Source organism: Poecilia reticulata, chromosome 9 (assembly GCF_904066995.2).
Source record: "Poecilia reticulata chromosome 9, P_reticulata-male-v2, whole genome shotgun sequence".
NCBI classification, from domain to species: Eukaryota; Metazoa; Chordata; class Actinopteri; order Cyprinodontiformes; family Poeciliidae; genus Poecilia; species Poecilia reticulata.
In genome coordinates this window covers 8,332,251-8,576,043 of record NC_088838.1, presented here as the reverse complement: position 1 = coordinate 8,576,043, position 243,793 = coordinate 8,332,251, and the positions used below count along the sequence as shown (strand labels likewise).

Genomic DNA, 243,793 nt, shown 5'->3' with positions numbered 1-243,793 from the left:
ACTCACCACCTCTGCCGGCTGTACAGTTAAGTTGGAGGTAGAAGCAACGCTGGGTCTAATTGTGTCTCGGAGCTACGATGCTGCTCATCTCTGGAGATCTCATTAGAAGATCCACAAGCTGTTCAAGCGTGTACCCGCTCCACTTGCTCTCTCATTCCAACAGCTTGTACAGCATAGCTTTCTAAAATCTCTCCTGCTCCTTTGTACTATTGACAGAATAAAGCAATTATCATTGATTAGGAAATGAAGCCTTCCACCTGAAGCGAGGCTCGCAACGTCAAAGAGATAAACTGATCTGCTGTATTTCTTCTATTTGGTTCTATTGGATCAAGGTTCTCACAGCTGTGGCTTTCAAAGGCCAAGGAAAGTTTTGTCTGTTGGACAGCTGTTATTATTACCCCAGTGTCCAGGGCGCAGCTTGCCGCATGCTGCTGTTTTAGGTGCAATTCACTTAGACCGTTTGACCTTCGCCCTCGCAGTTGTACAGAAAGCCTGTTGTTGCGCGTTACGGTTCCACAAGACGTCAGGTGTAATCGTCACACATGCTGAGCAATCAAAGGAAAAGTTGTGGGAATTTCATTTCCTTCATGAAGTTGAAATGGAAAAAAAAAATGTACTCTGGAGTTTGGACCTGGAGATGGGGCGGGGTGAGTTTAACTTTGCATTTAAATTGAAATCAGAAGTAGACCGCCTGTGCGGCCAGACAGTCGCAAATGTTCAGAAATATTAACCAAAAAGGTCCATCCTGTGAGACTCTGATGAAAAAAAACAAAAAAAAAACAAAACTAAACGATCTTTGTGGCACAAATAAGTTCTGATTTGGGATAAATTGACTGATTTCACCCTAAAGACAAAATAAACTGTTTATCTAATTAAACAGAAAATTTTATTTCTGACATGGACTAGACATTTAGTTGCAAAGTTGTATAAAAAGATGCCTTTCAGAAAAACATCTCCAAAAATTTGAATATGTTCAACATTTCTTTGTCACTCATTTCCGAAACTCATTCAGATTAAAGTGACTGATTAAACTTACTACTAGTAAACTTAAATATTTTTTGCCCATATTTTTTCTAATTTTGATGATTGTAGCTAACAGATTACGAAAAGCCAAAAATAGAGAGAAAGAAAATAAGCAGGGCTTTGAATGGATAGTTGAGATGATTTGAAGTAAATTATATTCTGGTCTCTTCTGGTTTATGCCTCCAGCGTTGCTTGATGGAACATTTAGATGTCTAGAAATCCAGCTTTATCCATTCAGTTAAGTTTTTTTTTTGAATCAGTAAAACATTTTTTTGTAAAAGCCTCTTTGCTTTCACCAACCTAATGATTCTGTGTAATACATTGGTAATGAGAAACCTTTTTATTGACCATCAGACCATATTAAACCAGCTGAAATGAATTTGCACATAGCAGCAAGAATCTTTTCCAAGTTCTAATCATAGCCGTCAGCAGGGATGTGCAAGAAGGTTTTCTACACGTTTTGCACGTGAGTTCGGTACTTAATAATAAATGATTCTTTATATGTTTCCACTTCATTACCCATAAGCAAGGTGATTCCTGCAAGCTAGTTCCAGTCAGCTTGAGCTGTGCCGCTGCTTCATGCGTGATCTTCCTCACATGCAGCTGAATGCATCAGGCACAGCCTAGCAATTTATTCAGGCTGTAAAATATTGGCTGCAGCCTGCATTTCATGCACTAATGCCTGCCTGTGTGCCGCCGCCGGTGCATCGAGACTTTCCGTCCAGCCTCTGTTCTTTGAGGTCAGAGACCCTCTGTCTGCTCCCTGGAGAATTGGCTAATAAATGGTTGTTTTACTTAATTTTTGAACTAATTTGATTTCTTTCTATGTGTGGATAACTGGATTTTTCATAGCAACAGAAATCTTGGCGATTTCTACTAGTTTTACCCTGTGTATTGCTTTAAAGTATGAATAAAAATGCATTATTCTAAAATGTTTTTTATGGAAAAATGTAACTTGTAACTGGAAACACTATAAAAGTAAATGTAGCTCTGCATTCATGTACAACAGGACAGCGCAAAGCTGTTAGGAGCAGGAGGGCTAAATATGTAGCACCACTGATATTAGCATGACTTTTTAGTTTTCTTAAAAAGAAACAAGAAAAAGTAATCAACCAGCCAAGTTTGTTTGCTACTCCAAAACTACTGTTTCAAGGTACACATTCCTGGAAGCCTATTTTTGATCATTACATTAGCTAACCATGCTATCTAGCTATGTAGCCAACAGTTAGCTAATTATTTAGCCTTCAGGACAACAAGCAATTAATGCTTAGGAAAATTAAAGTTAACGAGACCTTAGCAAAACTTGAGAGAGTTAACATATTCATTTGAAGTAATGTTTAAATGCTGAATTATCTGTACCCTAGCACAGGTAAACAGATTTACATGTAGTGGATTATCCGGTGTTAGCGATTCAGTGTTTGTGTATTCGTAATCTAAAATAGCCAGGTGTGTTTGAGCAGCTTGTGATTTGTTTCTGTGAAATGTGCAAAAAAAAAAAAAAAAAAAAAAAAATCAACCACACTTTGTAGGTTTCATGGTGCTCTACATTTACTTGGCAAAAGAAGAGCTTAACTCCTGTTTATCTCTTCCATTAATTCCAAGAGCTGAGCGACAAGTTTAAAACATTTTATTCTGACACACCCTGATTCTATTTATAATTTGCTCTGCAGGAATGTTCGGAAGCTTTTCACCTTTTCACTTGTATTCTGAGTTAGTTAGTAGGTCTACTGACAACAGTAATTTTATGTATTGTGAAGTTTTTTTATTTCAGTAAACAGTTTTAGGCTATCCAGTGTATAAAAATAGAATCTCACTTCTGAAATTGGTTTCTCACAGCTATGCTCACTGGATCTTATAGAAAGTAATGCTTCTTGTGCTGTTACAAGACGGATATTGTTCTTTGAAAAGATCAGTTGTCATCTCTTTAACATGTAGATTTTATCCAGCTCACCTTGAAGCTCAAATATTGTCTACATAAATGACACGGCACTAAACAGACCATAGAGCGAGAAGTTTCAAGTGACAAATGCTCCCTTTTATGTAAGCCTGGAAGTGAGGGAAGATTGCCTGCCTTAGATGAGGACTAATAAAGAGCTGAAATACTGTAAAGCAAAAATTATATCTCATCCTAAGAAGGGCTCATATACTGTATGACATCAATCTCTGCTGGAACGACCCAGTGACAGTTACAATAAAGCCTGGCTCTTATCCAGACTGCAGGGAGATGTGAGCGGGAGTTTTTTTCCCCCTCCGTTTTAATAAACTCTCGAAACAGATCGAAGTTGACAAAGCCAAAAGGTCATTTTTATACTCGTCCCCCCCAAAGTAGTGAATTCTATTGATTATTTTGCTCGTATACCTGCAAAGACAGCCTCTGCATCCCGCCAATATGCGTTAAAGAAATACCCACTGGATGACGATACGGGCATATGTGTCAGTCCCTCAAGGTTAGCTCATTAAAGATAACCCGCCTGTTCAAATGTCTGCGTCTTCCGGGGGATAGCATTAATTGCCGTCAGTTTCTCTGCAGGTGTGCACCGAAATTTGCTTTCCTGTGGCTATACCTCGTTGTTAAGGACAGGAGAACAACGTGTAACGATGGCGATCCGAGGAATCGGTTCCGGTGCTACGAAGGACAAGGCGCCTTCTGCTGCACCGCTCTGAGATGCTGCAGAAGAAACCTACAAGCTAGAGAATAAATGGGTCTCTGAATATGAGACTCGCCTCTCCTTCCCAGGCTTGACAATGTATTGTCACCACAATAATCGAAATGAATAAGCTCCAGACGCAGACAGTGTCCCATATCCACTCAACCCCATCCAGTCCTCAACGCTATTCCTCAGCTTCAGCACTTTTTCCTTTGAGTAAAACTTCAGTATTTATTTGTCATTCATTCTGTGGAGAAAAATGCAAATGATGTGTGTCCTTTTCCCTGTGCAGCAACAAACTCAGAAGGTAATGCTTCGAGCTCATGTGGCAGTAAACAAACAAATGATGATTGCAGTCTTGTAAGGGACTCTACGCACCGCCTGTGATCACACGTTGCTTTTGGACCTTCCTCAGTGTCACATGCCTCTGGTGATAGTTTCTGCTGCAGTAGAGTTACACTGTTGTTGTCGAGATGCACGTTTTTCACCATTGCTCCCCAACTTATCCACTCACATCTTAGAAGTGAAGAAAAAGGACAAACAAGGAAAAAAAAGTAGTTATTTGTGGCCAGTAGCGTAACTGTGCGTTCTTATGGTCTCTAAAAGCTAATTTATCCAGTTGGCTCAATCTCCCCCACACCAGTACTAGTACTGAAAACCTAAGACAATTCAATGACGTTTTTTTGTAATGTTAAAGATTTATTCAAAGTGTAGCCATTACTACAATTTCCAAATGGCACAACAAATAAAATGAAAAAGTTTTTCCTCATTTGCTCCTTTGGCCGTTTCGTGTAGCGTTGCGTCTTTTGGCTTCCGCTGCCACCATCAGTTCGTAGCAGCGCGTTTTAAATGGACTCTACAGGCGGGGCCGGCATCCCGCTGAATCAAACAATCTGTCAGGAGTGGTAACATCGTTTTTTTCCCCCCGGCGTTAAGTCTAAGGAAACCATATTGTTGGAGTAATATCTTGGTTCAGACTTTTTTTTTCTGTGAGACATTACCTCGGCAGCTTGTTTGCAAACCCTGTCAAAGACCCGAATAAGATATTACCAGAGGAGGAGACCGAAGCGGTCTTTGTTTAGAGGACACGCAGATGATGCATTGCTTATATGGAATGATTAGAACCAAAGAAGCGGAACATAGTGGCAAGCAGAAGCAATCTCTCAGGGTCAACCAGGTGGAAACCAAATTAAAACGGGCCTGTGGAATGTGGAGGTTACAAAGCATGGCTAAACCAAGGAAAAGGGTCTTTTTTTACTTTCCACAGCAGCTTGAAATGCACTCTATCCAGGCCGGACGGCAGCAAAGAACACGTTTGGACACACACGGTAGCCTCTTGTGAACCTAAGAAATACATTCAGTGCTCAGTGTAGACGGCAGCCTAAATCATGCTGTCTGGTAAAAGAGGTTCATGCATTAGAGCAGAGAAGTGATTTGCTTTTTTTTTTTTTTTAACATTGTTGGGGGGAAGAAAGGGTAGTCCATAAATAGTTTCTTTAGGTTGATGGAAATGCTAAATCTGACTTCCATTTGCAGCAGACGTTTCCTCCTAAACCAATAAATAAACCTTTTAAGCGAGAGACAGGCCCAGGGAGATGCAGTGGCTTGCAGAATTATACGTACCTACTGAACTTTTTACAACTTGCGCAATGTATTTTAAAGGGATTTCCTTTGAAACGTCAACAAACCGCAATGTATCATCGTAGAGTGGAAGTGAAATGGTTTCACTCTACGTACAGCTGCTCTGTTAAGGTCTGACAAACAACACTGGTGATCAAACAGCATCATGGAGACCAAGGAACACGCCAGAGAAATTTAAAGCAGAGCAAAGTTAGTTAATAACATCTCAAACTGTGGACGTTTCAAAGAATCGTGTTTAATTCAACATTCAAAGACGGCAAAGAGCTGGCAACACTGCCTTTTAGCTGAACTGACAAGAAAGGGCAAGGAGTATTAATAAATAGAGTAACTTTGGAGGAGCAACATAAATCCACAGCTCAGGTGGGATTAGCTGTCATTACAAAAAAAAAACTACCAAATGCTTCACAAATATGGTGTTTTTGCACCATATTGTCAATAAAGACATAGAGAAATCAAACAAGTCAGAAGAAGATGGTTTGGGCAATTGAATGCGAAAATTAACTTTTTATATGCACAAAGCTATGTGTGGCACAAAAATAACGCAACACAGGCATGAGGTATATAATCGATTTCTACAGTCAGACCTCAAAACTTCATGTACCCTTCATGTGTGAATAGAGGTTTTCTGAATCCAAGTCTTATCAGCAAGCAGCGCAGAGCGTCAGATCCAGTGGCGTACAGCAGGCTTCCTCTGATTTAAAGCAGTAAGAGTGAAAAATGATGCCTCTGTGTCTGGCAATCCAATGAATGAGTCTGGGTTTGGGAGTTACAGGGAGAATGACACTCTCCTGCCTGCACAGTTTCAACTTTAAAGTCGAGTGCACTGGGGACTAATGTGGGCGGCTGCCTTCCACTCACAACTTCGAGACCAGCAGGAAGTGGTTGGATGACGGTGTGGCACGTGAACGACGTGAAGTGTGACTTTAATTGTGTTTTTTTATTTAATGGAGACAACACAATAATAAAAGTGTTTTTTCGCTAAATTTTTCACACATTTGCAGTGGAAACGCAGGTACAGTCTGACGTCAGTGCTAAGCAAATCCACATAAACGCACCAACCGGAAAACCTTTCTGGAAGGTTGGATGTCACTCAAATTGATATGCGAATTAGGAAGGAAGAAAATACTTCGGATGATATAATATGTATTACTAACATTTCCTTTTCTTTATGGAAAAACTCCTACTGTAATGAGTTGAAACACACCGGTGAGATCAAACACACCGGTGAGATCCTCCTTCAAAATATCTCCTTTTGCTCAAATACTTTTCTTGAAACTAACGTACATCCTACCGGTGCTAGTGCATGCTGCTTTTGTTTTATGTGTTTATCGTGGGTAAAAAAAAAAGAGTAAAAATGTACACCTCTTTGTTTCATGGAAGGGACAAGAAGCCATCGAAAGTCGGTGCGTGTCTTTTTGAAGAACTTCTTTCCAGTTAGGATCAATCAGAGCAGAGGGACACAAACATGACAGAGACTTTAGCTTTCTGTAACAACGGCCTCAACAAAAGACAAGCAATTGTTCTGTCGATGTCAGCAGTGAGCCCGGCACAAAAGAAAATGCAGGTATTCACCGAACACAATGCTAGCACAACGTGAAGAAAAAAAGCTAACATTCATTCGTTAAAGAAGATATTGAAAAAGAAAGACAGGCGACTAATAAAAAGGGTTTTTAATATTCTAATAGTAATTGTTTTGAGGACATTTATCAATTTTACACTTTCATTTTCTTTTCTTTTTTTTTTGTTTACAATATATTACTATTATTAAACGGCTTTATACACTTTTTATAATTTAACTTTCAAATAGCTTTATACATGCTTTTGGGACTGACATTCTCAGGTCAGATGAAGCTGAAAAATCATAAACAAAAGGCACATGATTGCTTTTCTTTTCTTTTTTTTTTGTCCACAGTGAGCCATACAGTCCACAGAAACAAAGAAGTGTGAGTACAGGTGAAGTCACTCCAGTTTGGATGACAGCCAGCAGCTCTGGAGCTCATTACATGTCCTGCCAGGGCGGCACGTTATGTCCACAGCTACTTCCTCAAATTACTCCCGAAAGACTCAGTTTCATCTGGCCATTGATAACAATTATCTCTCCTAATTTACCCCAGTCCACCTTGTGAAAGTCAATAGACCCCAAAAAGCCCTACATTTCTTTTCCTCTTCTTCTTTTTCTTCCTAAGAAGCGAGAGTTTTACAGTAGAGTCACTGCCGCAGAATATTGAACCGGACTGCACAAAGGGGATGTGCTCTATACATATGGCTGAGTGTCAGAGAGGTTGGCCATTTCAAACAGTGCAGCTCTGCTGAAGGTGAGGAAGCCTCTCAGGGGAACAAATACATTGATCGTGTTCTTCTTTAAGGCTCGTCGCAGCGGAACCTCCGTCGCCCGAGTCGGAGGTCGGTGTGCTTTGCAAGTTCGTAGCGTGAAATCCCACGCTTCGCGGCAATAAACCGGTTTCTGCTCCTCCCTCAGCGGTCTGCTGCTGCGACTGGAGATGCTGGCCAAGACGTCTGGGAAACAACGGCCTCCTCAGTGCCTGGGGTGCCTGATCCAGTTCCGTATCATCCACTTCTGACCGGAACATCTCTGCACCACCAGGCGGAGGCCGAAGTTGGCATCTTTGGACATCTCGACCTCCAAGCACCGACCCGTGTCTCTGTTGATGATCGGGCCGTTCTACAACAAACCCCAAATAAGAATGAGACCATTTTAAAACCAGTAACATTTCCTAAAACTCTGCTGTTTAATGTTCTTTCTTCTCTCTCTCTTTTTTTTTTTGTACCTGTGTAAAATCCCAAAGCCGTTGGGAAATCCTGGAGACGGCGTCGCATTTTTTCAGACTCGGTGTGCGTCCTCTGCCGTCATCGATGAGACATTTTGTGTCAGGAAGAAATGTGGTCGACCCCAGGGGTCCAAGCTGGAGAAGACCCTCGGTGGAGTAACGAGCGAGCTGGAGCACAACAAAGTATGAACGGAAAGTACTGTCATCATGGGAGTCACTGCTTGAAGCTGTGAAACAAATACTTCACTTAGAAATGCATTAATCACTTTAATTCCATTAATATTTTATGCTTTAATGATGTCAAACCGGGAGATTTAAGTCGTATTTGTTTCACTTTTTTGTGTCCTAATTTTAACTTAAACCAAATACTTGTTTAGTCTACTTTGGTCTGTGTGCTTATTTGAGAAGCGGAATGGGAAAAAAAAAGAACCAAAACTTGATTCCACATTGTTTAATACCGTTCACAAAAGTGTTTTGTGTTGATCGCATCTGTTGCATAATTTAGAGTTCAGACAGCATTTATTATTGATGGGAGTAATCCCTGCTGAAAAATGAGATGACAATGATCAGAAGGTGTTAAGTATAACAACAGCGCCCCCTTTAAAACTCTTTTCTTCTGCTTGTTCCCTAGGAATGTTAGGGTGTACATTTTAAAATCCTACAGGTGGGTGTGAAAACCTTTAGCTGGGAATGATATTTATTTTTGGTTGAGAAAAAAAAGCTTTGTAAACAAGAAAAAATCAATTTCGTAACCAAATCAATGGTGAACTTGAGGTCACAATCTTAACGTCTCAATAACTCCCATAAATATTCAGACGTAATGAAATGCAAGTATTACACTGGTTAACTGTGACCCAGAGCCACAAACTACCGTATACATTTTCAAAACATAAAAATATGTAAACTCTTTAGCGTGTATCTTTTTAAGAGGAAACGTATCGACAGATGAAACATCTGAGTTTTCAGATGATTTTAGATTCAACGTTCTATCCCAAACAACCCCCCACCCCCAAAAAAGCTTTGTTGAGGTTTCCTCTGGCGTTTAGATAAGAATATTTTAAACACTGACAGATTAAAAATAATGCTGCCATTTTCCATAAGTTAGCTGGGGCCAGAGTTCTTGATCTCATTTTGTGCAGCTATTTGGCATCGGCGTCTTACTAAGTGTTCAAACTGTGGCTGAGCAAACCGAACAACCTGACAGGCATTTACAGTGAAATATATTTAAAATGAGACCATATCAGATGATTTGCCAAATTAAAAAACAAACAAAAAATGTAGTTTCTTTTAATAGTGTAAATGACTTGTGTAAATGTTCTTTTATGATCAGCCTGTATTATAATTCATGATTGAAATGAGTTGTGGGAGTTTTAGCTGTGAAGTCTGAATAGAACTTAGTAGGTTGGGGATATTAAAAATCAGAATAAAAGACATGTTGTGGCTTGAATGTCCATCAATATCAGGCATAATTTTAAGTGTAGAGTAAATAGTGTGATATTGGTAAATTTCCTTTTTTTGTGTCCTTTCATTATGAGGTAAGTCTCATGGACAAATTCTAAGCAAACCAGATATTTATTTGAATAGAACTTGGTAATATTTTACTGAGCTTCAAAGATAATTCAAAAGGCTGACTGCCTGAAGTCAGCATATAGGAATAATTCAGTGTGTGCTTTACTGTAGCTTTAAAAAAAAAAAAAAAAAAAAAGATGTCAAGTTTGAATCTGCAAACAAACACTCAACACCTATACAAGTGTGAACTGGTTTAATCACATTGACAAACATGCACAGTTGTCCTGGGTTCTGCTTTTGATAAACTGTTAAAAGATATCACACACAAACACACACGCAGCATTCTTTTTGACGTCTGAGCCAAACAGTTGAAAGAGATAAATCTGTGAAGTGTTTGAGTTGCAGTGCAGATCTCTTCTCTGTGTGTCTGCGTGTGTGTGTGTGTGTGTGTGTGTGTGTGTCAGCGTTTCAACTGTTTCTAACCTTGCTGTTAAATCAGACGCGGCTGTTAGCTTGAAGCTTACCGTAATTTCTGGACTATAGGAGCACCTGAATACAGACGGCACCAATTAACTTTGAAAAGAAAAACATTTATGGGTCGCACTCGTTACATATTATATTATTATTTCATCATATTATTTTGATGTTTTATTATAATTATTTTACTTTTAATTTTTCATCCTTATTTAACCAAATTATGTAAAAAAAAAAACTATAAAAGGCTTTTATGTCAAAATGTGCATCTGTACTGCCACATTAGCAGTCTGAAAATATTAGTCATTCATAACAAAATGTATTGCATACAAAAAATATTATGTTAGTACAGAATGCATTCTGTACTAACATACAAGTTAGCATGTTATGTAGTTAGTAATATAGTTGGTATGTTATGAACTGTGCTAATAATGTTACTTAAAAGTAATTAACATGCTAACATGTGTTATGTTACTAACCAGTGTTGTGTTCAAGACCACCTAACCCGAGACCAAGACAAGACCAAGACCAGAGTGTATCGAGACCGAGACAAGACCAAGACTTTTAGGGTCCGAGACCGAGTCAAGACCAAGACCAGCGTCCCGCGTTACATGACACAATAAAATGTAAAATATCATCAAAATTACTTCTCAAATTGATCTGAAAGATCCACGTTCCCATAAGAACACAGATATTAAATACTTAATAAATTTAACAAATATTAAATTTAACAAACTCTTTGTTCTGCATTGCTTCCATCTCTGTGCAAAGCAGAACAAAGAGTTTTGTCTGCGGTGGTCTTGTGCCACCCTAAAAAGATAACGCCCTGGGTGTTTACCCATGTTGCTCATGTCAGAAACCACCACTGTCTGCACCATTAAACATAGCAATTGAGGCAAAGCCCTGACACTCAACTATGAACACTGACCAAGGAGCAACAAGCAAGAAGTAGATACTTGTATGCCAGTAGTTCCCAAACTTTTTGTCCTGCGCCCAGTTTCAAAACATTTTCTACTCCCCACCCCCTACAAATAGCTGTGTGGATGAACGATGTGTTTTTGAGGGGGCGGGGGCGATCGTCATATTTATCTGCAATGACACGGCGCCCCCTCTAGGGGGCGCGCCCCACAGTTTGGGAACCTCTGATGTATGCGATTCTGACAGCGTATGGTAATCTGATAGGCTCTCAGTGACACTCCAGTCCTATCCAATAAGTAAAGACCCGTGCAGAAGAATCATACTGCTCCTGAATGTCGCATCACTACATTGCAGACTTTTGGACACAGCGTTGTCTCAGATGTGCGACAAGTCAGTCAACATCTCTCCGCACAATAATTCCGGCAGTGAGTGACTTTTTTTCATCACAAATGCTTATGTGTCTCTATACAGCTTGCTTTGCTAACATCACGTCAACGGAGCTTACCTTTCTTTGAGATACTTTTCTAAGTGACGAAAAAAGTTAGACGTAGTCCCCACCGTCTGTGAAAGCGAAGCGCTGCTGAGTTAGCTGTGGCCAATGGATTTCTTATGATTTATGCAGCTCTATTCAATTACTGACTATTAGACAAAACTTCTGCCGCTGAGAGAAAACCACTGCGCATGTCTTGGAGCGCCGCGTGCGAGTGAAAGGTGGGGGAGGGGCGAGAAACATAAACAATAATTGGCAAGTCACGTTATTGGTTGGATTTTTATCGGTGCTTTTTGCATCCACTGAAAACAAAGATGTTAACAAATAAACTGGGCAGTATGCTGCATGTTTAGTGATATTTTCACAGTTGCGGTCTCGACCGGTCTTGAAATAAAATGCCGAGTCCTCAGCGCCCGAGACAAGACCGAGACCAAATGCGGTCGAGTCCGAGACAAGACCGAGACCATCAAAAAATGGTCTCGAGACCGGTCTCGAGACCAAGACCGATCTCGAGTGCTACAACACTGTTACTAACAGTAACTTATGTACTTATGTTACTATGTTAGTAACATAGTAACTTCTTAGTATGTTAGTTAAATGTAACTAACATACCAACATGTGTTAGTATGCTACATAGTAACATGGTTAGTATGTTACTAACTGTGCTAATAACATACTAACGTGCTAGTTAAATGTACTTAACATACTAACACATTTTAGTTACTAACATGCTAACATATGTTAGTATGTTGGTTAAATTTAACATACTAAAACATGTGAGCACTAACATATTCTGTTAGTTTTACTACCAAATTAGTATGTTACTAACATGCTAACTTATGTCAGTATTTTAGCTAAATGTAACTAACATACTAGCACGTGTTAGTATGTTACTAACTAACATACCGTATTTTCCGGACTATAAGCCGCTACTTTTTTCCTAAGCTTTGAACAATGCTGCTCATAGTCCGGTGCGGCTTATAGTCCGGAAAATACAGTACTAGTATGTTACTGACATACTAGCTTGTCAGTATGTTAGTTACTAACAACTAGTAGTACTAATGTATGTTAGTATACTAACATATTCTGTTCTTTAAAGTCACAGCTGTGACACAGAAGCATTGTAACATTTATTTTGTTTTTTAAGTCTCCCATGAAGGAGAGTTTTACCCACGTACTGTAATGTTAATAATCCCACTTAAATGGAATTGAATGCTTCACAAGCACCAAGTTCATCTCCATTTGGGTCAGCAATAAAGTGGTCTAAAGACAAACTAAGCTGCCGGCCTTCTTCTAAAACTCCATTTAATAACAGGAAATAAACATGTTTCTGTCAAGAGCGGGCCGCCGTTATGCAAGTTGGGAAAGTAAGAGATAAAAAAAAAATAAAAAATGCATGAACAGCATTTCCATAACAACCAGAGCTGGATTCTGCTTAATAAATAGAAAAAAAATACACACAAAAACATCCAGTTTGGCTTTTATTTATTCTGGTGTCTAAGCAAAGTTTTTGCTGAGCGCATATCCATTTCTCATCTGGATGTTTTGGTATGCTTCTTACACACTCTCTTACCCTGAAGTGCCCCAGATCTTTAGTGTTTCATTTGCATCCTGAGCACATTTGCAAAGTATCATCATAAGGTACAAAGAGAAAAAAAAAGTTTTGTTGGTCAGACATTTATGTCTGATTATTTGATTGTTGTGTTTCCAATTTTATCTTTAAGTAAAATCCTATTAATTAATCCTTTTTCCAATTGTACTTCACTAAACTATTGAGCAGAATCTGGAGTTATATTATTCGCAGCACAAAAATACATCATGTATTGTGAGGAAGGTCAGTGTCCACCTCTGTTTGCCCCTAGCAGAACCAGGCAGTGGACCCATATGAACCAGCACTAATTATAATAATAATAAAGGATTTTTAGTTACACATCCTCAGTTGGTGAAAAAGCTTGGGTACTCTGATGTTTCAAATCTTTATAATACAGTCCCATTAGGGAGCTTTCATTTGTATCCCAAAGTCATTAATTCAGTGTGACAATGTCTGCAAACATGCGGCGGAGTTAAAAATAACTTTGCTCGGCTACAAGAACAACCGTGAGTCCTGAAGCAGATGGGACGGCCCCCTCAGAGCCCTGATCTCAGCACTCCGGCTTCTGATTAGGGCGACTTGAATGCATTCCTTGAAGTGGAACTGATAGGATTGACCTGCGCTGTATGTAATCTTGCTGTATTGGCATTGTTATATAAGACTGAACTGATCTGTGTGTAACTGAGTTTCAAATGAGATGGGTTGAGGTTTTTTACAGAACATCCTTAGATGACTTATTATAATTTTACATCAATATTTGTGCATGTAAATGTACGTATGTGCTAGATCACTGTGATTAGAAAGTGTACAAACCCTCTTTCTACAAAAGTTATGTCTATATATTTTAAAATCTAAAACTACAAAAATAGTGGCTAATGGAAAAAAAAGTAAAATAATCTTTTTCCAAAAGGTTATGTAATATTCTGCCTCAAAGATAGTTTTAATATTGTCACCTTCCTAAAATAAGGCCCCAATTTATTTTTTGCCAAAAGTGATTTTGACAGAAAAACAAACAACAACAAAAAAACACCAATAAAGTGTTTTAAAATGAAGCAGAAGAGGTGGAACATCTGCTTAGTGATCTTAAATCTTTGTAAAACCACAAATTATGAGTTCAAGATCCATTAACCCAGACCATTACTGCTACACTGTGCTGACTGCTGCTTAGGGCTCAATGTGAATTAACAGACTCAGAGAAGTGAAGCACTGAGATGATTTGTTTGTATTGGTTTTCTTTGTTGAGTTAAATAGAATCAAAGGAAACATCTCAGAGTTAGATGATTAGAGACAACAAGCGCCGACTCAAACTAACCCCAGAGTGAATTATTTCACATATTCACAGGATATTCATGCTGTAAGAGAGAATGCGTCACGGTGAAGGTGGATGGAGGCTGTCACAGCAGCTTCTTTATCCTGCTGATGTTTCCAAACTTTGTGAGGGAACACGCTGGATTTGGGAATGATGGCAAAAATCTTAGAAATAAGGTATTCGATTAAAAAAAAAAAAGGCACAAGTAATTAATATAAGAGCCGAAATCTTGCGATCATTAAATTTTGTTCATTAAAAATATTGGTAAAACACTATTTTACAGGGAATGTTTTGTCATTCAGAACAACAACACGTCCAATATGAATGATTGCTCATGGTAGCAAGACTAGAAAACCATAGAGCAGTTGTATAATATAACATCTTAATTTTTATATCCTAAAAGCAGTGGTTGGAATTAATGAAATTTTTTCAATCAAGTGAATTGCATGTTGAATAATTAATCTCAATTAATCGCACTTTTACCCAAAATCATGTCGCCTATAAACATTTTCAATTCAAAACATTTTTTGCTGCTATATCTTTTTAAATAAGACGACACATGAGCTCAACAACAAAGATATTAATGTTTTTAATCTGTTATTTAGGTGAACCTTTGATCATTCATGTAAAGTTTCTAAAAAAAAAAAGAAACATACTTGCTGACATTAGCATCCGGGACATATGTGCTTACTGCAACATGTAATATTCTCAGCAAAAAAGCAATTACTTTCTTAGATTATGCAAACCTGCTGTAGCGATAACGCGTTCCCAGCTTGCACAGTAAGATTATGTGAAATGCATGTAAAGGATTTAAAGGCACCTTCAGTATTTGTCAGATCAGACCTTTGCCTCTCAGCGTTTCTTACAACCTCTGCAGGATCAGAACATGATTATGCACCAATAATCTGATTCACATTCGTCTCCTCTACTCTATGGCAAACTTAAGCACATAGAATTCTGTGGCATTTGTGAAGTTGTACATCCTAAAAAAACAAACAAACAGCACAACAATAAACCAACAGATGTGTAGGAGATGAAAACTAAGTGATTCCGCGCATGGATGAGAGTTCTGCATACATCACCGTACTTATTTTAGTTCCTTATCAACTGGATCACCTGTTAAGAGAGGAAGACGTGTTACTCCGCGGTGGAAATCCTCAACAGATAATGCGTGTGGGCGTCTACGCTCGTGTAAAAAGAGAATCAGTAAGCCGCACGCTTCTCTCCTGCCACCACTTACAATGGCAAATTTGATTTTACTCTCCATAAAGCATGAAGAGGAGAATAATTATATCAAATATTCTTCAGGGGAGTACGAAATCTGAAATTGAAGAAAAACTTTTTAACCAGTGGCCCAGTGAAGCTTTGAATGACTTTTTTTTTCTAAATGATGACTTTCACAAACGCAAAACAACCGACGCAGGAAGTCTGCCCTGACCTGGGAGGACATGCCGTGGCACGGGTACAGGATGGCTTTGTCGTCGTCCTCGGAGCCTTGGTCCAGGCAGTAGCCGCTGGCTTTACTGTTTCTCACCTGGAAGGAAAACCACAGGGGACATTTTGACTGATGGGGACAATCCAGATCTGTTTCCGTCAATAAAGAATCGGAGCATACGGAAAGTGAAACACCCAGAGATAACCCTGGAAATCACTAATGAAGCGTCTCATTATAGTTCTTGCCAACTTACTGTTGTTCTGCATCATTCAGCTGAATGTTTGATTTTCTTTTTTTAGCCACCCTTACAACACTAGCCTGAACGACACAGAGTTATATATTAACATCAGGGGAATTGAAACAGAAGAAGACATCTATTGGAAAGAGGGCAAAGCCATATATTTAAGTTAATTAAGTAAACATGTAGTTGGTTGCAGTGTAGTTACTGGGGATGTACATCAAACAGCCATTAGTAGAGTTTTATGTTGGCTTTTGCTGGTTAAACCAAAGGAGAATCAGTTCAGACTTTTTGAAGTAAAGTTCTGTCAAAAGGTTAGAAGCAGCTAATATGTTACCTAAGAAATTCATTTAGTATAAATCCAGATTAGTTGGTCCCGGGGGCTGAAATGAACGGCTAGTTTGAAGGGTGCAGTGGAGAGGATTAAAAGAGATTTATCAAAAACAACTCCATGAGAAGGATACTAAAAGTGTTTTTATGTTTGCACTGGGCAGCATTTACTCAGACGTGGATGCTTTAAAAAAAAAGAAAAAAAAAAAACGGGAAATAGAAATAGGAGGTGGTGTGCCAGCAGTCGTCTTCCTGAGTGAAACTCTTGATACTAGTTTAAATTAATAACATTAATTCAAACTAGTATTAATAGTTATTAAATGATCTTTTATTTAGTTATTCTGACTAAAACATGTTTGTGCCGCTCATAGTACATGCGTTACCCTTGGTGGTTCGTTGCCTCAGAACTCAAATTTCTGTAAAAATAATTACAGATTTTTTTTTAATACCTCAATGCAAATGGTTGGATGCTTTAAAGGTTTATAGCATGCCATTTTCATAAACTATTGTTTAGTTTTTTTTTGTTTAGTTTTTTTTTTTTGGTTTTGGACTCCGTTTACGGACTAGCTGTTATCTTCAACCTCTGGGACCGACTAATCTGGATTTATAGTAATTAAAGATGCCAAGAGAGTTTCTGCTGCAGCTCTGACATTAAATCCTTCCTTCCTTTTAACAGAGTCTCGCTTCAAAAATCCCAAATAAACCCTTTGAGATTCCTTTCTTTCAAACCAGAGACACTAAGAAATGTTCAACAGTAAATAAGTATTACTAATAAGGGTTTCGTTAGATGTAGATAATGTAAGGTATACCTAATATGTAGAGTGGCTCTAGAAGCTACCCACCTCTGTTAAAGTGCAAAGATTTTCAGAAGAAAAAAATGTCAATGATATTCTTTTTTTTTTGTTGAAACTGGCTGCTATTTCGAGCTGTTCATAATTGAATTCAACGTAAAAACAATCTAGTTCCATCAGAAGTCACCCTAAGCCTCCCTGCTCCTTACAGTCAGGCACAAACGGGACAGAAGCTTTGTTGTCCTGTGTAGAACACAACACAAATGTTTGCCAGACATTCCTGCTGCTCCTTCTGTGTTATCCTTAGTGTGCCGTGATATATGATGTATTTTTTTGCATTCTCTGTCTACGTTGATGTTAGCCAACTGGTGCAAATCAGAATAAAACAAAAAAAAACAAAAAAACTTTCTGGGTGGAAAAATGTGAAAAAGACAACTTATGAACAACATCTTTAGAGTAAAAATATCCTTCAGTAACCATCAATGCATTTTATAATTTAGCCTGCAACCAAAATATCCATGCCGTCCGTTTACATCAACGTGCTGCTGAAGGCTGATCCACTGTCTATTTCTGACACTTCCTCCCTGCTCTGCTTCCTGTAGGTCCTCCATGGCTTATTCACACAGCCGTCACAAGGCTTCAAGTCATCCCAAAGGCCTGGCCGTGATGGGATGTTATCATGCAGTGACCAGTCCCAGTTCTGTCTCGCTCTCTCCTCCGGGCGAGACGATGGTGTGTGTTTACTGTGGGCTTCGGCTTGCTGTGATTTGAATGTGTATGGCTTCATTTCCAGGTTGCGATACATCCATCATGTGGTTGTGGTCGGGGGAAGGTTCCACTCGGCCGGTCTGGACGGCGCGGCCGAGTGCAACGAGGTGCTGATGCTCGGTGACAGATGGGACACGAGTCTGCCGCAGCCGCTGTGTGGCAACGCGAAGCGACCGCTTCCCAGCTTGCCGACAGATCTGAAATAGTGCCATTTGAGAGGACGCCACTCTGAGAAATCCATTAGCCGGGTACTGGAGCAAAAAAAAAAAAAAAACTGCCAGTGGAGGAAACAAAGAACGGTGTGAATTGTCCGAAACTTTGATGAATGCAATCCCGACGTCTGCCGACATGGTTAGACCTTCTGATTTTTTGTTCCCCCTCAGAGTTTGCCCCGTATTCAAAATGGACGCGGGTTACAAAACGGTGAGTTTCAGCAAGTCTGCAAACGATGTCAGACTCAGGAGTGTGCTCGGTTCTTCAGTCTCCCATAAAAAAACCTTTCCCCCCCCCAACTGTGTCGGGTGCTCAAGCAGACACAAGACAATCAAGCTGGAATGGAAAACTAATAAGTGTTTAATTAAAACTCATTATAGGGAAATTGCATCTAATTTTGTGTAGTAATGTTGCTCTGTTAAAGCTGCAATAGAAATTTACCCTAAACCTGAAACATTGGAGTCTTGGGTTTGTCTGTCATGTGGGAGGTTGACGACACGGCATTTGGCCTGTCGGTGTCATATCGTCTCGCTGGTCAATGTCTGGTCAATTTGTGTGATTACTGCTTTATTTAAAAAGGTTATGTTTGATTAGTTTCCCCACAAAGGTGCAGGGATGTCTCAGTTCTTTATGTGATCTATTAATGACAGGGTGAAGCAGTAGTAGGACTTTCTGGTTTGGCAAATTGGGGAACATTTCAAGTTAAATGCTGAAGAAATTGCAATCACAATCATGGCGCGATGACATAATAGAGAAACTTATCAACTCCCACTTGCCTGTCAAAAACACTTCAGCCATGCAATATTGTGAAAAAATATTTTCCCCTTTACAGGTTTTTCCACTTTATTTTTTTTTGCAAGACTTTCTTTTCTTTGGTCAACAAATCTGCACCAGGTGTGTGACACTATCATGTCGATATGGATCAGAACCTTGGGGTTCTGACACCTTGTTGAATTTATGGAACAAAGAAATAAAACGATCAGAGCCTCCTATTCACAAATACCTGATCCGACCCATCTCAGGTCTGAAAAATGAAACTAAAGGTTTTTTTTTCTTGATTGAGAATGACACCAGATGAGCTGCATGTATTCAGCATTCCTGCTGTTCAATACAGGAGCAAGTTGATTCTTTAAAGTTGAATCAAAAGGAGCAAGTTGTTTCTTTAAAGCTTGGAAATCAAACAGCACAAATGATTTAAAGTACTAAGAGCTGAAGATCATTTTATAAAAGGACCACCATCCAGATGGTGTGCTGCTTGTTGTGTTTGTGTATCTTTCCCGGTGACATTAGTTCTGAGGTAGCCTGGTAAAAACCAGCCCTTGCAGTTCACTTTGCTCCCTGCAGACGGTCTGGGCTCTCGGCTGCTGAGAAACGATTTCTTCCTGGAGGAGTGGACTGTGTTGAAGTTTTAAACTTTACCCAATCGCTAACGACGTGACGTATGTAATGCAGCAGTTCCAACGCTATGAAGCTTACCGGAAATTGACTGAGCTGTAAACTGACTGAGCCGTCCTCCACTGCGAAGAGAGAAGTGCCGATCCGAACGAGACGATTGCTAATGTTACCTCAATATTTGGACGCGAGGTCAACATGCTGTCATTGCATTGTTTTGGAATTAGCTGCCATTGCCAATTCTAAAACAATGAAGAAACTCAATGTCATTGTTAACAGCTTCTCCTTCTGTTTGCTGATTGGTCCGGTAAAAAAATCTACGAGAGAGAATCTGAGTCAAGGGGAGAAAGACCAGACTGTGCTGGAAGCGAAAGTTGTTTTTTTTAGCAGAATTGCACAGGAAAGCAATAGCCAGGTGATTTAAGGACCTCAGAGAAAATTTACATATGTTTTAGGTATTTAGCAGTACTGTGATTTTGACTCATAGCTTGGAAACTTTGACTTCAAACATATTTTTTTCCCCCAAGTAGATCTTACTTTAAAAAGAGAATCACACACACGCACACAAAAAAAAGCTTCTGAAGAGCTAATTTTCATTATTGATCATTTGCTGAATCAAATTATCCACCCTGACTTTAGCATCCTCTTTAAAAACAGCTCCCTTTTATTACCTCACCTGCAACAGAATCACAGCTTATGTTATGCTTAATTTAACATTCAGTTTATTTCCAATAATCCCTTTAGCTAGCGATTCTCCCACCTCGCCATACGTGATGGTGTTGTTGTAGATCCGCATCTCCGGGTAGACGTGCTCCAGGTACCAGCGAAAGCTCCGACACTGCATCCTTTTCCTTAAGGCCACGCGCTCCGAGACATCGCCGAAATCAACTCCCGGGTTCTGTCGGCATGCGGCGCAAAGCAAAGACAAAGAAAGGACAAAAATTGTTTTTAAAAAGTCAGGCGCAACACACAGTATAGCAGAGTCTTCTGCAGGAAAGGAAGAAGAAGGAGTTATACGGCGTTGCATTTAGGTAAGAGACAGAGAGGTGCACTCGTCATGTGAGACCTTCATTGTTTCTCCATTAGACCTGATCTGTACTTAGCAGATTCTAATCAGCTGCTTGATTATGAGCGCTCACGTCCAGATAGCTTTATAGAGGACGGTCTCTGAATGAACCGGGGGAAGGCCTAATAGCTGAAACGCCTCAGGCTTAATTCTGACACTCACACACACACTATATGCATATCAATATGTGCTGCGTTAATGTGGACTCATATGGAAATAAATGCATTGTGCACCAATCCAATATCAATATCTGCATAGCTCCAGAATTTGAAAATAATTCTACATTGGTGACACCCAATCCATAAGGGCAGATCTATTCAGTCTATTTCTATGTTTGTGCTCTGAGCGATGTCATGCTTTATTATTTATTTTACATTATTTTTTAGAATCCCTAATTGCACTTTATGAACCATTGGAAAGAAGGTTTGTTGCAGTTTATTTTTGACTATGTTTAGCCAACGTAGTCAACCTATAGTTTTTGTCAGTTTCAATTTCTTTATTTATTTTACATTGGATTTTATACTCCAATTTGCACTGACTGAACAAATTAAAGTTGTTTTGACATGTTTGACCAACCTTGTGAAGCTAATGGTGTATTAAAGTGTTCTGCACTGGTGCACAGAACACCAGTGCAGAACTGAATAAATTTTTAATTCAGTACATTTATATCCGTTTAGAAAAATGAAACGTCTTGAGTCAATTCAGTTCTGTTTTTCTGTGACGAATTGATGTCTGTCGATATTAAACCTCAGGTATCTGTATCTGTATCTGTATCGGAAGTGGAAAACAGTGGATGGGTGTAGGTCCAGTTAGGATGCACAGCAACCACATCCAAAGAGATTAATACACACAGCAACACACGCATACACACGCACACACACGCACACACACACACACACATCTGCTACCAGATGCCGTTTCCAAGAAAAGCCTTTTCTGCTGCCAGCTACGAAGCCCGCTTCAAGTCTGTATCAATAATGAATTCCAGTTCGAAATATCCACTCGCTTCTCGGCTACCGGAACACCAACACACACATCCAGACTCTCCGGGCTGCTGTTTGGTATTTGGACTCAGGGCTGCCCACTGTGGCGAATCATAAAGCCTTCTCTATTCAAAGCAATTGTGCTCTCAGCAGGCACCTCAGACAATAACAAGGGTCTGTGAGTGTGTGTGGGGGACTTTGGAGGGGGTTTGATGAAATAATCGTAGCATTAGGTCTTTACAGTACACAAAATAACTCCCCGCCACAGGACAGCTGGGGTAATAACATGCCATGCCACTGAGTTCGGGAATGGCTAGTTCGTCACCTGCCACCTTTTACTCTCCCCATATGTACCTCTACTGCTCCTGCTGGAATCTGCTGCTGATTCTGTTCTGGCTTCGATGTGGTTTCATTTTGCAAGAGTGTATATACATATAAATATAAAGACAGTAGTTATATATAACTAAGCAGCAGCTGCTTATTAAGGTTTTCGAGAATATCAACACATTGTTTTAGGAAGCATTTAGAGATTTGAGCTGTCCTTCATTTATAATCATCTTCTTCTCGGCGCCGAAGGAGATGAATTCAATATTAAACTCTCCATTAATAAAAGCTGCTGTTTAGTAGACCCATCTCAGTAGACTCTTGAAGGCAATTATGCTAAACTGACATGAGGCTTGTTTTCTTGTTTTTTCTTTTTACTTAGTGCTCTTCTCGTCTGATTCAGCTCTTCTTTCCCCTCACTTGGCCCACCGCCAGTGTGAAGGTCACGGAGGATGAAATCTGAATTTTGAATTTGTATCGATCAGCGTCTCACCTGGCCTGCAGGTTTGAATGAACAAGTGAGATGTGGGGAGGGGGGAGGCGGCCAAAGGTCGCGTGGGGATTAAAGCGCGGCATGAAGAGAGGCTCACGTTCATGGGAATGTTCCAGGCCATGTAGACGTGGGATTTGTATTCGTCCATCCACACCTCCGCCGCTCTCAGGGCGTTGCGCTTGGCGTAGTAGTCGATGTCGTTGTTGTAGGGCTTCTTGGTGCGCTCGATGTGGGCGACCCTGGCGCACGGCAGGACCTCCATGCTCCCACCGCACTGCCATACCTAGACGGCACAGAGAGGAAGTGGTGTTTTCATCAAATATGGCGGTCCAAATGGACATTTACACTGCCATTACAGGTATTTGAGAGTTCTCCTGTTTTGGCTTTTTTTCCCTCCACAATAAATGTAATTTAGACCATCAAACAAAAAAAAAAAAATCGAATTAGACCAAGATAATCTGTACGAACAAAAAAAAGTGTAAAGTAACACTTCTTCCAATGCTACTTTTGCCTTCTGGAGAAATTCACAGCTCCCAGTCAGAAACGACCAATCAGAACCAAGTGGAAGATCTTGACGCCGTCAGTCATGCTCATGCAGCTGCGCTAATGGTGGAGAAGCAACTGACTGTTCCAGAAAAACCATTTATCCGCCGACATGGTGGCCATGATAACTGGCCTTAGAGGAGAGAAAGGGGAAGAGTGTGAGCAACACGTATACAAGCTTGATTGGCAGTGCTCTTGCCTTAAAACATGAACGCCAGAGACGGGCACCAGTCCTCCACTACAGCCTACAAGGACAAGCAGGAACAGACACTTTGTCACCATTCAGCTTTTATCTGGTGGAGCAAACAGCTGCAAACTAACAGCTTTATTTCATGGAGCAACTCGATGACACATCTGAAGTTCCAGCCCATTTAGAATTACAACATTATTAAAAGTGCTATTATGTTATTGTCATTGTTACGGCTTAAACATTACTACTGCAATTCTTATTTTAGAACTTATTTGAAGTGAATGAAAAAGCAGGATGGATGTTTTATAAAACCCACCTACAGCTCCACGTCCCAGTCCTGAGTGAGTTACCAGTGACAACCAGAAATCCCCATTACGACGAGTGTATGGCACAGAGAGTTATATAAGAAACCAGGCGCTGCATAAATGTCACTTTTAAAAGCATCAGTCAGCGCAGAGAGAAATAATTGATTGTAGTCTGAGGGATGTTGTGATCCCCGACTACATGCTCAGGGTGGTGAAGCAGAAAAGTCATTTCTCAAAGCCATGTAGAAAAAAGAAAAAAAGAAAAAGATAAAAGAAAAAATAACTCTGCCAAAGCAGGGCCCTCTCTTGAAATAAAGTCTGCCTGTCTGGGAGAATGCGCGTCACGCTGGGGTAAAGAGGCGCAGCAGCTGCATCCTGACACAGTGCCGCCATAAGGCCAGAGCGTATGTTAATGTTCTTACAGCTACGCGAACTACCGCCTTCTCCCCGTCACCCACTGTGTCCTAATGATTATCACCGCAATGTGCAACAGATGCTGCCATTCATTAACATCTCTATGACCCCCAAAATGAAACACGCTGCACACTGTTAGGAGAATATCGCTGGGAAAATATTTTCTCCAACTACCTGAGGAAAAGGGAAAGAAGCCCCGCGCCGAACGGGCAGCATTTATTTAACGATCGGTACGGCCAACGACAGCTTCCTGTTTCGGACGCGTGACGGCGAAACAATCCTGCTTGGACACGAGAAGGCCAAAGCTGAAGTTTCGTTTTTACAGGTACATATTAAACCTCGACTGGTGCTTTTCGTTTCCCATGGGGAATATTTTTGGCCGTAAAGCAGCAAACGTGGAACCGATTCAGAATCAGTGCCCATTTACATTTTAACAAGGGAACCTGTCACCCGGGGAAACGCGGTGACTCACTAATGCAGTCCTGATGGTTATAACAATGGACCTTTGCAGCGCAGCTGAACCGGAAATATCAGGCTTTGGTACATCACAAATATGCTTGAGTCAGTTGCAGTGTTTTAAGTTACCATATTTGTCACTTTTAAAACGATTTAATTTGCTGGCACATAAATACTCATATAATGGCGTGAGATGCTTAAGACAGGGGGAAGTCTGTCTTTCGCAACTTCTCATTATTCTAATGAACAGTTTCTTCTGTTATGATTCCGTTGATGCATTTGTTAAAATGAGATGCTATTCTACAATGTTGTTGTTTAATTTTGTAAAACCTTTCATAACCCCGATTTATCTCAACCTTTTGTTGCTGTAATGTACTTTATTGGAGTTTTATGGGATAGATAAACACGCAGTAGTGTTTTTTATGGATAAAATATATATATACTGTATATTCCTGTAATGCTCAAAGAGGCAGGCGCCCTCGTACGCATTTGATGAGTTAATAAAATCTATCAGAGGTATCTACGCTGTTGTTCTCTCCCTGAAACCGTCTGTATCAGCAGTGAAGGAGTCTGGGAAGGAGTGACCCGAGCCGTGACACCTCTATTGACCGACAAACCCCCTCATCTTCACCTCTGATCTACCGCCACGACCCCGCTCTAAAGAAAATCCATTAGTGCTTTCGAGTCGAGTTTATCCATTTTTCTTCCGCCCCATGATGCAGTTCCCTCCCCACATACGGCTTGGTGATTGGTGCCTTTTTCGTGGACGTTTTTTTTTTTTTTTTTTTACGTCCCTGCAGCTCCTATCTGTCTCCCTTGGCAACAACCCTTGGATGTGTAATGCTCTCTCTATGTCCTTTATTTTCCCCTCCCACCCCTTCTGTTTGCTATGTAAAAAAAAAAAATCAATAGCAGGAGTGTAGTTAGTGTGGAAGTGTATGCGGTAACTGGGTATGGATATATGCGCGCGCCACTCGTGGATAACTGTAAATGTGGATATGCGTAATCACAGTTAGCAGTTGGCACTTAAAGAAAATTGCAGATCAATACCCTCCAGAGCTGTTTCTCCAGGGCCGCAGAACCTGTCAGGAAACGACACGCGCCAAACTGTAAATGGTTTGTTTGAATCAAATTAGGCCTCAATTTGTTTGACTGAATAAAAATTAAAGAGCAATTATCATCTTATTTACATTCAAGCTATAAAAATTTAAATAGGCTGTGCTCACGATGATTTTTTTTTTTTTTTACATCTAAAGATTCCACTTCATAATCATGTACTGCAAATAAAGTATGCGTTATAAAATGTTTTACAATGTACCTCAGTCAGGCATATCATTATGACCCCCAACAGATGAAGTGACTACTGATGTTTTATGGCAATTATTAGTGGGTGTGACATATTAGGAAGCATTTCGTGATAAAAGTTAATGATGGGGTAAGAAGCAGGAAAAATGTTTGGTGCAAGAATTTCAGTGAGTTTAAAAAAAAAATAGTTTTGATTCCTGTTGTTCAACCTTCTGGCCTTCAGACTCTCCAATCCTCTGAATTTTCCCTGCTTACTTCAAACCCGTATTAGGCTGGAATGAAGTGTTATTGTTATAGATATCATCTGTCTGCACCGTAACCTTCGTGACCCTAATTCAAGTTGGATGTGTGAGGGAAGTTAATCAAACGCGCCAGCGATGGAACAGGCCGGGAGGTTCAGGGAGGCGAAGGTGCATTTCCTTCAAAATTTAAACACTCGATAAGTTGCTGCGAGAACGTTCGCAGGGAATAGAGTGTTGCGAAGGATGCTGATGAAAACCTCTTCTCAGCTCAAAAAACTCACAATATATATATGAACTCAGCAAACTGTCAAAACAGTGTTTTATATGCCAGGATTTTTAATACCTGTGAGCTTTTAGGTGGCAGTGGTGCTTTAGTAGCTTTGATTTTATGACAGGCTCCAAGTTAGCTCCTGATCACTCTAAACAAGTCAATCTTTATTCTTATTTATAAGGCCTTAACTTGGACTTCTCCCTTTGTATTTGTTGGAAAACATAAATAAACAGAAAATCCACTGGAGAATATTCTATTTGTTGTGAGAACTTACTTTTTACTTTTGGTGCCTGAAGTCTGAAACAAACTCGGAAAGAAACATTTCCAGAAAAACATGAACTTACAGGTGCTGCTGTCGGGGAATGTTTTTAAGGTAAATGAGTTTTTAAGGTAAAAAAATTGAGGAATCTTTTTTCAAATTGTATTTATGATGATGTTCATCTGTTTTGACGTGAAGGTTCTGTAAACTCTGTGCTGCTGCCAGTCATGACTAAAACTTTCTTGTAAGAGACATTTTCAATCTCAATGAGATTTTCCAGAGGAAAAAAAAAGTTGACAATCGTTTCCTGGTTAGACATTCAAACAAGACGATTAATTAAAAGTCATATCAAAACTCTGGTTAGATGAGAAAGGCTAACATTAAGTGTATGGACTGGACTGGACTCAGAAATCAAACCCATGACAGAAAAACAACCAATTTAAATTATTTCTATCTTTACTGTCAGGATGTTCAAATATCCAAATAGAGTAAAAGCAAAAGCTTATTGATGGTTACAAATGTATATTATTTCTTGGCAACTTGGGAATGGACATTGATCCAAATATTAGGCAGAGGGAGGAATTATGGCTGTACGAATATCAGCATTAAAGCCTGAAGTTATTTATAATATATCTGAAAACGTAATGCTTCAAATTAACTGAAGACAATCCTGCACATGAGCAGCATTTACAAACTTGTCAGTACCACTGTATGTGGATATTTAAGACCCAGTTCTTTTATGATAATCCATGAATTATTAGCTGCTGTGCTTACAAATAAAACTACAATATCTACATCTGACTATTTCAGTTTTGCTTACATAAATTTAAAAACATGTCCATACAGGACGTCTGGATTTATTCATTACAGCGGGATGAATCTTTCTTCGGTGCAATATGAGCCTAGCTAACTCTGTCGCTTTTAATATTCCGGCAATGATTAAAATAACAACAAATGTGAACACCAGATAAAATTGCTTTAATCTGCAGCCTCTCGTGACATCCCACAGGAAGGTCCTCTGGTCTGCATTTTTGCAAAGTCCATTTGGAGGTGACCCTTCGTCTAATTGCAGCCTGCATCGTTAAGTGGAAACACTTAACACAGAGATCTTTGATGTGGTGGGAATGCAGTCGCTAATCTAATTTAATTGTCTGTGTACATACAGTTAGTTAATTGCTGGTGGACCATTTTGCCAAATAAGCTCCTGAAAACATCAGCGTAAAAGCTTTAAACTGTAAACGGGCTCTCTCCGGTGGCTGTGTAAAGCTAAATATATTCGGTAAAGCAGTATGACGAGTGCCTATTGAAGTCAACAACGCATTTTAAGTACATTCTCCAAAAAAAGAAACAAATAAATATATGAAATAAAGTTTTTCAAAAGGATGTGAAAAACATCCCTGCAGTAAAACAGTAGAGAAAGTCTCTTATCTTTGAGCCCAGATTGGAATAACACCCCAGGATTCAGACAAACTGTTTGTGTGTGTGTGCGTGTGCGTGTGCGTGCGTGCGTGCGTGTGTGTTTAAGAAGTTTTGTAACTGGAGTTTGCTCTCATATTTAGTCTCAGTTTAATGCCAAATAAATAAAAGGCTGTAGGAGAGGTAAAATTTGGTTTGATACAAATAATCGACATTATAAAAGATGTAAAGCTGGATAAGAGGCGCCTATAGTGACGCTTTAGAAATATGGACATTGGTGAAGTTTATTCTGATACATGAAGGTCTTCTCAAAGCAAGATGCATTTCAAATAGACCCATTTTCTGTAGCATGGCACCTGAGTGACACTTGAACCAAGTGGGTTGTTGAAGACATAAACAAACTGGCCACTGTGCATCTGGCCAGAACCGGAAATGACCTCTTTAGCCTGAAGGGCTTCCTTACAAGGTCAGTTTTAGTTATTTCTTTAAGTCAGGCTCTGTGAAGTTATCAAAAGTAGTTCCCTTGCCTGTTACCTATAGCAGGAAGGTGTCACATCACCTTGAGCTTTGCTTTAAAGGAAAATAAATCAGAGTAGAGGAAAGCATCAAACAACTAAAGGAGTTGGAAGCAACTCCTTTAGTTTCCTGTACGACTAACAGTTCAACGCTAAATCCAAAAGCTCGATTCATTCATGGTGGAGCTGGAATCAACGGATGGATATCACTGCTGGTGGATTCCAGATGCTGTTCAAATACTGAACAGGAGAAAATTTCCAAGTCTCTTGATAGAGGCTTTCAAATTGTTATCTCAGCAGTCTTTTTTTTTTTGCAAATTAGCCGTCTGACTTTTCCCCCCAAAAGTGGTCAAATGAAAAGCAGAGCGGGGCAACAAGGAGCCAAGAGCCCAGACTGAGTTGATGAAAGGCTGTGATGAGCTCATACACACTTGGTAGCATGCTCCGCCTGACAGGGACGGCTGACATGTTTGACACACAGGGTTAAAAGCTATATCCTCCGGTGACAAATAGACACTTCAGGATCTCCCAAATGAGTGTGTCGGCAGTCGAGGGTCAGCTGGAGTTCATCGCTTTAAACCCAGCTCGGTGACTAATGCGACTCGGCAACAGACAGACACAGGTAGGTGTGATGAAATGTCAGCGGTAGGATTCTGCCTCAAACACAAACCCCAGCTGTCGCGCGGATTCAAGCCATTTTCAGCAACGCATCCGCGTCCTGCAAATGTAAAAAAAAAAATGCCTAAATTTTCTGGTGCTGCTTTACTTCAGACAATAAGGTTTATTTCTCTGCGCCGGATGTGTTATTTAGAAACACAGTGCGGATGCGTTCAGTTTGTTTTTTCTGCCACTGTGTTGCTGAGGTGTCACGCGCTACTGACCCTTCAATAACGGCTACTTTTCATCTTGTGAACATTTCGAGTGGTTGGCTAATTTTGCCAGTAAGTAACATTTGAAAAGCTGGCCAAATAGTCTTCCAGACGCGTAACTAATGCATGCAGAACGGGCCGTGCATTCGCATTAATCCAGGAGCTCAATTTTTGAGAGCACATTTATGATGAAATTCCTTTCCAATCAGGCATCCTAAGCTCACTATTTTAGTACCAACTATTACCCGGGCACATACAGAAGGAAAAACAGAAATGCTGTGATACTTACGTAGCAACATTTACAAAAAGGTCCCATGTCAAATTTCAACACTTTCAAATCAGGTTTTCAAAATTTTGAGTCAAAATGCATAACACAATGTGTCAAAAAAGGACTTGCTGGGAATTTATTGGGAATAGATTCAGTGTTTAAAACCATGAACTCTAAAAAGGGACAGAAGGAAGAAAAAAAAAAAGACAGATAGACAAAGAAAGACAGAAAGAAAGAAAGACAGCAATAGAAAGAGATTGAGAATTTTTTTTAGACAATTGAATACTGAAAAAATTATGGATGAGCAAACATTTTCCACAATCAAGTTTTCTTTTTTAACAATTATCCAGACATGGTAAGTACTTCCATCAAATTGCTTATTTTCTAGAGCTGCCTTTCCCAAAGCCGAGGTCGAGACGCCACCATTTTGGATTGCAATTGCAACATCATTTTCAAAGATATTTATGTCAGACTTGAAGTACTTTTTCTTTTCAAAGTGTTTCATCCATCCATCCATCCATTTTCAAACACCCTTATCCCTCAGTGGGGTCGGGAGGGTTGCTGGTGCCTTTCTCCAGCTAACGTTCCAGGCGAGAGGCGGGGTCACCCTGGACAGGTCACCAGTCTGTCGCAGGGTAACACAGAGACAAACAACCATGCACACACACACATACCTAGGGACAATTTGGAGAGGCCAATTAACCTGACAGTCATGTTTTTGGACTGTGGGAAGAAACAGGAGTACCCGGAGAAAACCCACCATGCACAGATGCACAGGGAGAACATGCAAACTCCATGCAGAAAGACCGGGGCCGGGAATCGAACCCAGAACCTTCTTGCTGCAAGGCAACAGCTCTACCAACTGTGCAGCCCTGTTTCGATTAAAACTAAAATAATTCCCTTTCCCCCAGATGTAGTAACAACAGTATCAGTTGCATTTTGTCAGTCTACAGCACCGTATGATATATTTGTCAGCATAAAATGTTGATAAATATTCACCAAAATCAATTCACAGATTAAAACTAAGAGCTCAGCTAAAAACAGCAGGGAAACAGCAGAATGGTGTAGGGAAGCTATTTAGATGAGATGATGAAAGGTATTTGCTGTTTAGATAATTAAAAGCATCAACATAACATTTGTTTTCTACTTAGGGAAAAAAATCATAAATAGATTTGAGGCTGAAAACCAGGAAAGCTTCCCTTTAATGGCGGTTTACTAATCAGTCATTATTTTTGCACTTCCAGCACGCCACAGTGCCAATTACTTTTCAACTTTTGACGATTGGATTATTGATTTCAAGGCAGACCTGCATTCACAACTTCCCTGAAGCTCAAGTAAAAAAGAAAAAAAAATCACAATTAACTTGGAAGAAAGTGACTAACTCATTTGCTGTGTCCCCATGAGATAATAACTTGTGCGCACAGAGTTACATCTGGGGAATTTTACACGCCCCATCTTAATTGAAAATTTCTCCTCTTTGCAATCAGAAGGAAAGCTGCGTTTTTCCAGAGGAAAAAAAAAAGTCTGCACTAGTTCAAAGAAATACTACAAAATGCTGATGAAGGTGCAGACTACCTGCACTGTGCAATTACATCTTTTCATGAAGACAGGGCCCTCACTGGATACTGGGCATCATAGTCAACTTTTATCGTTGATATATTTGCTGAGAAACAAGGAGGACAGCAAATATTGAAACATGAGAAAGTCACCTGTTTTTTTTTTTTTAATTAGCTCTGCTGGCCTTAAGCAATGCTTGATCACATCCGAGCTAATTTCAAGGTACAAAAAGCTGTGCCAGTCATTAAACAGAAACACATTTCTACACACTTTCACACATTCTTCTTTTTAAAACAGTCATTTCAGTGCTGTTGGCTTTGTGTGTAAGAATATATCATAGATTCTCATAGTGTGACGTATCCAAGAATCTGTCAAATAACACTCCAGGTCGCTCATTTTGTTCCGACATGAACATGCCTACATGCACACGTTAAAGATCAGATTTCCCTCCAAGTTCACAGCTGTAAAAGAGAGAAACGTTTTCACTCCTGAGGTATTTCTTTTTGTGACATGCCGACTCGTTAATAGGGTTCCCTTCACACTGGACTTGGAATGCACCGTGACTTCACACTCAGTTAGAATGTAGATAGTCTCCGCAGAGTCTTAAAGATGCCTTCTGGGATGCATCAAGAGCGCGCTGTGCTCCCAATTACGCATCATGGAGCATGAGATTTTCCTGTTATGAGAGTACAGTTACAATCAGCTGTGACACTGTGGAGCCTTATTATTACGGTGGCAGAATACAGCATTCGTAGCTTACCGACTGCCTAAAGGAGCCTGGTAGGAACAGTGGTAGCTCCTCCTCTGGCATGGACCCACCTATCTATTGAACAAAGTGAAAGAAGGGATGCCGTTCAGAGTGGTCAACCTAACCATGCTCACTCTGGGCAGGCAGGGCTCTAAATGACACAACGTAATGCTCTTAGTACATTGCCTCACATCACTGCTCTGGTTGCAGCATAAGGTTCTCATCAAGCTGCAGAGACGATCAATCTAAAATCCAGTATGCCCGTAAACACAGTGCCATGTCAGAGCCTTGCACATGAAAGTGGAGAGTTCTTGATGAAACAGGGTTCGCAGCAGCGGCTGAATGGTTCGAAAACTTGGCAGGGAGGCATTGGAGTCGGTGGTATGGTTATTTACCATTAATGGAAGAGATGGTTTGAATTTCTCTCCATGTTCTTTGGCCATGCTCAGCATCCATGACGCCTCTTTTTCAACACTTCTAGGATTTGTGGTTGTAGTTCCGGTGTTATTAGAGCTTTTGAGATGCCAGTCAGATGTTGTAGTAATCGGTCTCAGTCTTGAGACCGCTTATAGATGCACATCACCAACTTGCACATAGGGTGGTAAAAATGAAAGAACTTGTCAACCCTCATAGGAAAAATACTCTTGGGATGCCATGAATAAGACATTCTGGCCTCAAATATGGTGAGGAAAACGTAAAAGGACAAGGTGGACGAAAGAAGCACAACAGTATAACTCCTGTAATGTTGTACTCCTGTACAGCACCTGCTTTCTCTCAGGCTGTCACGTGATGAAGGTGTTTGTTCCCCCACATCAAGACTTAAACATGATGACAGACGTACAGAAACCTACCAAATCTGTAAGAGAACTCCACAGATTAAAAGGGAAGGTCCTAAAGACATTGTAACCCCTGCATTGTTGTGCAATAGGTGGGAAAAATGTTTTTAATGTGCTACAGTCAGAATGCAGTGGTGCCATTCCCTCCTGTTGGAGACGTCCATGAGTCACGGAGACCATGCTTTGTGTTACTGTAACATGAAGGGGTCAGCTTTTTAAGTTATGGTTTCAGAACGCCCACCGGAGAAAGTGGACACAGTCTTCTCATCGGACACTGAGCATCTGTTTGCTGATAAATAGCTGTTGGCTTGCAACAAAAAAAGAAAAATAAATAGTATTAGATGACTCTCTGAGCCAAAATGCCAGCACGCCTGCCTCAACCTCTTCTGTCCTCTAAAATCTGATGGGAAGATGAGTGATGCATCATCAGAGCGCGTTCAGGATCAGAGCCTCCACCCCACCCCCCTGCGCTCTTTTGTGCGACGGGATAAGAGGAAATCCACATGATCCATCACTGCGTATCGCACATTTTTCCCCCCTATTTTCCTGTTCATACGTCTATAGTGGGAGTGGGGAGAAAAGAGTGATGGAGATGGAGACCCTTTTAACTGTGCCTGTCAAAAGCTAATTCCACCTCGTCGCTGCCCTTCGCCTTTGATATGCCTTACAGTCTGCTAGTGCAGCTAAACCACTGCAAGCTGGTGCTCTTCAAATACTTGGGCGCTGTCAGAACACTTCGAGTTTTCAGCCAAAGTTTCTGACATCGGAAAGAGTCGACGATGTGAACAGCCTTTCTGATGCTCAGGCGTGTTTGTTCTTAGTTGCCTTCTGAAAGAGATTTGTCAGAGTAGTGTAAATAATTCAGTTGTCTTCAACAGATTTATTGAACGTCTTTATCTACTGCCTTAAAATTATGTCTTCAAGATAAGGAGGACGTTTCTATAGTCACATTAAAAATAGGTTCGCATTAAAGGAATATGTCTAATTACATACTGGCACCTTCCTAAAAATAATGACCCAAGTCAAATTTTTTTTTTTGCCAAAAAATGATTTTGATAAAAAAAGAAAGAAAGACTTAGGCCATTATTTTAGGAAGGTGACTACGTTAATTTTTCCTTGCACCACGGCGCCACACTCTGAGACGTGCGCTTCAGACTCCATTTGTTTCCCGACAGAGGTCGTATGTCATTGTAATGCAGAAACGCATAAAACACGCTTCCCAAACACTGAATCCGACGTGGTATAATTCATGCATATCGCTTGGATCAGCAAGCCTCGAACAGACAGCAAGACAGTATAATTTGTGAATTATGCATGCACAGCGCTCATTAATGCACGGTTGACAATGTTAGCGGATTGAATAAAACCCCCAAAACAAATTCCGCCGCACAACAAAAGCATATGGGGAGCTGCTCCGCCTCGCCATATGCTTGGAGTAAGTCCTGTCGGCAGCCGCAGTAATTCCTCAAACAAAACCTGATCCCGCTCCTTTACAGCTACATCTATTTTCATTTGTCCCTGCTCCTGGACACAGATTCATGTTGGTACATACAGTAAGCGAGCGTCTGAGTAAGCAACGCCGAGTCCATTAGAGACCGGCAGATTGATTCAGCCGCTAAATAATGCAGGCATTGAAAGAGACAAACAGGCGAGCGATATTCAGCGCTATAGTTAACGTCATGTACACTTTATTGACGAAGAGTACTGAGAAGAATGCTTGCGTGTTGCAAGTCTGGACCTGTGGCAAAAGAGGTAATCAATCCTGTGCCGGAGACGTCACAGGCAATTCTAAAGAATTCCAAATATACATGTGGCACACATTGTTGGTGGCTGCTTAGGTGAAGATGTGTAAAAAAATATATTAATTAAACTTTTATTGCAGCAAAATTAGCTCAATTAGCTCAAATTAAATTTTTTTGTGTAATTAATCAGTTTGAAGAAATCAAATATTGAAACCTTTCAATTAAAATGAAGGTAAATGAATGTATTTTTATTCTGTACCTACGTTAAGTTGGTCCAAGTTTCTGGTGACACGTATATAGTAATCAACACATTTCAAATGTGTCCAAAATGTTGTCAAAATGCCACTAATGTCGAAAAAAACACAATTTCACAATTAATTTCTTATTCCATTAAATAAGAAACGCAATGAAAATCACATGTGGATATGTTTATTGATTAAAAAATATGCCACGTCATCACACTCCTACCACTCCATGCCGTCTTCTTCTTCTTCTACTCCAGCAGCGACATCCGGTTGATCGCATGACTTGCGTGATGTGAAAAATACATTTTTCCATTGCATTTTTTTCTGAAATACACTAATTTTGATAAAGTCGAAACACCACCTCATTGTAGCACAAAAACCTTTTTAAAGAAAAACATGAGTTTTTTTTTAAATTGCAGAGTTTACATTGATTTTATTTTCATAATTGAAATCTGCGCAATTTTAAGATCAGTGGAAGCACAGTTAATGACTTTTGGTTCCTAAAGGGTATAAATAAGCTGTGACTCAAATATCTGTTTCTTTTTGTCACTGGCTACTACCTCGACACCACAAACCAATAAAGACAGTTAAAATAATTACAACGCTTATTGTTCAGCTGCAGCAGAAACAACCATGAAGATCAGATCGCCAAAACAATTTTCGGATTCTAACAACATGCCAGTTGGCTTTCTGTCCTACCATCACAAATGTCAGCATATTTGACATTTGTGGTTTTTAACTGGAACCGTGTACTTTAACCAGATGAAACTAACAGTCTTTCTGGCAGCAAACAGTCCAGGTGGGTTTGGCATGAAACTAACACAGAGAAGCACCTCATGCCAACTGTTAAGAAAGGTGAAACATCTGTGATGCTGTGAACATATTTTCTTCCAAAGATCCCAGGAAACCTCATTACTGTGCAGAGCATCGTGAAGTCATTGAAATGAGAGACTTTACACATTAAATGTAAATGTGATGACATCAATGTGGGTCAATGCAGGATAGTGATCCAAAAATCCTAAATCAAGACAGTGATATTCTATCGGACCCTGTAGACCTAAATCTTGTAGAAAACATGCATATAATAGAGCATAAAAGAAAATCTGGGGGCTAGACTGAGGAGGTACATTATCAATAATTGCCTCACAAGTGACTTTTGACATTGGATTATTTATCTAATATAAATTTTTCTTTTTTCCATGAAAAATTATAGGACAGCAATAATTGTAAGGCTTTTCACACATCTTTATCACTAGCAGCAATAAATGTTCATAAAATCTGATTTTAATACAAGACGTTTCAAACTAAATCAAAGCGAAGAGCGACAAAAGCAGTCTTCCATCTATCTATAAATCACAGACGCATTTCATTTCTGAAATGAGAAATGTTGGGAACCAGACGGATTGATATAGGGTAACCTGCTTTATCCAACATGCCACATTATGGAAGTCTTCCAGTAATTCTCCACATTTATCATTATCCATTTGCTAAATTGTAAACTCAGGGTCCCTCCGAGGCTCCTGGACTGCTCCTCCTCCACGAAATGACTGCGTTTGTTGGAAAGGGCTCGCATATGGTGAGCGCCCACTGTCATTTGCAGTTTGACGGACACAGGCGCAGCGTTGATTTAGAAAGTGGCAGAACGACTCCTTTTTACACAGATGGCTGCCACTCATAACGACATTCCTGTCCTTTTCAAGGTGACTGCTTTCACTGCGGCCGGCTGCAGCCCACTGGAGACGTCTGATTCAAACATGACTGAGAGTCACTCTGCCTTTGTCTGGTCGCAGCAGCAGCAGTCTACGGTGCCTGAATGTTCCCACGTATGGCAAAGAAAGAAAAAAAAATGTCTGCGTAAGCAGAAAAGAAAAAAAAAATGAATTGGAAATATTTTGTTAGATTTTGTGATTTGAGATAGCAGTAGCTTTTCCTGACGCCATGGAGATTATGAGGACACACGTCCTGTTTTGACCTGCTTCCAAACCACGTAAGATTCTTCCAGACAGTTGAGAGAAAACAACAACAACAACAACGCCCCCCAACCCCTGCCTCCAAGGGAACATGATAAATCTAGCCGCCCTGCGCACACAAATAGAACTGGATTTTAAAGGCAAGCATAAATGTTTGGCATAAACTTCTTTCCTTTTATAGTAGAAATCTCCGCATTTGAAGGGAAAATCTTTGAAATTCCTTCCAATATTTACCCACAGACACAGTGATAAACCAATATATCAGAGCAGAGTAGAGCGTTTTTTTTAAAGACTGCACTTTCACTGAACTTCAGAGCCGCTTCAGCACAACCATCATGTTTACAATCTGAGAACTTTACATTTATTACTATCGAGAGTTAAAAAAAAGAGAAACTAAAAGTGCATCAAGAAAATAAGGAAACTTTCTTGCTGGATTGATACATAAATTTATGCATGTTGTGAATAAGAGATTAACCCCTCCCCCCTCCACATGTACAAGACTCTTTGCCTTAACCAAAAAAAACACACCTGGAGTGATTCGGATCCGTTTCTACAAATCCAGATGGCGTGTAAGGTTAATCAGTGTGCTTAAAATTTCCTGTTCTATAATTGCATCAATGCAGCAGCTGTTCAGAATAATCTGAAGGTGTCGCCCGACTACATCTACAAACTGTTTCAAAACAGCGGCTGTCACTTCGCCACCTGAAACAAAGCACATCTTAGCAATATCGCTGGAATTTTTATAAACATATTATCGGTTGTCCTGGAGAGTAGGGAGGCTATTTGAAAAAAAAAAAAGAGAGACTAAAAGAGTTGTGCAAGAACTAACATGTTTTTCATGGTCAATATCGCTGGATTTATACATTGCTTGTTCAAATACATGATAAAAGTGCAGTGCGGTTCCTCATCTCTACTGGCGCTGCCTCAAACAGTCTCTCTGCCTTAAACAAACTGCCTTTGCTCTCTCTCTCTTTAAGCTGAAAATATACATGTACAAGTGCACATGTCGACATCTAATGTAGTTAATGAGTGTGTGTAACATATTCAGTCTGTCTGATGGGCCCTCAATGTGCAGTGAAAATGCACAGGATGAGGCAGGAAGTACCATGCCTCGCTGTGAGGGAGCAGAGCAAAAGTTGCTCCTCTACACAGAAAAAAAGCTAAAAAAATATTGGGGGGAAAAATACAGCAAAGATATATATATATATATATATATATATATATTTTTTTTACAAACAAGTGATATTTATGAAGAAGGATAGGTAATCAATGTCAGATGTTAGATCATATGCTATTTCAAATTTTAATAAGAGAGAGAGAGAGTGATGTTAACTCAAAATTTCAAAATCTCAATCAAATAATGTCTTTTTCTTCTATCATATTGTTGAACAGTACGAAAAGGATTAAAACATAACTAAAAGGTTTTTAAATACTGTAACTAAATTAAGGTCAAGACTGAAATATTGGCTTTTATTTTGGATTTCATATATTGATCCATCTGACTCCAGTCGGTGCCTCACCGGTCATAAACCTCGCTGATAAAAATGCCTTAATGTACGATCAATGATGCGACGTTGTAAAATAATACCCACACTTGCAGCTTTTGTTTTTTCGTTCTTGGGCTTCTGGAAATAAAAAAGGAGCTTTTTGTTTTTTTGTATCGACCAATGTGTCAATTCAAACCTGCCTGGAGGCTGTTAATACAAGCTTTTTACGACCAGAGATTTGATGTGATTTCCAATAATTTACTGTGAAAAGATGTGGTTTTGTGACTCAAAAAATATTATCTACCAGCAGAAGGTTGCTGTAAAATGGGAATGATAACTAACATCAAATCATTTTAGTAGTATATGATATAACATGATACAGCCATTGCTGTGAGCGTTTCTACAGGGTGGGCCATAAGTTTACATACATAGGAGAGTGTAAACCGGATATTTCTTTTATATTTCAGATGCCCAAGAAGACGGGTTTGACAAAAGATCAAAGAGTTGAAATTATACTGATGGCTGGATCAGGAAGCAGTCGCATGGTTGCACAAAACTTTAACAGAAAACATGGAACGAGCATCACACACATGACACTGTGGCAAAACTTATTTGCAAGTTTCAGAAAAGTGGAAATGTTGCAGATCAACCCCGAAATGGTCCAAGACATGCAGCGATTACACAGAGTCCCACAAAAGTAAAAACGGTTGTCCAATGTAAAATGTTTACTTTTTCTATGGATGGAAACTTATGGTCCACCCTGTATAATACATCAATACTTTACTCGGAGAAATAAAGGGATGTGTAGCTACATGGTTTGTGAAGAAAGAATGGAAGTATGACATGGAAATCTGATGGGACAGTATGGCACTGCAGAGGTATAGAAAGAAAGCATCAATAATCCTGGGTCACCTAATCAGTTAGGTGCATTTTTTTTACCTTCAAATCTCTAAATAATAAATGCTACTGCTGGAAAAAAGGAAGAAAAAGGGAGAACAAAGAAAGCAAGAAAGAGAGAAAGAAAAAGAAACATTTTTGTCGAGTGCGTTTTCTCCTTCATTTATTTGAAGGCTTTATTCCCCGTGCGTTGGTTTTCATTTTGCTGCTTATTCTTGTTCCACATGTGGTCCCTTGTCGTTGATTGCTCAAAACCCATTGTTCATTTGTTGTTTTTCCTCGCTGTGTCTGCATTTGCTACAGGGATTTATTTGTTTGCTGCAGGGTTGTCAGAGCAGATGTTGATTGATTTTCACATATATTGTCCACGATGCCGTCTGATGGTTAGATTCTGCTTTACCGCCGCAGCTCATTCTAGTCATTTTATTTATTTATTTTTTTAGAGAGATAACTTTTTTTCCCCCTCACTCTCCATCTTTGCACTTTAGACAGCTGTGACTGATGTGTGACTTTTCGTTCTACAGCTACACACACTGACCCGGACAAGATCAAATCTCGGCATTGTACTCTTTTTCAGGTTCTCGTGAGTTTTTAGGTTACTTAAGCCTGGGAGAATCTCTCTCTTAAACGTAATTAGGATGCAAATAATGCTCACTGGGTCGGCGATGTTTAGCTTAATTAACTGTTGAAAACTTCAGCTCTGGCAAATCGTAATGCAGGTCATTTAAATGGAAAATAAAATTCTCGTTAGGGTTGGGCAGTGCTGCGCTACGAAAAAAGTAACTGTCTCCTTACCCAAGATGTTTCAGATCATCCATCTTTAATGCCAGACAAAGATAACTAATGTAAATACAAAATCTTAAAGATAGTTTTGCTTATGAGACCAAGCTACAAAGTAATCACTGCTTAACATGAACATTTGTTACTGCCACAAACATTGGCAATAACTGGGCAGAGGTTTTTCTGTTAAGCTAAAGTGACAGCACCTCAAACCGATTTATGTTGTGACCAAAGACAGGATATTGATGCTGTTCCAAAACTTTCTCTTTTTTTTCCTTTCACCATTTATATTTAGACTTGTTTGTGACATTTGGCTGCATGATCCAAGTGGACTCCAGCTTAGGGTCGTACATTGATGGCCAAAAAGCTTCCTTCTGGATCGTCTGCTAGAGAGTAGGCCATTACACTACCAGCATGATTGACTGTCACTGTGATGCTCTTTTTCTGAAATGGTATTGGATTCATACCAGATGCAACTGAGGTAGGTGAGGCCTGCAGTGCTTTAAAGGTTCTGGGTTTTTCTTTGCCTTCCTGGATGAGGATCAGCGTAGTCGTACTTTTGTTATTAAAGGGGCAGTGCTATAAAATTGCACTATGTGCCTGGAAAATACATAATACTGTGCCTTTAACCCTTTCATGAATTAATTATGATCCTTTGTGTCAGAATTTTTTTCCATTTTTTTATTTTCTTAAGGCATAAAAAAAGGTAGAAACAAAAAATGTGTAAAAAAAAAATCTTTGTTTTTTTTTAGGTAATCAAGTGCAATTTTCCCTAAATACAAAGTCGTTATTTGAAAAATACATCAGTAGTATTGTTCTTTAGGGGTTATCTGATGTCACAATATCTTTTTATTTTACCTGCAAGACTCGTCTACAGCAGGACGAGGGCCGGGTCGGTTGGCATGCTTTTTTGTCTGTTGGCCATATTGGATTTAACAAAAATAATTTCTTGCATTTTTTGACTGACTGCTTAACTGTTTAAAGTTTAGATCAATTTCTACTGCGAAGCAATTTCGGAGAATGATGCCATTTCAGAGAAAAACACAGCACGTTGCATCTCGAAACCAAAAAGACCCACAAAGACCCACGTATTAATTTCAAGTCGTCCCAATTAAAATGTGGATGAAGCCCAAAATTACGTACAAATATTATTTATGCCAAAACAGCTGTAATCAACTGGCAAGGAGGCAAGAGTTTTCACTCCTGAAATTAGCTGAATGTAAAAATGTAATTTATAGTGGAACATTTCCCGTTTAATTTGTTTGACAAAGAACGTATGTAAAGTCAAGTCAAAACCAAACATAATAAAAATAATGAAGTGCCAGCTGTCATCACTTTTTAATAACTACTTGAGACGTATAGGGCTCCAAGTTAAGTGAAGTGTAATTATGTCCCGATCCCGTACAACCGCTGCTCCCGCCAGACTTTAATTAGCTCTACTTTCTCCACTGCGGGCAGATTATGACCAGATGCCTCTGGGCCCCGTCCAGGTGGAAATAAAGACAAGGTTTAAAAGGAAGGGAAAATATATATATATATATATATATAAATAAATCATTTTTCGGTTCATTAACTAGGAAAGCAGTCCAATGTGAGTTTATTATATGTCATGAGGAGAAGCGGGCCGCCCGGTGAGATCACACTTCGTTTCCTGGACTGATTGATTGGGCTGCTGTGAAATGAGACAGACATCATGAAGTACTTTGGATGGCTTCCTGCTGGCTAAGTGAGCTTCTGAGCAGATTGTTTTGGTAAACTCATCTAGACTTCACTTATTAGCCTTCTGGCACCAAAGTGGCAGCCTTCTTGTGTAAAGTTGCAATGCACAAAATGAAGGCTTCCAAATCAGCATTAAATCAGGTTCAGGGAGAATAACTGGGGCTTGATAAAGAAACAATCTGCTGCACAGCTTCCCTGCGGGTTCTTCCGACAATGTTCAGAATTGTATTAAATTTTAATTAACATTTTTAATCTTCGCTAGATAACGTTTTTTTTTTCTTTCTTTTTGTCTTGTTTTGAAGACTAGGATTTGCTCGTTTTTGAAATTGTATTCATCAAAGGCAGCAGGAAATTCACACAATTATATCTAGAAAGGTAAAAATTATTGTACACATATAACGAAACATAAATTGCTTTAGATCGTCTTATTTAGTTTCATGTTAGTAATCTAATGTTGCTGTATGTGTCAGCCTTCCATTTGAAGAGTGTAGAGTAGCTGGATTGTGTAATCTCTGGCGCACTAATCTCATGACTGAGAATAAATAATGAAAGAAGAAATAATCACTTTAAAATGTTCAAGTAGCAGCACAGTTTGGTTTACTCAAGATCAAAACCCTTCAGTTATTTGCTTTATAGAGCACATTTGTTTTGCCTAAAATTAGCTCCATTATTAGATTTCCGTAGTGCTGCTTTCTGCACCATTTCATATGTTTTAAACAACATTCATTTGCATTTTTAGATTGATTTATTTATGTTTTTTAGGTAATTTACAAGGTGACAGCTGATCATTTTAAATCAGCTGTTATCTAGCCTATTCAGTCATGAATAAAGATGACAAAAAAGCTTCACATAAACAGTGCGTCTCTGTAACATTTCCCTGTTTGCCATGTTGAGGAAGATTTTTGAATGTTATGAAATGTGAAAATCTGCTCTAGTAAGCTTGAACTCTGTTTAGGCACCAGTTTTGTTCCATAATACTTTGTGACATTTGACCACAAACATGTTTTGTGGCCCAGTGAACAGAGTTGGGGAGTTTTCCTTTCCTCTGTATAGATAACAGCATCAAAGGATGGAAAATCCTGGACAGCTCATGATATTAAAGATAAGTGAAGCAGATACCTGAATACTTTTAGCACAACACACAGTGGGCAAATGTAACATGCATGTTTCCACTCCTGTGGAACCAACTCTTCTGTGGTGGGTTTTGATGCAGCACAAATCATAGCTTTAAGTAAATAACACTTCACTGAAGCAAACACAGTTTTAACTCCTGCTAAGTCGGGGTGCTGCAGATTTTATGGCAACGTTGATCCCTTTTAAGAGAGTACATGCAGCTGCTCTGAAATTTACACAAGCAATATCTAAAGTAATCTTTTCATTTTACCATTATGGGTTTTTTTTTCAATCTGGAAGTAATAATATTCTAGAGTGCACCCAGTCAGAGTCCTGACTTGAAACTGATAAGGAATCAGTTGATGGAGATAAAGATTAGGTCAAAGGCAAGGAAGTCCTCCAACGTCAAAGACTTGGAGCTCTTCATCAGAGATTATTAAAAGATATATCGTTGGAAGAATTGGAACAACATGATCAGTAATTGAATTCTGTAATTTACTGACTGTAATTAGACAAAATACTTTTCCATTGAAGGGTATGCATGATTTTCAACAGGATGTCTGTAGAAATATATCTATATTTTCATATAATGGAAATAGAAACATATATATATATATATATATATATATATATATATATATATATATATTTTTAATACAATAATTTTATTTTTTTTAGCATTGATCAGTTATATTATTCCATAAAAATCTTTTTAAATCTAAATCTGAATGATATTTAAAACTTTAATAATCTCATTCAACCAACGTAGATTCACTGATGCGAGAATGTTAAATACTTGGAGTGGCTCCAACAGAGGGCAGCTTGACCTATTTTCTGATTAATTTGGACTTTGTTCGTTACTGCTCATAGACTGCTTAAATCATTGCATTTTCACCTCCAAATGGTCAGTTAAATATTAATATGGAGAAAAAAAATACACTATGAAGTAATGGCAAAAGTCGCCTTACTCTCCCGTAACACAGCAACAGACTCAAATTAACACCATTCATTCAAAATGGTTGTGCATCATAAGCATCAACCCTATTGCACTGAGGTGACAGTACTTGATGTTCTACAAAATGCTCTCTCTTTTTTCTCCGTTTTTAGACCCACGAAGTGTTTTGAGCTGCAGCAACTGACACAGCACTGTAAGAAACCATGACGCAGCAGTTTTAGAGTGCAGAGGAAGATCAGATTGTCTTCTGATAACTACATCTCCCACTACTTTCCTTATTGTATGCTACATACAGTATACTTTGAATAACATCTACTTTTAAATAACACATTTTTTCCCCTGCATTTTCTTTTCTACCCCGTTGCAGGCGTCCCTGGTGTGGTGCTTTCCTGTGGGCCCATTTCTCTTTCCTGTCCCTCACCTCCCAGATGGCCGAGGCAGATGGCTTACCATCCTGCTGGACGCGTCTTACTGTCAAAACAGTGTTCTCCTATCAAGCGTCGCCCACTACCTAATGGCTGAACATGGGACGCAATTACTGGTGTCCAGAGCTGGACAATATTTTGCCAACTGCCATTTCATAACTACCATTATGTTATGGCAAAATGAACTCAGGCACAATGAGATTGCAAAATGTCAATGGACTTGAATAAAACATGCTTCACTTTTGATTCTTTTAAAAGTGCATTAATTTAAAGACGTATTCACAACATAATCTGGAAGTGAACTGTGCATTGCCAGCTTTTCTGCTTCTCTGGAGATTTCCCAATACTCTGTAGAGCATTTATGTCACAAAAGAAAAGCAAGTGATGTTCAAATTTGCAATGATTATACAACCTCATATTCCGAATCAGCTGCTTGTCTTCAGTTGATTTGTATGTGTAACATAATGTTTGCAGATAAGAGTTGTGACTGTACCGTACATTTAAAGAAACAAAAAGCAAAACGCTCGCCTCCCGAGATGCTCGGTAAGTGCGGCGCTCAGCAGAGCAGGAGGGGTGTGAGATTCATCACAAAGTAAACTCATACGGACACTTCTGGTAGAATTAATCATTTCTGCTCAAGATCATTTTTCTCTGCTTAAACACGGAGCGGTAGAGGTGAGCACCAAGTTCAGACGAGCCATTTACAATTGTTTACAAGTGTATCAAACACGATGTTATAGAGACAGAAAGAATGTTATGTTTGGCTGCGTCGGGTGTTCATCAAGTAAAATGCCTTCAGTACCTATAAGGTGCCCACATTGCTCTCAACCACAAACTTTACACACCAGACACGTTTCTCCACAAAAAACTTGCAAAGAAAAACTTGTAAAGAGTGTCACGCATATATACTACACTCTCTTTTACTCTGACACCCCTGAATTAATAGCACAATCAACTGCCTCTAGAAGTCAACCAATTAGTAGGTAGACTCCACCTTCATTTTCAGGCTCAATCCAGTATATATTTGTTTTTAATTAGAAGAGAACAAACAGCTTCAGACCAAAAAACACAGACTATAAATACAAAGGACAAAAATTAAAGCAGGACTGGGTTGTAAAAAATTATTTCAAACTCTGAACATCTCACAGATCATTGTTCAATATATTATCCAAAAATGGAAATAGTCTAACATATACATACAGCGATTTAATAGTGCCACTTTATAACACAAACAAAAGAAATTTCAGTGTGCTTGAAATTAGGATCTTGAAATTGCGCCTCTGTCTCTTTAAAAGCTCCTTCTCTTTCTGAAACTCTGTCTTCAGGAAGTCATCACAACATGGCTCCTCTATTAACCCTTTAACAACATTTTCACCAGTGTTTCGCTGAGAAGTAGCTTGTAATAATGAGATCAGCCGATGCACAGTCCCACCAGCTGTTTGCTAATTGCTCCTGGCTAGTCTGAAGGAGCTGAGTGGTGGAGTCACAGGGGAGGGTGGCTCTGCGAGTTAGAAGTACAGAAGCTTGGAAACTGCGGCTCCAAGGAGCAACAGCATCTCGTTGCCACGGGAAATTAAAGGATTCCTCAGACATGCATGGAAGAATCAAGGCAACACTCCAGCTGTGTTTCTGATGAAGCATTTGAACTTTCACACAGCCACCTACCAAAACACAGCTGTCAGGACTTGAAAGACGTTTTTCACACAACAGATCCACCTTCACAACAAAATATATTTCAGTTTGTGGTTGTAACGTGAGCAAGGCGGAAAAAGTTTAAGGCGTCTGAATACAAAGTGCTACAAACTTTCTAATTATGGACAGTAGGAATGAAAACAGAAAAAGCTCCTCCGCATTGATTTAAATAATTTACGTACATAATTTTCGAGCATCTTGCCAGTTTTCTTTGTTTCTGCAGATTCATTCCAGCTTCTGATCATTTACAAGTCCTGGCCCCCGTAAGTTATTTCACACCTCAGCACACCGGAAACTCAAATGAGATGTTTAATTAATTTTTTCTGCCATTAACTTTATTCTATCACATTCCACTCGAAAAGAGTGGCACCCTCGTAACCGTGTGCTGCATAATCACATTTTTGCACGTCCTTGCTTCCCAACTTGCTTGGAATGAGGGAAGCAGTTCGCTGCTCCCTTAAAAGCCTTTTTCATCCACGCCGAGTCGGCGGCCCGCACGAAAACATGCAAGTAACCATCCCCCGGACGAACCCGGCCTTTTGTCAGCTCGCTGCATTGATACTCTGGTATTGTGGGCTGGTCTGGCTAATTGCTAAACATGTTCTTGTCAATCAAGCCTCTCCCCAAATGGTAACCCACTCAGCTCATTTCGATGCACAGCCCGGGAGGAGTAATTGTGGTCCACCCGCCAGTCGCCTGACTCCGTTCCATTAGTGGCTGTATATTATAAATGAGTCAAGCTGGTTGCTCATCGTAGACCTATTCAAGCTTTGGCATGAACTCAATGGCATTTTTCAAATTTTTTTTATTTTACAGATGGGTCAAAAAGAAAGAAGAGTGAGGGAATTAATTGTGTTTGCAAACAGTGCGGGATGTTTTCTTCATTTCATGAACCACAATGCCTGAGCAAGTGTAAAACGGTGAGAAATTTGAGTCACTAAGCAGCTTAGTGTGGGAGAGAGCTGAACCCAGTGTAGCGATTGATAAGGCTTCTTGATTATATCCAGAAACTGAAATCATATCAGTCTCGCATCCATCGAAAGTCAGTCTGAAGGGTGAATATGTTTTAATCAACTACCCCGTCGTATGATTTGAGTAGAAATAAAATTACATTTATTTATCAGAAAATATGTATGAGACTCACTATATTCCCACACTATGTATTATCCCTTTCATGCAAAGTGGTCACTACGGTGGACAGTTATCTAAAAGCCAATTTTCTTGTGCTCCTTGTGGACTTTTATGTTATAAATGCACACAGACCACTGAAGTGGACACTAATACATCATAAAACACTGTCAGCTACAGGCCATCAGCTGCAGAAATTATTTTAGTTAAATCCAATATGGCCGACAGACAAAAAAGCATGCCAATCGACCCGGTCCCTCCTACTGCTGTGGACGACTCCACCAGGTAAAAAAAATATTGTGACATCAGACAACCCCTAAAGATGAATACTACTGATGTATTTTTCAAATAACAACTTTGTATTTGGAGAAAATCACAATTGATCCCCTAAAAAATTTAAATAAAATTTTTTTTTTTACAAAAAAAATTTCAGCTTTTTTTATGCCTTAAGAAAATAAAAAAATGGAAAAAAAATTCTGACACAAAGGATCATAATTCATGCATGAAAAGGTTATATTGAAACTAGTCACAAAGGACGCTTAATCATATATATTTTAATGATGAACTCTCAAATTCCGCATACTCGCTCAAAAGCTCAAAAGGAAAGCTTTGAAAGAGACAAAAGGGATGAACTTTCTAGTTATCAAAGTAATGAAACACCCCTCAATAACACAGACTGGCCCTCTTGACCTGTATTTCTAACTTCCTCCTCTTCTCAGGTGCGCTCACTATGGGCAACCATTTTGTTTTGTCACAAACCAATCCTGTACAAGCATTTCTTTTGGTTCTGATCTGGCTGATTGGTTTTGTCTCTTCTTCCTGTCATTTTGACCACTTAATCCGCTTTACATTACAGCCACCTTCACCCAGTCGCACTCACCAAAGCACATACGTTTAAACACCGATACAGAGATCGGTAGGCAGCGTGGGGTTAAGCGCCTTGCCCAGAGGCACAGCGATGTGCAACAGGAGGAAGCCAGATTCGAACCAGCAACTTTCCAACTGCAAGACAATTACTCAACCCACCTGCTCTACTCTCTCTGTTATCTGTGTGACCAAAGCTACTGACTAATTCAAGGTTTAGGCAAGTAATCTACTTATAAGAATAAAATATTCTAAGTTTAACACCCAGTACAGTAGATTATAACCCACCATTCAATAACCGTGGATCATTTCAAATGTTTAATGAATTTCAAGCAAACAAACCAAGGATAATTTCTTTTAAAGAGCGTTATTTAACATGTATCGTCATACATCTAAACAAATTGATCATAGCGATGTATGTCAGACAGTCTCAAGACATCATCTGCAGGATGAAGTGGTGTTTTTCCTTAAAGGCGTAAAAAATCTGGGTATCTGAGAGTCCATTTTAAGGTTTTATTTTTTTTTAGCTCCTGTAGCTGAATGGATCTTGCCCACAAACCTCATCTGACACAGCAGTGTGGTTTCCTGAGGTGCCCAAGCGGCTTCCCAGAATGACAAAACAGTGCCTAACCCCGGGGGAGGCTGAGACACAACAGAAACTGCTGAGTTATCACTCTACGATAACGGCAGTCCAACGATCAGCTAGAAACACGAGAGGCCAGATGACTGTATCATTACTGCAGCTGGCAGCAAAAACATGCTATTTATATAGAAGGAAAGCTACTCAGTGGGGTATAATGGGAGGCTTTGAAATGGTCATCAACAACCATAAATGTCTCTGGCTCCAATAAAGCACTGCAGCAATTTGTAACCCAAGATCCATTCTCCAGCCTCAGTTCAAGTGCTTTTTTTTCTTTTTTTTTTTTACCAGTAAAGCCCCAAGCACCTCAGATGTGTCATTAAAGCCATCTAGAGATTCTGAAACTTTCGAGCGTTCCCCTCTCCAATAATCCCAAGGAGGGCGTCCGGATTCAGAGCGGTTCCACTCGGCTGGAGAGAAACATTTTCTGAATTTAAAAGCTAACCAATTCTTCAGCATGCCACCCGGTCACATGAAGCGTTAAATTCAACTCAAAGTAGCAGCGAAAAAAAGATTAGCATTTTTTTTTTCTTCTATACCGGCTTTAGAGCCTTTTGGGTTGGCTGAAGATTTGCATTATGGGGATTTTTTTCCCTTCTACTCCCAACTAAACGAACTTAAATGTGTCATCATAGCTTCCTTTGGCACCCCTTGTATTTTGTATGCTAAGTTTCATCCCTTAGGCAGAGAAACATTCAAATCTCCATTAAAAGTGCTTTTAAAAAGTTAGAAAATAAATTTCACAAACAGTCCCGGAAGAGCCGTTCAACCCTACACTGACACAAATTATTGGATTTCTAATTACAGCGTTTTGTGGAGGCTGGGATTTGACAGAAAATCATCCATCTTAAAAAAAAAAAAAAAAAAAAAAAAATCTAATTAAAGTATTTTTTTTGCAGAAAATCTCAAAACCCCCCCACCCCCTTCCTAATCCACTGCCTTTTAATTAAGACAAATCAAATTCTCACCAGAAATCAAGTTGCATTATAAATCCCTGTGATAATATGCAGCTCCTTTGGAAAAGTACATCCATGGAACGTTTCTCTTGTTACAATAACGTACTCCAGTCTGGTCTCCTCGGCTTAAGTTAAGTTGCATGCACTGCCATTTATTGGCAGGTTTGCAATTGTGCCACAGTCTTGCCATTTTCAGATGACGGACTGAACAGTTCTGTGTTAGGATTAGGTTATAATTTATGTTTGGATTATAACCTAATCCTGCTGTTAACTTTCCACAACTTTGCCATCACAGAGCAGCAGCATGTTGGATGATATGAATGTACACAAATCCATATTCATATGTTCTGCTGCCAACTGGTAGCATGGATTGATTTCATTTAGCAATTTTAGAATAAACAGTGTCGCCTTCAAATTCACACCACACACTTCAAATTTGTGTTCAAACCCACAGATAATTCCCCTTCACAGTTATGCAATACTTTATTTTGAAATCATATGGATACCCAACGAAATATTTTCAAGTTTTTGGTTGAAAAAAATGGTCAACAACAAACATAAATGTGAAAACGGCCAATAGGAATAAATACTCTTGTAAGTCAGCGTGGTATAACGCAGCCCCTCACCCGCATGCCCAGCTCGATGTTCTCTCCTCCGTACACCTCCATGCCAGGATCCAGCAGACCGATCTCACCAAAGTATTCCCGGTCGACCACAAAGGAGCAGCCAATCATAGCCGGAGTCCTGAATAACCAGAGAAAGACAGATAAAAAATAAATAAATAAATAAATGAATAAAAAAAACACATTTAAAGACACTAAACTCTTTCTTCCAAAATTCCTCCTCAGGTTCTCTGGGAGGTTTATTTACGATGACATTTGTCACCGGCTGTGCTGAACAACACTGGCCTTTAAACACAGGTCAAGTGTTCGCCTGACAAATCCATTTTGGGGAACATTTTCACTGCTGTCAGGATGAAAAAGTAAAGGGGCGGGACAAGTCATAAAAGAGTTCAACCACAAAAAAAAAAAATGTGAAGAAAACAACAAAACAAATGAAACAAACTCCTTTCTCCCCTTTTGCCATTTTGTTACAATTTCAATAAAACAGCTTCAGCTCAGACAGAATTAAAGAATACGGCCTTATATATTCCTCCTCAGGTTCTTCCACGGTAGCCAACCAATGTGCCTCTAATGTAGACGTAAGAAGAGAATCTACTTATGGTCCTGCTTCCTAAAAAGGCTCAAAGTCTCTATCTGCACTCAAAGGATGAGTTTTACTATCACATTTCAAAACAAAGCATCTTTTAGACAGAAGTTATTTTCTGGGAGATGGAGGCATGGGGGCAACAAAAGAACCCTCCATATCCATTTTTCACTTTATAGCAGATGACGTGCTGCAGTGCAGTCCGCTTCAGAATTCTGTTCAGCTTCCACCTCAGCACAAACAGAAGCTTTAGAGATTAGGGAACATATCACTAAAACTGATAAATTCATGTTTTACATCAGGCAGGTATAAAGAAAAATTCATATGGAAATGGTCTCTCATTTACATGGCGTTCTCTAGTAGTAATGCTGATCTATCTTGATAAATTTGATCCAAGTCAACATAGTTCTTTAAAGCTGCCTCAAGTTTTCAGTACTGGGCTTCAGTTTTTTTTTCTTTTTAATTGGATTTGACAAAGTCAATTTTCTCCGTAAATGTTGATCTTGTAAGAACTATAGTCAGATTTGTTTGAATTTGCTCGGAACAAGTAAGATACTTCGCAGAAGCACAAGTTCTGCTTGTACAAAGAAATGTCTTATGTAACTTTTGTCAGTCTTCCTGACATGAAGGACATCAGCTAAACTGAAATGACTATTGACCCAACCCAGAAACGAGACGTCTTGATCCACGATGCATAAAATGTCCTGATATCATTCTTTTCGCTTGGCAAATTAAGGACAAAGCTACAGATGAGCTAAATGACATTCTAACTGGGATGAAACAGTTAATGGTTACCTTGGTTGTAGTGTAGGAGCCATTTAGCTTTTCCGGTATTTATCGCCACTAGGGGGCATATTTCATTTTGTGTCTGAAGGGCCCATAGGGTTATTTAAGGTCGAGTGTGATTCTGTTCAGGTGTTGCTAGCGGGAGGGGGGAAATGGTTTCCTACTCTGCTTGGTTTGGATTTATGTGGTTCTAAATAGACATGGCAAGACAGTAGATATTGTACAGAAAATAACTGACTTTATGATTATGAGTCAAGTTGAAGATTGGCATAACAGATTTTGATTGAGCACTTACCAGAAACAACAGCAACCACTGGTCTAAAATACAGGATTTAGCCGCTATAAGTAGCTTAGGATAACAATGGTTTCTATTGAAATGATAAATGCAATCATATGCGTTTTCTCAAACGAGTTGCAGCAGATACAAGCAGATAGTCACATATGGATAAAAGTTCTTATAGCATCCTCTCTGCTTATAAAGACACAGCAGGATAAATGCTGGGTGCATTGTGTGTTCAGGCTGCAGACTGTCATTCATCCCTGAGAGATATAATTTAATACAGAAGGTATTCATTGAGGCTGAAGTTAAACTGCGATACATATTTTTCACTATTGCATATGCATTAGGGTGCCAGGCTCATTAAGGGGGAAAACAACATGACTCTGATTAACAAACACCAGCTGTACCCTCTTAACTAAAAGGACTCAGACGAGAGCCGCATCACATAGAGAGTGAGCGCAACTAATAGGAAATATTTTGAAACAAACAAGAGAGACTGTGTTTCTACCTGGGCGAGGCAGAAAAACCACTGATCCACTTGCCGCTGGCAACCGGAGGAGCAAAGACATCGAGGGACTCAGAAAAGCTTATCGCAGCTTTTACCACAAAGACTTTATGAGCACCAAGAGTTCTGAGAAGCACTCTTCAGACGTAGCAGCCCATCTCAAAGATACTTCATCGACAAAGTAATCGGGACACTTGGCAACGGGACCAAAGGCAAGTTAGAGCACTTAAAGCAGGTAGCTTTATCCTTATTTACATGCGAGTAAGGCCAATGGATTGTTAGCACAGGAGGCACAGAAGTGGAGATTTTTATAATAGAGCCATTTGTTTTCATTTTCTTTACCCGATATATTTGCATTCTCACTGAGGTAAAATCTCTCGCGTTCTATTAGAAGTTGTGTATATGATTGGGAATGTTTCTAGACTGCAAAATATCACATCAATAATCGATGTATATTGATGTCATATAGCCTCCGAAATTGTAGTTGACTTGATGGTCAAGTGGCCCTTTGCAATGCTGATAGAACACAGTTTGTTATTTTCCACTTTGAAGCCACAGAGTTTCTCAGAGTAAAGCCCAAATTGTTCATGCCCTCAGTAGATCAGGATGTAAAAGTATTTATTCAACCAAGACGTTTGTACAGGTAAGAATGAGGCTGGCATCTTTGGAAAGAAAATAAAACTATGGAAAAGGAAAGAAAATTCTTGTTTGGTTACAACCAATTAAAAATGGCATGTGCATTTTTTTTTTACAATATTCCCAATAATCAGGAGAAAGTTTGATTGGCATGACTGTCTTTTTTTTTCCAGTTTCCACTGATGTTTTCTGCATTAATGTTTGCCAATGTGCTCAAAAGTCTTTGAGGTTGGAAGGTCTCCTTGCAATCGCCCTAATCTTTAGCTCACGCCAGAGTTCACCCAGTCAAGTGTGAACTCTGGCCGGGTTGCTCAAAAAACAGCAACCCAGCCAGTCAGATGAAACATGTTGGTAAAATTAAAAGCTTAATTTAAGCCTAAGTCTGCCTGAGGCATGAATAATTTGCAGTATGAATAATTTGGCGTATGATGACTAATATGGAGCTTAGCTGTGCATGGAAATGATTTTAAGAAAGTAAGTAACATTTTATGCATATAGAAACTTCAAAGGCGCATATCACAAAGCACTGCACAGAAAAGAACTCAAAACATTAGCCAGTCAAAAGAAATGGTGAAAAGGCGAGATTTTAGTTGCTTCTTATAAAGCTCAAAGTCCAAAAAACATCAAATTAAAAAGCAGAAATTTGGAGCAACTGCTGACAAGTCGCTATAAACTTTTGTCTTTGGCCTTGTACATTGTAGTTAAAAGACGATTTAACTACTGAAATAAATCCACTGTGTGCAAAAATTTATTGCCTGTATTTTAAATCTTCAAAAAGAAAGAAAGAAAAAAAAACAGTTCCAAATTCAAACTCTAAATTTATGTTTAATAACCAAATTTCTCTTTTAATGCAATGCAAATCTGCATTGGCAAAATCAGCAACACCGTTTCTTCATATTTTTTTAGATGCCAAGCAATTAAGTAAATAATACATTTTTGATTTGCAACTCAGTTGAAGTAAAATGTATTATGTTTTTTGTCCCCCATGAACAAAACAACTGAAACATTTTAATGCAGTTTAACTAAGACTCAAAAGCTCAAGTGAGAGAAACAAATCTACCGATTGATCAGGTTATATAATATAGTTTTTTCGTTTTGGTAGATTTGAGCTGGAATGCCTAAGGAATGAAACTAAATAAACTTGTCTTGGTCAAAAGTCCTGTTCAGGCGGAAATCTGGGAGGTTTATTTATGATGACATTTGTCACCGGCTGTGCTGAACAACACTGGCCTTTAAACACAGGTCAAGTGTTCGCCTGACAAATCCACTTTGGGGAACATTTTCACTGCTGTCAGAATGAAAAAGTAAAGGGGCGGGACAAGTCATAAAAGAGTTCAACCACAAAAACAAAATGTGAAGAAAACAACAAAACAAATGAAACAAACTCCTTTCTCCCCTTTTGCCATTTTTTTTTTACAATTTCAATGAAACAGCTTCATCTCAGACAGAATTAAAGAATACGGCGTTATATATGCCCTACTTTACTGAAAAAAAAGAGAATGTTTTTATTACTTAAGACATTTTCTACATCACAGAGCATTAAAGGATGGCAGGGTACAAAACAGTTTTATTTCCCTCTCAGCTCCATGATTAGTGCTTCCCTCCTGCCAAGTCTTCCCAGTGTTTCAGTCAGCCTTTATACTGGGAGCATTAACACTGTGGAGAGACCAGATATGATCTCAATTCATGTATCCAACATAATTCCTGAACCGAGTTAACCATGCACATTATTACATAGATAAAGAAACCCACAAGTGAACATTTCAGCCTTAGCCAGAGGGACGTGGCGGTACTTTTAAGAGCTTCTTGGGGCTGCATTGTGATTTATTGACTCTGTACTAAGAGAGTGCATCGGTTTGTACGGCGAGAGAGCCAAAGTGAAAGAGGCTTTTAAGCTCAGACTTCAGATAAAACACAGTGTAAGCCATCTCTTTGAGTTTTATTTTGAACATCCTGGATAAAAAAAAAAAGAAAAAAGAAGACTCAGAAAGTTGAGTTGTATAGTAAAAGCTCCTTTACAAAACTATTGCTGATACGGTGGTTTAAATGGCTTTGAATCGTGGTATTTATGGTAAATGTCTTGTGTCAAATTAATCTTCCGCGCTCAAATCAGAACACTTCAGAGAGACTGCAGCGCAAAATTAATGTTAAAATTGAGAGAGCTGCAGCTTCCTTCTCTCCCACTTCCATGCGATTATATAACTTGATGGAAAAAGAAACCTTTTTTTGTCAAAAGCCAACACTGCATATAATTGTTTATGCCTGCTAACTTACACATGCATACTTGTGGTTCCTGACATAACGAAAATAAATTCTTGCTTACATTTTAAGAGAGCGACCAGACGGCTTTTAAGTGTCTCGGTTTATGCAGATAAACCGGAAGACACTCAGCCTTATTTGCCTCGTCCTCTCTCATCCTTTCGACAAGCCACCTGCCGCGCCGCTCCACACTCCACAAACTTTGTGTGAAACCGTCTGAGCAGAGCTTCCCCTGGCAGCGTCAGCGCCGTCTCCGCGTGCGTAAGGACAGATTCGGCACCTTAGCGCCGTAATCCGCGGCTTTGACTCTTCTCCAAACGCACGATGCTGCGGAGACGTCCTCGGAGCGGCGGAGCAGTCAGCACCAAAGGTGCGATGCATACATCGGGAATTTTAAGTAGTGTAAAGTAGTTCCTATCAAAGTTCCATGCTGTTCTCATTCTGTTTGATGTGCCAGGTGATCAAAAGCGTAATATTAAGGCAATTCCCCCTTACTAGAGCCAATTAACTGAAGCCAATTATGTGAATAATTAGAGCCATCTGTTCCTCCTAAAAAGAAAAAAAAAAAGAAAAGAAAACAAAGGCTAAACTCCATACATGTGAAGTGGCTTCAAGAATCACCTCTTCATTTGCTCGTTCTGAGCTGAGATGTTACAGCAGCAATCTGAAAGCAGAGATAAATTAGCAAAAGGAAAAGAAATAAGGAGTTACTCTGACAAAAAGAAGAAAGAGTTAGTTGCTATGCTATGCATGAGGGTAGTAACTTGAATGAAAGCCTTAAAAAGTGAGTTCTTGTACAAAAAAAAAGTAACTCTTGCTGGTGTTGAAGTGTTTTACTGATTCACCGTCACATGGTTTGGTTATTTTTGGAGTGCAGATGGTGAGCCTGCAGGGGTCAACCCATCCCATGCCCTAATACTTGCTCATTCTGCTTGCAGTATAACGAGTAATACAGAATGGGGCAGAGCAACATGAATCATCTAGAACTGAGATGCATCATTCATAATTTTGTAGCCGGATTCTGAACTCTTTGATCTGCTGATACTTTTTTTTTTTTTTTCCGGCATGACCAGGCCAGTGTGCAGTCCCATTGCAATGATGTCCATTTATTGCAATAGGTTGGAAAATGGCGAATACAGCTAAAGCAAATATGATAAACCATACCCATGTCAAACTGTGAATGTAATATAAGTTAAAACATCACTTGTTTATTTATTTTCGCATATTTTCATCAACACGAGGATATTGCAGCTCCTCTCTATAACTTCCTTTCTGTCGTCCTTGAATGGAACTCATTATAATTTTTTTTTCTTTAAGATGAATTCAAAATATCAATCCATCAACAAATGTGTCAAATGTAAAAATCATGACAAAAAATCATTGATTTATCATCAGATGTGCTGAATTGTTCCTGTTGTCTGCTGTTTGGCGATGTAAATGAACAGCTAACATATTGCTTTACAAAATGGTGTCGGTTCAAGAAACTTGCAGTTTCTGCAATTCCTCCGACATTTTTTTAACAACTTGTACAGAAAATTGATGAATCTTTTACCTACAGTAACAACTTCCACACCTAAGGGTGTTTTACTTAACAATGAAACAAAGTAGCTGACCTGTAGTTTAGCTGTAGTTTTAAGCTGAATGACATCTTGAAGTAAAAATGTGCAGGGAATGCTGACCTTAGCTTACATCAGGTTCATGTTATGAATAATGTATTATCTTAAGTCAAAATGATCCACTATATATATATATATATATATATATATATATATATATATATATATATATTCTGTCCATCTGCATCATGCTCAAGTAAGTGGCACACTGAAAAGTTCTGTGCATCTTTTCAAGAATGATTTTGGACTCTCATTTTGGCCGTACAAGCACATAAACACACTTTTCGTTTCCACTTGGGAAATTGTTATCATTCTACTTAAGTTGAGTGTTTCCTATTTGCCCCCCTCTAGAAAATACACTCGGTTGCCATCTCTACAATATTTCCGTTCTGTCGTCTCCGTTTTAACGTGCCGTCAGTAATCACAGCAGTTGCAGATGAAAGCCTTTGTCCATCTCTGTCACGTCTCCGAAATGGTTTCAATCTCCTGTCCTCTCAGAAAGTGGCAGCTTTGCACATTCTGGCATCCATTTGCAAATTTTTTTTTGTGCGTGTGATTCAATCCATCCAAACAACCATAAAAAAGAGGCCTGTTAGAGTGACCTCTGAGGATGACAGAGCTTTTGTCACTGATGGACACAGACCCTGAGAAAACAAGCGGCATAGCGATTTCCAATAGAGATCCACACAGACGACACACTTCAGCCGCCCCCCAAGGCGATCAGTTTGCTGGTAGCCTATTGTCAACAGGGAAACGGAACCGACTCTGTGGCGTCTGAAACTCCTCTTGCGTCGCTGGTGCACCACATGCCAAGCGGCCGACACTCAGTGATGTCTTGTTTTTTACGAAGCTTTGAAGAGACGCACGACACTTAGCTCCATGCACCGAGCCGTCATCAGCTTCTAAAGATAAAACTAGCTTGAAGTTTTCTTCTTGTTTTTCTTGTTCATAATTAAAAAGCCAATGAAATAATCTCAGAGGATAATCATTGGAATGTATGTTATTGTAATGTAGATGCTAGTACTGGAAACCTTACTTGATATTCCAGTAACAGATCAAACAGCATGAAACCTTTGACCTCCTCAGTCCTTTTTTTTGTTGTTTTAAAGTTGTGGCTCCTGCAAATTAGACTTCTTTGTGCGTTGTCCATTTATACCATATTTATAGCTTGCTCTCTCACAAAATGGTCTGTTTTTGCCATAAACTCAAATAAATGCTTCAGATCATACAAATTGGCTTTTCTTATAAAGATAATCTGAGCAAATGCATAAATTATGACTGTTAACAGAGCAGGGAAAAGCTATCTAAACAAACCTCGCTCTATGAGAAAAAGAAATTGCTTCCTGAGCCTAACAACCAGTAATTGGACATTCCTGCCCACAATGCGTAGAACTATTGTTCTGGGATTGTGACCTTTCCCAGACTGACAGAAACCAGTGACTTTGATTCTCACCCGTTTGTGAATTTCTTACGTTATACTGCCAAGCAGCCCAGGTTATCTTTGCCATTTATTACATTTTGTTTGATAATGAAACCAAATGTAAGGTTGAGGATAATTTTTTTATTTATTCTGAATTATGCAAATGACTAAACAACACAGTCACATTCAGATGCTGTAAGTGGCTCATCATCTCATATTACTTCTTCCTCATATTACACTGTCAGGTCATGGTGAACGTTTTAACAAATATGCAAACATTATTTTTCAATAAACGTTTCATACTGCTTGGTAGTCCTTAGGGTGTCTCAAAGAAACATCACCTCACATAAGAACTTTTTGATGTAACTTTTCTTTTTTTTTTGTAAAGTTTTGAATCTATAACTTTTTAAAACCTTAGAGTACATTGATGGTGATAGCTAGACACTACAGTGCTTCTTCTGCTCACACAGTGAAGTTTCTATACTGTATTTCTTATGGACCAAAATATTCTATGCTTCCCTGTCCTCCGGCTGGGGGTTGAAGGTCACGTGTTGGTGGGAGGTGATGGAACTCACAATTACACTAATGACACCTCATCAAAAATGGCCTCCTGATCCTGCATCAGAATGAAGGCGTTCGTCATATTAATTAGACAGCTTACTACGGGACGGCTTTATTTGTGTGCAGCACACTGAACCGCGGATCCCCACAGTTTGATGGCTCTATACATGAATAAGTCATATCTCAAAGCTATCCATATTTCATCAAACATCCTCATCTATAATGGAGGCCGTTCTCCGGCTGGTGCCCTCACCTGATGGGGGCTGTCTCATCCCCCTTGTCCAGCCACTCTTGAGGCGGGATGATGTACATGCACCATAAACCCCAGTTGTAGCCGTGGGCGGCGTTGGCATACTGCTGCACCTCGAAGGTGTTGTACTTGATGTTGTCGATGGCAGGGAGAATAATGCGCGTGTGATCCTCCTTCATCCGGGTCAGAATGGGTTCAGCCCTTTGGAAAGGAAGGAGATGACACCATGTTAAGAGCTGACCTGTTTTTAATAACTCATGCAGAAGCTTCATAGCGGTTCGCTGCTCGGGAAGTTACAGTGTGGTGCTTACTTTAGTTCTGCTGTGTAGAGGTTTGGGCTGTTGCTATGACTACAGACCTTGTAGACAGTCAAGACTGAGACGTTGGGTAATGTCAGGGAAGGTTTTAGATGTTTTAAAACAAAGGCGAGTAATGAGTACATCTAGATGACTGGATATATTTCTGTTAGTCAAGGTTTAGTCACACTGCCTGCCACTGTTATAGCAACCCCTGGTTAAGTCGGGTAGAAAATCCTAAATTAAAGTATTATGGCACTTTTTTTTTTTTAACCATTCTGTTCAATTTAAAAATACTTTATTATTCCCTAAAGAAAATGACCAGTTGCTGTAACTTATATTACTCCCATTTCTTCTACAAATTATTTTAGAGAACAAGTGTGAAAGTCGAATTTGACTGGATGTCTCTTTAGGTGACCCTCTACACTCTAAAGGGACACATAGCTACGTAAAACATTCAAGATAATACTTTATAAGACACCTTTGAGGACCTTCATAATCTTGATAAGGCTCAAAATGAAAATGAGTTTGACACGCCTATAAGAAGGAACTCATGTAGTGATCAACGTTCCAGTGTTTCTGAAGATGCCTCTGACTGAAGATACTATGGTGTAAGACAGTTTGATGAAGATGACGCTTGATGTAAATGTTCCTGCAATGTTCTTCGTTTTGTGAAAAACATGCTTTTGCATGATGATACCCAGAGGATGACTCTCCAGGACAAGACTGACTGAATCAAATACTTTCTCCTGAAATCTAAGATCACCTCCTTTGTTTTGCTCCCATTCAAGACAAGATACGTCCACCAGCTCTCTGTCCTCGGCTTTTTGTCCCTCTCTTCTGCACCGGAAGATTGCAGAGTCGTCAGAGTATTTCTGCGGAAATGCTGCAGGAAGTCTGAGGTGTAAGTAGTGAAAATGAGTCCTGAGAATCTAATCCCCTGTGGTGCTCCTGTGTTTGCTGGCCACCTGGTGAGAAACGCGACCCTTCAGTCTCACAAACTGTGATTTGTTTGTGAGACTGCGGGATGTTGAGTCCAACCTAGCTTTTTTCCCATTGAACAAATGGAAAGGCTGGCTTTTTGTAGCATTTTCAGTGAGAGATGCGACTGTGATAAGCAGTTACTTTTTCAGGGTTTTTTTTATTTTTGTTACACATCTTGGCCAGTGGTGCCAATAAATGTGGAGAGCACTTCAGACATCACTGATAAACTTTTGATTATTTCTATTTTTAATATCCTTATCTGATCCCAGGTACCAGCTCGTTGTAATGTCAAGCGCCGCCCTGAACCTTTACACACGAGTTGTGTGGCCTGACTAGTAAATGGAAGAAAATTTAAGTTTTGTACAGCCAGAAATATAATTAATTCATAGGGGAAAAATCTTAACATCCTAAGATTAATGCTTATTTGTGTTGGGACAAAATACCTATTGTTGTCGAGAGAAAGAGACAACAGAGAGGTAACAGTTTGTTATTTTACTCCTCCTCGAAGCTTGCAAGTTTTGAATTATAGATATAAGAGTGAATGTAATCATTTAGTCAAGTAATAAATTGCAATCTTGTAGAATCCAATGTCCGTTTTTTAAATAATTCGGATCAGTATAAGAGATATTGCAGCTTTACAGTAGCATGGTAAGTATGAATATAGAAGTAAGAATATTTTCAACATTCAGCAACACTTCAAAAGTGGTTTCTATTCACAACTTAAAAGTCTCAGATATTTTTTCTGTAGAAAAAAACAAAACGATAAGAAAACATATTGTATAGACTAACTAATAAAAACAAATGGTTTATTTGTCAAACGTTCCCCCAAAACAACCAAAAAAGAATAAAAATTGGATCACCACAAAAACCTCTCAGGATATGTATTCATAACTGGGCAATAACTCGATTTAACGAATGCTGAAGAAATTTACCAAGTCAAAGAAAATGTGCCCACAGTTCAAATGTTAATGTTGGCTCTCTCAGAAAAGTTTGCATAGATGGTTATTTATTAAATAAGAAAGAAACAGTATTTCCTCTGTGGAAATGCTAATTCTACTCTTTTCTCCAAAAGGTTCATTTTACCAGCTCATCTCAGTGAAGCCAGGCCTTGAAATGCAGTGACAGATGGACGGACCTTTCAGCCATCTGCTAAGTTCCTAAGTTTCAAACCGTTTCCAGCTACACACCCAATCGAACCGTTCTGCAACCAGTCAACTTCCTTATAAATGTAAAATCTAACACCTGTAAGCCTCTATCCTGCATCTCTGAAGTTTATTTTTTTAAAGAAGAAAAATCTATTTTGAAAGTTGAGAGAGCAAAACACACCAATTTGTATATTTGCTCTCTCATGTCGATCTGCTTAAGAAAGTATGTTTTTTTTTTTTCAAAAAGCTCATCTTCTTTTGAGCTTCTCTTTATTCAGTACATCATTAGCAGTAGCAGCAGTAGGTTTGTTAACTGACCCTTCAGAGGCAATGCTGCAGCACTGTCAGAAATGTGATGCTTTTGAGAATTAATCATCTACATTTGATGTCTGCGTCTCTTGGTTTCTCATCAGCACCCACCGCAAGCTGTGCAGTAACCTCCTTCAGCTATTTAAAACTCTTCTTAGGCCAAGAATTCATTAAGCTACACAAGTGCTTCTTGCACAAACCAAACTTGTTAAAGCTAACGCTGAAAAACGATCTAGAAACAAACTCCTCTTGCGTGGAATATAAACACACAATCAAAAGAAATGGACCCAGTCTGACTTTGCTTAATTTTTTATATATTTTTTCTTCTTCTTCCTAAGTGATAACACTTAATATCTAAGAAAGTTTTATACACCCAACAACCTTGGTGCCACTTTTTTCCCCTCTCAACTCCAGCAAACGAGTCTGTTTTCCTTCAAAGTCAAAGAGATGTTTGGTTTGTAAGAGTTCTTTTTCAGATTGGTTTGTCAACTGCTTCGCCTGCCCTGCCCGTCAGGAGAAAGTTAGTTTTCATAAAACGGTCAGTTAGCTGTGTTTTTATTGTTTCTTCCTTTTTCCTTTAGGTGACCTGCCTGTCAAGGTTTTCGTTTGTGCTGAGCTTTCTCACTCAAAGAACATCACAATGCACTATATTCTTATCTGCCCTACTCATAAGAAAAAAATACGGTTTTCCTTCTGCGTAAGGAAAATCTGATGAGTATGATTATGTGTTGGAAATACAAATGCACAAATGGAAATACATTATTCCCTTAGATAAAGTTTTCAGCAAATTAGTGCAGAGTTGTGAAGATGTTGCCAGCGACTGCCTAACGCCCCTCTTGTGCTCGGCATCTTGTTTTAATGCAAATGAAACATTGGATAGCATTATATTAATAATTCACACTGAAACAGACACAATTTGACCACTCAATAAATCAGGTTGCCACAGATTCTTTTAAAGACATCTTGAAAACATGTGCTGCGTATTTATTAACAGCATTAATAAACATGCAGCAAAAGCAACACACTCAGTCCTGATGGAGTAGAACAGTGTGAACTTCACACCCTTGACATCAGTGCATTCAATATGCAAATCCAGAAAACATCAAAAGCAAAAACACACTTCAATAACGGTGTTTATATCTTCACATTAAGATCTACATGACATGTTTCATCAGAACAGCAGACCCCCGTCTATTCATGGTTCAGTATTTTAGGATTCACCCGTTTGTGGATTTTAGTGGAAGATTTGCCTATTTGCAGATTGTTTTGTTGAGCATGCCTAAAATATTTGCAAGAAAATGCAGCTTGGTAGCTGAAATGCAAAATGCTAGTTGACACACTTTTGGCTGGCATTTGCAAAGCAGCCAATCCAAGAGAGACATTAATTTTCCTTTGCACTGATTGGCTGTGACCCCGAGAGCAAATATATCAAAAACTGTAAATCTGCTGCTACAGTTGGCTAAAACAATTTCTCAAGTATTCGCTGATTTTTTGCTATTCATGGGCGGCTGTGGTGCCAAATCCCTGCGAATCGGTGTGACAGCAGCTTAAAGTTGGACATTACTCCTACACCACTGCCATGTATGAACAGGGTTATTAACCACGGTAAGCAGTGGACCAAAACTGCAGGGAGGAATGTGAAAAGGACATTTACCCCCTAAAAATAAAACATTAACAAACGTTATCAATCAATCAATCAAATTTTATTTGTATAGCACATTTCAGCAGCAAGGCATTTCAAAGTGCTTTACATCAATAAACACAAAAATACAGAGTTATGCAACATTGAATAAACAAAAAAAAAAAAAAAAAAACTCCAGTGGGGGGGACTCCAACCCGCTCCCCTTATCGACAACGGGGGAGACTCCAACCCGCTCCCCTTATCGACAACGGGGGAGACTCCAACCCGCACCCCTTTTCAACAGCGGAGGGGGGCATTAAAAACGTAGTTATGTCATCTAATCATTGCTAGTTTATTGTTTTTATCATTTACAAGTTCCTGATCTCTAATGTAACGTTACCACACCAGAAGGAACAGTGTACCACTGGGCCTAAGCATGATATTTCCCTAGAGCTGTTTGTCCCTGATCTGCTCTCTAGTGGCAGAATGAGATTGAATGAAGAATCTTTTGATGGGAGCAATGAAGCCTCTCAACACTTCATCTGCAACCAGCCTCCCAATCAAGCTAAGTGAGGCTCATCGGCAAAAACCTGGTGGTCGGTTCTTTTTGTTTGCCAATGGAATCTGCTCACTGTGGTGTAATAAAGCTTTAACGCGATGTGAATTGGGCAGCAGTCTAATTCTGAAGCATTTCTTTGTTTTAACTCTGAATGGTTAAGACTTACAAGGGACTTATAAAGTGATACATCTACTGCTGCTTCCTTTCTTACCAGTTCTATAAACCGTATTTAACGATATAACGTTTTCAATTTACTGATAAATATGTTCTTCTTTGTAAATTCTTTGCATTGTAAAGTGTTGTATAATGTACACCCATCAACTTGGGAGCAGCTAATGGGCTTCCTGTAGTGGGATGCACGTCAGAAGCGCCACAGTGCATCTTGTCAATCAACACACACCGCTTAGTGCCTTTTAACACACATTAGAGGAATAGTGCTGAGGTGTGAAGCGGAAGGAACAAATAATGGAGTCAAGTCTTGGACAGTTTTATCAAAAGCGTCAACACTTCTGAACAGAACCCATTTGAAAAGCCCCAGAGCTTTAGCCAGATGCAGCTGGTGTTGGTTGTTTTTTCTTTTTTTTTTGTAGATAAAAATAGAAACAGACTATTCGATGCACTTCTGATGCTAGCGACGTTCATTCCCCTTAAAATTTCATGGAGAGATTAAACATGTAGGTGTTCTTTCAACAAGTTAAGCTGACATATAATCTTGTTTCAGTACAAATTTCTTCTCTCAATTGATTCTTAAACTGTCCATCACGTTCAGTTCTTTATTCAAATTGGTGTAGAAAGTTATCTTTCTAAGGCAACCCAGCAGATTGCCTTAGTTGACTGCACAGCAATCCCTCTTACTGAACATGCAATATAGAAACAGTGGAAAGGAAAACTCCCCTTAAACAGGAAGAAGACAGAGTATACACACCAAAAGAAACAGAACAACTGATGTAGAAACTATTGTCTGTGTTACAGAAAAGTAAAGAGTTAATAGCAGGAGAAGCAAAACGTTTAGTTGTTGGCAGCCTTTTCTCAGTCGATGCCCCCCGTCCTCCTTCAAAAAGGTATCACAGCTAAACAGATTGCCAGGGTTTACAAGAGAAAACATAAACTACTGGAATAACAAGTTATACAAAATGGAGAGTAGTAGAGGAAGAAAGTAGCAGAATGAATGAAAGTGACCAGGTTAGAATTAATTAAGATTTATGGATAGATAAAGCTAAATATCATCGGCATAATGATGGAAACTTATCCCATGCTACATATTGCTTAAGAGAATTGGGTCAAGAACTGAACCCTGTGGCACTCCACAAATAACCCCGGGGTGTGCAGAAGATGTATCACTTATATGAACAAATCAGACTCTATCGGACTAATATGAGCGAAACCAGCCTAGTGCTGCCCCCTCGACCCGTTTCTAACAGAATATTGTGGTGGAAAAAGCAGCACTGAGATCCAACAAAACCAGAACAGACACAAGGCCATGAAGATGAAAGATAGGTCTGTAATTTATTAACTCATCTTGTTTGACAGAAGGCTTCTTAAGTCAAGGTTTAATTGCAGCTACCTTAAAAGCCTCTGGTACATATCAGTTTACTAAGGATAGATCAATCTGAAATGGAGTCAATAACCAAAGGGAACATTTCTCTGAATAATTTAGCTGGGACTGGGTCCAACATGCCAGCTGAAGGTTTAGATGAAGCTAATATTTTCAATAACACAGAAAGCTCTACTATATCACAGCAGTCCAAACATATCAGGTTCTACAGATTATATTCAGTGCTTCCTCGCTTACTATGGATGCAGTAATCATGTTCGGGATGATGACATTTTTATTTTTCACAGAATCAATTTTATTTATGAAGAGTCCCATAAAGTCGTTGCCGCCCAGAGAAACAGTAGACTATTTTTCCCGGTTAAATACGACTCTTCCAGATCATCTCGGTATCCACAAGCTTAATGAGATGAGAGAAGCTCTGGGAATGAGGACACATCTGGTTTTGACAGGCGAGCATGCGTCATCTGTCTTTTTATTTGCCATTTCATCTACATAACACTGAGAGGGTAATTCATCCCCACTGAACCCAATCACTCTCAGTTCCATATTAAAGACTAGGATTTCCCCTCCCTCAAGTAATGACTCACGCGAGACTGAATATTTGATGGCGGTCTCGATTGCTGCTCCCTTCACTGTGCCACGTTGAGTATGACGCAGCTCTTAAAATATTAAAATAAACAAATGAATAAAATTAAGTAGGTCGGTTGTTGCTAATCAAATGCGCTTGATTAACTTGTCAATCCACACAAGAGCCGGAGTGTTTTTGGTTTTGAGCCAGTTGCAAACAATGGCCACAAGGACATTTACACCCACTGGCTGGTATGTACTGCTGACAATGCAGGATCAGATGTTAGTAAAAGTGGAACATAAAGAGCAGGGAGGATGAGCATCCATTCAGTGAGGTCATTTAAATCCAGCTGTCTCCAGCGAATGTAACTCTACGAGCTGTAAAATGGATTCCCCAGAGCAAGTACATGGTGGTAATCATTGTCTTTCTTTCATTGAGGCACTTAAAAAATTAGTAAAGTGAGCGTAATTCTCGGGACACTACTGGTTAGCAAATGTGGCTTTTTATTCCGCGTGTGGCACAGAAATGTTTAATCGGTCAAGCATACCAACCTCAGTTTCAGAAAGTCCATATTGTTGCACAATGGCTATTGATAAATTGATGAAAACAATTTATCTTCAAAAAGAAAATCAGGTTTCTAGGTTTAAAAAATAAAGTTCATTTAAAATATTTTAGAAGCAAATACATCTTGAAATTTTTCTAAGTCATGAGAAAGAATTAATCCACATTTCCACTTTTTTTTTTTGGACCCAGACACAAGAAAACAGAAAGCCACAAAGCTACCATACATGGGCTGTAAAATGTGATGCTTTGAGCCTCAGAGCAAAGAAGGTCATTGAAAGCAGAAAACAGAATGTTTTTTAGACAAAGACCTTTCTGCCCTTAATGTGCTGAAGAAATGTGTGGCCCCATATTGGCAACACAAATTAGACAGCGTGAGCCATTTTTGTTATTGGTGAGAGTTTGCTGTTAATTTAAAAAAATAAAAAAATAAAAAAGACTCGGATCGCATGGGCACAAGGACACATGAAACCAGAGTGTGGACATTTATCCACTCTGGAACCTGCTGCCAAAAATTATCGTTGGTCTCCCAAGATGGTGAATCTGTGTGGACGCACAACCCAAACAATAAAAAGCTTTCTGCCTCTGTGTGGGCGGGGCCTAAGGGTGTTGTTTAATAGCTTAAAGTTTTAACGTTTTTATGTTTTTTTGTGTTCTTTATGTTTAGCTTTGTCAGTGCAAAATATCTTTGGATGTTTTCAGTTACTTCCCTTGTATCTTTTTAGCTACAGCAGCAACTTATTGTTTCTAAGTCTCCACGCTAAATAGATGAGACAGCGACTGATGGTAACACTTCTCTAAATGTATGTGACCTTCCTACGTAGAGCACAGTTTTAAAAAAAACTTTAGCACAATCAGTGATGTGAAGTATTAGCTCAAAGTGACATTTGTTACCTAATCTACATGAAATTGAGATGCTCAGATGCTTCACTTCATTTCTGCTCTGTGTTGCACACCACTACATGGCTAAATGAAAGGGCTAATGTGTTAAATCAACAAGAGCTATCCAAACCAGATCAAACACTGGAAGAATTGCAGGGTTTTACTTTAAAGTGGTCATACGTCACTGGGGTGAGTTACAAAAAGACTGGGAGCATCCCTGGTTACTTTTAAATTTCTGTGTAGGGTTCCAGTGTGTTAGATCTCTAAGCTATTGTTTCTCAGAAAATACTTCTCCTGTCTCCTCCTCACTTGCACTAGACACCATGCTCACTTTCACCCCATTGTTTCACATTTAAGCTACCTCTGCTTTCACTTTGGGCGGCCATTGTGTTAAGCACTGATGCCAGGAGTTTGTTCATTTGTTTTTCTGTTCCACATATTTCGTGAAATCAGGCATGTAAATGTTCTAAATTGACAAAGTACTCAACCTGCCGTTCATTATGTTGAAAAATATAAAAATGCTGTTGATGCCCCTTAAAGCAGACATTGACAATGTTTCACTTTTTTAATTTTTAGAAGGTAACAAGGGTATGACGGTAAAAATTAACCAAGTAAGCAAAATTAGATGTTTTATTGACTAATTAAGACTTCACAGTGTAAAATTTATTACTTACTCATCACAACCTCTAGGTGTCATTTCTCATTAATGTTTTTTCAGCGAAACATTTTAAATATATTCCATAAAAACCACTAAATGTTAAATTATATTTTATATAGTATCATAAAAAAAACTTATTTGATTTTCATGAAAACGGAAAAAAGGCTTCTCTGCTTTAGGCAACTACGAAATGCTAAAAATAAGTCCTGTGAATTGTAATTTTCATTTTCTGAATGCATATGGTAATGGAGGTAATACGGGAAGGGCTTTTAACCATTTTAAATCTTTGCCTGTGCAACCAGCCACTGTAATTTCTGCTGCCAGTCTCACAGAGCGGCTTCGACATGCATATTTAGAGCACATAATAAAACCGGCCGGTCTTTTGCCTCCCATGAAAGAGGCTGAATTTCAAGAAGGTAAAGGGCCCCGCGCAGAATTTCAATTCATTACGGCGTCTGGCTTCACCTGGAGCACACGGCAGCTTCCAGAGGCAGAAAACTGGAGACGGGTCTGAAGAGTGCAACGTGAGATTCTGCACTCACTCCAAATGTATTTGCCCAGGATGTGGTGAGACACTGAACAGTTGTGGAAGCAGCATATATCTGTATCATTTGTTTCCTTTCTTTGGATTTGGAGGTCAGCTTAGCCTGAGATCTGAGGATCAGAATTGTTAAGGCTTTTTTCCATTCACTTCAATCCAGCTGCTAATGCACAAAGTATGATTGGAGCATAATTCACGTTTGCTAAGAATAAAAAAAGCTATGTGCCATAAATTTAAAGTATCTCTGCACCACTACGACTACAAGCTCATCTAATATCCCTAAGTAAAACCAAGGCCGATACTGATGTTAATATTGGATCTGTCTCTAATAAAAAACCAATAAGTAAATAGTATTTGGCATCATGACGTGCCAAAATGCGGATAAAGTTCCAAACTATGTGAATGTTTTTTTATACAAAGCACTCTACGTTAAAGCTGTGGCAAGTATGACATACTCAGTAAATACAAGAGGTTGATTTGATCTAGGTTTAGTTTTCTGAACTTCAGTTTGTCTTGTTCTCAGATGCTCTTAATGGCTCATAAAGGCAGTGGCATGTTTGAAATCCATCAAAGCGTGGTTGTCTGTAGCGTGGCACTTGTTAAAACCTCCCTGCAACAGCAATATTATCTTCAGCGTTACAGTCGGCATTGAGCAGCCGTAACTCCGGTTATCATCAATTGTTAACAACCACAGATTTGACTCCAGAAGCCAAATAAATATCAATTTCCCCGCGCTTCCGAACAGCCGCGGCGGTTGACGCTATGGAAACGCTTGGCCCTAATTATGGCGCCTTTACTTCCTCCTAATCTGCTTCTTTACAGCACGCTCCTGTTTAGGCCGTGACAAACAATCGCTGTCACAGGGCTGAATCATTATCAGGTGTTGGCAGGGACGGACCGGCGGTTGACGCAACACCTCAGTAACCTAAGCTACAGTTTGACATCCTCGTATTGTACCAAAAGCAGAGCTGCGGTATTCAGACTCCGTCGCTGCTGCAGTGACAGCCAGCAGCCTCTTAAATCCTCATAAGGCGGCGCGGTGTGAGGGAATGGAACGCTGCTTTCAAACGCACCGTATACGGCACGATGCAATTATGTTTGCCTTAATAATAATGTGAACCAGCGATACGTTTCAGCTGCAAATGTACCCCCCCCTCTCCCCCTCAAGCCCCCTGGAGGGGAAGCCTTCGCCAATGAATCACAGAGCTGCAGCCAGGAGCTGACAGCACTGTCTCTGGCTCAGTATGCACAGGTAGAGAGTGCAAGGTCATTGAGGGGAGATTCACCACAACATCTCAGCTACCATCCATCTCACTTATCAATGCATGTGCCATGGTGAATAATCATATTATGATAAATAGGTATTCTTCCCGTTCTAACAAACAGGAACTGCAGATAACATGAGTGAATCTATCTGAATAAAGCAGAGCGTTATTCAGTGTTTGTAGGCAAACAGACCGAGATAAATTCACACACACGCACACACACACACACACACACACACACATACATATATATATATATATATATATATATCTACGTACACACACACTCTGATAGAAAAGAACCACAAATGCGCTTCTTGAAGATGCCTGTCATCTCCTCCGTCGCTATATCCTTCCACCCGGCAATGGCACTTGAACAAAGATCACAGCGACGCCGCTCTCGTTTTCTTTGACTTCAGTAAATAAAACCTCACGCAAAAGCAGATCTGAAGGCAGGAAAAGCTATTGCTGCTGGTCGTCATATAAAAACGAAGATGACTGATTGTCGGTGAGGCGGTGTGTGTGTGTGTGTCTGCGTAGGTTTGTGAGGATGGCAGCTGGGAGAAAAACAAATCCCACGTTGGCAGCAGGTAAAGCTAAGGCCACGGACTATTTTGGTGACGGGCCGGAGTGAGAATGGAGATGGGTGGAGATGATGACGCTGCGTGGAGGTGAGAGTGGCTATATTGGGGGGAAGGAAGGAAATGTACGTCTATTTATGGAAAGAACAGATGGGAGAACTGCTGCAGGAACCGCACAGGTGTCAATTAATATCTGTATCATTAGGCAATGATGCAGATTCTCATGTGCTCCGCTTCCTGAGTGGTTGGCGTGCCGTGTGTGACCTCTGAGCTGCGGGTCGCGTTCCCGCCATGAACCAAGGATCATTAAAACATCCCTCTGCAAGCTGCATTCCCTTCAAATGTTTTTATTTGAGCTAAATAAACTTCAGGAGATTCGTGAGCAGGTCTATCAAGGTGACAACGTTTTGCGGGACGATAAATTATCCCAGAAATTGTTGCAATAAATGATAACATTGTTGTTTCTGAGGCCATTTCACAATAATATATTGATAATGGCAGAATAATGGAAGTTGGCCTTCTCGACGACCAGAAAAGTTAAATTTTGTCCAGAACATGCCACAATGCAACTGGAAGTCATTCTAGAATAAAACACAACCAAAAAAACAAATAAAAAACCCACACAAAATCAAAACTGCAAGTAAAATGGACTATAAAGTCTCTAAACAAAATTGCCCTTCAAAAAAATAATAATCAACTGTATGTGAATTATCAAGCCCATTTAAATCATGTGATTAACTTGTTAGTTTATTGTGACAGACTTATTTGTCAGCATCCAAGGACACTATAATTCCAAAAGTATGGGAAACCCTTAAAAATAATTGAAATCACATTTCTAGTCATTTTTGTGGCCAAAAAAAAAAAAACAAGAATCAAGGGATGCAGACAGAGTGAACAAATATTTGTAAAGTAATAGATTGCTCTCAGGGTGTTTGGGAATTCAAGTGGTACCACGGCAGGGGTCTTGACTCAAAGGTCAAAGGTCAGCGTTCCGACGGATTTGCACCACAATTGTGTACCGGTTGCACTGGTGCACCAAATATTTTCTGTTAGGAACACCACCGTAAAATTAGCCTTGTAGTAAGTTCAGCTTTATACCTAAATTCAGAAATTGTGTACAGGCCGGTGTTAGATCTCAAAGCAGAACTCTTATAACTGTTTAAAAATTGGATGTTGATTTACAGTTTACTGTTTCATTATTAATGTGGACTCATTTATTAACTATTGCACAAGTCAGAATCACACAGATATATTAGCTCTGCTCTAAGCTCAGGGGCATTCAGAGCCTTTGACCTTTTTGTTCTTCAGTGAGTGTGAAAACACTTACGGCACTCAGAATATTTCATTTGACTGGATTGAATTTATTCACGTTTGCACTTAAAGCAAGCTGCAGCTATAAAAGTTATCAATGAATAATAAATAATACAAGTGTCACTGGTCATGTGCACTGGGAATGTGTCAAAAACAATTTAATATATGCTGAAAAATTAGAAGAATCTAAACACTACAAGTTGAGTTTAACATGTTTTTTTTCTGAAATAGTGGAAAGAATTGCAAAGCTTAAGTTAAAAAGAAATTATCACTGGAATATCCACAAACGGTTACATTGTTAACTAGGCCATACTGCAATATTTTACATAAAGCCAGAAGATGATTTAATCCCTTGGCCATTTTCCAGTTCCATCTGAAACTGTCGTGTCATCACTTCCTGTCCACTGTCAAATCAGATGTCTCTTTTCAGTCCCACACCACAGGAAAAGTGGGCCAGTGACAACTTCCAAATGTATTGCAGGGTTATTGTAGAATTTTTACAATCTGCATAATCATGTTTAGTTTTTAATTGTTAGCAGTTTATATCAAAATGTCAAGAGAACAACAGCCTGGAAGATTTACACACTGAAGGAAACATCAGATTCTGATGCACTGCAGGATTTGTACAAGCATTCCTACAGATCTATGGAAAATTATTTCATATTTTCATCACCCTGGAGCAGGATTGAAATGATTAATTGTGACTAATTGATTGTTAGAATTGATTAAATAATTGTAAACTGATTTAGCAATTGATTAATCATTAACTGGGGTAAACAGATTTATAAAAAATTGGAAATTTGCTGAAAGAACAACATACTGGAAGGAGTAATGAAGTTGAAATTTTTTTACAAGAAAATACATACATTTTGCATTTAAGACCCAAAACTCTTCAAGAGGCATAATGTTAGCTTCGCCCAATGAAAAAAACTCCTATTACTTACATTATGCTTTCCAATTTTTAATTCAAACCAATAAATGAATAAAAGCATTTCTTTAGCTGCAGATGTATCCTTTGCTACAAATAACTAAGGGTACACTAAGGGAATGTTGTGGTAATGTTTTTTAGGCAGCAGAATTCTTATTTTCTGAGTCAAAAAAATAATTGAATCATTTGCTTATTTGCATATTTTAACCTGTTTCTAATGCAATATAAAAAAAAGCTTAAGTGGTTACATGAAACACCCGCAGAATGTGTCGTTTTTTTTTAATCCAATTACTCAATGAATCATCAGGACAACTGATTAATTAGTAAGATAATTGTTAGCTGCAACCGTACACTAAAGTTGGAATTGCATTGATTGTGAATAAATGAACATAATTTTAATTATTTTATCTTTTAAAGGTAAAGATTTATGTCATTTTTGTGGCAGACCTGGTGAAGAAAAGACAATCATTTTATATTTTGTTTCAATTTCACCCATCTACTCTGCTCGAAGCACCGGATCACCCAGAGACTTTTACTAATGTGAGACCCAAGTGTCACAAGCTGCTGTCCTCCTCGATTCCTCCACTTCTCCCTCCAGCCGTCTCTTCCTCCCGTGTCGAACTGTTGCCTTCCAGGCAGCTTGCAAGGAAACCGCCGCTACACTTCATCTTCAAATACTGACAAGGTGACAAGCGCAAATTAGGTGCCAATTGCATCGATCTCAGCTTGCTGGTAAACTTATGAAACGGGCAGACATGGTGAGATCCCGGGAAGTAATTTCATTCCACCAAAATCAGTGCAGCACCCAGGGATAAAATTACTTTGAGCTGAAATGGCCAGGACTGCATGTTGAATGTACATGTTTTACAGCAAGGGCTCTCAATATGTGGTGCAAGTACCGAGACTGGTACGTAGCATGCTATTCATGGCGTTCTAAAAATGTTGATATAATCACAAACGAAAAAAAAAGACGATTTTTTTTCTGGATTTACAGTGAATCAGAAAAACGTACTGCAACTCCCTGTGGTCCTTACTGCTGAAACACAACGCTCCAGTCAGAAACAACCAATCAGAGTGAGGGGCCGTGTCTTAGCAGTTTCAATCCGTTTTGTGTATGTGCTACTCACACCCTTGCCCTGCGCAGCGCATGTCATCATTCAAGATTAACTTTATCAGTTGCTGCAGTTGTGCTAATAATGGAGAAACACATTAAAAAAGAGCATCTAAAAACCCACATTTATGTTTTGAGCCATTGTGTAGATAGTGATGTATCAGTTAGAGCTTGATATAGTGTTATATCAGAACCAGACCAAACTGCAGAACATATTTTTTTTTTTTTTTACACATGCTGTTACATGACATCCTTCTGTTTTAAAAAACAAGCCAAGTACAAAGGCAAAGGTGAGCGAGAACAAAGCAGCAGCTTGGACTCCCCCCTGTTAAACGTGACCTTTTCTTACCAGCCAGTGTTGAACTCGACGTGAGCGTCAAAGAAGCCAACGACGGGAGACGTGGCGGCGTTCCAGCCGTGGATCCTGGCTCGGATCAAGCCCTCCCGCTTGTTATTCCTCACAATCTTCACCAGGCCCGGGTAGCGTTTGTTCACGTACTGGTCCAAGTTAAATTTCAGCTCCACTAAAAAAAACAAAAAAACAAAAACAAAACAAAAAAACAGATGTAAATATTAATAATAAAAGATTCTCACATCCTTTCTGACTGTCTAAAATTAATTTTAAAAATTGTTGGTTGTGTTACACAGAAAGTCAAAGTAACTTAAAAGTAAAAAGTAAATGATAAATCAAGATTTAGACGTGTAAAGTCAATCTGTTTTTGAAAAGTGTTATTTCTGTATAAATTAAGGGAAAATAAATCTTTGGTTTGCATGAATTACATCAAATAACGAATAACAAACAACAAGAAAGAGGCATTCTGGTCTTCTCAGTGTTGAATCATTCAAGTAAATAAACCGACAGCCACTAATGGGTTGGAATATAGCCCTTAAATAACAATTAAGCCTCAAAACACAAATGTGTTATATAATGGTTCCACATATTTAAATGCAAGATCAAATTTCAAAACGCACAAAATTGCATTCACTACTTCCCAGCAAAATGAAGCAAAATAAGATTCCTTTGTACTCATTCACACCTACAGGATGCCATACTGCGCTCCAGATTTAGATCCCTCTTCATCATACATCCACCTCACAGATTCGCAGCTACAAGGTCGACAACAACTCCGGCGTGTCGTTCGAGGATACTTCAACACTGGGAAAGAGAGGATCGCACTGAAAAAGTGCTAATTAGAAGAGCAACAACACCCTACAATACAACAAAAAAAACAAAAAAACAAATAAAAACACTAAACAGATGCCTTGGATGCTGTGTTCACTAAATCTGCATGTTTATATTCGGTATCGGCTTAAACTGCATTCATATCTGATTCAACAAACGAGGGAAGAAAATCTCTAGAAGAAAAAAAAAGGATTTTACCCATATAAGGTTACATTATTTCAAGGCAGGATTTCTTATACTGTCATTTGCTACGACCGCTGTAGCAGCCTGTAAGTTGTTACTCTTTCCACTGCGATCAATAGGCCGAGGCCCGAACAGCGAACAAGTGTATCTTGGTGTAAGGAAGTGAGAATCAAATAAACTTGAGTATTAAACGCATAAAAAAAAAGATTGCATTTCTCCACACTGACACAGTTATTTCAGTCAAAATACAGTCATTGAAACAGGTTGAATCAGATAACAGTTACTATGGAGATCTTTATGTTGAAAGATAATCCAAGACAATGCCTTTATGATCGTCATGATGAAGTGGATTGAGCCAAATGAGGCCCGGCATTGTTTAGTTCAGAGATGAACAGACAAAAATAACCAGAGTGAATGCAAGGAGTCGTTTATGACGATGAATTCATTTAGTGTGGGATCAAATCTAAACCAACCTGGACTGCTACAGAAAACCGGATAAATCCTTCGCCATTAAGCGATTACAAGAACTGCTACTGGAGGGATTTTGGTTTTCTATTCTTTACAGAATATTTTTTGTTTTAGCAAAACTGGAGATTTTTAGCATGGAAAGACCCACTTAAGGTTATGCCAAGCATCTCAAACAAAGTGCTGTGGCACTATTAGCTGTGGCTCCAAAAGTCTTAGAAAAAAAAAAAAAAACCTTGTTCAGGATGATGGATGTCATTGCTAATGTTTCTCATCTGGTTTGTAATTTCTTTAGATTCAGGCATGACATGTGGCTTTTTGAGGTCTCTTAACCTACTTCATGTTGTGTTTCTGGTTCTCCAGTCAAACAGTAATTAGGCCTTGGTGTGGCTTTTGAAATTGAACAAAGCAAAACGGTGGGAATCACTTTGTATTTTTTTTATTGTAAGTAGAGACCGGTTACTTTTCAGGCAGACATGGCCAGTTGGTTTGAGAAGCGTTTTTACCCCTTTATAACTAAAAACAGCTTTTAAAACTCACATTTTGTACATATTCACATCATCTCTGTCATACATTTAAAGTGTCTAATAATCTGAAAAATTCTGTTATTGATCCTTAAAGAACTAAACGTTCTTGTGTTGAAATACATTTCTAAGCTGCTCTTCAGACCCCTCAGGTCCTCTGAGGCCAGATCAGACACAATTTGCTTTCTATGCTCCTCAACTCTGAAACAAACTCCATGAAAACCTGAAGTGCAGAAACTGCTGATTCCTTTAAATCAGCGCTACTAAATCGTCTCTGCAGCAGTTTTTGATCAAATGAATCAGACTAATGAGCTCCTGACAAAAAAACATTTACTAATCGGCGTTTTAACATTTTTGTATTTTACCCGATGCCTTTATGCTTAAGCTTAATTTTCTTTCTGTATTTCTTTTGATGTTCGGCGCTGTACTTCAAATAGCTTTGTGCATAAAAAGTGCTGTTACACATGTGAGGCAAGTGCCTTATACTTACTGGGACAGAGAAGGAAAAACAGGACGACTGGTTTTCATATGACTGTTTTTAAATAGGCCAACAACAAAAAAAAGTTTTCCATTTATGTCTCAATCAAGTAAAATGTAGCTAATATAACTCAATAAAGCCTCAACCCACTACCAAAGGTTAGAAAACATATCTGCTGGCTTGTTTAGAAGATTATGCTTAATTATGCCACCTACATTGGATTCTGCATAAAAAGCTGCAATGAAAATTTCAACAAGAAAAAACAGCTGGAGGGGATCCCCTTTAATATTAACATATAATACATATTCGCATCACGTCTTATTCAATAACAAAACACAAGAAAGCTCAAAGATTCTGAAATATTCTCATAGTCTTACAGCAACATGTTCCAGTGGAAAAGTCATTTTCTTTCAATCAAGAGGATCGTTTATGATTGGAAACAGGCAGGCATGTCTAACAGCTAATAAAATAAAGACAAAAAGGGAATTTTGAAACATAAATATGTTTTTTTTAATTTACCTTTTATTCTAAATTGACATGTTAAAAATATTTATACTATGGATGCACAATATTATCGGCATCGGCTGATATTAGCTGTCTAGATAAATTGAACACTATATAATCGTACTTGTTCCAATGTGAAAATGTGACTTGAAGGAGAGAAAAAAAAGGCAACTTAAGTTCATTTACTCTACAATACGCAAAGCCATGTGCTGGTAGGAAAATAAGTTGAACCCCTGCGTTTAGAGGCCTGAATGCATTTAGGGCAAAGTTATTTTAATTTTGACCTTTTCTTTTCAAAGCAACAATACGTCTTCAATGAAACACAGATTGATTCTTATAATGTCCTCAAATTAACATGTGCATTTAAAAGAAGTAATAAAGGACCGTTTTTCATCTTGACCAAGAGGAGAAAGGCGTTTGATTCCTTTAGGTCAGGGTGTAATATTTTCCCAACGAACATAATAATCCGGCGTTCCCTCAGAAATTCATGCTGTTCAAGACAAATAAAGAAAAGCCTCTTGTTCAAGGGCTGCTGTGTAACAAACAATGTACAAGCGTCCCCTATGATGCATTTCTCTACTAATGTATTTATTCCTGCTGTAATATTACATCTTACGTCCTGGATGCTCGCACACGCTGCCGGCTGTCCTCGGCGGAAGCAACGTGTGCGTGTTACAGCGAGGTTCGCAAATTGCTGTCTGTGTTTTATTGGAGGATTGATGGTTGTTTGAGCTTCTCCTCTGGGTTACTGCTGAGCGTTCCACTTTCTGAAAGAGAGATTAATAAGGACGCTTGTGGGACAACGCCTCTGAGCGGTATCCACACCTAGCTGCTGACTTTGGCTTGCAATATAAATCAGCCAGTGAGAGAAAAAAATAAATAAAAAATGCCAGTCTAATCCCTCGCCTGTGTGATTGAGGACACATAGTGAGCGGAAGGATTGTCAGGAGTCCTTTTCCAGCTGAAGGTCTTAATATATTGTGGCGTCTGCTGTTAGGAAGGAGGTTGAACTTAAAAGCATTGACCCTGGAAGAAAACAAGTGTTAGCTTCTGGCAGTGTATTAAAGCAACGGACGAGTCGCTACAACCTTCCCTTTAATGTTGTTTCTTTGAGGATTCTTTTCATTTAGGGCGCTCTGGTGTTTCTACATTAGCACATGTAGCTATTTCATCATTTCTTAAACAAAAATCAAGCAAGAGTGAAATATTGGGGTAAATCTAGATCCACTGAGCAACAGGAGGGCAACAACATGCTGTGATGTAAAAATCCGCACGGTATAAATTGTGCTGGTGCTGTTTTAGTCTGAGCTGTTATTATGTTATTATTACGGTATTTTTTTTCCGTTTCCAGTGTAAAAGCAGCCCATACAACCGACCCGTTTCACACCATTCCTGTGGCCACTTCAGTTGTACGTCCACAGGAAATCCGTAAGGCCAGAACTGCACAACATAGTCCATTGATTAGGGGACGGAAAATTGTGACTGCTTCCAACAAGAATGAGACATACTAGTTCGTCACATTTGTCGTTACAGTAGTATGATACTACCTTAAGCATTTCATTGCCCATTGAGAGTCCAGTCGCTGGTGGGAATAACATACCGAACCAAACCATGTCAAATCTTTCTGTGCCATACTGCTGAGTGGAACTGAGGCATAGGTTTGGTGCCCTGATATACAGTTCTGTTAAAATTAACATAAGTCCTACATCATCAACCAGATTACCTGTTAAGGTAAAATGAAATCTATTCCTAGAGGTGAAATAGTTTGCCAGTAAAGAAATAGAAATTTAACAGAGCCAACGGTCATGACATACATGTCGCTGTTACCGAAACATCACCATGTTCAAAAAATTAAACGCTTTAGGACATTGGTGGGACATTTTGTGTACTTATGCAAGCAAGATTGTCCTTTTGGATCTAAGGGCTGCAGGTGACATGTTAGACGTTTGCTCTAAACCAGTGGTTCTTAACCTGGGTTCGATCGAACCCCAGGGGTTCGATGAGTTGGTCTCAGGGGTTTGGCGGAGCCTCTGCCGCGGCGGTAAAGACACACATGTGTAAAGTCGTGATGACGCGCCCCGCTTTGCCGGCACTTGCTGCAGAGGATCACGTTACATTGCTTAGCCAATCAGAGCTGCGAAGGAGCACTGATTGAAGGAGCTCCACTCTCAGCATGGATTTGAACTTGTGTCTTTATTTACTTCAGCAAAGCTCACAGTTTTTAACCAAATTCTGTAGCTTTCGGTGTACTTCTAAACCTGCTCCATAGTCACATCTTTTCGGGGTTGCTACTGCCTCTAGTGCCGTGGGGGTGGTAACACAACTAATATAATTACTTTACTAAATCAGAATACCGCAAAGTCTTTATTATTTATTATTAATTTTTCATTCTCTTAAGAATGTAGAGCTAATTAAATGATCTAAACAAGACCTTAAGGTGGTTTCAGTTTCTCTCGATGGCCAACCTGTTGAAACTGTGGCAAATTTTAAAAACCTTCGGTCGTTCATGGACAGTCAGCTCAACTTTGTTGAAAACACTGACTATATGTTGAAGAACTGTTCTCAGAGACTCCACCTTTTAAGAAGACTGGGTGATCTTGGGGTGACCCAACTAATATGTCTTGAATTTGGGGGGAAAAAAATCATATTTTATTTATCACTACAGAAGGGTTCAGTGAGTGCACATATGAAACTGGTGGGTTCGGTACCTCAAAAAAGGTTAAGAACCACTGCTCTAAACACTGAATTCAAGCACAGTGGCTTCGACATTATGCTGTGGTAATATTTCTTATCCTATGTGTCCAGACATTTTATTGCACATCAGGGATTGTGGGTAAGGCTGTAGAAATCAAAGTTCTTGAAGGATCCACACTGCCTTAAGCCAAAGTAAAAATATCCCATCAATTGGTGTTTCAACAAGACAATAGCACACACACACACACGCAGGTAAGAGAGGAGCATCTTGGTTCCAAACAACATCATCAATGTCATGGAGTGACCAGCCTATAATCCCTGAACAGAAATCCTATATGGTGACATCAAACATGTTGCATGTCCCGATTCTCCAGGTCAAAATACCGGCTGGCAGGTGCTAGGAGTTTTAAAACTCTATGCAACAATGGGAAGCATTTCAAAGAAGCAGAGGTTGTATATTTGATTATTGGTTCATTTATTCATAGGAAAGCAAAATTTTTAACAAAAACAGAATTTGCAATAATCCCAGTATGATTGCCTGTACAGAAGATGTTTGAGATTTATTGTTGTTGTAAAAATGAAAATGGTTTTACTTCCTTTTGTACGAGGAATTAAAGAACTGAGGAAGAATCAACTTCTTTGAATTTCCTAACACTGTGTTTTGGGTGCTTGTCTAAAACAGACATGATGAAAAAACAAAAAAAAGATACAGTAAAAACGATCACGTTACGAATACCAGGAATGGCTAACCTATAGCTGTTCATGATGCTAAACGTAGTTTAGCCTTCATAGCTTAACATTGTTACGAACACTGAAGGGTTTTTTGACAATTGTTAAGACGTTTGAACACCCATGTGTTTCCAGTTCAAACTCTAAAACAGAATAGTCAAACCTTGACCTAATAATTCCATAATCAACTCTGAAACATAATTTGACATTTTACAAAACATCTAGTTTATTTGTAACAACAAAGAAGGTGACGCAGAAAGTAACAACATACTCACTAATAAACCCTGAGTTAAACTAAATTCTATTAAAAGATTTTTTAAAACAGTTTGTGTCCCATGAAACATTCATTTACTTTCTTAAAATAGCAAAAAATTCCTAGTTAACTGAATAGTTTTGGTTAAAGAGACTAAAAAAAAAAAACTAAACCCCGCCATGGGATATTTTTTTATGTCACAAAGTGTCTCAGCACACTGGTTGCACTGGTTCCAAATGCTATTTAATTAAAAAAATTAATTAAACAAGAGATTTCTACTTTTACATTCTATGTTACATGAGTTATTGCTAAAAGTCGGATTTTGACTCCCCGAGCAAACACGCATCTTTGAAGCTCTGTGTGCTCTGACTGGAGGTCCAAAGCCAGTTCAGCATGACTCCGTCAGGACCAGCCTGACCTGGAGCTACAGCACATTTAAAGCTTTTAGAGTGTAATCATCTTTGGACTTTGTCGAAAAAGAGAAATGCAGGACAACAACCCCCTGAGCCGATAGTAAAAAAAAAAAAAGAAAAAGAAAGAAAGAAAAGAAAACATACTGAACACATTTCAACACATTACTTTTCAAGTAGAACATGAAAGAAAATAACCATTCAACATACAGTAGTATGAATGGAAATAAATTTATAGCAGACTCTTTAAGGAATATTATGGTATTGAAGGGAAAACTTGTTTGAGAAAATTGTTATAGAAACATTACTGAATGACTGCAGTGAACTACTGAAACTGCATCCACTCTGTTAAGACCTAGAAGTCATACATTTAGTTATAGTGGTTTGTTACTTACTGAAAAAGTGTTTTTATGAAAATTACTCTTCAAGATTCTCAACGATCATTTCCAGTACACCTGGTGCTGTAGTAAAATTATTCCTTACAGCAGGAAAAAAAAGAAAAAAAAAAGTTGTGAAACTTTTCAAATTCACCTATGTGGATCACTGTTAGTCTGTACAAAGCAAAGTGTACAAGAAGGGTCTGGTTTTTACCAGAGGGGCTGGACTCTGAGCTATTGATAAACGATTGCTTCCTGAAGGTGTAGACTGTTCAAGTTTTAAATTTTACCCGACTGCTGATGTTTGTCCATGACGTATGACGCTCAACGCTATGAAGCTTACAGAAAATTGCCTGCACTACAAACAAGCATCCTCTACTGCGAAAAGAGAAGTGCCAAGTCGTACAAAATGACTGTTCATGTAGATTTAACATCTGGAAGAGCGGCCAACACGGACTAAACAGCTTTGTTCCCTCCCTCCACTGTCATTTACAAAACTGGCTAGTTTGACATCTGTAAGTCAAGCCACCAACACCCAGATTATTACACGACTTTTTGAAAAACATGGATCTTTTCTGCATGTTTTTTTCTAAAATACCGCTTCCAGTGGTGGATCTACTTATCTTCTGTAGGTCTGCTGTCGCCAGCCTTCCTGAGTTTTGTACTTGTTCCTTCTTTGGTAAAGTGAACGTACCTTTCCTGTACTTTAAAACCAACTTTAAAAGTGGATGTTTACGCCGAGATGTATTTGTAACCTACGGGAGCGAGCTTAGCCACAGTCTGAGAACAGATCCTGGCTTGGAAGCATGACATAAAGGAGCAAAGGAATAGAGTGAGGTGGAAAAGCTTCAAGAGACTGTGCCATTTCTTTCTTTCTTTTTTTTTAACCACTGTGCACAAAATAACAGCCAAGATAAACCACTCGGGCATATAAAATTCATATAAGGGAAGGTTGAAAAATGGCTAAGAAAGAGATTTGTTGGTAGCCTGGCAACGACTGAGCTCATTATATGCACCGTCAGAGCCAGCTCAAAGAATAACTTAATAAAAATTATCATATATTTTTAAAAAAATCCAAATAAAATATATTTTCTAATGCCAAAAGGCAATATAACTTTTTTTAAATTCTCTTTTCAGTCAAATGTAAAGATTACTCCTTGTATTGTGTCACACTACAAGGTAAGTAAAGGGCCGCAGATGTAAATGTCTGTAAATAAAACTCTGCATCATCTTATTCACATTTTCTGTTGCCGTGTCGGATACGTTTTTCTGCCCAGCGTTAACAAGCCAATCCTATGTTCACAAGCTTTAGCAGGACTTAATATACACAATGATTAAGTCATTTATCATCACTTAAATTTAATTTTATGAGCTGTACTCAGCTGCCGCTAAGTTTATCTCCTGTTTTCATTATATGAATCATTAACTCATAAATTGGTGCTGAATCAGGATCCTGTAGCCTTTATTAGGCCTTCCTGTGCTTTAAGCGTCGGGAACAACAATAACCTGGAGTCACTCCGGTTGACACATGAGGCAAAAAGGTAATCAATGGGAGCGGAAATGCTAAGTAAGATTGCTGGAGCTGTTGCTGTGAATGAAGATCTCCATCACCAGCCAAATGCCACTGCCTGTCCCTGAAACCGAACGTGTTCCAGTCACATTTGAGCTGAGGCAGGGCCCTCCTGAAAAGGTCATGCTAATGTTAATTTTGCAATGTTGCGGCAGAGCAGTCACCGAAAATCTACTCAGCACGAGTCGCCGTCAGATTTGGGAGACAGTTATTCCGACAAGAGGGGCTGACAAATGCGGTAAAGACCTGAAAATGACCTTTTATTAAAGATACAAAAAGCAAACGGACGGTGGAAACACCTCGAGGTCGTTTAGCGACATTGCACGGAACCATGCCAGCAAATTTGGCCTGGTATCAATTTTAATTTGGCTACATTTCTGTGGGTAAAGACTGTTTTGCTTTGACATTACTAATGAGTTTCCGTGCCTGGAGCATCACTGAGACAATTAGGCAATCTCTTTAACATTTAATTAGTGGGAATAGAATTGATGTATTCATTATTTTAAATTAAAAAAAAAACAAACAAGATAGACAGCCATGTCATTTGATATAGATGGCTATTTTTCGCCCCACACTTTAAAATGTTCGTTTATTTTTACTTTTTTGTCACACATGTTTTATATCATCAATAAAATATTAATATCAAACAAAGATGTTTTAAAAATATTTTTCATTTATTAATGTAAAAAATAATTATCTGAACCAACCTGGTTATATGTGAAAAACTAATTACTCCCTAAATAATTAAGCATTTGTGTTAAGGAATGGCACTTTCACATGTGTTGGCCTTTGTCTAATGTTGCTTTAATTCTGTCAGAAGTGCATGAACAACCTATATTCCACATTATTTCACTTGTTCTTATGGTTGGACTTTAACTAGGCCACTCACAAACTTTCATTTAGATTTTTAGTTTTTTGTGTTATTTTAGTGGTGGATTTGCTGGTGGGCTTTGATTTGTTTTCTGATCTGTTACCCAAGTGTGCAGCATTTGGGTAATGCAAACCCATCTTCAAAAAGAAATGTGTTTTAAATAACCGCTGTGGCAGAACTGATAGCCAACGGTAATTTGAATAAGTCCAAAGTCGTTTTATAACCTCACCTAGTCTTCCCTTACCATCCTGTGCACAGCACAAGTTGGAAATATAAAGAGGTTCGTCCAGACTAGTGAACAGAGGCAAGAAGAAATGTTACTGTAAGTTATTAAATATTTATACCCCAGGAGGACAGAATATCACGGTATGCTAATGCAAAAGTCTTAGAAATTTTGATGAAACTCTAAAAAAGCTTCAACTGCATTTCTTTTCCAAGAACTGTTAGCTGTACCAATACTTGAAGCAGAAGTTGTTTTATTCAAACAATTAATAAGTCTTACAAAGGGATTTTTCAGCCACCAAATATATTTTTTTCTTAAAGGATGGATTTTATTTTAAGAGGGGATTCCATGGTTTTTTTAAGTATTTGTTATGACCATGTTATAAAAATTTGATTCTCACATTTTGTTGTACAATAACACTGAGGCATTAGGTTCCACTTTCTACTCACTTCACAAAGTCAAGAAGTCCATTGCTGACATTAAATTAACTGTGGCTGATTTAAGTTATCCCTGAGCAGTCATAACAATAAGCAAACACAGCTGTTACTTGCTCTAAAACTACTTCAAGATTTCACTTCACTCCATTTCCTTACCTGAAAACACCTGGTCCTGTTCTACTGGGGATTTAAAGACTTACCTCTTACAAAAGTAAAATGTAAAAGTCTCTCCTGTGACCAAATGGTGTAATCGCTCATTTTCAAATGACAACATGCATTTGAAGCTAACGAGGGAATGTATGCACAAGGAAGCTTCAATCATCGTAGCATTAATACAATATGACTGGCTGTGTCACCAATGTAGCAGTCTACCGGTCAATCTACGTTCCCGCCCTCATCTGTGGTCACAAGCTCTGGGAGGTGACTGAAACAATGACATACAAGTGGCTGAAATGCGTTTCCTCCACAATGTGTCAATCAGCTTTTGTGTTTGCTTACGATGAAATCTTGTTTTAGTGGGGTAGTCCTCGTCTTGATTTGCATTTACACTTTATGCATACTTTTGACATACTCTAGATATCACATTCAAATTAGGTCATTTTTAAGTGTACTTTAGAAAAGAAAAATCAAAACCCGTTAAGCCTAAACTTGAGGGTTGACAGATCTAAAGAGGGGAGTGGTGTCAGTTTCTGTTTCCGTATCTTCGCTGTCTTTTAACCGTTCCCTCTTTGGAAGGAAGGCAGTGAGCTCCTCAGCGGGGAGCAGAGACCAGGCACTGGTGAATCCTCATCAGCCTTCACTCAGTATGCTATTAAAGCACCAGTTTCCTCTGCCGATCCTAAACGAGGCAGGTTTGTTTCTTCGTGCCAAGTCGAGGAGCAGCCCAGTGTGGTCGGTAACCCAGCTGACGACCCGTCAACCGTCCAAACAGAAAAGCTCCTGGGATGTGGAACCAAAACGCTGTCAGCTGGTGTGGGCGTCACAGCATAGATGTAACTAAAGGATTTGCCCACATCGCTATGGAGACAGCAGTATGCAGCAGCTTAAAGAAGGATGGATAAAACCCATCCCCCCCGCCACTTTACTTCGTTCTTGTTTTTAAGCTATTTTAAAACCCTCACACTGATGTGTTCACCTTCAGGAGTTATTCACTTTCTTCTGTTTCTCAAACACATAGAACATATGAACAAACGTAAAATCACATTCACGTGCTTTAACATATGCCCCATTTTAACTATCGAAAAGTAATTGAAACGATTGAATAATCAAATCTATAACACGCTGATAGTTTGATGTACAATCTGAAAAGCAATTTGAGGAAATGTTTGTGAAAAAAAAAAAAAAATCTACCAAGGTCGTCTTGTACTGATTCACTGATTATATTTTTTTCTTTTTTGCTACTATTTTTTTGTTCTTTAAAGCAAGTTGTACCTAAATTTAGATTTAATTTCGTAAACAACGCCATAAGATGATCTTACCACTGTCACTGTTGTCGTCTACCAGAATGATCTCCTTCAGCAGGTGTGCCGGCGTGTGGTTGACCACGCTGTGGACGGAGCGGAGGATCACCGACAGCGCCTCGTTCACGAAGATGAACACCACGGAGATCTGAGGAAGGTCCTCCGGGTACGTCAGCTGCTTACACCTGATGGGACAAAAAACATGGAAAAATCCATTTTTAGCCACTGCCAAAAAGATTTTTCTAATACATTTTAGAATTGCAACATTTGGTGGAATTAACGATGATGACAGTTTCTGCTTTTCCTGTGTTTGATTACATCAGATCTTCTAGGAGAAAAGAAAAAGGTGACAATATTAATGTTAGCTAATGTTTTGTTAGCTAAAACAATGAAAACAAATAAGTTTGTACATTTTTTTTCTTCCGTCAGATTGTCACTGGAACATTTATTACCATAGTGCACATTATTTTGACTTTCTCCCCAAAACAAAATGTATGCATCCGAAACAAAGTCTCTCTTAGAACAGTATGAGAGCAAGTAAAAACAAAGGAAAGAGGTTTAATTTGAAGAATCAGTTCCATCTGATTAAATTAAGGCTACTCTGAACCATGACAGCACCTGCAGGATATGTTTCACAATTACCAGTAATTCAGGTATTTTTGTTATCTTGGTTTTTACATTTTAAACCTAGACAGCCAGTCTTGTAAATAAGCAAAAGCGTGCATAGTTATAACATATTTTGCTATTTTTTATAGGTTTCAGGTTTTCCCTTATATGAGCCTCTAACCTGAATACTGCATCTTTTCTCATACACTGATAGAAACTGAGATTTGGAGACATTTCAAACCACTGGACAGAAGTCTCGTTTTTATTCGGTGGTAGGAATACGGAACGAAGCACTGTGAACGTTTGCCTAATATTTCTTCTGTTACCACTGCCTAACTCAGAGGTTTGCAGATTTAATTCTCAAAGCTCCAAATCTGATTTAACAACTGCTGGATGGTTTTTTCCCCCTCCCAATAAATAAAATCAACATTTACAAACTGCATTTGAACCTATTTTTGAAGACAACTTTGATTGAAGAGCTGAAATATTTAAGTATAAAGACGCATGTAAGACAATTGGGAAAAAAAAAACAAAAAAACGTGTTTTTTGGTCAAATTCACAAATTACAAAGTTACACAAAATGTCATGTATTACAGTGGATTGCCTGTTTTAATGTGACCAATTTATAATTCCATGTTCGTTTTTCAAATAACAGAAATCATAGACTTCAAAGACAAAAAAAGTGTGTTAGCTGGATACAGATTGACGTGGCATTATGTCTGCATCTGCATCTGTGTTTTGAGAATTGCCATTCTTTACAACATGGTAAAACTTAGTGGGTAATAGTACGCTTTAGATTTAGAAAGTGCACAGAAAAGACTTACAGATTCCAAAAAATATAACCCAACCCAACAGTGAATCAGATTAACCAGATCCTTCTGTGCAATTTAAGGCCAAATATGATTATAACGCAGGATCAAATTTCTCATCTCTCTAATGTAATTTTTTTCCCTCTCTCCATTTTGGTCTCTCATCCTCTATTTAATCTCACATAATAACGCTAAAATAGCTTCTTCTTTTCTAAATTTGTTATTAAAACCCAAGTTCAAATTACCACTTAACCAAGCCTAAATAAGACAAACTACCCACTGATATCAGGTCCACCATACCGCTGCAGTCTTTTTAAAAGATTATTGTTTTTTTCTCACATACTAGCACCAGCTTTGAAGTAAAATATAACACAGCTGACCAGACCACGGCACTTAGCAGCTGCTGAAGCAATTTGCTATCTCATGCACCTACATGGGATGTGCATGAGCCCCAATTAGGCTTTGAATGAAAAAAAGAAAAACATTTTCCACCATCTTTCTCCATGTTTTCTTGCACCCTACAGAGCAGGCTGAATCACTGTGTAGGACTAATGAGGTGACTATTACTAACAGAGGAGAATTATTTGCAAGACAATGAATCATTTGTGTTTCTGTGCAAGAAAATTTATCAGAGTAAATAAGCTAAAATAGAAACAAATCCATGTGGTATGTTGAGCTTTTGTGATTTTTGGCTCAACTTTGAAGGCAGCAGGTGTTAAAAAAAAAGTTAATTTTTTACCAAACTTCAAACCAGGCATTTACCAATGTGGACATTATCACACATGCATTTTATATTAACACTAATACATGGTACTTTACTCAGAGACATCTCACAGTTCCTTTCCGTAAAGTGCAAGGTTTCCCCAAGTGTATTATAAGCCTGGCGGGCCACCAGGCTTTACTTGTGACCCCACGAGTAAGTATTACTTATTTACGTCTTTGTAAAATGTTTGCATTTTTTAAGACGTTATGGTTGGTGTTCAGATATTAATCTTGCAATTTTTCAATACCACATTATTATCAAGTGATATTTTCAAATTTTCTGTCAACTTTAAACATTTTTTAACTCAAAAACACAACGGGCCACTGGATGAATGACTGCTGAGCGCCTCAACCACCGGGCTTTGCAAGTTTTATGGAATAAATCTTGAAGTGTAGTTAATTTTGACTTTGCGTCACATCAACCAAAAACATAAATTTAATTAAATTTTTTAAAATAGAACAACATAAAGTAAAAAGTGTGATGCATATTTACATTGAGCTCTTTATACCATAATACCCCTAAATAAAATCCAGCGCACTCTGCTGGTGCATTCAAAGTCACGGAATTAATAAAGATAAGTGTTTCAGAATAACATGCCAACTGTTTGACACGCAGTTTGTTGCCATCAGTTGAAAGAAGCACTGAAACATTTTTTGGCAGATATTAGCTTTAATACCAGTATCTGCATCGCTCTCATATGTTTTCTTCCACTTCATAATTATTCTAACTTGGACTGGACGATACGGCTGAAAAGCATATCACGATATAAACATTTCATGTCAGTTGATATCGACAATAATTCGTTTTTTGTTGTAAATATCTGAAATACTGCCGTACTGGTGGTGTGACCTTTCCTCTCTTATCCACAGTTTTCACTAAACACCACTGCCTTTTTTTTTTATTTTGAAGCAGTTATGACGCAAGGTGGTGAAACCTGAACCTGCTGCTGCTGCGCATGTAACTCAACAGGTCGTTGCTAGGTAACCAAAAAGGGAGAGAGTTAGTTGATGCCTTGTTCAATGTCTCATGAGACTTTGAGTGGCTAAAGTCTTTCCTATTCCCCCAGAATGCTGTGCAGTCAGTTCTGGACCAGAGTTCAGTGGATATTCTATGTGTTGAATTTTCCATCAGACATTTTATCTATTGATTTTCATCACATGTTTATATTATTATTATTGGCTTGTTGTCCTGCTCTAATTCCCACTTTATGTCATTTGGGTTTTATGCAACCCAAATGACATACAATGAAGTTTGTGGTGCTTACATGTCAAAAGGAAGAAAAAAAAGTTCAAAGAACGGGAATACTTTTTGCAAGCCGGCCCTGTAACCGCTTTTCCTCTCTTGCTGTGAGCCATCTGAACTCCACCAGTGCTTGGCTCCCAGATAGCAGCGATAACTGGGACACAGCAGCATCCGCGGTGTCAGGCCCCTGGGGGACGGCTCCGCAGCAGATGGATCTCAGCATGGCGCTAAAGTTATATCCTCCTTCCCTTACCCAGAAAACCTTCCTGGAGCTCTGCAGCAACTGGTTTGTGTGGGTGAATTTTAATGTGTGCATGTATGCGTGTGTGTGTGTGTGTGTGTGTGTGTGTGCGTGCGTGTGCGTGTGTGTGGAAGGGCTTGAGAAGATTCTCACCTTCAGTGAAAAGTGTCGGCCAAAGACGGCGTGGGATGACACAACAGATGGCACACACTGAATTGTGCAGTTACATAGTAAACACTTTTCGTTAAGATGTTAAAATGGGAATACACTTATGTTCCCCCATTTTTTTTATTTTTTTTAATGTTTTGCCTCCCCATCATCGCTTTCTCATACATCACAGCCGGCGACTGCATTCTTGTAAAATGTCAAAACTTTAACTTCAACCGCAAAGAAACTGACTCCACTGAGAAGAAGAAAAAGAAGAAGAAGAAGAAGATGCAGGGCTGTGCAGATTTAATTTTAAAGAGACATTTATTTGATCACATGAACGTTTACGGTCCTGTAAACCTAACAGGATGGCGTGCAGGCCGACAAAGCCACTGACCTCCTACATTATTAACAAACGCAACTATCGTTAAATAGTTGTTAAATTATTGTTATCGATTAGAAATTGAAACATCGTTACTTTACGACTCTTCAGCTGCAGAATGCATTACCAACAGTGCATCGCATAAAGATTTGTCAAAGCAAGGCGTCGAGATAAAAACTCACATTTTCAAGGAATTCGCAAACACTGCAGCATATTTTATTTTTGCCAACTCATTTCTGACACCTGAAGATGAATCATAACTGATTTTATGCTGTTTAAAATGTTCTACACCACAACAGCGAGATGACTGAACTTGTGTGCTTTACAGCTTCACCATCCATACTGCCTTCTCCCATTTGGGTCCCGTTACAACTGCTGACTTTCAATTGAGATTTTTACGTGAGAGACTCACACAGAGAAGCACATCTTTATGAAGAGGAGGAAAGATGAAATATGTTTTTCAACATTTTTTATTTTTTTTTTAAGAATGAAAATCCCAGAAGTGTAGCGTGTTTTTTTACATTCAGCTTCTATCTGACACGCCGTTTTGCTGCTGGATGGTGAACCTGCTCTCGGCGCGCAACAAATTTCTTTAATCCCACTCCCGCTGAATTTCTAACCACGACCTCGCACTCCTGCTGTTTGTCTCCGTCACTCCTGCAATATTTGTGACCAGTCCCGCCCGCCAGCCCCCAACCTTAGCTGATGAACTGTACAATTCAATAAATGGAAATCCACTGAATGTTTTACTACAGCTCAAACAAGAGCAGAAATCTAAAATATATAGCAAATATCTTATCACTTTTTTATATAAACTGAGGCCAACAAACCATAATAACATGTATGTACAGAGTAAAATATATACAACAAATATATAAATAAGATAATATATAAAACAATATACCAAAATAAAGATAAAATTGTTTGGAAAAAATTGGCTGAAATTCATAATTGCTAAACATTAATACAAAACAATGGCTCAGTATATACAAATGAAAAATAAAATGGAGTTCAGTGAAACTGGAACTGATGTCTCACTTGTGATTGCTGGGAATATTCCTCACTCAGTGTTTGGGACTGAATTGGCAGTCAGGCGGTGAACACTTATTTTTTTCAGTCAATGGACTTTGAACAATCTCATCCAAGTGCAAAATTTTTTTTATCAAAAACTTTTTTTTTTTTTAATTGCCGTGATTCCATTCAACGAATGTATTTTCTCAATTCCAATTTGCACGACTTTACATAGTCGGTGGAAACGCAGCTACTATCACCTGAATTAAAGGCAGCCATCACATGCGCAGAATGGCTTTGAGTCATTACGTATGCTTCCAGAAACGTGCGCTCTTGCGCACGTTTCATATGTCATACACATGGTGGCTAAAGATGGCAAACCTGTTGGGGTGCAATGGATATGTTACAACTTGGGTTTTCAGGTTTCTCCATGTGCAGTCTGTGCTTGAGTAAACCCTGCTTGTGCTACAATGAGTGGAAACAGAAATCATTCTGACAGATTTAAGTATTGCACCTTTAAGGGGCACACCGGCACGTGCCTAAGAAGCCAGGTTAGAGGGTGGGGAGAGAAGGATTTGCTGGTGAGCACCTATTGGACGACCTGGTCTAAAAGTAAACTTTAACCAACAGGAATCCACAGTTTTATAGAGGAGTCGAGTTGTGGACATGTTGATTTTGTTACAAACTAGCACTCTGGACATGGAGTGGCATTTTCCTGGTCAGAAAGAAGCTGGGAAGTCGAGCAGCAGGATGAAGTTGGATTTGCCTGCACACAGTTGGATCAGTTGTATTCTCCTATACTAATCCTAATATGAAATATGAACTCTCATATTTGGGAAAAGATCAGAAGAGGTGCAGAACTCAAGAAAAGGTTTGCTTAGGCTGAAAACCCAGCTGTTTAGAGCTGCATTTGATTTGTGTTGATGATGCCATTTGACAAAATGTAATGTTCATTGCTTGTTTTACAATTAGTGACTGTATATTGTGAAGCAGTTTGAACTGGCTCGTTGCAGAAATGTGCTATATAAAATAAATAAACTCAACTTCTTGGAATATAATGAAAGGCGAATGTAATAAAACAGGAACATCTGGTTGTAAAATGAGGGGATGAACTGGGGTCTTGAGAACTGACACGGCCCTTTTGTTAGGCGGCTAATGTTAAAGTCCAATGCAGACATGAAAACAGATAGGAGCCAGCCTCCGTTATAAAAGCCTGAGGCACATCCATCAGATGTGTGACAAAGGTTTTCACACAGGTTGTTGAGAGGGTCACAGATATAACGGCGGCTTGTTAACATTTCTGAATCGTTTGAACCTTCTGCGCTTTTAAGCCTTCTTGAACAAGTCGGGCATTTTGCTCTTCGAACAGTGAACACAAAAGACACAGTCTTAGTAGTACTTTCTAATAAAATCAAACATGGAGAACCAACATTTTCGTTTTATATATAGAGAAATCCCTACTTATTCTTCTTCTTATTAAACATTAAATTCAATTTTATATTTTACCTTTTTGTCTTTCTTCTGGTTTTGTTATTTTGTTTGTATTTCCTTCAAATTCATGCAAAACACTTTGAACCACATTGTTGCTGAAAATGTGTTACCTAAATAAAATTACCTTCCCTAGTAGAAGTTACTGTAGATGTAAATCCTTAATACTAAGATAAGTAATTTGGGAATTACTGGATTCTGAATCCAGTTGCATCTTAAATTTTGCATTTCACTAACTTAGTATGCAGAATTACTTTAAGTCATGTTACTTATATGTATTATGAAAGCATGAGGAAACAGATGTAACTACTGTATATCTAGATGGATATGATTATATTTTATAGACTAGTACTATTTTACTTTAGAACTCGCATATCTAATGATCCCTGAAATTTTTACATTTAGAATCCATCATTTTCTTACTAAAGCCTTTAACATTTGCTTTCAGTCACATTTTCTGGAAAACAAAAGGCTAAATCTGCCCTCTGCCCATCAGTGAATCCTATCTACTCTGCTCGCCTTTCCAGCAACGCCACTAAAATGACTTGCTGCAGTGCATCTTGGAGCACTAACTTTAGTACAACCGACAGCGAGAATCTGAAACGTGTGATTAGAATCACTGAGAGAGTCAGTGGGGTCTCAATCCCTTCCTTGGAGGACGTTTTTATGAAGAGATGCCAGAAGAAAAGCCCTCTCTATTGTCAGAGGCGCCACTTGCCCCCCTCCTCTCCTTTCCCCCCATGTGGCGTTTAATTTCCTGCCTTCTGGGGAAAAGATATCACTCTGCTGAATCAATAGCAAAGCAGAATGTGCAGCATCATCAGCAACATGCACTCAGTTCATTTGCAAAAAAGAAAACTTTTTTTTTTAACTGTAAGCGTATATTACCATTACCGACCAATTTAATTTAGTTTCTTTCTTTTATGACTATATAAGTTCATTCTTTATGATCTCTTATTTTGAAAATCTGAGTTCATTAGTCTTTCTGTTAGGGCTGGACGATAAATCAATAACAATTCATACTGCGACAGACTCATGACCAATATCAATGGATAATATTTCTGAGAATATTAACTCATTTTACTGAACTCTGATACAGAGCCGCACTGCATTCTGGGGGATGTAGGCAGAGGAAAAACTTTATCCGTTCAACCTTTCACGGCCAGCTAAACAAAGATGGTGGCATCAACAAACTCACTCACTCTTTTGTTACCTAGCAGCAACCTTTTGAGTAACTAGCGCAGCAGCAGTTTCAGGTTTCACTGTGCCTCACAACGTCTTTTAAATGAAAAAGAAACTGCATGGAGTGAAAACTGTGGATAAATTAATGTTTAATATTGATAGTAATGATCAATATCGATAAATGCTTTGATCGTGATACATTTTTCAGCCATATTGTCCAGTCCTCCTTTGTTCATCTTGAAGAGTGGAGTGTCAATATGATAATTATTGTTTTTGTTATTTTGTTAGTGATGGTCATTGAAAAAAACAAAAAATATGAAATAAATCTTGGAAACTACCATCACAGTACGTTGTATTGTTTATCTGAGCAAATGTAAATCATGTTAATGGAGATTTAAGGTGCCCTGCTTAAATGATAGTTATAAAATTAGATAAAAATGAAGACCTTCTTTGTGCTTGAATTTGATGTTTATTTCCCATTGAAATTCCTTCCCAGAGATTGCTACTTAGAGCAATGCACTATGGCTCATTTGTGAAATTTCTCACCAGACACTTTATTATGACATCTCCTCATGCGTGACAATGACAATTTGCGAGGTTTCCGTATTGGGCAGGTAGTATTTGCAGCTCTGGATGGGAAAAGCTTTAATTTTATGCTCTGTTATCAATCACTTCCATTAAAGCACTTTGCTTGCATTTGACAGCAGAGACTAATAAAGGAAAAGCTAAAACCAAGAAGGGTGTTTTTGATGAAGGACACCACATAGGTCTATCTATATTTTTAAACTCTGTCCTCCTGCTCTTTTGGGAGAATAAAAAGCTGTGAATTTTTATATTGATAACCCCTCCACCATATAACTTCAGTCTCTCCCTGCGCTTTTATGCCTTTCCCCGAACGACTCAGTGCTCTTTCTCGCGGCTTCCTCTTCTGTCTGACTTGCCAGGTCTATAAATACAATGAAAAATCTGGCAGCGAGCGTGAGTAGGGATTTTTTCTTTTTTTTTTTGCATCACAGCTCTACTTTGCAAAGACTTGAGCGTGACATGGCGAGTATGCAAAAAAAAATGATTGGATGCATATTTCACTGCTGTTCGCTTACACGAGTGCTAACGAGGTTGTGTCTCATGAATTTTACCGAAGTGGTGTCTTGAAAATGTCAACGTGGGAGGTGGTGGGGGGAGGCAAGGCAGCCGGATAGCTTCTAAGCAAAACGTGTTGGAGGAGAGGAGGATTTTAGCGCCCAGATCATAAAATGATATTGTAGTTCCATTGCCCTGGTTATGGGATCCAATTTGGGGCATCAGTCAACCTTAAATTTGTACCTGTCCGCAGTGGCAGGGGAAGCCTTGTAAAGCTGTAACAGGATGAACGATCGGCTCATCTGTTAGTAATGGGACTGAGCTCTCCGGCCAGCTCTCATAATTTGATCCGGAACAAGCTTTGACAGAAACAGAGCGCCAGATTAAGATGTATTCCTATCACACCACCCCCTGCTCGCTTCCCTTAGCAGCCCGCAGCTCTAGCCCCTCTGACTTTTTTCTTCCCCCACCCCACGCCTACCCCGCTGGCCACTTTTATTTGCTGTGAAATTTCACATTAACCTCCCATAACCTGCAGAATGCAGGCAAGACCAAAGCAACTTTCCAATCTGTGAGCACTTTTCCCTGAAAGATAACCGTTTTGCCTTGTCACCTCCCCTTTCTGCCCCTCCGCCTCACCCTCCCCCCCACCCTCTTTCCTCATTTCAAGAGATAAACTCTAGCAGTGAAAAGAGTAACAATTTGCAGTAGGAGCTCCTGCGCCACAAAGACCTTATGATCCCATTCTGCAGTATCAGGCACTTAGAAGATGAGGTAAGCTTGTTTCTTCGGGCTTCCTCTCCAGTTATCGTCCTCCCGCAGGCAGACAAACACAGACGAGGGGTCGTCAGGGGGCGATCACGGGGAGCGGGAGAATGCAGCATGCACCGTGTTTCAAAAAGTTTTGGATTTAACTGCTATTTTTTGTTAAAATCAGAAATCAAATCTTGGGCAAAGCGACCGTGGACATAGAGGCGAGATTAGGTGTAATTGAATAGGAATCCTCTTGATAGAGGAGAACTGGAGGTTGAAAGGCGGCGTTGGTGCTTTCAGATGAATTTTGAATTTGGGTGAGAAAACAAAAACCTGCATTCCTCCTTGTTTGTTTTGCCGGGATTCCGTAATCTCACCAGCTTGCCTGCGTTTATTTGTTTTTTCCCCCGCATCGTTCCCCCTTGAGCCGATGTCGTACTCATGAGCCTCCCAAGGACGGCGGATGACAGGCCCAGAGTTACCGTAATATACAGCCTACTTAAGACCCCTTTGTATCCAAGTTAAGAATGTCACTCACACAAGTGAAGGGCACAGAAATACGGGCTAGCAGGTGGCGAATGGGGATTACAGGCTTTTGTGGAAGACGCTATTGGGGCTGTAATTATCATGAATTGGTTTTGCTGCAGACAAGGCGTATTGAAAAAGACATGGGGTTGGAAAAATGTGTAGGTTTCTCTGTCTTGGTGATGGAGTATGGCTCCCTGTAGTCAACACACACCTCTCTGCTCAATGATTCCTGTTCAGTTTAATGCCTATTATAACCAAACGCATGTGTTTGACCTTAATTCTGGAGTTCTGCACTCCCAATTTACCAACAGGGAAAAAAAAGAAAAAGAAAAACTGCAAAGCAAAACTACAAAGTTATAAGGAATATTTTTATGTCTCCTGCAGATGTGTAAAGCGGATAGCGGACTAGTCAAAACATAAAACACGGCAACAAACATCTGACCAATCACACAACACTTCGTGCACAGCTCTGTTGAAATGTTCGGCCACTGGACGCCTCTCTGTGAACAAGATGACACAATTTCTGACACATGACTACGTCAAAGAAAGCTGATTTCAGCAATTCTGATGGACTTTACGCCTTTAGTCTCTGCTGTAGCCAAACAACTATTATGCTCTAACCAAAATAACATATTCAAACTTTTGTAGATATGACAGCTTCACTGACCGCTTCAAATTCCTCACAAACACTAGATGTTCAATCTTTAGACTACTTCCATGCTTAATGGTGTTCTTTCTTCTAATAATGCCCATAATTGTTAAAAGGGATAACCAACATCTGTGTTTTCCGTTTGTTTTTTTCACATGCAAAATACCTTAAAAAAAGTATGATTTCATCTTTGAGACTAAACAACGGTAGAAAAGCTCTTCCCAAGTGTATTGGTCAGATTTCAGGCTCCCTCTTTTTGATATCCACCAAATGGGGCGGGTGAATTTCTGAATGCCTGAAGCACTTCTGGCTAAAGCTGCACACCGAGTTGATGAGATGAAAATGGACCGGTTCGTATTGGATTTGACACAAATTCATATTTTTAAAGAATGTATTCAAAATACATTTACAGATTACTTGACAGCCCCAAGTTAGACTACCAAAGTGAGACTGCAGTCAGAAAAAGTAACTTAAAGACTACAACACAATCCTAAATATCCAAAGTACCTGAAACAGTAAATGTCCAGAAAACAAAATCATATATTCAACACCAAGTCCTCCACACTATTTATAGGGCTTAGATTTCAAAACTCCTGAGGGACAAATGCAGCACAGCCAGGCTTCCTGAAGCTAGCTGGACTCATGATGTCATTATACTAATTTGATAACAGTCAAACATGGCATAATGGTAGCATTATCCTCCGTAGTCAATCTGGGATTTCTATTTTTGTTTGTGTGCTTGGTTAAATTGAGAGTTTACTTCTTCACATTGAAAATCCTTGTCGCCTGAAAATATGATAAAAACAAGATCAAATTGAGATCAATTTATCGACTTAATTGAATGTCTGGTATAATGTTCTGTTAAATGACGCATAAACAGATTTTTCTCTTTTAAGTTCGATTCCTTCTCAAGAGTGTAGAACAGATTTGTTTTGTCGCAGAACCCCAAGAGGATATCCATCTCCATCTTCTTTTTTTTAACCATCTTTATCTGGGATCAGGTTGTTAGATCAACAGTTCCAGCAGATATTTCCAGACTTCTTGGTCCTTAGCAGCCTCTTTCGGCGTTTCCAGAGGGACCCCAGGCCAGATAGGGCTGCAATGTGGATGACTGACAGCTTTGACTAGGCTCTCTTATTACCAAGACAGACTGGTGCAGTGTCTGTGACAGTGCAGCGGCTGTCCTGTTCTGCCTTTCTCTGTTTGTGTCCTGCTCAGTTATACCCCTAGTCATTAAAATGACACTAAGGCACCAAATTCCTTTCAATAGTCCACGACTTGAGATGAACTTGTTGTTTAAAATACATGTATTCTTGGCTGAGGACATTCACCTCAAATATGGGGGTGATATTACTGAACAATCTGCTAAAAATCACTCCACTACCAGCTGGAGGCTTTTTTGTTTTTATAAGAATTATGCATTATAAATGTACAATACTGTGCTGAAGTAACGGGTCACAGTTTTGTACTTATGATCAAAGCATTTTTATCTGTTGAAATTACATTCACATTGAGAGAGAAGGACACTTCAGCTGCCGTTGTGTCTGTCATGTGACCTGCTCTGTGCTGCGTTGTTCTCGGACTCCTTCAGCTACCCCGGAGGAGCTGCACACTCAAAACACAAAATAGCACTTCATTTAATCCACAACTTTTACTGCAAGTTTTGTCTAAACCAAATTACAGCATGAGTTATCAAAACATAGAGCCGTTAGCAAAACATGCTAAAGACAGCCTGGCACTTCAGCAACCATCTCTGTGTAAAATCAACGTCAGATAGAGGAAGAATTAAAGGCCGTCTAGTCAGATATGTATTTAGAGCAGTCTTTCTCAAGTCTTTCTGTGCGGCTGTGCTGAATGTGATATGTCCATGACAAGGCGGTGAACAACGCTGCGCCCCACGTTGAATAACTGCATCTTAACACCTAAAATAAAAGTATTTATGTCGGGCTAGCTACTGGCTGAAACAAAATGTTTTGTTTTTGCCAAAGCAATTCAGGTCTTTTCCTTTATTATGCTTCTAAATTACAAATAGCTGTAAAACTTTACTAGGGCACACAACATTTGCAGTAAAGAACATTTTTGATTTCCATGTGTTTTCCATTATTGGGAAGCTTAGTATCCATACTTTCAGAATCTGTAAATAACTCAAAAGGCCCCCAGTTGACGTGTTCATGTTTTTATTGTGACCAGTCGCATTTAAAAACAGTGCCACCCTTCACATTAGTTTAGAAACTTGTATTTTCATTTCAGATTGCGTAAGATGTTGCGTTATTGGCCGGGGGGCAATTTCAAGTTAGATGGTCCATGAGTGTTTGTTTGAGAAACACTGCTGTATTCAAACAAAGAAGCTATCAGCATTTTAGGTAATACACTTTCAGGGCATTTAAGTAACTTTCCTAACTTGTGTTGGAGCAGCACATTGAAGCTGATGTGCAGAAATTCCAGTACGGAAAAACTATCCGTCAATAGTAGGATACAGAATCTTCCAGGACATCATTGGTGGGTGAGTTAGCCCTACTGGGCTTAGGTCAGTAGGGCTGACCTAAGCCCTACTGACCTATGTAATGAATTAACAGTGTTAATTCATTACATAGTCACGGTATTTAATTTTTATATAGCAATGGACTGAAGGTAGTCACTGATAAATGTCTCTTCTAAAACTGATCAGGACAAAAAAATCTTCTGAAGGAGCCTTCCATAGTTACAATCACAATACAGAAAAAAAGCACAGCTTTGCTGGGGTCACCGACTAGAAATTAGCATCAAACTGAAGCAAACTATTTTCTTTTATCAGTTCTAAAAGAAACAAAAATGCAAGTAAGCAAGCATTTCATGTTGCAAACTACGTTACAACAACCTATATGAATAAATAAATGAATGCCAAAAAAGTCATTGAACATGTACTTGGCTTAAATTAGCAGAATTAAATGCTAACATCTCATAAGTATAATATACTGAACCTTGAAAATTTGTTGGTGTAAACATCAAGTGATTTCTTTTAAATATCTGGACTTCTCAGATAGAATGTGTCTGTATGATAAATATGGTCTGAAACTGATATCTCCTATTTCTTCTGAAAAAGGTTACAAGATTTCGACTGTAAGTTATGATAACAAGCTAGCCTGGGTAGTTAGATCCTTCTCCACAGTACTTATCTTAGCATATCAGCCAGATGAGTCAAGGGAAAACAGCAGTTCAAGATTGTGTTACTTTCTATAATTCTGGTTTGATGCTTCTTCTCTTCTTAACAGTCTTGATCTAATAACTAAGGAGGCTGGTCCTGACTCTGAGGCCGGTCCCGACTCAGAGTCAGGTCTTCACTCGGAGGTAGGTCCTGACTCTGAGGCCAGTCCTCACCCGGAGGCCGATCCTGACTTGGTTGACGGTCAGGACGGGCATGTCTAACTCTGGCATAGTAGGGCAAGTGTCAATGTGACCGCTACATCCAACCAGTTACTCAGCAAAACCACCAGTTTAACAAAGAAGGGTTTGACTAATTTGCAGTCCCATATTCAGTGCATCGGCTTATTTTGGTGGGGGCAAAATAAATCGTAGCAAAAAAAAAAAAATAGTCGAAGCAATAATAATATTACTCAAGTAAAAGAAAAAGGTACAGTGCTGTGAAACTACTCTAATAAGGTTTTTTTTCTTTTTTTCAAAAAAGTTACTCATAAGATGTTGTAACCAGATCTACCCAATTTTGAACATAGGCAACATCATCAGTAGCCTACAGGCTACTTGTTAACAAGCTTGAGGTGCTGTATTGTTATTAGCTAGTCATCTTTTAGCCAACATTAACTGCATCCAACAGCATTTGAACTCAGTCGGTTAGTTTGGTTGAAAAACTGTGCAAAATTCTTTGCGTTGTGCTGGTTTGCTGCCATAATTCTAATATCATTACATTTTATTTACAGCCCCTTAATTCTTACGTTGCTGACAGCCTATCTCAATCTAAAAAGCTTGAAAATGTATGATTAGAAAAACAAATAACAGTGAAACTTACAAATGTACACAAAGAGAAATAGGAAACACTCCATGAAAGACGTAATTACTTTAATGACAAATCTAGGAGCATTTTTTTTTACTTCTGTCTAAAGTATCACAAAGTTGGCAGGGATAAAGGCTTTCTTTGACAAACTCTGTGTTTTCTTTTGTCGATGTGCTTGTTGAGCCAAAAAATTGTTTTATTTCTGGGACAATTAAAGAACAGATCAGTAAAACTAAGAGCAAGAGAAAAAAAGTATTATATTGTTTTTTTACAGCGTGGGAGGACAAGCCTACTGAAGCAACAAGTGCCGGAATCCACACAGAGCCTGCAATAAAGGCAGCTTTTCTAATCAGAAACCAGCACTCTTCATTTCTGCCTTTTCATAAAATATTTATTTTTAATCAGAAACACTTTTAGATGACTTTATTAATTAGCAATCTTCTCTTATTCAACTCCCCCATTCCACCCTTGTCTAATTTTCTGGGCTTGAAAAAGAGCAGAGAACAAAGGGCTGCAGATGAAATGAATTGTTATCCCCCCCCCCGCTAAACCCACAGAAACCTCTCTTGGCCATCAGATTTCCTGTACGCCACTCTGCCTGTTGCCATTGTTCTTTGACACGGTGTAATATAAATGCCACTGGCAGCGCTGATTATCAGCAAACCCCTAGAGTCCCGACTGTATTAGAGCTACATTTCATTTTCTAAATGCAAAATTTCTTTGAAAAGAAAAAAGAGAAAGGCCATTAAACGTCTGTTCTGGGGGGGAACCACCCTTCCTTAACCCCCCAGATAATTCAACATTTGTATAATTACAAGTTTAGAAAGACCAACCACCCATCATCATCATCATCATCATCATCTTCTTCTCAGAAGCGAATGCCTAAAGAAGCTCTCCTTTCCGGCGCTCGCCATGGCCCAGGTCACACACTGCCTGAGCTCCAGTAGGAGACTTAAGGCAAAATTTGCCAGAGTTAGACAATAAGTCAAACACGGAAGATGAGCAGGATTAAATTAGATGAATGGAGGGGGGCCGGGGGGGGAATTCTCAAAGGATGTTTTTTTCCAGACGGAGATTAATGACAGAAGCAATAGGCTGTTAAGAAGGATGTCAGTGACAGTAAAATGATTTGGCTCAAGTCAATGGCTTTTTATTGTGATCTGCAAGAAGCGTATCGAAGCAGTTGTCCAACGCCTGGTTCACGTGGCAGGATTTTAACATTCTCAGCTGGTTTTCCCAAACCTGAGAGATCCCACACATGACGATAAAACGTCACGGACACAACAGGTTTGGTCGTACAGTGTGTGATGGCCAGCCACACCGCAAATGCAACTCACCACGCACAGACATATTTCACTCAAACATTCAGATTTCAGACAGGAAATCTGGCAAAACCTCTGGAGATCAGATGTGAGTTCAGAGTAAACAAACGCGGCCGCCTATGAAGAAGCAATGGTGATCATTTTTAACAGAGAAAAAACGACACACTAAGATGCCTCTGATGTCTACCGGACTTTCTAGTGAACTCTCGCAGTTGTTTTGATGTCTGTGTATTTTGGATCTATTAAAAAGCCTTAAAATGCCCAAAATTCGACTACATGCAGTATTGAGTCAACATCACTTTCCAGTCCAGGCACCTTTATGCAGCATAACCTTGTAATTTGACATCCAGCAGTATTTTACCCTTTGTAAGTTCATATATTCATTCATGGAAACAGTGCAGTACACTTCTTTAGTCTTTAATATGACTAAAACTTTAATAGGAGGTGGTGTTTGATGAATGTTGCATTTCATAATTTGAGAGGGTAGGTTCTGCTCTATGAAAGAAGTCCGAGGAATAAAGAGCTTCTTTTCAGCTGAAATAGAAAGCATGTTTTGACACCATATTGCAAAAACACATCGATTTGCTCACCTGCTCCTGAAATGAAGGGGGGATTTGGTAAGTTTGTGTTCGGTTCGTATTTACCAAGTGATAAGGGACCGTTTCCAAATAAATAACAGTTTTTGTAATGTTGTCATTGTTCTAACCATATGTATGAAGGTCATATATTGGTGTCATGCAAATTCAAAATTAAAATTGCACAGATGAGATGGTGAGCAGCAATCCCACATTTCAAAGGAGTCTACTTTGTTTTTGCAAAGTAATACAAATTTACTCAATGTCAAACTGATACCTAAAAGAAAACAAAAAGCTGTATTCTTAAAGGGGCAGTATTATGTATTTTTCAGGCATTTTATATATATTCTATTTTAACATATATTTTAATATATTTTATATTTGAAATTGGGTCTCTGTCCCTTTAAAAACTCCTGCTCTTTTTGAAACGCCACCTTCAGGAAGTCACCACTACTTTGCTCCTCTATCAACGATGCTGGTGAAAACAAACTAATATCACTATTCCACTGAGAAGTATCTCCTACAATGAGCTCAGCAGATGCACTATTCCACCAGATGTTTGCTAATTGCTGCTGGCTAGTCTGAAGGAGCCGAGTAGGGGTGTTGCAGGGAAAGTGTGAGACAGAAGCTTGGAAGCTGCAGCTCTGAGGAGGAGCTTCAACACTGAAGGCAGGCCCAGGCAATTTGCACAGTTGAATAGTTGCCAAGGGAGATTAAAGGATTTCTCAAACATGCATGAAATAATCAAAGCAACACCCCAGGTATGTTTTAAATGAGAGAGTAACATGATAACATGATGCAAAGTTCAGAAAAGTTGACTTTACATACTCCCTAATTTAAGAAAACCTGTTTAGTCTTAAAAAAGTAGGAGAAACTTTTTCCTACTAGAAAGAAACTAGAAAAGTAGAAGAAAGTCAAGTTTGGTTTACCAGTCTAACCCCCCAGAGGACTTTTCAAGAGAAGGAAAGCACATATGATAATGTGTGGCATAAAAAAAGAAAAAGAAGCAAAAGGCTGACATACTTCCTAGGTCTGTAGTCAGGGATGCTCCTGTCAAGGGAGATGCGGTCGCTAAGCTGAGCGTTGTAGCCGTACTCCTCATACTTCCCCTCTGCGTCGTGGCTGTCCTCCCCCAGAGTGGCAGCGGCTCCCCCCTGGCCGAGGCCTCCGGGTCCCTCCACCAGCCCCATTGGCTTCGCCAGACCTTTAGATGAACCAGAAGAAAAATCATGAAGACACTGGAGGACAAGCCTCTGTGAAAACACTGAGAAATTAGCAAAAGGGGAGACAGGCGAAGTGAAAGGCCACGAGAACGAGCAGCTGACTGACATTTTGTATCAGTGAAAGGAGACCAGTGTATGGCAGCTCTGAGACCCATCAGGCCATTATTACACTGGCGGTAAAGGAGAAAAAAAATAACCCAGAGGATACTGCTGTCAGAATAATACACAGAAAAGGAACAGAGGGATGTTTCAGAAATAAGCAAAAAGGAGAAAAAGTGGTGCTTTCAGATGGTCTTTAAACTGTCATTAGCAGTTTGATAAAACTGCATCATTATTACCTTTTTGCATTTTTTACTTAACATTTTCTTTGTTCATTTCTGCTTTCTTCCACCTTTCCCCTGATCTCTCCACTTTCTGTTTCCAGCTAGGTTCTTCCTCTTAACTTCAGTTTGAGTTTTCTCAGACCCATTTTGGTGTGTTCCCATGGTAACTCAACTTTGTGTAGACTCCCTTTCTCAGAGTTTGTTTTTATTCCACCTTAATCATGTTTTATCTGACCTGCATGGAAGCCCTTTCCTTACCAATCAGACAATCATACCTTGGTGTTTTTTGGTTAATTATTTCAAAATCCATGAAACATTGTTCATCCATTTCTGAAGCACAAACTATTTTCTCTTGGTCTATCACCTAAACTAAAAAAGAAATAAATTAAAGGGTAAGACTTTATTTGAAGGGGGGTGAATAAGACTGTCATGACACTGTCATAAACATGACATAACACCTGTCATGAACATTAATAGGCATTCATGAATATTTATGACTGTTGTCATAAAGCGTCTTTCGGTAAATTATGACACTTTTAATACAAAGTTGACATTATTCAAAATGTCTTTGTTATGACAACTTGACATTAACCAAGAAATTATTACTGATATAAATTTGTTATAAAACCATTACTGATTGCACTTTAAAAATTAGGTAACTTTATATTATTAAAGGTAAAGTTTAAACAGTAATGATTTCTTGGTTAATGTGAAGTTGTCATAACAAAGACATTTTGAATAATGTCAACTTTGTATTAAAAGTGTCACAATTAACCGAATGACGCTTTATGACAACAGTCATAAATATTCATGAAGGCTTATTCACGTTCATGACAGGTGTTATGTCATGTTTATTAAAGTGTCATGACAGTCTTATTCAACCCCCTTCAAATAAAGTGTTACCAATTAAAGTTATGGCTGTGATTAAATGTAAAAAAAAATAGTTGAAGGGGAATAGATTCTTTGTTAGGAATTTTATTTAAACAAGATCAGCCAATGTGGTTTCTAAGGCAGCCTATGAATGTTACATTAAACCTTCATGTGGAGTGAGAGTGGGCAGATGTTTCTCTTTTTTTTGGCATTAAAATTTAACAAAAGAGAAAGAAACCCAACAGAAATCAGCTACATGAAAGCTCTTCCCCCCCACCGTGACCGTACCCACCCTCAACCCTTATTTCGGTTTGGACCCTAAACCCCAAACAGTTTGCTACCAAACCGCGCGGCATCTTGCGTCAGCGCCAGGCCTCCGCCGTTGTTTAGCTGTTTAAAATTCAGCGAAATGGCAGGATAATGTCAGATCATTGTTATGCGAGCCGAGTTTCCAGCGCAGCCTCCGCTGAGAGAAGTCGAGTCGCGTCTGTTCTCCGTATCAACAGATGGACACACAGACAAAAACAAAACAAAAAAAAAGTAAACAGCGCACAGCAATGAAGAGCTCATCTCTCAGCTCGGGGGCCCTCTAGGAGCCACGCAGTAATCACCGCGTTTGGATGGCCCCAAATCCTCGGGTGCTGCTGGAGATTTGTAATTGGAGCTGAATGGTTGCAAACCGGCTTCTCCCGCAAGAAGGATTAAGCGTGCCCCGGCGCCGGCCAACGGGTGGCATTTTGACAAGTAAGGATGGGGTTCACATCGCAGACCAGCCATCTGGCATAGCGTCACACAATAATTCAGATAGTCTGAGGCGTGATCGCATGGTGTGGTGGGGGGTGGAGGGTCCTATAGAGGCTCCGTGTGAGTCTTGGAAGCCGGACAGTCCCCACCAGCTGTATCACCTACTTCAAGCCTCTCCTCCGCCGTCAGCTGTCTGATTGAAGGAAATTCCATAACAGCATAAGACCTGCCTGTCTGATCCACTTCAACATGAACTGGAGGACAGAAAGGGGCAGGGGGCTTTAAGATTCACAAGCATTCTTATATTGTCAGAGTACACCTGACATGTAATCAGTGCTGCGAGAGTCAGCGGGAGTGTTTTTTTTTTTTTCCTATCTTTTATTCTTGCACGGTTCCATATTGATGTAGCTGCTGATAAAACGCTGCTTTTATGAAGCTTGGTCGGTTTGTTGAGGGAGTGAAATTGTACTTACTGGCTTTGATTTTTCTTTTATGTTTCTACCTTTTAATGTTGGTTGAAATTGTTTGCTAAAAAAAAAAAAAAAAATCACTTTAAATGCAGAAATTCAGATACCTCACTTACTTTGCTAAATTTCTCGCCAAAGCTTGCGAACATGAATGGAAGCTCTTAATGCACATCTTGAGAGGCAGAATTTGGACAGAATTCGCCTGCGGGGAAAGCACTGCACCAACAACAACAGCAACGCTTAGGATTAAGAGCTCCTCTCCTTCCATGACTACGCGAGTTAAAAATGCATGCACCCATAATGCTTTGAGGCACAAAACATCAAGCAAGTCAGCTGCTACACTCCGTAAAAGGAAAACAGAAAGGAGGGACCCCCACAAACATTATTTTACTGTTAGAAGCACTATGCATCAGAGAAAATAAGTACTCTACTTAGCATGCCAACATTTTTCTCTTAAAATGTATTGACATAAAATTCACACCACACCAGCTGCAGCTAAAGAATATTTCTTTAAATATTTGTTGAAATTCATTATATGTCGTATGTTGTATGAGACAGATAATCTGAAAAAAAGAGAAATAAACAAAATCAAGCTCCTCTGCCTTTTTCCGTGTAAACTAGAAACAGCCAATCAGAGTCAAGAGGCAGGTCTTAGCGCTCTCAATCATCCTCCATGCTCATCCATCTAGCAGAGCCTGTTGTGAATGCTTGAACTAGTTAGTGTAACTGCTGATCACAGTGGATAAGCAGTTTTCCCGTAACAGTAATTTGTTTCTCTGCCATTAGCATATTTAGCAGTGACTACATGTGGGTGATTGACAGCAATAAGACCATCCTCGTGGCTCTCATTGGCTGTTTTTGGTCGGGAATGGTGCATTTTGTCAGATGACAATAGCAGCTCAGGAAGGAAGAGATGGAGAGTCTTTTCACAAAATATCAGTCTCATAGCAAACTGTCACACCATGGTGACATTTTAACAAATATGTAAAAAAACAACAACTACTTTTTCTATAAAAGTTACATAACTTAGCTTTGATCCACTCATACACAAAGACAACAAAACAAATGACCCCATAAATAAAGTTGTGTGTAACAAAGTGAAATAAAGGTATTGAACACATTTTCTAGTTTCTGCTCTAAATCTCAACTTGAATATTGGTTTGTTGACAACTTTAAACAACTCATTAGCCACTGACTCCTTTTTTAATGAACAGAGGAGCAACATGGGGTGGATGAGTTGGTCATTCTGCCGCTTCTCCAGACTGTCTTTAGCGGTCTGTAAGTTTCTAATAGTTTAACAGATAACGCTGGCTTTAGTCGTCTGGCGTGTTCACTGCTTCACGGCTACAGAGCCAGGAGTCGTACTAACAGGCTTAAATCCCTCTCAGAAATCGGAGTGTCACTGTTCAGGATGTTTTGCCAGGTTTCTAGTTCTCGTCTCTGGACCACGGCCAGCGTCTGGGCTTATGGGAAGCCTTCGTCTTTTTTCTGTTCGTCTGCCGCATAGACAAAATAACTCTTTGACTAAAAAGCGTCGCAAAGGCTCCTTCCCAGAGTTTCTTGAAATGTTACAGCAAAAGCTCACCGCTTTAAATCTCACAGGTAATCGTTCAGGTGAGGGAGGGGATGAGCGTCTGTCTGGAGAGCTGCTGTGAAAGTCGGACGCTTTGATAAATAGGACTTGTGTAGAAGGTGATGTGAATTAGTATCCCTTTTTTTTAGGTTTTGAATGTGTCACAACATCTTACGTATGGACGAATGAGTCACAAGCATTTGCTAATGTTTGGTTTTGTTAGCATAGCTGCTAATTACAGTCATTCTGAACAAACGTCCTTCCAATCATCTGAGCGGTTCTTTCATTTCATTGACTAGATCATTTTAGAATTATGGTCCGAGTTTTCTTCTCTTGTGTAGCAATACAATTTCTCTGTCATTGGCCCTAAGATATGGAACACCTTGCCTTTGCAGGTCAGAGAGGCCCCTTCACTGTCCACTTTTAAAGTTCGTCTTAAACCCCATTTATTTTACTTGGCTTTCAACACCAGCGTGATCTAGTTTTAAATTGTATGTTTTGTTTTTAAACTGTAAGAGTTTTTATTTTTTTATTATTGTTATGTTGTGTTTTAATGTACAGCACTTTGCATCAGCTGTGGTTGTTTTTAAAGTGCTTTATAAATAAAGTTGGTATGGTATGGTAATACCATCTTTGTTTCATCTTCATACTGTCATCAAGAATGTCTCCGAAAATGTTTCCATTCATCCTCTCATTTATCAGATTCTGAAAAACACCCTCACGCTACGAAACTTCACTGTTGGTATGATTTTTCTAAGATAATCTGTAATATCAGCTACAGATTAGCTGCAGCTAATACAGCTACAGCTAGTAGAACTTGTAAATGTGTACGAATTCACAAAACAGCTTCACCTAACAGTTTCATCTAATACAGTGTTTAGATAAAACAGCTACTTAAAGCGTGGTGTTTTGAGAAGAAAGCACCATGTTTTCTAATCAAACCATGGTGTGTGAAAATACTTTTGTGCTTTATGGTCAATGCAATTTTTCCTTCAGCAGTGGAGTCTTGTGCATCGAACACTCATAGGGGAGCACGTATTCACAGCTCGGTCATATGTTCTGTTTCAGGACTGTGGTCTTGTTGATGTTCAGGTGATCACCAAACATTTAGAAATAAATCTGTAGCTGACGCTGTCAGTGTTTCGCATCATTAGGCTTTATTATGTATTTATTGACTGCTGTGTTTTGATGTCTTTGAACGTGTGATACACCGATGTGTAAAACATAAAGAAGACACTCTGACTCCATTCAGATGGATGAAAACGCTAATAAAAATTTCAAGTATTCACATATTTCCAATAAGGCATTTCTTTTTTTCACATTCAGTATTTCCAGTATTATTAACACACCGCACAGCTCTGACTCTTATCATTTCACTGTGAAGCAATTACAAGCCAACATCTGTTTGACGCTCCATTCCCGTCTAAAGAATCAGCTGGGTGCAGATACTTTGTAAGCTGGGCACCAATTTAAATCTCATTGTGTCCGTGTACGCATCTGTCTCACTCGCAATCCATCATGTGACTGAGTAAACCTCCACCGGCTTCGACTTGAAGAGGAAACTTCCAGAAAGCGTTTGATTTGCCTGCATGAAAAACAAGTCTCGTTTTCAAAGATGACCCATTTTTTTAGTGAAATATTTAAGAGGAAGATTGGTTTTTATGTATGTCCAAAGTGATGCAGCTGAGTGCTAAATATTCATGCTGAGGGCACGACAGGGGGATCCTCGTGATCTTTTGAAGAGGAGGAGGGAGGGGGGGGAAAAAAAGTATCTTGTTGGTTTAAAAGGATTCAGAAACCAAAACAAACCTATGAAATATTAAGAGCCCACAGAAGGGCTTCAGGAAGTCGAGCTTTTCCACTTATAACAGCTGCAGGCACATCAAGGGGACAGCAAGCGTGATTTAAAAGCAGAAAGTAGACCTCTAAGTTTTCAACATACAAAGCCCAAGACAAAAGTATGACAAGGAAGGTTCACACATCTAAATCTCATTTATAATAAATTTGCAGTCATTGTTTTTTTTTTTTAAGGATAAATTTAATTTTTGTCAAATGCCAAATAGGACACAAAGCTACAATTTAACATTTCATTGCAATCAGTATCTTTTCTAACATAATGTGTGTGATAGGTTCACTGCATTAATTAAGCAAAATGATCTACATTGCTTGGTTTGGCATTAAGTTTAACATATGTGGCTCTCTTTTGTAGCCACATATATATTTCATTCATTCTTCTACCCTTTTTAAAATGTCTCAAGTTTGCAATCCATGCCAAATGAACAACCCAGTATGACTGATCACCATCTTTCAAACCCATTTTACAATCTTTGTTCCATAAACATGAACCCTGCAGCCTCAGCAAGCTGTTGTCAGACATTTGTGTCATAAAACTAGCAGCACCATCATCTGACTAGTGCTGGTGTTGGATCAGGCACAACTGCAGCGAGCGTTTTTATTCTAAATAATTATGTTCCACACCTGAATACAGTTTTGCTTTCGCTGTTAACTTTTTTTGTTTGAGTTACGGTATGACTATTCTGAATGTTACAGTCCCTTGCAACCCATCCATAACCTGTGAACATCTCCATGTTCCATCACATTACAACTACAAATGTATTCTGTTTGGATTTTATGTGGCAGAGCAGCACAAAGGAGTTAAAATTTGGGGAGTAAGTAGAGTTGTTTATTTAAGGTACATTAATGCAAATATATTAAAAACATACATTGTTTAGTTTAATAATAATAATAGTAATAATAATAATAATAAATAAATAATTCTGTTTGAACAAATTTTGAATATGTATTTACAGCTGTAACACAAGTTGTTAAAAATGGTTGTTGTTCAGTTAGAATCTGAAAATACGAATTATTTACTTTACTCGATTACAGTGGTATTTGGATTCTTCATTGAAAGTCTATTGGCATTGATATGAGCACATGCCCCTCTGCTACTGAATCTTACCATTACCTGTATGCAATCGTAGCATGTCTCCCAGCAAGTAGCATGCATAACAGAAAGACTCGCTCCATCAATAACAAGCCTCATTCTCTGAGGCCACCTGCTGATTCTCAGGTGAGTTGCTGAATTCATTAACTTTATTCCCCCACCCCCGTCCAAGTCTAGGCAAAACTGATTTTAATCTGTTTTTGAAGCTATGTTATCAACCGGTTGCTCATCTGCATATCTTTATTGGAATACATTTCATGTCATCGGGAATCACGGCGCCGTCCGTCGCACGCTTCACAATATATAGGCACACGGAGATGCCAGATCTACTCTAAGCCCAACGCGTTTGTCAGCGTGGAAGACAGTGAATGTGACATTTACCCCCCTCTCTCATCATGCTTTTTTTTTTTTTTTTTGCTCCAGCGGGTTTGGCATATAAACAGCCTTAGTGTCTTTGTCATAATTGTGCGTCATAGATAAGACGTATATCTGGTGCTGCAGCTGAGCCTCTGTGGCCTCCATCCCCGACAGCACCTACGCGCCAGGAGACAAATGGCAGTGACATGCGTGGCTGATGACAGAAGCCTCAGTGTGACCGTGAGCTGTGGGACAACAGCCTATATCAAAAAAAAAAAAAAAAAAGAAAAAAGAAAGACGACGCACCTGCCGCTGGTCAGACGGGGAACCCAAGAGCAACGTCTGGATTGATGGAGCTTTACTTCAGAGCCTTTCTATGTGAGCGAGTGACTGGAGAAAATGGTGGACACAGTAGAAAGGAAGGTCAGGGATTTGTATTCTTCTGCCAAAACAAGACGGCCATAGATGTTTTTTTTTTATTAAACTGAACGAATCGATACTGACCACCTGCATGCTGGGAGAGCTGGCGATAAACAGCCAGGTTTACACAATACGAGCTCATATTATGTAGATCCCCTCTGAACTAGACTAAGACTACCTCCAAGCAATCAGTCACTGCAGCATGCGGCCATCCTCCCGTTATGCTACTTCCATCTGCACCTGTATTACTCTTTAAAATTAATTTCCCTTGACAGAGACACAATGAAAAATAAGAAAAAAAAGACTGTACACTTTGTTTAATCAACCAGTCAATTCATAATTTGGAGGTGAGTTTGCGTCCCTACTAGCCTGGCCATCGCCTTCCTGTGCAACTTTGCGAGAAAACAATTTTTGCTTACAGCAGAGTCTGGGATTTCTTCCCTTCACTCGTATTCTCTCCGGTAGATTTGCTACCGGGCCAATCAGAAAACAGAAGGTGAAGTTATGAACAACGACATCGACTTTTTGTTTTAGAATTGTAGTCTGCCTGTAGCTTTAGCAGTAGCAGCGGAGGAAGTGAACGAAGCCTTTCACTCCATGTTGCCCACGGTTTCCAATACTGAATTAATATCAACAGCCATCTTGTTCAGCTCGGTACCTCTCTCTTTGCAGTGGAGGATGGTTGTTTACAGCGAAGGTAATTTGCGGTTAGCTTAATAGCAACAAATTGGTGCATTACATACGTCACGGTAAAACATTAGCAACTCGGTAAGTTTTAGAACTTCAACAGAGTCCACATTTCAATAGCCAAGAACCCAGACCGTCTGTACAAAGTAACATAGAATGACTGGCTGGTTTTTACCAGGCTACATCCCTACAGCTAAGTGCAAGGAAACTGTATTATCGGTAAGGAATTCAAAGAATCGGTTGTGAGTCATACACCATCGATAAAATAGCTTTTCTACACTGAGGTTTCTCCATGCACCATCCCTGACCCAAATATGCTACTGCCACCATGATAAAGAAGAGATTCACACTGATCGAGCATCACGCAAAGGGCACCAATCGCCCACAGGGGACATCAAAAACAGGCCAAAAATGTGTTAAACATGTTTAGCGGATATAACACAAAAGTGGCGTATTATTCCCTTCGAAAAGGCAGGAACAGCTGGGGGCGGACAAGTGAAAAGAAGAGACGGCAGAATGATGCTCATGTGTCACTTGTACTCTCTCTCTCCCCCCCTGCTCTCCGTATCTCATCCTACTCTGCGCTGTTTGTGCACAATTTGAGAGCGGCAGTGAGCAACGGTCTGTTGGGGTCGAGAGAGACGGAAGTAGAAAGAACCTCCTTAATTATTTTACAGATTTAGACAAAAAAATATAGAAGTTATTAACTACTAAAGCAACACTGAACTACCTTGAGCAAACCAAGAAAACATGAGAAATGAGAAATACAAAAGCAACAAACTCATGAAAAAATAATCCAACATTTAGCCTGTTAACGTTTGTCCTGCACAAAAGTGACTTATGTTGAACAGCAGTGTTAAAGTCGGTTTATATAAAATGACATGTAACTTAATGTGAAGATGTTCTGATGACTTTCAGGATTTCTGCCATTTGTGCTTAAGGCACCGAAATGGCTAGCTACGGCCCTGTTGAAGAACCAGAATCTCACAAGACAGTATAGATTACTAGTAAAAATTAAAGGCTGTAGCAATTCCTGCTGTGGTTGATTTTTATTGTTGTGGTGCTGGATTAGTCTGACCTTACTGTAGTAATACAAAAAATCCAAAAATAGTAGAGAATAGTTGGAGCACTGCATAATACTAACCATCCATCAAATTCTTACCAAACTGCAAAAACAAATTGCTTATGAACCCATCTCCTCTTCCCTCTTCACCATTTCTGTCAACATTCACCCTTTTTTTTCTTGTTTGAGTAGATAAAACTGAACGCCGGGTTCCTACATACCTGACTGTGATAATAAACATCATACCAATAACTGCTGGAAAGAAATATCTTCGAGAGAAAATGGAAAAGAAAAAAGCACATTCAGTCTACCATCATCAGACTTAAGCCATTTGAATTGAAAGGGAACGCAGCAAAATGGACATCGCCGTCTCGAGAATAATTACTTTCGGCGTCATTCCACACGTGTGCGTACGGGTTCGTTTAGGACCTTTGCACTCACGAGACCCCGAGAATGTGAGCGAAAGAGAAGCGGCATTTACAGATCCTAATGCAAACGCTGCTTCATATTAAGCTTGTTAACAACCCCCCCTTCGTCTGATTATTTCGAGGCCGATGGCGTCAACAGCAGAGTGGTGCTGCTGATAGCCCTCTTGTTGCTCATTTTTGTGCAGAAAAGGCTTCGCTGTTTACTCGTTGGGAGACTGGTGACCGTCTACCAGACAAACCGTAAAAGAGGAATCTCTCCGACTTGTTTATTGTCCTCCAAATCTAATTGGTCCCTACTGCTGCTGCTCCGACGGCATGTCATTGGTAGGCCATAAACAACAAAGGAAATGGGCAATTACCTCGTATAGCTGGTGGACATGGTAATAGTTATTTGCACACTGAGTCCCCCTCTTAGTGTAGTTATTCCCTACAGCAGGAGAATACAATTTGTGGTCTCTGCACAAGTTACGGAGGGGGGGAGGAGACTGTTGACCTGCACTATGAGGACGTGATTAAGTATGCCATTAAAGAGTTCAAAACAAATCATGGAGAAAGGCGACAGCTAGCAAATGTTTCCACGCACCCTTGGCTCTGTTCGAGATAAATTGCGACTGAATTGCAGTTCTCCTATCGAGACCTACATTTCACAGAGAGACTGTTTGCAGACGGTAAATCAGAATTTGTCGGAGTCACGCTGAACGTCTTAATTTGTTTGAAGAATAAAGTTCAGCAGTTTGTTATGTTAAAAATCGGTTTGAAATTGAGCCTAACGGCCTGAAACGTAGTGAAATGATTCAGAGTAAATCTAATTCATCAAATGTATATCAAATATCTGGAAGGCTTTATTGGAGCCACTTCAGCATCAGAAATACTTTCATTCTGCTGCGTTCGAACGCAAATATTCGAGCGACAACGGCAAGGCTGGCAATTGTGGAAGCTGGTTTTTTATACGTTTGTTTCTCCTCCTTTGTAATCTTCATTTTTGAGGCACAAACAACTTTGGACTTAACTGTGTCACATGTGGGACCTGGTACCTAAAAATAATTAAAGCTGACTTTTAGGACTGGACGAGAATGGAAAAAAATGAAAGTTTAACATTAATTTCTATAATACCATAAGAAGACACAATTTAAAAAAAAAAAAAATACATTTATTTCTTTCCTCTAAGCCACATGCATCAAAGTCAGGGTCCGTGGGCCAAATCTGGCCCACCATAGCTTTTTATGCGGTCCTCTAAATTCTAGACTAAACATTAAGTCTGCTTGAGTATTATGTTATCAGTCAAATCAATGCAGTTTTCATCTGTTTACTGCCAAATTATATCAGTCAGATTTTTCTTAAAAAAACACTCTCAAAAACTTTCTTGATTGCACTAATCAGCTGCCTCTGCCTTAATTGATGTCAGATTATAGTCCATTTGTTTACAGCAAGTAATAAAAAGTCGCATTTACCGTCCTAAATAAATATCACAAATATTTTCGAATTAGTACCACAAACACTTAGATTTTTATTGCAAAGAAGAAAAAACAATCACAAAAAGAATAACAAAATCCCAGAGGGACTGAAAAGATGTTCAATAATATTATTTAATTTTAAGAATTCATTGATATTTTAACAATTTGTGATCAGGTTTTATCAGGATATTCTGGCACAACCGTCCCTTTAAGAGAACTCATGATTTTTTTATTTTTTTTTTAAAGGTTTCATTGGTTCTAGCTGCCTTCATTTGATGGTTAATTGACAGGAAAGTGGGAAATGAGAGAAGGGGAAGACATGCGGCAAAGGTCGCCAGGTCGGGAATCGAACCTGCGACGGCCACGTCAAGGACTAAGGCCTCCATATGTGGGTTGTGCTTAACCCCTGCGCCACCACAGCACACCTACACTCATGATTTTGATTTGGCCCAAATCCAAAATGAGTTTGACACCCTTGTTCTAAGCCCACTGGGGGTTTTACCTCAGTGTTTACTTGCATTATCTTCACAAACATCTGAGTGAATGAGAGGATTCAACGTTCGGTCTGAGAGCCTAACGCTGCTGGCTGTATGCTACAAGCTAAGCATAGCTTAAAAAGACAGTGACCCTCAAAAATGTGCCAAAGCTCCAGCATTATAACAGGATCAAGGCCAGAAAAGCCTGCATTTGTACTTTGTAAATACAAAACAGACTAAAAATAAAAAAAGGACTATTGTGAAACTATCTAAGCTGATGAAATACTGCAACTTCAACAACTAAGCTGCAACCGTTCTCCTCTGTCATACATCATGTTCCAAGAATCAATTTTTATTTGGACGTAACATTTTTGGCAGCTATTGTTGAATGACTTACAAGTGTGGTAAACTGAAATCATGCCCAATTTTAAATCTATATTTTTATATAATTTCTTCCCTATCAAAAGGTTTTTGAAACATGGTGGATGTTTCTTTATCAAAATAAATTTTGGACAACATGGTATGTATTGCATTACAGCATTGAATTGAAAATATTTTCTAACCTGGTGAATATTCACAGGTTTAAAAACAGAGATGTTACAAGATCTGACCATATTAAAACAAAACAAAATCTAGTCCCACAAAATGCCATAAATTTATTACCGATGCTGCCAACAATGTAAAAGGTAAGAATCAGCTTCTGTGCTGAAGTAAAGGCCTATTTCACCGTCTTTCTGTAAATTCCTCTATTGTGCACTGAACTGAGATACCTTAGAACAAAGTTTCTGATGTATAAAACCTTTATTCTGCTCATGAAAACAGAATCGGAAACATGTCAAAACCTGTGACACTTGCACCACCTCAAAATTAAGCACTTAAAGAAAAAAACAACACAGTCTAACCTAAAATGTAACATTTCACACTTATTAAAAATTCTTTCCAACTTTGAGATATGAGAAATCTTCACTTTGCAAAAACAAAAAATGGTGTCTTGTAGCTTAGCTTTGGTTTAATTGTATTGTCTGTCCAGCAGCCATTGTAAGAGATTTTTAAATACCCTAAAAAGTCAAGGAAAGAAATTCCAATGCTAGCTTCAATATCTGTTTTAGTAAAGGACACATGGGAGCAGTCTTTCATACATGGAAATGTCTAACAGTTTTCACTGCTGCAATATTTAAGGTGGAATAAAATAATTTTCATCACCGTAATAAGTGGAGTTTGTGAAAAAAAAATGGGGACAAGAGGCACAACAAGATGTCTCTCTCTTATAGTTTTGTCTAATTCTGGTTTGTTGTTGTCCAATTAGTTGACTATATGTTACCTCTAATTATAGAATCAATATATGCATTATGTATAGTTGCCGCACAGTAATAGCTTAAAGTACCAAATATATTTTCTGAAACTTCAATGCCATCTTCTCTAGATTTCAAATTGTTATTAGACACAATATTAGAAGAGATTAAACAATCCAAGGAAATGTTCATACTATTTTATCATGCTCTCAGACTTAGTGTTATTTACTGACTTTATTACTCAGACTAACTGACCAGCGAGTAATAAAGACAAAAGTATTATCCAACTTATGTAGGTGCTTAAAGTTTTATAAACTAAGCACGCCTGCTACAGCTTAACAGAGTTAGCGAGTGTCTGAAATGACACATTTTAGCTGGAATATACTTTTGAAACGTCTGCAATTTGCCGTCTCACTTCTTCTTTTAATCAGCGAATCAGTCTTCCATCAGCAACGCTGCTGGATCCGAGTGTGATGTAATGTAATAAAGCGGCTCTGTACGAGTCGCAAGATTAAGAACATTTTACTTGTTCTGTAGGCGAGCGCAGCAGTGGGAGAAAAAAAAAACTATTCAATAAGAGATAGTTTCTTTCATTTCAACAGTGCGATGCACAGAAGACAGAATGAAAAACTATTCATGCCCCTCCCCGACAGGCACGAACGTTTTCTCGATTAACAGAAAAGAGTACATCTGAAGATAATGTATTGTTCCACACTGTTTTTACACTTTGATTAGTTACATCTAAACCATTAATTGATTTACTAAGAAAATGAAAACTGGGTCAGCACATGGGACATACCCTAAATGTTCAAGTTTCTTAAATACTATCATAAAGGATTTCCCTATAAAATCACAAAAAGATGGCCCCCACAAATACAGCATACTACATACTACACTTTACCTGCCAGTAGTGGTCTTGATATTCAGGCTGGATTGTTTAGTGTTAAGGTATTAAAATCCCTTATGTCTTCAGTTTTTGTCACAAAAACTTTGTTTTTTTGACAAACATAAAGTTGTTTGGACCATGATGCCAAAGATACATCCAGAGACACAATGAAATGGTTTCAAATCAATGTATCCAATCATAATATTTATCGTAATACCAGTCTATGCGTAACTGCAATCACAAAGGACTGCTTTGACGCGATATTTTGCTAAACAATAAAAAATAAAATTCTACAAATATATGGTGGATGGAGTGCAGCCTTGTGCCCAAATATGGTGGATGTCTTTAGTGGTTGACATGCTAACGCTCACGGAGGATGGGAAAGTTGTGTAATTTTAAAGTCAAAAGTCAAAAATTATGTTTAGAATCATAATTAGAAGTATTGCAATTATAAATGCACCTAACATTTTGCAAACCTAGTTACGAAGGCTTATTTGTAAGTTAGAATGCCCTAGTCAAAGTCTAGACCAGAATCTAACTGGCGAGTTTTGACAACTGAAGTCCATGGATGCTCCACTTAGAGATTGACTCCGCTTGTGTTTTCCTTCCAAGAAAACTAAGCAACAAAAATTGCTGCTGATCTGCAAGGACTAGCAGCTAATGGCAGCGAAAAACACAAACCAGATTTTCATTTTTCATTTTTCTTTTTAAACTGTAAAAGATTTTGAAAACCACATGTCATTTTAGCTCTACTTCACAGTTTTTGGAGCTTTTTTTTATGTCTCCCTATCATAGTAAATATTACCTTGACAACATATGGAAAAGATAAAGGGATATGTATATTCAAACCCAAAACACCCATCTGACTGTAAGATTATGGATCTAAAAGGGTAATGGTCAAATAAATATAATTTTGAAGTGACCAAACCACAGACTAACACCACCAAAGCAAACCACTTGGTGAAAATTATTTGTAGGTGATGCTGCTGTCACCCAGTCAAGCCCGGCGTCTGTTATTTAAATATCTAATGTGCACACAATTACCGACACAAACACTTACAGTCACTGTGAACTTTACAACAAGTCATTTACTGGGAAGGTTGTTAAAAGAATATAGTCCAGTAAAGTCTGAACGGACGGCACACGCAGGCGGCATCGCACTCTAATGGAGAGCCTTGCTTCATTAGCCTCCTAATAGGCCACCAGCCAAAATTCACCAACCTGGTTAATGCAGTTTCATGTGGGAAACCAATTATTTTTCAGTGTTTCACAAAAATGAAAATGAGGCTGCAAGATTACAAAAGAAAAAAAAAACACAGATCCATAAATTATGGTCCACATAAAGGCAAACTCATGAGACTGCAAGCTTGTGTTGACAAGATATTCTACAGTTCAGAAAGGCTCTGCAGTGGTGTAAATAATAGGAGGCTGTTTATCTTTTGTATTTGGACATAGAGACGTTTAACATCAATTGTAGCAATACTGAGAATTCAAGCGGCACAAATAAATTACAAAAACTGTAAAATGCAACATCCCTATAACAATACATATTCCCACTTAAAATGTCTAAAATTAGACACATCATTAGAACATCATTCCTCAGCGTTTTGAAGGACGTTTCCTGTGTAGAAATGGTCAAAGTTTCTAGCAGTGAACACCATAGTCAGTGCAAAAAATAAGAAAAAGAGAGTTGTCTAGAGTATTCAGAAGCAAAATTGCAGCAGCTTATATTCAGATAAGCTGCTGCACCTCAGGGAGACCTAAATGAGGTCTCAAAAGAATTTCAAATCAGTCATTCTGATTCTTTACTGAAAGTCGTTTCGCAAGAGGAGGACATTCAAAGCAGCTGCCGACATGCCTGAGTCCAGCTGTCCGAGCAAGCCGTCGCTTCTGTTCATTTTATAACACACATTTACATTCAGAAAGAGAGCGCATAAGTTTAACTTCAATGGGAGAGAACAGCTGCACCATAAGGAAAACATGAAGGCTAGACTACATTTTCCACACACACAAAAAAAAAGAAAGGCAGACAAAGACTGGGACTAATGTAAAACTGTTATTACGACAAGATGGGTCGTTCTTTTAATATTTCAAACACCAGGATCTAGGAACATGATCTCAAACCAGCAGTGAAGCACAGAGCTGGAACTGTCATAGTTTGGGAATGTGTTGCTGCAGCAATTTAAAAAGGTGCTTGGGAAAAATGTGAGCTCATCAGTTCAAAAGAAAAATATAAATCAGCTGAGAAAATTTTGATCAGACAGATGTCAGGTATTGCTGACTGACTACATGAAGCATGTCACTGAAATTATTTCAGCCCAAGACTTTCTATAGGCTCCTCAGACAGAAAGAAGTTTTTGTAAGAATGTTTTTTCTGCCTAAATGCAATTAAATCACTTTCTCTAAAAAAAAAAATTATTAAGCATCAATATGTGAACGTTTCTTAATAAAAAGAAGAAACGTGATATCCTAGTTTTTTCACGACTGTCCCTCTTATTCATGTTTAGTCATTTCACCCATCTCAAGTTAAAACACTTGCCCGCTTTTTAAAGCCACGTCCTACCGTTTAGCTGGTTGTAGACCACATCCTCCAGCCTCTCCAGCCGCTGAAGAATAGACTGTCTGTCCACCAAGTTGGAAACTTTGCCATTCCTGGCTCTCAGCCTCTGGTCGGAGAGGCGCCCCAGCTGGATGAGCTCCTCGGATCGGTCCTGGATCCTGCAGTACACCGAGAACAGGATGATCCCCACGAACACCAGGATATTGACGGTCAGCAAAGTTTTGATTTTGCGTGCCACAGCCATGAAAAAAAAACAACAAACAAACAAAACCAAAAAAAAAAAAAACAAGTGAAGGGGGGAGGGCGGGAACACTGGTCTTTCCGACTCAGTCAAGCCCGGCGGTTGTCCCGGCGTGGCGGAGGCTTCGGTGCCGGCTGGTTCATTCAGCACCACGGACAGCTCAGGAGGCTGCGCTCGGAGTTCAAGAACGGAGGTAAAAAAAAAAAAAGAAAAAAAGAAAAAAAGAAAAGAAAGAAAGGGAAAAGAAAGAAATGGTTGATCAAGCCGGAGTACGACGCTTATTATTGTTATTATGTTAACGGGCTTCAACAGGGACAGCTTTACGTGCTCAGCTCCCCCAAACACTACGCCATACAAGCGAATACTGAAGCCAGGGGAGGCATATCCCCTCCAAACAGCGGACGACAGTTGCAAAACATCTCTTCCCCCGCAACGTGGGAAGTCGCCAGCTCCGTTTAACCCCGACGTGTCTCCTCCATCGTGCAGGTAACTCTCCCTCTCTCTCTTTCCCTCTGCTTATGGCCGCTTGTCCCGAAGCATTTCCTCGCCGTCACTGTTTTTCCTTTTCGGCGGTCGCTCGATTTCCCCGCCCCCCTCCCCACCTCTCCCGCTCTCAAGATACGAACCCAAGGTGCGTCCAGTAAATACGAGCTCGCTTTTGTAAAGATAAATAAATAAATAAGAGAAGAGAAGAAGGCGGCGTTTCTCTATCTCTCCCTTGCTTTGCTGCTTCTCCCCTCCTCCCGCCAGTTCATCGCAGCGCCGAGCCTCGCCGAGCTGCCGCTGCAGCCTGGAGACGGGTTGAGGGCAGATTTGCGCTTAACCGCAAGCCGTCGCTCAGCGTCGGTGGGAGAAATGCAGCCGAGCGATGTGGCATGCTGTCCCTCCTCTCCTCTCCTCTCCTCTCCTCTCTCCCAGCCTCTCTCTGACAGGGAGGAAGAGCCGCCGCTGCGTCCTGACGTTTAGAGCCACTATCATGAATATTCAGTAACCGTGTTGGGCTGACTGGAGGAGAAGAGCGCGCGCGCACACACACACACGCACTCTCGAGGAGGGGAAAACGAGAGAGAAAGAAACGGAAAACAAGCGCTTCCACTCGGCAGAGCAGCCCTCTCCCACTTAGTGAACTGTGAAAATGTGCGTGAAGATGCGAGCTGATCCGTGATGTGAGGTTAGAACGCTTTCCGTACACTGCGACTTAAATCTGACCATTATGCAACCGCCATTGCACGCATTAGTTAGAGCGACTCTCATCTAAATATCGCATATTTCAAACTAATACGATGCCATCTCCTGTGAAAGAGCAGAAGGAAAAATCAACTTTTTTTCCCCCCATCCCCGTCCAATTTTGTCACATTCCATCCCCAAAACTTCTTGTTCTAAATTATACATTTTAGAGACAAGATCTGAAAAGTGAGGTACGCATTGATATTCAACCCCTTGAGTCAACACTTTGAAAAAAAAATCACTTTCAATGGCAAAAAAAAAAACAAAAAAAAAACCTGCAAGTCCTTTTGGGTACCATCAGTTTTTGCACAACTGGATTGGCATGAAGTCCACTAACAATCAGTTTTCAAGCCTCGCCTGATGGGCCAATTCTCCAGGGGTTACAATCCATGTCATAATCTTGTGCATGTATATTATCATTACTGTAAAACATGTTTTATTTTATTAAATACGTATATAAAACACTTTTTGATGTTTTATGTGAACCAACACACCTTGGTGCTGCCGTAACACTTTATTTTCCCCGGCGTGAGACAATAAAGAATTGATATTTCTATTATCTTCTATTCTATTCTGAATTTATTTATGGGTATGAGAGTAAGGGGCTGGATGCATATGTGTACAACATTTAAGATTTCCCAAACCAACATTTTCCATAAAATTCATGTAAAAATACAAAGTTTGTGGTTGCTACATAACTTTTTTAAAAGTTTGACCAGGTTTTTTATTTATTCAGCAGTGCTGGCAGATTCCTGCAGAAAGTAAAACCTAATTATTAAAACACATCCGTTTCATAGAGGCACCCCGTGGCTTTTAAGGACGTCCCTCTGTAACAACCAGCTAATTATGGCGGTAACAGATCCTGCACAAAGATGCTGCCTGTGTACTATGACGCCTTGGCACTGGCAAAGGACAGGCGCAGTGTCCTCCGTGGCTCGTTTTGAGCTTTGCGATCAGACGGTAAGGAGAAGTTTAAACCGTGGTTTGTGTGAATAGAGGACTGTAGTATCCTTGATGATCTTTGAGATGAGATGAGATGAGATGAGATGAGACAAACCAAACGGTTTTACTCAGCATCATCACAGGGACCTGCAGCCAGAGGTGCTAATGCTGGTTTCAAAAAGCCTCTGACATCCAATATGCATTTTGGGGAATAAAATACAAAAAAAAAGAAAACAATCAGTGAATGTCCTTTTCACCTTTGTGTGATGGCTCTGTCGCTTTCTTCCTGTAACAGATCACCTTAACTTCCGGGCCAGAAATGGTGATTTCCAGCTTTGTCTTCCACTAGCATATTCAAAATCATCTGTTTTGTATATGCAGAGTCTATAATTAGAATTTCTGCAGCACCTTTTTTTTTTTTTTTATTTAACAAAAAGGTGCTGAATTTTATTCAGGGTTTGCAGAAACAGACTGTGGGGAAATCACAGTTACAGCTTCCTCTGCAGCCTCAGATCTGGCCTCAGCACAGCTGCTTATACAGCAGCTACAGACAGACACACACACACACACAACAGGGACACACACCGCCCCTCCCCACCCAACGCTGCTTTGTAAGACTCTCTGAGGATTTCTGCTCTGTTTTCAGCATTCAGCACCCGGCGTGCCTCTGCGACTGCCGACGCTGGCACCGAAGAGCGTTTTAATCACATTAACCTGGGTCAGTGGCTTGCCGCACTTTCAGCCGTCCCACTCTGCGGTGTTGCCCACTTGGACATATTGAGTGGGAGGACACAGACCAGACAGAAATATGTGGATGTGGCCCTCTTGCGAGCGCCAGAAACGATCCGCCCGGTCATCTGTCTGTGTTCACAGAACATGCTGGGAGTTGTTTGCTCATTCTGAACGCAGACGGTCACAATTGTTTCTGTAGCGTGATTTCAAAAGAGCTTCTCACACAGCGCAACGACGGCATTTAAAAAAGAACACGGAAAAAAGAAATTAATAGAAAGCTGCAAATATGGGGACGAAGCAAAATTTGTTCCGTTATTCAGTCAATTCCTTGGTTTTTTGGGAAGGCATGGAACAAGGTAAATGCCCAACAAAACTTTATTAATGCTGCTGCACTTAATGCTGGGTTGTGAGCTTAATTGAAAGTTTTTGCCAGGGTAGGTCATGGTCATTTTGTTTGTTTTTTCTGCCGCCAAACACCCAAGTTAAAGCTGTGGTATGTAACTTTAAAAAAATATATGTTTAAAAACAAAAATTTTTTTGTAAAACTGTCCTGACAGTAAAGTATGAGACAGGGGGAAAAAAAAGTCCTGACTAGAGAAATACACAGCTTGGTTAGAGTCATCCAATTGGAGCCAGGAGGAGGGCCTTAGCGCTGTCAATCATGCTCATGTACAAGCTGACAGCCTCCCCCTCGATTTCTGCTATGCTACAGCTTCTCCCTGTCAACAGAGCCTGTCTTGAATGCTCAGTAATGCCAGCATGGCCACTGATGATAGTGGATAGCACTTTTCTTAGAAAGGTAAGTTGTTCCATTAAGCTGCGCGTGCACAATTTTGATGCACAGCGCTAAGACCCTCCTCCCGTCTCTGACTGGTTGTTTTTGACTGGGAGCACTGGATTTCTTCAGATGTCAATAGTAGCACCAGGAGGAGCTTGATTTTTTTCACAAATGGTGACAGTTTTAACAAATATGTAAAAAATATATATATATATTTGAACAAAAGTTACATAACCCAGCTTTGATGTACAGATGTGCAGGTCTTAAGGTAAACAACCATCTCTACTGACCTGTGCGGTACAGGAATTTACAACCAGTCACTCTGCTGATATTTCCTTTGCATGATGCGTGCGGGAAAACTGCAATGCGTATTCTACTCTTATACAAGAAACTGACACCAACCAGGAAGTATGCGTGTTCTGCAAAGCGAGCGTATTAATTTTTTAAAGCTTGTTAAAAAGCGTCACCTTGTTTATGCACAAAACAAGCATCGATTGTCAGATTCATTTAGAGCAACCGACCGAAGAGAATCCGTGCGAAAGCTAGGCTCATACCTCATGCTACCCAGGGACAGGAAATCAACACCAAACACAAGTGGCGAGACAGGCCATCAGCAGAAGTACAAAGGTCTGGCACAAACCTAGAGACATATACTCTGCAGAGGAAAATTATGCATGACTAACAGCCCCGGTTGTTTGGGATTGAGGCCAGATGGAATTGGGAGGCAGAAACAACAGGATGTAACAGTGCATAATCTGTGCTTAGAAGTTGGATTTTCCAACGTGAAAACCAGGAGGTCTACAATCGCCCCAGTGGTCGACAGTGTGTATCTAATTAAACCGTTGGTACAACCTCGGGTTCAAGGTGTTTGCTGGTTGCTAGAATTTCTCAAAGTAGAACAGGAGTCAGAGCAGAGCTTCCTCCTCTCTTGAAGTCCATCAGACAGACACCGTCTGTGTTCAGACGAGGGAGAAAACTTTCCTTTTCGATAAAGCCTATAGTTGGAGTGCTTTACATTTTACTGAATTGCCTCTGCAATTATGCTGCCAGAGGACAAAGTGACCACTTCTCCTTGCTCCCTTACATTCTCCTTCGTCTTTCCAGTTTTGCATTTCAATGTTTAACCTCATATAATTTTTTTAAATGATTATTCTCCATAGAAGCTGCACCTGGTTTGATGCTCTCTTTAGCAGTGACACCCTCCTGGAGGGCGCCATCAGCTGAGCGATTGCTGCCAGCAATTTAGCATTCTCATTCTACAGAAGATCCACTTGGCCCTGTACTTCAGTGTTTAACCTCGTCTCTCTTCTACACAAAGCTTTTGGCTGGGCTTTTGTTGCGACGAACTGTATGTGTTCGCTTCCATCATCTGGCCTTTAAAACCAGCTCTGGACTTATCTGTTAAGTTGAGTTTCTCTCCTGGATGAAGTCGCTGAAGGAGCTACTGCTGCCTTCAACTACTCCAACATTTCTCTGACGTAGAAAGCACTCTTGGTTTAGTACTTCTGCTTCTTCCTGTGTGTATGCCTCGTCTTCTCAAACCCTGAGGCAGCCATAGGAGATCACCATTCACACTGACCCACGTTCTGGTTCCGCTGCAGGTTTCTTCCTGTTGCACAGGAGTTTTTCTTCTCCCAGTCACTACGTGCATGATCAGTATAAGGGACTGCTGCAAAGTCAACAAAACTAAGTGCTCCTCCAGAAAACGTGACCAATTTGAAGAATAAATTCAACTTGACTTCACTGTTTGATGCCTAGGATCTATTGGAATGCACATATGACTGGATTGATTCGACATTTTTTGTGACGTGCCTTGAGATGATGTGATGTGACACTATATAAATAAACTGAACTGAATTAAATGTAGGTGAGCAGAAGACTGGATAGTTCTTGCCTGGAGGGTTAAAAACTACATAGTTCATAGGATGGCAAGACTACCATAATAAAGGTTCTCAGCTGATTCTTCATTTGCTTTACCTTTAATAGAATATATACAATATTAAACATCTAATCAAACCTTTATTGTTTTTTTTCTGTATTCAGTCCATTTGTACGTAACTTAAGATTTTTTTTTGGCCTGTATTGACTAGACAGGAAATGGGCAGGCAGAGAAAAGGGGAAGACATTCAGCAAAGGTCTCTCGGTCATATGGGGCGCCTGCTCTACCACTTAATATTTATTCTAGGTTCTAACAATGAAATTATATAATTAAAAAAAACTGTCATTTAAAAAAGTATACTGCGTTCAGAACAACTCAGATCCAAGTTATATTATTCAACATCAGGGTTGGCAAATGTGATGGTCTTCGTCAATCCAATCCATTGTTAATATTTAAGCCTCAAAGTTTCCTGCAAGATTGCTGAATGTTTAAAACAAAAAACTAGACATTTTGATATTGATTGTGATTAACTCAAAAATTGTTCTCAAAATTGTCCTTGTTTTCCATGAACATAATTCACTTACCACTTTTAATGAGCATTTGTGTCTTGATGTAGATCAGGATTATTCAACAAAGACTCAAGATGTTCTCTGCTCCTGTAAAAAAAATGCACTGGGCTTCTGTCTGAGTAAACAATTGCTTCTATAAACTTTCTAGAACTATTTAAAGTGGGTAATCAAGAAACCACCTAAACAATTCATGTCATGGACTGTGTAAAGTGTAATATCGCCTCAAAGGGAACACAGATTAAGAGCTGTGACTCAATTAACACGGGTCAATCACCATATTTAACACACACACAAACTAAACACATCCGTCTAAACTGCACAAACACAACACAAAAGAAAAGACTGATCTTCAGCTGTGGATAGTTGTATCGGAAAGGCTGATGTTCATTGAATAGGTTCAAAAGCAATCTAGGCACTGGAGAGTTGCTGTTGAGTTACTATATTTCAATGCTGGAGTCTGAGAATCAGCAGAACAATGATGAGTTTTGAGCAGTCAAGATGTTTATGGTGTTCTCTGAGGATGTTCTTTAGCAAGTCAAACAATCCAGAGTAAGAAAACAGGTGACCGAGAAAGGACATGGCCTTCCTATGGCTACAGGTAAATTTGCTTCTCACGATATGCATTTAATAAACACCTGCCATTTCGCACTAACCACGCATCAATTCATACTCACCTTGACTTCAGTAAATACTATCCATCAGCGGGACGTCACGAGATGCGATGGTTGGTGTTGGACTCGGATGCAGACACTGTTTGAGCCATGATGTGAAGAGTCAAGGACTGTGATAAGTCAACAGCGTCAGCAGACAGTTCAAGTTCTTCCAGGTGGTTTTTATTTTCCGACGTCGTGGTTTTCTTTTTCTTCTTTTTTTTTTATGACGGTTGCAAAGCAATGTTTCGATGTACATTACCGCCATCTACTAGAATGGAGTCATATTGGTTTTCTGCCACCTTAAACACCAGAATATTACTGGTTTTACACACACACTCGCGCGCGCGCGCGCACGCACACACACACAAACAGAATTAAGATTACTCTAACTCACAAACTCATCTACACAACAAAATGGCCTGCAAAACAACCACTAAATAACAGTACAACTCAAAAGGCTGCGTTAAAGAGAATAAACAAAGTTTACAAAAGGAAAGAAAACCCTCCATTTGGTTGTACCTGGTGATGAAATCAATCATAAACCAACATAAACAGGAAGTGCTGTAGCTTTATTTACAGCGGATGCGATGCGTGACGTAATGCTACCACAAACAAACCCAGGATAGCATGTGAGGCAAAGTTACAACTGCAATGTTACAATAAAGCGTTGTGGAAGATTAAATTAAGGCACAAAGTGGTAAATAGATGCAATTTGGGCCACCTTATTTCACATGATAATAGTTAAAGTCTTTTTAACGAAAATACATGCAAAATGGTGAGGAGGACAAGTAACCAAGTAACAGGCAGGGAACCCAGGAACAAACAGGAGAATCCGGCAGCGTGTGACAGAAAATGGGGAGCCAGATGATGGGAGCGTGATTACTTGACAAAAACAAGGGAGGCACTTTGAGGGAAGGAGACTAATGAACATGAAAGGAGCTGAGAAGAAAATAAACAATAACGAAATAAAAAAAAAACTGATCTAAGGAAGAGCAAGAATCAGCTAACCTGAACACAACAATGCAAACTAATAATAAATAAGCTAATAATAATAGAGTGAGCATGAATAAAAGTACAAACAGAAAATCTAGTCTGGTAAAAACCAGCCACTTTTTCTATGTTTGGCTTTGTACAAAGGCTCTGGGCTTTCAGTTTTTAAGGATTTGAATTTTTTTTTTTTTGGCTCTTTTGGCGTTTATTCAACAGGGAATTGACAGAAAAGTGGTCTGTGAGAGAGGGGGAAGAAATGTGACAACGGTCAACGGCACAGGAATCAAACTCGTGACTCCCATGTCGAGGACCGAAGCCGCCTCTCTTGGCTTATGTGCTCTGACCCTGCGTGACCGGTGCACCCCAATCACTAACTGTTATTTGTGACATGTGTAAATTCATGTTAATCCAATGTTTGGAAGCGTGGTCAACACAGACCACGTGGCTTCATTCATTTCCTCCGCCGTCGTTGTTTTTGACTACAATTCTAAAACAGTTGATTGTTGATTGGCCTGATGGAAATTCTACCGGACAAATCCAAGTCAATGGGAGAAAGCCCAGTGAAGGGAGATTAGAATCGAGCTGAATGGCATAGGAAGACAATGACCGGGCTACGAAAAACCCAACACAACCTCAGATTATGACACAGGATCTTACTGTAATTTAATATTTCACAATATGGCCCAATGAAGACTGAACAAAAAATTTAAAATATGTTGAAAGCAGAAGCATACAGAAAAAAAGAAGCTTTTTTATTATATTATGCGGTTATATATCTAAAATACATAGCTACCAAAAGAAATGAACTGATGTCATTGTTTATAGATATGTTAAGTTCTTTGCCATACTTTAAAAAAGTGTTTAAATGATTTTCTGTCTGTTTTAAAGTTAAAAATACATGTCTAGCCAACTCTTAACGAGTACACCAGTGTCCATTACAGATCCATAAATCTGCTCAGTCAAGAGATCCTGATCCTTTCATATGTTCATAAAAACATTCAGATGTCTGCCTTTTCTCAGTGAAATCTTGATGCTTAAGGGTTTTAGCCCCTGACGGTCGTGTTTATGCCTCCATGATTTTCGTCCTTTTCCCACTCCTGCGTGATCCTTTGAACACCAGAAACAGTCAACTGAGAGTCAAAACTGCCTTTTGCATTCATATTTCTCAGTCGTTGCTGTAAGGTGATGGAAGCTGGGTAGCAATACTTAGATCTGAGGGAAAAAGGAAAAAAAACAAACAAACAAACAAACAAAAACGGGATAAATTATGCAAGTCTCACAGTACACAAAAGGTTGTTAAAAATACAAATTGTATTTCCCAAAGAGGGAGAAAAAATGTCCTCCGTTTGTATTCCGAGTGCCTAATAAGCATAATGCTTCTGCAAAACAATCTCATTCACCACAAACTGCACCAAGGTCACTGCAAAAAAACGAGGAAAACAAGTGAGACAAGCGTGATGCGGCAGGAACACGGGTTCTGATTTAATGCAGCAAACAACGCTTGTTTTCTTCTCGGTCGGCCGACACGGAGCAGACCCTGCCGTCTCCGTGTCGGTGGAGAGCGGGCCACACCAGGACACTTGTTGGCCGCTAATGCAGTGCTGCCCGCCTGGCTGCCACGGCTAAGTTCATGCATTATCACTTTGACCCTGAGGCTAACAGCGAAGCCCCAGTTCTGTCTGCCTTAACTTAGCTCATTCACATTCCACCTCCAGCTACTTCTCCCCACTGCTGTGCTGCTGTGGGAGATGTTGATTTGCCTAATGCCTTAACTAAATTAGAATGATAACCCCGAGGAAAGGAATGTGTGGCTGCGGGCTGCAGGCGAGCGTATTCCAGCGTTTTCAGGGGTGTGAGTTTATTTTATTTTTTTACTTTTTAATTTTTTGCACAGCGGAGATGAGCCAACGCTCCAGATGGCAGCAGTGTGTTTATTAAAGCCAGGGCCTCATTAACACATGGTGCGCTCTTTCAACCTGTGCAGAGGAGTCCGGCTGTATCTAAGATACCGTACCTCACTGAAGTATCCATGCACCTCGAATCTTTGTTTCATTCTTTCAGATTAAATTGTAGCTTCCCACATATACAAAGTAGCAAGGTGGGAGGTAGAGCTCACATGGTTTCCATGTCTTTAAATAATAATAATTGCAAAAGCCGTAACAGCACAGCGTGCATTTGTATCCAGCAAGAGTATTATACTTAACTCAAACGAGATGACGAAAACTGAAAGTGAGCTAAGATTTTTTGTTAACTGAAATAAATAAAAACTATAATTAATGGGGGCGAAGAAACTATAACTAACTGGAACTATATCGGGCTTTTATAAAGCTAAAACTGAATACTGAAATTATATATGTATATATCCATGATTTCCACGATAGCCAGAATTGTGTTGTTCTCCATTAAAAGTTGCTAGTAGATGTGAGTTTCTTTGTAGTTTTTAACCTGACCTCACTTTAAACTAATACAAACTGTATTGCTGACCTGTCTGCTCCACTGTCCACCTCAAGTTATCTGTTGTCTAATGTTCTATAACAAACATCTGAAAGCATTGGCAAAAATAAAGTGCATTTATTCTGAAGTGAAATTGCACACAAAGGCCCCGTGAACACAACTGATTGCAACAGTTTTTCACGCTGCATCAGAATGAAAAGGTGTTGAATATAAATGCATAACTTTAGGAGTTTACACAGACACAAAAAGCTCAATAAAATACGTCGAAGGCTGCTTTAGTAACAAAATTGTGGAAGATTCAAGGGAACTAATAGCTTTTGCCAAGCACAATACAACAACCAGCAAAGTTTTAAAGTGCTTTGCTGCTTGTTGTATTCTCCAGTGAAAACCCAACAAAGTGTGCATAGTTGTTTTTTTTTTAACTCAAAGTATGCCAAGGTGATTGTTGACCCTTTAAATGACTGAGAGACTCAGAGAGAATAGAAGCATTCATTGTCTTTGTATGTTAGCAAGTGAACAGCGATCGCACTGCAAGAATAACACACACACACACACGATCTCAGCTGGAAACTAATAACATCAAATATCAAAATGTCAGGATTAATGACTTGATTTTTCAATATGTACACGAGCCTGGACTCTCAGAAAATTCGCTGTATTAGAGCTGGAGCTCTCGAGATGACGGCAAATGCTTCCTGATTTATAGCAGAAGCAATTATGTCATGCCAGCGTAGCAGTGCTAGATGGGCAAATCGGTGCAGGTAATTAGAAAGAATAATGAAACAGGGAGTCGGGGGAATGAATTCCTGCCTCAAAAAAAAACTAATCAAAGATAAATGGCCCGTCCATATTACCCAGTCATTAGGTCGGAGAGATGATTGTTTTAAGTCCCAGAGTGCAGCAGCCGCGGACTGTTTTTCAAACAAAATCTATTGCCGTGCTGACACCGCCAACTTGTTTGCAGACTGATTTATATTTCATAACATGTAAACATCCCCTCAGCTGCAGGCTGAAACAATGGGGGGTATCATAGTCAGAAAAACGGTTATTGATGGACTGACAAAAGAATTCTGCTACCGTCGTGAAGCGCGTGCAGAAGCAAGATCAGCTCAACATTTCGGTTTATTCATTTAATACAAAGAAATGCAGCCAAAGCTGTTTACTGGAGTAGTTTAGATATTATGTGAAGGTGTTTACCAGTTGTAGTTCCCGTACTAAGTGGAAAAATCTCGTCACAGTGAATTTGTGGAAAAGTGAAACAGTTCTTGGATCAGTAGAAAAATCTAACAGTGAGTCAGATCAGGAGTTCACCTTTAATGGACTATATTAAACTATGACTATAGTTTTGTTATTGGAACTTTGCTATTTTTACTAAACTTGTTCTCTTGCACAATACTGCTGATTCATTTAAAAATTGAAGCATTTCTAAGTTGTCTCAGTTCATTACACATTTCAGGTGGCTTGCGGTCCAAACTTTAAAAGTAGCTTTCTTGTTGGAGCAGCATATTGAGGATGACTTGCAGAAACTCCATCTGGGGATAAACTATAAAGAAAAGGAAGATTAGGAGAGACTGCTGCAGCCAAAGAATCACTGGAGAGCGAGTTGTAATTCTGATTAAACATAGCATTTTATTTTACTGCGCTGTAAAGGCACTGAGTTTTTAAAGCATGTACATGAGGTTGATTTTAGAAACTTTATTATCATCAGACTGAGCGTAATGGCTTTTTCTTAAGTGACTCTGATTGGGACATCCGAATTATTCTGCCGTGTTACCTTCAATGTTTTGGTTTTGTAGGAGCATCACACATCCACTGGCAAGACGTTTAACATTTTCTGCATGTAGTATGTATTTTTTTATTTGTTTTTTTTTCACCTTGTTTGGTCACGTATTGCCTCTTAAGTGTGAGTGTGTCCATGTGACCTCGCCCCACCTTGAACATTTTTCACCGACCACAGCAGCAGTGCAAACCTTTTAACTTCTAAAGCCCCAGAATGACTGATAGAGCAGAGAAAGAGAGTAGCGCAGCTGCCTCCTCCTTCCACCATCAGCCTTCCCTTTTGTCCTGTCAAGTTGCTTTTGGTCCGGCAGCTTATGTGCGTTTGTCCTGTGCTGATTTAAAAGATTCTGTCTCCATCTACAGAAAATTGGAAGGGTTAACCTTTTGGAATTCAGCTCAGAGCTTCCTCTAAAGTTTCCCTCCGTCACTCTCTCCCACTCGTTCCCCATGGATGGGCTGATGCTTCAGAGGCTTGGTGTGTCCAAAGGCAATCAGGTAACATTTTGTGTTTGTTTTATTTCTTTTTTTTTTTTTAAAGCGCTGATTCTACTTGGTGTGAATTGGGTGCATACAAGAGAAGATATAATTACAAGAAAAAGCTTTCAAGCTTTTTTCTTTTTTTCATAAACTTAATTTTTGTTTTATAATTTGTTTTACTTTTAACAATTTTTAGAATCTATTTTTTTCCCTTTACCTCTTTTAACTAGTCTTGTCTTGTTTAGTTCCAGCAGGTTTATTTTTCCTCAGAGTGTCGGGAAAGATTTGTTTTGCTCGCAAATTTTCCTTAATTGCACTTGCTGGTGAAGCGTTTGACAGAATGTCACGAATTTAAAATCTCACACTGATGTTACTGATTATCCAAAAAGTAAATTATTCAGTGTGCTTATCTGGTATTTTCTTCCATTTGAGACCATTTTGATGCAAAGCGATGATCATTTTTTTTAGAAGTGATCATTTGAAAAGCAATAAGACATCTGGCTGCTTGCAAAAACAATTAGTCTGCCGATTGATACAGTGATTCTGACTCTTCTCATTCATTACGCCACCTGCTATAAGTTAGCTAACAATATTTCATCCATCCATCCATTTTCTAATGCCCTTGTCCCTCAGTGGGGGTCGGAAGGGTTGCTGGTGCCCATCTCCAGCTAACGTTCCGGGCGAGTGGCGGGGTCACCCTGGACAGGTCGCCAGTCTGTCGCAGGGCAACACAGAGACACACAGGACACACAACCATGCACACACACACTCACACCTAGGGACAATTTAGACAGACCAATTAACCTAACAGTCATGTTTTTGGACTGTGGGAGGAAGCCGGAGTACCGGAGCCTCAGGCCTGAGTACCCGGAGAAAACCCACGCATGCACAGGGAGAACATGCAAACTACATGCAGAAAGACCGGGGCCGGGAATTGAACCTAGAACCTTCTTGCTGCAAGGCAACAGCTCTACCAACTGCGCCACTGTGCAGCCCCTAACAATATTTTGTTAACACAAAAATACAGTAGAAATGGTTTTATGTAAAAAAAAAAAAAAAAGAAAAAAAGTGAACATTTCAGACCACAGTGACTTTTATCACCACATAATTATTGATCGTTAAACTTTCTGAACACAAAAACTGAAAAGTTTGGAAAAACAAAATTTACATTCAGGTACATTCAGAGATAATAATGTTATGTATGAAGATAGCTCACCTCAGTAATTTAGGGTCATCTAACATCCACGTTTACAGCTGGCGCCAATTAATATAGCCCTTGGCAGATGATAAATTGGTACTTGTACCACCCACCACCTCACCATCAATTTATGTTTGTTTTTTTAAAGTGGGGTTGCATTGGTTAGCTAGTATTTAGCCAAGTTTATTTACTACTTATGCATTGTTTTCACAGAAGTTCACATTGAACATCCAGAACGGTTCACATTTGAAATGAAGGGAAAGCTTATTGTTAAACGCTTTGTGTCTTGCGTCTCTTTCCATCTTGTAATATTAAAAGCTTAGCTTATTCCCTACAAACACCGGTGATCCTTGGAAACATTTTAAGCCAATAAAAGATTGCTCAGTGTTTGTCTTTATTTAGCCCAGAAAAATATTGTTTGACCAAGACAAAGAGCTTGTACATCAGTCTTAGTTAACCCATTTAATCAACTCCGTCAGCCTTTCAATCAAATTTGGACGTTTGTTGATGTCTTTATGAAATTCCTTTCGACTTTTAATTGTCAAACACAGTTTTGTGTTATTCAAGTTGCATTCACACCAGCCCTTTTTTAGTTCAATTTAATCAAGCTATTTTGTTTGTCTAGAAAGTCCGGTTCGCTTGGGGAAGTTTGAACTCTGGTCCACCTAGGTTTTGGTTCGACTGAAGTGAACTCAAGCATACAAGAGACCGCTCCAAAAACAGGAAGTGGACTGTACAGCATTTCAGGTAGGAACAACCAAAACAAACGTGCAACTCTGCTGCTAGAGGAAGAAATGGCTTGTGGTCTTTTACCAAAGACAAAATAGAAATCCTACAACAGCTAAAATATGACTACTCCATTTTTCTTTACATTTGTGAAGAAGGAAATCACGCTCAATGTCTTCTTCAGAGGTTCTCACGTCGTTTCCTTCAATATTCTTTGAAAAATCTGCTCACCCTCTCACTTGTGGTCAAAGGGTTTGTTTCGTTTGACACAGTGCAATGTGAAAGCAAACCGCACCAGCTGGACCGAATCTTCCGGAAGATCAGGTGTGAAAACCCCCTCAGGGACAATGAAAAATTCCTGTATCTGTTTTAGGAAAATTGACCGACGGTCAGACCCAGGCTAGGAGGATCAATGATCACTTGTCGCACATCAGATTCTGGCCTCACATTCATTATGCTTGGTCATGACTCACAATCTTGTTACGCTGCAAAAATATCAATGGCAAATCCCAGCCGGAAGCACATGGAATCAGCTCAGCATATTATGTCATGTTGGAGCGACGTCAAAGATTTCTCCACATTGACAGTTCTAATCTTAGATGATTCAAATACGTGGGTTCTTGATTTTCTGCAGCATGAGCATATTAGTTTCCTCCTACCTCTCCCTGAAGCGTGGGGTCTCAAAAGGGAAGGGAGGGTAAAAGACCCTATGTTGGACAAAGAGTAACCCATAACCTCTTTTACTCTATCTTTTCCCATTGTTCTGCCTTCTAATCAGCCATCAGGGATTGTGAGTGTTTCCATTTGTGTGTGTGTGTTTTCTTTTGTTGAGCAGAGAACAGTGGTGACCCACAATCCCGTGCAACCTCTTCGACCTCAGTCGCTGCAGTCCCCCCGTGGCTCTCTCTCACACACCTTAACTACTGTGCAGCTTCACACACTCCTTCCTCCTCTTCCTCCTCCTCACTACACCTCCCACATAACCTCTTCACTGGCAGAGCCACATAATTATTTTCTCTGGGAGACATGCTGCTTGTGTTCGTCTCTATCTTTAATTACAATCATGCACGAGGGAGCTTCAACAGGAGGGGCGAGATAGGCGGCTTTGATGTTGTCTTGCTCCTGGCCCTCCAGTTTTTTTAAATTCTTTTTCATGTCCAGGCAAATGGCAGAACGGTTATATCTGGAGCCCATTCATTCCCACCGCAGCGCCTCGTATTCTCTGGCAGTGATGGACGGAAGCGTCTTTGTCCACAGCAGATTGTGGATTGGATTCCACGCCGCCGGTTTTCAGGCAGTAGCATTGAGTTAACAAGGCCAGCATGTTATTCTGCACCAAAAGTAAATTCCAGTCCGGCCATCTGAGCGCTTTGATCCCCGCTGCCAGTGCCAGCAAGACTTTGTCTTTTTTTTTTGTAAAGGAAACACTGTCAGCAGGGTTTTTTTTTTGTTTTTGTATGCGAACAGGAGTGTGGGTAAGCCTTTGCTGTAGGTTTTATGAAGCGCCCCAAATTAGTAAGCACACTGTGCATTTGAAAAGAATTATAATTAGGCATAAAACAGACAAAATTACATTGTATAAAATATTTAGCCTTTTCTTGGTGTGTATTCCGTGGGGCGATTCACTTTTGCAGCTATCAGGCAACCTGAGGGAAATAAAGTTTTATAGAGAGCGAATTTTAATATAATTTGCATTTGTGTGCTGGCACTAATTTGCACCTGAAAGCACGTTGGCCTGTGTGTGTGCGTGTGTGTGTGTAAATGTCTGTGCAGACTGAATAGTGGCTAAGAACCTGCTGCTGTTAGTCTGCAATTAGAGCATTGGCTCAGATGTTGGCTACTGGCTCTTTTGGAAAAGAAGGGGAAGAACCCGTGCTATTTCAGACTGAGGGAGGGTCTGCTGTTTTCGAGCGTGTGACTGACTGGATTTTACCCCGAATTTATCCTGAGGTTACTTTGGTTTGGTAAAAACATAATACACAACTCACAACCCAGGACGTTGTTCCAATAGGGAACAACGAAAAGCATCGTGGCGTTAAAAGGATACAAGGCATATCTGGCAAGGAAACAAATGTCAATGGGCAAACCACTTGGTTGGGTTTGGTTTAAAGTTATGAGTAGCTGGACTCACAGATTATTTTTGATTATTTTTTCTTTTCATACCAGTGATCTTTTCGTTCAGCAGCTCTGACATATAGTACACAAATGTTCAGCATTGGTAAAGTTTTTAAAAGAGGTTTTATCCGTTCCCACGTGTGTAATGAACAGAGTGCTGGACCAAATACTTCCTGGTTAGAAACACGCAGGCTGGCACACTGAGGACGGAACATGCAAAGCGTTTCTATTCAGAGCGACTTCCTACTAAAATATTAAGGAGTAGTCAACCACAAAATAATCTCTACAGTATTTTTGCTTTTGCTCAGTTACTTTGACTGAAAATGTTTAACATATTTTGTTTTCAGGTTGTATTTTACATAATTGCCAACACACTTGCTCCTACCTCCATTTCTCATCAGTTTCTGGGTAAATAACCACACAAAACAAACGTGACAACAAATAAAAGGTTCATAAATAAGCATTCATATTAATCGCTCTGATAGTTTTGAGACTGGAGGGATTTTTAAAACGGCATCAACCCTCTTCCGGTTCTCTTCTTTCTGATCCTCTGAGATTAGCTATTAGCTTGTTAGCTATTAGCTAGCCGACTCTCACATGAATAAGTAATATCCAACCTATTAAAATTTAAATCCTGACAGGAAATAATGAAAATTGTTACCTATTAATTTAGCTTCACTGGTTCTTTTTCTTTGTAAAGAACACATCTTAAACATTACTTTTTAGCTCTAATTACACTACTAGCTAGCCATGAACACATCCATTTCTGAATATTAGCTCAAACACAGTGTGAGTCCTCGTTGTCGGGTCGAACGCCATGTCTCATGTGTCGGAAGTCAACAATAAGCTTAAAAAGAATCCTCCCTAATGACAATAACAAAAGCAGAAATGTGGAGCTCATTTGCATAAACGAAAACAACCGCAAGAAACTGTGTTTGAACTAGAGATTGCCTGCTCATGCCATTTCTCAGGCATGGCATCTTTTTTTTTACGTGGAAGGGTGGGAAAGTCAATTGAAAGTTAATTCCAGTGTGTTTGATTAATGGGCGCTGGAGGAGGCGCTCTAATCTGTTCAACTGTTTCATTTCCAGCGACACACAAGTAATTATTCCCCCGCTTTCTCCCAGAGTAAATGTTTTTGTTGTGGGTTGCCATCCTCTGACAACAGCTGTCTTTCCAGGCTTCCTCTAAAGAACGTGAGGGGGGTAGGTGCTGGAGGTGTCGTCTGTGTGTTTTTTTTTGTTTTTTTTTTAACAGATGTACAGTTTTGGCAATTCTGGAGAAGGAAAAAAAAGTACAAAAATGAAAGAGAAAGACAGAATGATTTCAGTCAGTTGATGCTGCAGGTGATGCTGGAATTTGGCTATTCAGAAGGCAACGACAGAGCAGCAAGAAAAATAGATGAAGAGGTGAAAACACTCTGCTCAGCCGACTTGTGCAGTACAGCGCCTTGCCTTTGTTCTTTCTTCACCTTCCAGCCACAAAGTTAAATATGCTTGATATGGATTTGATGCGATATACCAACAAAAAGTGATGCATAATTATGAAGTTGATAGAGTCGATAAGGCCAGAGTTGTCTATCTCGAGTTGCCATTGGGCGAGAGGCAACGACACGCCATGGACACACATCACTAGTTCATCACGAGGCGACACAGAAACAAACCAGACAGAAAACCGTCAATACGCCCTTAAACCTAACTTAGACTGGCTGTTGGATGAAGCCAATATGCAAAAATAGGAAAAACCAGACATACTTTTAAAATTTTTTACAAATAAAATTTGTAAAATTGGAACATTAGCCAACATATTCGATGCGTATTGATGACGGCACTCGTCAAAATGTAACGTTTGCCACTGGTTTCTCAGTTGTTGACTGTATGTTGTTTTTATGACTTGTTATTCTACTTTCTGATGTAAAGCACTTTGAACTGCCATGTTGCTGAAACATACTACACAAATAAACTTTATTGACTGATTGAAATATCTGAAAATTGTGGCGGCCGTTCATACTCTGATCCTTGATTCAAGAGAACCATTATTACATAATATTTTTAAATCCATGATTGCCTTTATTGCATCTATAGCTCCATCCATTCTCCCATTATCTTTCAATCACTTCCCTGTTCCTGCTGGAGAAAGTTACATTTTGATCTGATTTGATTCAATCAGATCATTTTTTTAAAGGTTTGCTGTGATGCTAGCCATTGCTTGTGGATAAATTGGTCTTCTTAGAGCTATATTCTAACACTGGCTTTCTTCGTCTCCTTTGTGATTAATGTCACTTTGCCTAGTCTGTGAGTAGACGGTCATCTATTAGTAGATTTGCATTTTTGCCGTTCAGGTAATATTTTTTTAATCAATCAATCAAATTTTATTTGTAAGGCACATTTCAGCAGCAAGGCATTTCAAAGTGCTTTACATAGTTAAAATAAAAACAGCATGTGACATTAAATAAACAGTGAGAAAGAGAAAGAGATTTTGAAAAAAAAAGATTAAAAAAGATAAAAACATTGAAACCCGCACCCCTTTTAGGACTTCAGTTAAACGTTTCTTACAATAAGAAGTAAGAAGGAGGGAAAAAATGCCACCGTGGAATGTGGCAATTCCATTTTCAGGTGATAAAATGATCAGTGGGATGTTCAAAGTAAGGACATTGTTTGATCATCTAATCTTACTTTAAACTTCTTCAAAACCATCTGCTATGTTCCCGACTCCCTGATGTTGTAAAACAAACCTCTGAGGCCTTTGCAGAATTATTCACATTTATGCTGACATTGGGATTATTTGGGGGTATCAGAGTAAAGTGGGATGGATGCAAAAGACGTCTGTGACTGTAAGGTGACAACATATCAAAAAGCTCACCCTGAGACTTTGCTCTGTTGCACTTGCATCATGTGACGAAGGTCTCAAATAATGAAAATGAAGACATTTCTGTAAATGTGACAGATGTGCCTTCAGTGCAGATGTGCATTTTCTTTTGTCCAGTTCAACTCACTAACAAAATATAATTTTTATTTTGTTTTTCCAATTTGTGTTTCCTGGTCTTGTCTGAGACCTTGCGCTTTGTGTTTTCCAGCCCAGTTCTCCGCTGCACAGAGAAAAGTTCTGGCCCATGCTGATTTCCAGTGCATGCAAAGAGCTCTGCACACAAACAGGTGCTCACACGGAGCACAGCATAAACAGAACTTAACCTAATTTCAGTTTTAATCACATTAATGGTTTTCAATTTTTCATAAAACTCAATGGATTTTATTTAATTTGAAAAACATCTCTAAAGATTTTTTTTCCTCCCACCCCACCCGTATGCTCCCTTTCCTCCTCACTGCTAACCTTACTGTCTCTTTCCATTAAGCCTCCTCCCTGCTTGAGTGGCCAGACCGGGCTTTAATAGAAACTGTGAGCATAAATGATTTAATATCCCTGACTGAATAGGGTTTTCATTTCACCACAGACATTATGGGAATTCATTTAGCATTGGGCCAAAAAGAAAAAAAAAAAAATCGTGCGGCACCATCAACAATGTTACAAGATATTTATGGCTTTCCACTAATTTCATTTCCTTGACTTGTTCCCCCTCCGAGTCCTCCCCTGCACGGTGCGGCGATAACACCCGCGCCGCAGTCCATCACGCAGGGCACGCCAAAGAAAAAAAAAACAAAACATCAAAACACATTCACAACATGCTTACTCATCCATAATAAAGCAATATGAGTCAGCGTGATGCACGGCGGAAACACGACAAGTGGATTCATTAGCCTCGCAGCCCATATTTTATGTATATCCAGCTCTTCACCTCCCCCCATTTCCTCTGCTCTCATTATCACATTGTGCACATTCAAAAAAGGAAAATGCGGAAAACAACGGATAACCTCCATGGCATGAGGGATGGACCGTTGCTCCTGCACTGCTTCTTCTTTGTGGAGGCAGGCAGGATGCATAGAGGGTAATTGTCTTCTATTACCACTGTGAGCAAATACAATGCTTTCAAAGCAGCAGCAGTAAATAAAGCAGAAAAAAATGCCTCTTAATTTGCGATATTTTTCCCTTCAGCAGATGTTCCGTTTATCTCAGCTTGAATGGCTTTGTTGGAATTAAATTACCTTCAAATGTTTCTCCTCAATTAAAGTTTGATTAATTGCGACGCACAGCTCAATAGGTAGGAGGCGTATCATGGGGAGATAACCGCTTTCAGAAATAATAACACCTTATCTTACACTGATTGTTCCCATATATTTATAGAAATATCTAAAATATGTATCATTAGGCATTATGGAGAAGCAGAGGTGGGACCAGCAGGATGGCAACCCGTGAAGTGACTGGCCAAATTTGGTGCCCTCCCACCAATACAAACGCGCCACCAACAAAACACAAAAAAAATTGGGATTTATCTCTGCTTGATCAGCTCCTCTCTGCGTGCGTACGGAAAGCGATACGGAGCCGCTGTTTCTTCAAAAACATCTACAAGTGGTGAAAGGATTAGAAAGCTAAAAAGAGATCCACGAAAACTAAAGTGATGCAAAATAGTTTCAACGTGATGCAAAAAAAAAAGAGAAAAGGAAAAAACACACACACACACACCGGGAAACATCAAAAGAAAGTCAAATAATGATAGAAAAAAAATGCCTCTAAACCCTTTGAAATCTTGACAAATGACTCACAGGTGGTACAATCAAGAATATCTGAGTTTTATCACTTCCTGGCTGAACCAGGATACAGACTTGATCCAACATTTTGTTCATTCTGCTTTTTTTTTTTTTGAGGTTCCAATAAGAAATACAGGTACTACTTTAATATAAGGGCGAGTATGCATTTTCCAGTGACATAGTGCCATTTTATAACACAATGAAGTAACTACGTTTACTTCAGTTGTTAAAAAAAATGCTAAGTATAATGAAACATGACTTAAAAGGAATTTGACGCCTTGAAACTGACACAGTCCCGGTGATGACTTCCGCTCTTCAGGAAGTCATCACAACATGGCTCCTCTATAACCTTCTAACAACGTTTTACCAGTGTTTCACTGAGAAGTAGCTCCTATAACGAGGTCAACAGATGCACAATTACACCAGGTGCTGCTAATTGATGCTGGCTAGTCTGAAGGGAGAGGGCCACTCTGAAGGGCGGTGATAGGTCCAACCTGGCATCTTGCACAGCTGAATGGTCACCATGGGAGATTAAAGGATTTCTGATGAGGGAATAAAATTATAACATGATGTAAAGCTAAAACAAAAAGTCAATTGTACATAATACTGTCCCTAACCAGAAATTCTGCAAAGTCACCTCCCTTTTTCTGTATTTTTTATGCTATGTAGACAGACATAATATAGCCAAGGCAGTGATGGGAAATGAGCAGAAAGGTAAAAGATTTTAGATTTTTTTTTCTCATTGTTCTGGACCAATTTGTCATGTGTTGAGCATCACCTTGAGTCCCCTTAAAACCGTTTGAGTTGTCCGATTAACAAAACCCCAAAAAATGTTTTTTAATCTTTTTGTATTTTGTATTTTGTTGTCACTGCGACCTCAGCTTTTCAATTAAAATGACATAAAAATAATAATTAAGACAGTTTCTACAGAGTTAAAAGAAATGTTGCAAGAGCCAGAAAGCTGGTCAGAAATGATCAGAAGGTGGATGGAGTTAAATACAGCACAACCCTGGATAAACATTTATTAGAGGCTACCAAATTGCATACTCATGAGTCAATTTAAACCAGCCAAAGCACAGATAGAAATCCAATTTGAAATCAATAGGAAACCTTGAAATTAGATGTTCATAGGCTACAGTCATCCAGTCTGAAAACACCTGAGCAATTTTCCAGAGATGGAAGACATCAAACTCTACATGGAGAAATAAAGAAGAGGCTTAACTCAAACATGTCTCTCATTTTTAAGATCTTAGTTGCACAAAAATTTTGGTGGGAAATTTCACAATTTTACACAATTTCTGGATGCTCTATCGCAGTGGTTCCCAAACTTTTTCTCCTGGGCCCCCCCCCAGTGGTTTCCAAACTATTTCTGGGGCCCCCCTATGGCTTACAAATAGCTGTCTGGTTGAACGATGTGTGTGAGCGAAGGGGGTGGGGGATGGGTTCTTAGAGACTCCTTGTAATACTCAGCCCCGGCTCCAGACGAACAAGGGGTGGGGGATCAACTTTTTGGGGGGCAAAATGAATCATAGCTGAACATAGACAACACCAGCAGCCTACAAGCAACTTGTCAACAAGCTTAAGGTGCTGTACTGATATTAGCTATCTTTTAGCTAACATTACCTTCATCCAACAGCTTTACTCAACTCAGTCGGTTAGTTTGGGGGAAAAATTGTGAAAAGTTCTTTGCCTTTTGCTGGTTTGCTGCCATGATTCCAACACACCTGCGTAGCTCTGCGTAACAGCAGCAGGTCTCCTTCACTGCCGCACAGGTGTAAACCCAGCGCGAGCGTCTCAGCGTTAATATTGCGTTTAAAGGCGGCTCGGAAAAACAGGTTACGACATGTTAACAACGGATTAAACAGTTTTAACTGCTGATAAAAGTGACAGAGGACACAGATATGGGAAGTGCGGAAGCTCCTACTGTATCAAATTGACAGAGGAATAACAGAGAGTTGGCCATTCTAAGGCAAAAAACCCAGCGCATACAGCGTTCATGTTTTGTTTTTGTTTTTTTCACCCAGACGACTTCCGCCCCCCCCCTGCAATGGCACGGCGCCTCCCCTAGGGGGCGCGCCCCACAGTTTGGGTACCTCTGTTCTATCGCATCATACCCGGAAGAATCCTTAAAAATTCGTCACTGTAATGAGACAAAAAAAAAAAAAGAAAAGAAAGGTCTGAACATTTTTGTAAGGTGTTGTCTTGGATTCATGCCATGTCGACGCCAACTGCTCCAACTGTTTGGCTATTGCTACGCCTCCCACACAAGGACTTCTTTTTATTTTTGTTGGATAGAATTTTAATTTGCCACATTGTCTTCTCTCAGAGGAAATTGTCAGAGCAAAGTGATTCAGAGAGGTATTGTATTTGCTACTAATCCTGATCGCCCACTCCATACCACGAGCTGCTGACTGTTACACCAAGCAACAAAGTCGGTGTCCTACATATTGGTGTTGAAATGCATTTTTTTTAAATACATAAAAAATCACCCACAGAACAGCAAAAAAAAAAACAAATCTTTTCCTTTTTTGCTATTGTTTCCTTAATAATTTGCACTGCTGTGCATCATTTATAAGTCTAATGCATTTTTCATGTGTGGGATTTTGTTCTACTTCGTTAAAAACTCAACTTGGAAATAGGATGGAGGAATGAAATAAACCATGAAGAGCCCCTGCTGTCTTTACAGATAATTAGAAATGATATTTATTTTTGCTGTTGTTGCTCATGTATTTATTTACCAAAAAACCCCTGAAACAAAGTGCTCTCTCTATGGAGGATGTTGGATTTGAGGCTGATAAGGTGTTTGTTTCAAACACCACTGACTGGGGTGAGGTCTCCAGAGACCAAACCCCAACAACATCTGCCTGTGTCCTGTCTGTCCCTGATAGACCCCCCCATCCCCCAGAACCCCAGCAGTCAACAAGGTAGCAATAGAAATGGCAGGAAGGCCTCTCAAGCTGATTGAGTAAAGCTCATTATCCTCAGCCGTCACAATGAATCCATTTCATCAGCACAACAGCTCTCTCTACATCAACTGTCGCAACTCATCTCATCCAATTGAATTTCACACAAGCCCTTTGTAAAGGCTGACAACCTTGATGTGTTGCCGTCTCTTCTAAGCAGATTAACCTACAGTCTGGCGAAACCCGGTATGCATACCTTGGTCAACGTGGCGATTAAATGACTATATGATGTAAGGACACATTATAAATATGTGTAAGTGTTGATGTCAAAGTTCCACTTTTAGAAGAAAAACATTCGTTTACAGTCACAAACCTAGAGTAGCTAAAAAGGGAAAGTACAAGACTTACACACTTCGTTTCTATCCAGTGATGTTTTTACGCACAGTTCCAGGTTTCACTTGTTCCCTGAGGGTGCCTCAGAGCAAGAAAACACCCCCATCTGACAGTTTATGCACGTCTGCTCTGTGTTCCCATCTGCTGGTGAAATATAATATCAGTTGCTTAAGCTAGATTAAGCAACTGGACTGCCTCTGGTTTCTGGTAAAATCCCTTGTATGATAAAGGTGAAAGCTGGAATGTTGAAAAAACACCTTTTAAATATGAGTAAATAAAAAGGTAATTTGTGCAACATCATGCCCTGCCACATCTTTGAGGTATGTGAATCCCTTGATGGGCTCTTGCTCCACGTAGTCCATGTCTGTTGGGATCAAGGGAGAGGAATTCACAATGTTCAGTTGCATCTGTAGTACAATAAATTTGAAGAAGCCTCTGATTGGATAAAATGTTTTTCTATGACGGTCTCATGATGATAATTTTCTTGATTGTATTTAAAATCCTTTTTTGTACCAAAATATCCAGAGGTTCCACAGTAACCCCCAGAACAGAACCAGCCTTTTTTATCAGGACGTAGAACCTGAACAGGCTTTGGACTAAAGTGTTGCTGAGAATCGGATAGTATTGACAGCTCCAAGAGCTCCTATTTTTGACTAAAAACTCCTGCCAAGAGTTACTCTGGAGTGAGGAAGGGTCAACAGAAAGTCCTGTCTTAGTGATGAGATGTGTTTGCTAGGTTGATACAAGAAACAAAATAAGACGCACAAAATCCTGATAGAAATCAGCCAATCGTGGAGTCTAGTCTGGATTAGGAAAAGTGTGTCAGGATGATGAAACAACGTAAAATTGAATTAATTGCCATACGGCAGCAACACATTTGATCGCACCTTATCTACATCCTCATCCTTATTGGGATTTGTCACGGCTTCTGTAATACTTTTTTTTCTTTTTTTTTAGAAACGCTTTTCAGAGGACTCAAAGAAACTCCTTGATCCTGTACAGATAAAAAGGAGTGCAACAAAAGACACAAATTGAAAACAGTGCACAGTAATGAATGTGAATAAGCAATCTTAGGCAGGTTTTGAGTTTGGATTTGAACAGAGGTAGAGCATTGGTGTTGCAAATGTCCAGAAGGAGACATTTCCAGAGTTTGGGAGGAGAGCAGGGGAAGGCTCTGCTCCCCACGGTGCCAAGGCAAACACAGGGAACAGCAAAATGAAGAGAGGAGGAAGATCTAAGGCTGTAGGAGGAAGTAGAAATTTAGGCCCGAAACGTAGGGAGGAGCACGGTGAATGCATTCAGGAGAATCTTGAATAGTATTCAGTATGACGGGGAAACAGTAAGGTCGGGGCACTGTGGTGAGAGAAGAGGTTTTAATAATGATGTGAGCAGCTGAATTCGGTACCACTCAAAGCTTATGGAAGGATTTATGAGGAAGACCAAAGAAGAGGGGTGCAGTAGTCAGTGCAGGAGGTGATAATGCTACGGACAAGAGCAGATGTGGAGTCGGGGGGACGATTAATATCACATAGATGAGGGGAGGGAGCAGGGAGTATTGTTGATGTGAGAAGTGAAGGGTAGAGTGCTACTGAGGACGATACTCAGACTCTTAATGTTAGATGAGGGGGGAGAGTGAAGAACCGTTAAGTAAAAAGAAGAAAGTCAGTTTTGGATTACAGAGATTTGGTTTCCACAAAGAGAATCTCAGGTTTGTCACTATTCAGCATAAAGAAGTTAGAGGTGAACCTTTCAGATAAGCAGGTTAGAGAAGTGGGTGGGAGCGTGGAATCTGGCTTACAAACAAAAAGATTCTCACCCTGCTGGTCACTTTATCACATCATCTATTTGATAGCAATGTGGACGCTCAACTGTCAGCAATTGACCAATTGCCTATTTGTATAAACTTGTGATCTGGTAAAACATAAAATTGATCACAAAGGACAAGGGAGCTCTCTTAAGGCCTTAAGAAAAGTCTTAAATTTGAGAAATTGTTCCTTCAGCCTTCATGTGTTTTGAGAACCAGAAATATTTGTGTGGAAATTATCTAAAGTAGTAGTTAATATACACAATTTATTTAATCTAAATGTATTGATCTGCTTTTGGTTTAATTTGGTGTCATTTTCAGACCATCAAACAAAGCATGGCCAAAAAGTATGAGGAAGAGCAGGAAGAAGTGAAAAAGAAAGTACAGCAAGCTGTGGCAGTGAGTATAGCAGCTGCGAACACGGAGGCTTACTTGGCTCTTCCCCATCACTACATTGAGATGTCACATGCTTCAGATAAAACGCTACAGCCAAGGAGAAGCTTGGTCAAGAAAAGCAACAGATGGGCCGACCGACCCTGAAACTCATCCGTGAGGTGATAACACGCTGGAACGGCAGATGTCAAGGCTACATGATGAGAGGGAACCAGTGTGGGAACATCTGGCTTCTCTAAAAACAAATTTATCTCCACTTACAGCTGATGAGTACACCATCATAGGACGAACACTTCTTCTGCCTGCTCCTTTCTGTGAAGCTACAGTGGAGTTGCCTGAAGAGAGGCGAGTGACAGGGTCAAAGGTCATCCTGATGATGAAAATGCTCCATCTTGTACTAGAGCATAATGCTTCAACCTTGCACACACAGGTAGCCATACGCCTACATGAACACAGACACTGCTTCCAATCTGGAGTCATTAAGCGTGTTGACCCTAGCAACAGTCCTAGACCCCGGGTTTAAACCACTTGGGTTCAGCAGTTCCTCCAAGTGCCGTCGTCACAGCAGCTGTCACCCACAACATCTTGACATGGAAGTGGGCAGGCAGACCAAAACTGTCACAGCTGATGTCATCCAGGAGGTGCAGAGGTGATGTCATCCTGGCAGGGATATGACATGGCAGGCAGACCAAAAAAAAAAGAAAAAATAAGTAAATTCATTTAATAAAGAAACGAAAAGAATTTGAGGAACCACTAGAGAAACCAAAACATGGGAGACAACAAAAGAACCCAAAAGGGAATGATAGAGAAAAAGAGGCCCGGGAGCTTGATTACTGATGAGAAACAGGTGGCTACTAGGAAACAAGATGCAGCTGTGAGAGAAGGTGAACAAGTATTTAAAGAGAAAATGAACAACAAACATGACAGAAGCTGAAGAGGACGTAAACAAATAATAAACCAAGGCGAGAAGGCCAACACTAATGTAAGGAATCTCATTTCAAATGCCCCCAAAAAACAGAACTCAAAAATAAAAGAAGAATCTAAATGCAAAGGAGTGAACATTGTAAAGTGAGTCCTGTACAGAAATACTAATAAACTGAAAATGGCAATGAGTGTCTGTGTTTCCATTACAAATGTGCGATAAACTTTGTAGATAAACTTTGTAGACTAAAGTGGAAAAACATTTTGTAATTGTAGTGTTGTTTTTTCAATATTTTTTTTCAAAAGTGGCGCATTTCTGTTCAGCAAATTTATTTTTGTAAATCCAGTTTTTATAATTATATGGTCAATTTAAACGCAGGTACTGCTGAGCAACAATCAATACAAGAACTAAGTGGAATACGGCAAAACGTAATTAAGTAAATAACCAATAAAATGATGAAACATAAACACTTAAAAAAAAAATCATCCATGACAACATTGGCAGATTAAGACGTGATGAAAAATGCACGGCTAATATTTTCTATTAATTCCTGCTACAGAACCAGTCAAAATGTATTCATACCCACCATAGACGCTCTGAACCAAACTATTCTTGCCTCCTTTTTCCAGGTTCCCACATCAGCAGCATTTCACTGAACTTTTGAGCTGCGCTTTCTTTTCATCTGGAAACTATAATCTGAAGACAACTAAGCATTCAGGAGACAGCCTCTAACCAATCTGATTAGTTTGAGGGAATAACTGCTAAAACGGACGGAGCGTGTCCTTGGCCGCACAAACCATGGAGCTGAAAGGCTATTTTCAAAGCATCATAAGCAGATAAATATTGATGTGTTCACAAAAGTGCCGCCAAAACCGAATGCAGGCAGCGTCGTCCTTGATCGATCGGCTCAGTATTACAGCCTTTATAACGACAGTTGTCTTTGTGTGTCACTTTGCCTTATTTTTTTTTCTCACCTCACACTGACATTGTCCTTACAGGAATGCGATGGCTGCCGGGACGGTTGTCAAACTGAACGTAAGATCTCTGTTTACACTCTGATGCAGAAGCTCTTCTGTTTCCTGAGAAAGACGCAGAGTGGCAGTGTAAGTGTCTATTAACTTTTGCGTCATCATTTGGCTGAAGAGGACAGAAAACGGCTTCCAAACCGTTTTATTTTTCCTATAAGGAAGACATTAGAGCAAAGGCTAATTCTGCAGTGCTTGATCTGTAAATAAATCAGTAAGTTTAAAGGCTTCTGACAGAGGTAGATGTAGAGTTATAAAGTTCACAATTACCATATTTTCTTAGAATTTAATTTATACTTCGTAATCAATTTTTCTGTTTCATGGACAATGTAGTTTTTTCTTTTTTTTTTAAAATGAACCAGACACTTCAGCTAGAAGCTGGAGGCATTGCTATTCCGTTCTGCAATCTTCATATTTATTGCAGTTAAATGCTTTTATCCAACCAAATAGAGACTGGAGGCATTAGGGGCATTAGGAGGCATCATACATAATGAAAATCGGCTCAGAATTCCTTAATAGCTGGGGAACGAATGCCCCTGCTGGGCTTGCTAATGAGTTTAAGCTGAGTATTCAGCCATTTGCTTCCTGTTTCCACATATTCATTTCATGCAAACGGTTACTTGTTAGAAAAAGCCCCTGTGAAGAGGAGAACAAAAACACGTCGGACAATTCCAACACGTCGTCGTCTTCTGCAGGAACTGTACCGAGTTACGGTACGCAGTGCACTGCAAAAGCATCCATCCATGTTTCTACTTTGGTCCTGTCACAACAACTCAGCTGTAGTTTGTCTTACTGAGATTTTATATAACACTAAAAAAACAAAAAAAAAACAACAACCCAGTAACACTTTATTTGACGGGGTGTGCATAAGACTGACAGGACACTGTCATAATCGTGACATAACACCTGTCATGAAGACAGAGTCTTCATGACAGGTGTTGTGAAGAGTCATTCAGTAAATAATGACACTTTTAACACAAAATTCATTAAAACTTGTATTAGAGGTCCATTAAAATTGTTAACTTTGCAATAAAAGTGCCATTATTTACCAAATGACACTTCAGGACAACAGTGGTAAACTTTCATGAAGACTCCTTCATCTTCGTGACAGGTGTTATGTCACATTTATGACAATGACATGTCAGTCTTATGCACATTCCATCCAATAAAATGTTACCAAGGAGGAAAATCTCACAAGGCTACATAACTTGTGAATTGTGAAACACAAAAATACATTTTGTTCTGTCCCCTACATTTATTTTTTGTCAAAAAGGGACTTCTGATAGCTTTCCTTCAACTGTACCTTTCTTCTTTTCACAACAGGCATTATCTGTGGAGGTCACTGCTAATAATTGACCTCCGCAGATTGTCTGAGCTGCGGATGCCAATAAATTACTCTAAAATTGCTGTTTACAATCTGAGAAAATGTTGGATAACAATAATCTGGTTCCATATTCTACCCAACGGAAGTTTAATTAGCATCTAATTTACACCTTTCAATGGGATAAGCAGCCCCCTTTCAAACCAGTCCGTATTTCTTAACCTTCTCATAAAGCCTCTGAGCCACAGAAAGGCCTTGGCTCTGGAGGGCGAGATCAATAACCCAGCAAAACCAATGGATTTCTCTAAACTTTTCAGTTACGCCGAGCCTTTGATTGGTCTGGTTTATGGGTTTAGCTGGATAAGGAGTTGTAAACTAATAGCTCCAAGCTGCTAAATGATAAATGGAAAGGCAGAGATAAAGACTTTTAAGCTCCAGAGTGCAGATTCAGCTGTGGTTGGCAGGTGTCCACTCAGCACACGGAGGTGTTATCGCCACCACTCAAGGGTGGCTGAAATGCACACCATCAGCAGCAATCTGTGAGAAATTATATGCAACCTCAGATGCTTGCTGTAACAGATTGGGCGAAGCATGTTTTACCTCCGAGGAGGAGAGTCTAAAATGTCACAGGAGAGCCCACGGCAACAGCTAATGGCTTCAAAATGATTGGAAATGATGTTTTCATAGTGCAGCAGGCCTGTTTAGTTCACTTTAATCAAACTCCAGTTAATTTATCTAGATAGTCTGGTTAGTTTGTGGAGGTGTGAATGCACAATTGAACTCTGATGCATGCCATCAAAACCTCTCATCCACTAAAAACCCCACGACTCTGTTCAGTTGAAGTGAACTCTAGTGCGGCTCGAATGATGCAAGCAAACCAGAGGCCAAAAGCAGGAAGCAGACTAAAGCACAGGGCTTTCTGGGTAAATACAACCGAAACAAATGTGCTTGTTTTGATGAAGAAATGATTTGTCCTTTTATTTTACTTTTTTTTTTTTTTACCAAAGACAAAAGAGAAACCCTACAGCTGCTAAAATCTAATGCCACTCCACTTCTGCTTACATTTATTTAGCAAAAAAGAAAGTTGAACTCCGTCTCTTCTTCAAATGTTTTTGTGTTGTTTTCTACATTGGTTCTCGGTGCAGCGCCACCACAGGTGAGGAGAGCAATAAGTTTTTTGGTTAGTTTAAGTTGTTCGAAAGCAAACCACACCAGCTGAACATGTAACAAAGGTTGCAGTTTTGCTCCTCAATCAAACTTAGTCTACAGAGTGAAAACATCCTAATTATCAGAAAATGAAGCACATTCTCATGGACAATCAAGTCCTCTTGTATCCACCAGGTATGTTTTTAATATTGTGCCCAAGTGTATATCTCTATTATCTGTGTGTACTGAGATTAATTTTGAGGATGTCTCTTTTGCCACATCACTGTCTTGTTTTAGTGTTTTTCCTATTCAAGGATCAGCTGATCATCTGGCATAAAGGGTTTTGCTCACCGGAGCTTTAGGCTCTCAAGTGAACCACAGTGAGAGGGATCATCCACAAACAGAGAAAACCTGGTGAACTTTAAGTACCTGCCTTTCCATACGACTTCAAGAACATTTCTGACCTTCTTACTTAACAACGAGGTCAGAAAAGAACCTAAAAATATGTTTACAGCGCTGCAGGCGCTACCTCAGTAAAGGTCAGCCTTCACAATTCAACAAACAAGCAAGAGACTTGGTAGTAATGTATCCAAACTGGAATACCCAGGCACCAAAAAAACAAAAACAAAAGAGAACAAAAAGACTTGTCAAAAAATTGGACAAAAACATCTTAATGGCCCCCAAGACTTTTGGGAAGACATTCTGTTGTTTATCAAGACAAAAGTGGACGTTTTTGGAAGGTGTTACATCAAACTCATCTGATCCCAAATTCAGATGGTCTAATTGAAATATTACTTAAGCATTAAATTTCTTAGGGCTATTAAGAATTTAGGCTTCATAATTTAGAAAATAAAATAGCAAATTTCTAAAAAAAAAAAAAAAAAAAAAAAGTTTATTTTTTGGGGCTTGTAATGTTTGCCAACACACATTCAAGTGTTGTCTTTATCTCAAAACAGGATTTATGAATGGAAGGATGATGGAAACACCATAACAAACCAACAAATATTTCTTCCTAAATAGGAGCTTGGAAAATTTATTTATGCTGAAATATTTTTTCAATAACCTCAGTGAGGTTTTTTTTTAAATAATTATGCCTTTTTGCTTAGTTTAATATGCATAAACTCAAGAGTTACTTACATCTGCCTAGTGAGAAAAAAAAAACAACTCTTGTAACATTATCTGTCTATTGTAACTGACAGGTAAATGTGAGCTTACTGAGAGCTAATTTATCTTTTATATCATCTCTATTTTTCCAAAGACCTATATGATATTTTGTCACAGGCAGGTTGAGGAGCTGACAGCATGTGTTTGGGTCTATCAAAAGCACACAAACATTTTTTTTCCCCAACTACTCATTCGCTGCTGACAGCTGATTCTCAGCAGGCAGCAGCTGAGTGCAGAAAGCTGCTGTATCCTAAGAGCTTTCTTTTGTCTGCATCAGTTATTTTTGTACTTCATTAAGAAGGTCGTTGCAGTAAGACTGATATATTCTGATTCTAGTCACACATCATCCCCAGTCATCTCCCCTCCTCCCCTTTTTTTTTTTAAATACCGCTTGTGATATTTCACATTTTACCTTTAAATTATGAACACGTTCTGACATTCTACAGAGGCTGAGCTCTCTAAATGAATATCGCGGAATGTCATTCGGATTCCCAGCATGTGAAATTGCCTTTCCAATATAAGGAACAAATCATTTTGATTAGTGTTACATCAAGTGTCAGTCTTCTGTGCACAGACTTCAGTTTTCTCCTTTAGCGTCCGTTTCCCTGTTATGTCTGTTTGATGTCTTTCTTTCATCCTGACTGTCTTCATTTCATTTCTGCTTCGTCTTGTTTTTCTCCAGGTGTATTTAGCACCTGACGCATTTGATCCACTTTAAGCGGATCAGAGTTTGTTTTGCCTGTTGCTCCAGACCTTTTGTGCATGTCGTGAAAAAACTCAAGGAAATTCTGACGCAGACCAAATGACCAGACCGAGCCTCACGTTTAGAGGTGATCTCTGTCCGCTTTCAAACAAACTCAGGCGCGGTTTCTTTTCTGGTGTGAATACAGACTGGTTTCAATCCAAACCAGTGACATGAATTATATGTCTTTTTGGACTTCACAAGCCACCGTTTCTGGACATAATGGTAAAAATTAACCCTTTGGTGTTGCTGTATGTGCTGAATTTGCGCCCGATCTGCTGCTTTCCCCATCATTTCGGTCCAATGCTTATCGAGGCTGCTGCTGGCCTGATGTAGGCATTTCCAAAACTAGAAATATCATATTGCGAAACCTGTGTTGTATGAGCTGCTCTTAACTTTCAAACTGGTTGTGATAACAGACAACAGAAATGCAAAAAGCAGGAATGAGAAAGTTTGGGTTGGCACAGATCTGACGGGGATGGAACAGATCTGTGCACTGTCCCACCCCCATCAGATCTGTCCAATGGGAGCAATGATTATCACTTTGTTTACAAATCATATTCCACTTAGGTATGTGTGAATGTGTGTGTGTGTGCATGGTTGTTTACCCTTTGTTTCTCTCTGTGACCTTGCGATAGACCAGCAACCTATCCATGCTCTAAACCGTCTCTTGTCCAGTGGCTGCTAAACTTCAGAGATGAAGATGTAGTCCATGGATGGATGGATGGACGGATGTTTGTGGGGTGCCACTTTGTATTCCTGTCTCAGTGAATGAAAGAAAATATATTGACATGTTAGGAAACCATAAATCACCTGAGTAGCAGTCATAGTGATGAAATGAGGAAATCCTGGTAAATCGAATCAATACTAACTCAAGAATAATTTTCCTGCTTTTGCTTTTGGGGTGGGAACCATCACTTGGGTTTATTATGTTTGTGACATGAAAAATAGAAATGATTTACCTCCTGCAGCATCGTGTGTGTATTATTTATGACGGTTCACTGTGTGCAGGCTAGTCAGTGGGGTTTTGTGTAAAGGCACGTATGGAAAAAAAACCCCACTTTGAATGTTGCTGCAGATGTCATGGTACACATCAGGTTTATTTGTATAGCACATTTCAGCAACAAAGCAGTTCAAAGAGCTTTATGTCATAAAAACATCATACAACCATCAGATATGAAACAAGCAATAAATATTACATTTTGTCAAATATCATCATCAAAATCACAGCTGTAGAATCTCTAGGGAAGGAAGAGGAGGTATGAATGTTTGTAAGATCAGTCTGCTGAGTTGCTCTTTTTAGGCTTTATTTCAACAAACCTTTACAGGAACCTTTGATCATATCTGCAGTCAACACACAAACTTGCAGAGAAACGTTACTCCAGCAGCTGACGTCTTACTTTTAGGTTACGTTTACATGAGATTGCTGCCTGGAAACCGCTGGCATTTTCGGATGTTAATTGGAATAAACTTCCAAGTTTAGACGACACCACCAAGACAAATTGAAACAGCTGTAGTTGTCATGCCAGGCCACTAGATGGTGTATGCGCTCTTGATCCTTAGCCTCCAGCTCTAGCTAGTTTCCACTAAACTGTAACCGAAACTGAACGGGTTAAGTAGCAAAACACGGCACAGTGCTATCCGCCCATTGTTTCTGTTTGTTATCAGCCCAAATAAACCCTTCAGGCCTGCGTTCTGAGCATGTCGGCTTCCACACGTCCACTGGAATGTTAAAGTTTCATTCAGAGTGCCAGTGTCGTGTAAACCAGCAGTCTGATCGCAGTAAAAACGTTCCAGTTTAACTGAAGAGCAGTTGTGTGTAGGGGCCTTGAACTCTGCCGTGTTGTATACATTTTTTAAAAATAACATACATCTAAAAGATTTTTTTGAAAGTAACAACGTGTTATATTCCTTGTGCCCCTTGATGGATGTTTCTTTTCCTTTCTGCAGGCATAAAAAAATTGAACGCTCTTCACAGAGCATTGTGTGGAGGGGCCTAATGGTTAGGGAACGCTATCGGCAGCAACAGACATTTTGAGTGGGGCTGTGAATAGCCATCTTACAGTTGGCTGTGCCGTAGACTGAGGAATCTAAACCCAGAACCCAATTCACTCAGACACTGTCTGAGATTGATGGGTTGCTGCTTTGGGTGGGTGGGGAAGAGGTCTGTGCATGAACAGAAGCATCTACAGAAAATCAATGGGCTCAATGTTGTGTGTGTGTGTGTGGGAGAATACAAACATGCGCACGCACACCCCGCCCCCACACACACACACACATACCTGATGCTGGAACTTCAGAATGAAAGACAATATGTTTGACAGGTGTAGACAGATAGTGACAAACACAATGGACCCTTCACAGCATCCTGGCAGTGTGAGACAGGCTGTTTGGACAATGGGCCACTGCTCTGCAAAGAAATAGGAAATCAGCCTACAGCCCAAGTTTCCCACATCTGATAATGTACCTCTACTAAAATATACGAGTGACTGTATGACTAAAACACATAAAAACAATAATGACAGTTCTGTTTTGTTTTTAATACAGCGACCTCGGGTAAACTGGTGGGCAGCACATCGAGGTATCGTCAACCTCCAGGTACAACGACGGTCTCGCCAACAAAATCTGGTCTACGTCTACAATAAATGTAATGTGTGATTTAATAACTGTATGTTTGTCACAAATTTGTGAGAGCAACCGTTAATAGTAAATGAATAAACAAAACTGGGAAGACAGGACAGAATGTAACATCGCCATCATTAGGCATCATACTTGCGTTGCACAACATACAATACAGTAATATGTTGTTATGCTTCACAAATTTTGTAATTTAAGGGGGATTGTAAGAATTTTGCTGCAGACACAATCTGTGGCTAGAGGAAATACAGAGAAGATGTCTCATCAACCAAATATCATTAATTGTTGAATGCATTTTGAATTTTAAACTGCACACACACATTTATACACCGATACGCAGATTGGTAGGCCGTTTGGTGTTGAGTGCTTTGCCCAGGGGGAAGCTGAAATCAAACCTACAACCTTCCCATCACAAGACGACTTCTCTTCTCAAAGTTGCCCCAATGAGGTATAATGTGAATACTGGGCTCTGAGCTTAAGACGCTACACCCTAACGTTAATTAAAGAGGCTTCCATCATCTTCTTTGCCTCAAAAAACACAACAATCTGACATGTGTTGTTTTGGAAGTTCAGACTGTACACTATGATTTGTGCATGACGACTACTAAATGCAGAAGAAGTCATATAGTGTACAGCATGTTGGTAAGAGAGGGATTAAATGATAAGAAATATTACTATTACAACTCCTTTTATCAATGCTGGTGATAATGTTGGACTCCTGTTGACAGTTGTTGGCACTCTTGCCTTCTCCATAGAAAGTCCTGGCCCAAGATGTTTCTCCATGGAGTTTGCATGTTGTTAACTGCTATTAATCCTTCGTTTGTACAGGAAAATCTTTTGAGACTCATTGTCTCATTCACAAAGAGTTGCATACATTACAACGACTAACATAAAAACGATAATAAAACAATCTACTCAACGTCTCTAAAAATCGATGCCATTCATTACCAGCTGAAGGATTTTCTCTCCCAGTTCGTATGTGGGTTCTCTCCTGGCACTCTGACTTCATCCCACAGTCTCTGATTACATAAAAGGAGTCATCTTCGATATAGCAAAGTGCCTTTGTTAGCCCACTGAGATCCACTGAGCATTGTGATAATGCTGTGTTTTATTTGTGTGACTTAATTCTGCCAAGACCGAGGGAATCCGTCTCTAGGACGGGTAACCATGGGGACAAAGAGATGACATGCTTCTCATGTGTACAATACTCTTACTTTTCAGTCGTGTTTTGACGGATTCATAATCTTCGTAGTATTACAAATAATGCGGCTGCCACTTCGTTAAGGAGAAATTTACATGTGTCTGCTTTGTGTTTACAGCGATAGAGAGCAACAGGTTTACGATGAAAAGATGAACCGATTTTACAATTGGGAAGAAATATGGAACACATTTACTGTTGCGGTTTTAATGTAGCAGCGGCGATGATAAGAGGTAGTTTTTCATCCCCGAGGCAGCATATATGCACCCCCCCCCCCCTTCCCCTGCCTCAGTGAGAGCCTCCCCATCTCTTCCCGCTAATAAAGCCCTGTCAGAGGCAGGGCAGGCAGCCAGTCCGCACGGACCACCATGGAGCTGAATAAACCCCCGGCTTATTGATGTGGTGAGGAAATCGTGTTTTTTTTCTAGTCCTTTTGGGGGAGATGACTGCGGAAGCCACCACTGGATTAGAGGTGGCGGAGGTTTGTGCGAGTGAGAAATGAAATCCGATTTCCTTCAGTAGCGTTCCGGAGGCCGAGGAATATTTCAAGAACTCTGCATGCAGAGAGAATAGCATCTCTGTCGGTGAAGATGAAAATGAGCTGTTCTCACTTCACTTCATACCTGTGAGAGGTATATTTGACTCTACGGCTTACGATGACAAAAAGGTTCAAAGAATTGATTTGAGCTAAGATGCTATTTGATTTGGATTTTCAAGGCTACACGCTTCATGGCTTGTTTCATCCCCCTCTGCCCTGCGAATGAGTCAGTGTGTCATTAAGCCACACTAGGAGAAGAAAGAGGAAATTAAAAGAAAAAAAAAATAAATAAAATGGCTCTCAATAGGCTATCATAACTGTGCAAGCTTAAAGCATCAAACTTCTTCGCATTAAAATGTATCCATCACATCCTGAATGATGGAAAAAAGAAAGAAGAATGAATATTTTCTTTCTTTTGAGATCTACTCTGGTATTCTTTGACTATTAAAACCCTGCGATTGTCTCGGGGGTCCAGATGACGGCCTGCGGAGAGAAAGAAGTGGGTGAGAAGTGGCTTGGCTTCATTTCCAGTTAAAGGGGTGAAGCCGTAAGCCGGTTGGGAAGATTAGATGATTTACAAAGAAATCCAGTTAAATCCCACCATTTCAGTCTCCATCACCTAACAGGCTTCACGCCTCATGCTGTGTGTGTATGACTGAACGAGGTCAGAACGGACGGAGGTGGGTATACGGCACAGGGATTCTTCGTTGTGAATATTGCCTTTGTTTTGTTTACTTCAAATTAATATTTTAGCAGAATTTCAAAATGATAAACAAGAAGATGCCTGGTTGACGATTTATCAGCTTTGTTTGTATTTGAACCCCTGCCCACGTGATCAAAAAGATACGTAGCAAAAGTATGGCATGTGTGAAACTAAAGGCCCCGGAGACAAATCTGGCCCACCATAGCTTTTTATGTGGCCTTCTAGACTCCAAATTACGTCACTAAGTCCCTCCATTTTTCACAGATTCAAGCAAAAGCAGCAGATCCCCACATTTTTCCTGATTTTTACCGCAATTTTTTCTCAAAATTGGCCCAAAAACACTGAGTTTAAGTGACTGCTGCCTCAGCCTTACTCAGTGTCAAGTTATAGTCCGTGACCAATGCAGCGATTATTAAAAAGTCAAATTTAACATCATGCATGAGTGCAAATATCGTAAAAATTCCTTACAAATATTTCTAAGTTAGCGCCACAAAATCTGTGATTTTGATTGCAAAAAAACCAACAAAAAAACCCAACAAAATAATCACAAAATCCTGGATGGACTGATCAGTGTGAAAAGATGTTCAATAGTATTTAAGGTAACACTTTATTTGAAGGGGTGTGCATAAGACTGACATGACACTGTCATAAACATGACATAACATCTGTCATGAACAGTAAGAAGTCTTTATGAATGTTTATGACACTTGTCATAAAGAGTCATTCGATAAATAATGACACTTTGATTTTAGTGCCAACTTTGCATGATTTTATAAATTATGATAATTTAATGCAAAGTTGACATTTTTAATGGACTTTCAATGCAACTTTTATAGCAACTTTGCATTAAAATTGTCATTATTTACCGAATGACACTTCATGACAACTGTCAGACATTCATAAAGACTTCTTTATGTTCATGACAGGTGTTATGTCATGTCAATGACAGTGTCATGTCAGTCTTATGCACACCCCTTCAAATAAAGTGTTACCGTATTTAATTTTAAGGCACTTATTGAATGCTGAAACATCAGGCTGTTTATTAGTATTAACAGTTTAATGGGTTTTATCAATATATTCTGGCACAGCCGGCCCTTTAAGAACATTCAGGTTTGTGTTAGTTTGCAATAGTTGACTTTAGCTAGTTCTTTGTGTGTGTGTGGTGGGGGGGGGGGGGGGGGGAGTGTGCGTGTGTGTGTACTCTAGTTAATGTGATGTATTATGTGATGACATGACTGAAAATAAGAAGTGAGGAGTTACTTTGGTTTGAAATTTGTCATATTTCATTGATAAATTCATTTAAAAAAAGGACTATTTAGAAAAACAGTCTTCCAAAAAACTTCACCATATACTGAATAAAATATAATATCTCAAGGACATTATAGTTGAAGGCCATTTGCAATCACGTAACAAGCCCACCTTGAAATATTAAACACAACAAAACCCATCGATACAAACCAGGGGATAGGTAGGAAGGATGTAAACGTGATGTCTCCATCTTTAACCATTTCAGACAGATATTCTTCCAGACTCCATTCAGTAGCTTTCATATGAATATTTTTGATACAAGTTGAAGACAGTCATCATATTTTATAAGCTTACTGTTAATTCTTTTGGAATTCTTTTCCACTGATTTGATGCTGAGGTAAAACGAAAAAACACACAAACAAAAAAAAAATAAAATAAAATAATATATATATATATATATATATATATATATATATATATATATGGATTATATATTTCAATAATAATCCAGGTTGCCACTAAGCAAAAATGTTCAATCGTTTTCTGAAAAACCATTACATGCATGAGTCAGCGCCGCTATCGGGGAAAATACATGTTTGAAGTGAAAGAGAGGCCTTTCAAACTGTCAGAAATGCTCCTGCAACATGTCGATGTCGAGGTACTTCACCTTACCTTACCTACAGATCTGCGCACGGGTGAATGAATCTGCACACATTTTTTGAGTGTGACTGGGTAAATTTGACTCTAGTGTAAAGCACTTTGAATGGTCAGTATGACTAAAAAAAGTGTTTTTTAAATTTGGTCCATTTACCACAAAATAAGGTGGTCTGACTTTAAGCTGAGGTTCCCCTAAGTTGAACTTTTCATTTGTCTGAGATAATTCTAATGCATCACCCGTTTCTACTGTCAAAGGCATCAGAATGAATTATCATATATACTCACTTTTATATTAGCTTAAACACTCAAAGCTGAAAATGTAAGTTTGAGAAATGTCCTCCAGTGTTTTCGTTCTTAGGAAATTTGGCTGTGTGAGACTTGAACAGCAATAAAAGTGTTCAAGATCAAATATATTTTGTGTCCATAGATTAATACCTTAGATTGACAGGTGTGGACAGGTGATTGACTTTTCAGTCAGACCAGTAATCAGTGTGACTAGAGATAAATGTATGGGTGAGTTTATCAAGATCTTTATGGGACATTAGTCTTGATCCTGGAAATGTTCTTCAGGTGACACAAGGCCGACTTTGCAACTATCTTCATGTGTTAATGGAGATTCAGATCTGAGTCTATCACTATCACCAGATTTTGGGCCTGATCCGTAGTTTCTAGCTGTAAAACCTGAAGACGTGTGTTGACTTTTGATCATTTCTCTTCTCTTCTGGTCCAAAAATAATTACTCCAGGTTTGTTTCACGGCATATCCATGCATTGATTTTGTTCAAAGCATTTGCTCAGTGCTGTCTTCTGAGGTTTTGTGGCTCAGTTTGTAGCATGGTGTCATTTCACAGATTGCTACTGACTGGGCACAGCGACGGTTATGGCCCTTTTAGTGTTCAAAATCTTCCGAGTAACGGAGTCGGCAAATTCATTGCCAGTCCTGGTGGAGTTCAGATACCACAGTCGCAAGAAGGTGTTGCTCATCTGTCAACCGAGGCAAACAAGGCACCAGCACCAACAATGTTTTTAATGATTTCAGACAGCAACGATTCCCTTTCATGTTTCCATGTTAAGTGATACCCGTGAAACTTCTCTCTACTGATGAAGTTGAGTTTTTAACCATTTTCTTGTAGCTTTTTTTTTTTTTTTAACAATCACTTCTTTCATTTCTTACCAATGTAGAGTTTCTCCGTGGGGGATTCTTACTACCAGAAACAACCTTCGCCTTAATGGGAACAATGGGATGAACAATGGGAAGTTATCCACTCATTCATTTACTGAGTTACTGAATGAAGGGGGTATCGAAGTACATACTTGATTAAAGGTTTCAGCTGAGCTGTCCTTGGGAACGGTGATTTGTTATAACATCTCTTTGGCTGAGTGAGAAAGTAAATGTCTTTCAAAGATGACAAGATGAACGGTCTGATAAGGTTTATTCGTGACAGAGACCTTGGAAATATTTGGACCCTCACCGACAATCAAGTCCAGGGTAAGATCTCGATTGTGCGTCAGCCGTTTGACATGTTGAATTAAACCACATTTTTTTAAGTGTTTTGCATAGTTCCTTTAATTCTCTGTCCTGGGGGGTTGTCAACAAGGATGTTGAGGTCAAACCAATGCATATCATAGACAGGAAGTTACTAGAATCATTGAATCCCTAAGAAATGTACCAACAAGGCTACAGCTGTCCTACTCTAGTTTCTTGGCCCAGTGTTTAGTGTTCATCTGTTGTTCAGGCCGCTCAGAACGACAAACTTTATGCTAGTTTAGCATGTTGTTATGCCAGCTAGGTGGCTTCTGGTAGCTGACATGATGACCTGGTGGAGCCAACTACTCCTTGGTAGCATCTTGTGCAAAGGTCATTGATATTTGTAGAGAGCTTTAGGATTCAGGTGGCAACTCGGCTTTTTCTTTGTTTGTTTTTGTTGTTGTTTTTTTAAGTTTGCTGGACTTACTCGGGTTATCTTTGTTTGGTATTAATATTTGTTTGATGAGCTGAAACATAAAAAAAAGGCAAAAGCAAGAAAAATCTGTTAGGGGTGAATACTTTTTCATGGCCCTGCAGATAGATTTGGCTGTGGTGGAAATAATACAAAGTGTGAGGAAGTTAATTACAATCTTATCACTCAGATAAAGCGTAGAATACAATATTTAAAAACTGATTAGATAATCCGATTAGAATTTTATCTCCGAATGAATATCTCTTTACATTTTTTTTCGGAGCTTCCTTCTCTATCAGATTGAGTTCTATAAAAAAAACATTTCTTTTAACACATTCTGAGAACAACTGCTAAAAAAAAAAAAAAAGAGGTTTCGTTAAAAGGAGGAAAAAAAGGTGCAAATAACACTAATTGGTATTCTTTTGGCTTCACAGCTGTTTTCTGTTGTGCATCATAATTAACAAGATGAGACAATGTGGTGTGTGTTGCAGCTCATCAGTGTCACCAGAAAGCCGGCCGGTGACAGTTTGACACGTTTAGAAATAAACCTGCCTCCATATTAGATTTTCATCAAATGAGTGGGGGGGGGAGGGGGGGAGTGGTTTTCCAAACAAAAACATTGCCATTACTTTGGGAATATCTCGATTTTATCCTAAAACAAAGAATTTCTGAGATTATACCAATTTCCATGTTTGTTGCAAAATAATTATCTAATCTTTGGGCATAATCTGTTTTACCTCTTGAAACTTATTTGTTGTCATTGACAATGGAGTTTTCTGTTTTTGAGAGCTGAAGAGAGTAAGAATAAGAGACATTTCTGAGCGTCTGTCTTCAGAAAAGATGAAAAGACAATACACACATTGCGACCTTTAGACTTATATATTTTCTTCCTTTTACTGCCAAAATCTGCTTATTCCATTTGCATCGCTCACCAAAAGGAGCCGGGACACTTATTTTGCATTCTTCCACTTAAAGCTCTCTCAACACGTCTGCTCTTCTTGGTGGGTGGGGGATGAAAAAGCAAAAAAACCAAAGAAGTTGCACGAACACACTAAACCTCCGGGGGACTGAAGAGAACATAATTTCTGCAAAATCTCTTCAACAACTTTTAGGACTGCAGAATAAAGTCCACTCTGATGTGCTGCATATAATCGTCTCTGCTTATTATTTCACCTGCAGCAAGTGTAGATATAAAATCTCCAGAGCATGTTATTAAAACCGCCCCAAAAACCGCTGGTATCAGAACAAGCGAGCGTTTGCTGAATTCTCCTCTGCCTCTGAGAGGTTCTCAGGTATTTTTAAGTATTCTGTCCCGTTCTTCACAGAGAACGCGTGTCTGCGTGTTCTGCTCCATTATGCATCGCAGAACAGAATCTTATATGGCTACAGAAAGCCATTTCCAGGAGCTGTCACCTTCCTCAACGGCGCTGCAGTGTAACTGTCACCAAAACCCTTCCTCCCCGTTTGCTCCCCACATTGCGTCCATGTGGACCTGCAGCATCATTACAGATTTCCATGTTCCTGGAAACTCTGTCAAATTGAGCTTAGTTCTCGTGTTTGGTTGTCTGTGGTGCTGTGGGGTAAAACGCAGCAACAACAGCAGCAACAACCAAGAGAAGTTGAAGAAAAACGAGGAAAACAGTCATTTTGTAGCGGTTTAAAGAAAAATAAAGGAGAAGACTGAAAGCAAAATGTTGCTGGGCACAAGTAATCCAATAAAAATATAAACATTACATTTTTTATTTTTACTTTGACCAAATCGCAAAGACATTCTAAAACTGATGTTAAAGGAAAGGACTTTCAATTTTATGGTAAAACTCCTGTAAATTGTACTGTTTTTAAAACTTCCCCCCCAATCCAGAATTTAAAGTTTCACCCAGTTTAGAGAACAGAAACTAAATGTTTGTCTGGATCCAAAGGATTCTGAGTTTAGGTTTGTCTTAGTTTCACTATTTTTCAGTGATGTGTGGTTCTTTTGAATCTCCGCGTGTGCCTGTAAGTTTTTATTTTTATTTTTTTCATTTTTTGAGTACTCAAAATCCACAAAAGGTCTTGACAATGCTGCCTTCTCTTTAGTTGAGGGAAAACTAAATGAAAGGGAGTCCACAGGCCTGAATGGGGCCGCCCAGTCTACACTGTGATCTTGTTATTTTCGTCTTTGCTCACATAAACTACACATCCTAATGACCGAAGACTCAACGCGGCAAATATTAATTCACACATGGGAATGGTTTCTGTGACCGTAAAACAGGATTAGTCTGAAGGTTCGGTTAGAAAGAAAATAAAAATAAATAAATAAATAAAAGCATTTCATCGTCAGATTCTAAATTGGAACTGGTAAAAGAGCAGCAGCTTTTAAATGTGAACGATTGAATGAAAACAACCACACTGGCCGAAACGATGTGGGTGAAACATTTATGACCCATCCCAGTGAAACAAACATTACATTTAAAAAAAAAAATAATAATAAAACAAGCACATGGCTCCTATTAAATATATGGAAATTAAATATAGTTTTACTTGACAGGTAAAGGAGCTGCACAACAGTATCATCTGCACAAGAAACACACAGGTAGTCATTGAAAGCGTGGACATTTCTCCACATCCGTCAACCCAAGTTCATTTCCTGGATACATTTGCAGCAGCGATCATTAAAACTCTGTTCAGGAAAGGCAGATCGACTCAATGGTACATCCATCTCCAAACCATCAAACATTTATTATGGAAATTAAAAGATAAATTGATGAGTCGGAGGGCTCCATCCTTCAAAACTGATCATTTCATAAGACAGTTTTCCCAACGTCGTCTGTAAAAACGACGCACCGTTAATTACAAGTATCTTTGTTTTTATACATGAAGCATTAATGTTCAGCTGTTTAATTAACTACTTTAGATTTTTATTATTATTTTTTGCTTCAAAATAAGAAAGCTGAAAATATCAATATTTCCTTGGAAACAAGTAGGCTGCTTGCAGATTTTAGAAGAGAGAAATAAAACAAGCCAAGGAGTTTTAAAGATCTCGGTTGGTCTCCCGTTTCCACGGCGGTGGAAGAAATCGATTGTTATCAGCACAGAAACATTCCCGCTATACGTCAAGACTTATAGACTCATTAACTAAAATCAGAATATTACTGAGAAGTTTATTTATTTCAGTCACCCAGTTCATTAAGTAAAACCCATTATGGAGATTAATTACGCACAGACTGATATTTTCAAGCCTTTATTTCTGTTAATTATGATTATTTTCCACTTACAGCTAATAAAAAAGCAACAGTTAACATTAGAGTAGTACATCAGAGTAATAAAAAAAAAAGTTTAATACAGAAATTTCATCTCAGTGGTTACGTTTAACTCCTGCCTGAAGGAATTAGAAGGATTTTCAAAAGATAAAATAACAAACGAACCTCGTCGGAAACCGTATTGTAATTTGTCGAATATGACTGTATATCAACATCAATTCAACTTTATCGTTATCTTTTTTTTTGCAAGAAGTGAACACTCAATATAACCAATGAACACATAAAGCAGTAGTGGCAGAATCAGGACACATGTTATGATGCTTACTATTGAAAATAAGAGCCATATATGGAACACTTGTCCATTTTCTTGTGACAGTGCTCAGAGTAGTGGTTCTTAACCTTTTTTGAGGTACCGAACCCCCCAGTTTCATATGCGCATTCACCGAACCCTTCTTATTCCTTCACCACCACCCCACCCCCCATCCGCCGACACACAAAATACTTTGCGGTATTCTGATTTAGTAATGTAATTCTATTAGCTGTGTTACCACCCCCACGCCACTAGAGGCAGTAGCAACCCCGAAAAAATGTGACTAAGGAGCAGATTTAGACTATAGAATTTGGTAAAAAAGAGTGGAACTCATTCAATCAGTCATAGCAATCAGTGCTCCTCCGCAGCTCTGATTGGCTAAGCAATGAATCTTGATCCTCTGCAGCAAGTGATGGCAAAGCGGGTTGTCATCACGACTTTACACAAGTGTGTCTTTACCTCCACGGCAGAGGCTCCGCCGAACCCTTGAGACCGACTCACCGAACCCCTGGGGTTCGATCGAACCCAGGTTAAGAACCACTGGCTCAGAGGATTGGACAGTCATTTTTTGTTCTTTTTTCTGGATGTTGTGGCCTGTTGAGTGTGTTGGATGATCTTTGCGTGCTCATTTGTTTGTAATACCTTGTGGGGATCATTTTCCTGACACATGATACTACATTATGGGGACCCACTGCTCCTTGTGGGGACCAAAGCCTGGTCCCCACAAGGCACAATGCTGTTTTTGGGTCAGGGGTTAGATTTAGGGTTAAGGTGTGAAACTATAAGAGTTACAGGGGCCAAACTTGGCCCAGAGAGACTGTGGGAGGGGCCCCACATACCCACCAAGTTTGGTGGGTGTGGCTCATTCCTTTGACATAGCTGCCATTGACTCCCATTCATTTGAAAAACGGTTCATTCAAAATAACTAAAATAGTGTAAGTGTTCTGGTGATGAAACTTGGTGTGCATACTCACCATGCCCCCCCCCTCCCTCCTCCCTCCCAGTTGCCCACCAAGTCAATGGAAAGTCCCCATGAAGATAGTCACGCAAACGTGTGTGTGTGTGAGGTTTGGGTGTGTGACGGAAGTTGTTCTGAAAATGAATTGTTGGGTGCACCAGGGTATTTACAGCTCTGACAGCTTGGGGAAATAACAGCAGGTCTTGCAGAGCAAATCCTGATGCTGCAGAACCTCCTGCCAGACAGTCAAACAATCTGGCAGTGGCTGGAAGGGTCCTTCTAATGGCTTTTGGGTTCTGCAAACCCAGCATTGCTTGAAAGTTGTCTTTTGATAGAAGGGGAGAGAAAAAAAAAAATAAAAAATTCTGAGATGCTTTCACTATGCTGCAAAATTTTACTTTTGACATACAGGTGGTCTATCAAAGATGTAGCTGGAAATATGTAGCGATATTCTCTGATGGAATTTAGTTAGGATAGGCATCAGATGTCCGTCTCTTCTCGGTCATTGTGCTGTTAATACTTGGATTTTAAAAATAACACATCATCTTTGGCAAATACACATATCTTTCAAAATGTTCACTTTTCAGCCCAATTTCCTTCTAAGTTACACAAGGCCAAAAACATATATAAAAATACCACAAACGCATCCCTAGAGTGAATGATGTTCCTTATCTTTGAGTTACTTAGGATATCTTTACAAAGAAAAAAAAAAAAAAGCTGACACAAGTTACACCAGGTAACGAAGTAAGTTGGCTTTTCACTGTTGTTACTTGTGTCTCTCTAAGTTCATATTTAGGTCTTTTACTCGGTGATGTCCCGCAGGAGTTTGGGTTTCTGATCCGTATCTGGGTCTTTTATGAGTAATCATCAGCCGAAACACTCTTCAAATGCACTGAAGTTTATAAATATAAATACCAAAATTTTACAATAATTAGTTTTAAAATGCAAAAAACTTCAAAGTAAAATGACATACTTGTTCTTAAGATTACAACTCGCTCAACAATGATGTTACAGATAGTTTAGACTTTGCAAATGTTTAACATAAACTAGAGTTTCTGCAGGACAGCATCAATATGTAGTCTAGGTTAAAAAAAAGTTTTTTCTTCTGAGCACACGAACAGTGCTCAATAAACTCGGATTACCCCTGCTGTTCTCATAATGCCCAGTTTGTTTTAGTGCGAGGCTAATTATTGCTCAATGTCTTGCTAGCACTTCCTAACTTCTTTTAGTTTAGTTCCTGAGAACTGACAAAACTTACAGGCCGTTTCTCTCCTGCTCTCTGAAACTTGGTGCTTAACCTAATAAATAATGTTTGTCTTGTTCTGCACTGGCAGCTGCTGGGGAATATCTGAGCACAGCAGGCAGAAAAGGTCACATGACGCCAGACAGGAAGCAGAGGTAGCCTCTGTCTCACTGTGAATGTCACTGTGAAGGGTAATAAAAGTTTCATGCTCCTCAGTGGAAAACTGGAAAGATTTTGTCAACAGCATGATGCAAACAAGCTAAAATATTGTTAGCCGAGTGCTTGTTGAAAATGGGCCATGCATTGCGTCTTACAATATCACATAGCTTTAGTATTTAAGATAATCTTTTGTCCTATTTTCATTCAGAACATTCAGATGTATGCAGATGACATTGTGGTGTATGTGCATGCCAGTAAAGAGAAGACAGCGTCATTTTTCTTACACAATGACAATTACAGAAGATAATTGACTAGTTACTCTATCGATGTGTGGAGAACTTAACAAGCAAGTACAAAAACAAAATCCACAAAAGTGCTTACATTAATATAAATTTATGTTATTTTTACATAACTTAAAAGCTACAAATACCTCAACAAAAACAGAAAAGTTTTACCAACTACAGTTACAGAGATGACAGATGTAAACTAACCTTTATGGTTAACTCTGGCATAATATCTGATGTGCAATGTCTGTTTAGAAAGAAATTAACAACAGTTCTCCTTTTCTGCATGTTTTTCACACTGACATAACTTCTTTCCAAAAGACACACACACACACGTGCGCGCGCACGCATACATGCGCACACGCACGCACACACACGCACGCACGCACACACACACACACACACACACACACATATATATATATATATATATATATATATATATATATATATATATATATATATATATATATATATTTATAAATAACTTTGGAAACTCTTACCTCACTTAAAAACAAACAAAAAACAAATGTGTGGGGTATTTTTTTGGTCATTTTTCTTTTACCGTACCACCCCTTCCCTTTATTCCACTCCCCCCATCCCCTCTTCCCCAAAACCCATCAGCTCAGCATAAGCCCCTCTCCAGCATGGTGCCAAAGAGTTCAGTGATGCCAAGCTGAGTCCCTTAATAACCCCATGGCTCTCCAGCCTGTTCCCAGCGCCCGTCCTGCTGAGAATGACAACTAATGCGACGGTGGGCCCCGCAGAGACATGTGGTCGACTTCCTGTAAGACTGAAGGAGGCGCGACTGGTCAGATGTTGGCTCTCTGTCCTGCATGTGGTGAGGAGAGTCGCATTAAAAAGACTGTGCAGTCTCTCAGAGCCACGGGGCCCAGAGCTCTATGAAGAGGAGCAACAGACAAAGTTTGATTTTTCCACACTAAGAAGTTAGGAGAATATAGCATTAAACTCAAATAACATTAGATGAGTCCTTTTGAAATGTATTTGAATATCTTGGGTAATGGCTCTTCAATATTGGCTACCACACCTGAAATTATAATCTAGATGAATAAACCGAAGCTCTTGGCTTTGGACATTTTCTGATTTTCAGTTGTACATTTTTGAGTCAGCAGTCTACTATTTGCATAACTTTCTGAAGCCTAAGATATGCTCTTAAAGCTACAGTGTGCAAGTTTTCCAAAAATATGTTGTTGGGTTTGTGTTTTTTTTTTTTTTACATATTTGTCAAAAACAACATGGTGACAGTATAGCAGGTGACAGATAACCTGAAAAAGTCAATCTCCTCCACCTCATCCTAGTTCTACTGAATAAATGCACCACATCTGGTCAAAGACAACCAATCAGTGCCAGGGGGCGGGTCTTAGCGCTGTCAGTCAACCTCATGTATGCGATGCTAAATGTGCTAATGGAGGAGAAACAATTTAATTTTAAAAAAGCAAAAAGAAAATCACATATTTGATTTAAACTATATTGTCATATATATATATATACATATGTGTGTGTGTGTATAAAATCTCACCTTTGTATTTCATTTTTTTTATATAATTATTATTATGCTGATAATAACGAATGAGGTTTATCAGGTTTAGCCAAGAATTCAGAAACATCAGTTCAGTTTTGTGTCAGTTCGTAGCTGCAGCGTTGGCGTGGGAAGCTGCAAGAGTGTCTATACGAATCAAACTCTACCCTGCACATAGTTTACAGAGGCCATGGTCTGTCCTGCTCTCTCAGCCCTACTCTTACCTGCCGGTCTCCCAGTAAAGCAGCAGGTTGAGCTGCATGGTGATGGAGAAGGCTGGAGTGCCTTACAGGCTCAGTGGGGGTGGACGAATTCACCTCTCCTCCGCCGAGCCTGATCCGACCCGGGGGCTCAGCATGAGCTAATGCATCTCCGCTGCCCAGAGCGCGATAACTCCTCACACAAAAGCATATAGGCGTATGGTCAGTGCACATGCTCCTCCTGAGGCATGCAAACACACAGGCTGGTGCCCTAGCTCTCTCTCTCTCTCGCTCTCTCTCTCTCTTTCCTGCTTTTTTAAACACTGTTTTAAATTCTTCACTTAACCTTCTGCTTGCATTTCTGAGGTCGATTCTCTACATTTGTGTTCCTATAGAGCGCCGAGGCAGAAGAGCAAACTGTTGTTCCAGCTTTTCTCCGGCTTTTGATTCTTATCGGTAAGATGAATTGGCCCCTGCTGCTGTTCGCAGACGTTCTCAGGTTAGCCGTGGTGTTGCCGAAATAATTTACCCAAGTGATGACGTAGATAAAAAAACCTTTTGGTCTCAAGTTGTTGTTTTTTTTTCTTAAACAGCTTACATGATAAATAAATGTGTATTTTTTAATAAACAAAAAATGAAGGACACATGGAGAAAGTACAAAAAAGTAGCTTCGGAAGTGAGTGGAAGTAAATTTGCTGAGACCTCTGGTCAAGCAGTGTTAAAAAAAACTTTTTTTTAAATTTTTTTTTATTACGGTATCATAATTTCATGTTGATAGTTTTGGAAAGATTCAACCTTGAATTTGGTTCCAATCTCATTAGCGACAAAATTACTGCTGCCCCTAAAAAAAAACTTTATAGAATAAATGCAGCTGAACCAAATCTTAAATGTTGCTTTCATTTTATGTTTTCCAGCCACATTTTAGAGCACAATAACTATGTTACCGTCAGATGTTATAAAAATGCTGTATATATCAAATACTTCTTTAAAGAAATTGACGCCTTGAAAATGGACCTCTGTCTCTTTAAGAAACTCACATCATGGCTCGTCTATTAACCCTTAAATAAAATTTTTACCAGCGTTGCTCTGAGAAGTAGCTCACATAATGAGCTCAGCAGATGCACAGTTCCAAAGCCTTTGCTAATTGCAGCTGGCTAGTCTGAAGGAGTTGAGCGGGGAGAGGGAAGGCTGCTCTGTAATGCAGAAGCTTGTAAGCTTAGAAACTGAAGCTCTGAGGAAGAGCTGAGCCCCCCCAGGCGTTATCCACGGCTGAACAGTTGCCATGGGAGATAAAAGGATTTTTCAAACATGAATGACAGACCAACACTCCAGGTACGATGAAGAAATAACATCATAACATGATGCAAAGCTTAAAAAAGTCTATTCTATATTTTACCGCCCGTTTAAGTTATCCAGAGTTTCAACAAAACCTCTATTTAATCTGAGACTCTTTTTCTCTGAGTTGTATGGAAGTAAATTCCTTTCATACTGTGGGCACTAGGCTAGATGAGGATTTATGTTTATTTTTATCTTGAAGAAGGTACAAAAATGACAAAACTAACTGCTGGAGAGATGCAGGAAACGTTTTTTTGTTTGTTTGTTTTTAAGTGCCAAAGTTTGTTTGCTGTTAAATGCTATTCACATGCCAAATGATTGTTTGTGAATGATGCAGGAATAATAATAATATATATATACAAAATTATGTCTGATCATGCTGGTTTTCAGGGTTTTTGTCTGTATGATGAAGAATTTCATACCTGTAATTTGAAACATTAGATGTTACCGCGCCCCTTCCCATTTCTCTTTCCAGGCAGAAACTTCTTCCTTCAGGCAGAACTGCTTGGCCTCAGTGGCATTATGCATATCTTTTAATAAGGGCAGGGCAATAAAACAGAAGCAGCCTGATTAATTGTGCATACTATTAAAATCAACGCTATGCACTGTGGTCTCTTAATGCCAGGCATCTGTTCGGTCCGACAAGGAATTACAGTGGCAACAAACTTCCATTTTCCCTGACTCTGTAAGACAGCAGCCATTTTTTTCTTCTTCTTTTTTTTTGCGTTTAGGTTTCTGTATATATCTCTTTGTGGCCTGGCTTCTTTGCTCAGCACCCTCTAAATGTTATGTCTCAGAGAGTCAGCTTTCACAGTGAATCCAGCTTCTCTCAGTTATCCCTTGTTAGGTCATTCAAGTGGAGCCCGGCTTATAATGCAATATTTCAGACAGAGCCCGAGGGCAGCCATGCTCTGGAGTCTGCTCACTGTTGCATGATGATGGGAGAACTCAAACAGCAGAGGAGAATAATAAAAGTGGCTAATGGTGGGCTGGATAAACACGGAGGATGGACAGATACTGCCCCCTACTGGCAGCAGGGTATGTTTTTCCCTTCCACTTAATATACCTAGCTTATAGAGAAAGCACTGGGACTTTTTGGTGCTGCGAATTTACAAGAATACAAGAACATTTAATTCTGCTAGCTTTACGGATAAGATCAATTTCGACATTTACTGTAAAAAAAGAACCTGTACAAAATCCATATAGGTTATTATATGAGATGTGATTCTGCTTTTAGCTGTGAACCATGATAATATTGGACAGAAAAAAGTTGGTGCACATAAATCGAGATGGTAAAGAGCCTCCGTTTGTGTAGCGTTTTATCAAGTCTGAGGACTCCAAAGCGTTTTACAATGCAATCTGTTACGCATTCATACTCTGATGGTGGTGAGGCCTGCATGGGGCAGACTGGCTGTTTTAATTCAGGTGAAGTATCTTCTACCAGGAAACAACCACTGAGATGGACAAAGCACGGTTTCAAACCGTTGACACACTCCCTCGCTGCCTAAACAACAGTAGTCCACTATTTGTGCACAATTTCTTTCTTTCTTTCTTTCTTTCTTTCTTTCTTTCTTTCTTTCTTTCTTTCTTTCTTTCTTTCTTTCTTTCTTTCTTTCTTTCTTTCTTTCTTTCTTTCTTTCTTTCTTTCTTTCTTTCTTTCTTTCTTTCTTTCTTTCTTTCTTTTTCAATGTTTTCGAGGGTTTCAAACTATAACAAAAGAAGGCAGAATGTCGATAGTTTGACTTTGGGGTTTCATTTCCCCAAAAATGCGTTTTCACTATAGAACCATTTTCAGTCTTTTCAGGAATCTTAAAGGGAAGGTTATGGATTCTGGAAGCGGGATCCTGCTAAAATATTAAAAGGAGTCAATATCTTACTTGCAGAAAACTCTTGGCATTTTGATATAGCAAAACGCCATATTTAAAACATCAGGTTCTCTTTACATGTCCGTTCGATGCAAATGGTATTATACATTTATAACATGGAGTTCAGACAAACTGCTGTAATGTTTAGAGGATTAAAGCCGTACTAAGACAGTGGAATCCGTTTTGATCTTGTTCTTTCTTGAACTAGCTGTGCGTTTTGCCCTCAAGGACCAATTAATCTGAATTTTACCAGATGAGGGATAGAAAGAAAGTCAGTCAATGCATGTAAGATATTAAATATTATTAAATAAAATATGTAAATTTTTAACATAATCTCTATTCAAAAAATTCAGAACTATTCATTTACTGTTCATTTAAACCTTTGGTTTGTAAACCTGAGAAAAGTAAAACTTTAGTTTTTGACAGAGCTAGCGAAAGCTGTTTCTTTGAGTTTTCTGAATATTTCTTCTTTTTTTTTTTAATTAGCAAATTGATTTGCTTTTCGAGGTTTTAAATGTTTTCAGTCATGTCAGAAAAGTCGATGAATGAATGGATGAATTCTGAAAAACATGTTTTCATATGTTCGTAGATACTGTATGCATCTTCATACATACCTAAACCAAACATGTTAAATCTTAAGTTTTAGATTTGAATCATCAATGTTTAGATCATAATGAAAAATCTGAAACAGTTATTTTTTATGGTAAATGTCAATTTACCATTAACAAAAAAAGAAAAGAAAAAAAAAAAAGAGCTTGTCACAAAATTCCACTTGGGATCAGTGTTCTCTGTGGGGGGGGGGGGGGGCAAAGGGGGTTTTGAACTTGCAGGCCAAAAGACTTTAATCTACTTAATCAAATCTTTAAAAAATGATTTGTCTTCCAGGAAGTAGGTCCTAGGTTTGAATCCTTGCCTGAAATCTCTCTGCATGCAAAGAGAGATTTCAGAAGTTAAGCTGTTCAGATATAGTTCAGGACTATATCTAAGCTGCCCATAGGTCTGAGTGTGTGCATGCATTGTTTTGTTTTTTTGTCTGGTGTGCTGACCAGTGATGGAGTGGAAACTTGTGCAAAATGTACCCGGCCTCGCACTAAAGTATACACCAGCCCCGTAGTGACTGCGAGGGTAAGCAGGAAAACAAAATGGATGGATGGATTAAACAGCTTGAACCTTCTTCTGCAGAATATATTATTCATCTCATGTAGTCGACGTAACTTCTACATGCGAAGTGAAATCAAAGTGCATGTAACACTGCGACCCGAATGACTTGTGCTTGAATTGGTTTACGTTTGTGGCGCATCCCCCTCTGCTCTGTCATATTTAGCAACTGTTGGTGCAGCAGCTCACCTGAAAAGCAGCTTTACTTCGCAGCTGATTCACATGCTGGTGAGGAAAGCAGGGGATGTTTTGGTTTTGCCTTCGAGGTGGAAACGCGGCTCCAATAACCATTCAAATAGGGCCGTGCCTGTCCGGGGCTGGAAGGAACCAGCAGAATCTGCAGCGGTTCTCTCATGATTGCGCTGGTTGTGAGCCCACCAGGGCCCGCAGTGACAATTTTTGGATGATGGAAATTCCCTCCTGTGTGTTTTTTTCCGCGCGCACACGCAGAACTTCATCGGCAGCCAAAAGCTGGGGAGCTCCCGGCAGCAGCGCGGGGCTGCAGAGACACCATCTGGTGCTTTCAGACCTCGCCTTGATATTTCAAATTAGACCGGCCCAAGTTACATTACCGTGACACCACAGCCGAGCTCTTGTGGCCTGTGTCTTGTGGCGTGTCCTCTCATCAGCGCTCCATGTTTGGCTCGCATTAAACAGCCACTAACACACAGCGACACCAACATTGCTTTGGCAACCGCACACAGACACACTCGACGCGGTTACGCCCACACCCACAGGATAGTCTCTTTCCCAGTGGCTGATGATTTCCTGGAAGCCCGTGTGCAGCATTTGTGCAGCGGAACAGAACTTAACTGGACATCGGGGAGACATAGGAAGCATCACGGTGGCGTTGTACTTCCTGCTACTGCTGCAGCGTAGCTCCAGCAGCAGCGTCCAGGAGGAGGCACAAAAACACAAGCAAGCAGTCACGTTTTGACGGGCCCCGATGATGGGCTTGGCTTCACAATGTAGCTGTCAGCTACTATCCTCCCCCTGCAGTGAATCATGTTGGGGTTTTTTTCTCTTGTTCAGAAGCTCTAACACTTTTTTTCTTTTCTAGCAAACATATTTTAGATAAAGTACGGAAACCTGCCGTAACCTTGACCGACACGAGGCAGCGAGACGTACACAGATCTGCTCTGAACGGCAGCAGAAGTCCCAAGACATGACACAGACTGCTATTCCTGCTCTGTACAAACAAATGGTTGACGTTATACAACTGATGGGTTTATCTCACACTAGAAAGCACCATTCTAAAGATAAAAAGCAAGTGGAAGTGGCTCTCTGTTCCATATTCTGTCTTACTTTAAAGGTTATGGGCAGTAAATACCCCATCACAGGGTTTATGCAGGTTTCGCCAACTCAAATTCAAGACCTTTTAAGACCATTAGGAACGAAATGTAAATGTTGCAATACATTTGGGTTGGCAACAGAAGTGAGCTAGTGGCAAAGACGAACATCGTCCAGCCAACTGTCGATAAATTTGAACTTACCAATGATAGATGCAACAAAGCCACCCAGCAAGGGTGTATTAGCAGCTTGTTATTGGTAGCCTCAATCGCATCAAGCCGTAGAAAAGAATGAAGATGTCTGCAGGCAACTCAAACGTTTGCCTGACAGAAATGTCCCGAGATTAAATAGTTGTACCATGACAAAATGTAAGAACTATGATTGAAGTAAGACATGTGTATTTAAGGTCAACTTACATTTTTAAAAGAATTTACGATATTTTGATGCCTCAGTTTTAGATACATTAGTTTAAAACTCACCCCACTACCAGCAATAGATAACATTTTTGTTTTCATTTAGGTTCTATAGGTTCTATCTAGATATATCTAGATTACTCCGTCCCAGAGCCTGAAAGGAGAAACTTTTTAACTTTGACCATCTTAAAACAACTCCAAACTCGGAACATCATAGAGGTTTATGCACACATTAGTTTACTAAACTTTAAATCACAATCATGTTTGCACTAGGTGATAATTTCTAAAGAGTCTGATGATTTTTGCAGATGATCCTTAGGAGTTTTATTAGTGGTGCACTGCCTTCAATAATCTTTCTTTGTTATACACTGTGTGGGGAACTGTAGAGGAAAAGGCAATACAAAAATTATAGTACAATTGAAATTGCTTACACTTATGTAATATTATTACAATTCTGAACTTGAGATGGTTAATAAAATAAATAAAACTGTTAAATCATCCATTTAGCTTAGGAAACGCAAGAGCAGTTGCTAACTTTAGCAATGTTAGCATCCAGTCACCTTTTGTTTTTGTCACAGTAAGTACAAAGTGTTCCCATCTTGTCTGTTACTGCTTCTTTTTGGTACAGAGTAACTAAAACACCAGCAGATTAACATTTAAAAGTGGTGCAGGCTAACTAAAATCTTTTGTAAACCAAGTGTTTGTTAGCTAGCTGCCTTAGTGTCAATGTAATGTTGCAAATCAAGCAATAGCTGTGGATACAACAGGATGTCCTTTCACCTTTGCACCTGTGCCCCATGATAATAGCTTATACTTTCATTTATCAGACAAAGTCACATGCTAACAGTAACTACATGCCACCGACAGTCTCCACTTTAACAAGACATATAGATAGATCTCAATTCACGCTATACTATCATACCTACTCAAGTTTGTGGGATTTTTAAAAATCTTATTCCATTTGTCAGTTTATTCTAAACAAGCTTACTACTCAAAAGAAAACACACTTTATCGCTATTTTCTCGTTCTCAACCGTGGAGAAAAGTGAAGTGGAAATTTAAGGGGACCCTGGTAGAAAATGCAGTCATCACAGCACCGTTGAATCCTGTTGGCCCTCACTGGCGGAGAGTGGCGGACCGGAAAAAAGAGCTCTTTTCTAAGCAATTGCAATCCACCCCGCGCAGTGTTATGCATAAGAATCCTAAAACTGCTACAGCTCCATCACTCAGCCGAGGAAATAGCGGGGGCACGGCGTCTCCACGTGGGACACGGTGGAGTTGTCGGCACACAGAGAGAGATTTACACCGGTCGCGCCCGAGGCCGCGACAGTTATAGATCCCTTTACCTTTCAAGAGCAATTTCACCGCAAATGGGATTAAAACTAATGGCATTTGACACCACCGAGTTCTGCACATTGAATCCATCGGGTTTTATCACGCTGACATTTCAAAAGGTTGGCCAGTGTGTGCGGCGGAGCGCTCACAGATGCGGAGCTGGGTGACATATAGAGGTCCTCCGGGACTCGGGCTTTTACAGCCAGCTCTGGAAAAGCCTCACCCTCCCTCCTCACCCCATCACTACCTTCTAACCATGCATGCCATCCAACCAGTTCCATTACAGCAACTTTTATAGACACTAAACCCTAGAAGACTACACATCATAACACTCTACTGCACTCCTTCTTCAAGTTTGCAGATGGGAAGTGTTGGCTTTGGTTTTCTTACCTCCCAGGTCAGAACGGTCTGACACAAACATGCAGCAGAAATGGAAGCTGTCCCCCCCCTCAGTCGTAACACAAAGCTTGTTATCTCGGTTGTGGGCAAAACTGTACTCTGCCTGTGTGATCTGTTTACTCTGTACAGGTCAATTAAACCTGAGAATCCTTCCTCTTTTGGTGTTCAGTTTCAATTTGTGTAAACAAGACCCTTCAAGGTCAGTAAATGAAGGCGCTGTGTTTGGAATGTGAATAGAGTTTGTTGCCGCAGGGATCCACCGCTATTAAAAATGTGCTCATTCAGTAGCAGAGAACAGCACTTGACCTGAATAACAAATTTAGAGTTGCCTTCCTTGATAGTAGCACTGAATGTACTCTGCCTTTTTTTTTTGTTTTTTTGTCCCATCTGGATTGTTCGTGTATCCACGTCGGTTTTACAAGGCTACAAACTATTCTCAATTTGTGCTTTTACATCAGGTCTTTGAAATCACTTAGCCCCAAAAGTACCTCTGCATTTAACCTCTGTGAGGCAAATACTTTTTCTTCTTTGTGCAAAATTCCTCGATTTGAATGCAAACAGTGCCTCGCAGAAGTGCTCATTCACATGATGTAACGTGAAAATGAATGTTTGTTGCATTTTGTTAGGACTCTTCAGTGATAAAAGACATAATTGAAACGTGGATGGGAAATAGCGGATGTTTCTTTTGTGCATTTGTATTCCATTCCATTTATTATAATACTCCTACATAAAATGCAGTTCAAAAAAACAGATGTCCTCCACTTGTACGGGTTTAATGCTGCATCTGGAGGTCCAAGGTCAGAGCTGGAGGTGATCTCTAACTCAGGCTGACCTATCAAAGGAGGTTGGTTGGTATCTGTAATTGCAATCAGCAAGCATATAACAATGTCTTTTTCTCCGCTTGTTGTGTTCAAACACTAAAGAAACATGTTCACCTATATGTATTGTACAACATTATAGTATGTTTATAAGCTACAAGCTGCCAGAGGTGCTAGTAAATAGCTAATATCAACACTCGCTACCAAAACTCTCCCTGTCAGGATTCAGACCTCAAGGGACTTTCTTACTTCTCTGATTGGAAACTTAGAAATTATACATTTAGAGCTTTAGTTTATGAGTTGTCAACATGTTGTGCAAAATCTTAAATGTACGGGTGACATATAAAAGAAAAAGCGACATATTGCTTTAGCTACTGATTGTCAACGCTATGAAAACTAGATGAGAAGGTCAGGAAAAAGAGGGAGGGTGAAGTAGGGCAGCTATGCTAGCTTGACTTTGACGACCTTAACATGTCGACGTGCTGCAGGATTCAGTGTGCAATTTCAAATTTATGCTAAGAGCAAATTTAAGAGACCGCTTGACCTAATATTTACGTTTTCAGAACCCGGAGTATCTGGAGAGAAGCCACATATGAAGAACATGCAGGGAGACCCCAGGCTACGATTCAAACCCAAGGCTGCAAAGCAACACTGCTACAAAACACGCACCACCGTGTAGCTTTTGCAGGTTTATTGTGACAGGTGAGGAAAAGGGTAAGAACACTGCTATTTAATGAGCTGTAGACTCCAGGCTGCAAATGAACCTGTAAGATCCACACCCTGTAGAGTATTTATTTATTTTTTTAACACTGAGGCTAACGTTTAACTGATTGCCTTAATTTGTGAGTTTGTCTTCTCTGAAGCATAAATTACAGGGCGATCATCTTTATGAAGATGTCCATGATGAACAGGGACAGAAATCACCAGCGGAGATTGAAAACCTAATTAAATTTACATACAGCCTCGAGGCCTCTCTCTCTCTCTCTCTCCCACTCTGATTTCGGCGCTCCCATTCAAGCGTGTAAACAGCACTTTTTTTTTTTTTTTTTTTTCCAGAAATCATTACTTTGGCACACTAAACACTTTCCGCCTGGAGAACAAAGCGAGTTGGAGGAACGTGAATACATTAGCAACCGAAATGAGATCATAAGCGGGCGTTCGCGGGGCGCCTGTGAAATCACAAGCACGGATGAAATATCTCGGCTTGTGGAGTGTTCAGCGCTGGCAGTTAGCCGCTGTGAATGATTGTACTAATATTTGAAGTTATTAGTTCTGCTACATTTTCCCCGAGAATGAGCAGAGTGGCAGGTCCAGGATGAGGTAGTTTATGCGGCTGCTGGGATCTCTCAAGCAGATGGTGCTTCAAAATAAATTCTCAAGTCATGAAAAAGCACTTCAGAACCACTCTGGTGTGTTGGAAGAATTTAGCTTTTATAGTTAAGGCAAGGTTCAGCGCAGTGTACGCTCACTGGAGAAAAATTAATCTGCATAGTCTAAACTTAGGTTTACCCCAAAACGGGCTGCACAGCGCATCCATCATTACCATTTCAAGAAGCCTTTTTTTTTTTTTTTCAGCACAAAAGCTCTATGCAAAAACACACTTGAAAGGTTCTTTGGTCGTGAGATTTGTGTGTTTTGAGTATTAGCCACAGGCGTTATCCTCGCGGCAATTAAAAGGAGAACATTTCTACAGAAACTTGTCATGGCTGCTTGTTCTGGATAATCCGCAGGATTTTACCATCAGCAGACTCTGTCTTTAGGTTTGGCGGATTGTGCTGAGCAAGCATTGTGTGATCTATATTTCTCAAGGCTACGAGCAAAACACCCAAATGTCTCTTTAGTGCTTTATTTATTACATTCCTATGGTAACAGATAACACAAATGACCCAATCTGGTTTTCTAGGCTTTAATCCAATGCCAATATCTGAATCCAATTATCTGCAAACACTAAATACTTTCCAATCCGATAGTTAAACAGTTTGTTTTTAATGACTGTGTAGAAGCTAATATTAATACATTGCTCTATTCCTGCAATTTGTGCCCATATCATAAGCTGCATTTTATTTTTTTTATTTTTACAAAATTGATAGCTACACTGTAAGTGTTGGGATTATCATCTCATGTTCATATTCACTTCTTGTCCATATTAACTAAATCTACTGTGTGTAGAGTGGAAAGTGATCAGGGGCATTAAAAAACTTCAGAAGTAACGTTGGTTTAAATTGCCTCAGAGACAACAGCAGCAGCTTTTTAAAGGGAAGAAACATTGGTTGAATTGAATATGTATGGATCGCCAAGCAACAAGACCCAAATATTGATCTGAATAGAGGGCAGGGGGCCAGTGACACGTGTCCCAGTTGTCCCATTAATATCTTGAATTGCCCTATTAATGTGATTGATCTGACAACGATATATCTGCCTATTGCTTCCACCCCATGTTCAGTACTGAAGAAGTCCAGTTGCCTTCTACTTAAGCTCTTCAGGTAACCACTGTAATTTACCAGACCTTTTAGTCAGGAGCAATCAGTTATTAAAACACATCGATATTACACAAGCTGCAGAAATGTGCAGACGTAACAGCAAGTCAACCAGCAAAACAGGAATTTAGTATTTTCATGAAATAAACCCAAGAGCATATTAAGCACTCTTCCTTGCTCCCATCCACCCATTTATCTCCCATTGCCCAGTTCCCCCAGGGGAATCCTAATGTTTTCCCACACCAGCCGACAAGCATAGCCCCACCAGAGTGTCCTGGGTCTTCCTCTGGGTCTTCTCCTGCTGGGACATGCCTGGAACACCACAGCAGAGAGGCATCAAGGAGGCATCCTGACTGTAAAGTATGTGCATTGCTTTTAATCCTTTCCTGCGTGAATAGTGCATGTGCGCTGGGATCAAGTGTGTAGATTTCAGCGTTCAACTGCAACATGTCAGGTGTGTTACGCACTTTAGTTCCACATCTAAGTTTCACTTTAGATGTCAAGCATCTGTCATACTCAGGGGAATGAGTCTTCAGACATTTGCGTTTGTATTGTGTTGTATAGCTTGGAAGGTAATTGTTGTGTCAATACTGATCTACTTCAGTAGCCCATGAATCATTCCTATAGCCGTCCCACTCATGCTCAGCAGGCATGGCTTGTGAGTTTATGCTACAGGCCTTTTAACATATTCAGAATAGCAAATACAAAATTACTTATGCTACAGTGTTAATGCAAAGCCAATATGCAATAGTCTAACGGAGAAAAAGCCCAGCTATGATAAACTCAAATATGTTAGGAAATCAAAGTTAGGAAATAAAAGAGCTGTAAATATGAAGCGAAATAAGCAGTCCCAGATTATTAGAGCAAGGAGCCACTTTGAAATCATTCAGAGCCTCATGCTTTTTTCTCCTTGCTTAGGATGAAATCGGTTTGCAAGCAGTCTGCTTCGAGTTCCACTCCATAAATTGAGATAAATCTCTTAATAAAGATGTGTAATTGAATCAATACACCTCCAATGTTCTTTTTGTAAAAAAAAGATCACTGCTAAGTGAAAAGAAACTAAATGATTAGCAGGTAGTGGATAAAAGCCCCTTCTGCTGCTCCTGGCAGACTCACAGCGAGGTATCAGCAGAGGCTTTTAAGCCATTTTGCTATTAGTTTGCAAGTGCCATTAAGAAGCTCTACTGAGATTTGCTCTCAATTTGCAATCTGCAAACAAACACGAAAGCACTCGCCGTGCCTCGCAATATGCAAGAACACGGCGCGGTCTCGTCGCCTGGCGAGGCCTTTATTGCTCCCTCCTGACTCTGTGCGCTGCTGCAGGCTCTTCTGGGGGATGCATTGACTCGGAAGAGGAGGCCTAATCCCCAAGTAATGACAAGCACTAAATACAGTCCTCTGTGTCATTATGCTGCACAAACACCACGCAGCTGTTCAGAGGCGTCACGGCAATGACGGCACTTCAGGCAGACTGCGGAACCATTAGCAGAGGTTCGGCGGGGAGACGTCGACTTCCACCCCACACACTGTGCGTGGATGTCCTCTGTTTTTCATCTAGATCACAAAAAGTGATCATTTTAATTGCTCCTTTAGGGCTTCTGAATTAAAATAGCTTTTTTTTTTCTTGCAGCAGCAACATAAGAGTTGTTTTTTTTTTGCAGAAACAAAAAAAAAAAACAACAACATTGTTGTAGTAAGCGGGACGGACACCAGGTGGCGGTCTAAGTCTTCCGTCTCCGCTTCCCTCCACACCTACATCTAAAAACGATGATGTAATCCCTTCCAGCCCCCCGTTATATCACATGGCGCAGACACAGGCTTTCTATCCGCGTTTAGATTCCCGGTGATTACTGACACCACTGCCGCCGTTATCTCCTCCTCTCGTGCTGCTGTTCATTCCTGACAGCGCGTCTCCTTCAGCCAAATCGACGTCGGTGCTGAAACAAGCACTTCCAGCTGGCCACGGATTCCACCGACGCTAGCTCCTCTGATGGGTTTTAAATATGGCCGTGACCTTAGCGGTAATAAAAAAAAAAGCAAATCTCCCACGACTAATCCCATGGTCTGGTCTCACTCACTCTTAACCTTTACCACCACAAGGCGAGGGAAGTTAGCGGTGAAGATGTGAATAATGTCAGCCCCCCCCCCCCCCCCCCCACACCCCTGCCTCCTACCTCCCCCACCGTCAACACCCACGCCTGTAAAAAGAAGAAGAGGGGAAGAAAAAAAAAAAAGGAAAAGGAAAACAAAACAACATCAGCAGCTAATAATATTGGCTCAGCAGTGGACAGATTAGAGCAGGAGGAGAGCATCTGCTGCAGGGAGAAAACACTGTGACGGCTTCCTCCCCGGGGAGCGGTGGCTGTAAAAGACAATCAGAAATAGACAGAGCGGTGAAAACGAGCAGGCTTTCTAGAAGAGACAGACGAGCATCGAAACCACAAGTCCCATAGGACAGCCGGGAAAAGAATGTTTTGTTATTTATTATTCCTTCAACAGCGGTGTCAGCCTGTGTAGTCAGTTAATATGTATGCCACTTGTTTTCCCCACTGTACAAAAAAAAAGAAAGAAAATCTCTTCAAGTCATGCAAATTTGAAGCGAAAGAAACCGAGAGTAAGAAAGGGGGGGGGGGGGGGGTGATATGATAGTTTATTTTAAATAGCTGCTCTAAGTGTGCATGAAACTTGCCTTGTTTGGATACAGTTTGATGAGAATGCTAATGTGTGTCTACTGCCACACTTTCACCTGTGAGCAAGCTGCTTCAGCAGAGGTCAAGGATAGACTAATATTCCTGTTTCTGCTCAACCTGGTGTGGAGAAAGAAGACATTGAAGAGGGTGTGCAAAAAAAAGGAACAAAACCAGGTGGATGTGGAGAATCTGATGTCCGAGCTGCAGATCATTCCTTCCACATGCATTTGCAGCTATCGTCCGCGGTTCGTGTGAGAAAAAAAAACTGAATTGTATTCTGTAAAAGCATGGGACTGTTGATGACACACGTTAGTTCACACACACACACAAAGAAAAAACAACAAAAACAATTGCAACAGATGAATCCAGAATCGGTCAGTACTGAAGTACATGGCATTTTACCATTTTGCAACTGTAAATCCAAAACTAGTCAAAGACTCAACAGATGAAGAGGACTCCATTACATTTATTTGCGTTTATAAAAAATGCGAACTTACAATATTACTTTGCTTTACCCTCTACTTTTACTCGAGTGTAGCGCCACTCTCACTTGAGTACAATTTGCAGTTGCTCTACCAACCTTTAGTTGTTTCACTGAATGAAGAACCAAACATGTACCAGACACAGAGTTACGGTTTATGTTCCACTGAGATTTCTTGTATTTACACAAGCTTTGTTGTTCTAATGTCATTTTCTGTCTGCTGAGGCGCGCTTCGCCGTTTACTGCTCATGCTCCCAACAGCTCCTGCTGCTTACTCATTGTCTTCACCTGTGTTGCTCCCTATTTAAACACCTGCTCTTCACAAACTCGCTGCTAGATCATGTAATGTTTTTGCCACAGGCTTCAAACCCTGCCTGCCTGTGTGTTGTGTTCGTCTATTAGTTTGGCGGCCCTGGCTGTTTGAGACCTTTTTCTTTTACGTTGTCTTTGGCTGCGTGTTGGGATTCTGGGTTGCTAAGATTATACGTTTACATATAACTTGCAATTTACAAAAAATAAATTACAAAAATTGAAAGGCATTTGAGTTGAACAGATGAAACAAAGCTTCCCATCATCACTGTATACAATGGTTACAGAATTAGGTGACCGTCTAAGAACTTCAGAAACCAGGCTTTCCCCCACCCCTGCAAGTATCAAGATAATTGAAAGTATTTGAGCAAATGTCATGTATCAACATACAGTAACGGTCCAAAATAAAATGCCACAGGCTCTAATATTTCACTTTGATAAGCTTTTGCAATATGTGGAAGGAAGCCTTCTTCAGCACATCCTAATTTCAAAGAGTTTATGGTCTGGATTCTGTCGGGGCTTCTTCAAACATCAAGACGATGCCTTGTGCTCGTTGAAACACTCTTGCACAGTTTAAGCCCAATCAATCCTGGTACTGTCATTGGAAGGAAATTAACCTAAATCTGACAAAATGCAGCAACCCCAGATCACAACACTGCCCCCACAGGCCAGGAGGATGCATGTTCACGTCATCCACCTCTCACTTTAGTCATCACTGTGACTCGGGATGTAATCTTCTCCCATTGCTCTGGAGATTCTCTCTTGCCAATTAAAACCATTTCACTCTGATTATCCTCGCTGATCATTGATTTACTGAATGTCATTTTGTTGCGATCCCAGGAGTTCCCATGATATGTTTGAAAATGCTTTTACTTTCTGTATTCAACACAGCTGTGCGTATGCGGTTGTTTATTAAAGATCTGATTTTGCCAAATGCTTAAATCAGAGGTACCCATACTGTGGGGCACGCCCCCTAACTCTGTTATTCCTCTGTCAATGTGATACAGTAGGGGCTTCCGCACTTACCATATCTGTGTCCTCTGTCACTTTTATCAGCAGTTAAACATGTTTAATCCGTTGTTAACATGTGGTAACCTGTTTTTCCGAGTCGCCTTTAAATGCAACATGAGCGCTACGACGCTTGCGCTGGATTTGCGGCAGTGAAGGAGACCTGCTGCTGCTGTGCAGAGTCACGCAGGTGTGTTGGAATCATGGCAGCAAACCAACAAAACGCGAAGAACTTTTCAGTTTTTTTCCCTCAAGCTAACCAAATGAGTTGAGTAAAGCTGTTGGGTGCAGGTAAAGTTAGCTAAAAGATGACTAGCTAATATCAATACAGCACCTTAAGCTTAACAAGTAGCCTGTAGGCTACTGATGTTGTTTATGTCCAGCTACATACATTCATCCCCACCCCTCCTTACACACATTGTTCAACCAGACAACCATATTTGTAATCCATAGGGGGGGCCCAGAAAATGTTTGGAAACCACTGGCTTAAATGATCATGATTGTCCAAGATGTTCCTTTTTTCTGACTACATTTCTTCATGTTGATGAGGCTTTCCTTCTATGCAACCACTTTGTAACATGGGTTGGATAGTCCCAATCCGAATTTTAGCAGTTTCACCAATTTCTTTGGACAGTTTCTTTACTCAATGGCATGCCAGTGATTTGAATTTTTGGTTGCAGAGGAGCTATTTATCTTCTAATGTTAAAGACATAAGATACTCTGCATCAGTTAGGTGAAATAATTTGTTGCTAGCTGAACCATAATCATCCATGCAGCACTTTTCCATTTGAAGCATCTTACCTATTTACTTTAATTTTTTAGTTTTGTTAAACTGATACATTTCTTTGGAAAGGTTGTGTATTTATTTACGGGGCATTATCAGTTTTCCTATGCCAGAAAAATAACATTTGGATTAATTTTCACTAAACAGGCAAACCTTCCCCTCTTCTCTTATATCTCACTGATATTAGCAACCATCCATTGTTCTTAGCTATCAAGATATCAAGTTTAATTTGCACTGTTGTAACGTCTAAGTAGCTGCGTGTTTGAAGGGTAAGAAAAAAGAGAAAAAGAAATCTCCCTCTCTACATCTGCGTCTGTATATCAATGGCTTTCCCTCTCAGTGGGACTCACCACCCACAAAGGTTAATGAGCTTAAACACAGCTCAGAGTTAGCTCATTAAACAGACCACAGAGACTGCAGTCGGGGAGAAGTGAGGGAGGACTGCTGAGCGGCGGAGTAAAGGTGGGCCGGTGACGTCGGCGCTGCTGGAGTCGGTCACCTGCAGCACAGCTAAGTGGAATTTAGTTTGTTTGCCCCCTGCGCCTAAAACAAGACATAATGTGTGAAAAAAATCATTAATGAGTAGGCACACTAGGAACGGGAGAGAAACAGAGAGTGACTCAGAAGATGTGGTTGCCAGCCTACATTTATCCTCCAACGCTCCTGCAACCCAGTCATTTAAACAGAAGTGGATCCAGCGAAGTGGGGGAGGAAGAAGGTCCGACAGAGTCCGATGTAAACACCTACATGAGGAAGGACAAAGATGAGAGAGTGAAATAATCAAAGGTTATCTGATTAAACCAGCCAGGCTTTATTTTTGTGGAGGTTTTTTTTAATGCAAGACCTCAAAAGAAAAAAGGATCCATGCCTTTTGAATTTTAAAACATTTTGTTTTCAAATTGGACCCTCAGAATTCAACGTATTTCAATAGGATTTCATTTGACAGGCCAGTAGAGAGTAGTGGATAATTGTGAGGTGAAAGGAAAAGAGCAGATTGCTTTCTGTCATTGTTTTTAAATAAAAATCTGAATAGTGTGGTGTGCATTTGTAATCAGTTCCCTTTACTCTAACTGTAAATACAACCAAATTTAAAAGTAATCTAGCTGGTAAATAAAGAACAATTCTGTTTCCTGTTTACCACAAGCAGTAAAGGACACAGTGAACATGTTAGGTTTTTGGGTGATTCAACTTTTCAGCCAAGATTTGAAACCCAGTACTGAACATCAGCCTAAAAACACCAAACTGTACAAAATTGATAAAAAATAAAACAAGCCACATTTTAAATAATCTAACTAAAGGAAACAACATTCTAAGATCAAATTGAATATTAACTAATGCATTAAACATTGCTCAGGTCAATATCGTCCTTAAATGAAGTATTTACCCTTAAGTGTCATTCTTTATCAATGACACCGGTTATTGCTACAGTATTAATGAGTTCATCATCACACATATCTGATAATGAGAAAAAGATAAAATACCTCTAAGTTTAGGGTGTGTTCTAACAGCCCAAAAATAAGGCAGGGTTTCCCCCAGTGCATTACAAGCCTGGGGGGCCACCAGGCTTTACTTGTGCCCCCACCAGGCTTAGTTTTGCTTATTGAATTTTTTGTTTGTTTGTTTGTTTGCATTTTTTAAGACTTTGTAGTCGCTGCTCAGGTATTAATCTTCCAATAACACATGATTATTGAAGGATATTTTCAAATTTCCTGTCAACTTTAAACATTTTTAAACTTAAAATCATGACGGGTCGCTGGATGAATGACTGCCGAAGCGCCCCACCACCAGGCTTAGCGAGTTTTATGGGGGAAACCTTGTAAAGTCACGATTTTTTTGACATGAATCCCACCCTGAATGTAGTATAACAAACCAAGTTTATATGCTCAAAGATGTGCCACAATGCCCTAGCATAAAAGCAGAAATAAGAATATACATATATTTTAATAGAATATGCATTTTTTTAAAATGCAGCTTGGGAAGCTAAAATACCTGGACACAATGCTATTTGACACACTGCTGTGCTGTTTGCAAAGCAGACAATTCATGGGTAAAATAAACTTTCTTGGTGTCACATTGTGACCCACGTGAGTTAGAAGCTCGATTGCTAACCATATGTATAAATATATATATATTTTTGCGCACAGAAGTAACAACTTTATTAACATAATAAAGTCCTCTAAATGATATTCAAGCCGAGACAGCTGTCAACTCATTACAGAGAACTCAGAGTACACATTGTAATTTGAACTGCTCTCATTTCAGACTTGTTGTGCACATTTCCTGATTAAAGCTGCCATAATGCTGCTGGATAAATTGACACATTGCAGTACTTTAATAATCTTCAGCAGCAGTTGGCAGCACAGTTGCATTGGATGGATGAAAGCTTTCTCTGACTGCTTTACAAACCTTTTTACAATATTGTTGTATTGTGTATATATTGCTGTCTTATATTTCCTTTTTTCATCCATTCAGAAAAAAAAAAATCTTGTCTTAACTTCCGGTCTGACTGACGGCAACTTTTATTTTGACGATCAGCGTTAAAAACTCTCTATTCCCCTTTATTACATTTTTCTACTAGCTTATTAAATTGAACTGAAATACTTTGTCCTTGAAGGGCAATTTATTTGCAATGGAGTCGAATCTACACTGCACACAAGAGTAAACACTCACTTAACTTATGCAGCAACAGCATCATATTTTCAAGGTAATCTAATAAAATAATGTTAAGACTCCCGATTTAAAATATATGCATATATATTAATTGCAATTCCCCACTGTGCCTTTCTGTGTGTGATTTTATTCATTCTGTAGCCGCAACAACAACAAAATAACCAGAGTTTTTTTTTTTTTTGTTTGAACGATTGACATATGAGCAGCAGCTATAAGTGCTTGTCTGTAAGATTGTTTGACTACTTCATTATAACAAAAAAAGACAAGATCATTAGAAGTAGTCCTTTCAACATTACGCCAGACTGTAAATGAGGCATTATTTCTGTCTCATACTTTGTCAAGATGAAATTAATTAACAAGATTATTGCTGCTCTCATTTAAATCCTAATTTGATAACATCATTCAAACTGACAAGGCTGAAAGGTTTAGTCTTTCGTGCTGAGAAAACACAAGGGCTCAGCTTTATATGGGGAAAATGAGTAACCAGAGGATTTCTGAGTGGGTCCGATAACTAACACACACACACACACACACGCACACACACACACACACACACACAGACTCTACGTGTGGTTTCATTTGAACAAATAGACATCCACATTTCGACGAGTTCATCAAAACAAGAATGGCTTTTAAGGTGTTAATCCCAAACTATTACATGCAGAAATCTCCATCCACTCATCCTCATGAATGAAACCCGTCTAAACTGCTCTTTTTCCAAAGTAGAATAATGATGCATCACACAATTTGAAGAATTCAAGTTTGAATTTTGGGTGGATTTTCATCCAATCTTCAGAGATTCTAAGGATTTTCTGGGGGGCTTGGGGGTGGGTTTGGGAGGGATCATCTTGAATAATCACAAAAACAAGAGTTAAAATCATCAATCCAATTTATTAAAGTCAAATAAGTGATAACAATGTATTGGAACAACAGAGAAACAGTGTACCGTTTCAGCGCTGGACCTCTGCCATGCGTCCTTAAGGGACAAACACGAACCGAACAACAGAATGCTATTCCTTTTTCGGCATCTGTCTAAGCTACGCCCTAAAGACGGCGTTTCCTCCCCATGAAGTCATTTCCTGAACCTAACATGTGCATGTGTGTTTATGTGTGTTAGATATAGGAGAGGAAAAACACAGAACAGGTACACATAAAATCAAATACATTCTCCCCCCAATGACAAATGTATACATTTTGATTTCTGTTGGCAAGTTGCAGAGGAAACTAGCATTTTTTTGTAATAAACGAATGTTTTGGGCTAACTCTAGCTGTTTCACTTTTCTTGGCGGAGTCGTTTCAAAATCGATTGGTTTTTTGGCATGACTTCTAATTAAAGTTCATTAATTGCCTATCGCATCAAACTGCCTTGTGGATTTAGAAAAGGCATTTTGACCATGTCCTTCTGTCAACCTTTATAACCCGGTACCAAAGGGTACCAGGCCCTCAGATATGAGCTGCTAGGTCCCTGTACAGTGACAGAACCTGGTCCCCATTGCTGGCAGTAAGTCAGGTTTATTTCTGGAGAGAGTGGGACTCAATATCTCAGTCTCTGGCCCTTCTGACAGTTGACGACTGGTTTGAAGTTGGAGGGTTCCCGAGTTGCTATTACGTAGTAGTTTGACCAACTTCCCCTCATCTAAGGGTGAAAGGTTGGGTGTTACAACATTACAATGGTCCCAAACAGGTAAAATATAGCTAAAGCTGGCAAACATGAAGCTTCCTGAATGACCTATCCAAAGCTCTAACCTAAACCTGTCAGATATTCTGACAAAATTACACTAGAGTCGCCTGAATGGCTGCAAAAAGTTTGCAGCTTAATTGCAGCTTACAGTTTATTCATATGTTAAAATTTATTAACAGGTATGTAAATATTTGACCCATCATGTATTCTTATGGATTGTTCTCGACTCAAAATACATGTCATTTTTGCCACACAACTCTTGTTTTTTAAAAACATTTATAAACTTGTGTGCTCTACAATCGCTCCAATCCTCCAAAAAGAACTGCCCAAAATCGACTTTGACATTCAAACCAATGTAAGTGCATTTCTGACCGGCACTGAATGTATTTTTACACAAAGAGCAGAAATCTTTCAGCTGGATGAAGAGAGTGCAGCGGGTGATGGATGTCAGAGGCAGCAAGCTGCAGTCTGTCAGGGGTCAGAAGGTCGCGGTGTGCGTCGAGTTAGTCTGATAACCTGCGATGTTAAAGCGGCTTAGGAAGTCAAGCTGACACAATGCTCAACAGTAAACACTAGCGGCATGTGTCAAGCACTTTCCACTTATCTGAGCGTGCATTCAGGTGAATAAAACTCTTTTGTGGTTTCTTGTAAAGCTTCACTTCAAAAACGATGAATTCAAACAGAACACCAGGCTATAGTAACCCCTTATTATCTCTGACAAACACAAACGTCAAGTCGCAGCGATGTGGCTCGCACCGTGTTTCGCTCTTGCGAAGACAAACATGATCTAACCATAAAGTATTCAGCACATTCTGTTCCATTGATAAACAAAGAAACACTTTTTTTTTTATGATTGTTTGAATTTTATGTGTTGTCCTAAAGTCGGTTCTCGCTCTGTGTCCGGAGGGAAGTATCTGCAACCAAAAATGACGCACGGGTATAGTTATCAAAAATCATGATTCACTCTGAACAAATTCCGGAGCAGATGAAAAACAAAGTCACTGACATCCGTCTGGAACGGATCGCAAAGCCATTATTAATTAAGACCATTTGACTCCAATGAACCACAGTAAGTTGATCAGCGTTATCCACAAAAGCTGATCAATGACTCACCCAGGCAGAAAAATAAATAAATGCTGATGAAATATGCTGTGTACTGACAGGACAAAAGTGAATTTTTTTGTAAGATCTGCCAAGCATTACGTCTGGTATTAAAGAAACTCAGCATTTCTAAAACATATAATCAGTTTTGCATGGTGCTATTGTGTGATGGTTTGGGGCCTGAATGACGTGACATAATTAATGAAATGATGATTTCTTTTCGCTAGGAAAAAAAAACTCATCAGTTTGTGATCACTTTGTTTGTCTTGGGATCAATCACATATGCTGTGCTTACATCACCGAATGGTTAAAATAAACTAGCTCGGTCTTGGTCTGGAATGAAATTCAGTGGAAATTCTTTGGCTGAAGCAGATTGTTCATGCTTAAAATCCCTTTAAAATGGTTAAAACATAACAACTCTCCAAAAACAAATAAAAAAAAGTTGGTTCAAACAGCCTCCATTGTGATTAAAGGATTTGCTGTTATTTTCTCAATTCTTGATCACATTTGTGATCCCATAGATCCATATATCGGATGCTTTTACCCACCCAATTAGAATGATTTTTTTTAATCGGTTCTACCAGGTGTTTGCTAATTGCTGCTAGCTAGTCTGAAGGAGCTGAGTGCAGGAGGGAGATGCTCTGTGGGGCGGAAGTGCAGTAACTTGAAAACTGCAGCTCTGAGGAGGAGCTATGTCCTTGAAGGCGGGGCTAAGTCCACCCAGGCGTTGTACACAGCTGAATGGTTGCTACGGGAGATTAAAAGGCTTTCTCAAGCATGCACGAAAGAATCAAGGCAACACTCAAGGTGTGTTTTTGATGAGGGAATAACATCACATCCCTCAAAAAAGTCGATCCAACATAATACTGCCCCTATTAAGTGAGACCACAGAACAAAATAAACCTGCGTGTGTGCAAACAGCTTTCTATTCCGCCGCATTCCAGTCGTGCTTCGGTGGAACATAATCTAGGAGGAAGCGGTTAAAATCCACACTGCAGCTTTCACAAAATCAAGGGTTTTTGATAGAGTTGAAATAGCTTTGTCGGATTCACCGGCTGCTGTCATAAACAACAAATTCTCTCTGGGTCACATTGTGAGCGCAGTAGGACAAAGAGCAGCTCATAAAGAAGAGAGCAGCAGAAAGGGAGAAAATCACTGTGGTGCTTTTACTAGAACAAAGCTTGGAGCTATCCACAGCTGTAACACAAACATGAGCACTTATTCTGGGTTCAGCTACTAGGTGGTCCGAGGAGGGCCGTATTTCAAGTCTCCTCTGACAGACTTACAGCTCACAGACTGAAGCTGGCTGTTGACTTTGCAAAAGAAAGACTGGTTTACAACCATCGACATAAGGAGCATGGAGTCAAGGAATCGCTCCCTGGAAAGCTTTACTTTACTCTGATGACTATTTTTCCAACAGCAGACCGAGTTCTGTCATCCATAAATCCACTAGAAGGGGGATTGGCATGTGTGTATTAATCCATATGCGTGCATGCATGTGTGTGTGTGCTGGCGTTTACAGCGACCACGCGAAGAATGGGTTTAATGTACAGGGTAATGTATTCATTGTTCTGCTTTATGCCCATACATAACGCAGTAAAGCTCTTTGGGGGCTTTGGCTAATTAAGAACTGCTGAACACACATTTACACACGCAGGGGCTATCATGTTCCGTAAACTGCCAGGAGAGTCCCACCAGTGTTTGTGTACAGACCAAAAAGAAGCTGGGAGCTTTGGTTGCTATTTGTTACGGCGCGGCACATTTAAAGCTACAGGCAGAGGGGAGTTCAAAGTTTTCAGTCTGGATGAAAGAGGGTAGCATGAAAGCACAGAGAGGACCTCATCTATAATAGAAACACTGGAGGGGCGTGTGGGGAGGGGGGTTCTGGAGGTGCAACCAAGCCTCCACAGACAGCAGCTCCTTTAACTTGTACTTTGTTTTCTCGCCGGTTTTCCTCTCTGTTGGTTAATCCTGACCAGCATCTCGCCAGCAGCGCCTGTGCTCAGAGGGATTCTCTGCCGCTTTCGGTAATTTACAGGATGTGATGGAGTGAAAGTAAGCCGTATACTGCCGGCGTCCCTGGCTGTGTTGCTACTCTAGAAACGGTGCTGATTCTACACGGAGCTACAGGAAGTCTAACAACACACTGACCAGAGACGATGCATTTAGATGCAATTCAGGTTGGATCGCAGGTAGACGGCCTTTTTTTTTTTTTTCTGCCGTGCTCTGTGTTGTTTTAGAAACATAATACAGTCCATAAAGTCATCCAGCCATACTTCATTTTACTATTTAAATAACAATATACATTTTATTATAATGTCAGAACACACAGCTCTAATGGCTCAAGAACACTTCATGCATCTTTAGCAATATTTCACATACCAAGGGGTTACTTAGCAAGGCTTGCTTGAAATTTCAATTGAATTTAAGTCTAGACTTTGACTAAGCCACTCTAAGGCCTTTATTTATTTATTTGTTTGGAACAGTCCAATTTGAGGGGGAAAATGGACACATGACCCGGCATTGTGTTTCTGCCGGGGAAAACTGTCCGTCTCCTGCTGACAAAACAAAATAAACCAACAGGGTTTGACGCGCGTTGTTTCCCATCAGAGCGCTCATATAGTTGTCTGTACTTTGTGTAATTAAACTCTGTTTGCAGGGAAGGAGAAACCTAACAATGACACATCAATAGCAGCTAAATGGAAATACAACTACATCATTAAAGAACACTTTGGGTAATAAATTATTGGTCCCATGACTCCACTTTCAGTAAGCCATGACAAAGCAACAGCTGTTGTTAATTAAAATGGAGCGCAAATTTTTAACTTAGCTGAAAATGAATTTGGAGGGGAGGGAAAAAAAAGGTACTTAGAGGAGGGCTTCCTCCAACTAATGATGCACAAGTAGGAAAAACTTAACAGTTTTCTGTCAAATCCATTTTTTATAACAATAATTGGGATGGAGACAATAAAAAACAAACAAACAGAAAATAACACAAAATAATTCCAGCTCCTTTGGGTTTAGTTCCCCAAGAAGAGAAAATAAAGAGAGGACATGAAGACACAGAGAAACAGAAAAGTAAATTAGATTACAAAGTGGATACTTGAACATGGAGCTGAATGTAATACCCAAAGATAGATATGCAAGATATGACCATTTCCAGGTCACGGAAACCCAAAGAACACAATTTCAAAGTCCTGCAGCCTGGTGTTCCATTTTTGTATTTTTGGATGTCGAACTAAAAGTGAAAATACAAAAAAAAAAAAAGTTTTTTTTTTTTTTTTAATCCAATTCGCAAACAAATTACAAAGCAAAATACTTATTGGTTTCCTATTTAATTTGTCAACTGAAAATAAAAAGAATACACAGAGTCAAGGATGCTCAGACGATCTCAGAAAGGAAGGTATTGGTGCATAGATGGTTGGATGTACAAGACGGATGGATGGATGGATGGTTTTAGTGTATGATCTAGTGGATGGACAGATTAAGCAGCCAGCGGCTGGGTGGAAAAATTGAGAGATGAATGTATAAAAAAAAACTGCGTGATGAATGGCTGAATTGGACAAACGACAGACGAACTGGTCGATTGGGCGAAACGACGGACAGCTGAATTAGCAGTACGGAGGGTTGTGTGAACTGTTCCCTGTTGTTGAAGTGACTTCTTATTTTTGCTGAAATTCTGCCAGAAGGTTATTTGTTGCTGTGAAAAAGATGATGAGTTGGAAACGTCACTGTGGGGCTGCGAGGCCCTCCAGTCCTGTCAGACAGCGGCAGACGTGATGAGAAGCTTTCCGGAGAGTCATTCTGGGCGTTACAGCTGCGTCTCTGCACCATGGGTGACTTTTGCTGTGTGTATTCACAGTGAGGATGTTTATTTTTTATAAATATATATATATATATATATATATATATATATATATATATATATATATATATATATATATATATATACTTAAAGATGTCTTCTGGATTAGAAATACATCAGAAATAAAAAATGAAAACTGTGTGTGTTTCAGGAATGTATCTTCTGATTTGGTATCTTCTGGTTTGAATTGAACAGGAGTCCATCCAGATGTTTTTTCAAACAACCCAGAGGTGGAAAAACACAAGAGTACAGCAAGTTAATCTGAACTGATGAAAATAAATAGAAAATCTGGACGCGATGCAGAGACAAACGGACCGAATCCGAAATTCTAAACCCTATAACCGAAAAGAGGAAGAAAAAAAAGAAGAAAGAAACATGAGGGGTGCTACTAGTCAACAAGCAGCTGCATGAAAAAGAAACAAAACAATACAACTGTAACAAAAGAAAAAAAAATTATGTATGTAGTAATTAGCTCACAATTAATTAAATTTTCTGCACCAAAGGCTAATTTGCTGAAATTCAATTAAAACACCGTGTTAAAAGTTTTACGTTAATTGTAAAACACGTTCTACTAACCTGAGTGAAAGTCTGAGAGGAATGTATCGTGACGTTGATTGCTTTAGTCTATTCTGGTTTCATTTCTTGAGCTGTTTTAATTACCCCGTCAGGATCAACCCATTACCACTGATTAGCTGCACTCAGATGTCATTTGATACTCATGTGCATTTGATTGTTGTCAGTGGAAGATTGTAGGACACCTTCCATAACTGAATACCATTTTGTTTTTCTTTCTGTCTCTTAAACTCTGGGTCAAACTGGATTTCAGTCTGCTGGATGTTTTTTTATTTATGACACCAACATATTACCGTACTTATTTTCCTGTGTTCTAAAAAATAAAAAATAAAAGATGCCTTTCTATAATTACAACTCACTGAAAAGTAAACATTTAGAGTTAAAAGATTAAATTAGGCTTTACAGTAATTAAATCCACGGCAGAATAGCTTTGCTGCTGTGATCTGCTCTCATGCACTCCATCTGTTTGCCATTTCTGATATCCTTTCTTCTCCTGGAAACATTGCAGTTCTCCGTTGTAAAAATTGCAGACTGGCAGAAAAAAAAAGGACAAAAATGTGTGCAGAAATCCACTTTTTCTTTGTTTCGCGAACTACGAGCAGAGAAACAGAGAATGCAAAGAAAAGAGAAAATGCTCATCTGCAGGATGTCTTCTTCCTTTTGTTTTGTTTTTTTTTGAGAAATTTGTGCTGCTCAGTAGGTAAAGCATGTAACCAGAAGATTTCCCCATGGATACTGCTTTTTAGTTGTTGTTTGTTTTTTTGAGCTGCCTGCTGTTTGAAAGCAAACGCAACACTTTGAGGGGACATAAAACTTTCAGACTTTCCGAAAAAGTTTCCTTAGCGAGTGTTTTTAAACAAATGTCACACCTCATGATTTAATTTTCTGACTCTCTTTTGCAACATTAGTGATGTGCTTCAGTGCCTCATCAGATAAGTAAATATTTGAAAGGATTCTTGGAGATGTAAGCACTGAAAAGAAAAGAAGAAAAATCATGGCGTCAAAACGAAAACAGGCTATTTACAAATTGATTCTCTTAACATTCGTGGTATTAGAAGCAGAATCAAATGTCACCCTGTGGCACATGCACTGTATTTCTTGTTTTGTTTTTGGTTTTCCCACTGGTCCCGTACAGTTTTTTTTTGTTTGTGTTTTTTTTCCCTGTATGGATCGTAGTTAGTTCCACGGGAAGTGTAAGTTTTCTAATCGCAGCTGCTGCCGTTGTTTGACTAAAGGAAGAAGAAGTGGGCTGCTTGCGGCCTACCGACGGCACGCTGTGGTCACAGATGGCTTTGTGTTTTGCATCGTGTGTGGTCAGCTGGATGCTGCCATATGGAGGTTGCATGCTGCTGTCAGTGGCGTTTCTGTGGCAGCATTGCAGTGAAGAGCCTCTGGCACTGCTGTCAGCCGGACAAGGAGACAGGCCGTTGCCCCGGTCGCTGCCACCTCATGCCATCTGGGTATCTGCACCGGGGGTGGAGGGCTGGAGGAGGGACTGGGGGAGCGATGACAGGGACATGTCAGTGGGAGGACAGGAGGTAACGTCATATACACTCTCGCCTACACTGGTTAACACACAGTTTGCCTGATGGAGCTGTTTTCAAGGTGTTCGTTCTCAGCACTTCATTTTTTCCCAACTGTTGTCGCAGTTGAATAAACATGGAAGCAAGTCAGGAATGTTTTCTCTCTTTCTGGAGCAATTTATGTAAGAAGACTAAAATAGTCCAAATTGAATCATAGTACAGAATTTTTTTGTTTTCTTTACTTTACATTATTATTCCACAAGGCTAACTCTGACGGTGTGAACTCGAGGTCAAATGTAGAAATGTATTTACTGTGAATCTCCGAAATGCTTTGTCCAGATGTTATAGTTTAAAATATTGTCACTTTCCTAAAATAATGGCCTGTCTTTTTTTTTTTTTTTTTGCCAAATGTGATTTTTTTTTTTTTTGAAAGAAAAAAAATCACCACCTCTTTTTTGCCAAAAGATGATTTAGGCAAAAAAAAAAAAGAAAAAAAACATTTTGACAAAAAATGACTTGAATCATTATTTTAAAAATGTAATATGGTGTTTCACAAGGCATAATCTTAGGTCCCACTCTTTTTCAATTTTCCGTCCTACTATTGCGCAGTGTCGTCAGGAAGATATGGCATACGTTTGCTGACGACACACAGCTTTGTGTCACCTGATGACTCGATACTAATTGATGCATTTTTTTTACTCTATGTTGAAAATTATATTTTTGATTGCAAAGAATTTGTTTCTGCTCAATTAGAACAAAAGATGTTTAGTTATTGAGAGCTTCTACTAATAATGACACCAAGGAGATACAGTAAAAAAATAATAATAATCTGAGTGATTCTCACTTCACATAAACTGCATTTCCACTGTCCAGGTAGTTGCACAATATGACATCTTTAAAATAAATGTGCTTAATAGAAACACACATTTTGAGAAGAAAAACCTTGTTTTTCACTAAAAAAGTTATTGCACTGGATGAAATGTTTTTTTTGTTTTTTTTACCATTTCGAAACCTTTTTTTTTTTTTTTTTGCAAAACTGCAATGGAAACACTTTTGATGAACAACTGGATGTTGCCACTGATGTAAACCATGAAGAAGACAACAGCAAATAGAAGGAGGATGATTGTACTGCATGTTTAATGACTCATCATGTGAACAAATTTATTCATGTGAGATTTTTAGTGTGTTTCTTAGTTTTTGGAAACACCATTATCTGCGAAAGTGTTTTTTTTTTTACATTAGCTAAATAACATTTTACACACATTTGTAATGGAAACTCAGCTACTCATAATGTTCTTTATCACCTGATTAATAAATAAATTTCTCCACCCAATACAGCTGAACATTAGGTGGCTTTAGAGTCATTTTCACAGTATTTGTCTTTATCTCCTCTACTCCAAATTCCTTAGATTCTTTGAGAAAAAATTTATTCTTTTGTCATTTAGTTCAAATGCAAACCTTTTTCAATATCAATGTGAAAAAGTGTGATTTCCCCCCCCCCCCCATTTCATTTCCATTATGAGAACTCAAAAATAATTTTTGGTTGGTCTCAAACATATCTAGCTCTCTCCAGCTCATTATATATTTAACCTGTGAAAAGTAATTGTTTGCTCTTGGATGTTGGCGCACTAAAACCGTACAATGAGAACTGCCTGGACCAAAACAAGAGGGCCACCACTAATCAACTCCGTCTGCTCTTCTGGGTTTCTACTAATTTGAACTATGAGATCGATAAATCCCGGACGATGCACTCGGTCTCACGTCGATGTACGTATGCTGTATTTCATCTTGTTGGGCTTCTCAGACAGCCATCCAGCTGATCGTTCATACCGGTGACCTCGGAGAAGTCAGTAAATGGGTCTACTCCAGCGTTTGAACCACCACCTCGCTTAATTATTCACATGTGCTGAGCAATCAGTCTGCACTCTGGGACACTGCTTCCTTGAGCTCGGAAGCTGATTATAAAGCTTTGGCAATCCAAGCAGTTTGAATTATTTAAATCTCTGTTAAGCCTTCCTCACATATATCAATGGAAAGAATGGATTAGGAGCTGACATGTTTTTTTTTTCTTTCCCCCCCCCCCTGGGTTTGCACCCCCCCCAACCCCAAGCACCTACTTCTTCCCTTGAACTTGACAAACAATCCCAATGAATCGTAACACGAGGTCTTTCAAGGAAATTACTATATTTTTAAGTTCCGTACTGAATATGCTTCAGTGTTGCGCTGCTTTTCAGCCGAATTGGGGTTGATGTTATGTGGCAGGATTACGTTTTTTTTTTTTCCTGAGTAAGAAAAAAATCTTATAAAGAACAGGGAGGAAAGAAAATGTGCACACAGATGGACCCACTCTGTAGTGAGTAGACTTTAGACTGAAGTTCAGAAGACAAGTTCTCGGTTTTAAGCAGAGATGTTCAGAAATCTCAATTCTTTAATGTCTGAAAGTAAATCTCACTTCGAATGGATACCATCTAACCGGCCTTTAAAACACTGCTAAGAATTTCAATATTTATCCTTAGGATTAATTTAATTCATGAGGATTGAAGGCCTTTTTGTTTTTCAATAAGTAAAAGAAAAAGATTTTTGGCACATTTTCCAATTCGGTTAAATTCGATTTTAAGACATACACGTTTTATTTCAAAGGGAAATATAATTAAAATGTTTCATTTTAAATGCAATTCAGCTGATCTGATTTAGACAAACATGTGTTCATGATATAAGAACAATAGCAGAAATAGTTAGAAATAAAAACAAGGTGTCTACATGAATGTAACAGGAAGTAACTTTGTTATGAATGACTTTTTTGCAATTATTAAACTTTAACAGATACTGGAGGTAAATTAAATAAATTTTGTTATAAAAAAAAAAAAGTCATTCAGTGCGATGTTCAGTTTAAATGACATTTGAGAATTCATTATTTTGAGGCTACAAACATAAGCAGGTTGCTATTAACTATTCATACGACAACGTTGGTGAATGTTTCAGCCAAATAAATCAGACACTTTCTATATTGGCATCTCTGTCAGAGCTGCAGTGTGTGGCTAATGTACTGTGAATGCTTCTTTAGTGTTAATATGCAAAAACCAAATTTAAAAGCTGGAGTAAACATTAACTGGCTCTGCTGAGAATAATAATAAAATAAAATGAAATTAAATTAAAAGATTATGTATGAGACTGAAGTCTAAAGTCGAATTTAGAGACTTGAGTTCAAGTCAACTAAAAAAGTAATTATTTTGGGGGCATAGCTACAACCTCAGTCTCAGTTTTGTAAATGTACTTTTACAGCCACCACTTCTGGAAAATAAACGGCTCATTTTTTTTGTGCTGGTTTGGATTTCTGTGCTTTTCATTTAGGTCACCTGCACCTGGCGCGCCACAACATTTCATCATCATCCTTTAACGTCGTCGAGCTCGACGGCAGCAGTCGGGGTGAGGGGAATGCATCTTAACTTTGTAAAAGCATCTCCGTTCTTGTCGGCTCGCACAAAAAATTACAGTTGTGGGGGGTTAAAACAACGTGGGGCCGTCTGTCAGACGCGGCGAGAGGCCGGAAGAGAGCGACGTGCCCACTGGGTGAAATGAGTGACGGAGGGTGATAGAAACTCTTCAATCCACTCTCAGCCTGTCACAGAAATGAATTCACTTTCTCCATGATTAAACCATTACTGGAGCAAAAGCAAAGGGAAAGGTTTCTCTCATTTTTATGCAGTCATGGAAGAGAAGAAGAGGTGGATTTTTTTTTTCTTTTTACCCCTAAGTGCGTCGATTTGGATTTTTGAAAATTGTATGTGAACTCAGTCTTAAGCTTGCATCAGTCTTATAAATCATACAGCTGGCTGTCAAGTCTCTCTGCTGCAAAAGTGAGCAGGGAGTCAGCATTAGCCTCCATCAGATCCCCGACCGAGAGAGAATGAATTCAGGGGGAAAAAAAGACAAATAGTATACATTTAAGATGTTTAAAAAAAAAGAAACCCTACACTTTTTTGAAAAATTGTTAATTTTCTTTGAAAAGTGTTAAGTGTTAATTGGTTTCATGTCTGTGGATGTATTTTAAGAAGAATAGGAAAGTAGTGCTCACACCCTAATGTAAAAAAAAAAAAAAGACAGGGGAAAATAAATTGTTCCACAGTTAAAGGGAATAACCAACAACCCAAAAGTACTCAGAAATTTTAATGAGGGTAAAAATATGTTTGTTACAAATATCAGACACAACTTCTGTGCTTTCAAATTTCAGTGAGCAAATATTGGGTGTTATGAAATGTCTGGTAAAAAGAACTCTCTCATCTCTATTACAAATATTACCTTCATGTTCTAAGGCTCTGATTTTTCTTTTTTTTTTAGTTTTCTCTCATGTAAATCAGGCAACAAGGACACATTGATAAATACATGACATACTTTTAGTCTGACAAGTTATTCTGTGCGAGACAGAAAACTTTTTCCCTGCGTGAGGATGTTGGACCATGTTGCCTTTAATCATCTCACTACACTGAGCGCAACTAGAATAAGAGAAACTACTGGAAGTAGAGGTACAGGAGTCTGCTCTGACTAAAGCAGTTCCCCAAACTCTTGGCCTGCTTATTGGCAAAAATGGGAAGCTGTGGCCTGTGGTGGGGTCGTTGGATAAAATGTGCCAATGTTAAATGACACTTTTTAATCTGCTTAGAAAGTGGAGAGAATGTAGTTGCCAACACAATGTTTGAGTCTACATTAGAAGGAGATCTAGGGGCTAATGCTACATCCCTCTTCAGACGTTTAGCTTCCTCGTAACAGTTTTGCAGTAACCGGTCCTCATAACCTCCATCTCTTCATCTCTGACAAAAATCTTTAGCTTGCACGTCGAAAGCTTCCTCGGTATGACAAATCCTTCTGACTGAAAGGAAGACTCTTCTTTAAGCTAGGAGGACGGTAACTACTGTGATGTAAAAGTGTGTTCCTAGCAGTCGGTTTTCTTTAAACAGTTGTGATTTCTTTTGGAGATTTTTGAGGGAATCTGACATTTCAAGGCATAGTTGTGTCTGATGTTGAAAGAGGAGAGATGAACTCTTGTTGCCAAAGAAAACATTTCAGATCCATTCTTTAGAAGCGGTAAACCCTAAAGGATGTAAGGAATTGGTTTTGAATTGTGTCCATTGACTTTTGTGATTTTATGTATTCATATCCTTAAGTTTTCTTCTATTTTGTGAGAAACTAACTATGCTCATTTCTCACAGATGTCACTTTTCTGGGACTGATTACCCAGCTTTTCTCTGATTGGCTTAGTTGCCCTTGAATCTCTATGCAGACATATTGTTTGTCACATATCTGTTACAAGCTGACAATGGCTTGTTTTTACCCTTCTTGAAACCTTTGAACACTTTTTGAGTGCTGGGTATGCTCATCTTAAAATGTATTTTAAGGCAACACCATAAATAGATTTACTGTCTGACACGATGGGTAAATCAAAAGGATTCAGCCAATGTATCATGAACAGAATTAAGGAGCTGCATAAACCTGGTTCATCCTTGGGAACAATTTACCGATGCTTGAAGGAGCCGCGTTCATCTGCTCTAGTTATTATAGGCAACATGTCCAACCATCGTTTGACTCAGACTCAATAAAATAAAATAAAAAATTCAAACTATACATTAGAGATACATTGACTAAAAATCCCAGCAGCGCAATGCAAACAAGCCAAAATGTCTGTAGAGAATTCGTTAATTAACCGGCAGCCGAGAATCTCCGTACCCCAAGGGCAAGTTTCTGTTGACAGGGGAACTATTGGCTGCACATTAGCCTTAATAGAGGCGTGGCAAATTTTTGATTTTTTTTCCATACTGACCGCAGCAAGGACAGCACTCCAGAGCCACATTCACCCAGTCACACATCAATAAATCAACACGCAAATAGGTCGGCAACTTAGTACCTCGCCCAGAGGCAAATCGACCTATGACCGAATGAAGCTGAAATCAAACCTACAGCTTTCCAATTGAAAGCCTATCACCCTCTAAGCCACAGACACCCCTGTGAATAAAATGAAACCAGCAGACACACATACACACACCTTCACAGACACAAATACCCCAAAGGTCATACATGAATCACTCTTCCACAGGTTCATTTTTTATTAATGCAACTTGTCTACTTTGATGCCAGATGCAATTCTGGTTTAATGAACTCAATCAAGCGATCCTCATTGCAGAGTCGTGCTACTCTGGCACATGTAGGTAACCAGCTGCCTCATATGGGAGGCCTGAAAGAAAATCCACTAAGATTTCAGTCTCTATGTGCAAAGTCTGTAGAAACGTACAAAACCTGCCACTACTAAAACTGACAGCAAAAAGAAATAATGTCTCATGGAGTCTGAATGCAAATGTTAATGCAGCATCTGAAACCATGTAGCACTAACACCACTCAAACAGTCACTGCTTCACTGATGACCCCAATAAGACCTTAAAGACTGTTGTAGCACAACATAAGCGGCATGGGGACTTTGCAAAGCACTGCGCCGACGGGCCTAGGACACATTCAACACAACCACAATAACCAGAGGCAAACACAGCGTGAACATGCAGGAGGTATTTGCTTTCTGTCACTTCCAATATAAGTGCCAATTCTGGGGCATAAAAATAAAGTCATTTCTCTGTCATTGTTGGCAGACTGCCCAAAGCCACTGACGGCTTTCTGTCCTTTTCTGCCACAGAGCTCTGACAAGTGACAGGTGATCTATGGCTGCTTGAAGTCTGGGATCTAAATCTGAAACGAGCTTAGCCGCGGCTCGCGAAATGAGAATTGATAATCGAATGATGCTGAATGAGGGGACCTGTCAGCACATTGTAAGGGAGCTGACGGATTTAGTTAAGTGAGAAGGAAGGCATGGCGGATGAATTTTGGCAGGATAAAGAAGCGCTCTGCAGTTGGAATGAAGCTGTTGCTTGCCACACTCATTCCTGATTTTATGCGAGCGCTCAGACTCTCGGCACGTTGGGAGAAGAGCGGCTGAGGCATACTAAGATTTGCTCCTTGTAGAACATAACATGCTAGGCTGAATCTATTTAATCCTAGACTTTTAGCTCTTCGCTGTTTTGGACAGTGATAAAAAAAAAAATAAGAAGCCGGAGACGGGGGATTTTACGAGACTACAGCGGCAGTATATTATAAAGCTCATCATGTTCAATTAAAGTTTGTACTAGGCCCATTACGAGGAGTTTCCTAGTTTTTCCTCTTTTATGCACAATAGCTGTTCATTAAATCATCTTGAATGATTCTTATTAAAAATACATTGCAAATGAAAACTTTTTTTTTTTTTGCATTTCATGTCTCATATTCATTTTGACGTTTCAATATATTGACTACTCATCCATTTGCCCCTGATTTATCTTATTACTAATAGTAAAAAGAAGGCCAACACAACGTTTTATGTGTTTTTCTTAACATGAACAGACTTTGTTAGTAACTTTAGGTTGCTAGTGAGCCAACATACATCTTTGACATTTTCTGGTCACATACTAAAATTTGTTGTTGCCAGAAAGTATCCACGAAAGCTGCAGTATTCGTTGGATTTGTTGCCCATCTTTTTTGCCAGCTGCACCTGATTCACAAAGCAGTTAGCACCAATGACATGTTGGAGCAAGCACCGCTATCTCCAGCAGATGAGAGCAATTTGCACCGTTTTTGTCAGGTTAAATACTTGACAGAGAGAGAGGAAAAACGTGTATTTTTAAGCATGGATGAAGAATAAAGGTTCACTGAGAGTACAAACACAAAAACATGGTGTGTTAATGTTACATATGTTGTCAGAATAAAAAGAAATTGTAACATTGTACACTGCAAATTATTAGCTGTAAGGGGGGCTTATGCAAAGTGACACCACTGAGGGTAAAACCATATCTGTGTTCCATGTGATTTATATTCATAATATTACAGTAAATTAATCAAAAATAAGTGTAAGTCAATCTTGAATTAGGAAAGACCCTGTTAGTGTCAGTTAAAGGTAAAAAATCAACCACACTGCAACAGGTTGATCCCAAATAAGCAAATAAATGTCTAAATAAATGAACTTTTCTACATGGAGTTCCTATAATGTAAAAAATTACATATATTAATTGTGTTATATTACATTTTTGACAATAATGCTAAACTACATTGAGATGTTTAGTAGTCTTCCATATATATTTTACAAATATTCATAAAAATATTTCTGCTATTAGGAAAAACATTTTAATGAAGTAAGCTAAATCATTTCCCCCCTCCCTAATATAAACATTCTCAGCAAAAGGTTAAATTATTGGACTAAACATTTATTGCTGGTGAAGAACAAAGTTGCTCTAAATGTTGTTTGGTAGGAAAAGACCCCTCTTTGTCAGCCTGTTTGAGCTTTTTTTAAGAAAAGAAAAATCTTAACTGGCTGTTTAAAGTCTATAGATGTTGTAGCTAATCAGTTTATCATGTCATTTTAAATATCAACTTATAAAAGATGGAGAAATACTCAACATAAACCAAGCACAGAACAATGCTGGAGTTTTCTTCTTTTTTTTTGGAGTAGTGACATTCTGGGCATGTATTGACTTTTGACTTAGAACGTCTATCAGTCGGCTCATCTCCTGTGAATGTCAAACTGGTTTCATTACACAGCAAAGTTTTACAAGGTTATTGAAGAAACACATCTGCTAGATAACCGAGATGCTCATGGAGATATTTATTGGCACGCCGTTAAACTGACATGACTCAAGTTTTTACTGGAAATTAAAGCAAAACTAGCCACTTTCAATCATCTGCCGTAAAATGGTGATAATAAAAGAAGGACACTAAAATAGATTTCTGGTTTGCTGACTTAAACGGGTCTTGGGAGCTTACGTCACTATTTGTCTGAGGCAGTAATCACTTTCTCGCTCTTGTTTGCTCATGATATTTTGCACATGTATGTCAATGTTGGCCATGTGACACAAATACACACTTTTTTTCTTTCTTTTTCGGTCAGACTGAATGGCATCAAATGAATCTCCTAGAGCCCTCAACAGCCCCTGCTACTTCTCAGAATCCTAATAGGAGATAAAAAAGCTCAGACTCAGGAATGAATAGACTTATTACCAATGGAATTATAGTTCACCAAGCTCCATGTGAATATGCAACACCTCCTCCTCTTAACTGATTCCGTCCTCATAATCATCCTCTTGATATTAGGTATAATAACCACAGTATTCAAAGCAGTACAGAAAGCAATTTGCGATCACGTTGCCATCAGCATACAAAACACGTACGCGCTGTTAAACAACATATAAACCCCCAGGCCGTTAGATACCAGAATATAAAGAGAGCTTTTTTTCTTACTTTGCTTGAAACTGAAGTCTTGTTTTGTGTTGTTTTTCTTGCTAGGAAGTGTGTTTTTCATCTTAAGTAGTGGAAACAGTGGGATTATTCACTCAGGCATCCAGCTGTCTGCCTGACCGAAACAGAGCGACGTTGAGTTATTCAACTCTAGATTTTCCATGCTGCCTTAAAGTGGTTCAATTATTGTCCAAATGGAAATGAAGAAACATACTACTCAAAACAAAAAATCACTTTTCGCAAGTAGTCTATTGCCAGTCTGGTTTCATAACTGCTGTTTTCAGCATCAGTAGTCGTTTTCTCCATACGATGCCAGGTGTTTAGTTAATATGTGCGCACTCTGTGTTAATGAAGCAGCTGGTTTTGTGTTCAGTTATCTACTTTGCATTGGACCAAATGCTCCTGAGCTTAATTATTTTTTTTTACAGAGGATTTACCAGGAGCTGTAGGTAATCTACTGAGGCTTTCATATTTCTTTATTTAGCCTTTTTTATATATATATATATGTATTCTAAGAAGAAACTGTCAGTAGGCTTTTGTGATTTTTCTTATAATTTTTCTTTTTTTACACTAACTGGTAATCGCAAACGTAGCTAGCCATGGAAAATCTGAAGCAAAAACACTGTGTTGCGGTTTGAGGTCAGGCCTGTAAGTATATCTTATCCAAATTTGCTCCAGCATTTTTACAATGTTTTGCATGTTCAAAAACAGGAACCACTTGGATTAAACAAATCAAAGAAGACGCATCCTGCGGTCGAGAGAACGATTTCAATCTCTTTCAGAAGGGTCGACTTACTGGGAAGAATCGAGCGAGGAGAACATGAGATTGGTGGAGCTACTGCAATTGGGGGAAAGAGCTGTCAACACACTTTTAAAAGCTGGAGGAGGAGTAGGGAACCATTATTTTTTGCAGAACTGTGGTCAGAAGACAATCCTAAATAGTCATGATTAGGGATCACTTAAACATCTGGTGAGATCAAATTGTTAAAAACAACAGCAGGACTAATGAAAATAGCAGATTTGTTCAGAAGTGATTTCTTTTTCTAGGTCAAGTCTTTTGATGCAATTCAGACTCAAGATTCAAGTCTAGTAGCAGAAACATTTTTTTTCATCAAATCCATAAAAATGTTACTTCAAGTTTCAAACCAAGTTTTCAAGTTACTTCTCAAGTCTTAAGAGCACAAATCTAAGCTGAGTCTGAAGTTTTTTTGTTTTTTTTGCAACTTAAGTCGCAGTTTTAAACTCAAGTCACCATCTCTGGATTGTGGTCACGATGCAAATGGGACCACAGGTTCTGGGAGTAAACCTGGTTTGCTAAACCAGTGATCTGTGAAGCTGATCACGATGAAATACTTTGGTTTTCTAAGAAGAATGAAGACCAGAATCAGAGCCCATGTGGTTTAATGAGTACAAATTCACTCTGTTTCAGTATGATTGGAGCATCAGAGTAAGACGAGAGGCACACGCACATTATGTGGCCAAAGAATGAGGTCAAGCCGACTACCTGAACACACTGACTGACCCGGTTGTTCCATCAGTGAACATCCTTTCTGACGATGAGAGACTGTTCCAGTGCCAGGACTCATCAGGCTTAAACTGTGCAGTGTTTCATCATTTACACAAACGGATTGGTCCCCACAGAGTCCAGACCTTAAACTCATTGAAGATCCTTGGATGTGTGCAGCAGCTGGATTCCCCAATAAGAAACACAAGATATCAGGAAAACTAATGCAACTGTGGATAGAAAAAAATGTCTTTACAGGAGAACGTTTGAGACGTGGGTGTTATTCAGGAGTGACAAACCTCTTATTCATGGGAGCAGTAACGTGTGCGGCGTTTAGGAGAAATTCTAGTGAGTGATTTTACAGAAGAGCTATGGGTTCATGACGCACAGCTTTTTATGAACTGTGTGATGCTGTGAGAGCTCTGGTGGAGTCAGCTGCACGTTGTCCGGAAAAAACCAAAGACAAACCGTCATTCTCCTTCTGCTTCCTGGTTGTAACATCCGGTTGTTGATCACGTGACCCGTGTGGCGCAGTAAAGACCTTTCTATTGCAGTTTTGCCATATCAAAATCAAGACGTTATCCAAAAGAAAAAATTTTTTATCGGAAAACATGTTTTTAAAAAAATGCTGTTTCCATTAAGCAAATTTATTTTTGAAGTTTTAATTACGTCCCAAACAAAGCTAAACGTACTCCAACTAAATGTTTGTATGTGTAACTTTTCTTGGGATGGGCAATGCATGGTTGGCTCCCAAATGATCAATCTGCCAGTGCAGAGAGTCAAATTTAATCTGCAGCAGAGTCATTTCCCTCTACTCTTGTTGTTACTGCTTTACTTCCATCCCGAATGGCTCTCGACCTCTTGATGTGAAACAATGACGATTACAGGATAATCAACAATTGTTAAACAGTTTAATTGTATTGATAAATTCATTATCTCTGCTTTCTGTCAAGAGCCGTTTCAACCTTTTGGCCACGTCCAAAAAGCTGAAGCAACCTGCAAAAGAAAAAAAACTTGCTGACTCCAGAAACTCAAATTGAATCACAGCAGCATGTCGCGGGCACCACATTAGGACTTGAACAGCTACTTTTTAACAGCTCTTGTTTTTACTGTGATGTCCAGAACGTCTTATTTTATTTTTGCCGTTTCTAATGATTCTAAACGGGGCTTGTGAGACTCACAACTGTCTCACGTTGCATTGCAACACACCAGTGACACTCATGATTCATGACACGCTGTGGATATAACGACTGCCAAGGCGATGTGATATGACAGCTCTTAGTGCTACAGATATTTCTGCTTTTCTTGGACTCCGTCTCCAAGCGCCTTTTACTGTCACATTAGCTCCATCGTGGAGTTTTATACTGGCCAGGGAATTAATTGGGAGTCTTTTGTTCGGCTTTCTGAAATCACATTTTAACCTCAAGCGGATCCAGACGTGATGGAAAACAGCACTTAAATATTGCCTGTGATAGTTGTGGGAATTTTCTTCCCTTAAATCTGTCAGAGCTGCGGCCCTCTCGATGTCGGCTTGCAAATTCTTCTTCGCTTGGCAGGGAAGTCATTGTTGAGGTCAGAACATTCGCTTTAGAAAACTGTTTATACTAAAGCGTTTGAGAGGGATTTTTTTTTGTGTATGTGGTTTCAGGCGTATCAAAACTTTCCAAGTAAAGAAGAAAATATCCTCTTTCAGCGAAGACAAGAGTGGTATTCGTGGTTTACAGGCCAAAACCTATAAGAAACCTTTAATCAGTTCTCGTATTCAGTCATGTACAGTTATATTCACAGTTTTCATAAAGTTTAGACTAAATTAGGTTTGGATTATGGGATTTCTAACACGTGTGTATTCCGACATATTTGGAATTTGACAGAGAAAACAAATCCATAAATCTACCAGTCAGCATAACTAGAGTTGTTGTTGCACATGGTCATCATTTGTAGGCAGATATCCACTGTAAAGAAAGGCTGAATCTTCAAGGTGAGATGTTTTAGCGACGCCTTCTTTTGCAAAAAAACAAATATTCATCCTAAACTCCTTCTCAAGATCCGTTTTCATAAACCGCGGAGCAGCGACGATCTCCTGGGCTTTACAAATAAAATAAGTGTCCAACATTTCACATTTTACAGGGTTTTACCGCCTCAATGAAGTTTAACGCCTTCTGTTTTCACTACAGATGAAACTACCAATGGCTAAAGTCCATTTGCACGCACTTTAGTTCAGCTTTTCCAACGTGTTAACAGCAAGAAATTATACGCTCGATGCGTAATACATCAACTTCATAAAAGTAGTTCATGCATGCCGGTGAAAATGAATAATTTTATATTATAGCATTGGTTTTGTGTGAGTCTTGCTCTGAAAAAATAAAAAAAATCTTCTTGAAAACATGTGCTGGTGTTTTTTGCAAAGGCGTCTGGCTCAGAATCAAGTCGTGCCACAAATTTGATCACTTTAAGCTGCTTGTTGAGAGGATCGTAACTCTGGACTTTCACACCAGTCACTTGCGATGTCATTTCAACTTGACCACTCTGACTGGAAAAGACCTGACATCTTACACAAACAGTGTGTTTCAGCGGAACCACACCTGGGTCACAATAATGAGATGGTGCCAGGCCCAGGATCCAGGCCGCTGCACAGCTCTGGTCACTTCCCAGTATTCCCTCCTCCTGTTGCTGTAACTCTGTGGATGCTGTTCTGTTTGCCTGATTTCCTTCTGCATCCTACGATGACGGCGAATAAGCCGACGGGTGTGGAGCTGCACTCTCTTCCAGCTCTATGAAACGAGTTGTGCTAAAGTCGGAAAAAGGAATAAGGAGGAGGAAAAGAAAATGCTGCATGTTGTATTACTCAAAACAGTAGGTGGGTAACTATGCAGTTCTTTCCATTACTTTAAGGTACTTTCAGTAAGATTTTAAATGCAAATAAAAGCACACTGGGTACCTATCATTAATTGCAACCCTGGAGTTGGTGAAGGGAAGATGCCAGAGCTGCCATAAACGCAGAGGCAGACCAAATTCACCAGGCGGGCCGAGGTGGGGCCAGGGTTTCTTCATGGGGCCACAGAACAAAACAAAGAAGTAAAAAAATACAAATAAATAAAAAAACAGGGCAATGAATTATCGTTCGGTGTATGAAGTGAGCCAAAGAGCCACTTGTGGCTCTGGAGCTGCAAGTTGCAGAGCCCAGCAGATAAAACCTGTGATCTGAAGCTGAAAGTGCAACAACTTTTACTGTGAAAGTGAAACTGCACATTCAAAAAAAATGGAATTTGTCCAAGGAAGCATTTAGTTACGCTTTCTGTACCAATGCATATTACGAAGAACCTTTAATTTCCTACAGTCAAAATGGACAAATAAAACAATGCCTTTTTTTTCTATATCTTTTCCTCCCCATAATGTCAAGCAGGGTTTTTTTGTCTGAATTAAGAAGTTACAAATACAGTGTCTACAACAGTGCAGTATTATAGTTTAAGTTCTTTCTTTCTGTCTTTATTTTTTCCACAGGCAAATTTGTAGAATACAAATTGCCTGTTTAAATGAAAAAAAATATTCATCAGATGATCCTCTGTACTTTACAGTCGCCAAACGCAGTCGTGATCTCCTGAGATTTACAAATGAAATAAATGTCCAACATTTCACATTTTACAGTGTGAAACGTCAAATGTGATTTTAATTTAATACAAACTTTAACATTTAATTTGTTAAAGTTACATGTATTCATTTCCACTCAGGAGTGGGAATTCTGAGAATTTACCAAAAACTAACACAACGGAGGAAAATAATGTATTATTTCATTTGCTTGAGCAGATTACAAGGTGATCTAAGCATTAGGGAAGAATGTGGGCTGAAAAGTAGAAAAGCAGCAACATCTAATATCATTTGGACATTTAAAAGTTACTCGACAACAACGATGAATCAAAGCTACTGAGAGTTAAAATATATTTAGTGTTAGCTTAACAATTGTGGTTTTTGTCTTCCTTGATTTAATCATGCTACATAGAAAGTCAAAAACGTTCTAATTTGAATGTAAATTGATAAAAGAATAGAGATTGGCTTTTAAATCAGACGGTAAATCAATATGCAAACCTTGTGAAAAGACTTTTGGTTTAGGTGGCTGGACCGGTTGCAGCAGAAATGTCTCAGATTATTATGTGTGCACAGCGAGCCTCTGGGCTTTGAGCCTCAACCACAAATACAGTCGATGCGTCCAAGCTGGCAGGTAGCAGCACCATAATCATGTCTCATAAAATGAACATGATTACAAAAATTACGTTTTACACAGTTGTATAAATAATTTGAGTTGTTGCTTCCATGATCTCATGTTACTTCTATAATATTGTAAAATAAGTTTGTACTGTTCCAGCTGCTTGACATGGTGATCATTTTCATTTTGTATAGAAATCACTTTTAAAAAATTCTGGATCAGACAGCTCTTCCTTTTCTGAGGTGTTGGATGTTTTGTTCAGTTTGGTTATTGTTTCCTGCATAAAATCAACATCGACACTGATTTTCAAATGTTTTTTGGAGATTTTCTTCCTCTGGCTGGTGGATGAAAAAAAAATCAACAATTATTATCACTCTGACTAAATTACACGTATGGTTAAGTGACGTGTAAGACGTGTCATTTAAAAGTACTAAATTAAAAGTTTAGGACTTGGACTCAACTTGGGACTTTCACGCCTTTACTTGGCTCTACACTCAATACTTGGGTGGTAAGATTTGAGATTTATTTCTAACTCGTGGTCCCAGCCACTGTTATTTTATATTCACCAACTGGATGTTGACATTTTTAATGAAATATAAACTTCTGTTCATCTTATTTTATTAGCTATTAGTAGCTAGCTCAACAATGCTTCCTCAACGTAGCTGAACGCGCATTTGGTTTGTGATCAGCCCCGGAAGACATAAATGGCGCGCAGCTGTTAATGTGAATGCATTTATTTTGAAAATCAGAATGTGAATGACAGACTCTGTCATAGCCTGTCGGAGCACAAGTTACATTTTTCATAATTTTGGTTGCTTTGAAACGTTTGTCTCATAGCATTTCTGTGTTTTTGATTGCTGGTGTCACCTTGGTTACACCAGCAACGGTTTCCATGTGTTCATCCTCTCCCCTGCGCTGCATCCTGTAATCAAAGTCCCCAGGATAAATACTCCTTGGTTCTGTTACTCCTTGTCAGAAGACTAAGAATCAGCACTTTTTGTCTCCACAAACAACCCCTGAGTAAGGGTTCACCCCAGTATTTAAAAGTTTCAATCACAGTCCATGTATGTTTCTTATTCTCTAGTGGTAAACAGTTTTTCTCCCTAAGTTTTTATAAGGATACAATTTAATTCAATTCAAAAACACTTTATAGATATCAAAGGGAAATTAAATAACAGGACAACTGAACAATTTCTCCCTTTCTCACCTCTCCATCCGACTCTCAAACAAAAATACAGTCAAACTTAAAGCACACACCGTTATATCAGAGTTCAATAATAACAGCTTGTGAAAGAGCCGTTTCAGCCTCGTGAGATCTCATTTAGCCCCTATTAAATTATGTATTCATCTACTGCTAAAAGGGATATATATATATATATAAAAAATCCAGGTGATGATAATTTAAACTATATGAGTGATAACATTCACAGAAATTAAAAAACTGCAGAACCCCTCCAGAAGAAAAAAGGAAGCGATCAAGGAAAAACTTCAGAGGTTAATGTACAATAATAAGAGGCGTCTCAATGCCTGTAAGGCCGCGGATTCATACATTAGATATAATCTCAATATGAAGCTGAAACAGTTGGAGCATTCGGCACAATTCCCATTATCTTGCCCATCATTTCCCTTTCCCTGAAGTACCTGGCCTTATCAGCCGTCTGGATGTGGTCCCGTCCGCCTCTGCCGTGCGGCTAACAGCACTCCCCTGAACACCCGATCAATCCGCCGGGGCCAGCAGGCCATCCCTGCTAATGGCTAATGAAAGGTGTAATTACAGCAGGTCAGCCAAGGCATTCAGACGCAAAGGGGAAGAGACAGTGATAAGTTCATTTAGATCATTAAAGCTGAAATATGTCTGCCTCGTTTGACTCGGACTCACCCACATTATCCCGACGATCTTCTTGTGTTTCTATTAAGACTCTGTGGGCGGTACTCGCTGATGGGGGAGATTATTAAAATTACAGAGAGAGAAAGGGAAAGAGAGGAAGGTAAGACATTTAATTAAACAGAGGTTTGATTGAAACAAATTAAGCAAAAAAAAAATAATAGAGGGCGAGAGAGAGAGAGACAAGTTGAATACTGTTATAAAATCACAACAACACAGAAAGCGTTCTTTCAAGAGTCGGCGTAATTTTAATTTTTCCTCCGCTTCACATCGCGAATGTTTTCATTGAATCCAATTAATTTTCTCTCTGCTGAAGCCTGGCAAAGCACGCGGCTTGACACGAAAGCGCCTTTGTGATTGGCCCCTGTACGTCTTTATTACGGTTTTTCTTTTAATGCTTCTAATAGCAGTAAGACCTTGTCCCTTTGGGGCCCCAGAATTAAACTTGAAGCTGTATTTTTAGATGCCTATTAATACCTCCAGCTAATTCATTCCAGCTCTCCAGGCACCTAGCATGGCCTCTCAATTATGGATGAGGGGAAAGTCATTGGATTCTCTCTGCAGAGAGGAAGCCGACAGAAAGTGAAGGACACTCTCAGGAGTCACGTACAAACAGGCATTTCGAAGGGCGTGAAAGACAACCAGTGGACGTTGATGGCGCTCTGGAACATCTACAACGTGTTTGAAGAGTAAGAGGTACTGGAGAAGGAGCCTCATCTTAACACATGTTCACAAAAAACAAAATCACAATAAAATAAAGCGAAGGACATGCAACAAAGATTGTACCGAGGATAGATGTTGCATTTTGGGCCTAGTTAAAGGCATGCCGTTGATCATGGTCTGTCTCTCGTCCTTCAGTATACCCAGCAGGCACCACTTCTGTCTCGTTAGTGTTCTCTGCCCTTTGCTAAAGTGGGCCAAAACTGTGATTTACTTCAGATCAATTGTCATAAAATGCACTGCGGGCAGACGTGGCTTTAAAATTAAAATAGCAAAAGTACCAAAGTGAGACCATCAGGCAGTAAATGTTTTATGGCCAAAAGCTAACGAGGTCAATGAAAACGAGACAGAGGAAAAACGATAAATTATTGCATCTGTCAAGTCAGTGGCACTCGGAAAAACAACTGCTTGGTTATAAACTCCTAAACCACGGGGTCAAAATTACACCATATGATGCATTGAAAAGAATAACCCATACAATTTTTCCAGTTTCGTCCAGTTGCTTTATCTTTGAGGAGTCTATTTTGGTCGGGATTTGGTGGTCGGGAAAGTCTGATGTCTATCTTTAGTGGCCATTGAGCAAAAACACAGGGTACTCTCTGGATTGGTCGGCAGGGCAACACAGAGCAAATAACCATACGCAAACACACTCACATCCACACCTAAGGGCAATTTAGATTAGCCAAGAAACTATTTTTGGAGGGTGGAAACAGGCCAGAGTACCTGGAAGCTTCTCTGTTCTGTAAATAAGAAACTGCTGCTCCTGATGTTTTGACCCAGCGTTTACCTGAAGTTACCCAACTTCAGCATTTGGGTTAAAGACGTAACCTGGCAGTTTTCAGATTGAGTCCACACAACTACTTAAGAGACGGTGCTTAGCACCCAGAAACAAATAGGGTGAAGAATAGACTTCGTGCAGAAATGAAATTAGAATATCCCTTGACACATGGAAAAGATATTTCCAGCATTTATTTGTGGAAACAAATTGAAATTTACAGAGAAAGGTGAGTGAAAGACCTTTGCTCAGTGTAAAAAGCATGTAAAAAGAGAAAATAGTGGCCAAGAAAATGCATTCTTGTAAAACATTTGATTGATTTCATATTCTAACAAAACAGCCTGCCTGTAGCTTTCTGTCAGCTTCTGTTGAATATTTGAGCCTCCACACTTCAGACTGGAGTTGTGTCATTCTGAATGTGTTCATATATCCACTGTGCTCACCGTGATCCGCTGTTTCACAAAAGAAAGGAGAATAATGCAGCGACTTTCCCTCCCGAGATAAACTCGGCTGCAGATGGTTTTTTTTTTTCTTCTTTAAGGACCAAACCCGCTTTGAACGATTTCGTAGCTGGACGGCTTCTGGTTCACCCACCAACATATCCATTACCGTTGTGAGCAAAAAGGATGGAGTAGGGGTAAACTGGGCTTAGCTGCTGACCTTTTGGGTTTGATTAATGGGCTCTCTGATGTACGGCTCTGACAGAGCTCCAGAGAGCCACAGAGTGTTGAATAGTGGAGAAGCGACAGGCTGAGGAACCCAACTAAGATCAATGCGTCCTCCAGCCTGTTTGTCACCACAAGACGAAATCACTGAAACCAGTCAGCCTGAGGGATTATCCAGTTTATCCCACTGACCAGCAGGTTCCCATAGTGGTTCATAGATACACTTCCATCACTTCATGATGTATGGCAGACTTCAATCAGATATTACTTTGAGGCCAATGATCCAAAGAAAACACTCCTGTCATAACCATCAATGGTTTCTAGCTTGAAATTTAAGCTTAACACCTAAAAACTTGTCACTAAGCAAAAAAAATAGTTATTTCAAAACTTGTATAGTTGAGAGGGAACTTATGACTAATCCCAAGTTATTTTCACTCAACCAAAAGTTTTATTCTGATAGGAAATGACATGGCAGAGTAAGAATGTTTAATTGAAAAAATATTTTCTCTGTTTTTATTCACATTTTGACCAATGTCAGACATGTTCCCTTCTCAATATTCATCGGAAGAGACTTTACTGGTATTCCACTTGCTGAAAAGCTTCCGGTATTCGTTGTTATGTGAGACCTTAATCTTTAGCTTCCTGCGCAGAAATGCCAGTCTAATCTGGAGCTCCGGAGCAGTAGAATCACTTCCAGTCAAAAGGAAGATGTTGGTGAAACTGAAAGGAAGATCAGTGAGCGTTTCCACGGGAACCTGTCCTCTCCCAAAGCATCAAAACTCCCTCCAGACCGCAAATGAATTGACCACCCCCAGGTGGGCGTGTAAATGTAAAATTATCTGTCAAAAATAAACTACATTTCTTTTTTTTCTGTAGGTTTATCTCAAGTTTTAATATAGATTATATACAAAAATATAAAAAAAAAATATTTCTTTTTTTTTAAACCATGACTTTTTGTGACCGTATGGTTAGACACCAAACTGTATTGAAGAACACTATGCAGTAAAGTAAAAATTATCTATGCAGCTAAAAATAAATGTAAAAAAATATTTCAAAGAGGGCACGTCTTTGTTTCCCAAGCAGAGATAAAGGAGGAAGTGAGACAGAATTGATTGTGGTTCCAAACATTCTTAAAGGTTTTTGGCACTTTTGTCTTCTCACTTGGTCTTTAACCCAATATACTTGTCCATCTTCCCACATTTACATACAAATAGAAATCGATGATTATCCAATGACACTAATGAGCAACGTTTTGGATAGCGAGTAGCTACTTTCCTGTAAGATGACTTTATAATTCTTTAGTTTATTTAACAAGGTAAAACTCCATTGAGTTCAAGACATCCGTTGCAAGAGGGACTTGGGCATTATATAATCGCATAATGGTGACATTAGATGCCACGAAGCTTCGCAGTGTGTTTTCATAATCAGAAAACAGAATTCATTTTGAGTTTTTTATATTTTAGGCTCTATCTGCCAAAAACAAATAAAGGATTTATACATACGGGCAATCTGCTGGAAGATTTAAACACAAGGTAGGAATCTGAAACACACAGTCTGCTAAGGTGGACAGTATTGTCAACTACGGCTTATGAATGTTAAAAACACCATCATTACATTTACTTCACTGAAACAGTTTATAAATGTCCGTTTAAAAATGTCTGTCTAAAAAACATTTTCAAACTTCCAGCATGCTCCGAAGTATGTCCTGCCTCCTCACCAGTCTCTAGTTCAGATTGTGAATATATGCATGAAACCATAATTTATTATTCGTTTATAAATATGTCTGAATATGTGGGCAAAAGATTCTGCGCTAATGAATCATATTAGCTTCTACAACACCATGACCACATGCTTACTTACGTAAGACCACTCTGGACCGGATGGTTAGCTGACACCCAAAACGATGAATCTGAGGATATTTAATTACATATTACGTATGCTCTGAGTGACAAATCTACCAGCAGACCTTGCTGGAAAGTTTCTCTTTGTTTGACTTGTATTATTCTGTGTGCGTGCTCTGCTCGTTTTGAAAGGTGTAACTACTTGTGTTCCCATATGTCAGGGCTCCAGTGGTGCTAAAATGTGATTAGGAACAGCCAGATTTCCAAATCAAATCCAGCTGACAGCGAACGTTAACCGAAAAGCATAAGTGGGTCTCCTTAAATAACCCTGCTATGTTCTGAACGCCATTTACCACAGATGAGGAATCTGACTCATCCAGATAATCAGGTTGGCTTCCTCTGACCTCCTATTATGACAAATTAAAGAGATCTGGGAGACATATTTTTCCGAGCCGCGGGTTCTTAGCTTGTTATTAGCTAACAGACTGGCAAATTGATTAGTATTGATTGCAGCCAAAGTCTTGCAGCTGCAAGCCGTGTCTGTGGCATTCTGCAGGGATCCGCATGAAAGGTCACAACATATTCAGAGCGGACTAAAGGATTCTCGAGATTGTCATGGACTATTGGCTAAAGCAATAACCGAGACAAAAGAGATTTAGCTGCAAGCTGAATTAATCCTTTCAAAAACAAATATCTTGTTCTCTTTTTATTCTTTTAGTAATGTTGATTTCCAGTAAGATGAATTCGTTGTAGAAATGTCGCAAAAATGTCAGTCGCCATTAAAATATTGTACCGTTTTATTGTATATTGTATGTTTTTAGTTCAGCATGTCTGGATCAAATGATGACATTGCGACACGCTGAGGAGGGAGCAACTCTTCACACCCCTGAATTAGGATTATAACATTCGCAAAGCATGACTATACTGCCTCCATGTTTCACATATCGGATGACGTGTTCAGGGTGAAAACAAAACTCAACAAACCGACGTTGTGGTTGTGATTTTCACTATTTTCCTCTTGCACCCTGAAGCGTCAAGATGACAAAATACAGGTTTGAGGGAGCCGTGTTCGTTTTTGAGCGCGTTTGCATTTCTTTTCCTAAGAGCCTTGCGTTATAGTCATTCCGAATAATTTAGCTCTTAAAAGCACCTGGGATCAATGCGCTTTCAGACATTCCAAGTCTGGAAGTTGCTCTCGCAGCAGTGATCACATTTTATAACTGATCAAAACACCAGATTGCAAGCCTGTCTGCGTCAGCTGTTTCGTTTTTACTCCCTGTAGAATGCAAAAGGTTTAGCGAGTAGCCACCGCCGTTGCGGTTAATGAAGCTAACCGTGTTATCGCCTCCACTCAGCAGCTTGGTTAGCGCAATTCTTGACAGATATTGCTGGCGTTGTGATGAAGGAACATCCAAACCAATAGTTGGGAAAGAAAAACGGTAGCTTTTATCAACCAGTAGAGATTCTCTAACAGACTTCTCCAACACGTACACAAATCAGGAGCTGAAACAGCACAGCTGAATTGCTGCAGGTGCAGCTTTCAATGAGATGATGATGAGGTTTGTCAGGTTGCCAGGCTTGAATAACAAGAGAGCAGCGTGCAGTTTGGAGTCGTCTTTTTTTTTTTTTTGCTAGTTCTCTTAGATTGTCATGGTAACAACGGATCTTTGTGGCAAAAGCCTGTGGATGAGAGAGCATCTTTAGGTCGTAGTGAAATACAACTATCGAGGATGGGGAAACAAAAACGCCCATATCTTCAGAAGGACTTTCAGTTCATTTTACCCTAAAACTAACCTAACCATCATTTACCCAACCTGAGCTCAATTCATACCTTACTCCTAAACCTAACCCCTGACCCCAAAACAGCACTTCTTCATGAGGGACTCAGGTTTTACAACGTAATATTTCTTGGAAAAATGGGCTTAAACGGTGAGAACATACTCACATACACGCATACAAATAGAGGAAACTCAAATAACTGAATGTGCATCAACCTGCATTTCCGTTATAGTTTGTGGCACCATTTTGCTCCCATACATTGTCATTTCACGCCCCCCAAAAATGTGCAAGCATTTGCTCAACATACACAGTGGTTCAGCAAATTGTACGAATGTGTACCGGTTGATTTCATTTGGTTGTTAAGCATTTCGATGAATTACACCGGTAGCCTTAAAATGAGTTCTTATCTCAGGTTTGAGTTGTTTTTATCTAATGTTATTTGCTGGTATTATTTCTTATTATTTCCATAGATTTCTATTTTTTTTGTTCTGATGTCAGTTTAGAGATATTGGAGCTCATGACTCTGGATCGAGCCAAAAGCGACGTCTTGTTGGGTGGACAAAAAAAACACTCCATGACATACAGGATACGTTAGAAAATGGTGAAAAGACCATCACCAGTAAATACCCTTTGGAGTCGATACAAAAATGTTGAAAAGCAGATTAAAGTTGAAGACTTTGTTTCAGTTGTTTTCAGTTTAACTTGATCCGGTTTACATCGCATCACGCTTTCCTGTGGCGAAAAATAATCTGATCTATAGAATCCAAGAGGTCTTGGAAGTAAACGCATAGATGTGTGCTTTGCTTTGTTTTGACGATAACAGCAAACACTCTTTTTGGTGAGGAGATGTTTGCCAACTTTTCTTTGGTTTTTTTTTTTTTTGTCTCTCACATGTGCCACTTTTGGCTGTTATTTCCCACAGGATTTATTTTCCGCTACTACATATTACACAACTGCTGTGCCGTCAGGGATTTTCAGCTCAACACGGAGATGCCCATATGCGCTCGAAACGGCTCCTTCTCATTACGGCATTGATTTGCTGCCAAACTCTCTGATAACTGTAGCAAACTTTTCAAAGAGATACATGCTGTGTGGGGCAGAAAAAAATAAAAAGAAACGGTGGATGTGTTGCTTGTTTAACAAGGAAAGTAAAGGTTTCATATGTCATAATTAAAGCCAGGTCTCACACATTGATTGTGGTTTTCTCCTGAGACCTTGCAGCAACGCTATTGCTGTGGTTCACTATTAATGAAAACAAGGTAGATTATGTGTTTCCTAGCAAAAGAAAAGCTGTCAGTGTAAAACAAACTCCTCATTGCCGCAGTGAAAGTCTGAAAGTCTTTTGTAAAAGTTGCAGAAATCCCTCAGAGGAGTGATCATCATTGTTCTGCATGTCGGCTTTAAGATCTCTAGTAGACTTCAGTGGAATGGGATAAAGAGATAAGTCATTCTGCAAATTGTTGTTAAACCCGTAGAGGAGATTATCCGTGTAAATCTGTCGGCCATAATGCCGTCGGCATTCAGAGCATGTTCTCACACCACATCACAATAATCCTAAAAACAGAGAGGACAGTCCTGATAATCCTCACTATCACAATATTTACTGAGAAGCCAGGCGAGGCAGAACTACGGCGTACGTTTTAGGACATCCTCAGATCTCGGGAAAGCGTTCTCACGCATTAGAACAAACGGCCTCAGATGGGAGATCATAGACAAAAAGCCTCCAGACCTCTGCATCAGAATAAAAAGTATTAGCAAACACGGCGAAGGTCTCAGAAAGAAAGGCAACAGAAAAAAACCAGCGTCACAATAAAATGTCTTAGCAAAAACGGCATCAGACGAAAAAAGGTCTCAGAAAGAAAGACGTCAGAATGACGGCGACAGAATGAAAAGTCTTGTTAAAAATGGCGCCAGATGAAGAGGTCTCAAAACTGTGACAAAACTGGACCATGTGAACCAGTTCTAATTTAGCAGAGGTGATTAAAAAACGACCAGTTCAATGAAAAACTCCTGACCAATTGGGTTATTGCTGGCAGCTGCTGAAAGTGATTCATAAAGTGACTTTGTGACTTTCAATATCAAGAAATCAGTAACTAAGTTACTTTTTCAAGGTGCTATCAGATATCAAGTTACTTTTAAGAAAAATCGGTCATGTACTATTTTTACCGGTTGTGGAGGCCAAGTTTATATATAAAATATTTCATTACTGTTTATACTTATTTGTTTAATTAGAAATTTAATAAGTGCATTTGTTGATTTTAGGTAGAATTATTATATTGCATGTAGCTAATTTCATAATGTTATATTAGAAGTATGTTTTAGAGCTTAATTGGTCACTTTGCAATTGATATAAATGAGGTGTGGTGTGTTGCAGCGAGAACGAAGGAGAGGAGACGAGAGAGGCGCTGCAAGTAAGAGCGACAGAGCCACACGGTTTTTCAACCATAGTTTGTTTGTGGAGGACAAAGAATCAATTTCAATAATTCATCCTGTGTTATTGAAAACACAGGATGAATTTAATTCCACTGCATTCTCTTTATTTTTTTTCTGTTCTGCACTGGAGACTTGAATTAAAGGCGCCATTTCAACCCAACGTTTGAAATGGGCTTCTGAACCAGACGCTCCAAAGTGTCCTGTCCATAACTCCTCAACTCGCTGCCAGCTCCCGGTCAGGAAGACGCATTTAGTTGAGTGTCCGTTATTATATTTAGTAAGGATGTTTTTATTGACTGATTTTAGTTGCCTCTGCGATTAACTCTTTGCATAAAGTCTATAATGTCTTCTCATGTGCACCAGTCAAGGGTGTGAATTATAACCTGTCAAAATGACCGACGGGCTTCAAATTTTCCCGTCGTTGATGTTCGTTATGACCAGACAACTTGTGCAAAAATGTCACCTTACAATAATAAAATTAAATTTTCCAAAGTGGAACACATACTATCTTCATGCTGATTTTTTGGATAGTTACAGCTTTGGCAACGTAAACCGCACAGTCCAGCTGGTTTGCCTCGTCTGCCTGTTAACGGACATCTCCTGGAAGCCAGTGCTGTCGTTGCCGGGGACACGTCAGAGCAGAGGACACGTCACGGCAGAGCTCCTGCGACAGGTGCTGGATCTCACAATGCTGTCCGGTCTAAGGTGTCTGCTTATAACACTGTGTACAAAAAAAGAAAAAAAATTACACTTTTTTGTTCTTTTGCTCTTTCTTGGTGCGCTTCCACCAATTTGTGTCAAATTGTGAAATTTCTGTTAACCACTCCCTGTCCCCAGGTCCTAATTCCCTGGCTTCTACACGTGGAGTCATTGGGCGCGTTTATTTCCTCTTTCACATCCGATTATCTTTGGTTTTCAACAATACCCCAGGGGATTCAGGCTTGACCTGCTTACTTGGAAAGCTGCCTTTGAACCGGAGCCAAATGTCATCAGAGTCCCGCGCACGGTTTGCATTAGCAAAGGTATTTCATGATCTGAATTTACGGCGCTAACATCACAGTAGATATTTATTTGTTGAGAAATCATTAGACGGCTTTCTGTCTCACGTTGTAGCAAAACTCACTTGACTGGTGTGCCTCAAACTAAAACTTTATGAGCTCACTGACTAATGCAGACGTTGTTATAGGCGAAGGTGAAAACATTCATGATGCCTATTGAACACAGAGAGTATTTAAATGATGACATTTTCCTAAGGGTAGAGTTTCTTTAGTTTGTTGTTTTTGTTCTTTTTTTTACTTCTATGCATTGATTTTATGTGGCACACTTGCAGTTAATGCGAGCAATAAACAGGCAAAGGCATGCAGTTCACTGCAGCCCACAGAAAGTCAGAGCAAATGGTGTGGAAAGAGGAAATGGGAGGGAGGGAGCAATCTCGCAGAGGTCAGCATCGTGATCATAACCAGAGTGGCAGAAAGATCTGCAGTCGAAGCCTGGAAACACACTCCAGCGGTTTCCGGCTGTGACTCGTGTGTATCTGTGTCTCTGGAAACAGGAGTTCATTTTGCAAACATTGACACAGCTTTGCACATTTTCAGTAGGTTCCAATCCAAAGATGTCGCTTTTTTTTTTTTTTTCAGGGTTACGATAAGTCGTAGTGTGGATTTTGATTTATCGTGTTGATGAAAATCAATTTGAATTTTAAATCCACAGAGAGTCCCTCTCTGATAACAGCGTTTTTATTCCAATAAACGTCAAAGCTTTTAACGTGACAGAGTGATTTATGCAGAGCCATGACACGCGCTGCCAAAACCAAATAGAGATTGACACCATTCTACCATGGCAGGATTTAGCATAATTGTGTAAAAAAAAAAAAGAAAAAATGTTTTTAAGTTTCTACATCGTGACCTTTACCACGTCTGAGCGGCAGCGCGGCCTTGAAGGACGCCGTGAGCTGAACGCCTTGACACACCTTTCTCGGCTCACCGGGGGCCGCAGGCTTGTCAGTCAAGCTGAGTGATGCAGGGGACTTTGACTGTATGCACTTCACAGACAGGCTGGCGTTCTGCCACAGCAGGGGAGTCAATCACGAGCGCCTTCAGCTCCCCTACACACAGCCAGACCCAAACACAATAGCAGGCAGTCAGTGAGACGGACCCGGCAAATATAAATACAAACTCCCTGACAAACACACCGCCGTTCGCCGAGGCACCGGACACGAATTACAAATGTGATTTTGAGCAAAACAGTCGTCCCTTGGAAATAAGGTTTGGCTGCGTGATTCACCAGTACACTGCTGCTGTTTCGGCTAAAGGGATTTCCTTGTGGCGTGTTTATTTTTGTGGACATAAATTGTACAAGAGTATGAAAAAAAAATTGTCAGAGTATTATTTTTGCCATGGTGTTTTTTGGGGTTTTTTTTCCCAGTTTTATGTTAGTACAATGAAAAAAAAAAGTGCTGATTCCATGCAGCATTGTTGGCTTTCATGGTTCACAAACCATATTTTTCTGTGGCACATCTTTCATCACACACACTGCATTACATAAATTGTTTTTTTGTTTTTTTTGGTTTACATTGTGGAGGATTATAAATATCCTGGGACTCCATATTGATGACAAACTGCACTGCTCTATAGAGGAAGGGCCAAAGTCGCCTCTACTTTCTCAGGCACCCGAGGTCCTTCAGCATCTGCCGTACCTTGCTCAGGATGTTTTATGCAAGTGCCATCCTGCATCCTGTAGTGTGCTGGGCAGCAGGAGTGAGGCTGGACTCTGACAGTGATGTCGGAGAGAAGGATCCTGTCCAAGGTCCAGGTCATCTTGGGACAACGAGCCTCATCCACTTCATGATGTGCTGGCCGGCTGCAGGAACAGCAGCTTCAGCCAGATACTGATAGCACCAAAATGCACCACAGGAAATCCTTCTGAGACTCTGAGTGTCTCCATGCCTAAGTTTTATCCAGACTCACTTACAGCTTTATTTATTGATTGACATATTTTTATGTGCTTGTTATTATTTTTATTTATTTGTTTTATGTTTAGGTCATATTTAACTTACTTGCAATATCACACGTATGTACTTTTATTCATTTTATATCACTTATATTTGCATTTACTAATAATTAGCACTTGGGATGGAATAGCTTGACAACAAATAAGCAATTTCTCTATGGGGATCAATACATTCAATTCTATTGTATTCTTAAAAAAAAAAAATATATAGGGTGCTGCGTTTCAGGACTTATACTTGCAAAATATGAGCTAACCAGAACTTCTTTTAAGCGGATTAGTCAGTCACTTTGTCACATCTTGAATTAGTCTAAAACGCAGCAGCGCAGTTTTCAACAGTTTCACTGTATTATGACAAAACGTTTCCTTTTTTCCTTTTTCTCCTGCGGTCACTTACAATCAGCCTCTCGAGTCATTTTATTCAGTCACAGACAGGATCGGTTTTGAAACTTGGGGAACTATAACCAAGCTTTAGTGACACATTATTTATGAATTTTATTGAAGGATGATCGAAGGCCAAAAAGAAAAGATGTGACGATGGCGCTTTACACTGCTTTTGTTCACCTGCTGGATCCCTGTGTGTCATCGCCGTAGTCCGCTGGTGGCTAATATTTGTCTTATTTATTATGGCTGTCACTAATATAATGCACAAGTGTCAACCTAATTTAGTCCCACCATCCTGTTTGTTGTGCAGCTTCATCTCCAGCAGTGAAATAGAGGAAGCGATCATGTGTGAGACATCCACCTGCCTTGTGCTGTTGGCGAAGCCATTCTAAGTGGCCCACAGACACACACACACACACACACACACACACGCACACACACACACACACACACACACACACACACACCTATACTGGTTTTGGTGTACTAGCAGGACACTTTTTTCAAACCAGTTTTTTGCAACACTAAACGGACACCCCTTTCCACTTATGCTAGAAAGACGTAGTAAGTTGTCAAAAATCTTGTTAGTGCTACACAACATAGATCTCACTTAAAAATTTAGATACACACTTCAGAACTCAAAATACAAGAATGTGACCCAATGCTGTATTAAAAGGACAAACGATAATGAGGTGCTTGGCTCCGCCCATGACACCAACAGTAATTGTCAGGGCCAATTTTATTTATCAGGACCATGGCATACACATACAAAAAACATAAAATTTATGTGCATTAAGAAGTCCAAAAATGGAAATATGGACAATAACTAGTCCATATTTCTGTGGAGTGCATTTGTCATCCCATGAGATGTCTGAATCATCTACGGAATCAGGAGCATACTCCTCTTCTGATGATATCGCTTCACTTGAACTTTGTTCTGGACAGACCTGTTGATTAAAAACATATTTTGTATACATTGAAAGCGTTTCAGCAAGAATATTTCTACTAAAAGCTTACCAGTGATGTCCTCCTTTTATTTACAATAACACATTTTGTGCGGGGACTGGTTGCAAACTAGACAGAGAAAAGTAAGAATTGACAAAGGGAGGTAGTATAAGTATTTAAAAAGTCAGTGCTGCACTATGACTCAATTTCAACATACAGCACAACTAGACATGGAAGATCATATTCAAAAGATGAACCCAATTCCCATCCTCAAAAAAATTACCTTTACATCACACACCACTCCATTTCAGAGGTGAAAACAGTCCTTCACATAAAACATTTTTCTAAACTTGACATTTCATCATGAATGATATCATGATCTCACACACAGTTAACCACTGTTAACCGAAAAAAGTGTAATCTTAAAATAAGAATTTGATCCTGACACTTGTGTAGGTATCAAAACCATTGAATTGTTATGATTAATTGTTTTGAATCGTAATAATCATGTGTTTGAACAGTACTTAGTATTCTCATGACTATTTTAGAAAATAAAAAGGTCATTGAGATAAAACTTATGTCAGGTGAGTTGCCAGAAAATAATTTGCATGCATCCAACTCAGCAGCCTGACAAGGCATCTCTATGGAGAGCTAAAATGAAGGGATAAAAACTGAATGATTGTTTCTAAAAATAAAACAATGTTCACCTAATGTATGAACCTATCCAGTTTATTACAGAGGATCCATGTGTCTGTGCTCATCTGAACTTAACTTTCATTCTTTCTACATGTAATTTCAAAACTCAGTCCTCCAAATTTCTGCACCTTACATTTTGAGTATTACACAGGACCCGTGTGTATGTCCACTCCTAAATGTGACTTTCATTCTTCTGTACTTGTAGTTTCAATACTCAGTCCTCACTATTCCTGCACCTTATATTTTGAGTATTACACAGGACCTGTGTGTATGTGCGTTTCTAAATGTAATTTTCATTCTTTTCTACCTGTAATTTCAAAATTCAGGTTTCCAAATTTCTGCAACTTACATGATGAGTATTACACAAGACCAGTGTGTATGTGCACTCCTAAATGTGACTTTAATTTTTCTGTACTTGTAATTTCAATACTCAGTCCTCACTATTCCTGCACCTTATATTTTGAGTATTACACAGGACCTGTGTGTATGTGCGTTTCTAAATGTAATTTTCATTCTTTTCTACCTGTAATTTCAAAATTCAGCTTTCCAAATTTCTGCAACTTACATGATGAGTATTACACAAGACCAGTGTGTATGTGCACTCCTAAATGTGACTTTAATTTTTCTGTACTTGTAATTTCAATACTCAGTCCTGACTATTCCTGCACCTTATATTTTGAGTATTACACAGGACCTGTGTGTATGTGCATTTCTAAATGTAATTTTTATTCTTTTCAACCTGTAATTTCAAAATTCAGGTTTCCAAATTTCAGCAACTTACATGATGAGTATTACACAAGACCAGTGTGTATGTGCACTCCTAAATGTGACTTTAATTTTTCTGTACTTGTAATTTTAATACTCAGTCCTCACTATTCCTGCACCTTATATTTTGAGTATTACACAGGACCTGTGTGTATGTGCGTTTCTAAATGTAATTTTCATTCTTTTCTACCTGTAATTTCAAAATTCAGCTTTCCAAATTTCTGCAACTTACATGATGAGTATTACACAAGACCAGTGTGTATGTGCACTCCTAAATGTGACTTTAATTTTTCTGTACTTGTAATTTCAATACTCAGTCCTCCCTATTCCTGCACCTCACATTTTGAGTATTACACAGGACCTGCGTGTATGTGCGCTTCTAAATGTAGCTTTCATTCTTTTGTACTTGTAATTTCAAACCTCAGTTCTCTCCTTTTATGCAGCTTACATATCAAGTGTTACGCAAGACTTGTGTGTTTGAACAGTACTTAACATCATATCAAAAACTGTATTTTAGAAAATAAGTTGGTCGTTGGAGACCAAAATTACCTCTGGATGGTTGATTGAACATGACCCGCCTGAATCCACGTCACCAGCCTGACACCGTTCATCTTTGGAAATCTGAAATATAAAGAACACTCACTGAATATGAGTTTGTTCCCAATTTAGAAAACAGTCCTCCCTATTCCTGCCCCTTACATTTTGAGTATTACACAGGACCTGTGTGTATGATCGCTTCTAAAAGCAGCTTTCATTCTTCTGTACTTGTAATTTCAAAACGTAGTCCTCCTTATTCCGGCACCTTACATTTTGAGTATTACACTGGACCTGTGTGTATGTGCGCTTCTAAATGTAACTTTCATTCTTTTGTATATGTAATTTCAAAACTCAGTCCTCCCTTTTTATGCAGCTTACATATCAAGTATTACACAAGACCTGTGTGTTTGAACCGTACTTAACAGTCATCCCCAACCACAGGGCCGCAGATCAGTACCAGTCCGTGAACCAATTGGTACCGGGCCGCACAAGAAAAATATTTTCGTGTTACATATTGTCTGAGTATGGAGGATCGTTTATTTTGAAAACCCTTTAACCGGATTCTCTTGGTTACGTCTTGCTCACCAACATTGAGCCCACAATGAGTAAGAAAGCGATATGTTTGGAAAGTTTCTTTGGAAAAGGGGAAAAGGACCAGAGACAGGAGAGTGGATTTATCCTTTACCTGTAGGTGACTCCCATGTTCCAAGCCCACTCTGCATAATATGTACCGGCTTACAAATGAGTCAATGGAGCTTCAAACTGCTTTGCCATTACACCCTCTGCATTGTGTGTCATCGTTTCCAAGGTGGGATCATCTCATTGCAGAGAAACAAGCTCAGGTCTCCCATTAATTTGTCATTGTCGTAAGTTAAAATTTTCATGAAAATAAACATTTGTTTTTGTGGCATTTTCAAATCTTATATTGAAGGGATGTGTGAACGTTAGCATAGCGACCAGAGTCAGAGAGCATTATGGCAGTGATCGAGACCAGAAAAGAGGAGTATAGCTTGTAAGTCTTAAGTCTGGTTCACACGGCAAGATTTTAGGATTGTCAGACGATTTTCCAAATTCTGTGACCACAGAGCTGATAAAAGTACAACAGGTTTGTGTGTCTAGCCACATAACAGGAGCAAATCTTGCCATGTGAGCAGGCTTTAGTACAAAATGATGTCACAACTACAATCTACCTGCAATGCATATAGCTAGTGTAAGCATCAAGCCTTGACTGAATGAATAGCCTTGTGTCACGTTAATTTAATGATGGATAGCTGAAAAGTTACCGGGTTTATCAACTGTGGTAGCAATTTTGCTCCAACTCCACTCGTCATCATTTCTGTGGATATTCTTTGTACGAAATGCTGAATAAACATTCATGCTGTTTCCACATATCTCCGATGTCCACTGGACTCATTTTGGGAATGTCAGCTCAGCTGTTTGGGATTCCCCTCCATGAGCTATGTCACAGCGCTTTCTGATTGGCTGCCTGTCAAATTAAACAGGTTGAGTTCTAGCTCCCAATCAAGGAAAACCCTACAAGCTGTCAGAATATGCCCGATTTTAGATCGGAGCAGTCCCAATGTTCCAACGACTGGATGCGATCAGTCTTAGCATGCCATAGATGGCAGGATGAACGGTTACGATTATCGCAAGCAACGTTCTAAGATTGTTGTAAGGGGAAATTCGGGGTAAAAAAAGAAGAACCCGAGCCACAGAAAAATTGCCAAGTCTTCACCGGTCCGCGGTGATAAAAAGGATGGGGACCACTGGTACTTAATATCATTTCAAAGACTTTATCTTAGAAAATAAGTTGGTCGATGGAGACCAAAATTACCTCTGCAAGGTTGGTTGAACAGAATCCGCATGCATCCACATCACCAGCCTGACACAGTTCATCTTTGGAAATCTGAAATGTAAAGAACACTCACTAAATGTGAGTGTGTTCCCAATGTAGAAAACAGTCCTCTTTATTCCTGCACCTTACATTTTGAGTATTACACAGGACCTGTGAGTATGTGTCCTTCTCAATGTAACTTTCATTCTTCTGTACTTGTAATTTCGAAACTCAGTCCTCCCTATTCCTGCACCTTACATTTTGAGTATTACACAGGACCTGTGTGTATGTGCGCTTTTAAATGCAATTTTCATTTTTCTATACTTGTAATTTCAAAACTCTGTCCTCTCTTTTTATGCAGCCAACATATTTAATATTAGACAACACCTATGTGTTTTAGCAGTACTTAATATCATTTCAATTACTTTATTTTAGAGAATAAGTTGGTCGATTGAGACCAAAATTACTTCTGGAGGGTTGGTTGAACAGAATCCACATGCATCCACGTCACCACCCTGACTCAGTTCATCTTTGGAAATCTGAAATGTAAAGAACACTCACTAAATGTGAGTTTGTTCCCAATGTAGAAAACAGTCCTTATTCCTGCACCTCACATTTTGAGTATTACACAGGACCTGAGTATTTGTGCTTCTCAATGTAACTTTCATTCTTCTGTACTTGTAATTTCGAAACTCAGTCCTCCCTATTCCTGCACCTTACATTTTGAGTATTACACAAGACCTGTGAGTACTCCTGATCAAAATCTTAAGACCAGTCAAAAAATTGCAAGAATTTGCATTTTGCACTATTAAATCTTAAGAAGGTCCTAATTAGAGCTTCACAATGTTAAAGGAAAAAATCAGTGCAAGAGACAAGAACTTTTGAGCAGGCAATTTTCTGAAATCTGCATTTACACTCAAACATGATTTTTTTCAGCTGATCAAAAGTTTAAGACCATAGTCTTTAAAAGCCAAAAGATGTGCCAAACTCTGGATTCCATGTCATTTTCTGTCAAGTCTTTACACTGTCAAGACCTCGTGATGGCAAAAGCAAAAAAGCACACTGACTTTGAACGTAGTAGGATTGCTGAGCTGCATAAGCAAGGCCTCTCACAATGTGCCATCGCTGCTGAGGTTAGACGCAGTAAGACAGTCATTTTGCATTTTTTAAATGATCCTGAGGGTTATGGAACAAAAAAGTCAAGTGGTAGACCCAAAAAGATGTCACCAGCTCTGAGCCGCAGAATCTGATTGGCTGTACGTCAAGACACGGGACGATCCTCTACCCAAATTAAGGCCATTACTGGTGCTGACTGCAGCCCAATAACCATCAGACTGCATCTGCGAGAGAGAGAAGGGCTTCAGAAACAAGAAACAAAAAACAAAAAACGTCTTCAAAGGCCATGTCTTCTTCAACGCCACAAAATTTCCCGTTTGGACTTTGCAAGGGTGCGCCAAACATGGGACATTGAAAGGTGGAAGAAAGTTATCTTCTCTGATGAGAAAACATTTAACCTTGATGGTCCTGATGGCTTCCAACGTTACTGGCATGACAAGGAGATCCCACCTGAGATGTTTTCTACATGGCACAGTGGTGGGGGCGCCATCATGATTTGGGGTGCGTTTTCCTTCAATGGAACAATTGAGCTTCAGGTTGTGCAGGGGCGTCAAACAGCAGCTGGCTATGTGGAGATGTTGCAGCGGGAATCCCTCATGACTGAGGGCCCTTGTCTGTGTGGTAATGATTGGGTTTTTCAACAGGACAATGCTGCAGTTCACAATGCCCGCCTGACAAAGGAGGTCTTCCAAGAGAATGACATCACTCTTTTTGACCATCGTGCATGTTCCCCGGATCTAAACCCAATTGAGAACATTTGGGGATGGATGGCAACGGAAGTTTACAAAAATGGGCATCAGTTCCAGACAGTGAATGCCCTTCGTGAAGCCATCTTCAACACTTGGAGCAACATTTCCACTAGCCTCCTGGAAACATTGGCATCAAGCATGCCTAAACGATTGAAGTCATCAACTTCAATCATTCTTGAAGAGCTACCATTCTTGTAGCTCCACAAGAATGGTGGAGCTACTCATTACCGAATCCTTTTTTTGACACTCTGATTTCTATTTTGGGGGGGTTCTCTGGTTTTTTTGAGCTATGGTTTTAAACTTTTGATCAGCTGAAAAAAATCATGTTTGAGTGTAAATGCAGTTTTCAATGAATTCCCCACTCAAAAGTTTTTGTCTCTTATGCTGATTTCTTCTTTTAACATTGTGAAGCTCTACTTAGTACCTTCTTAAGATCCAATAGTGCGAAATGCAAATTCTTGCAGTTTTTTAATTGGTCTTAACTGGTCTTAAGATTTTGATCAGGAGTGTATGTGTGCTTCTAAATGTAATTTTCATTCTTCTATACTAGTAATTTCGAAACTCAGTCCTCCCTTTTAATCCAGCTAACATATTTAGTATTACACAACACCTACGTGTTTGAACAGTACTTAATATCATTTCAATTACTTTATTTTAGAGAACAAGTTGGTCGATGGAGACCAAAATTACCTCTGCAAGCTTTTGTTGAACAGAATCCGCATGCATCCACATCACCAGCCTGACACAGTTCATCTTTGGAAATCTGAAATGTAAAGAACACTCACTAAATGTGAGTTTGTTCCCAATGTAGAAAACAGTCCTCCCTATTCCTGCACCTTACATTTTGAGTATTACACAGGACCTGTGTGTATGTGTGCTCCTCAGTGTAACTTTCATTCTTCTGTACTTGTAATTTCAATACTCAGTCCTCCCTATTCCTGCACCTTACATTTTGAGTATTACACAGGACCTGTGTGTATGTGTGCTTCTAAATGTAATTTTCATTCTTCTATACTTGTAATTTCAAAACTCAGTCCTCCCTTTTAATCCAGCTAACATATTTAGTATTACACAACACCTATGTGTTTGAACAGTACTTAATATCATTTCAATTACTTTATTTTAGAGAATAAGTTGGTCGATGGAGACCAAAATTACATCTGCAAGGGTTGATTGAACAGAATCCGCATGCATCCACGTCACCAGCCTGACACAGTTCATCTTTGGAAATCTGAAATGTAAAGAACACTCACTATATGTGAGTTTGTTCCCATTGTAGAAAACAGTCCTCCCTATTCCTGCACCTTACATTTTGAGTATTACACAGGACCTGTGTGTATGTGTGCTCCTCAATGTAACTTTCATTCTTCCGTACTTGTAATTTCAAAACTCAGTCCTCCCTATTCCTGCACCTTACATTTTGAGTATTACACAGGACCTGTGTGTATGTGCACTTCTAAATGTAATTTTCATTCTTCTATACTTGTCCTTTCAAAACTCAGTCCTCCTTTTTATGCAGCTAACATATCTAGTATTACACAACACATGTGTGTTTGAACAATATTTAATATCATTTCAATTACTTTATTTTAGAGAATAAGTTGGTCGTTGGAGACCAAAATTACCTCTGGAGGGTTGGTTGAACAGGATCCGCATGTACACATCACCAGCCTGACAGTTCAACTTTGGAAATCTGAAATGAAGGGATGTACACTGAATTATTCCATAAATAAAGTCCACCAACTGTATGAGCAAAGCACCTTTAGCTGAACACACCTCTACCTGTAGGCACACATAATAAGTAGGATAAACTTTAAACATTGCAGATATATCAAATAGTAGCAAATGAAATTAACATTTTTCAAAATCAGTCAATTGATCTAATTGTATGTCTTTCTGTGGTTACTTAAACATTTTTTGTCAACTGAATGCAACTCATTATTTTGTACTTGTAATTTCAAAACTCAGTCCTCATACATATATATATAAACACACATTATATATATATATATATATATATATATATATATATATATATATATATATATATATATGATCATCGAACATGATCTATGCTAATAATGTGTAGTATAAAAATAGTTTAAAAGTGAAAAAGCAAAACAAAGGAAAAAACAATCCTTTAATAAACACTGGAATCCTATGCATAATAAAGTCACAACTTACCTTTAAATGAATTGGGGTATTTTACATCAAATCCTTCTTTATCTTCACCTAAGGAGCAATAACAATTGGAATCATGTTTGCTCTCTGAGACCTCTTTGCTGACATCTTCTGCAAAGATCAGAGAATGTGTTGCTGAGTAACAACATGATACTGTACACCAGGGGTGTCAAACTCCAGGCCTCATGGGCCAGTGTACTGCAACTTTTACATGTCTGTCTGGTCTAAAACACCTTAAGTATATTACTGAAATAGCCTCTCAGTGCAGTCAAGTTGATGACCATCCCATCTGATCCAGCCATGTGACATCAGAAACACATCTAAATGTTGCTGGACACCAGCCCTCAAGACCTTGAGTTTGACACCCCTGCTGTACATAATATGATTTGGTGTTATTTTATGCGAAAATGATGTACTGAAGTACACAGTTCTACATAATTGACTTTCTATTGACAGGTTCTCAAAATCTTTAAAAAATTAAAACATCATCTTAATACTAATGATTACTATCTAGGATTTGTGCCTGTGAAACAATATCACTCACTAATGTACAGAAAATGACCAAATACAGTTTTATCTCATTCTGGAGTGAGCCACCTTCCCTTTAAACTCTGGTACACTGGCTAACATGGTTGGTAATTACTAGCTAAACTGCTGCAAATCAGATGCTTTGGTGTATCCAAGCATCAAGTAACCTACAACATTCTGCAAAATTACTAAACTATATGTACTTAAATGTCTTAAGAGATTCTGTATGAGTCTTACCTCTTTCTCCACGCAAAACAAATGAAACAAGTTAAATTAATACTAATGGCTTGCACCTGGACTTGTCGGATTGTACCAAGTTGATAGAGGAGGAGGGATACAACAAAAGGAGAATTCCATTTTGTTTCTGAAGCACACAAGGTCTGATTTTTTTCCAGGAATAAGAAAAAACTATTTGAGTAATATTTTGTAACTTTCATTCAATATTTCAAAGTTAAATAGTTTATCATACATTTTTCTTTATTTAAGAGGCAACAGTTAGATGGTATCTCCCACCAGCAATGTCACTTCTTTTAATCATTTCTGTTCAATCAATTAATCATGTTTATTTGTATAGCACATTTCAGCAGCAGGGCAGTTCCAAACACTATCTTAAAAACAAACTGTTTTTATGATAAAAATCCAATATAAACTGTTGTCTAATGGCAGACACAACACCTGCAGGAAAAGGTTGGCTGATGTACCTGCCAATAGACAATTTAGACTACCTAGACAATCTACATGTATGCAGAGTAGTGACATTGAGATAACGACAAAATATACATTTTAAAAGTTTTGTGCTAACAGTAACATAAGTAATCATGATATTTTGGCACTTTAAATATTTTTAAATAAATGCTTTTTATTTTTATATTTGTAATTCTGTATTACTCGATGACTGGTTATCCCTTCTTTCAAATTCAAAAATACTTTATTGATCCTAAAAGGGAAATTAAATTTAAAAAAAAGCTTGGGTCCTCTACCACAAGCCTTGGAGCGTGAGTGGTCTTCACAGTATATTAGCAGTTCCCAAAGGTGTGCTTCTCTGTATCAAGAGGTTTGATGTATCTCCAGGTATTTGTTTGAGTCACTCTTCCAGTTTAGGGGTCATTACCCTGAGGGTTTCAGTGACCACAGGCACTACTGTTGACTTCAACTTCCACATTCTTTGTAACCACCTAAGACCCAAACTCTTGCATGGCATGCATTATTAATTCGTCTGATATTTGGGTTGGTTGGGACCTAATGATTGCAAAAACAAAGAATTATCTTTTTACATGATATCTGGACATCATTTTTCTCAGAAAAATACTTATTCATTTTAAATCACCATGTTTAGCACCATGGTAAAGCTATACAGTTGCTAACTTTTGTAAACTTACACAACAAAAGAAACACTGAACATCTTGAGTCTAACCTGTAATGTGTTATAATCTTCCACCACCACTAAGTCATAAAATAATGGCCTAACGTGTGGACACCAGACCCCATCTAGAGCAAAATTTAGTATTGTGGACTAGACAATCCAAAATAAGTCATCCACTTATGTGGACAAATTTTTTCTCAGGTTCTAGGAGGATGATGGTTCTTTTTAGTCATTGGTATTTCTCTAGTTTTTTTTCTGTACCTTCTGTTCATTCAGGATAGCTACATCATAACTGCTTTGCTCTGCTGCTCAATGATCACCATGTTCAGTTGGTTTGCTTTTCCTGTTTTGTCTTCCTGTATATGGAAGGCCCACAGAATCTTAGCTTGTTCGTTTTCTACCACCTTGTGTGGCATTTCCCATTTTAAAGAGGTGTGTTCAAGGTTATATTCCCTTCAGATGTTTCTTCACACTATTCTGGGTACTTGGTTGTGGCGTTCCATGTATTCTTATCATGCTACCATCTTGCATCCTGGTGTTAGCTACTAGATTGTCTCAGGGACTCATTGCATAGCATTCACTGAATATCTTGCTTGGTATTACAAATCTGAGTCGCTATTGCTCTGGTTCTAGGGACCTGCTTATGTGCCATCATGAATACTGCCTCTGTGCTGTGGTTCAGTCTAAGACTTTGTCAAATGGAGCTGTCAGTGCATATCTGTTGATTGTCTGGACCTTGTTTCTGTCATTGGACTTGCCTTACTATTTGTAAGTACAGTGGCTTGCAAAAGTATCCATAGCCCTTGAACTTTTCCATATTTTGTCACAACTGCAAATATATTTTCACAGAATTTTATGGAAAATAAAAGGTAAAAGTCCAGTATTCAGTCCCCTTCCCCTAAATGCAACCAATTGTCTTCAGAAGTTGACTGCTAATGGTAAAAAATTCAACTCCTCTATGACTGCCACAAAAGTTGGCTAAGAGAATATTGGGGAACAAACAGCATGAAGTCCAAGGAACACACCAGACAGGACAGGGATAAAGTTGTGGAGAAGCTTAAAGCAGGCTTAGGCCATCTCACAGAGTACTGTTCCATTAATCATCTGGAAATGGAAAGAGCAAATGACACAGCTGTGAACCTACCAAGAAAAGGTCATCCACCTAAACTTACAAGCTGAGCAAGAAGAGCACTGATCAGAGATACAGCCAAGAAGCTCATGGTGGATCTGGATGAAATGCAGAGATATCCACACCTCAGGTGGGGGAATCTGTCCACAGTATAACTATTAGTCATGCACTGCAAAAATGTGGTTTTATAGAAGAGTGGCAATAGAAAAGCCATGGTATAAAGAAAACTATAAGAAGTCCCTATAACTATGAGAAGTTGCAGTTTGCCAAAAGCCATATTGGGATACAGCAAAAATGATAAGACAAGACCAAAATGAACTTTTTGGCAAAAATGCAAAGCACTATTTGTGATGGAGAACAAACACTGCACATCAATCTGAACACACCTTCCCCACTGACAAATATGGTGGTGGCAGCATCTTGCTCTGAGGGTGCTTCTTTTCTTCAGGGACAGGGAAGATTGTTAGAGTTGATTGTAAGATGGACTAAGCGACATACAGGGTAATCTTGGAAGAAAACCTGAACACACCTGAACCTGGAGTCTGCAAAAGACTTGAGGCTGGGGCAGAGGTTCACCTTCCAGAAGGACAACTACCCTAAACATAAAGCCAGATCTACAATGGAATGGTTTAAATAAAAACATATTTATGTGTTAGAATGGCAAAGTCAAAGTCTAGACATAAACTCAGAGATTCTTTGGCAAGATCTGAAAACTGCTGACAAGTCAATTTTATTTGTATAGCATATTTCAGCCACAAGGCCAAAGTGCTTTACATCAAAGAACTAAAAAGTCATATACATAAAATATATTGATACATCTACCAATGATTACGATTCAGAAACAACTGTAAATTGGTGTGGTTTTAGCCTTGATTTAAAGGAATTCAACTGTGTTGCAGTTTTCTGGAAGTTTATTCAAGATTTGTGGTACATTGAAGCTAAATTCTGCTTCAAAATGCTTGGTTCTGGGGATGCAGAGCAGACCAGAATCAACAAACTGTTAGCAGTGGAATAGTTTGGTGAAAAAATTGCTTTATTATGGTTTATATTTATTTTAATCCATGCACTTATTCCACACATTTATTATTCATAATATTTTAATTAAACAAAATTTGATCAAAATATATATTAATTTCTGTATATTTTTAGGTGCCACATAAATTCCAAGGTTGGGTTTAGGCATCCAACTAACCTTTATAAAATATTCAGTCTTATAGCACAGAGTAATCATATTGCCATCTCATACCCAGTGTAAGAGTTGGCAATTTACACACAATTCATGTGTGTAAACAGCGACACGTGAATTAGAAAGACACTGTAGTAATTAGCAGGACCTTCCGGCAGACAACCAATCAGAATGAGAGGTTGTGTGAATATTCATGAGGTCCTGCTACTACACAAACCTGCCATAGGGGGCGCTGTGGTGATACACAGATTATACACAAAATCAGGTTTATGTGTATTAAACGGACATCTCGTTTTTTTTGCATTTTTGGGGTTATTAGACCAATAGAAACCTTTCTACGCTTTTAGATTTTTGTCAAAATTAGCAGGACACCGCTCCTGTCCCGTTAATTCAAAATGTCCTGCTAGTGTTGTGTGTATTCTGACGAAATGTCCTGCTAAACCACATTTACCAACGCACACACACACACACACACACACACACAAAAACCCTCTATGTCTGGTTTAATCCAAAAAGGCACATCGACCCAAATGGCTGTGTTTTTGTTTCCCCGCGGTCCTCTTTCATGTTAATGTCCCTCTGAATTATTTATCTATGTGTTCTCTTTGCCTTCCTTCTCTAAAGGAATAAATCAAAAAGAGCGAGGCGCACACAAAGAGCAGACAGGAGGATTTATCACGGGGAGTATTGTTTACCACACTGACCTCCGGCACCCTGCAATATACACATCTGCGCTTTGCAATCCAACAACGGCCTCTTCTCGTGGGGCGTGAGGAGACACACACACAAACAGAGCAGTTAAAAGGGGATGTTCAAAGCGCTTAACTTTGGCACGTGTGTGATCTTAGAGAGAGCCAATCCGATCAAAAGCGGCTCCGGCCATTTCGGTGGCCTAAGCAAGATTATTGCTTCACCCCTCCAGCCTCCGTAGAAAAGATAATAATGGGATTCCCATTCCGTTCACACTTAAAGTCTTCATTATTTAACGGAAAATAATAAAACTCTTGGCTGTGATAGCAAAAGTAGCATGTATTTGAGGGTATTTTTTAAATTTCTTATAAACAATTAGCAATTTATTTTGGACGTGGTACGGCCCATTCCATTACATCAACAAGGTTTCAGGTAAAAACAGAAAAATGCGTCGTACTTAAAGACCAGCGCTGTTTGCAACACATAATTAGCTGATTGGACCAGGGTGAAAGGAATATATCCTATCCTCTACATAAGAGAGCCCAACACAACATAACATTATGTTGTTGCTTTTGAATATTCCAGTTCACAATGCTTCACCTCTGATGCCAACAAGATTTAATTAAAACATTTCATTCTGAAAACGAAGCTCGAGTCATTTGGCATCAAGGCTCCAGCACAAAAAGGACAGGATTGTTCATCCATCGCTCTGCAATCCGCTTTGTTGCAGGTGCTTATTTTCATACCCACCGAACTCGCTTGTAAACTGGCCATTTCTTCATTCACACAGATTGATAAATTGGTATAAATGAATGTATAAAACTATGATTGGCAGAACCCATCCATGCTTTTCATTCCAATATATTCATCACAATAATGATCCCAAGAGTTTGTGCATCGTTAGACCAATTCTCATTTCATTTTGCTTCACCAGAAGCAGCATGCTAGCACCAGTTAGCATCAACCTTTATAAACCCAGTAAAAACCACTGTACATGATCAGTTCATCTGTTTTCACAGCTGTTGACTTATCACATGCATTATAGTATGTTGTATTTTTATATATGTTTTAATTAGTTTAATGATATTCTGCTGTTTTTCTCTTGTATAATATTCTGTTATACTAGGATTTATTGTTGTTGTTGACAAAAAAAAAGAACTGGAGAAAGAAAAAGAAAAAAATTTGAAATGGACTTAAACTGTGATGCACATTTGCTAAAATATTGAAAGTACGCCAAGAGGTACAGACTAAAACTTTATTATTGTTTGTTGTATTTAATAAGATGTGTAATTATTGCTCTAATCTGTCAGTTCTACTTAAATGTAAGTCATTTGTATATTGATGAGATTTAACAGCTTCCAAAGAAAACACTGGGAACCCCTCTTCCCCCCCCCGCCCCCCCCCCCACTAGTATTGATCGGTTACTTAAGATTTGAAGTTCTTTTTACACATTCGTCCACAGCGCAGACGGACGCCAGCCCTTCTGCTTGAGGGACCTTCCAGGCTCTGCACATGATTAAGTGACATATCTGGAACGGGGCTCTGTGGGACTGTGAGACCTGCAGGTCTTCGGGCCTCATATTACGGCTGGGCCAGACAGGCTTTGCTTACTGAGCGGAGGAGAATAGCTGCTCATCGTTTGGCATCCTGGCCTCCTTTCTAAAGACTTGATCTCAGACCAGCCAATCCCCGCAGTGTAATTGGCCTACTTTAACACTTACCTTTCTGCTGAAGCCTCTACTGCGCTGCTGTGGGCTCCGTCCAAATCCTATGGGACTTCCTAAAATAGGGACTCAAGACAAACACTTCCCTACTAAACAATCTACTTAACACCTTGTCCTTTCTTGCTTCTTTGTTCAGATTTTCAGTGGTTATCTGTGTCACGGTGCCATGACTTGAGTTATTTAGAGCATTTTTAATGTTTTTGACTTCCAATAATTAATTCGTTGATTGTGTTTTCTCCATACTAATTATGACGTCTCTCGTAGAAAATGTGGTTCTGGGGTCTCTTGTTCGTGTTCCTTGCTGAAATGATGCCTCTACTACTTCATTTAGTTCTCAAGAGACAAGAGACTTCCTGCCTGACAGAACTCTTAGCTTGGTGTTTGTTTGCACTGTTTGTTTCTTGTCTTCCTGCTGGATACGCTGCTGTGAGATATTCAACATTTTTCTCAGCTTTAAATTCTGCAGAAACCTTGCGAGAGTTAAATTCTCAAACAATAGCCTTGGAGGAAAAACGGGGGAGGAAGCGAAACCAATTAAGTGTTTCCGTGGTGAGGAAAAACATAACAGATAAAACATAAAATAACTGCAATGATGTAAAAGTGTATGCTAACATTTGGGCATTTTAACAGCACGAGCTCTGTGGCGCCCTTTGGTCCTGCCTTTGATGTTTGGTCGGCCATATTGCAGCTCGACAGTAAGGTGGAGTTCATCCACACACTGGCAGAACCCCAGCTCTGAAAAAGTATTATCAGGAGGCTGGTGTGAAGTTTTTCTAAGAGAGTGCAGTCTCTGCCGGGGCTTGTTCCATAATCCCAGTGGTTCTTCAGTCAGTAGAGGTCATTGAAGATCTGCCCCACCAGGAATTTAATGCTTTCCGCTCTCTCTACTCTCTGGCTGCTGAGGCTGATGGGTGTAGGCAGAAGTTTATGATCATCGTTTCTCCATGGTGAGCACCGGCTTGTTGTCTGTAGCAATATTAGGCAACATTGCTTTATTTTAATTAAGCTAACCCAGTGGTTCCCAAAGTGTGGGGGGCACACAGTGCCATTGCAGGGGGGACGGGGCATGGGAAGCAGTATGGATGAAAGCAAAACAACAACAAAAAACAGTTACACAGAAGTGTTTCACTGTAAAGATGGTTTGCATCAAGTGTCAGTATGGTTTTCAGTGGAGTTTGAAAACAAAATATGTGTATAGGTTTATGTCTGGTTGAACGATGTGTGTGCCCAGTCGATTTTTTTTTTTTTCTTTTTCGGGGGAGATTTTATTGCAATCCATAGTGGAGCCCAGAAAAAAATTGAGCTAACCTAAGAAAAAATTCAGACCCTCAGCATACAAGAGCAGACCTTTTTGTTGTGAAGCTCAGAAACCCCCCTCACAAACAGTAAAGGCACAATCCAGTCATGTAGTAGCACTGTTTAGCTAAGCTATAAATTGCAAAAAATGCTAAAAAGGTTGTCATTTACTCGCAAGTTCTCTCCAAACTGTAA

The 243,793-nt window shown here is 39.4% G+C and overlaps 1 protein-coding gene and 3 long non-coding RNA genes across 5 annotated transcripts; 1 reads left to right on the top strand and 3 right to left on the bottom strand.

The window, feature by feature from the left end:
- Positions 1-5,527: 5,527 nt before the first annotated feature.
- On the bottom strand, positions 5,528-121,732 carry galnt9 (polypeptide N-acetylgalactosaminyltransferase 9). Of its 2 annotated transcripts, XM_008417604.3 has the most exons (12): positions 120,527-120,657; positions 111,564-111,647; positions 103,777-103,957; positions 86,006-86,172; positions 73,976-74,150; positions 58,755-58,952; positions 49,859-49,976; positions 22,523-22,708; positions 20,320-20,457; positions 15,831-15,926; positions 8,102-8,269; positions 5,528-7,995 (listed from the first exon to the last, which is right to left on the bottom strand). In XM_008417604.3, the coding sequence occupies exons 3-12, from the start codon at positions 103,941-103,943 to the stop codon at positions 7,849-7,851; spliced, it is 1,560 nt and encodes a 519-aa protein (XP_008415826.1). In that variant the 5' UTR covers positions 103,944-103,957; positions 111,564-111,647; positions 120,527-120,657; the 3' UTR covers positions 5,528-7,848. The 2 variants fall into 2 exon arrangements, with proteins under 2 accessions (XP_008415826.1, XP_008415823.1); XM_008417601.3 differs by lacking the exon at positions 111,564-111,647 and having other exon boundaries at positions 120,527-121,732.
- A 7,296-nt stretch (positions 121,733-129,028) lies between these two features.
- On the top strand, positions 129,029-148,823 carry LOC145552758 (uncharacterized). The gene is made up of 2 exons (XR_014088850.1): positions 129,029-135,189; positions 147,348-148,823. It is a non-coding gene; the product is annotated as an uncharacterized LOC145552758 (long non-coding RNA).
- Positions 148,824-148,844: 21 nt separating this feature from the next.
- LOC145552757 (uncharacterized) lies at positions 148,845-158,510 on the bottom strand. Its single transcript, XR_014088849.1, has 4 exons — positions 157,325-158,510; positions 156,022-156,149; positions 154,348-154,498; positions 148,845-149,420 (listed from the first exon to the last, which is right to left on the bottom strand). It is a non-coding gene; the product is annotated as an uncharacterized LOC145552757 (long non-coding RNA).
- Positions 158,511-227,549: 69,039 nt separating this feature from the next.
- On the bottom strand, positions 227,550-227,934 carry LOC145552756 (uncharacterized). The gene is made up of 2 exons (XR_014088848.1): positions 227,877-227,934; positions 227,550-227,806 (listed from the first exon to the last, which is right to left on the bottom strand). It is a non-coding gene; the product is annotated as an uncharacterized LOC145552756 (long non-coding RNA).
- Positions 227,935-243,793: the final 15,859 nt, after the last annotated feature.

Excerpts from the sequence above, each read along its gene's own strand:
- galnt9 (XM_008417601.3), bottom strand. The coding sequence starts at position 120,767 with ATGGCTGTGGCACGCAAAATCAAAACTTTGCTGACCGTCAATATCCTG. Across the intron at positions 49,977-58,754 it reads GATGAGACAGCCCCCATCAG|GACTCCGGCTATGATTGGCT; the intron begins GTGAGGGCACCA and ends CTGGTTATTCAG. Across the intron at positions 20,458-22,522 it reads CCTGGAACATTCCCATGAAC|AACCCGGGAGTTGATTTCGG; the intron begins GTGAGCCTCTCT and ends GCATGCCGACAG.